Genomic DNA, 286,594 nt, shown 5'->3' with positions numbered 1-286,594 from the left:
ACTGAATGAACAAAGAACACTTATTTTTACTTAATATAATACATAAATAAAATCTGTTTAGTCTCAAATAAATAATGAAATATGCTCAATTTGATTTAAATAATGCAAACACAGTGTTGGAGAAGTAAATAAAAGTGCATTATGTGACTATCATAGACTATATTATATTATAATAAACACAGAAATACGAGCCTTTGGTCATTAATATGGATAAATCAGGAAACTATCATTTTGAAAACAAAACATTTATTCTTTCAGTGAAATACGGAACCGTTCCGTATTTTATTGAATGGGTGGCAACCCTAAGTCTAAATATTGCTGTTATATTGCACAACCTTCAATGTAATGTCATAATTATGTAAAATTCTGGCAAATTAGTTCGCAATGAGCCAGGCGGCCAAAACTGTTGCATATACCCTGACTCTGCATGCAATGAACGCAAGAGAAGTGACACAATTTCCCTAGTTAATATTGCCCATTAACATTAATTTATTTGAACTAAATACGCAGGTTAAAAAAATATATACTTCTGTGTATTGATGGTTATGGTTAGATTCATTCGTGCAACGATTGTATTTGTTTCCCGAATGCGCTTTTGTTAGAAGTAGGCTGTGATTCGATGAAAAATTAACAGGCACCGCATTGATTATATGCAACGCAGGACAAGCTAGTTAACCTAGCAATATCATCAACCATGTGTAGTTAACTAGTGATTATTTGAAGATTGATTGATTGTTTTTTATAAGATAAGTTTAATGCGAGCTAGCAACTTACCTTGGCTCCTTGCTGCACTCGTGTAACAGGTGGTCATCCTGCCACACAGTTTCCTTGTGGAATGCAATGTAATTGGTCATAATCGGCGTCCAAAAATGCAGATTACCGATTGTTATGAAAACTTGAAATCGTCCCTAATTAATCTGCCATGCCGATTAATCGGTCGACCTCGAATGAATTCATCTCCCAGTGTTTAGGATTTAGCCTGTGCTTAGCTCCATTCCTTTCATTTTTTTATCCTGAAAACTCCCCAGGCCTCAACGATAACATGATGCGACCACCACTATGCTTGAAAATATGGAGCATGGTATTCAGTAATGTGTTGTATTGGATTTGCCCCAAACATAATGCTTTGTATTCAGGAAAAAAATGTAATTGCTTTGCCACCTTTTTTGCAGTATTACTTTAGTGCCTTGTTGCAAACAGGATGTATGTTTTGGAATATTTTTATTCTGTACAGTCTTACTTTTTTTCACTCTGTCAATAAGGTTACTACCGTGGAGTAACTACAATGTTGTTGATCCATCCTCAATTTTCTCCTATCACAGTCATTAAACTTTGTAACTGTTTTAAAGGCACCATTGACCTCATGGTGAAATCCCTGAGCAGTTTCTTTCCTCTCCGGCAACTGACTTAGGAAGGACATCTGTATCTCTGTAGTGACTGGGTGTATTGATACACCATCCAAATTGTAATTAATAACTTCACCATGCTCAAAGGGATATTCAGCATCAGGATATTTATTCATTTTTTACCCATGCCCTTCTTTGCGAGGCATTGGAAAACATCCCTGGTCTTTGTGGTTGAATCTGTGTTTGAAATTCACTGCTCGACTGTGGGACCTTACAGATCACAATTATTGCACATAGAGTGAGTCCATTCAACTTATTATGTTACTTGTTAAGCACATTTTTACTCCTGATCTTATTTAGACTTACCATAACAAAAGAGTTGAATACTTATTGACTCAAGACGTTTCAGATTTTAATTTCTAAAAACATAATTCCGCTTTGACATTATGGGGCCAGTGCCAAACAATCTCAATTGAATCCATTTTAATTTGAGGCTGTAACACAACAAAATGTGGGGAAAAGTCGAGGGGTATGACTACTTTCTGAAGGCACTGTATATGTGTGTAACGGTTTTCTTGAGTCGAAGAAGAGGCGGACCAAAACGCAGCGTGGTTATTATTCATGGTTCTTTAATAAAGAAACTATACATGAATAGACTAACAAAACAAGAAATGTGAAAAACCGAAACAGCCCTATCTGGTACAAACACAGAGACAGGAACAATCACCCACAAAACCCACCACCAAACAGGCTACCTAAATACGGTTCCCAATCAGAGACAATGACTAACACCTGCCTCTGATTGAGAACCATATCAGGCCAAACATAGAAATAGACAAACTAGACATGTAACATAGAATGCCCACTCAGATCACACCCTGACCAAACAAAACATAGAAACATACAAAGCAAACTTTGGTCAGGGTGTGACAATGTGTTTATTTCTATTTAAGCAAAATACAAGATGAATCAAATCACCTTATCACCAATGAGTCAACTCATTGCCGTCATTGTAAATAAGAATTTGTTCTTAACTGATTTGCATAGTTAAATAAAGGTTACACATAGCCAGTGACTGATATCAGAGATCTGTATATAATGACGAGATGCTCATGTCGCCGCCCAAAGTAGTTTCCGAAGGCTGGAGGGTAGGAGACATGCTTAAGCCCATAGAAACGCATTGGGCTTATTTTGGTGAGAGTGAACGCTCTCGCTTTGCCTCTTCCTCTCTGCTGATATACACTGAGTATACCAAACATTAGGAACACCTTCCTTATATTGAATTGCACCCCCCTTTTGTCCTCAGAACAGCCTCAATTCGTCTGGGCACGGACTCTACAAGGAGTTGAAAGCATTCCACAAGGATGTTGGCCCATGTTGATTCCAATGCTTCCCACTGTTGTGTCAAGTTAGTTGTATGTCCTTTGGGTGGTGGACCATTCTTGATACATACAGTAAACTGTTGAGCGGGAAAATCCCAGCAGCGTTGCAGTTGTTGACACAAACCGGTGCGCCTGGCACCTACTACCATACCCCGTTCAAAGGCACTAAGTTATTTGCTGCTGTGCATTCTTAGAATCACTTGTATCGTTTAAACTTGTGTTAAATCCACTCCTCGGGTCATTGAGGACCACAAACACTTTTATCCCTAATAGTATCCTATAGTAAGCCATTCATCAGCTGTGAACCTTACTCACACATTCATTTAGCCTGAATATGCATCACTTGGACTAGGGTCCCAAACAAGCTTGTCTGGGCCATTTCAAAGGGAATTGCTCTATTATTTTTACGTCTGTGATTACGAGGACGTAGCTGTAACTACCACTCGGGCACAGATAACAAAGATGTATTTAGAGCTAAATAATATTGAGTGTACCTTTGTTTAAAGCTGGAATCAATATGTTTTAAACCGTGTCCATTTTTCATTTAGCCGCGTCATGTCTGTGCAGAGGAGGAGCCGGGAGATAAATGGGCTGGATCTTCTAATTCCCCTGTTGCAGTTATCATAATTGTTGAACAACCACGGTTTTTAAAGATCGGGCGTTAGGGGAGGCAGGCCACACAAAGAAAGTTAATAGATTTAGAAAATTGAGATGGATTGTGCAGCAGACATATTTAGAATGTTCCATTGGTTTGGCAGGAAGATGGACAAATATGATCAGGGGTTGGGGTGGGGGAATAAAACAGAGTACACACACAGGGCAGCAGTAGAGAATGCATCCTGCCTCACAGATAAAGGTGTTAGTGTGAAGATATGTTGAGTGAGTGTGTGTCTCTGTTATGGTTAGTACTGTAATGGCCGGATGTGTCATAGTTTGAAGTCCAGAACTGCCTTAATGCAGATGAGTTCACCCCTAAATTGTCACTGAAGGGTCCTAATTGACAAGCAGTTCCTTTCTCGGGGCAGCAGGGGGAAACCGCTAGCTGTCGTTGGATGCTTCAGCCAGGGAATACAGGAGGAAATCTCTCCTCCTCTGATTTAGGGGCAGGCAGGAGGAAGAGCTTGAGTGCTGTTAAATGGCACAAACTAGAGACGGCAGTAAACAGACTTAGCACATTGTTTCAGATAAGCACAGAATGTTCTGAATCAGAAGGTCTCTATTCCATTTGATAATCTATTCTTGTATCTATAGTGTTGATCAGTGTTACATGTATTCTTGTATCTATAGTGTTGAGCAGTGTTACATGTATTCTTGTATCTATAATGTTGATCAGTGTTACATGTATTCTTGTATCTATAATGTTGATCAGTGTTACATGTATTCTTGTATCTATAATGTTGATCAGTGTTACATGTATTCTTGAATCTATAATGTTGATCAGTGTTACATGTATTCTTGTATCTATAATGTTGATCAGTGTTACATGTATTCTTGTATCTATAATGTTGATCAGTGTTACATTTATTCTTGTATCTATAATGTTGATCAGTGTTACATTTATTCTTGTATCTATAATGTTGATCAGTGTTACATGTATTCTTGTATCTATAATGTTGATCAGTGTTACATGTATTCTTGTATCTATAAGCCACAAGTGGAATACACCCCTTTTATTTAGCACTGTGTTTTTTTCCGTCTAAAACTACTTTTAGAACCTGTAGAGAGAGACAACACAGCCAATGCTTTTTTATTTCCTATTTTGGAACCAGTCATTGTGTCCAATGACAAACCTCTCTCTCCTACATTCTGTCCTATTTTCTATAATATTCACATAATTATGGCATGATGCATCTCTTCCCTCCCTTCAATAATGTATTTTTTTCTCTATGGCTCTTATTTTCCATCCATTATCTTTCCCCAGCCTCAGATACATTGTATTTATGGTGCTCCAGTATACTCTATGAATGTCTGACTCTGCAATGACATTATATTTCATCAGTACAATATAGATGGTACTATTGCGGATACTACTGCAAATCATCAACAAATCGAAACATGAAACCAAACATTTATTTAGCCTTCGACATCCCAAAGACAAACGGCAAAAGCGTTTTCAATCTGTCCCCTGACAGACAGTTGGTAGTCTTTTAGGTTGCAGTCTGAAAATTGAATTACCTCATATTGGATCCTATAAAAGTCCAGTTGGGGGGATTTTCTTTCTGTGATGTAATTTGAGGTATCCAATTTTCCTCGTATTTACTGTCTATATTTTTGTCAATTTGGCAGAGGAACACATTGTACGCGTTGGTGCTTCGGTGTCACCGGTGTCGTCACGGTACGGTGGTTTTGGCTCTCATTGGCCCTGGAGGTCAGTGTGTGGGAAGAGAGGGTGGCTCTATGGGGGCTTTGGAGCCGCTCTCGGCCCGTCCCTTTGGGCACCACCAGGCCCGCATCCACTCCTCTCATTCATGAAGGGGTCAAAATACGGGTCAAAACATCCCGTTAGACTCTGGAGAGACGCGCTGGTGTGTAGGCGTAGATGAAACTGGGTATTTTGGGGGGGCTTTGGTATAGGCTGCAGCTGGTAACAGTTCTTTCGCTTCACTCTCTCACAAGTCCAAAGATGCCTAAAACTATTGGTTTACACAAAAGAGGAAGGAAAAAAACAACTCAATTGTTTGGTAAAGAGTGCTATGAGGAGGCTGGTGAACAACGTGGGTATGTAAGTGGGGTCGCGACCCAAAGTGGGCCACGGATACGTTAATGGTGGATCGCGACATGTCTGAGTAAAATATAAATATATATATATATCAGTGTTTTATTTATATATATGTGTATATTCTACATATTTTTACATTTTTACATTTATTAGGAACTCTCTCTGGGTTCTCAACTTACGGTTGAAAGTTAGAATAGTAGAATACACCAGGCGCAATTTCAAAATGTGGTTGTGCCTCAGCAGTTTTCGTCTTATGTCAGTCATTGACAGTCACTCAAATAGTCATGTCAGCAAACCATTTTTAGTTTGGTAAATTAATCTAGCCAGTTTATCTAAACTTGAAGTAATCAAGGCTGAATATCAACCAGGCATGCAGGGCTCACTGACCCACTATGCTGATCCACAATGATGTTTACTTTCTGCATCTACGTCATATCTACCTTTAAAACGTCTACCTTTAAAACTGCAAAGATTTCACTCCATCCCATAGCAAAATGAGTACAATTGGCTTTTTTTTTAAATAAAATTGCACAAAAAAAAGGCCCTCAAAGGATTTCTCATTTCGATCCCACTCAACAAACTGGGAAAATTCCCAAAACATTAACTAAGATTCCCATGAAGTTCTAGTTACAGTTTTATCTAATGTTAGAATGATAACAAAATGTTTGTTTTTTTACCCAAATTATAATTCTGGGAAGTTTTAAAGAACAGATTAAATGTGTTCTGGGATGTTACAGGAATTATATTCCTCTGTTTTAATACCCAATTAGAATTAAATACTGTCAATTCCTAAGAATTTGTAAGACTCTTATTTGCATAAAATGGACAGAGACCAGTCTCAAAAATCAACCAGCTGCGTTTATTCTCGAGAGTACTGAACATGATACAGTTTACCACAGATTATAAACTGAAAATGACGTCATTAGTTTTCGTACTACTATGTCTCATCAACCAGCAGTACAATGGCTGTATAGTTCTCAAGCCTTCCCACATCGTCTCTCCCTAGTAAGATAATTTACGACCCAAGACAAGGTCTGCCTGTGTAGATAAGCATTCTAGCCAGTCTGGCTATAAGTTCATTCATTTCTACCAAGGAACAGACAGTCATTGTTCTAATTCTTGATTATATTTACACACATTATATTCAGTACTAAGGTTAAAAAGAAAATTCATACATCTATACAGTAACATTATAGTTTTCTGATTAGTCAGTCCTGATTGAAATGTATACATAATTAGTCATTATTGATCAAAAATCCCTTAACATGGGAACATTCTGGTAATATCAGGTGAATGTTTTTTGCACCCTAAAAGAATCAACCCCACAACTGGTAGAATCAACCCCACAACTGGTAGAATCAACCCCACAAATGGTAGAATCAACCCCACAACTGGTAGAATCAACCCCATAACTGGTAGAATCAACCCACAACTGGTAGAATCAACCCCACAACTGGTAGAATCAACCCCACAACTGGTAGAATCAACCCCAAAACTTGTAGAATCAACCCCACAACTGGTAGAATCAACCACACAACTGGTAGAATCAACCCCACAACTGGTAGAATCAACCCCACAACTGGTAGAATCAACCCCACAACTGGTAGAATCAACCCCACAACTGGTAGAATCAACCCCACAACTGGTAGAATCAACCCCACAACTGGTAGAATCAACCCCACAACTGGTAGAATCAACCACAAAACTTGTAGAATCAACCCCACAACTGGTAGAATCAACCACACAACTGGTAGAATCAACCCCACAAATGGTAGAATCAACCCCACAACTGGTAGAATCAACCCCATAACTGGTAGAATCAACCCCACAACTGGTAGAATCAACCCCACAACTGGTAGAATCAACCCCACAACTGGTAGAATCAACCCCACAACTGGTAGAATCAACCCCAAAACTTGTAGAATCAACCCCACAACTGGTAGAATCAACCCCACAACTGGTAGAATCAACCCCACAACTGGTAGAATCAACCCCACAACTGGTAGAATCAACCCCACAACTGGTAGAATCAACCCCACAACTGGTAGAATCAACCCCACAACTGGTAGAATCAACCCCACAACTGGTAGAATCAACCCCACAAAACTGGTAGAATCAACCCCACAACTGGTAGAATCAACCACACAACTGGTAGAATCAACCCCACAACTGGTAGAATCAACCCACAACTGGTAACTGGTAGAATCAACCCCACAACTGGTAGAATCAACCACACAACTGGTAGAATCAACCACACAACTGGTAGAATCAACCACACAACTGGTAGAATCAACCCCACAACTGGTAGAATCAACCCCACAACTGGTAGAATCAACCCCACAACTGGTAGAATCAACCCCACAACTGGTAGAATCAACCCCACAACTGGTAGAATCAACCACACAACTGGTAGAATCAACCACACAACTGGACAGTTTTTGTATTTTGAGAACATATATTTTGTGATATCCCCATACTGTTTGCACCAGACTGTTTCTATAGACCTAATGTAACATTATGGGAACCTTTTAAAGAACAGATTAAATGTGTTCTAAGAATATTCTTGCAACATCAGGCGAATGCTTTATACATTCTATAATCATCAGCACGACTGGACAGTTTTTGTGTTATGAGAACATTTGCCACGACCTAACAAATGTTCTGGGAACTTTCACAGAAACATTTTTGGTTTGCTGGGCAGGCTGAAAAAGTTTAACAACCTCTGTCCTAGACAGTTGCTGCCAACTATTTGTTTCACACCCTCTGGCATGAAGGCCTATAAATAGGGTCTGTGTTTTGAAGATCTGACCTAGAAAAACTCAGGGCCTTAGTTATATAGCCTATATGGTTCCAGAGGTTTTCCTAGTCAGGACATGTAGTGTTTGTAGTGAGGACTTCCAGCGCTAACAGGAACTGCTAACCACTTTCTCTTTGCTTGATTATGGGCTTGTCCAGCTGTACCATCCAGCTAGCATCTGTCGCAGCGGCTGCTGTCGTGGCTCTCTGACCATGGCCTCCCTCCTACTCCATCCCAATGTAACCTTTTGCTCCCTCTGTCTGTTTAGGGAGGGATAGAGATGTGGAGGGCGAGAGAGACTGACAGTGTGCGCTCCTCTGCTCAGTAAATATGAACTGTACCCAGCAGACAGACTCATTCATCACAGGGAAAAGAGAGAGGAAAATGAGGGAGGGAGAGGGAGGGAAAGGGAGAGAGGGGCAGAATGGAGGGTAGAGGAAAGGAGCGAGGAGGAGAGGAAAGGAGCGAGCGAAGAAGCGGCAACAGAGAAGTGACCACAGTACAGCCAAAGAGAAGGGGAGAAAGAGGGAAAGGGGCAATTGAAGGAGGCAGATGGGGAGAGGATGAGAGAAAAGAAAGGAATATGGCATGAGTGGGAGAGGAGGATAGCAGAATGGAGAGGCTGAGATGATTGAGGGATAAATAGAAGATAGTGGATGTATTTGGGGAAGCATGGCAAACAGGAAGACTGATGAAATGTAGAGGCAGAGAGAATAGACTGGTGTATATTGTTTGAGCTCTTACAAGTGTGATACCTGACAATGTGTAGATCCTGGTGTTATTCTAACCCTCAAGACAGACAGGCTTCGGATCTCAATTTTAGAGACTTGTTGAACCTCAGACCTTGACCTTCAATCACTTCATTTCTTAAAGGGAAGTATCTTGTAGAGAGATTTCCACGTCAACCAATAAATACATTTATTTACTGCGTTGTGGTCATTTTCCCTCCATGCTTTTTACACTATTAACCATAGTTTGGATGCCATTAGCATTATGTTGAGGCCTTTCCTACTGAATTAACTCAAACTAGCACACTGAACATTACTAAGGCAACTAGACCATTTATACATCATTAGGCCTATATACCTATATACCTTCACTTTCAAATTCCCCTCTTCTCCCCTGACCCTCCAACTCGTCCATTTAAAGCACCTTCCCGTTCCTCTCTCACCCCAAACCTCCCCCTCTCTGTCTTTCCCTCCATTTCTCCTTCCTCCACAAAGAAAGACAGGAGAGAGGGAAGATGAGGTTTGGCAGATGCCATATTTCGACTTTCTGTCAGTGTGAGTAATATTGACACGGTGTGTTTCTTACCAGAGGGTTGTTGACTGTGTGTGTTGTGTTTTGATTTCATTATTCTGTGCTCAGGCAGTTTTTCTTAAAGATCATACAATAACAGATGTGGGGTCTGAAATAGAGACACAGATATCAGGATGGGTTGAGTGCACTGGCCGTATCACTAGTAGAGACATCGGTCATCAGTCCTCCTATCTGAGACATGTCTTACCCCCTCAGGGTGGGCTAAGCAGAGGCCTTATCAACTGTGACACCCATGTATGTCTATGCCTGTGTTCATATTTCTAAAGAACTTCCCCTCTGGACTCGAGAGGGATTTAGGCTAATCATTAATTTCAGTGTGAACAGTTGAGAAGGAGGAAGAATCAAATCAATATCTAAATGTTGACTGCTGAGGAGAATAAATGAAGCAATGTGACGGAAAGGTTGAGAGATAGGAGAGAGAAAGAGGACGGGAAGGAAGAGAAACTTTTACGAATAAACAAATAAAATACGACGCTGGGAAGAGATAGTGCTGGAGACGCAAGAGGCGGACGGAGGGGAAACAGTTGTCGCTGGAGACTTGCATTGACTTTTTCCCTACTCAATCGCACGTGACTGGAGCCTGCGTGGGGGCTAACAGATAAATTCACAGAGAGAGAGCAAGAGCGAGGGAGAGAGCGAGAGAGAGGGACTGAGGGAGAGAGAGAAATGAGAAAATAAATTACTCTGGAAAGATATGACGATAGGCTACACTCGGCTTTAAATCTAAAAGGGAATTCGCGACACACTCGACCAATTTGTCACTGCGCTCTTTACCTTTTTTCATTTATTTTTTGTACTTTTTCACCTATTATTTTCGCCTCTTCAATACACCGATGCCCCTAATTTACCCCACTTTCCCTGTCTATCCAATTCTTCTTCACCCCATCCTGTTCCATCCATTCTCTTTACAAATTTCCCACAATGTTTTTGTCTTGGTTAGGCTACTATTCGCCTATCATTTGCCTAAAATTGTATCTGTTTGGCTTTTTATTTTTTGCATTAGGCTATTATGTATTATTAATAATAAACTACCTGCCTACATTTAACCGAAGATCAACCCATTTCATGATGCTACTCTCCGTTGTTGGATCATGCTACTTAACCCAAAGGCTACCCAAAACGAGTGTCTTTATTTGTGTCCGCTTATAATTTATGACAAATCCATAAATCTATCAACCTACACTACTTGTCTTTCAATAGGTCTGCCTTCATCTGTAACTACACCCAAGGATCTGTGCCCACTCTCCCTCCTTCTCCTTCTCCTTCTCCTTCTCCTCCTCCTCCCCAAACATATCAAAATCTAAGAGAGAGAGGGAAATGAGAAGCATCGAAAAAAAGACTGAGGGGAACCAACAGTAAAGGATGGTTGGAAAAAGGGTGGAAGAATGGAATGGAAAAGAGAAAATAAAGAAAACGCAGACTTAAAGTATACCCCCTCTTTTATTTAATTTAGACGCCAGGCGAAAATCGATCCTGCCATTCGATACGCAATCCGAATCAAGGCGAATTAAGCGGGCGGAAATTAACTCTGAAAATATTTTTGATGGAGTGGCTTGTAGTCTCTCGGCCAAATGGACTGCAAAGTGGAACAAATGACAGGGGCCTAGTGGTGGAGACAGCGCCGCTCCATCTTCCATTAGGCCGTAATGGGATAGGTCCAGCCCCCTAGCTCGACTCGGCTGCATTAATCAAAACAGCCGCTATATGAAGATTTATGGTTCTCCCCTCGTCTCCGCTCCACTCCAGCGCCGCCGAAGCCAGAGCCAGTTCTCGGTGTGTGTGTTTGAAGAAAGGAGGGGGTGATCTCTCTCCCCCTGTCTTTCTCTCTCTCTCTCTCTCTCTCTCTCTCTCTCTCTCTCTCTCTCTCTCTCTCTCTCTCTCTCTCTCTCTCTCTCTCTCTCTCTCTCTCTCTCTCTCTCTCACTCTCTCTCTCTCTTCCCCCCTCCTCACATACCTTGCATATACACAAACAGAGTCGTGTGTCTCGCTATGTGCACATGCTCCTTTATTCCGGGACTGTGTAATCGTATCTTGTCATTTTTGTCTACATGCATGTCATAGGACCTGTTTCTTCGATTGGTGCCTCTTATGGAGCTAGGTGATAGTCTATACTTCATGTAATACAGGGTAACAGGATGCTTTAGTTCTGGGTTTCTACAGACTACATTAATAGTTTTAATATGTACTGTATGTCTGTGACGCTGAAAGGCATTTGCCTTCTTTCCATCTATTTTTCTTTTATTACTGTTTATGACTGAACAGACTGAACCAATTGAACCGACTCTACAGACTGAACAGACGAACCGATTGAACCGACTGTACAGACTGAACAGACTGTATTTTCAGAACCACAAACTTTTCATGAACAAATAAATCTTAGGATATCTCTGGCTAACAATCCTTACTCTCAGGCATTCAAATGTGAGACTTTAATGATAGCTCAGCCTAGTGGCTGTACTGAACCATCCCTCCAGGTGGTTGATCTGTGGCCCAGTGAGAGAGAGAGAGGGAGGGCCACTGCTGTACTGAACCATCCCTCCACGTGGTTGATCTGTGGCCCAGTGAGAGAGAGAGAGGGAGGGCCACTGCTGTACTGAACCATCCCTCCACGTGGTTGATCTGTGGCCCAGTGAGAGAGAGAGAGAGGAGGGCCACTGCTGTACTGAACCATCCCTCCAGGTGGTTGATCTGTGGCCCAGTGAGAGAGAGAGTGGGAGGGCCACTGCTGTACTGAACCATCCCTCCAGGTGGTTGATCTGTGGCCCAGTGAGAGAGAGAGAGGGAGGCCACTGCTGTACTGAACCATCCCTCCAGGTGGTTGATCTGTGGCCCAGTGAGAGAGAGAGAGGAGGGCCACTGCTGTACTGAACCATCCCTCCAGGTGGTTGATCTGTGGCCCAGTGAGAGAGAGAGAGGGAGGGCCACTGCTGTGCTGAACCATCCCTCCAGGTGGTTGATCTGTGGCCCAGTGAGAGAGAGGGAGGGCCACTGCTGTGCTGAACCATCTCTCCAGGTGGTTGATCTGTGGCCCAGTGAGAGAGAGAGAGGGAGGGCCACTGCTGTGCTGAAGCAGCACAGCAGGGGGAGACAATCTGACTGACTAGTACAATATCCTAGGAACAAACCAAAAAACTTCAGCCCACTTTTGATGAAATGAGACTGATCGGCCCACCGCTGAGAGACCCTATTTGAATGTGTGAGTGTGTGTGTGTGATTGTAACAGGGAGCAGGACAGGGCGCAGGACTGGAGGTCTCCCAATGGTCATCCTCATGCCGTTGTACCTTATTTCCCAATATCTCTCTCTCTCTCACACGCACGCACACACACACACACACACACAGTGACTTCTCTCCTTAACGCCTAACTTTTCCCAGCTCTCTCCTATTCTCTTTCCCCTACCTCTTTACTTCCTGTATCTCCTCTGTATTCCTTTCTCTTTGGTACCCATTATTTCTACCTGTCCCGTCTCTTTCCCCTCTATATACCTCCCTATCTTTTTCCACTTTAGCCTATTCCCTTCGACCCCCGTACCCCGCCCCTAGCTCTCCCATGCGGATAACCAAACCAACATGGAGACATCTCTATATCCATCTATCTATATCTCCTTTCCTTTTGCCCTCCCTCTTTTCCCTTTCCCTTCTTCTCTTTCTTTCACTGGCGCGTGGAGGGGAAGCTTGCTGCCAGTTTCAGTCTGCCGAAGGGTTTATTTAAATTAGAATCTCTCTCTCTCTCTCTCTCTCTCTCTCTCTCTCTCTCTCTCTCTCTCTCTCTCTCTCTACCTTCCTGTTGAAGCCTCCAGAGTCCAGTCAACACCGGGCAACTTTGTTTGTAGAGTGAAGGGAGATAGTGCAGGATGGACGGGGAGGAATGAAGTGAGGATATGAAGGGGGGGAAAGTAGAGGTGGGAGAGAGGGAGTTAGAGAGAGGTCAGGGGAGACCTGCTAGTCAGTGTTCGTTAGTTCCTCCCTCCTAACATGGCTCATTCAGCTCTGATTAGGCCCCTTAAATGTCCCCTCCGCTTGACTCTGTCTGTAGGCAACCGCTCTGCCTCCTAGACATTCTATCATAGCACCCCTACCTTCTAGGCTACTGCTCTGCCCACTAGACATCCTGTCAGAGCACCATACCTTGTTCTCTTTTACTCTCACTAATTTTGTTTCTGTTTCCTCTGCTCATATTTTCTTCTGTTCTCTTTTTGCCTCCCTATCTGTCTGCAGTCTCCCTATTTCACAAGCTTGTTCTCTTTCTAAGTCTCCAATTCCTCCCACTCTCTCTCTATCTCTTTATCTCTGGTCTGTCCATCATTTGTCTCTGGTGAGTGAGATGCAGGGCATGGGTCAGTCAAGGCACCTAATCATCCATGTAAATGATGACCCTGCCTTTTAAACACTTCTCCCCCCCCCCCTCCTCACCTCCCTATCCCCCACCACTCTTTGCCTATTAACGCACAGTTATGTGAACAGGCCTCTGCTCCGCTGCCGACACCGGCGTCAAGGAAACCAAGTGTGGAGAACTTAGAGGCAAGTCTCTAATGGCTGACTGACATCAGACAAGCTCATAGGATTATTAATAACACTGTTAACCGGCCCAGTCAGGACCACCATCATCAACACAGACAAGAGACTTAATGGACACTCTGATCATCTCTCATTCCCAGCACATAGCTCTATGCCTGTCATATAGGCTCTAGGGAGGTGGCACCCATTTCATTTGACTCATTTTAATTATGCCCCTATAGATGTGGGATCTTAATTTGATCATCCTGTTGCAGGACATTTAAAACTTGTAATGTATTTGAGGTTCAACAAGGCTTTTGATGTTTGTAATTTTCACTTAGAAATTTCAGACTTGATTTTCCCATATGAAAAATATGTCAAATGTCCATTCATTCTAATCCACATAATAATTCACATTTCCTATTGGTGCAGGATTATTTTCCTGCAGTAGCAAACTGGCTCAAATTAAGATCCTACATCTGTAGATCACTGGTGTTGGTGTAGAGATTAGAATCAAATCAAAATGTATTTCTCACAGGCTTCGTAAACAACAGGTGTAGACTATCAGTGAAATGCTGACTTACCAGCCCTTCCAACATTATAGAAAAATTATAGAAACATAATAACATGAGGAATAAATACACAATGAGTAGCGATAACTATCTATATACACAGGCTACCAATACCGAGTTGATGTGCAGGTGTACAAGGTAATTGAGGTAGATACTGTATGTACATATGGGTATGGGTAAAGGGACTAGTCAACAAGATAGATAATAAGCAGTAGCAATCACATGTACAAGTTAAGCAGTTATTAGCACCATAAGTGGCCACATCTTTTTTTCACCTTAATTTTCCTTTCTACAATGTCGTGGCATATTCCTTGTTACTTACAGTTACTTACTTCCTTATGAATGAGTTACTTACAGTTACAGTTACAGTTGTTACTTACAGGTAACGGAAAACGTTCTCATTGAACATGTTCTCTGCTTACAATTTGTAAAACTCTTATCAGCCTCATCGTATTTCTATCTTTCTGTTATTCCTTACTTCCTTATGAGTGAGTTGTCCCCATTTACTGGTGAAGATTACAACGGTGTTGATTGGGTTATGATGATTACGATGGTGTTGATTGGGTTATCATTCTGCAGTGCGATGAGATATTCCCTGTGACTTGTAGATAATGGGCAGGGAAATGTGGCCTTTAAGGCAGTGAGGGCCCATCTAGGGAGGGGAGATTGAAAGGCAGCAGGGAATGAATGACCTGTCCATTTAACCAGCCGGGCTCAGAGAGATGGCAGGGGAGCGGGGCGTCCCTGGAGAGCAGGGTCTGGGGAAATCACACTCACACTTCCACCAAACAACTGGATCCTATAGGACTGAGCTGAGGGAGCTATATACAGGCCAAGTTGAACCATTCTCCATCCACTATCACGGTTTGTTTGTATACTGTAAAAGAGAGTCACATTTGTGTTGTATGATTGAATGTGTGTGAATAATTTGAAATCACAGTCTAAAGCCAATGACTCACAATTAATAGTTCCTAGGCTTCTAATAAGGGACCTACAACAACTAACATAAATGAGTATATTTATTCACCTCATGTTTGATCATAGTGTGTTATTTCTCCAATGGTCTGTCCAGAAGTCTCAGAGAGCCCTTAGGTGGTGTAGATTATTTACAATTCTAAAGGGAAAAATAAAAACTATGGCTGACAGTCCCAGTCCTTTGCCCTGTAGTGCTGAAGGTTGGAAACTCTGAACACAGCTATCATCGCTGTCCATGGTTCTGAAATGTTAACATTAGATATTCTGCAGGTGACAAAGTCACCACAGATCTCTTAGGAGATCGTTGGCCAATAGTAGTGTTGCTAATGCCAGCTCATTGATCCTTCAACTGATTACACTAATGAAATGCCTTCTATGAACTAGCATTGCATTAGAACATGCATTCATTTATTCACCATTAGGTCTTAGGTCTGATGCCAAACTAATACACAGCTAGAGCTTTCCTCTTTGTCTGGAATATATGTTACCTTCAGCACATCACCCAGACCTTGACCACTGTGACCTTTGACTCATTCCACTGACCCCTAAAACAATAGAAGTGGCAATTGTATCTAAAATTGTCGATGCATCATGTTTGATTATCTTTACAGATCCAATGAGAGGGAGGAATGGGACTCTACTGCACCACAGACAAAGTGAGTACTTTCATATCAAAGATGCTTTACACTCGCCCAATGACAGACCTACTGAAATTATTTGTTTGTGGGAGATAAATAGTGGTCTATTGGCCTATCGTTGTTTATTAAGCCCTTTTGATACAATATTTAGCAATAGGCAATTTAATTGGCCTTTGTGAAGAGGCAGTACTAAAGTACATTATGACTGTATTCTCATTATTCTAGTCTAAAACATTTAAACAGTTGTAAAGACATCAAATAATTCAATAATATTGCTAAAGAATCATATTTTATCTCTAGCTGCCTTATTTTGATGGATGTCTGTTTATGATTCGTTCCGCCAAGAAATTCCTACAACATTTCTTTCCTGATAATATATCAATTTATCAGCCGAGATTTCTATGTTAATTTCCACCCCTCCCCCTAAAATAAAGCGTCTTACTCCTAAACGATCTCGAACTAATTAAGCAAGCGTTAATTAAAAATTCGAGAGACTATAAACGTGGAGAATTGTTGTGGAAACGCTGAAGTTAATCAAGCTTTCAAATTATTGATAACATCCTTAGAACAGTGATCGATCGGTAAGACATTAAGTGATAAAATAAAGCAGGGATTGTGATGTGTGTGTGTTCTTCGGAAAGTCTCTAGATGTAACTATCTAACAGTAAAAGGCTTGTTTTCAACCCACATGTTTATTTATTTTATTACATTTATTTACCTAGGCAAGTCAGTTAAAGAACAAATTCTTATTTACAATGAAGGCCTAGGAACAGTGGGTTAACTGCCTTGTTCAGGGGCAGAACGACAGATTTTTACCTTGTCAGCTCGGGGATTCGATCGAGCAAACTTTCGGTTACTGGCCCAACGCTCTAACCACTAGGCTACCTGCCGCACCTATGCTATAGTATGTTATAATGTACAATAATGTACAATGGCCAAATGTCATCACTGATGTTGTACAAGCTAAATCCCCTTTACATAAAAAAATACAAGCTGTGAGCTCCTATGTAGTTAGTTATACGTGTGTCGATACTCAATTGATGTGTGCTGATGCCAATGCTTCCTCTCTTTGCACGCGTTATACAAAACATCAGGTTTTCACATGTTTACATGTTTTGTCCCCTGTGTGTCTGTTTACGCCTGTGTCAATGCCTGTGTGGCATGTACTTACAAGGCGCTTCATCATTCCGCCAGCTATAGGAGCAATTCACCCATAAAGTGAGCCTTTCGCCCATAAATAATATTCAAGTCGCTCTATTGTTAAGTGAAAAGTTGACTGGTGTTTGATTTTTTCTTCTTATTTTTTTTCCTTCTTCTTTTCCGCGGCGACCTCGGGTTAGGACTCATACATCACGGGATGACAGGTATAGAAAGGCCCTAAATTAGCAACTAAATCGAATATTGATCAGCTATGTGCGGCCCTGCTAGTCTCGGCTGCTTGCCGTTTTTTTCCAGTGAAGGAGAGAGAGGAGAGAGAGAGCGAGAGATAGAGAAGGAAGGAGGGAGGGGTGGGGGTGAGAGATGCGGCTGTGTGGGTCCCTCACTCTCTCTCCCCCCTTCTCTCTCCCTATCCTTCTCTCTGTTTGAGTTTGAGTGCTTGTAAGTGTCTTGTGTTGTATATTGCTTTGCAATAAGAGCCAGTGAAACCGTTTTTTATCTTCATCCGATTGAGCTTTTTCGTCTGTGCCTATCATTTTATGTACCCGTTTGACTAAATATATGCAAAACGATTGATGTATACGCCTCCGTATTAACTCTCCCCATTATCTTTGGTTGAAGTGTTGTTAAATTGGCGTTCCGTTATTAATGATACAATGATGACAAACGTAGACTCCCATTAAGATCATTGTTAGCTGCTGCGACATTATAGACTACCCCCTTCCCTTATCACGTCTGTCTTCAGAGGGAGAGAAAAAAACTTTCCATACATCCCATCCATCAATCAACAATAGCCATATGCAAAATCCTCTCCACCACTTATTTTGTTTATTTTAGTTTTCAGCCCATGCTTCTTGAAGTTTCAATAAAGTATCTCCTTACCCATTTGACTATTGGCCTACGCTGTTTATAGATAATTTGCTCGATGGCGGTGCCCCCTCCCTCCATGTTAGGATGAGAGGGAAGTCGACGGCGCGCACCGTTTGATGAAACGATCAAGGTCTTTCTCCCGGGAAACGTTGTGTGTCCGGGGCGGTGATGAACCAAACCCAAGGCCGGGGAGTGGGTGGTCAAGGTTACGCCGGGTCACTGAGATTAGTCCCGGCGAAGTCTTTAACAAAGGGCCGGAGCGTCAGGCCCGCTGAGTCCAGATCAAAGTATCGGGTGTAGGACAAGCGGGGCGTAAAACAGGGATGAGCTGCGGATTACAACGGGCTAATTGGAAATTAGTCTGTAAGTCCATTAAAAGAGGTGGTTGAAACATTCTGCTTCTCGTTAAGGCCTCTGTCGTCCCACGACTCCCTCATAGGCCAAAGTGAAACTGTTGGATACGGTTTTCATATAGTCATAGCCTAGGCCTATGGGGTTCAAAATGTGCAGCCTACAATATCCTATTCATATTAGGCCTATAGCCAATGTTGCTATATATGAGTTTCATTGAACGCATAATGACCGTGCGCTTTGCTATGGTCAGGCGTTCGCTATTTCAGCACCATGGACAGCATCAGGTCAGCACCTCGCTTTTGGTCAGCGCCAGATCGAGTTTACGTTGCAGATTCCTTAAATATTCCAGACTGCATCACTTTTTGAACTTTGTAGGCAGTTCTTGTCATTCTAACATTTTCGTATGACATATGTGGGCCACATATATTCCAATATATTCCATCGTAGAGATAAATAGCCTATTGCACCGAATAGGCCTACTTTTCTTCCATCTCATTTGTCTATTTTTGGTGTTACACTTCAAGATATATTTTAACGACTGTTTGCATGTTTTTTCATGCAAAGAGGACGACGATAGAAAATAGCAGAAGTTGTCAGAGATGCGCACACCCCTCGTCACGCGCCTCTTGGCTAGCAAGTTGTGTAGAACTTTGCTCGAGGACATTCCGGCAACCATCTGTTTCCGGAAGAACTCTGAGCGCAAGGCAGGAAGCAGAGTTCGCAAATTTGCGGGGAAAGGTGGTTGTCTGCCAATACGCCTGTTACTGTGAAAATGCTCCGTTTGATTTATTTTCCACTCAACTTTTCTAAAGACCTAACAGGAGGTAAGAAAATACATGCTATCTTCCTTTTCCTTTTTTTCCTTGGCAGAACCAGAAATAAACAAACCTCCTTCCTACCGCCACACACTAGCCCAGGCTGTAAACACCCACATCTTCCCATCAGATTAACGGTCTTCTTGAATTAGGCTGAACATCATAATTCAAAGGATATCCTCATCATACTGAGTTCATATAGGGTTCATATGAAAGTGACCAAACACTTGTGTCATAGGCTCATTCATATATCACTAACCTCTTACATTACTTCATTTTAGCGAGTTACATTGCATTAAATGTATATACTGTAAGTGTACTTCTCAAAAACAGAATCTGAGCTATGTGTATACTTTCATTTCAGAAGAGATCAAAAACTTGCACATTTGAGAGAGACAGAGAGACAGAGACAGACAGAGAGAGCGAGAGAAACAGAGAGAGATGCGACAGAGAGTGAGAGAGACAGAGAGAGCGAGAGAAACAGAGAGAGAGAGAGATGGATAGAGGAAGATTGAGCAAGATGGAAGGAGGAGAGACCGGGGAAAGTACGGGTGGGTTGAAGGTTGTCAACAAATTAACACTGTTCGCATTCTGTTCATTAAGAGAACGTCTGGCGCAGAACAAGGCGGTGTGTGTGTGTGTGCATGCGTGTGCTTGTATGTGTGTGTGTGTTATCAAGGTGAACTGGCAGAGAGACAAAGCACCTCTTCGAGGGGAAGTGCCCAAGGCAGTCAATGGCTTATACAGTACATGTGATTATATACAGTGCATAGATTAGAGGAGTGGAGTGCTTCCCAACTGTGGGCACTGGAGGGACACACACAGCTGATTCCTTCTGAAGTGTATCTTAAGACTGTACTAGCCTGTGGTGTTGGTTTTGTTTCCAGTATAGGTCCCAAAATCTGTAGGCTATGTTTTAGCCCACAGGTTGAGGGCCACATATTAGAGGGTTGTCTGTTTCTGGCTGGTGGTTGTTATTGTATGTCTAACTACATCTTATGGTCAGCTAAATAGCTGGTCCCAGGCATGCCATCTTGTTCTGCTCATAAAGGATAAGATTGAAGCTAAGGGAGGGAGAGCTGATCTTAGATCGGTTGTTGTTGTTGACTCCAACAGCATCTAATGATTTGGGCCAGTTCCAGAGAGGTTATAGAGCAGGTGGGTGCTCCACTGTTCACCATCAGGTGTTGTATTTTCTATTCTACTGCAGAGATGAGACCACCTGGCCTCACTGAGTCCCACAGGACACCATGGCAATCAGGAAATGGAGTAATGACATCACAGTGTTTCATTAAAACATGATAATGTATATCGATACATTACATTGTTTCATTGTTACTGTCTGTGTATTTGCTTGATAATAATAATAATTGAATTCTGTTCATAAAGGTTAGACGTAATAGACATTTATATTTACCATAGCAAAGTTCCTTTAGGATTTGGAGAGTGACATACATGGATGAGTGATATTTTGTTTCTCTCTTTGAGGGTGTAAATTGATCAGAACAAAAGAGCAGAAGGTGAGAACCAACAAAAGAAGAAACAACAAGAGAAGCTTTAGATAAAGGAAGAAGAGGAGTCAGTTATTTGAGACGGAAACTAAAGATGCAGCAAAAGGCCATTGCCATCCAAGCAAAGAGTACAAATGTAATGTAACCAGAAAAAATAGATACAGAGAAGGAGAGAGAGATGAATGATGGATAATTGCATTAGAAAGAGGAGAGGGCCAGAAGGAAGGAAATGATTAGAGGAGAAGGGACTGATATCCGAGAGAGGGCGGGAGGGGAGGGCTCGCTTACCACCGCCGTTCAATACACACTGACACTCTCCCTCTGTGTCAATACATACCGTGTGTGAGTGTGTGTGTTCATCCTAATCCTAGTCCAGTGGCATACCCACTCTTGTCAACTCCTCGCTAACATTTCATTCATTCTCTTTGTCTCATCTCTCTCAATACTTTCTCTCATTTTGAGATCAATCCAACTAATTGTGGGATTATTTGATAGTGTGAAAGTTCTATATATAATGAGGACCTCTAATCCACTGATTTGTGTAGGTGTCAGAAACGGATTGTCTTATTCCTCTGAGATGGGCTCATATTTACACGTCAGTACTTGTTCTGTGTATTTTGTTGTCCATTGCCTCTCTCTCTCTCTCTCTCTCTCTCTCCATTTATTCTCTCTCTTCATTTATTCTCTCTCTCTCTCTCTCTCTCTCTCTCTCTCTCTCTCTCTCTCTCTCTCTCTCTCTCTCTCTCTCTCTCTCTTATTCTCTCTCTCTCTCTCTCTCTCTCTCTCTCTCTCTCTCTCTCTCTCTCTCTCTCTCTCTCTCTCTCTTTATTTATTCTCTCTCTCTCTTTATTTATTCTCTCTCTCTCTCTCTCTCTCTCTCTCTCTCTCTCTCTCTCTCTTTATTTATTCTCTCTCTCTCTCTCTCTCTCTCTCTCTTTATTCTCTCTCTTTATTTATTCTCTCTCTCTCTCTCTCATTTATTTATTCTCTCTCTCTCTCTTTATTTATTCTCTCTCTCTCTCTCTCTCTCTCTCTTTCTCTCTCCATTTATTTATTCTCTCTCTCTCTCTCCATTTATTTATTCTCTCTCTCTCTCTCTCTCTCTCTCTCTCTCTCTCTCCTCTCTCTCTCTCTCTTTATTTTTTATTTATTCTCTTCTCTCTCTCTCTCTCTCTCTCTCATTTATTTATTCTCTCTCTCTCTCTCTTTATCTCTCTCTCTCATTTATTTATTCTCTCTCTCTCTCTCTCTCTCTCCATTTATTTATTCTCTCTCTCTCTCTCTCATTTATTTATTCTCTCTCTCTCTCTCTCATTTATGTATTCTCTCTCTCTCTCTCTCTCTCTCTTCTCTCATTTATATTCTCTCTCTCTCTCTCTCTCTCTCTCCCTCCCTCCCTCCCTCCCTCCTCTCTCCCCTCTCCATTTATTCTCCCTCCTTTCTCCATCCCACCCCCTCTCTATCCAGGCAAGGACACCTACCTTTTGTCATTGACCCCTGACCTGTGTGTCTGGGCATTGACTGTCTCTTCTCTCCTCATGTCACTGGAGCTCCCTGTCAATACTTACCTGGTTTAGACACCATCCCTCAGCGCTGTGGTCAGAGAGTGGGGGGGGCATGCACTGGGGCACCAGGAGAGGAAGAGGAGGAAGGAGGAGGGATAGAGGGGGAGGGAGAAACAGAGAGATGGGGAGCAGTGAAAGTGATCAAGATCGAGCATGTTTTTTAAAAAAAGGGGTGAAAATGAGAGCGAGAGAAGTTTTAATGGAAATTATATAGCTGTTGCAATGATATCTGTAAGCAGATGTACATTGACACTGACATTCATACTCATTCATCAAAAACATTTAACAGAAATTAACAGTTGAAAATATCTTGATTACAATACACTTCATAACTCAGGCTGCATCTAGAGTGTATTTCATTTCATTCCTAAAGTGCACGTCTCTATTGGCCCTATTTTCCAGTCTACTCCACCTCCACCACGCTCTGCAACCCTTTCCTTCTCTCCCTCTTTCCTCTTTACTATTTTCATTTCCTCTAATCTTTCACTCCCTTGCTCTACATCCGTGTCACTTTGATTTCCCTGTCCACTGGCCTGCGGGATGTGTATGTGTGTGTGACTGTCGTCTGTTAAGAGAGTGTGACTTAATTGTGTAAAGCAGTTTTACCATCCTAAGTGAATCACCACGTGTCCTTTAGCACATCAAGATATGTGGCATCGGAATCCCACTGAATGTTTGAATGTACTGCTGAAACACACACACACACACGCGCGCAAATACGTCTCTATTCTGTCTGTGTACTGGTGTGTCTGAGCACATTTGACGCTTTGCCTAAGCTATATATTTATATGTATATCAGTGTGAACCATGTGAACCGTGTGTGTGTGTGTGTGTGTGTGTGTGTGTGTGTGTGTGTGTGTGTACACTGCTGTGTCTGTGCTTGGTGCTGGATGGGCCAGCCTGAATGAGAGTAGACAGTGGGCGCGTGGAGAGCAGGGGAGTGAGAAGGACGTAGCGCGGGTGGAGGGGGGAGAGAGGAGAAAGCGCTAGGCCGAGGGGGCCCCCTCTCCTAGACAGTTTGACTGATGACATGCATTAAACAGTTAATCTGTCTGATTGAATGTTTGCTTCCTCCAAATTGAAACATTAAACAACAAGGCGAGAGAGAGAGGGAGGGGAGAGACGGAGGAGGAGAGAGGGATATGGCTTCATCTATTGCCCAAATCATGCAAAGCATGGGACTGGAATATATAATACTGCCCTGTGAGCCAGAGAAGAGGGAGAGAGAGGAAGAGGGAGATTGGAAGGGACAGAAAGGGGGTGTGAATGAGAGGAAAGAGAGAAGGGGCGTGAGAGAGAGGGATGAGAATGGAAAGGCCGTGGGTGGAAGAGAGAGAGAGAGAGAGGGAGAGAGAGAGAGTGTGTGTTGTAGAATGGAACTAACGAGAGGTATTGAGGTGAAACTTCTGTACGGTTATCTATGTAAGTGTAAATAAGAACAAACTAACCATCACAGTGATGAGAAAAAGGAAAAAGGAGGGTAATCGATGACATTAATCAATCAATGAACTACCAGGGAGTAAAGAAAACCAGCAGCACTCTGGACCGCAGGGCCTGGATTTGAAATCCCCTCTCATCATGTCTTTAAAAATACCTTCCTTTCCATAATGATGTCTTTTAACACATAGAATTAAGAATTAGAACATTTAATATGATCTCTATGTCCTAACATTTGTTCAGATTACCCCTTCCCCTCCATCCTCCAGTAGGCTTTTCCTACCATGCTTCTCAACGTGTTATTATGTTCACTTAGTTTTTACTATGGCCGAACCAGGTTATACTTTCTAGGTTGTGACCTCTCTCAGAAAGAAGTCAAACCCCTGTCAGCAATCTCCCTGTGGGACCAACATGGAGATGACTGAGTCTGTCTGCCTACCACTGTAAGTACATCTATTTGTACAGTTGTTTACACTTGATCATGTCTGACCATATGACAAGTCTATATAGGTGATTCTAGGTATGAAAGCAAAACCAGAAAGGCAAGATCTTCATACTTGTTATTAATATTATTTTGTAGAGATTAAATATAAATACTGAGAGCAACAATTGTAATATGCCTGCCAATAAATGGTCCTCTCATACAAGAAAACAGACATTTTACTAATGAGTGGTTGCTGTCCAGTGCTGAAATGTGACTATAGTCTGACGGTGCCTGCTGGGGTTGCTGTCCAAGGTCTTGAAACTGTTGCTGCTGATAGAGTCCTGGACATTAGCTTTAATGTTTACAATACTGTTAACAGACAGGTGCATAGACGGACAAACAGAAAGAGCTGTTACTGTGGTGAGGATGGTGAAAGATTGGGAGGAATTGGGTGACCCTCACTAGGTAATGTGATATGTAATTTACTCTCAACCTGACCCTGCTCTTCCCTGTATCCCACCATCACAACCCACACAATGTGTTTCCCTCTGTCTCAAGTGCATATTCTCAACAATGACCCGTCATTTTCTTCCCCGGCTGATTTTGGCCCCGCTTTAGGACCAGGGCATATAATTGCACAAACAGACAGAGATAATGGCTTGATGAACACGAGTCTTTATCGTCAACAGGCGCCAGAAACCCAGAAGCAATATGAAAACATTAATAGGTAGGTAGCAGGATGGACAGATAAATGGATAGATCTCTTAGAGAAGGTCAAACTCCTGTGGCCAAGCGCTAAGACCATCATGAAGAGAAGAGAGAATTGATCGCCGCATGCTCCCAAAGGGGCTAAAATGACCAATAAATTATTTTGAGGGTGAGGAACATTCTATAGGGAGGGAAGGAGCAAGGAAGGGGAGAAAAAAACAACCTGTTCTTTGACTGTATATAATGACCCAGGTAAACTGCTGTCAAGAATAGCTCATGGATCTTCAACCGGATTGTTTGGGTTTAGAACCCAGAGTTGTAGAAGGTCCATGCACCTCTCTCTCACCACCCTGAAATAATGTATTGGTGGATAGTTGTGTCTCTTGTTCTTCTTAATGTCAGCACTACCAGAGCCCTTTGGCATAGGCCTTTGATTATTGACATAATCACCAACAAACCCCTCTATACAGCCCCCCCAACTCTTAAAAGACGCTCTCCGGCTATTTTCTTCCTTTTCGGTTGAAAAACAATAGCCCAAGTACAGATACAGTAATGTACACACACTTATGCCATGTCATGTCATTCATTCCTGGACCACCTATTGAGATGTGCCTTTTGTTAAGTAAATTAAGGGATCACCCCCCACTCCCACAGACACACACACACACACACCCTTAAACACCCCTTACCCCTTCAAAAGTGAGTGATCCCTCAGTGTGATGACAGCTCTGGTTCCTCACTAAGCCTGCATCAGTCTCTGCTTGACTAATGACGCTCAGATGGATTGAGCGAGACACAGCCAATGGCCCTCCGTCACCAACAGAGGGATGGAGGGGCACGAAGAACAGTGGGGAGGAGATGAGCATGTGTGAAGACAGAGACAGATAGAGAGATCCACGAATGGGTAAACAGGGTGAGGTTGATTGCTACCACAGAGAGAGGCCATTACAGCGAATCCGCAAACTAATCATAATGAATCACTTACTTATTAAGTGTTAATTACAGTGCGCAAATACATCCCAGGCAGAGAGGCATGGACGTAGCTAGGCCTGGGTGGGTGCTACTGTCTGGAGGGTGCAGGCCATATTCATTTATTTGTATGTATTAATTTCCCCAATTAAAACAACAAGGCTGAGATAATGAGTGTTTTCTTTGTGAGAAACAAATGAAGGCTGAGAAAAGCAATATGAAGCGGAACGTGGCTCAGTGTAAACACTAAATCATATAAAGTGATGGTTCTTGTTCAGCTGTTCATTATTAAAATAGCTTTATATCCATTGGGTCGGGTTTGGTTCCCCCTCCCCATTTAGTTATTGTTATTACCTCAAACCACCCCCACCCACACTAAAGTAAAGAAAACATACTCATCCCCCTCTCTCTTTCTCTCTTGTGTTACACACACACACGCGCACACACACACACACACACACACACACACACACACACACACACACACACACACACACACACACACACACACACACACACACACACACACACATGCACATGCACACACACACACACACACACACACACTTAATGAGAGCATCTTTTCAACCCTTTCCATTGAGAATATGGATATTTTTGATGGCATCCAGGTTTAGGTGGCAAGTTAATCTGCTCATTAAATGGCCTACAGTCCAGGACCCTTCAAACAGTAGCCCCTCTGAAAACTATCAAATCAACCAAAAAGACTCAATCTTTCCCAGTTAATTGTCAAATGTTTACATTCTCTTCCAGAATCACCAAAATACTATTCCAATAGAGAACTAAACTGATTTGACCATTTCTGTTTTCCTATGCACACATCTCTCCTTGTTTTCATCCTCCCTCTTTCCTCCAATGGATTTTCTCAATTTCCTCATCTTTCTCTCTCTCAGCCCCAGAATGGCCCACCTGAACGTCTCTGGCGAGGGCGGGGCGCGGTAATGGCGTTAATGCTCAGTAATACGGGCCAGATATTATAATCTAAACACTGTCACAATGCGTTAGCCGTGGGAGACTGACGTGTCAATGCCGCGTTGCGCAGGTGACGCATAGGGCTCAGGAAGCGTGGCCCGGTAATCGTCGAAAACAGACACGTTTATTTTATGGTGAGTTTTTGTTTGTAGAATTTATTTCAGCCTATGGTTTGTGCCAGGGACAGTGAGTGGAATGCGCCTGTCTGTGATCCCACGTGCATGCGCCTGCCTGTGTGTGTTCACGCTGAGTGCGCGCTTGGTTGGTGATTTATGCGCGTGTGTAATTGAGTGTTCATAAAAGTTTGTCCGGAGCGCGTGTAATTGTGTGTTCAGGACCCACCATGTGCGAGCGTGTGTGTAATTGGGTGTTATCGATGCTGTGAGTGTTTGTGTGAGTCTCAAAGTGTGTTTGGACAGATCACGGGTTGAGTGGAGGCCTCGTTGTGAGGTAATGCTCTGGAAAGTTCTCATTGTTTGTTATCAGGACTCAGACATTCCCCCTAAAAGATGGTCCGTTTTGTTTGTGTATCGCTGTCTGTAAATTGCCTGGATTTACTGAAATCCTTATAGTGCTTGTAGTGTTTTTTATTTCTTGTCGTCAATCATACAAGGATAAAGAATACTTTAAAAAACATGTACAGATGATTGTGGGTTTTAAAACCTTAAAGCCACAGTCTGTAAGATGTTCAGTGATTTAAATTGCCATTCTCATAACATTTTATATTAATGCAGCTGATCTATATCCTATGTGTGTGGTGTCCTATATTAATGTTCTGTATTGCTCTGGATGTATGGTGTATTATAGTGGTGTATGTCTTCAGATGTTCTATAGTGTCTAGTGTTGAATATTAGTGTATAGTGTAGGTGCTTGTGGTCTGTGAGCATACATTAGGCATATGCTTAGTATAGTGTGTATATTGTTTTGTAGTGTAGATGTGTCTATACTATTGTGTAGAATTGTGTAGTGAAGGTGTGTGTGTGTGTGTGTGTGTATAGCCTGAAGGTGTGTGTAGTGTTGCGTAGCGTAGTTGTGTATAGCATTGTGTAGGGAAGGTGTGTGTCTCGAGTTGTGTAGTGGTGGGTGTGTTAAGCGTTGTGTAACCTAGGTGTGTGTGGTGTGGGTCCTGTTTAATTGATGCAGGCTGCCCATCGATCCCTCCCGCCTGGCCTAATGAAGGCCTGATTGGTTTGTGAGGGCTGGCTGGTTCTGCTCAGCTGCCTGCTGCCGGCCCCGGCCCCGCCGCACACACTAATCCACACACACACCCTCAATTCACCATCACTCTTTTCTCTTGGTCTCACACTTTGTCTCTGTCTCTCTCCTCTGTATCTCACTCTCCCTGCTCTCTCTCGTTCTACCACTGTCTCCCTTTATGTCTCTCTACTATTTCTCTGTTCTACCTCACTTTCCCCTTTCTTTTTATTGGACCCGTCTATCATAGACATTGGACCCCAACAACACTGTGTAACAAGTCTGACACCTAGATTTAGTCACACCCTTCTCTAAATGTGGACACATCAGCGGCTGTCCTCTGGTATTTGCTGTATATTTCCATATCTGTGTCTCCCCTTCAGCGCCGACCTGTCATTCAGGGCAGGTGGGGCAGAGCCAAAAAAAAGGCTTGCCAGTTTTGCATGTTATTTTGGCATTAACACTTGTCACATATCAGTGTGCAAAGAATGTAAAAAAAAATTATATATATTCTTTATATATATCTCATTGAGCTAATAAAGCCGCATACACTCAGTGTTCTGTCACTCATGGGGACACTACGTCACAGCCAAGTCTAAGGGTAGAGCTAGAAAATTCGAAACCCTTGAGTGCTGCCAGAGTTACATTAGAAGTGCCCATCCAAGAAGGCTCAAGGTCATTGGCCACAGATAAAATCACATATCTACAGTAGCTTTGATTGGACTACTTTCAAATCTTAGCTAGCAGTTATCATCATGAATCAATCAATCTACTGGAAAATCCTTTTTAATCTTTGTCATATGAAGAGAAATAATGAAGAGAAATTATAGATAAAATGTATTGGTGCGTCTCCCGGATGGTGCAGTGGTCTAAGGCACTGCATTGCAGTGCTTGGTGTGCCACTAGAGGTCCAGGCTCTGTCGCAGCTGGCCATGACCGGGAGACCCATGGGGCGGTGCGCAATTGGTTCAGCGTCGTCCGGGTTAGGGGAGGGTTTGGCCGATAGGGATGTTCTTGTCCCATCGCGCTCTAGCGATTCCTGTGGCGAGCCGGGCGCAATGCCCGCTGACACGGTCGCCAGGTGTACGGTGTTTCCTCTGACACAATGGTGCAACTGACTTCCGAGTTAAGCGGGTATTGTGTCAAGAAGCAGTGCAGCTTGGCTGGGTTGTGTTTTGGGGACGCACGGCTCTCGACCCTCGCCTCTCCCGAGTCCTTACGGGTGTTGCAGCGATGAGATAAGACTGTAACTACCAATTGGATACCACGAAAAATGGGCAAAAGTAAACGTGTGTGTGTGTGTATATATATATATATACAGTAGGGAGAACAAGTATTTGATACACTGCCGATTTTGCAGGTTTTCCTACTTACAAAGCATGTTGAGGTCTGTCATTTTTATCATAGGTACACTTCAACTGTGAGAGACGGAATCTAAAACAAAAATCCAGAAAATCACATTGTATGATTTTTAAGTAATTAATCTGCATTTTATTGCATGACATAAGTATTTGATCACCTACCAACCAGTAAGAAAATGGAAGAAGTTCAAGATGACGGTCAATCACCCTCAGTCTGAGGCTCTATGCAAGATCTCACCTCGTGGGGCATCAATGATCATGAGGAAGGTGAAGGATCAGCCCAGAACTACACCGCAGGACCTGGTCAATGACCTGAAGAGAGCTGGGACCACAGTCTTAAAGAAAACCATTAGTAACACACTAAGCCGTCATGGATTAAAATCCTGCAGCGCACGCAAGGTCCCCCCTGCTCAAGCCAGCGCATGTCCAGGCCCGTCTGAAGTTTGCCAATGACCATCTGGATGATCCAGAGGAGGAATGGGAGAAGGTCATGTGGTCTGATGAGACAAAACTAGAGCTTTTTGGTCTAAACTCCACTCGCCGTGTTTGGAGGAAGAAGAAGGATGAGTACAACCCCAAGAACACCATCCCAACCGTGAAGCATGGAGGTGGAAACATCATTCTTAGGGGATGCTTTTCTGCAAAGGGGACAGGACGACTGCACCTTATTGAGGGGAGAATGGATGGGGCCATGTATCGCGAGATCTTGGCCAACAACCTCCCTTCCCTCAGTAGGAGCATTGAAGATGAGTCGTGGCTGGGTCTTCCAGCATGACAATGACCCGAAACACACAGCCAGGGCAACTAAGGCGTGGCTCCGTGAGAAGCATCTCAAGGTCCTGGAGTGGCCTAGCCAGTCTCCAGACCTGAACCCAATAGAAAATCTTTGGAGGGAGCTGAAAGTCCATATTGCCCAGCGACAGCCCCGAAACCTGAAGGATCTGGAGAAGGTCTGTATGGAGGAGTGGGCCAAAATCCCTGCTGCAGTGTGTGCAAACCTGGTCAAGAACTACAGGAAACATATGATCTCTGTAATTGCAAACAAAGGTTTCTGTACCAAATAATAAGTTCTGCTTTTCTGATGTATCAAATACTTATGTCATGCAATAAAATGCAAATTAATTACTTAATCATACAATGTGATTTTCTGGATTTTGTTTTAGATTCCGTCTCTCACAGTTGAAGTGTACCTATGATAAAAATGACAGACCTCTACATGCTTTGTAAGTAGGAAAACCTGCAAAATCGTCAGTGTATCAAATACTTGTTCTCCCCACTGTGTGTGTGTGTATATGTATATATATATGTATGTATATATATATATATCAGTGCTCATCGGCCATTGGACAGAAACATTACACAAGTTGGAAATCAGAATTTCAACAATGAGTGGTTTGGAAGGAATCAGTGGCTAACTGCAAGCATTGCAAAGAAATCATTAGCATGCTATTCAGTGGAGTGGCTGTGGCTGTGTGGTTCCAAGTCTGAGTTTAAGGGTTTCTTTTCCTAGTTTAAAATTATAAACATTCAACATTGGCCATGCTGTCAATGAAGCATGATTTGTGCTACGCTCAAAATAACTTAACTCTGACTTTAGTGAGTTCAAGACAACTGGGAACTCGGGAGAAATGAGCTATGACTGGGAAAATATGATTTGAACTTTCATCCAACTCGGAATTGTAAATTGGGAACTCGGGCCTCTTTCTAGAGCTACGATCTGAAGATCACTGACGTCACCGCAATTCATACTTTTTTTCTGAGTTCCCAGTTGTCTTGAAAGCACCATAAATCCACAAAGGACCACTGTGCCACCTTCCTGTTCAAGTGAGCACAGCACAACAAGGTGAGTCCAAAAATGTATTTTATGCTGCTGCATAAATGATGCAATATGCCAGGGAGATATGTATACTGTAGCTAAGAAAGTAATACTAAGTGTATGTTGTGTCGTAAGCTGTTAGTAGCCCATGGACCTCACCCTAATAATTGTCTATTTTTGCCTACTGTTCTGACTTGGTGGTGCACATGTAATCTATAACCTGTTTTTGAGAAATGTAATTGTTGAATATTGTAAGTGCTTTCATTGTCTGCTTATATTCCCCCTTTATTTATCCTACGGTTCTGACTTGGTGTACAGCGAGAGCACTGTAGAATGGTCCATGTTCTGAATTGTCACTGTACATTTCAAAAGTGCTGAACAAATAATTATATTGACTACGTCCATTCTAGCTCGTTCATTTTTCTAGCTCGTTCGGATTGCCTCTTATCCACTTGTTCCTTTATGCCATAGTTTGTACATCTCAATTGTCCGTAGAAATCACATTTGTTTAAGCAAGTCAGCCATATCAGCTATGTTTTTTTAAAGGCAGTAAATGAGGCTGAATGAACTGTTTTGCTGCCAGACAAGGCTCCGCTGATAGCCAGGTGTAGCAGTGGTATAGTGCAATTAATGTATTGTTTAGTGTTGTGCAGTGGCTTTGCTGGCATGCATCCCACTTTTTTTTTGCTCCACCAAGATGTGCATGCTAAAATGGCCACTGCTCCCCTTACTGTCCTCATATCTCTGTCTTGTATCAGGAACCATCCCAGACACACATGGTGTGTATTTTTGTCTCTGTATCTCTATGAGTCTGAGGGCTTCTCTCTTGGTGTCAGTGTCTCAGTGTCTCTTTTCAGCACAGACAGTCTCAGTAACATGTCAGTCAGACATGGTGCGTCAGTCATCTCAACGACTATAAGTCTTCCTGTGCCAGTCACTACAGACACACATACCAAGGTATTACACTGCCGTCTCCCTAATGGGTTTGTCAAACACTCCTTCACAGAGCCAGTCACTACGACAGGCAGGGGACTGCTATCAGTCTCTCTCGCTCTCTCTCGTGTGTGTGTGTGTGTGTCATTCACCAGTGTCAATCTCAGAAGGGGAAATAAAAGGCCATCCATGTATCAGCCAAAACTCTCCCACTTTTCAGTCTGGCATTGCAGAGGGTGGCCCCATCTCTCACTGTCTGTCAGTCAGTCAGAGAGGCTGGAGCTGGCATCAAGAGGCATCAAGCTGTCATAGAAGTCTCTAGCTAGCAGGGTTCAAATTGTAGGGTTGCACCCTCACATCCATGTTGGAAATATGACTGTCTAGCCAGACCTTTTTTTAGGTTCTCTCTGTGGGTTCACGTGAATAATAATGTAAACAAACAAGCAAATAGCGCTGATAGCAGAGATGCATACTCAACACCATGGACAGCGTGATCAGAATCCCTGTAATCTGCCGTTCAGAACCAAATAACAGTGGAGAGAAGCTGTGTCTGGTGAAGCTGCAGCAATGTCAATGGCCACTAGGGGAATCCTGAACATCAAATCAAATGTTATTTGTCACATGCGCCGAATACAACAGGAGTAGACCTTAACGTGAAATGCTTACTTACAAGCCCTTAACCAACAATGCAGTTCAAGATAGAGTTTTTAGAAAATATTTACAAAATAAATGAAAAAGCAACACAATAAAATAACAATAACGAGGTTATATACAGGGGTTACCGGTACCGAGTCAATGTGCGGGGTACAGGTTATTGGAGGTAATTTGTACATGTAGGTAGGGGTAAAGTGACTATGCATAGATAATAAACAGCAAGTAGCAGCAGTGTAAAAACAAAGGTGTGGGTGGGGTCAATGTAAATAGCCCGGGTGGCCATTTGATTAATTGTTCAGCAGTCTTATGGCTTGGGGATAGAAGCTGTTAAGGAGCCTTTTGGACCTAGACGTGGCACTCTGGTACCGATTGCCGTGCGGTAACAGAGAGAACAGTCTATGACTTTGACCATTTTTGGGGCTTTCATCTGACAGGTCCTATTATATAGGTCCTGGATGGCACGAAGCTTGGCCCCAGTGATGTACTGGGCCGTACGCACTACCCTCTATAGCGCCTTACGGTCGGATGCCGAGAAGTTGCCATACCAGGCGGTGATGCAACCGGTCAGGATGCTCTCGATGGTGCAGCTTTAGAACCTTTTGAGGATCTGGGGACCCATGCTAAATCTTTTCAGTCTTCTGAGGGGGAAAAGGTGTTGTTGTGCCCTCATCACGACTGTCTTGGTGTGTTTGGACCATGATAGTTTGTTGTTGATGTGGACACCAAGGAACTTGAAACTCTCGACCCGCTCCACTACAGTCCTATCCATGTGAATAGGGGAGTGTTCGGCCATCCTTCTCCTGTAGTCCACGATCATCTCCTTTGTCTTGCTCACGTTGAGGGACAGGTTGTTGTCCTGACACCACACTGTCAGGTCTCTGACCTCCTCCCTATACACTGTCTCATCGTTGTTGTTGATCAGCCCTACCACTGTTGTATCGTCAGCAAACTTAATGATGGTGTTGGAGTCGTGCTTGGCCACGCAGTCATGGGTGAACGGGGAGTACAGGAGGGGACTACGCACACACTTCTGAAGGGCCCCCATGTTGAGGATCAGCATGGCAGATGTGTTGTTGCCTACCCTTACCACCTGGGGGTGACCCGTTGGGAAGTCCAGGATCCAGCTGCAGAGGGAGATGTTTAGTCCCAGGGTCCTTAGCTTAGTCATTAGCTTCGTAGGCACTATGGTGTTGAACGCTGAGCTGTAGTCAATGAACAGCATTCTCACATAGGTGTTCCTTTTGTCCAGGTGGGAAAGGGCAGTGTGAAGTGTGATTGAGATTGCATCATCTGTGGATCTGTTGGGGCAGTGTGCAAATTGGAATGGGTCTAGGGTTTCCGGGATAATGGTGTTGATGTGAGCCATGATCAGCCTTTCAAAGCACTTCATGGCTACCGACGTGAATATAATTCAGCCTCACTGCTGTCCAAGGTGCTGAATCTGAATATGCAATCCTGCTACAGGAAGGCCCACACAGGAAGAACCTATTAAGGAGCCTGCTAGACTGCTTCCGCCTTACTTTATTTCAAACTATTAGATTTAGTTTAGTATATAAGTCAAAAATCTGCAAAAAACTAAAAGAAACTTCTTCAGTGATTCCTTGAAACGACAATCCCAAGGGGTCGATGTATCAGGGTGGGGGTCAATTCAGTTTTCAAATCAGAAAGTGAATTTTTAAAATAATTTTTTAATGAATACATGGAATTTTTATTTAATTACAAATTGACTGCATTCTATGATCTGAATCCTGGTAAGCTACAGAGTAGACTGGGTCCTGGTCAAGATGTTAACGTACAGAGTAGACTGGGTCCTGGTCAAGATGTTAACCTACGGAGTAGACTGGGTCCTGGTCAAGATGTTAACCTACAGAGTAGACTAGGTTCTGGTCAAGATGTTAACCTACAGTAGACTGGGTCCTGGTCAATTTTACTTTATTTTACCTTTATTTAACTAGGCAAGTCAGTTAAGAACAAATTCTTATTTTCAATGACGGCCTAGGAACAGTGGGTTAACTGCCTGTTCAGGGGCAGAACGACAGATTTGTACCTTGTCAGCTCGGGGATTTGAGCTTGCTACCTTCCGGTTACTAGTCCAACACTCTAACCACTAGGCTACCCTGCCGCCCCACTAGGCTACCCTGCTGCCTGGTCAAGATGTTAACCTACGGAGTAGACTGTGTCCTGGTCAAGATGTTAACCTACAGAGTAGACTGGGTCCTGGTCAAGATGTTAACCTACAGAGTAGACTTTGTCCTGGTCAAGATGTTAACCTACAGAGTAGACTGGGTCCTGGTCAAGATGTTAACCTACAGAGTAGACTGTGTCCTGGTCAAGATGTTAACCTACAGAGTAGACTGGGTCCTGGTCAAGATGTTAACCTACAGAGTAGACTGGGTCCTGGTCAAGGTGTTAACCTACGGAGTAGACTGGGTCCTGGTCAAGATGTTAACCTACGGAGTAGACTGGGTCCTGGTCAAGATGTTAACGTACAGAGTAGACTGGGTCCTGGTCAAGATGTTAACCTACGGAGTAGACTGTGTCCTGATCAAGATGTTAACCTACAGAGTAGACTGGGTCCTGGTCAAGGTGTTAACCTACGGAGTAGACTGGGTCCTGGTCAAGATGTTAACCTACGGAGTAGACTGGGTCCTGGTCAAGATGTTAACGTACAGAGTAGACTGGGTCCTGGTCAAGATGTTAACCTACGGAGTAGACTGTGTCCTGATCAAGATGTTAACCTACGGAGTAGACTGGGTCCTGGTCAAGATGTTAACCTACAGAGTAGACTGGGTCCTCATCAAGATGTTGGTTTCCCTATAGAAGGCCAAGCTCTGCACAACTGTCAATCATATTAAAGTCAGTCTGTGTACCTGTGGTCGGTCTGTCTGTGTGTGTGTGTGTGTGTGTGTGTGTATGGCTCCCTTTACCTTAACCCTCCACCTATTCCTATAGCCAACGCTACCCCCACAAACACACAATAGCACACACTCTGATAAGTGGTGTGTGTTTACAGCTTGTTCATTTCCACTCTGCAACTCTCAGCTGAGAAAAGAGTGCGGGAGAGAGAGCAGGAAAGAGAGAGGGATAGAGAAAAGGAGAGCAGGAGAGAGAAAGGGATAGAGAAAAGGAGAGCAGGAGAGAGAGAGGGAGGGTTTATGGCAATGTTTTTGTCCTGGAGAGAAATAGCCCTCTAGATTGTAATTGGAGGCAGAGAAAGAGAGAAAGAGGAGGGAGGGAGAGACAGCAGAAATTGCTTGGCTGGGGCTGTGTGGGATGATAGTGTTTTTGACAGGTAAATAAGGCTGTGATTGTGGACAGTTACACTGCACCTCGCTGACCCTCACACACGCTGGCCTCCTCCATCTATATTTCACTCTGACACGCATGCTGACTCCCTCTCTCTACTACACACACCCTCACACACAACCTCACATACTGTACACACTGATACATATGCACTCACACACAACCTCGCATACTGTACACACTGATACATATACACTCTCACACAACCTCACATACACACTGACACATATACACACTCGGATCCGCAGCCTCACATACACACAGACACACACTCGGACACATGACCTCACATACACACAGACACAGATACACACTCAGAAACACAACCTCACACACACACACACAAACGTACACATGTGTACACAGACAAAAACATGCATGCCCACACACACTGTGTACACTATGGCACTCTCATTGATTCTACCAATAGCCACAGCACAGCATGCTCAGGAAAACACAACAATACCCTGTTGTATGTATGTATGTATGTATGTATGTATGTATGTATGTATGTATGTATGTATGTATGTATGTATGTATGTATGTATGTATGTATGTATGTATGTATGTATACATACATACATACATACATACATACATACATACATACATACATACATACATACATACATACATACATACATACATACATACATACATACATACATACATGTACCTTATAGGACAATCTGCCTTGGATATCAGGGTAACTTTCTAATTAAACTAGTCTGCGACTCCCACATGTACCAACCCCACTGCCTGACACAATCACATACTGTATAACATATACTAACATGACAGTGGGCTAAATACGTCATCCCTATAGACCTATACTGCCCTACCAAGCAAAAAGGCAGTAACTGCTCATAGTGTGGAACTGAGAAGAATTGCTTTTAAGAATTGCTTTTATGTATAATTTATATATACATACATACATACATACATACATACATACATACATACATACATACATACATACATACATACATACATACATACATACATACATACATACATACATACATACATACATACATACATACATACACCTTATAGGACAATCTGCCTTGGATATCAGGGTAACTTTCTAATTAAACTAGTCTGCGACTCCCACATGTACCAACCCCACTGCCTGACACAATCACATACTGTATAACATATACTAACATGACAGTGGGCTAAATACGTCATCCCTATAGACCTATACTGCCCTACCAAGCAAAAAGGCAGTAACTGCTCATAGTGTGGAACTGAGAAGAATTGCTTTTATTTACCTTGGTTTCACAGTAACTTTATACAGCTACTGCTAATATGACCCCCATTTTCTTCCAAGCACAATACAATAGAGGCAGGATACTTGTCCACATGATTAAACATGTACTTAATGTAGCAAAAAATGTCATTAACTCATTTTTTGACCAAATGTGCAGTATACTGCCTTTTTGCTTGATAGGGCAGTATACTGCCCAAACATTCACTGACCACCATTACTTTACTAACCCTATTTATTTATTACTGTCCCTCTCAAACGATGTATTTTATTTTTTATTTTTTATTTTTGAAGATAGATATTCTCTATAGGACTATAGTGGTATCTCTTCTTCCTACACGTTTTTCCCTTCCTTCCATCTTCCCATCCTCTTTTATCAAGTCAACAACCATCTCCCCCCTCCCCTCCTGCCTGCCCTTGCCTCCCTCGCTCCCTCCCTCTCTCACTTCAATCTCAAGTGTTTTCAATTTTATTCTAGAGTGGAATTAACTACCCCCGATGTCAAATTGCCGACGAAATCGATAATAATATCTTTACAAAAGAGGATATTCCAGTCTCTCGCGTCGGCTTTTGAAAAATGGAAAATTTAGCCGAGATTGATTCATTAGTTGACACGTTATAGGACGGTATAAGTATTGATCGCGGCCTGTCATGTCCCATCTCGGCTAATCGAAGCTGAGGCGCTCTGTCGATGGGCGCATTTTTCATAATTCCAACGCCGGGGAGAGAGACTAGCCGGCGCAGGCGACTGCTCGGCTCTGAGAGAAAAGGGGAGAATGGAGGGAGGGGGGGGGGGGGGGGGCAGAAAGCAGAAGAACGATAGACGGGAAGAGATGACTGGGGGGAAATAGGTAGGGGGCAAAGAGTGGAAGACCGAGAAATAGAGTGAAAAAGAGGCATGGGGTTAAAGGGAAAAATAAAGGGAAAAGAACGGGGATTTTTTTTGTGTGCACGGACACAGCTACACAGCTAGCCTGGAGGCCTGAGGGGTGAGGGCTAGGGGGAAGGTATTGGGACGTAGATAATTAATGCATTAACAAATTAAATCCTAACGGTGAGATAACGAGGTGGAGGGAAGAACGGAGGGGAAGCCAGTGGGATGGCAAAAGAGAGAAATAGGGCGACAATGGGGAGGGATGGATTTTAATTGGGGACGAAGATGCGGAGAGGTGTGAAAACGGCTAGATCGTATGAGGAGAGAGCGAAGGTGGAGTGATGAGAGGGGAGGTTGGGGTGGTGGGGTGGGTGAAATAAATAGAAATCGAATGACTTGGGTGCGAAGAGAAAGAAGTTCTGAGGCGGAAAAAAATATAAAGAGCAGCGAAAAGACACAACGACAATGATGGAGAAACTTTTGATAGCTGTGCAATTCGTTTGGAAAGTTGGTATTGCTCGCGCTCAAGAATTCAGTCCAACATAATGCCACCGCTCTCACATTCTAGTCACGAGTTCCATGAATCTAGGGGACACGTCAATCAACTAAAGAACGCTGTTGGAAGGGAATGGAGTCTACCTGTTTTTTGCCGCTCTTTTACTGGCCCCTGCATTGGCCCTCTGGCCCATGTCCTAGATATACCTGTTTTCCTTCCTGTATAAATTACATAATTAGCATACTGTAGTAGCTACAGTGTGAAACCATAAATGTTGTCCAAATGAAGACAATGTTTAAGTTGGATGAAATGGGCCAATAGACCCACAGATCCCTTTCTAAAAGGGGACTATATTGTAAATATGGTGCAGTGTGGCTAAATTGATTAAGCTTGGCACTTGCAATGACAAGGTTTTGGGTTCGATTCCCACGGGGATCAGTAAAAACACATTTGAAAATGTATACATGCAAGCAAGTCGCTCTGGATAAGAGCACCTGCTAAATGACTCAGATCAAAATGTAGACCTACTACAAGCGGTTTAGGCCTACTTAGAGAGGGAGATGCTGAGCTGAAGATGGTCCCCTATGTTCTAATATTCACATGCCTAAATATAACCACTATTCTGGTGGCAACCTTTATGAATCTCAGTTCATTATATATGATTTGAATAAAGTCACAGAGATATTTTGTTGTGTTGAGTGTTGAGAGAAAAGCGGAGGTTGGGCCAAAGGCTACCACAAAAAAACTATGATAAGAGTGCTGCAGCTGATGACAAATGGTGGGAGGAGGGGATGGAAAGCATCAAGACAAATGAGATACACAAAATTAGGAGAGATTGAGTTGACGGAGTTGGATTAGAAGAAGGAGAGAGGGATGACTAGAAAAGGAGGAGAGTGAGTGCATATGAGCAAGATGGAGAAATAGAGGGGAGGGGGTGCGCGCGGGGGTCTCGGTACTTGGCAGTCTCTGGGTATCTCAGGTTCTCTCCGGCCGGGAAAGCGGTCGATATTTAATTGTTATTGCTAGCATGAAACGCACGGAAGCGGGGCCTGTACGAAAAATTCTCATTTATTTGGTATTCTTGTTTTCTCCCCCCCTTTTTGTGGAACGCCGGGGGTGTGCGGGGTTAGAAGCGAGGGGCAGTTACCGCGCTATGGGGGTAGAAATAGAGGAATGAGGATGGGATAAGCTCTAAGGGGAGAAATACACCGTTTTCTTCTCCCAAGTTTAGTTTCTGTCCCTAGACACATCGGATCCCCCCTCTATCACCTGCACGTAGTCTCACTCCCACTGTCACCCGCCCCTGGACCCCCCTCCCCCTGTTCCTCCATCACCCCTCTCTACCCCCACCTGTCCAAAATGAAAGATCTGTCATTTTCATCAAACGTCCAACCAAATATTATCTACACTCCATTCCAAGAGATCGAATCTTATTTAAGGCGACGAGATTCGCCATCTGTTTTCAAATTTCATTCCTCCATGAACTTTATTTTCCCCGATTTTGGGCAAAATTATAACCTGATCGATCCTCTATCTGGCCACCGTCTACATATATTTTCATTTTCATTGGCGGTCTCCCACTTTGCTTTCAGTCGGCTGGTCAATTTTATGTCTTGTGGACACACAGGAACACGCGCAGTTCACATTTTACAGAGTAGATAGAAACTCGAGTGCAGCCAGCTTGGGTGTAGAGGGCTAGACCCATATGAGCTTCTCAATCTCTTTCTCTCCACCCCCTCTCTGCTCTGCTCTTTCCCCGCGTCCTGGACCTCTCTGTCATGCTCGCTTGCTCTCCCCCTAGAAAGCACTGTCAACCTGCCTCGCCCTCTCATATAGCATTGTTTCTCGTGATGTCTCCATCTGGTTTGCAGCTTCTTCTTCCTGTCCCATCTCTTACGCACCGCGGACGCAGTTGGAAGTGACATAGGGAACGTTTAGAGCGGACAACTTTTTGTTGTTGTTGCATTTGTCCTCTTTTCTTTTAGCAAACTAGCCTATTTATTTTTACGCAGGACATTTCAACAGAGTTTTGTTTGTTTTATTTACCAGCCTGGTTGTCTACACTTTAGACTACTCATACTAGGTCCGTTTTACTTTAACCTAATACTCAATATTCAGATTATTTTCTGTTTATCAATAACTTTTCAATAGGCTGTAGCCTACCCTATTTATTATCCTATTTATCTTTCTTTGAGTTGCTTTAGCCTACTATTATGCACACGTGGAGGATGGGCAGTGAAACGTGTTCATGAGTTGATTCCCAGTCGTCAGAAAGCTCTGTCTATGTCAGTTACGTCGACCGGGCCCCGGAAACTCAAGTGGGACCTACTGCCAAGTCAATGAGAGCGCATCGGAGAAGGTAAGCATGCTCTCTTCCCATTGCCTCTGGATAGACACGTTAGACTAAGTGAGAGGAATACTAAAAGAAGACGTCGGAGTGCTCTGGAAACAGAGAGCTCAAGAGATTGAGGGGGAAAACACGTGGCTCCTTCAGAAATTGATTGATCTACAGAATGCGCACGGGAGTATTGTACTGCGGTCTATGCGTCTCCAAATAGATCTACGCGGGTTCCTTTGCTATTAAGCAGTATTGCGATGCTTATCTGACGAGAAATTGAGATGCTTATTTGATGAGAACGTGTTGCGTTGCATTTGTAATGTAGGCCTACACTGAATGTGCACAACATTAAGGACACCTGCTCTTTCAATGACAGACTGACCAGTGGAATCCAGGTGAAAGCTATGATCCCTTATTGATGTCATTTGTTAAATCCACTTCAATCTCTGCAGATGAAGGGGAGGAGACAGGTTAAATGAATTTTAAGCTTTGAGACAATTGAGACATGGATTGTGTATGTGTTGCATTCAGAGGGTGAATGGGCAAGACAAAAGATGTAAGTGCCTTTGAACAGGGTATGGTAGTAGGTGCCAGGCGCACTGGTTTGTGTCAAGAAATGCAATGCTGCTGTTTTTTTCACGCTCAACAGTTTCCCATGTGTATCAAGAATGGTCCATCACCCAAATGACATCCAGCCCACTTTGGGAAGCATTGGAGTCAATATGGGCCAGCATCCCTGTGGAATGCTTTCGACACCTTGTAGAGTCCATGCCCAGACGAATTGAGGCTGTTCTGAGGATAAAAGGGGGGTGCAACTCAATATAAGGAAGGTGTCCTCAATGTTTAGTACACTCAGTGTATATCTTCACTTTAAAGAGCAGAAAGGTGAGATGTTAGCCGTGTATCTAATTGGCAAGAGAGAGTGGAAGGAGAGGAAGTGAGGAGGCAAGGGAGCTTTAGTACATGGGTAAACAAATGGGAGATTTGCTTGAGAAGTTGTAGGTACAGAGTGTGTGTGTGTGTGTGTGTGTGTGTGTGTGTGTGTGTGTGTGTGTGTGCATGAATGTGCAAGGAAAGCCTCAAACTCATACAGTGTGTGGCTGGCCTTTGTTAATGCTTGCAGCACTTATAATGTAAGTAGGTTTAAATGGTGTATATTTGAGGGGGGAAGTTACATGTAGAGTGTCAAGCCCCTGTGAGGTGTATCTCTGTAGCAGTGTCAGTGCTGTATCTAGATGGGCCACAGTGTGATCAGTCAGAGTAAAGCATTAGGCATGAGACACCGGCAGGGCCAGAGGTAAAGGCCAAGCAAGCATAGGATTTTTTTCCAATGATATCAGTGGTATCAATCACAGGTATATTTTTGTTATTCAGTATGTCTGGCTGGAAAAGCAACAAGCTCTGTCTCACTGCAGAATTAAATGTTCATCCATGTTCTCCAAAAGTCACATTTTGATGCTCCTGCTGCTTTGTGTTGTTCCATTTTCCCAAAGGTCAAATGTCGAAGTTAAAGGTCAAGTTTAGTCACTCATTCTGAATGGTTAAGGTTTGGGATAGGGTTAAAACCAAAAATAAAAACAGTGTCCACGACTGGGTTTGAACACACAACCTTCTGATCCAGAGTCATGGGATTACGCACATGCCAGCACCCTGTCAACAATGCCCCATCAAAACACAAGCCTACTTGATGGTAATAGCACTCGCTGTTGCACCTAGTGGTCGGTTTCGAAGGCATTTCCCAATGTTCTCAGGACACGGGAAAGACGTCCAATTTCGATGTCAATCTTGAATAACCTGGCTGGTTGATCAGTGGCTTTGAGCCTCATCCATTGATTAGGTCGGCTACATCAACATCCACACCTCTCAGAAACACAGCGGTTCAGTTATTTGTCTTGTACGTTGGTCGACTGAGGTGATATTTATGATGACTTTAACCGGTTGATTATTGTCAGGTTGAATGGTTCCATGAGAGCTAAAACAGTCATAAAGGCAGGTCCAGAGTCAGTCCTCCAGCACTGAGACGATGACAGTACAGTCAATGGCTCCAATCATTCCTCATCTGCTTTATGGCTCGTCCGACTTTTATAGCCGTTAGGCGGGCTTACATAAATGCATTAACGGATGTGAAGGGCACGGGGGCTTTATTCAGCTGGGTACTACATTTAATCAAGGGTCAATCCCAGTTCGTAAAGTCAGTCATCCACTCCATGTCAGCTAGATCCGCTTCAGAGTTTGGCTGACATGGCAGAGGACTGTTGCATGGATGTTTGTCTATTATTATTATTAGATGACTGCACTCCATAAAGAGATTGATACTAGATGTGTTATCTGTTTATTCATTCAACCAACTGATAGTAAAATAGATAGAAAAACATTGTTCCTGCTTTATACAGTCTTGCTTTATATTCCCTCTTATCAGTGCCTGTGAATTGCCCTCATTCTTTTTCTCTGTCCTTTACTGTTATCCTTCCCTTTTCCTCTGTCCTTACTGTTATCCTTCCCTCTTCCTCTGTCCTTACTGTTATCCTTCCCTTTTCCTCTGTCCTTACTGTTATCCTTCCCTTTTCCTCTGTCCTTACTGTTATCCTTCCCTTTTCCTCTGTCTTTACTGTTATCCTTCCCTTTTCCTCTGTCCTTACTGTTATCCTTCCCTTTTCCTCTGTCCTTACTGTTATCCATCCCTTTTCCTCTGCCCTTACTGTTATCCTTCCCTCTTCCTCTGTCCTTACTGTTATCCTTCCCTTTCCTCTGTCCTTACTGTTATCCTTCCTGTTTCCTTCTGTCCTTACTGTTATCCTTCCCGTTATCCTTCCTCTGTCCTCTGTCCTTACTGTTATCCTTCCCTTTTCCTCTGTCCTTACTGTTATCCTTCCCTCTTCCTCTGCCCTTACTGTTATCCTTCCCTTTTCCTCTGTCCTTACTGTTATCCTTCCCTCTTCCTCTGTCCTTACTGTTATCCTTCCCTCTTCCTCTGTCCTTACTGTTATCCTTCCCCTTTCCTCTGGCCTTACTGTTATCCTTCCCCTTTCCTCTGTCCTTACTGTTATCCTTCCCCTTTCCTCTGTCCTTACTGTTATCCTTCCCTTTTCCTCTGTCCTTACTGTTATCCTTCCCCTTTCCTCTGTCCTTACTGTTATCCTTCCCCCTTCCTCTGTCCTTACTGTTATCCTTCCCCATTCCTCTGTCCTTACTGTTATCCTTCCCTTTTCCTCTGTCCTTACTGTTATCCTTCCCTTGCTCTTCAGTAAATCTTTATATCTTTCTCCTCACTCAATTCTTCCTCAAACTTTTCCATCTCTTCCACATTGTCTCTATGATTCACTCCTCTCTTTCTATCCACCCTCCCGTCTCACCTACCCTACCTACCCCCAAGTTGGCCTGCCCCATGTTTGGGAGTCGCTTACCCCCTCTCCTTCTCTCACTTAACCCCATATTTCACAGCTGAACTGAGGCTAATTTCCCCCTAGTCAGCCGAGCAGCGCTCCCTCCACCACACCACCACACTTAATTACCCACAATTAAAGACCAACGCTAACGAGTAAATTACTCTGTTATGAAATGACTTCAAAAGGTGACTGGAGGAAGTAGAATGGATTCGAGGAAAAGTTGGGCGCTGGCCTTGGGGGAGACTGGGAGGGAAGAGGAGAGTTATCATGAAGTGTTTCCTTTTACCCCCGAGGATGTTTCCTTAGGCTGGATGTGCAAAGACCCATAGGCCACACCCGGGGCTGTAGACACTAAAATGTATGTGTATGTGTATGTGGCCCATATAGTATCAGTCCTGTGTGAAGTATGCAGTATGTGGCTCTAACCAAAATTACTATATTGTGAAAAGCCTGTCATTTGAGGTTTGCTCAACTATTTTATATTGAGTTCAATTTGATATAGGTTCTTCAATTGAACATTGCTAACGCCCTAGCAATTTTTTAAAATTTAACCAGGCAAGTCAGTCAAAAGCAAATTCTTATTTACAATGACGGCCTAGGAACAGTGGGTTAACTGCCTTGTTCAGGGGCCGAACAACAGATTTTTACCTTGTCAGTTCAGGGATTTGATTTAGCAACCTTTCGGTTACTGGCCCAATGCTCTAACCACTAGGTTACCTGCCGCCCCTAATGAAACATGTGGTGTGGCACAGGGATAGTAAAGGCAAGTAGCAGACTGATGTAGGGGGACTTCTTTGATCCTGGACCCCACAGAAAAGCCAGAATGTGGGGTATACTATATAGTATCATTTTAAAAGTTATTCCGTTAATTTTCTGGATTATGTGTGTATAGTTTATTTATTGCTAGGTATCATTGCACTGTTGGATCTAGAAACACGGCATTTTGCTGCACCTACGATACCATATTCAAATCTGTGTATGCGACCAATAAACTTTGATTTGATTTTGCAAAATTATCTTGGATAATAAACATAACACAGCTTAGTATTTTTCAGTCTAAGGAAGAGCAGGCTTTCCAACCCCCCTCCCCATCTAAAACCAGGAAAATGAAACAAATAAACCCTAATTCAGATTATTTTCATCCAGTTTGCACCCTAATACACAGACTAATGGGGAAAAGAAGAGCTATATGCTGGGGATAATTGTAACAGTGGTAGTAATAACGTCAGACCCTACACTGATAACAATTAGATTTGATTTCATTTGAGAATGCCTCCACAGCTGCTCCCTTCTCACCCCCTTAACCCCCTGCCCCACTCCCCCAGACCTGTCTCCCCCTCTAGATTAAAGTGGGTGTGTTAATTCCCTGGTGTAGCGATCGAAGGGCTCTGGCAACAATGGGAAATGGGCTATTGATTAGAACAGCTCAGATTAAGACTAGGCAGTGGAGCTCTTTCTTGCTCTCTTTCCTCCCCTTTTCTCTCCATTTCCCACATTCTTCTTTCTGTCTTCCTGTCTGTCCTGCTTGTGTCACCTCCCTTTATCTATCCCCCTCTTTCTTTCTTTTCCCTACCTGTCTCTTCCCCCTCTCTCTCTCACACACACACACACACACACACACACACACACACACACACACACACACACACACACACAGTAAATGTCTGAGGATTTCCGTGTCTGTCTGCCACCCCCTCCCCTCTTCTCTCCCTCCTTCTCTCCCTACATCCTCTCTCTTTCTCTTTCCCAATCTCTGTCTGTACCTATTAGGCCTATCTATTTGCTCTCTCTCTCTCATGCACTCGTCTCCTTTGGAAACAAGGTAAAAACATTTGCCAATACCACTGTTGATGTAGTAAAGTCTAGAGATGTAGAAATAGAACTGTACAGTAAATGTACAGTAGTATAGACTTAAACAACTAAATATTCTAGATTCTAAACCACTCACTCCATACCAGTCTGACACCCACACTGCTGTGAGGTTATATATCAATCAATCAATCCACGTCTTTGTTGTACCACAATTAAAACCTCCACTATCAAAATCTCTCTTATACCAAATTAGCTGTCATGATCTGACAGGGGACAAAATACATTGGATTTGCATTGAAAAGACATAAAACATACAAAATATAAGGAGACAGCAAATCTATACAGTGAAAAGTGAGCTAAAATTCCCCTGCTCTACTTATATTAATTACCTCAATCAATGGGAATGCTGTAGGTCAGTTATCCATCCTCCCCCTCCACCACTACTCTCTGGCAGAATGCCTACCAGGCGCCAGAACCACATCCAAGCCCAGATCTAGGATCTGTGGCCACACCACTGCTTCAACCTTGTTGGCGTTATAAGGCGCCTGGGATTGGTCTTGGGTCAGTGGTTAGGAGTTACTGTATTGTCCACTGCTTCCACTCTTTCGGCTGTGAGACACACGCACACACACACACACACACACACACACACACACACACACACACGTGTCCACATCAATATTCCTATGATCCTTAGGGACTATGAGAGTATTGGCGGAGCTTTCATCTGCTGAGTATGTGACCGTGTGTCTGATATCCCCTTCTCTCGATACACACACACACACACACACACTTAGCCCCCTCCCAGACACATGTGTAAATACTATGATACACACACACTTAGCCCCCTCCCAGACACATGTGTAAACACTATGATACACACACACTTAGCCCCCCAGACCAGACATATGTACACACACTTAGCCCCCTAAACACATTATGATACACACACTTAGCCCCCTACCAGACACATGTGATAAACATTATGATAAACACATACACACACTTAGCCCCCAGACCAGACACATGTAAACACTATGATACACACACACTTAGCCCCCCAGACCAGACACATGTAAACACTATGATACACACACTTAGCCCCCTACCAGACACATGTAAACACTATGATACACACACACTTAGCCCCCTACCAGACACATGTAAACACTATGATACACACACTTATCCCCCTCCCAGACACATGTAAACACTATGATACACACACTTATCCCCCTCCCAGACACGTGTAAACACTATGATACACACACTTATCCCCCTCCCAGACACGTGTGTAAACACTATGATACACACACACTTAGCCCCCTCCCAGACACGTGTGTAAACACTATGATACACACACACTTAGCCCCCTCCCAGACACGTGTGTAAACACTATGATACAAACACACTTAGCCCCCTCCCAGACACGTGTGTAAACACTATGATACACACACACTTAGCCCCCCTTCCAGACAGGTGTGTAAACACTATGATACACACACACTTAACCCCCTCCCAGACACGTGTGTAAACACTATGATACACACACGTAAACAGACATGGGTTAATGTCAAGGACTTATAATTGCATGCTTCAGCACAGTATCATGATAGGTTTGGTGTTATAGGGGAAACTTGACAGGAAACTCAAGGGAACATGGAGGTGAAAAATTAGAAGGGGTCGTAAGGGAGGAGAAAGGATGGGGACGCCATGCAGAATATGCACAAGTATCTTCAGAGGTTAATTAACAAGCCCAGACAGTCAGATCAGCACAGGACACACTAGAGGGCAGTAAAGAGGTGCGTGTGTGTGTGTGTGTGTGTGTGTGTGTGTGTGTGTGTGTGTGTGTGTGTGTGTGTGTGTGTGTGTGTGTGTGTGTGTGTGTGTTTGTTTGTTTGTTTGTTTGTTTGTTTGTTTGTTTGTTTGTTTGTTTGTTTGTCTTGGTGTCTTGTTCTTGTTTGACCCAAAAGTTATTTATCTGAATATCCACTGTGGACTTACAGGTAACTGCCAAAATAAGGAAACACCAACATAAAGATTCTTAATAGGGTGTTGGGCCACTACATGCCAAAACAGCTTCAATGCACCTTGGCATAGATTCTACAGGTGTCTGGAACTCTATTGGAGGGATGCGACATCTTTGGGGCATAGCCATGGTAGCCAAAATAATGGCCTGGCCAGCATTTTTATACATGACCCCAACCATGATGGGACGTTAATTGCATAATTAACTCAGGAACCACACCTGTGTGGAAGCACCTGCTTTCAATATACTTTGTATCTCTCATTTACTCAAGTGTGTCCTTTATTTTGACAGTTACCTGTATCTCTCTCTATCCTTACTAACTGTATGGTGTTTTCTGTCTCACCTGCCGTACTCCCATCTCTCTACCTCATCCCTGTCTCTACGCCAGTGGAGGATGCTGGGGTTGAGGACGGCTCATAATAATGAATGGCATCAAACACATGGAAACCATGGAAACCATGTGTTTGATGTATTTGATACTTATTCTGCACCAGCCATTACCACGCGCCCGTCCTCCCCAATTAAGGTGTCACCAACCTCCTGTGATACACATACTCTATCTCTTGCTACCCATGCATGCACCCCATCACCACATCCCTCTCTCCATCTTCTCCTCTGTCTCGGTGACTCCCTTGTCAGATACTGCACCTCTCTGCACTCGAGTGAGTTCCATAGGTTTACCTAATTGATTATTAAGTAGCTGATTGGGGATCAATTAAGTAATTAAAGTTGGTTAGGGCAGGGTCGATTGCTGGCATGGGACTGAGGACGTGCATTCAAGTGTGTGTGTGTGTGGTATAGCATAGCTCTACAGCCTTGCTTTTGCAGCCCTACATGTCTTTTTACTCATGTTAGTAATTGTGGTGTATAAAGTGATATTTGGGGAATTATGTCCCATAGAGACATTTAACTACAGCCCTTAATTGAATGTTGGATGTGTGGTAAGAGGAAATAAATGGCCATTGACTGTGAAAGTGAATGATACTGTATCTTAATATCTTCACCTTTTCTTTTACCTATTATATGTTGAATTCCCTCTAGAAATATGGCTGTGGCGGTGGCTTATGCTTTTTTAACCTAGGCATCATCTGGCATTAAATCTGTACAGGAGTAGTGAGGATTCAGTCTGAAAGAATAGTGAGGATTCAGTCTGAAAGAATAGTGAGGGGAGCGAATATGTGAAAGGGATAGAATAACGACCGAGAACGATGATTGGCGGTGTCACTTTGAGTGCACAATAGTACATTTGGGGGGTTTATTCTACTTCTTCCCACTGGGCACACACTGGTTGAATCAACGTTGTTTCCACGTAATTTCAAAGAAATTGCGTTGAACCAACGTGGAGTAGACGTTGAATTGACTACATTGGGTTAAGCCTATCCGGAAATATGTTAGCGGTGCAAAATAGCCCAATACTTTGTTAATTGACGCATAATTGCACGGTTGAGTAGAAAAATGGACAAAGACTTTGGTAAAACAGAGGAAGGGTGAGAAAGTATATGTGGCTAACCAGTGAGGAGGTAAGATAGAGGGGCTCCTCTTGTAGCGGCGCGACTGAAAAGAAGAGCGTGAAAGGAAAACACACACATACACACAGTCAAACTCGTGCACACACACAAAGACACACACACACACACACACAAACCTCATATACGAAACACAGGAGCGGAAACGGGTCGAATCCTACTTCAAATTCTCTTTCCTCTCGGCTTGTCGACCGGGGAAAACAAACCGACCCGAGGCACAGCGAATGGGGATTTACTAATTAACTACTTACACACAGAGAGATGCACACCTCCTCCGCTCCCTCCCTCCCTCTGTCAGTTCCCTCGGTCGAGGTTGTTAGTGTAGTGCTGCTTCCACGGTCCCCGGCTCGGTGCGCTACTGGAACAAACGCCTGGAGAGTGATCTCAGACCTAGGTAGACTGCTCACGCTTTGGCTGTTGAAAGAATACTGAACTACTGGGCAAAGACACTTGAGGTATGTCATCTTCTTTATAACGCCATATCTTTGGCCGTCAAATGCTTTAGTTTTAGAAAAGTGTATGATTGTTTGTTAGATTTTGGATATGTGTTTTCTTTTATGAGTTTACTTTTTGTTGTGTTGTCAAGTGACTGAAACCAATATTCTTGGGATTTTATTAGTAGTATTATTATTGTTATTAGGCTGAGCTTTTAAATGCTACTTTAGATTCGATTCGATTAACTATCCTATATCACTGTTTATTTTAGTTTTGATAATTCCTAGTTGACTTCCAGTCTGCATATAGTAGCCTACCTGAAATAGTGAACAAATCGTAAATAGGCTAGTTTTGGGGGGGATCACATTTGAGTCTCCCGTCTTCACCAGCCCAGCATGCATGTGAGACCACTGCTGCTCTCCCGTCTTGTCTCCCGCGCAGAGCTGTCTGTGCTGGCCCGGATTAGCCGTTAAGTGTCTCTATTTGTTAACGCTTTACGTCTAACCCTCACCTCCACACCACAGTATCAATCAGTCAATTAAACAGGCACTCACACGGCTAGCAAGAGGCGTCTAATGTCGGCTATGCGCCGCCTGGGCTGTGTGTGTGTATCTCTCTATCTGTCTGTATGAGTGACCCAGCCTAATTTACCTTCACAAAGTGTATGTAATGTTTTGCCGCGGATGCATTTGTCTTTGTGTCATCTTTTTCACGCTCTGGTGAGCCAGGATGCAAATACATGTAACATGCAAGGGAAACTGTGATTTTGGCAGACCCATTCATCATTGCGCGAGTAGACGTTTGCGGATGATTGTAACAAAACGGTTGGGTATCCAAAATCAGACCTAAAGTTTGTGTTTCAGGCTTTAGATAATACCCCCACATGTTTACAATGCTGTTATTTGTTGTGATAGGGACACCATAGAGTTGAAAATAAAATAGGCAAATTCGAATGTTCACATGATTTAAACATTTTAATAACATGTATATTATAATATAATCGACTATAATATTATTTTATTTTACGAGTATCACAGGAAGTTCAAAGTCGTCTTGTGCGGAAACATAAACAGTTTCAATAAGTGGTATTGTGACTTTATTTTTTGTGAGTGTGCGCTTTCATGTTAGCCTGGATGGGAGTTGGAGATGCTGATCACGGGTGACCTGGCTGCGATATAGACGCAGAGAAAACCCTCAAATCTTTTGGAATAATCTAGCCTCTGCTTGACTTGACTTGGTCCCCCCCCCACCAAAAAAAAAATATGTTGTTTACCCTGGTGAAACGTTGATGCATATTTATGGGCGCCGTGGGTTACCTTATCAATTATTTGTGCCAGTACATTTCTAGATAAACAGTGTTTATAAATCAATAGATGCATGTAACTATTCCAGATTAAGAGATAGATCAATAGGTCCACCTAACCCGACCGAATGTTTATTTTTTTCTCTGTTCAATTATTCAGTATATCATCTAACTTTGCACAACTTTGCCACTGCTCACAAGCATCTACTGTGAGTTGCTGAGTTCAAGGCTTAAATTAAAGTTGTCTTCATTTTAATAGACTATAGGGCTGCTCTTCTAATCGTCTGCATTGCTATTACTATGATATAGACCTAACAATGGTGACGAGAATGACAATGCGGTGCATATTGAATAATCATAATAATAAAGATAAGAGCTGAATAATAATAATAATACTAATAATCTATTTAATTTAATTCAGCGTCAATTACGAAAAATAGTGTACAGAAAGAGTTATAACAGTGCAGATTTTTATCCATGAAAAAAGGAAGTCAGAAAGCTGTGTTAAGGATATATTTTTGAACGACTAAATGCCCGAAATTGTGAAACCAAAAAATTCCCCTGCACTTTCACTTACTGTATTCCACTTTTTTTTATATTCAATGTATATTGTTCACTTAGAAAGTTACATTATTTCTGTACATTTTTGTTTTGTCTTTTGTAGTTTTGTCTTGGTTTAGTTTTTGCAGTGCTTAGGTGGAAGTCTCAAACCTAATTTTCTCTCATCTCCAAACTGACCATTCATTTAATTATTTCCGCGGTTTGTGCCGCCTCTTCCCGACTGCCTCTATCTTTCACTTATCAGTATTTGGTAGAAATACTTCCGACATTAAATGGCATTTGGGGAAATCTCTACCCACATCACTCACCCTGCCCTCCCTCCCTCCCCCTCGTCTTGAATTTGGGCTAGAAGTTCTTCACCTGTCCAATTAGGCTACATTTGTTTTAAGCTATCGGTGATTTTAGTTTAGGTTGTTTCTAACTTAATTCGAATCGATTAAATAAATTAATAATAAATAACAATTGCTCACATTTTGGTAGGCCTATTTGTGTGCCGTTATGGCAAACACGTAGGCTATTATAATTATTAGTGGTGGTAGTAGTAGTAGGCTAGTATTATTAGTATTATCATTAGTATTAGTATTATTACATTTTAATATATTGCAATAATGACAGATGTAATTGTTACAACGTTAAAACGGTATTTTACAAAATAATACATTCTAATCGCATCATTTTCTGATACAAAACTAAATTGTAAAGGCATACAACAATATAATATGTCGACAATGAACTCCAAAATGAACTATTACATTTTAAATATATTATATTCTTCAATTACCAATTTAAAGTATGTCGCCCACAAAATGCCTGCACATGCAGTTGTCCAAAAAGTCTGTCATATCGAGCTTGCCGTCTCGCCTGGCTTTAACGTGACCTGTTGAGGTCAATATCGTCATGTTAATCAATCCACTGAGGGAAAATGCATAATCTGACATTTCTCCACTTCTAAAGGCTGAATTTTCCTCTGATATTTCTGGATATTCTCTTGATATTTTTTCCATACGCCCCGTAACACCTTACATATAGGAGCCATTTCACATATATGAACCTTTGAATACACAAAGGGGAATGATAATATATTTAAATTCAGGAAATGCATTTGTAGAATTATAGCAAGTTTTGAAGGTCAAACATTTGCCCATGCATGGCACCGCTATTCACCTTCTCATTTAGTTCAGGCTCGATACCAGTGTTTTGAAAGCCTCGTAGTTGAATGTTGCTTCTCAGCTACAATCTACGTTCTAATGCTAATAGCGCCATCAAATATTCGGGGTAAAACGCCTAGGCCTACTTGGAAATGAGCGCCGTGTGGTTTGATTTCTGAAAACGTTATTATCCTTAATGTCTTGCATCTGGAAGCTAATTTGGTATGATCAAAGTGCAGCTAGTTAGTACGGTCAATACAGTGTCGAGGAAGGCAAGCGCCCTGTCGATAGTGTATGAGACGCTAGGAGGCCCACTTCAGTGATGATGCGCGGCATTCAATTCCAGGAATACTCGTTGCCTGAGCCAGTAGGCTACCCCTGTCTCATCTCACCAGTCCACCCGTCTCCTCTCCTCTCGCCATGACAGTCAAGAGTAAATAAGGTGATTGATCGGATGGGTGGAGTGGTTCCACCTGTCATTGTGCTCTTCTGTGATGTAGAGGCTGTAGTGGCCCTCCCGGACACAACTCAAGTCCCAGGGACGGTTCTGTTCAACTGGAAGAAAGCACGAATATCTTCCACTTTGTCGTGTGTTTGATTATTTCTTCCCCAAGAGTGTCTTCTCTTTTGGGGAAGCACTAGGCTATGATGAGGCAAATTCATAGCCAACATGACGTGGGGTTGGTGTTGGACGTGGTAATAGGGCCAACAATTGGCTACATATGGAATTAGCCTTATCTCGTTAATTAACTAAAATACATGTATTATTTAAATGGGTTAAATCACAAATAAGTTGAACGGAACTATTTATTTTTTAGTGTACTTATAGTGCGACGCGGGACTTCCCTCGTCTCTCCGTCCAGAACCAGCGCAGCCCAGAGAGGTCCAGTTCAGTGCGGTGTTTGGAATTCGGGCTTCGGCCTCAGGTGCATCTCTGAGGCGGGGCGACGCGGGAGTCCAGGTTGGTGGCAGCCCGCTCCATTGATGACAATACCCCTTCTAGCTTTTCAGTTAAGACTACTGTCTCTCACTAACTGAATGTATTTACCAATGTTTATCCAAAAGGAATCATGTTTTTGATGTTTCAACTTGTTGCTTTATTATTAAACTATATGACCAAAATAGACCTATTGACAATACTTGTTATCATGTCAATAAAACATTATAGCTAAGCATTGCAAAAAGGGAAAGTACAATTATTTTCTCATTATAATTGAACCAATGTGACTGCACCTCATACTGAATGGGTTTCACAATGCTCTTTGAGCTTTGATCAGCACTGTCTGTCTAAAGTGATAAGCTCAATAATGAATAAAAGCAAGATATCGAAGCCATTTTGTTTTTCGTATGTTATAAGAGAAAAACGTAGTTCTCTTGACCTGATTGTATAATGCAATTAGGGTAGCAAAGCTCAAAATACCTATAACCTCTCTTCAATGCATACAGTTATCCCCATACATACTGCACCTATAGGACAATTGAAGGACTATTCAGTCCCTCTCCCTGTGTCTATCTCTTCCTACCCCCCCTGTCTCCTCTACCCCCTCCCTTTCCCTCATCTCTTTCTCCTCGCCCCCCTACCCCTGTCCTCTCTCCCCGGCACACCTGGTAACTACAAACTTGTACACAATAATAACAGCGAGATGTATCCATCTATCTCTCTATCTGGCCTGTCTGCAGTTAGTGGAGTGGCTGAGAGACTCGCAGGCGTGAAAGGTCAGTTAATCGATGGCACACAATTTGACAAATCCCAGCGACTCTTATCATCCACACAGCGTTTAGGGCCAAAGGAGAGGAGAACCGCAGAGATAAATGTTTAATCCTGACTGGAGAAAGAGAGAAAGAAGAGAGCGAGAAGAGGAGAGAGCGAGTGAGGGAGGCAGAGACAAAGAAAGAGGGGAGGAGAGGGAGAGAGAAAGCGGGAGGCAGAAAGAGAGGGAGAGGTAAAGAGAGAGGGAGAGAGAAAGAGAGAGGGAGAGAGAAAGAGGGAGAGAAAGGGGGAGGGAGAAAGAGAGAGGGGGAGAGAGAGAGAAAGAGAGGGGGAGAGAGAGAAAGAGAGGGGGAGAGAGAGAAAGAGAGGGGGAGAGAGAAAAAAAGAGAGGGGGAGAGAAAAAGAGGGAGAGAGAGAGAAAGAGAGAGGGGGAGAGAGAGGGAGAGAAAATAGGAAAGTAAATGGGTTACAGCCAAATGGGCGTTGAAGTTGTAAGTAGAGGGACATAGCCACATGGACATAGCCACATGGACATAGCCACATGGACATAGCCACATGGACATAGCCACATGGACATAGCCACATGGACATAGCCACATGGACATAGCATCATGGACATAGCCACATGGACATAGCCACATGGACATAGCCACATGGACATAGCATCATGGACATATCTACTTCTACATTATATTCACACAGAGAAAGATAACCGATTCATGCTCTTTCTAAATGTTTCTTGGATTAATTTGGACAGGAAGAGTATACTTAGCAGTTATGGTTTTGACCTTATTTTTGGCAGCTTGTGTAAACTTAGTAGAGTTAATGTGTAAAATTGAGAAAAGCAAACCTTGTATGATTGGCAGATTTCTGAAGCACTCATGGGGCAGTAGGATGTTAGTCCAACAATAAGACCGAGCAACAAAGAGGAAAATGAGCTTTAGAACACAAAGCTAGTCGGAGACTTTCCTTCGTTTTATTTTTTTTAAGTGGCAGTGGTTTAGAAATGGACCCACTTTCTCTGTCCTCACACCCTTGAGAAGAATGTCTAAACTATAGCATGGCCTCAGTTGATAAACCTTCTGCTCTTTGAAAGGACTTAATGAAATTGCTCAACCCAAGTTCATTTTATTTAGGGGGTTTCTTTTGCTGAGTCATAATTATCGCTTTGACAGTGATGTCAAAAAACGTTAATGCTTTAGTGGACTTTTCTAATGGCTAATCCTTATGCGTGAAATGCATACTGCTCTTTCTATCCAGACATCGACACAGGTGGACTGATGGTGGAGAGAATACAGTAAGAGAGACAGAGATGGCATAGAAAGACAGATGGACTGATGGTGGAGAGAGACTGAGAGATGGCATAGAAAGACAGATGGACTGATGGTGGAGAGAGACTGAGAGATGGCATAGAAAGACAGATGGACTGATGGTGGAGAGAGACTGAGAGATGGCATAGAAAGACAGATGGACTGATGGTGGAGAGAGACTGAGAGATGGCATAGAAAGACAGATGGACTGATGGTGGAGAGAGACTGAGAGATGGCATAGAAAGACAGATGGACTGATGGTGGAGAGAGACTGAGAGATGGCATAGAAAGACAGATGGACTGATGGTGGAGAGAGACTGAGAGATGGCATAGAAAGACAGATGGACTGATGGTGGAGAGAGACTGAGAGATGGCATAGAAAGACAGATGGACTGATGGTGGAGAGAGACTGAGAGATGGCATAGAAAGACAGATGGACTGATGGTGGAGAGAGACTGAGAGATGGCATAGAAAGACAGATGGACTGATGGTGGAGAGAGACTGAGAGATGGCATAGAAAGACAGATGGACTGATGGTGGAGAGAGACTGAGAGATGGCATAGAAAGACAGATGGACTGATGGTGGAGAGAGACTGAGAGATGGCATAGAAAGACAGATGGACTGATGGTGGAGAGAGACAGAGATGGCATAGAAAGACAGATGGACTGATGGTGGAGAGAGACAGAGATGGCATAGAAAGACAGATGGACTGATGGTGGAGAGAGACTGAGAGATGGCATAGAAAGACAGATGGACTGATGGTGGAGAGAGACTGAGAGATGGCATAGAAAGACAGATGGACTGATGGTGGAGAGAGACTGAGAGATGGCATAGAAAGACAGATGGACTGATGGTGGAGAGAGACTGAGAGATGGCATAGAAAGACAGATGGACTGATGGTGGAGAGAGACTGAGAGATGGCATAGAAAGACAGATGGACTGATGGTGGAGAGAGACTGAGAGATGGCATAGAAAGACAGATGGACTGATGGTGGAGAGAGACTGAGAGATGGCATAGAAAGACAGATGGACTGATGGTGGAGAGAGACAGAGATGGCATAGAAAGACAGATGGACTGATGGTGGAGAGAGACTGAGAGATGGCATAGAAAGACAGATGGTTGGAGAGGAAAGAACAAGAGACCGCGGATAGAAAGACGACAGACAGACACAGAGACAGACAAAGAGCAGACCATCCACCAGACAGACTGACTTCCAGACTGTGCTACTGTGTGTGACTGAGGGAGCTGCTTGGCCGAGCATCCAGACACACGCTCATGTCCCTTCCCACCGTCTCAATACGAGCTCAATGTAATTCGATTGAGATTAGTCGCACTGGCATGACAGCAGATCCCTAGTATTGCCAAAGCACTTAGGAGGCAATGACAGGCCCACATCGATGGGTGCTAACACACACACACACACACACTCCAACATGCCATGCAGGCAAGACAGAGAGACAGTGAGAGAGAAGGAAAAAGAAGGAGAGAGGGAAAGAGCTCATAACTGGCAAAACATTAACGACTGTCAAGAAGAAGCAGTGGGCAAGAACTGTAAAGAGTGTAAACGAAATGGTAAGGGTGTTGGAGACAAGATGAGGTGGGTGGGGTAAGATGTGTGACTCAGACAGAGAGAGATGAGGTGGGTTGGGTAAGATGGGGGACTCAGACAGAGAGAGATGAGGTGGGTGGGGTAAGATGGGTGACTCAGACAGAGAGAGATGAGGTGGGTGGGGTAAGATGGGGGACTCAGACAGAGAGAGATGAGGTGGGTAAGATGGGGGACTCAGACAGAGAGAGATGAGATGGGTAAGATGGGGGACTCAGACAGAGAGAGAGATGAGGTGGGTGGGGTAAGATGGGTGACTCAGACAGAGAGAGATGAGGTGGGTGGGGTAAGATGGGGGACTCAGACAGAGAGAGATGAGGTGGGTAAGATGGGGGCTCAGACAGAGAGAGATGAGATGGGTAAGATGGGGGACTCAGACAGAGAGAGAGATGAGGTGGGTGGGGTAAGATGGGGGACTCAGACAGAGAGAGATGAGGTGGGTGGGGTAAGATGGGGACTCAGACAGAGAGAGATGAGGTGGGTGGGGTAAGATGGGTGACTCAGACAGAGAGAGATGAGGTGGGTGGGGTAAGATGGGTGACACACATAGAGAATGACTCAGAGAGAGCGAGGATGAAGACGAGTGTATATAAGTGATGTACGGGAAGAGGGGAGATTTACTAGGAGAGATTGTTAAGTCAACATGTCCTGGGTCAGTCATTAATCCGATTTAACAGCAATTAAGGTGAGACTGATTCCTTCCTAGAGAGGAGGGGGAATCAGAGAGAGAGAAAGGGAGGGAGGAAAATGAGAGGTGGTAGGTGGGAACCACCACACTCCACATAATACAGCTCTATTCTCAATAGTCAGCTATAATCAAAACTATGACCTTGTAAACAGGCGGTAGACATAGGCCAGGATTCAACCCGATCACGCTTTGTCCTCAATGCACATTGTAAAGGTAATGTCCCTGCGTAAGCAGAGACCACATTCACGGTAAACTCTGCATACGTTGAATCCCGGTCTTCCATTGTCACGACTTCTGCCGAAGTCCATGCCTCTCCTTGTTCGGGCGGTGCTCGGTGGTCGACGTCGTCGGTCTTCTAGCCATCGCCGATCCATTTTCCATTTGTCTTGTCTTGTTTTCCCACACACCTGGTTCTCATTTCCCTTATTATGTGTTGTGTATTTAACCCTCTGTTTCCCCCATGTCTTTGTGTGGTATTGTTTATTCTGTTTCATGTTATGCGCACGTTAGTCTGTTGCGCTGGGTTATGTTAGCCCGTATTGTTATTTCGTGTCCACTCTGCCGTGTGCTTTTGGTTCGCCTAAATAAAAGGCTCCGTTGGCTACCCAATATTTGCTCTCCTGCACCTGACTCCCTTACAGTCATATACGCATACCTGATATCCATCTAATACAGTGATGTAGACTGTAGGAGGTGGAGGGGAATCTGTTTCTACTGAAGGTGAGAAAGAGGAGAGGAGAGAGGAGGGTAACTCTGGTGCATATAGATGAAAAGTAGGCCCTTTCCCCCCTCTCCTTCCTCCTTCCCCCTCTCCACTCTCAGCCCCCAGCCGTCGTGCTCTGCTCTCTGGGTTGTGTTGTTCCAGATGTGTATCGGGGTCCTGGGGTGGACAGAGGGCCCCGTCGTCCCTGTAGCATTGGTGCGTCTATTGGGAGATTGTGGTCCTGATAGCTCTCCCGCCTGACATATACACAACAGAACATAAATCACACACACACACAGACACATAGATGCACACTCACGCTTTATCTCTCACTCAGCACACCTCAGATAGGAGCCAGCTCTGCAGAGAGAGCGAGGTAGAGAGAGAGAGCAGGGTTGCTAAGTAGGGGAAAGGGTTTGAGATGATCTGTATTGCTTGGTTCCTTGTTCTCGTTGTGTCAATCTACTGTAACTGGTGTTTACTCACAGTCTTAATGAGAAAGTTGTTGGCTTGAATTGGATTTGGTTGCATGATGTTTGAGATTTAAATGAAGTTGTACCATTATTTACCATCCTTAAAACAACCGTAACACACCATTAGGGCTGCACAGAATGGCCAGCGCATTGAGATACACAGGGTTCTCATTCCCATTCTATGGGTTTACATTGTATCCTATGGGCCACACAGTCCATGTATGATACCCCCAGTAGCGGTGTGTGGGTCAAATCACTGGAGAAGCCAATCCAGAAAAAAAAAGTTATATTACAATCTCTGTGTTGTTTGTTCTATAACCGGTGAATTCATGTGCTTTGACACTGTGTATAGGCCCAAGGCCGAGACAATAAGAAGACACAGTGGCAGAATAAATTCAACCACACAATTGTCTCATCACAAAACAAGAGAGCAACATCTGTCTGGTGAGGTCCACGAAACAAATTGCATGTAACAAAGTTACATGACCTACAGCAGGGTCAAGCAAGGTAACGTTTCCCACATTTTTGGACTACTGAACAACTATTGATTTAGAACAGCGGAGTTACTGCAGGTCCCAAAGAAAACAGGAGCCTCCACTATTCCAGCACCATTTCAACTTCAACATCATCAAATCACCTATGCTTAATCTAATATAGTTACAACTAAAAGATACCGAAAACAATTTAGTCCAATCAACATAAGCTAAATATCATGTGGCTGTCCATGGTACTGATTTCTCTCTCTCTCTCTCTCTCTCTCTCTGTGTGTGTGTGCAAGTAGAAAAAATCATGTTGACTGACCCTACTTGTAGAGAAACACCAATGTCATCCTCCTCTTTCATGTTGCCTAAATGGTCTATGACTGTCATACAGTACACGCTTTTAGTTGTTGTTGTTCTAGGCTACCTGGCTAAAATACTTGCTTACTAGCCTAACTTCCTTTCATGGGCTACGATGTGGAAGGCCAGCTAGTTAACATTAGCATAAAACATCTAGTTACATGTTGAATTTCCATCCTCTCAGGCCAGGGGTGCAATGTATGAATTTATGGTTGGATCAGAATCACCGTTATAATCATTAGCCAGTATGGAGAATTTAAGTAAAACCACAAGTCTAAATCCATATCTCCATCCATGGCTAATTTAGGAAAGGGTGAGTTTTAGCGAGCTAGCTAGCCACCAGAGAACAACAACACAATGAGATGCAACAATTCAACTTTTTTTCTGTCAATGTGGTCTAAGGCACTGCATCTCAGTGCAAGAGGCGTCACTACAGACCCTGGCTGTATGACAGTACCGGCTGTATCACATCCGGCCGTGTTTGGGAGTCCCATAGGGCGGCGCGCAATTGACCAAACGCCGTCCAGGTTTGGCCGGGGTAGGCTGTCATTATAAATAAGAATTTGTTCTTAACTGACTTGCCTAGCTAAATAAAGGTTAAATAAAATAATAATAATTCCCTTGCCACTTTTTTTCTGGTGCACCAGGACCATTCACAGTTGAGCTCACCTAGTTTAGCTAAACGCTGGTTGGCTAATATTTTATATATTTTTTTTTTATCAAGGCTTACTGGCTTCCCTTTCTTGTTACAATGTTATACTCTTTATGACCAGACAGCATCAGATAGATTTGCTACACATACTGAGACAGAGGAGCCCTGTTTCCTTCGCTCAGATGCTTTCTCTGGTGAGATACATCCAGCCTCTTGTGAATTGAAGGAAATGTATGCAACACAGCGAGATGAAAGATAAATTATTATTTTGTATGTTTTTTCTTTTTTGGGGAAGCCTGGCTTCCCTTGGCATCCATGAATACACGCCACTGGATACCCCAGATAGAGAGAGCGTTACATTTGGCCTGTGTTGACAGAGGGAGGTTGTATTGACTGGCTCTTGCAGGGGAGGCGTGTCCCCAGCCCTGTCTCCAAACCATTTGTGGCGTTTAATACACTGTAGCAGAGGTCTCCCTAACCTGTACACTGCATGCAGCAGCTGTAGGAATCAATATGCACTAGTCTAGACTGAAACGGAGCATCTGACACAGAGTGAAAGAGGGAGTGAGGATGAGAGAGAACGGGGAAGGAAGAGGGAGAGAGAAATAGGAAAGGATATACAGGGAAACAGAGGAAAGGTCAGAGTGAGGGATCCAGGGAGATACAGAAAGGAGACAAAAGGAGAGGAAATTATCAGAGACATGGTTTGAAAAGCATGGAACCAAAGAGAGGAGAGAGAGGGATGGAGAGGGGGGGGTGGAGTTAGAGAGACGTAGATGGTGAAAGAGAGCAAGCGATAGAGAGATAACAAGAGAGCGCCGTCAGTGGCTGAAAGAGACATTAAGCCAAGAGAAACAGGGATGGAGACACCGAAAAGAGGAAGACAAGGACACAGAAGAGGATACACACAGGAAGAAAAAAAGACAAGAGAAAGAGAAGGGCGGGAGAGAAATAGAGACAGAGGGAGAGGAAGAGAGGGAGAGAGTGGAGGAAGAGAGCAAGAGAGAGGGAAGAAAAACAGAGAGGGGGGTAAAATTTCCATCAGGTTTTCAATTGGGGCGGATCAATAGTGTATTAGAGCTCACCTTGACCCTGTCTCTCCCCCTTCTCCCTGGCCCCCTTCTCCCTGGGCCAGCACACAGGCCAAACTACTCTCCCTCACAGCAGGGGGCGGAGAGGGGGAGAGATTGCATTACGGCCTCCTTTTCTTGGACCAAAGTGGCAGAAAATGGCACAATAAAAAGAGGGATAGAGGACAGAACGAAAGAGAAATAGAAAGAGGAAAAGTGAGAGTGAGGGAGAGAGAGAGTTGTGGGGTGGAGGTGGTCCATACTGGTTGTTGTGTTGTGTGTGTTGGCAGACAGTGACTATACATGAGGAGATCTGACTGAGGGACATATAGGCAACAGAGACCATGCATGGGAAATGAAAGCACTGTGGCCATATAGGCTGCAGCTGGTTCTATTTAGGAAAACAGATACATGTGTACTCTGATACACTCTTCTTGTACAACCTTCACTATATGGCACCATTCTGTTGTATAGGGTTCTGTCTTTACTCTTTTGGACCTCCTGTTGTAGGTTGATTTATTACATATGGTCTCCATGACATGAATATAATGTTGAGCCAAAAAGCAGTTGATTTGTTGTCGATACATTATTTTCTGTCTTTACATGTGAGTTTCTGAATCTTAGTCTTGGCCTGGCAAACGCACATACACGCACGTGCACGCACGCAAGCACACACCCTCAAACACACACACACAGTCGACAGGACACACTACATCACAACACGAGGACACAGTACTTCACACCATTTCAGGGGACAGAAGCAGGGGCAGAGGGAGCGAGGGGATGGGGAGAGGTTGAATGAAAAAAATTGATCCGGGAATTTAGCATTTAGACACAGTTTACAAAGCGATATAGAGGGGAGGCGCGGGAGCAGAGGGGAATATAAGGGGAGGACACTTAACTTTACTATAGGTCAGCTTTGGCCCAATTGACTAACTGTAACCCCGGCGTAGGTTAGGATGTACTGTAAATACCCGCGTGGTGTAAATAAATGTTACAATAGTGTTTTTGTTTAATAGAATTTAACTAAAATGACAGGATTGTTGGAGGAAATTGGCATGGTTTTTTTTGTAGTTTATGTTCCCGTTAACTTGCCCATATGGAAACTAGCGTTTTTCACTCATTCCCGTTCAAACTATTTCATAATATATATTTGTTGTTATTGTAAATAGATGCACAACCACGTCTCAATAAAGGTTTATAAGGAGAAACACTAATTCCGCCACTAACCTCCCCACATTTCCTAATGTTGTTCCCATTGTCACCCATCCACACTTGGGCGCACATGTACATGCAGGGACTCTCAACAACACACTGTCCCTCTTGCCGAGGGGGGGAAATAGAAGAAAAAAGGAGAGAAAAGAAATCGATCGCCGGGGATAGCGGTGCGCGTCGGAGGATCGTATCTTGTCAAAATAATATATTACCCTCATCCCCGGCTGATCGATGCGGTGGATTAGGGACGGAGGGCTCCCTCTCCCCTCTTTCTCCCTCTCTTCCTCCCCGGCGCTCCTTGCAGTTTAATATTTACCTTCGTGAAAGAGCGGCCGTGACGGCGCTCACTCCTAATTGATTCGGACACTTGGGGCTCTCTGTTTGGGCTGCGGATGAGAGAGGGAGGGGTTTGTGGAATGCAAAGAAAGAGAGAGAGAGAGAGGGAGAGGGAGGGAAAGAAGGAAACAGTGTCGAAGAAAAGTGTGTAAACAGTGAATGGACAAAAAAATGAAATGAAAATGCCTATAATGAGACAAAAAACATTCTGAAGATTGTGAGAGCAGTGACCTAATGGAAAATGGGAAATGATGTATTTAGGGAGATGGATGAAGTAAGAGAAGGATAAAGGGCAGAAGTGAAAAGGTTAGGATAAGTCTGTGTTAATGATGTGGAGGTAGATTGATAGAGAGATGGAGTAGCCTAACAGATGGATTGAAAAGAGAGAAGGAAAGTAAAAGGAAATAAGGGTGAGAAGTGTAAGAAGAGAGATGGGGGGGTAGTAGAAAAGGATGGATAGCACGGCATGGATAGAGAGATGAATAATATGACAAGGATGGAGGAAATGAATGTGGAAAAGAAGGGGAAATGGAGAAAAGCAGGGGGAAATGGGAGAGAGTGGAACATTGGAGAGGAAGAGAAATGGAGGCATAGGGAACAAGGAGAGAAGACGAGAGGGATTAAGAGAGCGACACAAAGATACATGACAGGAGTGGTGGACACAGAAAACCTATCAAATGGAGTGTTGGGGGAAAATAGGGGATGAGGGAAGAAAGCGAGAGAGGTGTCAGGATGATATCGAGGGGGATAGACCGAAAACAGGAGTTATAGGGAGGGAGGGGGCAAGAGACAGACATTTTTTTTCAATGGAGGAACTGGCCTGTCATCTTGTTCCGCCAGCACAGAGCGCTCCTTTAAAATACGGGGAGCAGGCAGGCCACACAGGGTGACTTATGTGTATATGTAGGCTTTGTCAATATATCTTTCTGTCTTCCTTCCTCTGTGCTCCCCTTTTGCTCCCTTGCTGTCTCCTTCCAGCTCTCTCACTCTGTTTCTCTTCAGCTCCCTCTCTCTCTCTCTCGCTCTCTCTTTCTCTCTCTCTCTTTCTCTCTCTCGCTCTCTTTCTCTCTCTCTCTTTCTCTCTCTCTCTCTCTCTGTTTCTCTTCAGCTCGCTCTCTCTTTCTCTATCTTCTCTCTCTCTTTCTCTCTCTCTCTCTTTCTCTCTCTCTCTCTGCCTTTCTCTCTCTCTCTCAGTCCCAGTTGAGTAATCTCCCTTTCTCTCAGACCAGCACATCTCTTTATATCTCTCCTTATCTCTCTGTGTAGTTCCCACACAGATGCACAGGCTATGTGAAGGTTTTAATCCCGTGAGGATTTATACATGAAAAATAACCAGAGGGACATTAACTTGAGCACACATTCAGTTGCCTCTGTAAATTCTCCAGGTCTGTGTCCCACAATGATGACACAGTATTATTACGAGAGTCTGCACGGGAGAGGGATAACCGAATGAACAGTGTAGTGTTCCAAGGTATTTCTGTCCCATATATGTAGTATACATTTCCTGTCCCTGAAATACTTCAGCGAGCAGGCCTTTCTAGTCGACCTGGCCCGGGTATCCTGGAAGGATATCGACCTCATCCCGTCAGTAGAGGATGCCTGGTTATTTTAAAAAATGCCTTCCTCACCATCTTAAATAATCATGCCCCATTCAAGACATTTAGAAGCAGGAACAGATATAGCCCTTGGTTCTCTCCAGACCTGACTGCCCTTAACCAACACAAAAACATCCTGTGGCGTTCTGCATTAGCATCAAACAGCCCCTGTGAAATGCAACTTTTTAGGGAAGTTAGAAACCAATATACACAGGCAGTTAGAAAAGCCAAGGCTAGCTTTTTCAAGCAGAAATTTGCTTCCTGCAACACAAAGTCAAAAAAGTTCTGGGACATTGTAAAGTCCATGATGAATAAGAGCACCTTCGCCCAGCTGCCCACTGCACTGAGGATAGGAAACTCTGTCACCACCGATAAATCCACTATAATTGAGAATTTCAATAAGCATTTGTCTACGGCTGGCCATGCTTTCCACCTGGTCATCCCTACCCTGGTCAACAGCACTGCACCCCCCACAGCAACTCGCCCAAGCCTTCCCCATTTCTCCTTCTCCCAAATGCAGTTAGCTGATGTTCTGAAAGAGCTGCAAAATCTGGACCCCCACAAATCAGCCGGTCTAGACAATCTGGACCCTTTCTTCCTAAAATTATCTGCCGAAATTGTTGCAACCCTTATTACTAGCCTGTTCAACCTCTCTTTTGTGTCGTCTGAGATTCACAAAGATTGGAAAGCAGCTGCGATCATCCCCCTCTTCAAAGGGGGGGCCACTCTTGACCCAAACTGCTACAGACCTATATCTATCCTACCCTGCCTTTCTAAGGTCTTTGAAAGCCAAGTTAACAAACAGATCACCGACCATTTCATATCCCACGTACCTTCTCCGCTATGGAATCTGGTTTCAGAGCTGGTCATGGGTGCACCTCAGCCACGCTCAAGGTTCTAAACGATATCTTAACCGCCATCGATAAGAAACAATACTGTGCAGCCATATTCATTGACCTGGCCAAGGCTTTAGACTCTGTCAATCACCATATCCTCATCGGCAGACTCAACAGCCTTGGTTTCTCAAATGATTGCCTCGCCTGGTTCACCAACTACATTTCTGACAGAGTTCAGTGTGTCAAATCTGAGGGCCTGTTGTCCGGGCCTCTGGCAGTCTCTATGGGGGTGCCACAGGGTTCAATTCTTGGGCCGACTCTCTTCTCTGTATATATCAATGATGTCGCTCTTGCTGCTGTTGAGTCTCTGATCCACTTCTACGCAGACGACACCATTCTGTATACTTCTGGCCCTTCTTTGGACACTGTGTTAACAACCCTCCAGACGAGCTTCAATGCCATTCAACTCTCTTTCCATGGCCTCCAACTGCTCTTAAATACAAGTGAAACTAAATGCATGCTCTTCAACCGATCGCTGCCTGCACCCGCCCACCCGTCCAGCATCACTACTCTGGACGGTTCTGACTTAGAATATGTGGACAACTTCAAATACCTAGGTGTCTGGTTAGACTGTAAACTCTACTTCCAGACTCACATAAATCATCTCCAATCCAAAGTTAAATCTAGAATTGGCTTCCTAGTTCGCAAAAAAAGCATCCTTCACTTATGCTACCAAACATACCCTCGTAAAACTGACCATCTTACTGATCCTCGACTTTGGCGATGTCATTTACAAAATAGCCTCCAACACCATACTCAACAAAATGAATGCAGTCTATCACAGTGCCATTCATTTTGTCACCAAAGCCCCATATACTTCCCACCACTGCAACCTGTACGCTCTCGTTGGCTGGCCCTCGCTTCATACTCGTCGCCAAACCAACTGGCTCCAGATCATCTACAAGACCCTGCTAGGCCTTATCTCTGCTCGCTGGTCACCATAGCTGCACCCACCCGTAGCACGCGTTCCAGCAGGTACAGTGAGGGAATAAAGTATTTGATCCCCTGCTGATTTTGTACGTTTGCCCACTGACAAAGAAATTATCAATCTATAATTTTAATGCTAGGTTTATTTGAACAGTGAGAGACAGAGTAAGAACAAAAAAATCCAGAAAAATGCATGTCAAAAATGTTATAAATTGATTTGCATTTTAATGAGGGAAATAAGTATTTGACCCCTCTGCAAAACATGACTTGGTACTTGGTGGCAAAACCCTTGTTGGCAATCACAGAGGTCAGACGTTTCTTGTAGTTGGCCACCAGGTTTGCACACATCTCGAGGGATTTTTTCCCACTCCTCTTTGCAAATCTTCTCCAAGTCATTAAGGTTTCGAGGCTGACGTTTGGCAACTCGAACCTTCAGCTCCCTCCACAGATTTTCTATGGGATTAAGGTCTGGAGACTGGCTAGGCCACTCCAGGACCTTAATGTGCTTCTTCTTGAGCCACTCCTTTGTTGCCTTGGCCGTGTGTTTTGGGTCATTGTCATGCTGGAATACCCATTCATGACCCATTTTCAATGCCCTGGCTGAGGGAAGGAGGTTCTCACCCAAGATTTGACGGTACATGGCCCCATCCATCATCCCTTTGATGCAGTGAAGTTGTCCTGTCCCCTTAGCAGAAAAACACCCCTAAAACATAAAGTTTCCACCTCCATGTTTGACGGTGGGGATGGTGTTCTTGGAGTCATAGGAAGCATTCCTCCTCCTCCAAACACGGCGAGTTGAGTTGATGCCAAAGAGCTCCATTTTGGTGTCATCTGGCCACAACACTTTCACCCAGTTGTCCTCTGAATCATTCAGACGTTCATTTGCAAACTTCAGACGGGCATGTATATGTGCTTTCTTGAGCAGGGGGACCTTGCGGGCGCTGCAGGATTTCAGTCCTTCATGGCGTAGTGTGTTACCAATTGTTTTCTTGGTGACTATGATCACAGCTGCCTTGAGATCATTGACAATATCCTTTTGTGTAGTTCTGGGCTGATTCCTCACCGTTCTCATGATCATTGCAACTCCACGAGGTGAGATCTTGCATGGATCCCCAGGCTGGGGGAGATTGACAGTTCTTTTGCGTTTCTTCCATTTGTGAATAATCTCACCAATTGTTGTCACCTTCTCACCAAGCTGCTTGGCGATGGTCTAGCAGCCCATTCCAGCCTTGTGTAGGTCTATAATCTTGTCCCTGACATCCTTGGAGAGCTCTTTGGTATTGGCCATGGTGGAGAGTTTGGAATCTGATTGATTGATTGCTTCTGTGGACAGGTGTCTTTTTTATACAGGTAACAAGCTGAGATTAGGAGCACTCCCTTTAAGAGTGTGCTCCTAATCTCAGCTCGTTACCTGTATAAAAGACACCTGGGAGCCAGAAATCTTTCTGATTGAAAGGGGGTCAAATACTTATTTCCCTCATTAAAATACAAATCAATTTATAACATTTTTGACATGCGTTTTTCTGTATTTTTTTGTTGTTATTCTGTCTCTCACTGTTCAAATAAACCTACCATTAAAATTATAGACGGATCATTTCTTTGTCAGTGGGAAAACGTACAAAATCAGCAGGGGATCAAATACTTTTTTCCCTCACTGTATATCTCACTTGTCACCCCAAAGCCAATTCCTCCTTTGGCCGCCTTTCCTTCCAGTTCCCTGCTGCCAATGACTGGAAAAAACTACAAAAATCTCTGAAACTGGAAACACTTATCTCCCTCACTAGCTTTAAGCACCAGCTGTCAGAGCAGCTCACAGATCACTGCACCTGTACATAGCCCATCTATAAATAGCCCAAACAACTACCTCTTCCCCTACTGTATTTATTTATTTATTTTGCTCCTTTGCACCCCAGTATTTATACTTTGCACACTCATCTACTGTCAAATCTACCATTCCAGTGTTTTAATTGCTATATTGTATTTACTTCGCCACCATGGCCTATTCATTGCCTTTACCTCCCTTATCTCACCTCATTTGCTCACATTGTTTATAGACTTATTTCTCTACTGTATTATTGACTGTATGTTTGTTGTACTCCATGTGTAACTCTGTGTTGTTATATGTGTCAAACTGCTTTGCTTTATCTTGGCCAGGTCGCAGTTGTAAATGAGAACTTGTTCTCAACTTGCCTACCTGGTTAAATAAAGGTGAATTTTTTTTTTCTCTGCAGGAAGATCTAGATACAGTGCTCATCAGCCGTTCTCTATTACTTTCTCTATTACTTTATATTAGCCATTCTCACACAAGTAGTCACTGAATTTGAAGCGTTGGTGATGTGTGTGTGTGTGTGTGTGTGTGTGTGTGTGTGAGAGAGAGAGCTCATGTATTAATTTAAATTGTAGGAGTTCATCATCTCATCCTCATGGAGCAGCTTTAGCTTGTTCAGCTGAGACCTGGTGTTGGGCGTGGGGCTGAGCATGGGGCCGGGCGTGGGGCTGGGCGTGGGGCTGGGCGTGGGGCTGGGCGTGGGGCTGGGCGTGGGGCTGGGTATGGGGCCGGGTGTGGAGCTGGGCGTGGGGCTGGGTATGGGGGGTTTGGGGCCGGGTGTGGAGCTGGGTATGGGGCTGGGCGTGGGGCTGGGTTTGGGGCTGGGTGTGGGCTGGGGATGGGGTTGGGCGTGGGGCTGGGCGTGGGGCTGGGCATAGGGCTGGGCGTGGGGTTGGGCGTGGGGCTGGGCGTGGGGCTGGGCGTGGGGCTGGGCATAGGGCTGGGCGTGGGGAGCTATGGGGGGTTGGCATCCTGCACTCTATGGGGTTGGAGGGGAAGCCTACTTGGAGCACTCATTAACTATTTCTAAACACATTAGAGCTTTATTGAAGGGGTATTCTGAGTTATGACAGCTCATGCTTTCAGACAGGACAGGCCCCGTTTAGATCCATTTCTTCTGGATTCAGTCAATTCAAAATAAGGGTTGAAATTCATTTAATGGATCATCAATTTTTCATTTTATCTCTCTCTCACTTTTCAATTCATAATTTGGATTTCAATGTATCTCATTTGAACTGACTGAATTCAAATGTAATTGACTCTAGCCCTGCAGTATGGGACAACTCTTGCCTCACTCACCCCCTCCTCTACAAATGGCAGGCAGGTTTGGGGGGAGGACGGGTGAGTGCGAGACAGTGGGAGGAGAGTTCCCCTGGAACGAGCCATAACTTATTTATTTTACTGAACAACACAGAAATAGAATCCCAAATCCATCCGTGACTTCCTCTGTTCCTGTTTCATTCTGTCTTTCATTCCCTTTCCCTGTGTGTATTTATTAATTTATTTCTCTCTCTCTCTGTCCCCCCCTCTCTCTCTCCCTCTCTGTCTGTGTATTTCTCCCTCTCTGCTCTTTATTTACCTCTCTCTCCTGCTCTCTCCGGTGGCTCAGGGAGCGGTAACAGAAGTGTCAGTTGTCATTATTGGTCTAATTCAGTAATCCGTCATCGAGGCTCACTGTATGCAGCGTATTATACGCCGGCACAGCAGGTGTACTACGCACTGAGGTGGAGATTCCATTTGACACGCACAGAGGCGAGGGCCGACGGGGGCCAGGCTGGCATGGCATGCTGTGTGTGTGTGTGTGTGTGTGTGTGTGTGTGTGGTGTGTGTGTGTGTGTGTGTGTGGGAGAGAGAGAGTAGTAAAGGTCTTTTGATTTCACTGGAAACAAAGAGTTCTGAGAGGAATCAGTACAGAGAGGAGCCACAGTCACATAGGAGTTCAGAGGGACAGGGTTAACACACACAGTTACACAAACACACAGTTACACAAACACACTCAGTTACACAAACACACTCAGTTACACAACCACACTCAGTTACACCAATACACACACAATTACACAAACACACTTAGTTACACCAACACACTCACACAGTTACACAAACATACTCTGTTACACAAACACACGTAGTTACACCAACACACACAGTTACACCAATACACACAGTTACACCAACACACTCACACAGTTACACCAATACACACAGTTACACCAATACACACAGTTACACCAATACACACAGTTACACCAACACACTCACACAGTTACACAAACACACTCAGTTACACCACACCCACAGCCAGACACAAAGCCAGTTGGTCAATGAATAGTCAGTAGTGCACTGAGAGAAGGAAAGGCTATCATACCTATAGCTATCAAAATGACTTCTGAGAGAGGTTTCATTTCTTTGCGGATATCGATGAATGAATATGCAATGTAGAAATGAATGATTTGTCTTCCATGATAGGATTATCAATATGATTAATGGTACTAGATTCATTTTGATAGTGATGATCTGGGTATTATACATCGTGATTGTATTAGGAATTTCAGCTCTCCACAACATTGATTGTGTTTCCATGGGTTTTTTTTTACTGTTCACGCTGTTTCATCATTTATTGCCGTTATGAATACACATGTTGTCATTTTTACATTACACGCTTTCCATGTTCATCAACGAGTTTGTCTTATTGCCATATATTGAAGTCCATTTAGAAAGTGTCCAGGTTGAATCAAGATGACCCTAAAACTACAACTCCCATCTCATAGCACTGCAGTCCTAGTTCCCCCGGGGGTCTCAAATGGAATCTTCTTTAGTAAGTGTATTGTGAATTGTGAGGACAGCGTAGCTCTGCTTTCGCTCTCTTACTTTTATCAATTTGTATGGGAGCTCCCACCTCTCTGTTCCCCACGGGTATGGTGGGTTTGATCACGTTCTCAACCCCACAAGGCTGCAAATCCAGTAACCACTGTAAGTGTTTTAAACAGTTTAAACTATCATCGTGCTTCACGCTGTGTCTAGAACCCCTATACTTGTCTCAGACCACACCCCTTCCCTTCCGGTAGGCTACTTTACTTTGAGGTTGTTTTTTGAGGCACACGGTCTCGTTCAATGGCATCACGTACAGTCTTACGTGGATATTCAGCTGGTGAATTTTTCAATTACTTTTAAATTAAGAAAGTTTTATGAAACAATTTCCCAAGATTAATACTTGCGTTTCTTTAGCCTACCAATTATAATGTATCCAATTTGATTTTCCTATGGTCGTTTTTCTAGGCTACTGTTTCGATAGAATTACGAATTGTACTCCAGGCCAATTTAACCAAGAAGCAAACACATTTATGCTTGTAATATTGCCCATAGAATAACTGAAGAGTTTAACCATCACTAGGCAGGAACGAAAATAAATTAGGGGTTGGCCTATAATAATAATAGTAATAAGAATGATTATTATTACTACTACTACTATTAATAACAGTAATAATGATAATAATAACAATAATAATAATAATGTAAAAATGGAGAACATTTATTCATAAATGGTGAAAATGCACATGATTCGTTGACTAAATACTTTTCAGTAGGCTACTTATCAAACATCATGCCTATAAATCAAACACACACAAAAACCTAAATGTTACCACTATTTTTGTATCCGTTAAATAGCTCACTGATGTTATGAGCTTGTTGTTTCAACATTCAGACATGTAGGCTATTCAAATTTGCCTTCGTATTCATCTGTAGAGTGCTACTTTCGGTAAACATGAACGATCGAGTCAGGGCGTAGAGACAGGAGGCGATGGAAGTGAGGGGGGGTAATGAAGAGGAAAAGTACCTGTCTGCACGGTTCTGGGGGGAGTTCAACCCGCCGTTTCGCTTTTGCAAAAGCTGCGGTAATGAGACAAGACTAAGAACTAAGAACAAACGGATAGCCCAAACCGGCTGCGGCCAATCCGGTTGAAGACAGAAAGAAATGAACAATTTAACAACGGTCCATTACTGTCCGACTCTCTTTCTGAAAAAAACAAACACTTTCCCTCTCATACTGTTTTAGATTGAAATCTTTACGAATTTTAAAAGGTCTGTTAGAATCTAGATCTTGTTTGCATTGCAACAAATCTCAACATTCGTCACACAATGTTTTACTATGAAATAATGGACACGAGAGGGATATGGATGGGCTGCGAATTAAATTAAGGAGTAATAGCCTAGGATTTAGAAAAAAACGTAGAAAAGTATACAGGAAACGAAGAGGCAACTTGAAATAAAGGAGGAGAGGAGTGATACAGCAGGTGAAGAAGAGGGGGGGGGGTGTATGGAGACAGACAGAGGGAGAGAAAGAGAGAGGACTTGGGCAGAAGGAGGGAGTGTGTTAGACAGAGTTGGGAGGTAGTGGCAGAGAGATTAATGGTCTGTGTTGATGTTTGGGGCAGGGCACTCACTGCTTTGGCCCTCTTTGTAATTCTGTACTTAATCACCATCATTATGACACAGGGAGCGGACGGAGGAGAGAGGGAAGGAGGGAGAGAGAGAAAGAGGAAAGGGGGGAACCGAGGACAGATAGAGAACAAGGTGATCATGGAGGTTGATGATGGAGAGGGGGCACTCGGAGGAAAAGAGAGCTAAATAGAGGAGAAAGAGAGGAGACAGAGGACAGATGAAGGAAAAGAGTGGGTACTGGATGTGTGCTTGAAATATTACTGTATGCCTGAGTGAGCAGGAGATGGAAGATAAGAAAGAACAGGAGGGAGAGGGGGGAAGAGCTATGACAGAAGATGTCAAATGAGGGAGGGAGGGATAGAAAACAGGATGAGAGAGGGAGCAGCATGAAAGAGTACGTGTTGAAGAGTAGGGAGCTGCTCTGCAGATGATGAAACGCTAATTAAAGTAAACGAGCTACCTGAGCCCTTCGACTAACCCCTTGTCACACTGTCAAGAGCAGGAGAGAGTGAATGAACTAGGGAGGGAGGGAGGGGAAGGTGTAGTGGGAAGATGAGACAGGTTTATGGAAGACAGAAGTTCTTGATGTTCAATAGTTGTGCCTTTAGGTCCAGGTTTAGTTTCCCATGTTGCCTTTTCATATGAACCATTATGAACTAAACAACTAAGTTTACCCAATACCTCTTGTTATGGGTATTTTCTATACTTTACATGGCATCGGCATTGTTTATGTGTAATCTGAATCATTTATGTTCTGTATGACCTTGTACCAGTTATGGACAGTTGTCACTGTTCATTTTGGTATCCAAGGAAGTGTATTGAATGGGTGAAAGTGCCACTGTTGAGAGCCAGTGCTCCAGTGTTGCACCGAGGTTGGGCTGTAGTACACATCCTTTCCTATTCCAACATGTGCACAACACGGGCTTGAAAATGTCCTCCACTATCCAAAGATGAGCTCTTATGTCAAGTAGGGAACAGTAACAGCAGTTGGCATGACTCGTGGACTTATTTGCCAAGTGCCCTTGAATCGATATCAAATATCTTGGGTGATTTGGAAATAAATAGCTGCCATTATCATATAGTGTATGTTTGATGTCATGCTTCTTCCACTGTATTGGTTGGGGTGGTTTAACTACATATCATTGTAACCACGGTGTTCTTTTTACGGACCAGTCATTTTCAGAGTTCACATGTTTTACCATAGCTAGTTTTTTTGTATGTAGAGAGCCATGAAAACATATAAGTGAACCCCGTTATTAAAGATACTTTGTTGTCATCCTGTCACTATTACAATTGGTCCCTTGGTTGTTACCCCTTCATGATATTTCCTTAGTCCATCAAGCATTTTGTTATCTAACTGGCGAGCTATATATAAATCCAACATTCTTTATTTCTTAATGCTCATATTCATTCAATTAATCCCGCGTCTAATTCGTTTATATATTTATTTAGCCCGTCTCGCTATTCCTCTTTCCTTTTTTCATCTCTTTCTCCAACGATTATCCTGGCGTCTAATTAGAAATCGATGCTGTTGGGGCCGGCGGGTATTTGCGATGTGTTTGTGGACATTGAGAACAATTCCCCCGACAGAGACAGAGAGAGAAAGAGCGAGAAGAAAGAAAGTAAATATGAGGAAAAAACACACACACCTCCTCAATTTACCATACTGACAAGCAACTTCACTCCTTCCAGCTATTCTTCTTTTTCAAAAGCAGTAAAAAGCAAGTAACGGAGAAATGAAAATAATATCATTTTAACCACTGGCGCGAGGGATTTGAGCGGGGAGTGCTTTTAGAATAAATAAACGATGAGGGGCATTTCAAAACGCTTGAAATGAATGAGCATAGTTCAACACTAAAATACAAACAAATGTTACCAACAACTGTTTAGAAACAAATGGTATCGGCTCGGTCACCAAGGCAGTATGCAGGATGACCATTGGCCTTCTCAGTTGTAGTCTTTCTGCTTAATGTAGGTAATTATAGCCATAAAAAAAACTATTTTGGGGTTACCGGTATTAGCCTTTTTATTTACTTATAATTTCCTTTATTATTTGTATTATATTAATAGCTTCCTATTATCATAATTGTTATTATTATCATTATCGTTATGATTGGTTATTATGCCTGTATTTAATATTCATATAATTTGCTGAATGTTATTTTTTAAATAGATATGTAATGCATTGCTGAATTTTTGTGTCTGTGCCTCTGCACCTGTCTGCTCTATTCTGATACGGATCCAAAGTCTCTTCCGGTCGGCGCGTCCCGTGGAGAGGAGTCGGTAGAGGCGACGGGTTAGCACGATTACTGCCGGAGCAATCGAACCTAAACGAATTAGGAACCCCAGATGCTGGTCTGGGAGAACATTTTAAAACGAAGTGAAAAAGGAATGAGGGTGCGCCCTTTTATTAGTTCAGCTCACACCGGTGCCGTCTGTGTTCAGCTTTATTTCTCTACCCATAATCCGTTTTAGCTGTTTTTTGTTGTTGTTGACCCGTACAACGAAATCTCTCTCTCCTGCTTTATTCGGACTTTGTTGAATTCAGTGTCGGGAAATGTCAAATTTGGGAATACATTGTCATCTTTTAGCGATAAGGAAAAATAAAATAAGTTTTTTTTCTCGGTGTTGCCTCACATTTCGTCAGCCCCTCTGATGCTTTACTTGGCAAAGGCAATCTGCTGGTGTGTGTGTGCCTCTGTTCGTTAGTTTGGTATTTGAGTCAGTCGGTGCATGCATGTCTGTCAGTCCATCTCTCCATCTCGCGCGCTCATTAAACGTCCCTCTCTCCCCTTCCCGACGTGTTTGTGCTCCCACTCCCGCCCTCCTTCCTCCTCGCCTCGCTCTCCCCTTGCCCATGGCTATATGATCGTGAAAAATGTGTTTACAAAACTCGCTCTCTCACAGATCAAACCACACGCGAATCAAAGACTTGGAGAGAGAAAGAGAGAGGAGGGAAGAGAGGGGTGTGTGTAATTTTAAAATTCGGTGTTTTTTTTCCTTGTGCATGTGGATGTCTGCACATGGCTCCTTTGGCAATACAATATCTTTAAGCCCAAAACAACTGTTTGTGTTTCATAGTTAAACATGAGACATAATATAATATTGATGGCTCCTTGACACACTAACACGGTGAAACACCGCCTGCCTCAGTTCGGTTGATCGTTAGTGTGTATTACACGCCCGTACAATACTGTGCTAACAAGCACCGCACCTGAGATAAATTGTCATCTGTAGTTGAGCTTTCAGAAGTGTGACAGGAATCGGTTTAATTGACAGTTAGAGAAGCGTTTGCTGTTGTGTTTTATTTCTCATGTTGCTTTTTCTCAAAGTCCATTTTAGGCCAGTCATTTTTGTGAGGATGATGATGATGATGATGATGATGGTGGTGGTGGTGGTGGTGTGTGTGTGGTGCTCAGGTATGTATCAGAATATGGTGGGAGATGGAGGGAGGGAGAGTAGGGATCTTTAGATTCATCATAACAAAAGAGGAGACTGAATATAGAAGTGGGTAATACAATACAGTATTGATGGAACAATGGGGAGAGGAAGAGGAAGAAGAGGAAGAAATAAAGAGTGACTTGGCGAGACACAGAAGGGGATGAGAAAGAGAAGAGTGTGAGAGGAGAGAGTGAAGGGGTACAGAGAGGGGGATGAGAGACATGGAGGGAGGGGCAGACAGACAAGTGGGGGAGTGATTATAGCAGGGTTTATGTATGAGCTATTGATTTAGTCGGTGGTGACTTCTTGAGTGGTTAATTCGGGAAGTGAGAGCGATAGAGAGAGTAACTCACTGACCAGGGAGGAGGAGGGATAAATAGAGAGGGGGGTAGAGAGCAGGGAAGGGAAGGATAAGGAGGAGAGAAGGGTCTGTAACAAGTGCATCTCCTCATGGGGTGAAATCATCGACAACGGCAGCTTTTATCACCATGCATCTAAAGACAGGTGTTGAAAGCAGGGCGGTACAGTATTGGTCTCCTCAGGATGGAGTTAAAGGTGTCATTTTTCTGCTAACCTTTGACCTCTGAATCCCATAACCTCTGCGTCCAAAATGCAACCATTTTTCCTTTGAAGTGCACTACCTTCAACCAGGCACTGCTGAAACTAGTGCACACTATAGGATAATAGATAGGATAATAGATAAGATAATAGGATAATAGAATGCCATTTTAATCCCCTGATCTGACAAACCACCATGCAAGATTTAAATAGGCTACATTCTGGTCAACAAAGAAAATATTATGTTCAAATGTCTGATTTTTCCTTGAAACAGTTGTCTTTCATGAACAAGTTTGATAGCTTTTGTTATCTTTCCAATCTCATGCTCTCACTTTCTCTACAACTTTGCAATTCTGAGCCCCCCCCCCTCCCCCGCCCACACACACACCTTCCCTGTTTAGCTTTAAGATAGGGTGAAGTTGAGCCCATAGGTCACTCATTTGCTCTATAGAAACAACAGATGGATCTCCCCTTCTCACTGTCTTACCCTGTCTGAAGGAGTCAACATCAACCCTAACCCTAAATGTAACCCTAACCCTAAATGTAACCCTAACCCTAAATGTAACCCTAACCCTTATTGTAACCCTAACCCTAAATGTAACCCTAACCCTTATTGTAACCCTAACCCTAAATGTAACCCTAACCCTTATTGTAACCCTAACCCTTATTGTAACCCTAACCCTAAATGTAACCCTAACCCTTATTGTAACCCTAACCCTAAATGTAAGCCTAACCCTTATTGTAACCCTAACCCTAAATGTAACCCTAACCCTAAATGTAACCCTAACCCTTATTGTAACCCTAACCCTAAATGTAACCCTAACCCTTATTGTAACCCTAACCCTAAATGTAACCCTAACCCTTATTGTAACCCTAACCCTAAATGTAAGCCTAACCCTTATTGTAACCCTAACCCTAAATGTAAACCTAACCCTTATTGTAACCCTAACCCTAAATGTAAACCTAACCCTTATTGTAACCCTAACCCTAAATGTAAGCCTAACCCTTATTGTAACCCCAACCCTAAATGTAAACCTAAACCCTTATTGTAACCCTAACCCTAAATGTAAACCTAACCCTTATTGTAACCCTAACCCTAAATATAAGCCTAACCCTTATTGTAACCCTAACCCTAAATGTAAACCTAACCCTTATTGTAACCCTAACCCTAAATGTAAACCTAACCCTAAACCTAACCCTTATTGTAACCCTAATTATAATTGTAACCCAGCGAAATGTCTGCTTTTGTCTGGTCCCCACAAGGATAGTAAAACAAAACCACACCCACACACCTTGCATTTGGAAGTAGTCATTTGCAGTTAATCAAACTCTGTGAAATTTCCTGATCATTAAATATATTTCGTATATATGTTAGTAGATGTAATCATGTATGTGCGTGTGTCTTTTTGTGTGTATTAGACGTGAATATGCGTGTCTCCGCTTGTGTGAAGTTTAAGGTCCGCTCGCCAGAGCAGTTTCTTTTCCTCTTTCTCTTTCCCTCTCTCTTCCCTCTCGCGCAGGTTTTGATCTCTCTGCCGCGAGATCAAAGGCGCTCTCTGGCTATTAGTCAGCGCAAGCCATTGATCCCTCATCGATCCACGCGAGACACAGCCGCCCCGTGAACACCGTACTAGGCTCCCCAAAGCTCTCCCGCGCGTCGGGAGAGAGAGAGCAAGCAAGGAGAGAGGGAAAACGCAAAGGGGGGCAATGTGTGTGTGCGTCTGTGTGGATTTTTCACTGGCACCGGTAAAGCCAAGCTCGAGCTTTTTCTTTGCCGCGGGACATGAAACAATGAGGCTCGAGCCGGTTTTAATAAAGCGCGCTTTCCCTCCTTTCAACTCTGGTGCTCGGCGGACGAGCCGGCAGCGGAGAGCGATCGATAATTAATGACGATGAATAATTTAACCCTATCGATTGATACTTTTTCTTCCTCTTTTTTTCTTCGTATTTTTCTCCTTATATCTTAAGGCCGGTATTCTGTAAGGTGGTGATACCATATCACATGCAACACTCTCCCTTCACCATCTCCTTAACTTGAGCAAGTTTTCCAAACATTCGCTTCCTCATCCACATGCCAATCTACTGTATATTTATTAATAATTTAGCTTCATAACTAAACACACTAGTTCGTTTTCTTAATAAAATCGTCATCATTAGGGTTCACATACAAAACTTTACCCCATTTATTTCCCCTGGTTGATTCCACGTAATTTCAGTGAAATTAAATTGAACCAATGTGAAATAGGGCCTAGACTTTGAATTGACGTCTTTTCCCAGTGGGATGGCTGTTTGGTGATGTCGATTCACATACACACATACAGTGGGGCAAAAAAGTATTTAGTCAGCCACCAATTGTGCAAGTTCTCCCACTTAAAAAGATGAGCGAGGCCTGTAATTTTCATCATAGGTACACTTCAACTATGACAGACAAAATGAGAAGGAAAAAAATCCAGAAAATCACATTGTAGGATTTTTAATGAATTGATTTGCAAATTATGGTGGAAAATAAGTATTTGGTCAATAACAAAAGTTTATCTCAATACTTTGTCATTGCCAACAAGGGGTATATAACAGAGGTCAAATGTTTTCTGTAAGTCTTCACAAGGTTTTCACACACTGTTGCTGGTATTTTGGCCCATTCCTCCATGCAGATCTCCTCTAGAGCAGTGATGTTTTGGGGCTGTTGCTGGGCAACACAGACTTTCAACTCCCTCCAAATATTTTCTATGGGGTTGAGATCTGGGGACTGGCTAGGCCACTCCAGGACCTTGAAATGCTTCTTACGAAGTCACTCCTTCGTTGCCCGGGTGGTGTGTTTGGGATCATTGTCATGCTGAAAGACCCAGCCACGTTTCATCTTCAATGCCCTTGCTGATGGAAGGAGGTTTTCGCTCAAAATCTCACGATACATGGCCCCATTCATTCTTTCCTTTACACGGATCAGTCGTCCTGGTCCCTTTGCAGAAAAACAGCCCCAAAGCATGATGTTTCCACCCCTATGCTTCACAGTAGGTATGGTGTTCTTTGGATGCAACTCAGCATTCTTTATCCTCCAAACACGACGAGTTGAGTTTTTACCAAAAAGTTATATTTTGGTTTCATCTGACCATATGACATTCTCCCAATCTTCTTCTGGATCATCCAAATGCTCTCTAGCAAACTTCAGACGGGCCTGGACATGTACTGGCTTAAGCAGGGGGACACGTCTGGCACTGCAGGATTAGAGTCCCTGGCGGCGTAGTGTGTTACTGACGGTAGGCTTTGTTACTTTGGTCCCAGCTCTCTGCAGGTCATTCACTAGGTCCCCCCGTGTGGTTCTGGGATTTTTGCTCACCGTTCTTGTGATCATTTTGACCCCACGGGGTGAGATCTTGCGTGGAGCCCCAGATCGAGGGAGATTATCAGTGGTCTTGTATGTCTTCCATTTCCTAATAATTGCTCCCACAGTTGATTTCTTCAAACCAAGTTGCTTACCTATTGCAGATTCAGTCTTCTCAGCCTGGTGCAGGTCTACAATTTTGTTTCTGGTGTCCTTTGACAGCTCTTTGGTCTTGGCCATAGTGGAGTTTGGAGTGTGACTGTTTGAGGTTGTGGACAGGTGTCTTTTATACGGATAACAAGTTCAAACAGGTGCCATTAATACAGGTAACGAGTGCAGGACAGAGGAGCCTCTTAAAGAAGTTACAGGTCTGTGAGAGCCAGAAATCTTGCTTGTTTGTAGGTGACCAAATACTTATTTTCCACCATATTTTGCAAATAAATTCATAAAAAATCCTACAATGTGATTTTCTGGATTTTTTGTTTCTCATTTTGTCTGTCATAGTTGAAGTGTACCGATGATGAAAATTACAGACCTCTCTCATCTTTTTAAGTGGGAGAACTTGCACAATTGGTGGCTGACTAAATACTTTTTTGCCCCACTTTATCTCCAAAAGGTCCATCGTTTTCAAGCACCCAATGCTTATAGGCCTACATTGTATGGTCTTTTCTGTTGTTGTTGATGAAATGACATGTTGTTTCTGAAGTGGTTTAGCAGTTTTGGGATTATAGTCAATTTTGCAGGTTCATTTGAAGTTCTCCATAATTTTCTCTTCTTGACCTGTTCTTCTTTTGACTTTTGTTTATTTATTTTCCTTCACCATTTCTCCCACCATCAATCCTAGTTGTATTGTTGTCTGTTCCATAGACCTCTCCACCTTCCAGTTTAACATTTGGACAGCCAGCAGGTCCTCCCTCCCTCCCTCCCTCCCTCCCTCCCTCCCTCCCTCCCTCCCTCCCTCCCTCCCTCCCTCCCTCCCTCCCTCCCTCCCTCCCTCCCTCCCTCCCTCCCTCCCCCTCCCTCCCTCCCTCCCTCCCTCCCTCCCTCCCTCCCTCCTCTTACAAACCCATACTACAGTCCCTCTGTTCTTCCACCCCGAGGCTGACCAGAGTGTCAGAGCTAACCAGAGAGAGGAACAGAGAAAGAGGGAGAGGGGGTAGAAGGATAGGGAGAGGGTGTTCAGTTGGGCATTTTCAGGGGCAACCAAAAAAGAAAGATGAGACAGATGTACAGAGTTTGTTTCATCTGTTGGAAACAGAGAGCGAGAGAGGCCAGACTCATATCTCTTCTCTTTTTTTTGAGACCCTACACTTTTTCCATCTTTGGACACCACTGGAGACAAAATGTTGCCAGAATGTCAGTCTGTCCAACTTCCATATCTGGCTGTTACTCTTCGCTCTGCTCCCTCTCTGCCCACAGTCTCTCCATTACTTGTCTTTCTTCTGTTCCAAGTCCCCACTCTACCACAAGTCCCCACTTTACCCCTGTTCCAAGTCCCTATTATACCACAAGTCCCCACGTTACCCCTGTTCCAAGTCCCTATTCTACCCAAGTCCTCACTTTACCCCTGTTCCAAGTCCCTATTCTACCCAAGTCCCCACTTTACCCCTGTTCCAAGTCCCTATTCTACCCAAGTCCTCACTTTACCCCTGTTCAAAGTCCCTATTCTACCCAAGTCCTCACTTTACCCCTGTTCAAAGTCCCTATTCTACCCAAGTCCTCACTTTACCCCTGTCCCAAGTCCCCATTCTACCCCAAGTCCCCACTTTACCTCTGTTCCAAGTCCCCATTCTACCCCAATTCCCCACTTTACCCCTTTCCATGCCCCCATTCTACCCCAAGTCCCCACTTTACCTCTGTTCCAAGTCCCCACTCATCTGTCAGACCTGATTTAGTGAACTGCAGTTCATTACCATATAGAATCTGATTCTACATTTCCATTCACAGAAAAGCTCAATAGTGAACAGGTTCAGGTGTACTATGGGGTTCCAGGACACATGTTATAGGTGAATTAGTGTAACAGTGTAACAATAGTTGCCCGTGTAAAACAGGGGACAATATGTCTCATGCTCTGCCTTTTTTGATATTGGTGATTAGAGTAATCCTTCATCTATACTGTTGTATTGGGTGGCCATCAGTTACTGTGTGAGACTGGTCTTTTCTTTGGTCCATTATAGGCTCGTCCCCAATGCTACATGCAAACCTCTTTGTGAGTATATTTTAGCCTTTGTTTATGCACTGTGTGTGTGTAGTCTGCATCTTTGATAAACAATGAACATTTGATTTTTCAACCCTGCGATAAATGTGTGTGTGTGTGTATTGATTCAGTTAGTATCCATGGTTTCAACAACGCCTCATTGTGTGTGCTATTACTATCACTATCAGTCTCTACCTGTACACTGGTGTTGGTATGTGTGAGTAGAGCATATATATACCTGTGACTCGGTGTGTCTGTGTGGGTATAGACACTCCATTAGTCTATCAGTGTGCCTCTGTATCTGCCAGTGTGTGTGCATGAGGAGCAGTATTCCCTGTGCTGCTAGTTATAATGTTTCTGGGGGTGATAGGGGGAACTTGAAAGCCCTGTGCTGCCCAAATCAAAACTAACAAGGAAATGATGGGGGCTCCTTTATCTCCTCTCTGGCCTGGGGGGCTGAGGGGGGCGAGAGAGGGAGATTGGGAGTCGGGGTGGGGAGGGGGCCTGGCTTCCTCTTTGATTTGTAAAAAATGCATTACCTCCGAAATCAAACAGAAAATTACTGCGCCGAAGCATAACACACAGAGCAGGAGAGGGAGGGAGAGAGAAGACAGTGGACAGGTGGGAAAGGGAAGGGAGGAGTCAACTGTGGAGATAGGCTGGCAGATAGATAGGAGATGGGTGCGTATAGATTTTGAGGAGGTGCATAGGAGGAAAGAGAGGTAGACCTTGTCCGGTACTAAAGCACCCATATTGTGTGTCCTCTGAGAGTACAGACTGGGGTTTAGGAGTCTATGGTAAATGATAGGATGATGTGCTATTGATGGCCCAAAGCTCAAGGGAATAGGTAGAGGCATAGATTGTTGCAAACATAAAATTACATATGGAATCATAGACATATAGGAGCTCTACAAAGTTGAAATTCAGTGCAGGTCTCAAATATGCTTAAATACTGCTTAAATACTGTACATATAGCCTCTAAAAGTGTAGAAATAATTCCACAACAATCTCTGGAAAATTGTTTTGAATGTACAGCTTCCCAGAATGCATAGTTATCTTAGTAAATAATTGAACAGGGAGTATAGGCTTGTTAGTTACAGGTGAAGAGAATGACTTGTGACAGACAGAGTTTGCACTCAAAGAGGGACAGTAAAGGAGGGACAGTAAAGGAGGAGCAGTAAAGGAGGAGCAGTAAAGGAGGGACAATAAAGGAGGAGCAGTAAAGAAGGGACAATAAAGGAGGAGCAGTAAAGGAGGGACAGTAAAGGAGGAGCAGTAAAGGAGGGACAATAAAGGAGGGACAGTAAAGGAGGGACAGTAAAGGAGGGACAGTAAAGGAGGAGCAGGGAGAACAAGAAAATGAGGAAGAGAGGGAAAAGAAGAAGGGATATATTCATTCAGACGATGGATTCTGAGAAAGAAACAGAGGTCTGAAAACACAAAGATGAAGTGAGCGGGAGGAGCCACAGTCCAATGACTAAAAAGAGCGAGAGGGTGAGGGTGAGAGTGCGAGAGGGTGAGTGTGAGTGAGAGAGAAATGCCTGGAGTTAGTAATAATAATTTATACAAACACACCTCAATAATTCACGTACCATTTCAATGCTGGAGGGAAAATCCACATTTCACAGAGCATAATTAAATAGAGACAGAGTGGAAAGAGAGAGAGAAAGAGATGGAGAGATAGATGGAGAGACCAGCATTAAAGATACTTTTGCAGTGGCATGGTTTCTTTTCCATTTGAGGTTTGTAAAGCAACCAAGATGAAATTGTAATATCCAAACTGTATCCAATCTCTTGAACTCGTCTCACTTCACTTCATCCTAACATTGACAGATGTTCATCCTTAGTACTTCACCATTCACCTCCACAGTTGTCTAATGTGCACAGTAGAATTACAACTCTGTCTTTAGTCATATTCACTCATATTACAGGGTCAGCCATAGTAGTATGGCACCCCTGGTGCAAATGAGAGTTAAGTGCCTTGCTCAAGGCACGTCGACAGATTTTCCATCTTGTCAGCTCGGGTAATTAGAGCCCACCGCTCCAACCACCAGGCTACCTGCCGCCCTAATTCACAGTTTAATGTCTATATTCAGAGGTTATTTTCTCAGAAATAAAATAATGTGAATGTTCAGACAGAAAGACTCTGTGCTGATCAACAGTTTGCTGGCCAATAAACATGTCTGGATGTATTTATTCTGTACATTCACCTGTTGTGCTTTTCACTAGCCAACCCAATTCCAATTTTTGGGCATTTATTTGGCATATTCGATACAGATCTAATCTTAGGTATTAGTAATGTGAAAATATGAAAATACTTCAGCTTTATTTGTTTTTACACTCCTGGCCTTGGTTCTCATTTTAGTGTCTATTTTTGTCATTTTCTCCTCATTGTATTACAAAATATGAATTATTTTAAATGATTGTAAATTGAATATATCAGTCTTTCATGTTACGTCTTTGTCAATATAGCCGTTATAACCACTAAACCACTAACCATTTTGGAATGAATCACTACTCCCTACTCCCACTTTTTGATCAAAACAGCTTCTATCTATCACCTCATTATCCTGCGCCTTCAAGTTTAAAGAGATTAATTTCTCATATTCTTTAAAAATACTGTAGGGATGTCCACCACATTGCATCCGTTACTGCTCTCTGACCCTGCTAGATTGCGCCATCAACACATGATCTACAAAAGCTCTTGATATATACTGTATGTAACGTTGATATAAGGGACTCAAAACCACGGTGTAAAAACATCCCCTGCCCTTTGCCCTGCAGGTCATCTCTCACCTCGGACTTGGTTAACTCATCCCTCTCTCCCACCTTTCTTTTCTCACAGGAAATAAAAGTAATTTGAATTCAATTAGAATTTTTCCCTCTCTCCCCTTCTCTTCCTCTGTCTCCCCATCTCTCAGGTGTAGTGGAGGCATGGACTGTAACTGTGTCAGTGATCTGTTGCTCACCCCCCCTGTCCCTGCCCTCTGGACTCCAGGTGAGGCAAGCAGGATGGGGGCACTTTTTTGCGGAAGCCGGGGTACGTGGTTTGGGGAGTTGGGGATTTTATTAGGGTTGTGGAGGAACATTTGATTCACTTTTGGGGGAGGGCAGATACCAGTTATACACTAAGGGGAGATGTACAAAGTGCTTGTACCTGTGCAATGTTTTGTGTTAGATGTTATTATCAGCAGGAATAAAATAGACAACAAAAAACCTTGATGTTAATTTACCAACTGTCTTTATTTATACTTCAACTAAATGCATTATTCCTACCTCTTAACCTTTATGTACCTATTTGTAGTAGGTTTACCTGTATTCACTTGCATTATTTTTCCCTGTGTTACTGCTTAGTACACCAGGCCTTGATAGCTAGTGTTTTCTAATGGCCAATATGTATACCCCAACAAGTCTGCATTATAAAGATAATTTGTTATTTATGAATAACCAAAAACTTACCACACACATCAGTGAACAAATAACGTTTCTAATTTGTTAGGATTCATGTTTCTTTACTTATTCTGCAAGGGCTAATTAGCCAGAATTCTTGTTCAATTGATGAGCTATTTAATTATATTAAAAGTGTACGGCAGCAGGCAGTTAGAATTAAAGTATTATCAAAATGTAAGTAGCATCCATCAACTCCGAAAGAGAGTAGAAAGGGTCCAAGCTAGAGGCCATTAGTAGTACCACAGAGCAACATTGCTGTAAGCATGCTCTATGATATTAACCACATCATCCCTTAACTGTATCACTCCATCAGTCATCCGGACAGCTAGCCCCTTTGGCCAGCACTCACCATTCACAAACCAATGGGCCTCAATCTCATCCTCCCACTCTCCTGCTCCTCCTCCTCAGGCATTGCCTTCCCAGACTGGGCCTACAAGCCTGAGTCGAGCCCCGGCTCGCGACAGATTCAGCTTTGGCACTTCATTCTGGAGCTGCTGCAGAAGGAGGAGTACCAGAGTGTGATTTCCTGGCAGGGGGAATACGGAGAGTTTGTCATCAAGGACCCTGACGAGGTGGCCAAACTGTGGGGCCTCCGGAAATGCAAACCCCACATGAACTACGATAAGCTGAGCAGGGCGCTAAGGTAGGAACTGTGTGTGTGTGTGTGTGTGTGTGTGTGTGTGTGTGTGTGTGTGTGAACTTTTTCTGATATTTTTCAGTAAAAGAAGCCAGAAAAAGTAGATGTATTTTTTGTGGATTTAAGTCCTATGTGTCCCATCCACCTCCCTCCATGTCAGTTAAAAATGGAAAGAAAAATATGATGTTTTTTCCTTATAAAATGTCAATATCCTCGATTGCACTTTATTTTCCATTGTCCAAATGGAAAAGTTCACTCTTAAACCTTCGTATAAAAAATTCAATAAGAATTTTGCAATTAATCCCCCATATAAAATAGCTTGGATTTAGACCTACTGAGAATAAATCCTTCTGCCTTCTCAGAAATACTTGGCTCAAAACTCTACGCATTTCTATGTGATTTAAGCTGTAGCCCTGCTACCTATTCTGCTATACATCATTCTATTGAATTTACCCCGCACCCCACCGCTACTCGTTGTTTGCTTATGCAAATGAAAATACACACACACACACACACACACACACACACACACACACACACACCCTGTTACCGCCCTCCCTGGTTTCCCCTGCCCTCTCGTTAATGGGGGCTGTCGTAGGGGTCTAATTGTTATGAATTGGCTGGGGCCATAATTAGCCTTCTTGATTAGCCTAGCTTAATTGCTCAATTAAAGGCGGTGGCACAATTGCTACGCAAAGCAAAAGTGTACAAATTATTGCGAGGGCCCCAACCGTTTGTGGTGGATACATACTGATATACATTGTATTTGGAAAGTATTCAGACCCCTTCACTTTTTCCACATTATACTAAAATGGATTTTAAAAATGTATCTCATCAATCTACACACAATACCCCATCATAATGACAAACCGTAAACAGTTTTTTTGAAATTGTTGCTAACTTATAAAAAACAGAAATACCTTTTTTTACATAAGTACTCAGACCCTTTGCTATGAGACAGGAAATTGAGCTCAGGTGCATCCTGTTTCCATTGATCATCCTTGAGATGTTTCTACAACATGATTGGAGTTAAATTGATTGGACATGATTTGGAAAGGCACACACCTGTCAGAACAAAAAACAAACCATAAGTCCAAAGGAATTGTTCCTAAAGCTCCAAGACAAGATTGTGTCGTGGCACAGATCCCGGGGAAGGGTACCAAAACATTTTTGCAGCATTGAAGGTCCCCAAGAACAAAGTGGCCTCCATCATTCTTAAATGGAAGAAGTTTGGATCCACCAAGACTCTTCCTAGAATTGTCCGCCTGGCCAAACTGAGCAATAGGGGGAGAAGGGCCTTGGTCAGGGAGGTGACCAAGAACCCAATGGTCATTCTGACAGAGTTCCAGAGTTCCTCTGTGGAGATGGGAGAAGCTTCCAGAAGGACAACCATCTCTGCTGCACTCCAACAATCATGTGCCTTTTACTCCTCATTAAAAGGCACACGACAGCCTGCTTGAAGTTTGTCAAAAGGCTCCTAAGCACTCTCAGTCCATGAGAAATAAGATTCTCTAGTTTGATGAAACCAAGATGGAACTCTTTGGCCTGAATGCCAAGCATCACGTCTGGAGAAAACCTGGCACCATCCCTATGGTGAAGCATGGTGGCAGCAGCATCATGATGTGGGGATGTTTTCAGAGGCAGGAACTAGAGAAATAGTCAAGATCGAGGGAAAGATGAATGGAGCAAAGTACAGAGAGATCCTTGATGAAAACCTGCTCCAGAGTGCTCAGGACCTCAGACTGGGGTGAAGGTTCACCATCCAACAGGACAACGACCCTAAGCACACAGCCAAGACAATGCAGGACTGGCTTCGTGATAAGTCTCTGAATACCCTTGAGTGGCCCAGCCAGAGCCCAGACTTGAACCCGATCGAATATCTCTGGAGAGACCTGAAAATAGCTGTGCAGTGACACTCCCCATCCAACCTAACAGAGTTTGAGAGGATCTGCAGAGAAATAGAGGTGTGCCAAGCTTGTATTGTCATACCTGAGATGACTCAAGGCTGTAATCGCTGCCAAAGGTGCTTCAACCAAGTACTGAGTAAGGGGTCTGAATACTTACGTAAATGTGATATTTCAGTTTGAGAATTTGTATAAATTTGTTGCTTTGTCATTATGGGGTATTGTGTGTAGATTGATGAGGAACAAAACAAATGTTATCAATTTTAGAATAAGGCTGTAACGTAACAAAATATGGAAAAAGTGAAGGGGTCTGAATACTTTCCGAATGCACTGTGTACAGGTCTGTATGCCTGTGAAGTTGTTACCTTACATCTACAGTGTAGCTATATAGGATTTGAACTTTGTCACTGGCCTATTTTAAATGACTTACATGCTTAAAATAGTAAATGAAAGTCTAAGAATGTATCAGGACAGTCACCAGCTTAAATATAATCTGTTTTTTGTTTATTCAGTTTTGAGAACACCCCCCACCCCGCCTCACCTCTGTACCAACCCTCTCATTTGAACCATATGGCAGTATGTAGTATCTGACAGTGTGGGATTCTGACAGGTACTGTAGCCTGTGACACCTCAGTAGGTGGCACAGGAAACAAGCACTGTAGAGTTGGAGTGATTGGCACCTGAGGTTGTTTACAAAGAGGCACCACTCACATTGTAGTCCCGCCCTCAGAGGCACTTCAGTTGTGAATGATGCCAGAAGCACTGACAGCAAGAGTTGATGTATATCTATTATGCATATTTCTGTACATATACTGTACATGTAATGAATAATATTTCTGTACATATACTGTACATGTAATGAATCATATTTCTGTACATATACTGTACATGTAATACATCATATTTCTGTACATATACTGTACATGTAATACATCAAACGTATTCATCACATGCTTCATAAACAACAGGTGTGGATAAACAGTGAAATACTTACTTATGGGCCCTTCCCAAATATATTTGATATTTACATAATAATTGCTGTATGTCAACAGTGCACAGCAGGTCAGATCAGGCTCTGGAGGGATGTTGTTTATGTGCTTGTTTTTGGTTTTACTGAGGGACCTAATTAGTCCTGCCTAACGAGGTGTGTGGAGGCTTTATCAAATCAAAACATGAATTGATCAGTGAGATGCCAGGGAGAAACAAACCCAGCAGGAGTTCAGCCCTGGAGGACCAGTGTTGTTCCCCCTGCTGTTAAGGGAACACATTACTGTTGACCAGGGCTCTCCAACCCTTCCTGGAGAGCTACCCTCCTGTAGGTCTTTGCTCCAACCCCAGGTGTAACTAACCTGATTGATTTTACCAACCAGCTTATTATTAAAATTGGGTGTGCTAGATGCAGGTTGGAGGGAAAACCTACAGGATGGTAGCTCTCCAGGAAGCAGGTTGGAGGGAAAACCTACAGGATGGTAGCTCTACAGGAAGCAGGTTGGAGGGGAAACCTATAGGATGGTAGCTCTCCAGGAAGCAGGTTGGAGGGAAAACCTACAGAATGGTAGCTCTCCAGGAAGCAGGTTGGAGGGAAAACCTACAGGACGGTAGCTCTCCAGGAAGCAGGTTGGAGGGAAAACCTACAGAATGGTAGCTCTCCAGGAAGCAGGTTGGAGGGGAAACCTACAGGATGGTAACTCTCCAGGAAGCAGGTTGGAGAGCCCTGCGGTGAACCATCGATGAAAACATGGATATTTGTTTCTAACTCTTCCTATTTTTTTCTCTCCTTTCTCCATTCCCTCTTTCCTAATCTCTTCCCGTTCACCTTTCTCTCCATCCTCCCCCACCCAGGTACTACTATAATAAGCGTATTTTGCACAAAACCAAAGGGAAGCGTTTCACCTACAAATTTAACTTCAGTAAGGTGGTGCTGGTGAACTATCCTCTGCTGGACATGGCCAGCTCCCCCTTCCTGCTCCAGAACCACTTCAATGGGGCCTCCGCCGCGCCCGACTGCAGCCCTCTCACACCCGAGGTACGGAGTGAGGGTGGGAGGGAGGGAGAGAGGAACGAATGGAGTTTAGGACAGAGGGAGGGACGGAGAGAAAGGGTCATGGATGGAAGAGGGTATGAAGGGAAAAGAGAAAGAGAGGATTACTAGGATTGTAAGGACAGGAATTACAGGTTTTCCAGAATAGACAGCTACTTATTCCCCGCTATTATCACAATCCATCACATTGTCTAAAGGGAGCTGTCATTTGAACAGTACATGTTTGAATTCACCAACATTAAAGGACAAGTTGGATAGAAGACCAGCAGATTCCTGAGAACCATCAAGACAAACATTGGGGAAAAGAAGAGAGAAATAAAGGGAGGAAAATGAGAGGGAGAGATGGAAATATGGTTGCCACAACTCCATACTTGATTGTTTATTAATGTTGATTTGATTCAGCGGGTCTAGCTAAAATCCATTTCATCTCAGGGAACTGCAGATTGTACTGTACAGACTCCTGCTGTGTATTCATTCTTCAGTTACAGGAGGATCAATTGTATTCCGCGTGTCTTATCATACATATTTTATTCACTGTTTCTAATAGCAGCAGTCCTGATCATGATAAAATGTTCTTCACTTATTATTTGCCCAGAGACATCTTGAATTTTTTACAGAGATAAATGTTCTTGGACCACCAGAGGGGTTGTATGAATAAAACTGTCCTGTTACAGTTTGTAATGAAACAATAGATACACTTATTGAAGTAATGGTCTGTGCTCAGGTTGCATATTTCTGATGGATCCATTTAGGTGATGATATATGCAAATGAAACACTAACTGATTCATACTTTCTCATTTGCTTGAATATAGAAATTGCTATGACAATTATTTTTTACAGATTTTTTACAAATACAAAAAACTGACATTGCAGTACTAGTGCAAATAGGGTAGCCTAGTGGTTAGAGTGTTGGACTAGTAACCGGAAGGTTGCAAGTTCAAACTTCTGAGCTGACAAGGTACAAATCTGTCGTTCTGCCCCTGAACAGGCAGTTAACCCACTGTTCCTAGGCCGTCATTGAAAATAAGAATTTGTTCTTAACTGACTTGCCTAGTTAAATAAAGGTAAAATAAAATAAAATAAATACATTCATGAAATGTATTTAAAAGGGAATAGAGTTAACTTTAAATAACTAGAAGAGTCTGATTGTCCTGAAAGATAGAAACAGAAAAGGAGAGTCACAGAGAGAGTGAAGGAGAAACTGGAGAGATGGTTTTAACTTGTCCTTAAAATAAAAGAAGATGTTATCCACCCTTCTCACATTCCCGTCTCGGATGGCCTATCCCTCTGTCATCGATTGAAAATGAAAGAAATAAAAGACAAGTAGATACGTCAGATCAGATCAATGTTCGGTCATTAATGCAGGTTTGGTTAAGCAATCCAGATCATGCAGCTTGGAAGTACAGTCTCGCTTTTCAAACTTGGAGCTGAGGGGTGACAGAAATTATTGATCCCAGCTCTTCTAAAAAAAGAGAAATCCTCCGTCTCCCTCGACTCTGTGTGACTTAACCGTTTTATTTGTTTGGCCTCTTTCCTCTTTCCTGTTTTAAAGCACCTCTACACACACACACACACACACACACACACACACACACACACACACACACAAACACACAAACATTCTCCCCTCTCTCTCTCTCTCTCTCTCTCTCTCTCTCTCTCTCTCTCAATATCTCTCTCTCCCTCTCGTAACCCACAGCTATTATGTTGTTTAGTCTCTCTCTCCCTTCCATCAATCCTTTCCCTCCTTTGTCCCGTCACACTCTTCCCTCCTCGAAGGGCACCCAATCCCTCTGTCTCTCGTCGTTTATCCTTTGTGCCCACTTAATCGTAGGCCTCCATTTGACTCTGTACTTCTCCTGGCTTTGAGTCTTTGAGCCTCTGTGTCCTCCTACCTCCTCTCCTCATCTTCTCCTCTGTTCTCCCTTCTCCTCTCCCTCTCAGTCCCCTGGCACTTCCTTTTATCCTGTCCTTGCTGTGACTGTTGGTGTGATTGCACCACACTACAGGGTGCCATCTCCATCAAATGACTTACCCTAAATACATGCTGATTTAAAGAGGAGGTTGAGGATCCTATAGACAAGTCTAGTTTTTATTTGCTGATGAAATTAATTGCTATTGATTGCTTAACTGACATGAGCAGATTCTAATGTTTTCTTTCTGTCTCTGTCTCTCACACTTTCTCCCAGGCCCTGCAGTCACTGTTCCCTCGTTTGCCAGAGTCAGGGAGAGGAACCTCCCTGTTTGATCGAGTGGCCACAGCCCCGGGACCGGAGGGAGACAAACTGAGACTGGACACATTCCCCTTCCTCAGCTCAGGTTAGAGAGAGAAGAGGAGAGATAAGAGGCGAGAGGGAGAGGGGTGACAGCGGTAAAGATAAGGTAGAAGATGATTGAGAAAAGCGGGAAGGTAAAGAACAGAGGAGAGAAGGAAGGTAAAGAACAGAGGAGAGAGGGAAGGTAAAGAACAGAGGAGAGAGGGAAGGTAAAGAACAGAGGAGAGAGGGAAGGTAAAGAACAGAGGAGAGAGGGAAGGTAAAGAACAGAGGAGAGAGGGAAGGTAGAGAACAGAGGAGAGAGGGAAGGTAAAGAACAGAGGAGAGAGGGAAGGTAAAGAACAGAGGAGAGAGGGAAGGTAGAGAACAGAGGAGAGAGGGAAGGTAAAGAACAGAGGAGAGAGGGAAGGTAAAGAACAGAGGAGAGAGGGAAGGTAAAGAACAGAGGAGAGAGGGAAGGTAAAGAACAGAGGAGAGAGGGAAGGTAAAGAACAGAGGAGAGAGGGAAGGTAAAGAACAGATGAGAGAGGGAAGGTAAAGAACAGAGGAGAGAGGGAAGGTAAAGAACAGAGGAGAGAGGGAAGGTAAAGAACAGAGGAGAGAGGGAAGGTAAAGAACAGAGGAGAGAGGGAAGGTAAAGAACAGAGGAGAGAGGGAAGGTAAAGAACAGAGGAGAGAGGGAAGGTAGAGAACAGAGGAGAGAGGGAAGGTAAAGAACAGAGGAGAGAGGGAAGGTAAAGAACAGAGGAGAGAGGGAAGGTAGAGAACAGAGGAGAGAGGGAAGGTAAAGAACAGAGGAGAGAGGGAAGGTAAAGAACAGAGGAGAGAGGGAAGGTAAAGAACAGAGGAGAGAGGGAAGGTAAAGAACAGAGGAGAGAGGGAAAAAGAGGTGAGGAGAGGGAAGGTAAAGAACAGATGAGAGAGGGAAAAAGAGGTGAGGAGGAGAGATGGAAGGTAAAGAACAGAGGAGAGATGGAAGGTAAAGAACAGAGGAGAGAGGGAAGGTAAAGAACAGATGAGAGAGGGAAGGTAAAGAACAGAGGAGAGAGGGAAAAAGAGGTGAGGAGGAGAGATGGAAGGTAAAGAACAGAGGAGAGAGGGAAGGTAAAGAACAGATGAGAGAGGGAAGGTAAAGAACAGAGGAGAGAGGGGAAAAAGAGGTGAGGAGGAGAGGGAAGGTAAAGAACAGATGAGAGAGGGAAGGTAAAGAACAGATGAGGGAAGGTAAAGAACAGAGGAGAGGGAAAAAGAGGTGAGGAGGAGAGGGAAGGTAAAGGACAGAGGAGAGAGGGAAGGAAGGTGGAAAGTGGAGATTGAGAATGATAGAGGATATGAGGAGAGCATAAGGAGAGAGAGAAAACAAGATCAAATCCATGTTCACTGCAGTAGCAGATCTGTCCCTTTACTGCCTCCAATTCATACTCTCCTCCAGGTGACAGGAAGGGTTAGACTGGAGTGATCTACAGTATATACTATCGTATTATTACAGTGATATGAGGCAGATGCTCAATGAAGGTTTTTGGAATTAATGTCAGTGTAATCATGTTCCCTTTATATAATCCCTCAGTTTGTATGTGTGTGTTTTATTTGTGTGCATTTGTGTGTGGGTGAGCGTGCGGGCGTATGTGTGTGTGTTTGTGCGTGTGTGTGTACAGATGCCTTTGTCTGTCTGGATACTCCATGTGTGCTCTTCAGCCCTGCTGCTGCATCAGAATGTGTTGCCTCACTGTACAGTGAATATGTGTGTGAGTTAGTGTGTGTTCACTGTGAATACACTCCCCTTCACATCACAACCTGGCCCCCCTGTTCCGTTTGTCCTCAGGTCCTACCCCCCCCTCCTTCACTCCTTACCCTCCTCTCCCTCCCATGTGTCCCTCCTGTCCTAATCCCTTCCTAGGCAGGAAGGCCCTAATTGAGGGTGCAGGCTTCAGTTTGTGGCCTGTGGGCGCCCATTACTGTGTTTTCATAAGCAAGTGAGGCCTGCCTGACTGATTCAATATTCATGTGTCTGCCAGCTACTTCTGGCCCAGCACACAGAGACTCAAGCACTGTCAAATTAGCCCTGCATAGCAAATAACAGAGAGCGAGGGGGGGGGGCAAGAGAGAGGGAGAGAGAGAGAGAAGGAGGGGGAGAGAGAGATGGAGAGGGGGAGAGAGAGGGAGAGAGAGGAAGAGAGAGAGATATGGGGTAAATCTTTGAGTTTGCTGTTTGTTGTTGGAAGGAAGAACAGTCAGGGTCATAGAGAGTTATTTTGTTCGCGCTAAAAAACAAATTGAATTCCAGTATCACCTCAGATGTACCTCCTTTGTTTCAGTTGTTATTAAATGATGCATATAGGGAAGCTGATGTAATACACATACACATTTAATCAGCTGTTATGTTAATCAGGTTTCTGCTTTTGTCTAATAGAAGAAGAAAAAAAGTCCCACATTGGTTTTAAGTGATACAATATAAGTCTGAAGTTTACATACACTTAGGTTGGAGTCATTAAAACGTGTTTTTCATCCATTCCACAAATATCTTGTGAACAAACTATAGTTTTGGTAAGTTAAGTTGGTTAGGATATCTACTTTGTGCATGACACAAGTAACTTTTCCAACAATTGTTTACAGTCAGATTATTTCACTTATAATTCACTGTATCACAATTCCTGTGGGTCAGAAGTTTACATACACTAAGTTGACTGTCTCTTTGCTTGACATCATGGGAAAATCAAAATAAATCAGCCAAGACCTCAGAAAAAAAATTGTAGACATCCACAAGTCCGGTTCATCCTTAGGGAGCAATTTCCAAATGCCTGAAGGTACCACGTTCATCTGTACAAACAATAGTACGCAAGTATAAACACCATGGGACCACGCAGCCGTCATACCGTTCAGGAAGGAGACGCGTTCTGTCTCCTAGAGATGAACGTACTTTGGTGCGAAAAGTGGAAATCAATCCCAGAATAACAGCAAAGGAACTTGTGAAGATGCTGGAGGAAAAAGGTACAATAGTATCTATATCCACAGTAAAACGAGTCCTATATCGGCAGCTCAGCAAGGAAGAAGCCACTGCTCCAAAACCGCCATAAAAAAGCCAGACAATGGTTTGCATCTGCACATGGGGACAAAGATGGTACTTTTTGGAGAAATGTCCTCTGGTCTAATGAAACAAAAATTTGGCCATAATGACCATTGTTATGTTTGGAGGAAAAAGGGGGAGGCTTGCAATCCGAAGAACACCATCCCAACCGGGAAACGCGGGGGTGGCAGTATCATGTTGTGGGGGTGTTTTGCTGCAGGAGGGACTGGTGCACTTCACAAAATAGATGACATTATGAGGGAGGAAAATGATGTGGATATATTGAAGCATAATCTCTAGGCATCAGTCAGGAAGATAAGCTTGGTCGCAAATGGGTCTTCCAAATGGACAATGACCCCAAGCATACTTCCAAAGTTGTGGCAAAATGGCTTAAGGACAACAAAGTCAAGGTATTGGAGTGGCCATCACAAAGCCCTGACCTCAATTCTATAGAAAATGTGTGGGCAGAAATGAAAAAACGTGTGCGAGCAAGGAGGCCTAGAAATCTGACTCAGTTACATCAGCTCTGTCAGGAGGAATGGGCCAGAATTCACCCAACTTATTGTGGGAAGCTTGTGGAAGGCTACCTGAAACGATTGACCCAAGTTAAACTATTTTAAAGGCAATGCTACCAAATACTAATTGAGTGTATGTAAACTTCTGACCCACTGGGAATGTGATGAAAGAAATAAAAGCTGAAATATATTATTCTCTCTGCTAATATTCTGACCTTAAATTCACATTCTTAAAATAAAGTGGGGATCCTAACTGACCTAAGACAGAGATTTTTTTTACTAGGATTAAATGTAAGGAATTGTGAAAAACAAAGTTTAAATGTATTTGGCTAAGGTGTATGTAAACTTCCGACTTCAACTGTATATTCAAGTATGATGGAGCCAGGGTGGAGAGTTGCGTTTTTCTATTATTTAGTTGACTTCACGAAGCACCTGGACTTTACACACGGCCAAAACAGACACATTTTCTAAATAACTGGATTTCTCTTACCACAGTACATTTTCCTTTTTTCATGGACAGTATTATTTCATTACACTGGCATAACTATTCTGTTATTAACAGGATATTTGAATTTGCCAGAGAGTATATTTTTATTTAACCTTTATTTTACTAGGCAAGTCAGTTAAGAACAAATTCTTATTTTCAATGATGGCCTAGGAACAGTGGGTTAACTGCCTGTTCAGGGGCAGAACAACAGATTTGTACCTTGTCAGCTCGGGGATTTGAACTTGCAACCTTCCGGTTACTAGTCCAACGCTCTAACCACTAGGCTACCCTGCTGTCTCTCATCATGTTAATATTTGTTGTGAACCAGTTGAATGTGTGAATAGGTCTGGCAGGCATATAGTCTAAGATCAGGGTTCTATTCAAATCAACAGCGCTCTCATTTTGCCCCAGCGCATAGCTGTGGATTTGCATTGCTAATTATTGCAGAGCATAATTAGTGAACATGCTTGGATGTGGTATGTCAGGAGACCTTTACCCCTTCAGAGAGCTAACCTCTGTCTCTGTGTCTCTGTTCTCTTCCAGCCGCTCCCTGTTACTCCAAGCCCCCGTCCCTGTTGGGTCCTTACCCCCGCAACCCTCCCTTCGATTACCCCTGGGGCTTCAATCCCTACCTCTCAGGGGCCTTCTCCCTCAACAACTGCCCCAAACTGCCCCCAGGCTCCCTCTACCCCTCCCACTTCTACCCCAACCCCCTGCAGACCAGCCTGGGCCAGCTGCCTCACCCCTTCTCCTCCCTACTCCCCCCAGGGGAGGTGGCAGGAGGGGGGGAGAGAGGAGCAGCGGGCCAGACCGGGGTTACTAACGGCACGGCAGGTGGGCAGCCCAGACTCTGCCTGCCTCCTTACCCTGGTGCTCTGTCGCTGGGCCGGACGGACATTGGCAACGGGGGCTCTGTGGGTGAGAGGGAGAGAAGGGAGACCAATACCCCAGGCATGGGGCTTGGGTTGGGGCTAGGGTTAGGGTTAGGGCTGGGTCTAGGAGGGATGGGTATTGGTGGTGGTGCTGGGGGGCGACAGAGCCCATCAGAGCGGCGAGGCGGGGTGAAGCAGGACCCAGAGTCAGACTCGGACCTGGAGATCACAGATCTGAGTGACTGCAGCTCAGACAACGAGCCTGACTTCAGCATCACCAAGGAGACCAGGCTGAGCGTTCGATCACAGATCCTGGTGGAGGGGAAGAAAGGGGGAGCACTGCCACCTCTCTCCTCCCTCCCTCCCCCTGTGTCCCCCCATCCCCTCAAGAGCCTGGTGCCCCTCACCCCTCCCCCTCTGTCCCTCCCTCTATCCCTCTCTCCCTCCATGGCTCTGGTTGAACAGCACAGGGAGACAGAGACTCTAAAATTGATCCAGAGCTAATAGATTCTAATAGATAACTCTCTCTCTCGTTCCCTCCTCTCTCTCCTTCTCTCTTTCGCTCCCTTCATCTGTTATGTTGTCCTTTATTTGAGCCATCTTGCCACGTCTCTCTGTTTTTTCTTCCTCTCTCTCTCCACCCTTCTCTCTCTTTACATGTTGACTTGTATAGCTGAGATAGTGAGCTTGCTGATTTCGACATTACTCAGAGTGTTCCATGTTTCAGATATGTGTACTACTTATTCATCATGTGCTCCCATACATTTTATTGTCTCAAGGTTTCAGTGATATTTTGAGCTTTAACAGCATTGCACATTGTTCTGTGCTATTCATATGTTACCGTGTTACTGCAATGGGTCCGTCAAACTTCATAAATATAACTCAATGTATAATGAATAACATTCAAATATAATACTATAATAATAATAAACAACACTACAATACACACACACAAGATTAATTGCAATAATGGCCACATGAAATTATATCTGCCAGAGATATTACTTTTGTTTTTTGGGGATTCCTTTTCTTGGGTACCGGTATGTATTTTTCTGTTCAAAACATAGTCAAACATTGCCAGCTGGTGGTCTTTATAGGAGGCTGCTACAGTTCGTTGTTTGTTGGGAAAAAGGATCATCCCCCAAATCCAAACAATTAGTCATTTTGCTCTGCTAATGTAATGCTCTGGTATTGTAATGCACATTTCTAACTCCATACTTGTTTGTGTGTTATTGTTTAATGCCAATTTCAATTGCTTAACTTTCTTCAGTGAGAGGGAGAGGAAGAGAGAGAGGAAGAGAGAGCTGGCCAAATCTAGAATTTGTATCAGTATTTCATTGTATATATTTTATTATGGTGTACATTACATTTAATTATTATCAACATTATAAAAGTTAGCTGTGTTGGTGTGATTGAATTACGTATTTAAATAATGTTGGGAAATTGACAAGTATAGGTGTATTAAAGTTTTAAATAATTAACAGCAGTCAGAGCATCTGCGCTGGAAAGGTGTTTTTTCTATGAGGAGGACTCATATATGGGGAATTGTCTCATATTTTCTCAACCCCAGCTAATTGTGCCCTTTGGTCATTTTCCAAGAAGCCCTTTGGGTTTAAATATTCTGGTAGTGTTATTTTTATAGTTAGCATTCACCCAGTGTAACTGTTCTGTCATTTCTCAAATGTGAGTAAAATTGGTTTCAGCACATTCTGTCAACTACCAAAAAAAAAAAAAGTAGATTATTTTTGAGACTAAGCTTTTTATCCATGGCAACAGTTAGGCAATGGGTCCCCTTGTAGAAACTAAAACAAGAGGTACAAAGTATCTCAATACCAACTAGGGACATTCCATGTTGCTCACTTTGAAGCACAGAGTGCATCCTAACTACCCCACATTGTACAGATTCATATGGTATGGTTTGTAACAGGTGGCGGTGTAACATTAGGTGTGAAAGCCCTATTGTAAAGGTCATGTAATTGTATATTTGTTAGATTCTACCAGAAATCTCTGTTTCATGATCTCTGTGTGGCATTTACCAACACCACTGTAAATACTCTTTCCTTTGTGAATGTATGTGTAAACACATCCAAAATGATCATGCTGTGAAATAATGTCACATTTCTTTGTTTTATTGTAAAGAGGAAAAATGGAAAGAGCAAAAATAAGAAAAAAATATAAATAACTTCTAAAGCAATAAACATTATTCTGGAGATTGGACTGTTCTTGGCACTGAACTCATTGTGTGAATGTGTGTGCTTTACACAGTAAGAGGCTCCTATAGGCCTGCTTGAGACCCCTTGTGTAGAGCATCCTTTCGCCACAGGGTGGCGAACCTGGACCTATATTACAATGTGTCTAGTCTACAAGAAACGTTTGCATTATATCATGGAAGGGTTTGATTTCATGAGCATGAGTAACAATTGACAATAGTTTCCCATAGTCTTATTTTTGTTGCACGTGTAATTGACTGAGTTCAATGAGTTGTAATAGTCAGGGTAATGGGACAGCATAGGCCATATGGCCTCCTCTCCCAAGGATATGATGTCATGAACATCTGCCGCCTACCTTTATTAAACGTGTTGATTAAAAAGTCTGAAAATGGCATAGTTTTCCCTACATAGTGTGCACTACATTTGACCAGTGCACTATAATGTGAATAGGTTGCAATATCAGATGCAACTGGAAGCAGAGCCACAGTAGTAAAGGCCGGATATGAAGAAGGGAAATGGAGATGAGTGCAAATAAGTGCAGGCCCTAAACTTTCACAAACAGCCAACACTACCTAAATCGGAATTACTTTGTGTGAAAGCCTATTTGTGAATTGCGAAACATATGAGATCATATTTCTAAGTGAAACAGAAGTTTACGAAACAAAAGCATTGCCTCTACTGGATATACCTAAATGTATTTATGGATGCACTCAGTGTTCCATACCAAACTGTTCAGTAATTGACATTGTGTTCAATTCCATAAATAATATTTTAACACAGATTACCTTGTGTGGAAAGATTATCAGTGAACTAAAATGTTGCTACATAAACACATTGAAGATGCATTGAATAACTGTTGATACGGTTGACTCCCATGGGTGAACGAGGGGAACGAATACCGTGTAACACAATATTGTATGGAAGCCCAACAGGAAACAACGGGATAGGGAAAGTTACATGAAAACCAGATTTTGCTTAACTAGATCATATTGAAAACTGTATTATTACATCAAAGTTAAATATTTTGACATCGTCATGCATTACTTTGCCAGTGGTTTATTCAGATAAAAAATTCAGTCAAGGGGAAATTGTGCACTTGAATTTGTACTTCCGCGTACAATGTTTTTTTCCAGCGACATACGACAACTTTCGAACAGCAAACCATATTAGACGTTTGTCAGTCTTTTTTTGTTGTTGCTGTATTTTGAGGTGAGTACCACGTTAAAACATTTTGCAAATCTATTTAACACGTACATACGTTCGATGCTTAGTTACTTATTTAAAAAAAACTTGGGAATTAATTAAGTTATTCCGCGAGTAAAGGCTTGCCTCTCGCTAGCCAGCTCTCCAGACAGCCTTTAGTTAGCGTCTAGCTAAAGGAATGTTGTGTTTGGCTACAGTCTAGCAGAACACCTTGTTCTCTCGAGTACCAAAATCAGGTGTTTTAGAGTTAATTAAAAACTATTTTATTACAAAGCAAGACTTGCTGAAGCATACTGGTATTTCAAGGGTACGTGTCAGGTCGCTAGCTAATTTGTTAAATCAAGTGATATTTTTTTAGCAGGCTACAAAGTATCGCTATCCGTAATGTTATAAAAATGTTGCAAGGAGCGGAATTTGTAAAATGACTCGCGACATTGTAGCCTATTATTTAATGTAACTCTGTAACTATAGCAATTATTGCCAGCAATGCGTCCAGGCCTACGTGCGATCATTTGCTTGCCTATGTATTTTTTTCCTGGTATTCCAATGTGACATTTAAAACCTAAAAAAGTATACTTTATCAAATAACATTAATAGCGCATGTTTGATTTAGTTGTTAAACCAGCCTAACGTCAGATTGTTATTTAGACATCATTATACTGATTAGATTGTTAATCATTATAAAAAGTAGGTGTGAGATTGTACCAGTAGGTTTATCTGTAGCATATTTCTCCTGCACTCCAGTTGATCACACTATTTTATATTTCTATATGAAAAGTACAGCAGCTACACAAACACACATCTGTCACTAGAATCCATCCCACTTTTGGCCCTTTCTGCCTTTCCCCTCCCCTTTGACTAACCCCCCCCATCGTTCTGTTTAATCCTCTACAAATCAAATCAAAATGTATTGATTGCGTACACAGATATGCAGATGTTATCGCAGGTGCAGCGGAATGCTTGTGTTTCTAGCTCCAACAATGTGGTAATAGTACCTAGCAATAATCCACAATATAATCCAATAAGTACAAATAAAAAATATCAGAATGAGCTATGTCGAAGTCCGGAATATATATAAACTGGTATAGACAGTATATGAGTAGAAAAGGCGAGTACAGCAGTAGTTGTATAGGATGAGCCATGACTAGAATACAGAATGTAGGTATGAAGTGGGTAAAACAGTATGTAAACATGATTAAAGTGACCAGTGCTCAATGACTCTGTACAAAGGGCAGCAGCCTCTAAGGTGCAGGGTAAAGTACCAGATGTTAGCCAGCTACTGTAGTAACAGTGCCTTATGTGACTTAGAAATTCTGGGATCAAAGATCAAGAGAGAAATATACATGATCAGACCTAGAGGGTTGGGCCTATATCCATAGTATGAGTTGTTCAACACTTATTTAGCACTCTAGTTTCGCAGCCTCAGTTGAACTCCAAAAATAATTTTGTCTATATGTTAATAAGAGACTGAATTGGGCCTATAACACATCAACATTGTGAATGCTGAATCAGTAAAAATGTTGCTTTAGGTGCTATGTATGACCTTTGCTCAGAATCTGAACAGCACTCTGTCTCAAGTCCAGCCATGGTCTGTTGTTATGGGCCTGTGGGTTGACCCATAGTTGTTTTGGAATAGTTCTGTAGCTGAACTGATCAGATGAGACGTGATGCTGAAACGGCGGTTGGGCTTGGAGCGTTGTGATGTGTCAGCGGTGACACTGAACTACAGAGGCTTCCTGTCTCTTAGAGGAACAACAACATTTTGCTGTCATCCCTTTCTTTCTTTCTCTACCTCTGCAAGTGCAGTCTTGCCTGAAGCTCAAAGGGTACCGTCTCTTATTGTGTCTCTCTCTCTCTCTCACACACACACACACACACCAGGGCTGGGCTATGTATTGAATTTGATTATTTGAATTCATGTTTTGGCGCGATATTCCAAATGCCTGTATCGCAAGAATCAAGGTATTGTTTATTTCTCGTTTATGTACGCTTATTCTCTTGTCTTTTTGGTCTCATCCTTTGCTTCTTCTGCTGAGGCTGTGTATATTTACACACACCAAGCCCCTCCCCCTACAGGCCCAGCTCCTCCCCCTAACACCAAGCCACTCCCCCTACTACTCATAACAACAAAAATGAGAGATCGCTTCCTCTCTGACAAGCGGTTTTAACTCGCTGTTTGCATTTGAGGTTTGGTCCAACAGAATGGGTCATATGGAGACTGAAACACATTTAGATGTTATTTTACTGTAATATAGGAGTTAACCTTTCTATCTATATCATTTTTATGTCTCAACTCTGCAAATTGCATGCAGAGCAGACACTACTGAAACAGGAGTATCAATGAACGTTGGTTCTGGAAAATTAATGCTCAGTTTTTTGCTCGCGGTGGCGTTGCGGTACCACATACTGCTAGCAGCATTTTAACCAAAGACTGTCATAGCATAAAACACCATTATATAAGGAATTTGTTTTCATTCTCATTGGCAACTCGTTCTCATTATGAGATAAGATATCCACTAGATTTTATTAACATCTGAACAAAGTGGACAGGCTAGGATGCCGTTCAAACAGTTGGAGACGGACAGAAGGGTGTGTTAATAACAATTCAACTTTTAGACCTTGTTAGCCAGCAAATAGCTCCAAGTTGGCTAACGTTGAAATATATAGATTAGCTGGCTTCTCGCTAACACGTGGGCTTGTGCTTGAGAGATTGTTCATGAGACCTGTGTTAATTTTCTATGATGCCTGCTACAAGAAGTGGGTACATTCACTAATAATGACATGTTTCTGGTTAAATTTGTAACAAAAAGGGCATTTTCATAGACTTGAAAGCCAGATCAGTTATTATTGCAAAAAAAGCAGGTTAAACTATTTTGATTAAATAATTAAATAATAAGTGGGTCTTATGGTTGTGGAAGGCTTATATTTAACCTAGGTATAATTTCACTAGCCCTGAATTCATTAGATTATTGCTGGCTGTTTGAAATGCAGTGTTTTTGATAGTGATGCACCGATATTACATTTTTGGCCGATACCAATATTTTCCTTGCCAAAAAAACAATACCGATAACTGATATTTAAAATTGTATCTGCCTTTTAAGCATTCTTGTACAGTTAAATAGTTAACACACACACGGACGCAGCGGTCTAAGGCACTGCATCTCAGTGCAAGAGGAGTCACTACAGTCCCTGGTTCGAATCCAGGCTGTATCACATCCGGTCATGATTGGGAGTCCCATAGGGCGGCTCACAATTGTCCCAGCATCGTCCACAGGTTTGGCCAGGGTAGGCCGTCATTGTAAATAAGAATTTGTTCTTAATGTTCTTAACTGACTTGCCTAGTTAAGTAAAGGTTACACACACCACACTGACCAAAAGTTACGTATGTCTCCATTACCAGTAAAACATAATCAAAACCTATTTCTTTCACTTGCTGTGCTGTTTCGTTGTTCAGTTGTTTCTTTCTCAACCAGGATTTCTATGGAATGCCGTTTGGGTCTTTGTCAAAAAAGATACATGGTAAATAACACTATTTGACATGGCAAATAACATTTTTGACGTGACAAATAAGCTTGTTGACCAATCTGGACCTGAATATGACTGCATGTCACGTGGATGTTTTGGAGTCTGATAACTCTGAGGAGGATGTTGGGAAAGAATAGCTTGGGTATTGAGTAGACTGATACCCCATTTCATTGATCCCCAATCCTTAGGTAAAGCTGTACAGTGCAATATGAATGTCAATACACACAAATAGGCTGACTGGGGAGGTGATTTCACACAGTCACAGCCCTGCAATAAGAGCTACAATGCTAACTCTACACAGTTGTGTTCTGTGGGTATCAGAGTAGAAGGGATCCCTCTAACGGGATCGATATGACAACAGCCATTGAAAGTGCAGGGCGCCAAATTCAAAACAAAACAACCGCTGTGTCAGATTTAAAAAAAATCTTCACGGAAAAAGCAAACCATGCAATAATCTGAGAGACCAAACAAGCCAAAAGGATATCCGTCATATTGTGCAGTCAACAGAAGTCAGAAATAACATTATAAATATTCACTTACCTTTGATGATCTTCATCAGAATGCACTCCCAGGAATCCCAGTTCCACAATAAATGTTTGTTTTGTTCGATAATGTCCATCATTTATGTCCAAATAGCTACTTTTGTTAGCGCGTTTTGTAAACAAATCCAACCTCACGAAGCGCGTTCACTAGGAGCAGACAAAATGTCAAAAAGTTCCGTTAGTCTGTAGCAACATGTCAAACGATGTATAGAATCAATCTTTAGAATGTTTTTAACATAATTCTTCAATAATGTTCCAACCGGAGAATTGCTTTGTAGAAAAGCAATGGAACGCGAGCTACCTCTCACGTGAACGAGTGTCACGAGCTTGTGGCACTCTGCCAGACCCCTGACTCAAAGAGCCCTTATGAGTCCCTCCTTTACAGTAGAAGCCTCAAACAAGTTTCTAAAGACTGTTGACATCTAGTGGAAGCCTTAGCAAGTGCAACATGACCAATATCCAACTGTGTTTTCAATAGGGAATGAGTTGAAAAACGACCAACCTCAGATTTCCCACTTCCGGGTGGATTTTTTCTCAGGTTTTTGCCTGCCATATGAGTTCTGTTATACTCACAGACATCATTCAAACAGTTTTAGAAACTTCAGAGTGTTTTCCATCCAAACATACTAATAATATGCATATATTAGCAACTGGGACTGAGTAGCAGGCAGTTTACTTTGGGCACCTTATTCATCCAAGCTACACAATACTGTAGAAGTTAATAGAGGAATCCCAGTGCTTTATTAGGCCTAGTGTAGTTACAGCTGAGGTACACTGAGCTCAGTAACTAGGCCAGAGGGTTTCGACCAGACAACAAGCAGATGGTAGAATATAGCCTACTACCCACAATGCAACAGCCAGGGGTCTGTCCCTCTGGACAAAGGGTAAACTGCTATAAAGGCATGTTGAGATGCAGATTCTTATGTTAATCAAGTGAAGAGTGCCACTCTCGTGTGTGTGTGTGTGTGTGTGTGTGTGTGTGTGTGTGTGTGTGTGTGTGTGTGTGTGTGTGTGTGTGTGTGTGCGCTATGCCGTCCTGCGTCTCCCTGGCATGATGGAAGGATCTGAAAGCAGCAGTGTGTGCGTCTCCCTGGCATGAAGGAAGGATCTGGAAGCAGCAGCATTAATCCTGGCCTTGGCAAGATGAAGCTGAGCACCTTCTAACCAAGAACCATGTGTGTTCATCAGTGTGTGCGTACTGTATGTCCGTTTGCAATTAACCTAATGTGCATTCCAGACGACAGTTAAATGAGACGTGTATTTGTAATAAGTGGAGATTGTAACGGCAGGGTGGGTGATGGTTCTCAGGTAGCCTAGCTCAGGGGTATTCTCAGGTAGCCTAGCTCAGGGGTATTCTCAGGTAGCCTAGCTCAGGGTTATTCTCAGGTAGCCTAGCTCAGGGTTATTCTCAGGTAGCCTAGCTCAGGGTTATTCTCAGGTAGCCTAGCTCAGGGTTATTCTCAGGTAGCCTAGCTCAGGGTTATTCTCAGGTAGCCTAGCTCAGGGTTATTCTCAGGTAGCCTAGCTCAGGGTTATTCTCAGGTAGCCTAGCTCAGGGTTATTCTCAGGTAGCCTAGCTCAGGGTTATTCTCAGGTAGCCTAGCTCAGGGTTATTCTCAGGTAGCCTAGCTCAGGGTTATTCTCAGGTAGCCTAGCTCAGGGTTATTCTCAGGTAGCCTAGCTCAGGGTATTCTCAGGTAGCCTAGCTCAGGGTTATTCTCAGGTAGCCTAGCTCAGGGGTATTCTCAGGTAGCCTAGCTCAGGGTTATTCTCAGGGAGCCTAGCTCAGGGTTATTCTCAGGGAGCCTAGCTCGGGGTTATTCTCAGGGAGCCTAGCTCGGGGTTATTCTCAGGGAGCCTAGCTCGGGGTTATTCTCAGGGAGCCTAGCTCGGGGTTATTCTCAGGGAGCCTAGCTCGGGGTTATTCTCAGGGAGCCTAGCTCGGGGTTATTCTCAGGGAGCCTAGCTCGGGGTTATTCTCAGGTTAACACAGGTAGCTCTGGTTTACTGTTAGCTTGTACAGTAGAAGTGCTTATCTCTCTCTCCTGTCTGTCAGTGTGCTGTGTCAGCCCTGTAGCACAGCCATGTAGTTCAGAACAGTCCAGGACCAACCCACTGTCCTCTGATATACTAGGTAGAGGCAGGGGAATGGAACTGAACATGTGTGCAAGGTGGTGACATCCCCAAGTCTTTGGAGAAGATGTGTGCGCACATACAGTATGTACAATTAGATTGTGTTTGTGGTATACAGTTGTCTGTGTGTATTATGTCTTTGTGTTAGGCCTTGTGTTTTTGTGTGTCTCTTGTGTTGGCTGACAGGCAGGCAGACAGGCAGACCGGTGTGACATGGAAACAGCTCTACCCCCTCAGTCAGAATGTGAGTCAGACTGGTAGAGAACACGAGGGAGAGAAGGAGCTCTTTCATTCCCAGGGTCAGGCTGGAAAAAAATAGACTGAGCTTCATGGACTGTGTTTACTCTTGGGGATGGATGGATGAAGAGAGAGAGATAGGGGTGGGTGGGATAAGTGGAGGTTTAGACACACACACCACCATCACGAGAGCAAGCAGCCTGAATTGACCATCCATGTTGACAGTGCAACAGGGCTGATGAGGTTTCTAATGTAAACAACGAGAGGGGGCCCTAGGACATTACACTATCCTAACATTTACAACTCTGAATGAGTTGTATACACATTATTTTCTAAAAGTCTGGTTAGAAAAGGGGGCGACAGAGCTATATGACTAAATCTGAAGAGATTTAACAGAAATGTCAAATAATGATGCTAGCTGCAGTATGTGGTTCATGGTGCCTCAGTAATAGAGCGATGTTAAGATGGAGGATGTGAATGCAGCAGGACTGCGTTGCATGGTTGGTGAGTTATGTGGGCCGTACCGTCATGGAGGGGCGCAATACCGCCGCCCCTCCATGTTCAGAACCAGCCCAGATTGGGATTCTGGGAAAGCTCTTCCAACACTCTGGCCGGACATAGCTGCTTTATGTGCTGCCGTCCTCAAGTCATCATCAACCACCACTGGACATAGGGGTGGTAAAACGTGGCCTGCCAACACAATCACACACACATACATCCCTTCTGAATGAATGAGAATGTTTCTCCACAACCCAAATGGTAATCAAAGGCCTCTGTGTTTGGCCTGCGCAATTACCCTACTATCCAGACACACACACACCAACACACACACATTTGGAAGCAGTTAAATAGGCAGGAGGCTCACTGCGAACCCATTCCATGACAGTCGATTGGCCCTCGTCTATCCAATGTTTCCATAAAGCATGAAAAAGTGACTTCTTACATGGCGAGAGAAAAAGAGGGGGTATGGAAAGTAATGCCAAGGAGTTGTTGGGTATGGAAGTATATTTAGCCTCTAACTGATAGGCAATCGGGACAGAATGAGATGCAGGGGATTTAACACACCACTGGTGTTCTAAGGGTTAGGACTTTTTTGAGTTGCTAGTCTTACGTTAGCCAGTGCGTAATGGCTGTTAAATTGACATAATTGGCTCTACTGTTCTGGTCATGAGGTAGTGGGGTGGCAGGGTAGCGGTTAGGTAGTGGTTAGAGCATTGGACTAGTAACCAGAAGGTTGCAAGTTCAAACCCCTGAGCTGACAAGGTACAAATCTGTCATTCTGCCCTTGAACAGGCAGTTAACCCACGACCCAGGTCGTCATTGAAAATAAGAATTTGTTCTTAACTGACTTGCCTAGTTAAATAAAGGTAAAAAAAAATGAGTGGCTTGGCTGTATTGGAGTGGCCATACCAACCAAGATTATTGAGTTGAAGGTGGAGAGAGTACGGGGAGGGAAGGAAGAGAGCGAGAGACACGGACAAAGACACGGCATATTCACACCACCTTCAGCGCAGCTGTTTCTATCACACATCCTCCTAACACTTCTCTCTCCCCCCTCTCCTTTTTGCCCATTCATTCTCATCTCCTTTGTCTCTCTCGGTTCTTTCTTCTGTCTTATATCTCTTATATCTCTCTCTTTTTGAACGTCCATCCATTTAGGTCCAGAGTCTGCTATGTTGATTTGTGATTGACAATCTGTTTACTCAATACTATTTTCTGCTATGTAAACAAATGTACTGATTAACCCTACAAATACTTACAAGGCCAGGCAGTAAACTGTTCTAGTAGCTAGTTATCTTAGATGATTTAATCTGTTGACATTGAGTAATATACACTACCGTTCAAAAGTTTGGGGTCACTTAGAAATGACCGTGTTTTTGAAAGAAAATGACTCTTTTTGTCCATTAAAATAACATCAAATTGATCAGAAATACAGTGTAGACATTGTTAATGTTGTAAATGACTATTGTAGCTGGAAACTGCTTTATATTATTTTTTATTATGGGCCTCGTACAGAGGCCTGTGTTCCAATGGCACGTTGTGTTAGGAAATCCAAGTTTATCATATTAAAAGGCTAATTGATCATTAGAAAACCCTTTAGCAATTATGTTAGCACATCTGAAAACTGTTGTATTGCTTTTTTAATCAGAACTGGGTTCGATTACAGGCTCAAAATGGCCAGAAACAAAGAACGTTCTTCTGAAACTCGTCAGTCTATTCTTTCTCTGAGAAATGAAGGCTATTTCATGTGAGAAATTGCCAAGAAACTGAAGATCTCGTACAACGCTGTGTACTACTCCCTTCAAAGAACAGCGCAAACTGGCTCTAACCAGAATAGAAAGAGGAGTGGGAGGCCCTGGTGCACAACTGAGCAAGAGGACAAGTACATTAGTGTCTAGTTTGAGAAACCGACACCTCACAAGTCCTCAACTGGCAGCTTCATTAAATAATACCCACAAAACACCAGTCTCAACGTCAACAGTGAAGAGGCGACTCCAGGATGGTGGCCTTCTAGGCAGCATTGCAAAGAAAAAAACACATCTCAGACTGGCCAATAAAAATGGGAAAAAGAACACAGACACTGGACAGAGGAACTCTTCCTAGAAGACCAGCGTCCCGGAGTCGCCTTTTCACCGTTGACGTTGCATTGTTGGGAAGGGCCCGTAAGTAAGCATTTCACTGTTAGTCTACACCTGTTGTTTGCGAAGCATGTGACAAATAACTTTTGATTTGATACACACCCCCCCCCGCACACATGATGGCAGTGAGCAGTACTAGGGCCTCACTGTGCTTCTCACACCTTCTCTCAGTTTTACCCACGTGACCTCGACTCCTCTCTCTGTTTCTCAATCATCTTTCTTCGGTTAGTTTCGTTCATGTAATATTTGCCAACTTCCTCTTCTGAGTGACAGAGGTGATGAGCACAGGTCAAATAAAGAAAAGGGTGTCACTTCTTAATCGGACCCCTGACCTTGTTCTCCTCTGCCATGATCCATCCTTCTTTCTTTCTCTTTTTTTGTGCCCCATTCCTCCTCTCTCTCTCCCCCCCTTCTTCATCTCTCGTCTTTGATCTCTCAACGTGACTCTTGCAGACAGGTCTAACAGGAAATGGCTATGTTTCCTGAGGAAATTACACCCACTTCCTGTCTGTGTGCCTCCCGCTCCTTTTCTACTCAGGCGCCTCTGGGGACACCCTCTCGGAGCCAGGCCAGGGCCGTAGGACCCCAGAGAAGCTCTGACTCATTCAGTGTAATGAAGCCCAGCCTGATGAGAAGGCCAGATAAAAAGAGCACAAACACAGCTAGCTGCCTTTAGGGCTCTGCTCTATTTCAGGGCCATGCTGCCATAGTGGCACAGGGGACCAGACACAGGCTATTGTGCGGGACCGGGTGTTTGGTGTGAAGAGTGACCTAAGCTGACACAATGAATGAATGTTTGGTACTAGAAATGCACCTACTTTATGTTTTCATATGGGATGAAAGACTGGCTTCTATGATTGATAGATACTGTAGAACCCTCGCTCTCTTTGTTGCTTTTATTTTTACAGTATTATGACTCACCAGTCACACAAGGGCAGTGGTGTCAAGTACTTAAGTAAAAATACTTTGAAGTACTACTTAAGTAGTTTTTGGGGGGTATTTACTTTACTATTTATATTTTTGCAACTTTTACTTTTACTTCACCACATTCCGGAAGAAAATAATGTACTTTTCCCATACATTTTCCCTGACACACAAATGTACTGGCTACGTTTTGACAGGAAAATGGTCCAATCTACACACTTATCAAGAGAACATCCTTGGTCCCTGATGCTGCCTCTGATCTGGCGGACTCACTAAATCAAATCAAATCTTATTTGTCACATACAAATGACTAGCTGATGTTAATGCGAGTATAGCGAAATGCTTGTGCTTCTAGTTCCGACAGTGCAGTAATATCTAACAAGTAATCTAACAATTTCACAACTACCTAATACACACATCTAAAGGGGTGGAATAAAAATATGTACATATAAATATATGGATGAGCGATGGCCGTGCGGCATAGGCAAGATGCAGTAGATGGTATAGAATATTAACATATGAGATGAGTAATGTAGGATATGTAGACATTATTAAAGTGCCGTTATTTAAAGTGACTAGTGATACCTTTTATTAAATCCATGTATTCAATTTATTTAAGTGGCCAGAAATGTGTCTATATGTAGGCAGCATGTAAGCAGCCTCTATGTTAGTGATGGCTGTTTAACAGTCTGATGGCCTTGAGATAGAAGCTGTTTTTCAGTCTCTCGATGCACCTGTACTGACCTCGCCTTCTGGATGATAGCGGGGTGACAGGCAGTGGCTCGGGTGTTGTTGTCCTTGATGATCTTTTTGGCCTTCCTGTAGGTGCTGTAGGTGTCCTGGAGGGCAGGTAGTTTGCCCCCCGGTGATGCGTTGTGCAGACCTCACTACCCTCAGGAGAGCCTTACGGTTGTGGACGGAGCAGTTGCCGTACCAGGCGGTGATGCAGCTTGACAGGATGCTCTTAATTGTGCATCTAAAAGTTTGAGGGTTTTAGGTGACAAGCCACATTTGTTCAGCCTCCTGAGGTTGAAGAGGTGCTGCTTTCTTCACCATGCTGTTTGTGTGGGTGGACCACTTCAGTTTGTCAGTAATGTGTACGCTGAGGAACTTGTAACTTTCTACCTTCTACACTACTTTCCCGTGGATGGGGGGGTGCACAGGGGGACTGGACACAAATGCTTTGTTTGTAAATTATATCGGAGTGTTGGAGCATGCCCCTGGCTATCTGTCAATAAAACATTTCTTTTTTTAATGAATGGAAGGAATTTGAAATGATTTTTTACTTTTGATACTTAAGTATATTTAAAACCAAATACTTTTACACTTTTACTCAAGTAGCATTTTACTGGGTGACTTTGACTTGTCATTTTCTATTTTCTATTATCTTTACTTTTACTCATGTTTGACAATTGAGTACTTTTCCCACCACTGCGCAAGGGTCTGTCTAAGGCTTCATCCCTCTGAAGGGTTGTGCCAGTCGGCTCTGTTGGCATTATCATAACTCCAGCCGTCTGTGATGCTCTACTCTTATTGGCTATTGGCAGGCACCATACAACTAGAATTTCTATGATCCTTCCTATTATGATTGGCTCACACAAACTGATCTGACTGACAGTCCCTGTAATGGGACTGTCATTGAAGAAGCTTGATTGACTGGTATCAGCCCCTCCCACTGTGGTATGGACAGTGAAGAAGCTCACAGTGGGGTGAGGTCATCGTTTGTCCCCTCAGTGTCCTGCGTTCTTATTGGTTGTGTAAATGGTGACACGGTAGGTGTTTGTTTGCTCAAACGGTTACACAATGGGGATTGTGGTCTTGGTGCTAGAGTTGGTGTAACAGTGACTCAGTGGTTATTAATACAACTCTCACAGTGACCTGCCTGGTGGAACTAAGAAATGCTGTAAACCAAAACATGTTGAATAACCATATAATATGAATGAGTTTCAAGTGAAAAATGGAGATATGAGTTGTAACAGGTGCTTTATAATACACACGTACAGAGGCACATGTGCCTGATAGCTATCAATAGACTGATGCCAGCTGACACCTATTGAGTTATAATAACATGCTGAGTTATTGTTGGAATGTGACGAGAGGGAAGAATGGAGGGAGAGGAGGAGGTGGAGGGGAGTGTGGGAGGAGTAGCACAGCTGCCTCCTCAGGAGCTCCAGGGCTCTCCTACTCTTCTGGGCCACATCCCAAAAATGGCCTGAATCAACTTCCTTGTCTCCTTTCCTCACCAAGTCACATCCCAATAGTCTGTAATAGATTCTCACCCTTTCCTCACTGTCAGAACAGCCCCATCCAGCCCTTTTCACGTGTCTCGACGAGAAGGGAAGGGGATGAGATGAGAAAGGGAAGAGACTGGTGTAGTCTGGTGCCATGCTGTGGAATGTTCAGTATGTCAGGAGAGGAGAGTAGAAGGGACCCTCCCACGTAGACCCTCTCAGATTTAAGCTGTCATATCCCAACACTGTCTGTAACAGTAGACTCCCCATGTTTGCACTATAGTGGGGGAAACTACTTCATGTGACAGCATTTCATAGTTCCACCAGGCAGCAGTACATTCAGCCTCTGTGGTAGCCATGGTGATGTAACTGTACGGTTGGGTAAATGATGGGCTACTGCAGCGGTGTTACTTTACATGCCACCTCGTTCCCAGGCTAATTCCACATAGCATTGGGCAGAAGCGTGTGGTGAACAAGATGACTGTAAGTGCAGCCAGGGCATTGGTTGATTCAGGCTACTAACAGTGATGGTTATGTGTGGTGCTGAGGGGAAGGTGTGTGGGATTATTTCACCCTACTCTGCGTGTGTTTGTGCACATTTGTGCATTCCACTCAGTTCCCTGGTTTACTTACTTGACTGGCCACCCTTCATAGCCTGCTTCCTCTCTAGGTTTCTTCCTAGGTTCTGGCCTTTTCTAGGGAGTTTTTCCTAGCCACTGTGCTTCTACACCTGCATTGCATGCTGGTTGGGGTTTTAGGCTGGGTTTCTGTACAGCACTTTGTGACATCAGCTGATGTAAGAAGGGCTTTAAAAATGCATTTGATTGACTTACCTCTACACATGACTGAATGTCCACATGTTCTCTCCTCCTCCAACTCCATTTTTCCATCTCTCTCCTTGACCTCTAAAGCCTCTTTGAACTCATACCAGCAACACCACTTCTCCTTACAAGACAATGTGCTATTTTAGTCTCTGTCACTTACCTAACCTCTCTCTCAAACCCAACACACATTTGCTGCTATCGCGCCTCACGTCATGTAGATACGCTGCACTCTTTCTACGCTGCACTCTTTCTACGCTGCACTCTTTCTACGCTGCACTCTTTCTACGCTGCACTCTTTCTACGCTGCACTCTTTCTACGCTGCACTCTTTCTACGCTGCACTCTTTCTACGCTGCACTCTTTCTACGCTGCACTCTTTCTACGCTGCACTCTTTCTACGCTGCACTCTTTCTACAATTTCTTTTTACACTTTCACAGGCCCACACCCACCCGCTCACATCCTTATTCACACACAGGCCTTTATAAGATCTTCTCAGTAGTGATTTGACTTGGGGCTGGACAATGGTGCTGCTGTGACTGTCAGGGTGTTTCCCGGTGGCTTCTAGGAGCCTGACTTACTATGGCCTGGAGGATGAATGCATGGCGGGGGTCCACTCCTGTGACTTAAGGGCAATTGCACAGTAATGGAATTATGCTGAGACTCATTTTTCACTTAAAAATGTATGCCAAACAAAAACAATTGATTTCAAATTGTAATAAACCATACAGCTTTATGCACAATGACTACTTTGAACAATTGACACAGTAAAGCATGTTTTATGCCTCCTGGTGAAAACTGTGCAGATACAAAGTTTGGTAACAGAATTACAGTAAAATCTCCCTTAGTTGTGTTATTTTACCAGACTTTGTATCTGCACAGTTTTTACTGTAAATGTGTTTTTGCACAATTTTATATGGAAACTGTTAAAAGCAGTCCTTCTGCATTGAGTTGTAGGGTTGGTTAAGCTTTGAAATCAATGTTTTTTGATAGCCCTAGCCCCTACCCCTTCTGTGTTTGGAGATCTGAAGTTGTGCTGGGTATGTGTAAGCAAAATGGTAATCTGGCTCTACTTTCGAAATGGGTTTAGGTTCTGAGCTTCTGCCAGATTGCTTAGACTACATCAATTCAAATCAGATTTTATTGGTCACATACACACATTTATCAGATGTTATTGCGGGTGTAGCGTATTCCATTCCTACAGTCTACAGCTGAAGGTGTAACATAGGGTCTAAGGGTAGAGTTCAAGGGTTGGGGTTGTTCCTGGACAGGCCTAGCTGTCACTGACTGTCATGAGTTCTCCCTCAGGGCATTATTGGCTCAGGCTTAGTTAAACTTTGTTGAATGCTCAGCTGTAAACTGGATTTTGGCAAGGCATGTCCAACTGTTTCCCCTGGGTTAAAATATTTATCCCTCTCTCTAACTCCCTCCAAGCTACGATCCCAAATCTAAATGTTTCAGAGGAGCCTGGAGGAAGAGGAATTTGTGATTTGCAGAAAGCACCTTGATTCTACTTAATTAGTCAAACACTCCAGGATTTTAATGGCACTAGATATTTAGCCATTCTCCAAAAATTGATTGGAGAATTCAAATTGGCCCCTATATTTTCTTGCAGTCAATTGCGTCAGTAATGACCTGTCGTGACAAGCAAGCAAAGGCCCTAACCAGAGTTTACCCCCCCCTCCCTAACCATAGTTTACCCCCTCCCTAACCATAGTTTACCCACCCCTCCCTAACCAGAGTTTACCCCCTCACTAACCAGAGTTTACCCCCTCCCTAACCATAGTTTACCCCCTCCCTAACCATAGTTTACCCCCCTCCCTAACCATAGTTTACCCCCCTCCCTAACCAGAGTTTACCCCCCTCACTAACCAGAGTTTACCCCCTCCCTAACCAGAGTTTACCCCCCCCCCTAACCAGAGTTTACCCCCCTCCCCTAACCAGAGTTTACCCCCCTCCCCTAACCAGAGTTTACCCCCCTCCCCTAACCAGAGTTTACCCCCCTCCCTAACCAGAGTTTACCCCCCTCCCCTAACCAGAGTTTACCCCCCTCCCTAACCAGAGTTTACCCCCCTCCCTAACCAGAGTTTACCCCCCTCCCCTAACCAGAGTTTACCCCCCTCCCTAACCAGTGTAAATAAAATGTAATTGTCACATACACAGGATAGGTGCCCCCCCTAAAGAAGCTCTTACCATATACTCTATCTGAACACTCTAATCGTAGTTTACTCCCCCCTCCCCTAACCAGAGTTTACCCCCCCCCTAACCAGAGTTTACCCCCCTCCCTAACCAGTGTAAATAAAATGTAATTGTCACATACACAGGATAGGTGCCCCCCTAAAGAAGCTCTTACCATATACTCTATCCGAACACTCTAATCGTAGTAGACTCCCCCCCCCCTAACCAGAGTTTACCCCCCCTCCCTAACCAGTGTAAATAAAATGTAATTGTCACATACACAGGATAGGTGCCCCCCCCTAAAGAAGCTCTTACCATATACTCTATCTGAACACTCTAATCGTAGTAGACTCCCCCTCCCTAACCAGAGTTTACCCCCCTCCCCTAACCAGAGTTTACCCCCTCCCTAACCAGTGTAAATAAAATGTAATTGTCACATACACAGGATAGGTGCCCCCCCCCTAAAGAAGCTCTTACCATATACTCTATCTGAACACTCTAATCGTAGTAGACTCCCCCCTCCCCTAACCAGAGTTTACCCCCTCCCTAACCAGAGTTTACCCCCTCCCTAACCAGAGTTTACCCCCCTCCCTAACCAGAGTTTACCCCCCCCCCCTAACCAGTGTAAATAAAATGTAATTGTCACATACACAGGATAGGTGCCCCCCCCCTAAAGAAGCTCTTACCATATACTCTATCTGAACACTCTAATCGTAGTAGACTCCCCCCCCCTCCCTAACCAGAGTTTACCCCCTCCCTAACCAGAGTTTACCCCCTCCCTAACCAGAGTTTACCCCCCTCCCCTAACCAGAGTTTACCCCCCCCTAACCAGAGTTTACCCCCCTCCCCCCTAACCAGAGTTTACCCCCCCCCCTAACCAGAGTTTACCCCCCTCCCTAACCAGAGTTTACCCCCTCCCCTAACCAGAGTTTACCCCCCCCTCCCTAACCAGAGTTTACTCCCCCTCCCCTAACCAGAGTTTACCCCCCTCCCCTAACCAGAGTTTACCCCCCTCCCTAACCAGTGTAAATAAAATGTAATTGTCACATACACAGGATAGGTGCCCCCTAAAGAAGCTCTTACCATATACTCTATCTGAACACTCTAATCGTAGTAGACTCCCCCTCCCCCCCCCCCTAACCAGAGTTTACCCCCCTAACCAGAGTCCCTAACCAGAGTTTACCCCCCTCCCTAACCAGAGTTTACCCCCCTCCCCCCTAACCAGAGTTTACCCCCCTAACCAGAGTTTACCCCCCCCTAACCAGAGTTTCCCTAACCAGAGTTTACCCCCCTCCCTAACCAGAGTTTACCCCCCTCCCCCCCCCCCCTAACCAGAGTTTACCCCCCTCCCTAACCAGAGTTTACCCCCCCCCTAACCAGAGTTTACCCCCCTCCCCTAACCAGAGTTTACCCCCCCCTCCCTAACCAGAGTTTACTCCCCCTCCCCTAACCAGAGTTTACCCCCCCTCCCTCCCTAACCAGAGTTTACCCCCTCCCTAACCAGTGTAAATAAAATGTAATTGTCACATACACAGGATAGGTGCCCCCCCTAAAGAAGCTCTTACCATATACTCTATCTGAACACTCTAATCGTAGTTTCCCTAACCAGAGTTTACCCCCCTCCCTAACCAGAGTTTACCCCCCTCCCTAACCAGAGTTTACCCCCCTCCCTAACCAGAGTTTACCCCCCTCCCTAACCAGAGTTTACCCCTCCCTAACCAGTGTAACCAGAGTTGTCCCCTAAAGAATTGTTTACAACAGGATAGGTGCCCCCTCCCTAAAGAAGCTCTTACCATATACTCTATCCAGAACACCCTCTAATCCAGTAGTAGACTCCCCCCCCCTCCCCCTAACCAGAGTTTACCCCCCTCCCCCCCCTCCCCTAACCAGAGTTTACCTCCCCCTCCCTAACCAGAGTTTACCCCCCTCCCCTAACCAGAGTTTACCCCCTCCCTAACCAGTGTAAATAAAATGTAATTGTCACATACACAGGATAGGTGCCCCCCTAAAGAAGCTCTTACCATATACTCTATCTGAACACTCTAATCGTAGTAGACTCCCTCCCTAACCAGAGTTTACCCCCCCTCCCTAACCAGAGTTTACCCCCTCCCTAACCAGTGTAAATAAAATGTAATTGTCACATACACAGGATAGGTGCCCCCCTAAAGAAGCTCTTACCATATACTCTATCTGAACACTCTAATCGTAGTAGACTCCCCCTCCCTAACCAGAGTTTACCCCCTCCCTAACCAGAGTTTACCCCCCTCCCCTAACCAGAGTTTACCCCCCTAACCAGAGTTTACCCCCCTCCCTAACCAGTGTAAATAAAATGTAATTGTCACATACACAGGATAGGTGCCCCCCTAAAGAAGCTCTTACCATATACTCTATCCGAACACTCTAATCGTAGTAGACTCCCCCTCCCTAACCAGAGTTTACCCCCCTCCCTAACCAGTGTAAATAAAATGTAATTGTCACATACACAGGATAGGTCCCCCCTAAAGAAGCTCTTACCATATACTCTATCTGAACACTCTAATCGTAGTAGACTCCCCCCTCCCTAACCAGAGTTTACCCCCCCCCTAACCAGTGTAAATAAAATGTAATTGTCACATACACAGGATAGGTGCCCCCCCTAAAGAAGCTCTTACCATATACTCTATCTGAACACTCTAATCGTAGTAGACTCCCCCCAACTCCTTGCTTTGGACCTTGGCATATCTGATTCAAATTAGTTCTTTTTCCTGAAATTACAACAGCCAATTTCAAGCCACATTTCAAACCACCTTCATTCTTGTCTGAACAGTCAAGTCTGATTTATTTGCCGTCAAGTGGTTTTTAGATTGTTGTTTGGCATATCTTGACAGTTTGACAAAGAACATGTCAAATAACTAGCTTGTTAATTGTTTACAAATAAATTAAAGAATGTGCTAGAAAGTTAACAGCTAACCAGCAAGTTAGTTGACTGCTGTGGCCAACCAAAAAGGACTTGTTTTGAAAGCTGGACCATCTAATCCTTTGAGGGCTTAAGTGTTCTTACACGATGATTTTGAACTCTCAAAGCAACTGGGAAACATCCATGGCAGGCATTGTTGTCACCTTGACTTGCTACATAACTTCTGAGTGATAGGAACCCCCACCACCAATCAGAGTACACCCACAGATAGAAAAATGAGACAGATATTTCAGCGGATGTATAAATGTGAAGCATCCACTTGGCGTTCCCACTCACTACCAAATATGGCAGTGAGAGGAAGCCCAGTGGCCGGCAGTGGGAGAAGGTGGAACGAGATGGATTTTGGCTGACATTCTGCAAATTCTCTCATTGATTTAAACCTTTGATCTCAAAAGAGTTTTCTGTTCCCGAAACTATAATCACTTGCAAACAGTGGACTAAGTTTTCTAGACTTTACCCTTTGCTAATGTCTCCAAAAAAGTGCATTGTTTAGAACAAGTGAAAAGGTGAATTGAGTTATTGCACATGCACACTTCAGACTAGGCATTCCGTAACGGAAATATGCAAATGTTTGCTAGAACAAGCCAATAGGATCTTGCTAGCTTGTGCTTGGCTCTGCCCACCTCATTGCTTGTTCTGCCCACTATGACTCATTTGTTTCCATTTGAAATGACAGGCTGTGGTCTATCTTGGTTTAGTTATAAATATCTTTGCTACACCACTGCCACACACCAGTGGTTACTATGACAACTAGCTTGGCCATGTCAGCAAATGACTGCTGTCTGAACACACATGATTTGGTCACTTGTAACTTGCTGTTTGGACGGTCAGTATTCTAAAATGGATTTGAGCATTAAGGCCTGCAGTGTGAACAAGGCTTTAGTAGTGTGATTATGGGGTCCTATAGACTAGGCCAGGGGGACGGCAACCCTGTTCCCGGAGGGCCGCAGGTACTACAGGATTTTGTCCCAACTAGGCACCACACCTGACCAACAGACCTAATTGATCTGTTCAGTGATTGTCTAAAATCAACACACCTGGTCTTCCAGGTCAGTTAAACTAAAACAAGACCAGGGTTGTCTAACCCTGGGCTAGCCTATATATATTTCCTCCCTCATCTTCTTGTGTGTGGCCGAGGTCGGTGTGGGTTGACTTTCGTAGTGTCACTCAGCAGGTTGTGGTGGTATCAGATGATGTAATGTCTTCTCTCTCTCTTTTCTGTCTCCTCATGGTGCCAAAAATCCACATTGGAATAAATTGTCTGAATTGATAACAATAAATATAACTATAAGTTTATATTATTAATGTGCACCACAGTTTTAAAAAATCCTTTAAACTAATACTACTAGTTTGATGGTTGTAGCCATCCAATTGTCCCATTAACAATCACCCACATTAGCAAACTTATTTAATTTCAAACTTCACATTTCTCTGGTATAGGCTACTTATTGTGATGAACCGTATCAGAAAAATGTCGGCAATAAGAGATTGGTATGGTCGGCGTCCGTTAATTTTCAGTTTATTTACCCAATCATATTGTCTCTAGTGGGGAGCGTTTGGGGCTCAGTGGTCTAACTGTGTCTCTGTCTGTAGGGGGAGCGTTTGGGGCTCAGTGGTCTAACTGTGTCTCTGTCTGTAGGGGGAGCGTTTTGGGCTCAGTGGTCTAACTGTGTCTCTGTCTGTAGGGGGAGCGTTTGGGGCTCAGTGGTCTAACTGTGTTTCTGTCTGTAGGGGGAGCGTTTGGGGCGCAGTGGTCTAACTGTGTCTCTGTCTGTAGGGGGAGCGTTTGGGGCGCAGTGGTCTAACTGTGTCTCTGTCTGTAGGGGGAGCGTTTGGGGCAGTGGTCTAACTGTGTCTCTGTCTGTAGGGGGAGCGTTTGGGGCTCAGTGGTCTAACTGTGTTTCTGTCTGTAGGGGGAGCGTTTGGGGCAGTGGTCTAACTGTGTTTCTGTCTGTAGGGGGAGCGTTTGGGGCGCAGTGGTCTAACTGTGTTTCTGTCTGTAGGGGGGAGCGTTTGGGGCGCAGTGGTCTAACCCAGCCATGAGCATCATCGGGGCCGAGGATGAGGACTTTGAGAATGATCTGGACCCCGTGAGTAACTTCCTGGTGACAATGAACTGTAGCGAACAATAGGCTGATGAATGATCATATCTGTTCTGACCTTTCTCTCTAACCCTCTCACATACTCCATTCTCTACCCTTCTCCTCCTCATTCCCTGTCTCTCTAATCTGCCCCCCTCACATACTCCATTCTCTACCCTTCTCACCCTCATTCCCTGTCTATCTAATACTCCATACTCCATTCTCTACCCATCATTCTCTGTCCACCAATGTCCTCTATCTAATCTGTCCTTCACTCTGTACCTTCTCCTTCTTCCCTCCTCTATTCCTCACCTCTCCCTTAGTATATCTACTGTTTCTAATCCCCCCCCTCTCTCTGTCCATTCCAGACGGTGGATGACCACAGCAGTCACTTCACCAGTATAGAGCTAGTGAAGAGTCGGCCAACCCACCTGCTGGTCTTCCTTCAGCACGTCATCCTGCAGTTCGACTGCTCCTCCTTGGTGAGAACTACAGTGTGTGTGTGTGTGTATATGTGTGTGTGTGTGTGTGTATGGTGATGTATTGTCTGATGTGTGTGTGTGGGTGTTTATGTCCATGTTAGTGTGTGATGAGTGTCTGTCTGCTCCATGTGTAGCTCTGTTTCTGTGCATCTCCAGTGATATTAAGCATGCCTGTCTCTCCCTTTTATTCTGCATGCAGACACCGTGATCCGCCCAGGTACTGTTACCCCTTCACAGCCCAGACAGGCTCCCTCTCCTCACCCCTCTCCCAAACCCCCTACCTCCCCCTACCTGTCCCTGTAGCTAGTGATGCACCTGTATTTTAATTCACACCAGACTGTCTATCCTCCACATTGTTACAATGTGCTGTATAAAGTCTGCATACGGCCGCGCAAATGACCTAATAGTGTTATAGAAAATGGTTTATGTGTGTGGTACTTACATCTTTTAGCTCACTTCCTCATTTTTATCTTTCTTGTTCTCTCTCCCTCCCAGTTGTGTTACCTCCATGCTGACCTCTTCAAGAACCTCAGTACCAAAGAGACCAAGAAGCAGTTTGTGGAGTTCTACAACAGCTTCCTGGACAAGAGCGCTGTAAGTGCAAGAAACACAGGGAACTAGGAAGCGAGTGTAGAGCCCAGAGCCAGAATGGCACGTCACTGTTCTGTACCGTACTTCCTCTGCTTTCTTGGTACTGGCCGTTTGTCCAGCTGTACCCTCTGTACCCCTCTTCCTCTCGCCCTGTGTGTGTGTGTCTCTCCCTCTACTCAGTGTGTCACACTTTCTCACGCTGACAAACGACTTCCTGTTCAGGTCGTGGGAATGAACTTTGTTTTACACTCCCTCTCTATTCTAAAAGGATACGTTTAGTGAAAGTTCATTGGAACATTCAGAGGTAGAGAGAGACTCATGGAGTAGACATTGTACTTTTGTTTTCAAATTTTCCTCTTGCCTGCATTTTGTTTTATTGGTATTCAAGTGACATCTGGTGGTGACTGTGGTGTACTGCATTATTTGAGAATTCTATACTTTATTTATTTTATTTATTTCACCTTTATTTAACCAGGTAGGCTAGTTGAGAACAAGTTCTCATTTGCAGTTCGACACATACAACAACAGAGTTACACATGGAGTAAACAAACATACAATCAATAATACAATAGAAAAATCTATATACAGCATGTGCAAATGAGATAGGATAAGAGAGGTAAGGCAATAAATAGGCCATGGTGGCAAAGTAATTACAATATAGCAGTTAAACACTGGAATGGTAGGATGTGCAGGAGATGAATGGGCAAGTTTAGATACTGGGGTGTAAAGGAGCAAGATAAATAAATTCAGTATGGGGATGGGGAAGATTGGATGGGCTATGTACAGGTGCAGTGATCTGTGAGCTGCTCTGACAGCTGGTGCTTAAAGCTAGTGTGGGAGGTAAGAGTCTCCAGCTTCAGAGATTTTTGCAGTTTGTTCCAGTCATTGGCAGCAGAGAACTGGAAGGCGAGGCGGCCAAAGGAAGAATTGGCTTTGGGGGTGACTGTTGAGATATACCTGCAGGAGCACGTGCTACGGGTGGGTGCTGCTATGGTGACCAGTGAGCTTAGTTGGGGCTTTACCTAGCAGAGACTTGTAGATGACCTGGAGCCAGTGGGTTTGGCGACGAGTATGGAGCGAGGGCCAGCCAATGAAATCATACATGTCGCAGTGGTGGGTAGTATATGGGGCTTTCGTGACAAAACGGATGGCACTGTGATAGACTGCATCCAATTTGTTGAATAGAGTTGGAGGCTATTTTGTAAATGACATAGCCGAAGTCGAGGATCGGTAGGATGGTCAGTTTTACAAGGGTATGTTTGGCAGCATGAGTGAAGGATGCTTTGCTGCGAAATAGGAAGCCAATTCTAGATTTAATTTTGGATTGGAGATGTTTAATGTGAGTCTGGAAGGAGAGTTTACAGTCTAACCAGGCACCTAGGTATTTGTAGTTGTCCACATATTCTAGGTCAGAACCGTCCAGAGTAGTGATGCTGGACGGGCGGGCAGGTACGGGCAGCGATCGGTTGAAGAGCATGCAATTAGTTTTACTTGTATTTAAGAGCAGTTGGAGGCCACGGAATGAGAGTTGTATGGCATTGAAGCTCATTTGGAGGTTAGTTAACACAGTGTCCAACGAAGGGCCAGAGGTATACAGAATGGTGTCTCCGCTTTCGCTGCTGGTGATTCTTTGATCCACCTCTACGCAGACATCATTGATGTATACAGAGAAGAGAGTCGGCCCAAGAATTGAACCTTGTGGCACCCCCATAGAGACTGCCAGAGGTCCGGACAACAGGCCCTCCGATTTGACATACTGAACTCTATTGGAGAAGTAGTTGGTGAACCTACCGAGGCAATCATTGAGAAACCAAGGCTGTTGAGTCTGCCAATAAGAATGTTGGTATTGACAGAGTCAAAAGCCTTAGCCAGGTCGATGAATACGGCTGCACAGTAATGTCTCTTATCGATGGTGGTTATGATATCGTTTAGGACCTTGAGCGTGGCTGAGGTGCACCCATGACCAGCTCTGAAACCAGATTGCATAGTGGAGAAGGTACGGTGAGATTCGAAATGGTCGGTAATCTGTTTGTTAACTTGGCTTTCAAAGACGGATGGCTTGGGTGTTAAGCATGTCCCAGTTTAGATCACCTAGCAGCATGAGCTCAGAAGATAGATGGGGGGCAATCAATTCACATATGGTGTCCAGGGCACAGCTGGGGGCAGAGGGTGGTCTATAGCAAGCGGCAACGGTGAGAGACTTGTTTCTGGAAAGGTGAATGTTTAGAAGTAGAAACTCGAGTTGTTTTGGTACAGACCTGGATAGTGTGACAGAACTCTGCAGGCTATATCTGCAGTAGATTGCAACACTGCCCCCTTTAGCAGTTCGATCTTGGCGGAAAATGTTATAGTTAGGGATGGAAATTTCAGGGGTTTTGGTGGTTTTCCTAAGCCAGGATTCAGACACGGCCAAGACATCAGGGTTTGCAGAGTGTGCTAAAGCAGTGAATAAAGCAAATTTAGGGAGGAGGCTTCTAATGTTAATATGCATGAAACCAAGGCTTTTACAGTTACAGAAGTCAACAAATGAGAGCACCTGGGGAGTAGGAGTGGAGCTAGGCACTGCAGGTCCTGGATTAACCTCTACATCACCAGAGGAACAGAGGAGAACATACAAATGTTGTTGTAGAAGTCAGTGTGATGCATATTATTATTATGTCAAATTAACATGTTCTCTCCCTCCTCTTCAACCCACACAGATTCTCAGAGTGCAAATCCCTCACAATGTATCATTTGAGTTGGGTAAGCCCTCCTACGATCGTTCTCTTATGATTTTAGATAATGCAGCCACCACTGGTCTACTCAGCATTATCTGAATAAAGCATGGTGTGTATGTAATCTCTCTGTCTCAGACCGTACCAGACCAGACCTGCTCAGTGAGGAGCAGCAGAGGAAGTTTGTCCAGGATGTCCAGTTGGCTCAGGCCCCAGAGGTGCTGCGACAGCTGGAAGACTTTAGGTGACACACCCACATCCATTGAACCAGCAGTGACCTGTTCAAAACCTATTGACCTATTGACTCATCAGTGATAACGTTGGGTTAAAATAGTCTCTGCCCTAAACACAAACTCTCTTGTTGCTCCCCATACACACGTGTGTACCAACTAGCCCTCAGCGATAATGTCAGACTGATGACAGTTATACAGTGTGTGATGTAAATACTTAGAGATACTTCCTGCTGTGCCTCCCTCCCAGGCAGAAGAGGATGATGGGTATGACCCCTAACGCGGCAGAGCTGCTGGAGGTGGAGTCTCACTACCCCACCGATCGTATCCCCATGGAGATGAAGGAGAAGGCCGTGGCAGAGACCCTGCTGGACAAAATGTCTGAGATCCAGTGAGTAGACGGCTGGGGTGGATTATTGACTGTCATAATGCAGTACTACATAATGTATAGCTTTTATGTAACTTCATAGATAAAGGTACAGTCTAATTAGCTAAGTTAAACCTCCCATGGCTTCGTTTGGGGGCTAGTTTAATTTGAATTCAATTAAATGCTGTGTAGTATCATCATGACATCACAGGCCTCTAGACATCACAGTTCCAGTCCCTCAGCGGACATTTCTAGAATATGGTGCAGAAATACACACATTGACACAACCAGTTCAACACACAGGGACCACTAGGGGGGTAGATGGAGGATTAAAGACATGGAGGAGAGAGAGGGATTTGGGGAGAAAATGAAGAGGGACAACAGTGATTGGAACAGAGGGGGTGAAAGGGAGGTGGAGGAGAGGAAGCAGAGGGAGAAGGAGAGAGTCAGCAGTGCCACGTTGGCAGGAAGGCTCTCCCCTGGCATGCTGCCAACCGGAGGGATGGAGAGGGGGAGGGAGGGAGAGTAGGGGCAGTGTAGTCCGTTCATCTACCTCTGATCCAGTAGCCAGATACAATGAATTAACACTGGAACAAGTGAGGAGGAGAGCAGGAGACAAGCTCTTTAACCTGCAGTGTGAAGAGAGAGGATGAAAGTGACTATAAGAGAGAGACCAACAAAGGGGATATGCCCAATGCATAAGTCCCTTTTTCTGGTTACTACTGTATTGTCAGTGGAGGAAGTATGAAAAGCTTGTCAGCAGGCAGTGTAAAACACATCATAAACTTACTGACTCACAATCAACTCTCTCTGTCTCCTAACTACAAAAGAGTTATTCATTTATTCTGCCCATTTAGATTCACTTACACAATCCTCATCTCTCCTCCACAATCCCACACCCGCCCTCGTTCAGTCGCTCCCCCGTCTCTCCCCCTCTTGCCGCCAGAACATGGTGACCTCACCACCTCTGACTCCTATTGGTCAGTCAGTGGAATGGAGGGATGGGGCATCCTGATTGGCTTGAGGAATCCTGGGGAAACCCCTCCCCTCCCTTTATGTTGATAGAAAAGAGAAACCGTAGGATCTCATTTCCATATTCTTGCCTGCTTGTTGCATCAGACTAAAACACAGTTAAATAGCCATTTCCGGTGTCCTGGAGCATTGTTAGATTTTCCATCCCACCCTGCAGACAACTCCCAGAGAGCAGCTGTGCCTTGACTTCACACTTATCTTTTGCAGATAGTTAGACAGCTGATACCTTGCCTTGTGCAGAAAATCAGATTGGATAGATTTGTACAGATTAGATTTTTGCAGTGTTTTACTTTAAAAACAATTGTCAATAGTTTCTTGTGCATTGTTTTGGGTGCAGCTTTTAATGCATCTCTCATTGTTTTAGACTTTGTTTTATTTTTTCCCTTTTTTTGTTGGAAAGATCAGGATATGTTCAGTAGCTTCTGCTCTGAACACAATATCACTGCAGTCAGATTTGAGTTGGTTCAGGAGAAGCTTAGTCGCTTCAGATTCCACCGTCCCAAAACAGAGTTAAGAATCGGTTGAGAAAGAGCGAGGGAAAATGCTACTTAATCGACTGCGGCAGTAAGTCTACAGACTTGGCAATGTCTGCACTTATCTCTCTCTCTCTCTCTCTTTAATATCTATTCATCTCCTCTCTTTCAGCCCCTCCATCGTCGCAGACGAGGAGAAATGGTGAGTTCTGTGTTTCACGGTGCTGTGTGTCTGAACCACTTCCGTCAATGTGTGAATGCATGCTAGACATGCTTTGTCCAGCTCCCTGCTTAGATTCATTCATCTTTTAAAGTCCATACATGCCTTATATTTATTTGACCTTCCTCCTCAATTAGTTTGTTTTGCTCTATAGTTGTACGTTGTGCAGACTTCAGTACTGTAGTTGTACGTTGTGCAGACTTCAGGACTGTTGTTGTACGTTGTCCAGACTTCAGGACTGTAGTTGTACGTTGTGCAGACTTCAGTACTGTAGTTGTACGTTGTGCAGACTTCAGTACTGTAGTTGTACGTTGTGCAGACTTCAGTACTGTAGTTGTGCAGACTTCAGGACTGTAGTTGTGCAGACTTCAGACTGTACTGTAGTTGTGCAGACTTCAGACTGTAGGTTGTGCAGACTTCAGGACTGTAGTTGTATGTTGTGCAGACTTCAGGACTGTATGTTGTGCAGACTTCAGGACTGTATGTTGTGCAGACTTCAGGACTGTAGTTGTATGTTGTGCAGACTTCAGTCCTGTACGTTGTGCAGACTTCAGGACTGTAGTTGTATGTTGTGCAGACTTCAGTACTGTAGTTGTATGTTGTGCAGACTTCAGGACTGTAGTTGTATGTTGTGCAGACTTCAGTCCTGTAGTTGTTGTGCAGACTTCAGGACTGTAGTTGTATGTTGTGCAGACTTCAGTACTGTAGTTGTATGTTGTGCAGACTTCAGTCCTGTAGTTGTCCAGACTTCTTCAGTACTGTAGTTGTACGTTGTCCAGACTTCAGTACTGTAGTTGTACGTTGTCCAGACTTCAGTACTGTAGTTGTACGTTTTCCAGACTTCAGTACTGTAGTTGTACGTTGTCAGACTTCAGTACTGTAGTTGTACGACTTGTCCAGACTTCAGTACTGTAGTTGTGCAGACTTGTCCAGACTTCAGTACTGTAGTTGTAGTTGTATGTTGTGCAGACTTCAGGACTGTAGTTGTACAGACAGACTTCAGTACTGTAGTTGTACGTTGTCCAGACTTCAGTACTGTAATTGTGTAGTTGTACGTTGTCCAGACTTCAGTACTGTAGTTGTACGTTGTCCAGACTTCAGTACTGTAGTTGTACGTTGTCCAGACTTCAGTACTGTAGTTGTGCAGACTTCAGTCTGTAGAGACTTCAGTACTGTAGTTGTACGTTGTCCAGACTTCAGTACTGTAGTTGTACGTTGTCCAGACTTCAGTACTGTAGTTGTACGTTGTCCAGACTTCAGTACTGTAGACTGTAGTTGTCCAGACTTCAGTACTGTAGTTGTACGTTGTCCAGACTTCAGTACTGTAGTTGTACGTTGTCCAGACTTCAGTACTGTAGTTGTTGTCCAGACTTCAGTACGTTGTGCAGACTTCAGTACTGTAGTTGTACAGACTTCAGTACTGTAGTTGTACAGACTTCAGTACTGTAGTTGTACGTTGTGCAGACTTCAGTACTGTAGTTGTATGTCGACTTGTGCAGACTTCAGTACTGTAGTTGTACGTTGTCAGACTTCAGTACTGTAGTTGTACGTTGTCCAGACTTCAGGACTGTAGTTGACTGTCAGACTTCAGTACTGTAGTTGTAGACTTCAGGACTGTGTTGTACGTTGTCAGACTTCAGGACGTTGTACGTTGTCCAGACTTCAGGACTGACTTCAGTACTGTAGTTGTACGTTGTCCAGACTTCAGTACTGTAGTTGTACGTTGTGCAGACTTCAGGACTGTAGTTGTACGTTGTGCAGACTTCAGGACTGTAGTTGTACGTTGTGCAGACTTCAGGACTGTAGTTGTACGTTGTCCAGACTTCAGGACTGTAGTTGTACGTTGTCCAGACTTCAGGACTGTAGTTGTACGTTGTCCAGACTTCAGACTGTCAGTTGACTGTAGTTGTACGTTGTGCAGACTTCAGGACTGTAGTTGTACGTTGTGCAGACTTCAGGACTGTAGTTGTACGTTGTGCAGACTTCAGGACTGTAGTTGTACGTTGTGCAGACTTCAGGACTGTAGTTGTACGTTGTGCAGACTTCAGGACTGTAGTTGTACGTTGTGCAGACTTCAGGACTGTAGTTGTACGCTGTGCAGACTTCAGGACTGTAGTTGTACGCTGTGCAGACTTCAGGACTGTAGTTGTACGCTGTGCAGACTTCAGGACTGTAGTTGTACGCTGTGCAGACTTCAGGACTGTAGTTGTACGTTGTGCAGACTTCAGGACTGTAGTTGTACGTTGTGCAGACTTCAGGACTGTAGTTGTGCAGACTTCAGGACTGTAGTTGTGCAGACTTCAGGACTGTAGTTGTGCAGACTTCAGGACTGTACGTTGTGCAGACTTCAGGACTGTAGGTTGTGCAGACTTCAGGACTGTAGTTGTATGTTGTGCAGACTTCAGGACTGTATGTTGTGCAGACTTCAGGACTGTATGTTGTGCAGACTTCAGGACTGTAGTTGTATGTTGTGCAGACTTCAGTCCTGTACGTTGTGCAGACTTCAGGACTGTAATTGTATGTTGTGCAGACTTCAGTACTGTAGTTGTATGTTGTGCAGACTTCAGGACTGTAGTTGTATGTTGTGCAGACTTCAGTCCTGTACGTTGTGCAGACTTCAGGACTGTAGTTGTACGTTGTGCAGACTTCAGTACTGTAGTTGTACGTTGTCCAGACTTCAGGACTGTAGTTGTACGTTGTCCAGACTTCAGGACTGTAGTTGTACGTTGTCCAGACTTCAGGACTGTAGTTGTACGTTGTCCAGACTTCAGTACTGTAGTTGTACGTTTTTCAGTACTGTAGACTTCAGTACTGTAGTTGTACGTTGTCCAGACTTCAGTACTGTCAGACTTCAGTACTGTAGTTGTACGTTGTCCAGACTTCAGTACTGTAGTTGTACGTTGTCCAGACTTCAGTACTGTAGTTGTACGTTGTCCAGACTTCAGTACTGTAGTTGTACGTTGTCCAGACTTCAGTACTGTAGTTGTACGTTGTCCAGACTTCAGGACTGTAGTTGTACGTTGTCCAGACTTCAGGACTGTAGTTGTACGTTGTCCAGACTTCAGGACTGTAGTTGTACGTTGTGCAGACTTCAGGACTGTAGTTGTATGTTCTGCAGACTTCAGGACTGTAGTTGTACGTTGTCCAGACTTCAGGACTGTACTGTGTACGTTGTCCAGACTTCAGGACTGTAGTTGTACGTTGTCCAGACTTCAGGACTGTAGTTGTACGTTGTCCAGACTTCAGGACTGTAGTTGTACGTTGTCCAGACTTCAGGACTGTAGTTGTACGTTGTCCAGACTTCAGGACTGTAGTTGTACGTTGTCCAGACTTCAGACTGTTCAGACTTCAGACTGTAGTTGTACGTTGTCCAGACTTCAGGACTGTAGTTGTACGTTGTCCAGACTTCAGGACTGTAGTTGTACGTTGTCAGACTTCAGGACTGTAGACTTCAGGACTGTAGTTGTACGTTGTCCAGACTTCAGGACTGTAGTAGTTGTCCAGACTTCAGTTGTAGTTGTACAGACTTCAGGACTGTAGTTGTACGTTGTGCAGACTTCAGGACTGTAGTTGTGTTGTGTAGACTTCAGTTGTGCACTTCAGGACTGTAGTTGTATGTTGTGCAGACTTCAGGACTGTAGGTTGTGCAGACTTCAGGACTGTAGTTGTATGTTGTGCAGACTTCAGGACTGTATGTTGTGCAGACTTCAGGACTGTAGTTGTATGTTGTGCAGACTTCAGTCCTGTACGTTGTCCAGACTTCAGTATTGTAGTTGTACTGTACGTTGTCCAGACTTCAGTACTGTAGTTGTACGTTGTCCAGACTTCAGTACTGTAGTTGTACGTTGTCCAGACTTCAGTACTGTAGTTGTCCAGACTTCAGTTGTCCAGACTTCAGACTTCAGCACTGTAGTTGTACGTTGTCCAGACTTCAGGACTGTAGTTGTACGTTGTCCAGACTTCAGGACTGTAGTTGCACTGTAGTTGTACGTTGTCCAGACTTCAGGACTGTAGTTGTACGTTGTCCAGACTTCAGGACTGTAGTTGTACGTTGTCCAGACTTCAGGACTGTAGTTGTACGTTGTCCAGACTTCAGGACTGTAGTTGTACGTTGTCCAGACTTCAGGACTGTAGTTGTACGTTGTCCAGACTTCAGGACTGTAGTTGTACGTTGTCCAGACTTCAGGACTGTAGTTGTACGTTGTCCAGACTTCAGGACTGTTCAGTTGTACGTTGTCCAGACTTCAGGACTGTAGTTTCAGTACTGTTGTCCAGACTTCAGTACTGTAGTTGTACGTTGTCCAGACTTCAGGACTGTAGTTGTACGTTGTCCAGACTTCAGGACTGTAGTTGTACGTTGTCCAGACTTCAGGACTGTAGTTGTACGTTGTGCAGACTTCAGGACTGTAGTTGTATGTTGTGCAGACTTCAGTCCTGTATGTTGTGCAGACTTCAGGACTGTAGTTGTATGTTGTGCAGACTTCAGTCCTGTATGTTGTGCAGACTTCAGTCCTGTAGTTGTATGTTGTGCAGACTTCAGTCCTGTACGTTGTGCAGACTTCAGGACTGTAGTTGTATGTTGTGCAGACTTCAGTCCTGTATGTTGTGCAGACTTCTGTCCTGTAGTTGTACGTTGTCCAGACTTCAGTACTGTAGTTGTACGTTGTCCAGACTTCAGTACTGTAGTTGTACGTTGTCCAGACTTCAGTACTGTAGTTGTACGTTGTCCAGACTTCAGTACTGTAGTTGTACGTTGTCCAGACTTCAGCACTGTAGTTGTACGTTGTCCAGACTTCAGCACTGTAGTTGTACGTTGTCCAGACTTCAGTACTGTAGTTGTACGTTGTCCAGACTTCAGTACTGTAGTTGTACGTTGTCTTCAGACTGTCAGCACTGTAGTTGTACGTTGTCCAGACTTCAGCACTGTAGTTGTACGTTGTCCAGACTTCAGCACTGTAGTTGTACGTTGTCCAGACTTCAGCACTGTAGTTGTACGTTGTCCAGACTTCAGCACTGTAGTTGTACGTTGACTTCAGACTGTCAGACTTCACTGTAGTTGTACGTTGTCCAGACTTCAGTACTGTAGTTGTACGTTGTCCAGACTTCAGTACTGTAGTTGTACGTTGTCCAGACTTCAGGACTGTAGTTGTACGTTGTCCAGACTTCAGGACTGTAGTTGTACGTTGTGCAGACTTCAGTACTGTAGTTGTCCAGACTTCAGTGTAGACTTCAGACTCCTGTAGTGTTGTGCAGACTTCAGTCCTGTATGTTGACTTCAGGACAGACTTCAGTCCTGTATGTTGTGCAGACTCCAGGCCTGTATTGTTTGTCCAGACTTCAGACTTCAGTTGTGCCAGACTTCAGGACTCCTGTAGTGTTGTCCAGACTTGTGCAGACTTCAGTCCTGTACGTTGTGCAGACTTCAGTTCTGTAGTTGTCCAGACTTCAGTACTGTAGTTGTATGTTGTGCAGACTTCAGTCCTGTATGTTGTGCAGACTTCAGTACTGTAGTTGTATGTTGTGCAGACTTCAGTCCTGTATGTTGTGCAGACTTCTGTCCTGTACGTTGTCCAGACTTCAGGACTGTAGTTGTATGTTGTGCAGACTTCAGTCCTGTACGTTGTGCAGACTTCAGTACTGTAGTTGTATGTTGTGCAGACTTCAGTCCTGTATGTTGTGCAGACTTCAGTCCTGTATGTTGTGCAGACTTCAGTCCTGTATGTTGTGCAGACTTCAGTCCTGTATGTTGTGCAGACTTCAGTCCTGTATGTTGTGCAGACTTCTGTCCTGTACGTTGTCCAGACTTCAGGACTGTAGTTGTATGTTGTGCAGACTTCAGTCCTGTACGTTGTGCAGACTTCAGTCCTGTAGTTGTATGTTGTGCAGACTTCAGACTTCAGTCCTGTATGTTGTGCAGACTTCAGTGTAGTTGTGTATGTTGTGCAGACTTCAGTCCTGTATGTTGTGCAGACTTCAGTCCTGACTTCAGTCACTGTTGTGCAGACTTCAGTACTGTAGTTGTCCAGACTTCAGTACTGTAGTTGTACGTTGTGCAGACTTCAGTCCTGTACGTTGTCCAGACTTCAGTACTGTAGTTGTACGTTGTGCAGACTTCAGTACTGTAGTTGTACGTTGTGCAGACTTCAGTCCTGTACGTTGTCCAGACTTCAGTACTGTAGTTGTACGTTGTCCAGACTTCAGTACTGTAGTTGTACGTTGTGCAGACTTCAGTACTGTAGTTGTACGTTGTGCAGACTTCAGTTCTGTAGTTGTACGTTGTGCAGACTTCAGTACTGTAGTTGTACGTTGTGCAGACTTCAGTACTGTAGTTGTACGTTGTGCAGACTTCAGTACTGTAGTTGTACGACTTCAGTACTGTAGTTGTACGTTGTGCAGACTTCAGTACTGTAGTTGTACGTTGTGCAGACTTCAGTACTGTAGTTGTACGTTGTGCAGACTTCAGTACTGTAGTTGTACGTTGTGCAGACTTCAGTACTGTAGTTGTACGTTGTGCAGACTTCAGTACTGTAGTTGTACGTTGTGCAGACTTCAGTACTGTAGTTGTACGTTGTGCAGACTTCAGTACTGTAGTTGTACGTTGTGCAGACTGCAGTACCGTACGTTGTGCAGACTGCAGTACCGTACGTTGTGCAGACTGCAGTACCGTACGTTGTGCAGACTGCAGTCCCGTACGTTGTGCAGACTGCAGTCCCGTACGTTGTGCGGTCCTGTACGTTGTGCAGACTGCAGTCCTGTACGTTGTGCAGACTGCAGTCCTGTACGTTGTGCGGTCCCGTACGTTGTGCAGACTGCAGTCCTGTATGTTGTGCGGTCCTGTACGTTGTGCAGACTGCAGTCCTGTACGTTGTGCGGTCCTGTACCTGGTGCAGACTGCAGTCCTGTACGTTGTGCAGACTGCGGTCCTGTACGTTGTGCAGACTGCGGTCCTGTACGTTGTGCAGACTGCGGTCCTGTACGTTGTGCAGACTGCGGTCCTGTACGTTGTGCAGACTGCAGTCCTGTACGTTGTGCAGACTGCAGTCCTGTACGTTGTGCAGACTGCAGTCCTGTACGTTGTGCAGACTGCAGTCCTGTACGTTGTGCAGACTGCCCTGTACGTTGTGCAGACCTCCTGTACGTTGTGCAGACTGCAGTCCTGTGCAGACTGCAGTCCTGTGCAGACTGCAGTCCTGTACTGCAGTCCTGTACGTTGTGCAGACTGCAGTCCTGTATGTTGCAGTCCTGTACGTTGTGCAGACTGCAGTCCTGTATGTTGCAGTCCTGTACGTTGTGCAGACTGCAGTCCTGTACGTTGTGCAGACTGCAGTCCTGTACGTTGTGCAGACTGCAGTCCTGTACGTTGTGCAGACTGCAGTCCTGTACGTTGTGCAGACTGCAGTCCTGTACGTTGTGCAGACTGCAGTCCTGTACGTTGTGCAGACTGCAGTCCTGTACGTTGTGCAGACTGCAGTCCTGTACGTTGTGCAGACTGCAGTCCTGTACGTTGTGCAGACTGCAGTCCTGTACGTTGTGCAGACTGCAGTCCTGTACGTTGTGCAGACTGCAGTCCTGTACGTTGTGCAGACTGCAGTACTATAGTTGCATTACTTTTCCATAAATGGCAGCCTTTCTCATATTCCAACCCCAGCCTTTCTCATATTCCAACCCCAGCTTTTCTCATATTCCAACCCCAGCCTTTCTCATATTCCAACCCCAGCCTTTCTCATATTCCAACCCCAGCCTTTCTCATATTCCAACCCCAGCCTTTCTCATATTCCAACCCCAGCCCTTTTCATATTCCAACCCCAGCCTTTTTCATATTCCAACCCCAGCCTTTTTCATATTCCAACCCCAGCCTTTTTCATATTCCAACCCCAGCCTTTTTATTCAACCCCATTCCAACCCCAGCCTTTTTCATATTCCAACCCCAGCCTTTTTCATATTCCAACCCCAGCCTTTTCATATTCCAACCCCAGCCTTTTCATATTCCAACCCCAGCCTTTCTCATATTCCAACCCCAGCCTTTCTCATATTCCAACCTCAGCCTTTCTCATATTCCAACCTCAGCCTTTTTCATATTCCAACCTCAGCCTTTTTCATATTCCAACCCCAGCCTTTTTCATATTCTAACCCCAGCCCTTTTCTCATCTCAACCCCAGCCCTTTTCTCATCTCAACCCCAGCCCTTTTCTCATCTCAACCCCAGCCCTACTCTATCTTTCACGCCCATTCTTTTTATTTACAGCTCATGCTTTAGCATCCTCTGTAATAGTGTATCATTACTGTTTCTATTGCAATGCCAATATATATGCATTTATACAGTATGTACTTTCATACTTTCATCACCACTAACTTTACAGAGATCTCGCTCTCCCTCCGTCTCTCTCGTCCTCCAGTTCGTCAATCTTTGCAGCAGTGGCCTTCTACATGAAGCACCTAGGAGTGAAGTCCAGGGTAGCTGACAGTAAGAAGTCCAGAGGGTTCTTCAGGAGACCCCTTGGGAAGGTGAGTCTGTCTGTCTGGTTGGCAGCTAGCTGGACTCCACGGTCCCCAGTCCATACCACACACCAACCTATCCAGTATTATTAGACTGTTCTTGTCATAATGCGCTCTCTCTTTGTTTCTCTTCCTCCCTCTCAGAATAAGAAGAGTGAGGAGTCCACTAAATCTAAACCGAAGGGGGGTTTTCCCAACATCCTCAGCGCCGCCGGTGGCTGGATTGCTGGCAGCAGTACGTACCAGTAGTGTCATAATATGAGATGAGATTGTACTTTATCAATACCCAAGGGGAAATGAGTTTGTCTTCCTTACATCGTTAAAAAATAATACATACTGTATACACTACTAAATACATACTGCATACTGAAGGTACAGAGAAACAGAGTGGATGACATATCGTATAAGCTATGTCAGGTGTTTGATTATCGATCGCCATCTAAAAGTGGGTCTACCAGAATGACCGTAGTGCCTGTATAAGACAAAGTCTTTGTAGAATTAAAAAGAACCCGTTGTCTTGCCCTGTGTTCTTCTTTCAGCTGAGGTCAAACTTCCTAAAGTGGAGGCTGAAGGTACCACCGTCTGGCTCTCATCCCCTCTTCCCCACCCCTTTATCTCTAGAATGGTTTAGTCCTTACTAATCAACCCCAATGCATGTTTGCATGTACCAAATCAAACCTGGAAGGGGATCTGAGGGGAATGCCGAGTTTTTGATTTGTTGACTTACTGTTTTGCTTCTGTTTTGCGTCTAGGTGTAGATTATATGGCATGATCTGTAATCACTGGTGTTTTGATAGTTGGACTCACCACACACGCTACAGCTGGGACGAAGAAACAAACATCTGTGATTTTGCTATACAATGTTCCTGTAGATTGTTCTCTAAACCGTTGTTTGGTCAACGGTAATAGCCTATGTGTTAAGTTGATTCCTGCAGAAATGTGACGTTTGGTGCAAATTTGATGTTTGGAGAAACGCGGATAACCATCAGAGCTAAGTGTTTTGAGTTCCAACTGCCATCTCAGTTGTCTTACTTGGCACTGGAAATCAATAGTCAAAAGCCCTCCCGCTAATGTAAAGTAGCCTAACTGTCCCTTTAAAACATTTAGTTTTATTGTTGTAGGCTATTTATTGTTATCGAGCAAAATAGTTACATTCATCACATTATCACTTTTTGTCCATCTCGCCCAGCTCTAGCACCTCCCCCAAACATGATTTATTGCTGATTTATCATTATTCAAACAATTGGTCAATGTATCACAACATGGATTTTTGTCCATCTCGCCCAGCTCTCTCTCTCTCTCTCTCTCACTCACTCACTCACTCACTCACTCACTCACTCACTCACACACACACACATACACATACACCTGAGAATGATTAACCCTCCTCTCTCACCACAGATCCACTGATTACCCTATACTCATCCTGTCTGTCTCCTCAATGTCATCCCTTTTACCATCTATTTCTCTTGCTCTCGCTCTCTCTCGCTCTCTCTCTCTCTCTCTCTCTCTCTCTCCCTCAGTGGATAAAGAGAAGGTGAATCAGGAGCGTAAGGTTTCCAGCAGCCTCGCCCTCTCTCGAGGCTCCTCCGCCTCTGATGCTGCTCCTCCAGCATTAAACAGGAAGTCTGTTTCCACAGGATCCTCCCCCCATCAGGGTTTGGAGGTCAGCGAGGGCTCAGGAGTTCACATCAGTGTGACCTCCAGCCCAGACTTCTCCCACAGCGAGATAGGTAAGGCTGATTGGATGGATACATGGTAGCATAGCACCACCCAACCTAACTTAGGGTGTAGTCAGTGAGGTGAATCTGAAATGTGTGTTTCCTTTGCTCCTCTCCCAGGTCTGTTCAGCAGCCGTTCGGACCCCCATTTGGTGGCGGAGGGGGGTGAGCTGTCCCCCGGGGGGATGGCAGGGGGGCTGGCTGTATGGGAGCCCCCCTCTCCCAATGAACCCCCCCTGGAGGAAAACCTGGACAAAGACAGGTGAGGAAGAAATAGAGGAAGAGGGAGGTAAAAAAAAGAAAGAAAATGGAGTAGATGAGATGTATAAAACCAAAGACCAACATAGACCCAACACCTTTCGGGAAGATGTTGAACATAGTCAAACAGTTTAAAAAGGTTAGGGGTCAGTGGCTATGCTAAGGCTGAGGAAGTGTGGTAAAACTCCCTCAGTGTCTCCGTCTGTCCCTGCTGTGTACTGTGCTGCCTAGCCTACCTACCACACCTTAGCCCTGTCCTGCCAGAGCAGCTCCATGTAGCGAACATCACTAAGACCCACCCAGCATTTGGAGATGGACCCTTACTGGGGCTACAGGGACCTGGTCTTCCCCTCCAGCCCCCAACCCCTCCTCCTCCCTTCTCCTCTACCACAAATCTCTTGTTTTGTTTACCTGTTCTCCACTTTCTCTCTGTGTGTCCATTTTTCATGTTTGTGTTTGCTCCTCTTCCAAAGCACCACTGCTGTCTCCTTGTTTGTGTGATGCTGACTCTGCTCAGTTATTCAGAGCAAGTTAAGTGTATAATAGTTAACATTGTACTGTAGTGTGTCATCTTGTCTGTGTGTCTGCAGGCTAGACTCAAGTACCAGAGCTGGGGAAAGCTGGTATAACGTTGTTGTTATGTTGTCTGGGGTTGTACGTCTGTCTGATTTGGGCATTCATTGTGCTATATTTGATTTGTACAGCATTGTATCTCTACAGGCTTAAGTTCATTAAGTTGACTTTTACTGTGCTTCAGTCGTGCGGTCCAGCTTTAGATTTGTCTGTTGTCGGCTTTATCCCAGTCCTACTGTAGGTCAAGCAGTGAGGTCTGGTTCGCTTTCATGTCTGTTGCTTGCAGAAGGCATCAGTGTGTGTGGTTCTATAGGGTTCCACTATGTTCTGTTGTCCAGTCTTTACAGGGCTTCATGTAGTACCATGTTCAGGACAGCAGACGTCTTGTGTTTGTGGGCGTGCTTTGCTTTCTGTGGTTTTACAGTGCGTTCAGTGCTGCTAGGCTCTGTCCATGTGCTGCAGCGGTTGATGGGGAGAGTTGGAGGTTTGTAGAAAGGAGGTGTGTTACTGTTGAATGGTTGTGGTGGTTATGTAACTGTCCTGTCCTGTGTTTTTACAGACGCAAGACAAGGTGGGTTTCTACTTCTCTGCGACAGGGATACGGACACGCACTGGGCCTCATATTGATAACACACAGTCCATCCTGCATTACTGCGCGCACACACACACACACACACACACACACACACACACTGCATGGCTAAGTATTGTTTATCCTGTACCTTGGACTGACGTGAGTGGGCTGTGATGTTAGAGAATAATAGTCTTCTTGTCAGTGTGTGTGTGAGATTGGAGGGTTGATAAGCCCAATTGATTGCCATTTAACACTGCGTAATTGAAAGGCCTTGGTACACAGACACACTGAGATGTTACTAAGGACCGCTTTCTTAACTTATAGTGTTGAGGTAGATGGGCTTCCAATGTGTTTCTAATAGGGCTAGTCATTAAGCAGTAACCCAGGACTGTGTGGAGTGTCTCTGCTTCCAATGTGTTTCTAATAGGGCTAGTCATTAAGCAGTAACCCAGGACTGTGTGGAGTGTCTCTGCTTCCAATGTGTTTCTAATAGGGCTAGTCATTAAGCAGTAACCCAGGACTGTGTGGAGTGTCTCTGCTTCCAATGTGTTTCTAATAGGGCTAGTCATTAAGCAGTAACCCAGGACTGTGTGGAGTGTCTCTATACTCCTGAGTCTAACCATCCATTCTCTGTCACATCTCTTGTGTGCTTTTCTTTTGATCCTCTACATTCCTTTGACATCACATTGACTTCCTCTGAAATGGTTCTCCTGCTTGGATCCACTTTATCCTAATATCTCCCCTGTCTTTGTTGTTCCACTCCGTACTCTTTGGTTTGGTCTTTTGGACCATTTCCCTGTGGTTCCTGTACTCCTCACTCTGTCTGTCTCTCTACTTCCTCCCCTGCCTTCCTCCTTATACTACCATCCTCCTTGTATTTTTCCCACCCACTGGCCCTCCTCTCGCTCTCCTCTCCCTTCGATGTGCTCTCCCCCTCCCTCCCTCCCCAGGCGTGTGGGACGCAGTGAGAGTGCTCGTGTGGACAGACATTCCTCCCGTCGCCGTGGCTCCTCCCGGGCCAAACAGTCGCGTTCCCGTAGCGACGTGGACCTGCAAGCCGCCGCCACGGCAGCACACTCCTCCCCGACCTCTCCCCATCCCTCGTAAGGCGGACCCCCTATCCCCCCTTCTCTCATGGGTCGAGAGAGGAGCACAGCCACAGACTGACATAGTCACAGGCAAACTGATGGACAGACTGATGGACACTGGCAAACTGACTATACTAAATGATAGACAGACTGACTGACTGACTATAGTAACTGATGGACAGGCAGACTGACTGACTATAGTAACTGATGGACAGGCAGACTGACTGATTATAGTAACTGATGGACAGGCTGACTGACTGATTATAGTAACTGATGGACAGGCTGACTGACTGACTATAGTAACTGATGGACAGGCAGACTGACTGATTATAGTAACTGATGGACAGGCTGACTGACTGATTATAGTAACTGATGGACAGGCTGACTGACTGACTGACTATAGTAACTGATGGACAGGCTGACTGACAGACTGATTATAGTAACTGATGGATGGGCTGACTGACTATAGTAACTGATGGACAGGCTGGCTGACTGACTATAGTAACTGATGGACAGGCTGACTGACTGACTATAGTAACTGATGGACAGGCTGACTGACTGACTATAGTAACTGATGGACAGGCTGACTGACTGACTGACTGACTATAGTAACTGATGGACAGGCAGACTGACTGATTATAGTAACTGATGGACAGGCTGACTGACTGACTGATTATAGAAACTGATGGACAGGCTGACTGACTGACTGATTATAGTAACTGATGGACAGACTGACTGACTGACTGATTATAGTAACTGATGGACTGACTGACTGACTGATTATAGTAACTGATGGACAGGCTGACTGACTGACTGATTATAGTAACTGATGGACAGACTGACTGATTATAGTAACTGACTGACTGACTGACTGACTATAGTAACTGATGGACAGACTGCCTGACTGACTATAGTAACTGATGGACAGGCTGACTGACTGACTATAGTAACTGATGGACAGGCTGGCTGACTGACTGACTATAGTAACTGATGGACAGGTTGGCTGACTGACCTGACTATAGTAACTGATGGACAGGCTGACTGACTGACTATAGTAACTGATGGACAGGCTGACTGACTGACTATAGTAACTGATGGACAGGCTGACTGACTGACTATAGTAACTGATGGACGGGCTGACTGACTGACTGACTGACTATAGTAACTGATGGACGGGCTGACTGACTGACTGACTGACTGACTGACTATAGTAACTGATGGACGGACTGACTGACTATAGTAACTGACTGACTGACTGACTATGAGTAACTGATGGACAGGTTGGCTGACTGACCGACTATAGTAACTGATGGACAGGCTGACTGACTGACTATAGTAACTGATGGACGGGCTGACTGACTGACTGACTGACTGACTATAGTAACTGATGGACGGGCTGACTGACTATAGTAACTGATGGACAGGCTGACTGACTGACTATAGTAACTGATGGACAGGCTGACTGACTGACTATAGTAACTGATGGACAGGCTGATAGACTGACTATAGTAACTGATGGACAGGCTGATAGACTGACTGACTATAGTAACTGATGGACAGACTGACTGACTATAGTAACTGACTGACTGACTATAGTAACTGATGGACAGGCTGACTGACTATAGTAGCTGATGGACAGGCTGACTGACTGACTGACTGACTATAGTAACTGATGGACAGGCAGACTGACTGACTATAGTAACTGATGGACAGACTGACTGACTATAGTAACTGACTGACTGACTATAGTAACTGATGGACAGGCTGACTGACTATAGTAACTGATGGACAGGCTGACTGACTGACTGATTATAGAAACTGATGGACAGGCTGACTGACTGACTGATTATAGTAACTGATGGACAGACTGACTGACTGACTGATTATAGTAACTGATGGACTGACTGACTGACTAATTATAGTAACTGATGGACAGGCTGACTGACTGACTGATTATAGTAACTGATGGACAGGCTGACTGACTGACTGATTATAGTAACTGACTGACTGACTATAGTAACTGATGGACAGACTGCCTGACTGACTATAGTAACTGATGGACAGGCTGACTGACTGACTATAGTAACTGATGGACAGGCTGGCTGACTGACTGACTATAGTAACTGATGGACAGGTTGGCTGACTGACCGACTATAGTAACTGATGGACAGGCTGACTGACTGACTATAGTAACTGATGGACAGGCTGACTGACTGACTATAGTAACTGATGGACAGGCTGACTGACTGACTATAGTAACTGATGGACGGGCTGACTGACTGACTGACTGACTATAGTAACTGATGGACAGGTTGGCTGACTGACCGACTATAGTAACTGATGGACAGGCTGACTGACTGACTATAGTAACTGATGGACGGGCTGACTGACTATAGTAACTGATGGACGGACAGGCTGACTGACTGACTATAGTAACTGATGGACAGGCTGACTGACTATAGTAACTGATGGACGGGCTGACTGACTATAGTAACTGATGGACAGGCTGGCTGACTGACTGACTATAGTAACTGATGGACAGGTTGGCTGACTGACCGACTATAGTAACTGATGGACAGGCTGACTGACTGACTATAGTAACTGATGGACAGGCTGACTGACTGACTATAGTAACTGATGGACAGGCTGACTGACTGACTATAGTAACTGATGGACGGGCTGACTGACTGACTGACTATAGTAACTGATGGACGGGCTGACTGACTGACTGACTGACTGACTATAGTAACTGATGGACAGGTTGGCTGACTGACCGACTATAGTAACTGATGGACAGGCTGACTGACTGACTATAGTAACTGATGGACAGGCTGACTGACTATAGTAACTGATGGACGGGCTGACTGACTGACTGACTGACTATAGTAACTGATGGACGGGCTGACTGACTATAGTAACTGATGGACAGGCTGACTGACTGACTATAGTAACTGATGGACAGGCTGACTGACTGACTATAGTAACTGATGGACAGGCTGATAGACTGACTATAGTAACTGATGGACAGGCTGATAGACTGACTGACTATAGTAACTGATGGACAGACTGACTGACTATAGTAACTGACTGACTGACTATAGTAACTGATGGACAGGCTGACTGACTATAGTAGCTGATGGACAGGCTGACTGACTGACTATAGTAACTGATGGACAGGCTGACTGACTGACTATAGTAACTGATGGACAGGCTGACTGACTGACTATAGTAACTGATGGACAGGCTGATAGACTGACTGGATGGACTGATAGACTGACTGAGTAACTGATGGATGGGCTGACTGACCGACTATAGTAACTGATGGACAGGCTGACTGACTGACTATAGTAACTGATGGACGGGCTGACTGGCTTACTAGTAACTGATGGATGGGCTGACTGACTGACTATAGTAACTGATGGACAGGCAGACTGACTGACTGTAGTAACTGATGGACAGGCTGATAGATTCACTGACATTACTGATCAACTAACTTTGCTTTTTCTGACTGTCTGATATCTGACTGTAAGACAGAAAGGCTGAGTGAGAGTGAATGGAAGCTTCTTCCACTGTGTCCCCAGCAGCTTCATTAAGACAGGAAGAGATCCATGCTGAGTGACACAGCTTGACTGGAGGAGGAGGGTCAGAGCTGGACTTATTTTCTTAGTCAGGGCTACAGTACTAACTGTAACTATGTGTAATGTTAGTGCTATATGTGGATTATGTAGACTTTGAACCAGCCAATAGTGTAATGCCCCAATCCAAATGCTTCTCAACCCAAGCAGGTTTTTCTAGCTTCGCGTTAGATTATTTTTATATTATCGCCCATACCCTTTATCCCCATACCCTTATACCTGCCCCACTCCTCCTCCCCTGTCCTCCTCTCTTCTATCAGTGTTGATGAAGGGGTGTTACTGCCCGAGGGTGTGCTCCCAGGCCTTTCCCTCTCTGGCCCCACCCCCCAGCAGGAGGAACAGGACCCTCGCCTCCTGGAGCTGGAGCAGGACCCGCCCAACTGGAGAGAACACACCCCCCCAGACACGCTCAAAGACCTCAGCAAGAAGGAGACCAAGCGGCAGGAGGTCATCAACGGTGAGGAGGGACTGGGGGAGGGGTGGGGGATGGAGGGATCCAGCCAACGGAGGAGGAAGTAAACTACTTGCGGTGTAAGAATGAGCTGCTGCTCATCTGACGCAAAATATTGTGAATTAATTGTCACTAGAGTAATCTCTCTCTCTCAGAGTTGTTTGCGACGGAGCACGCCCACGTGCGCATGCTGAGTGTTCTGCAGACAGTGTTCTGGAAGCCTCTGGAGAGAGAGGAACTCATGACCGCCACAGAGCTGGCCACCATCTTCCCCAGCCTGGACGAGATCATAGACATGCACTGTGAGTACGGTTCCACCACTGCTTGACCGTAGTATCACCATAACCCCAGCTACAGTACAACCACATGACCAATGTACTGCCACTGGACGACCGTAACCCCAACTACAGTACGACCGTAACCCCCGCTACAGTACAACCACATGACCAATGTACTGCCACTGTAACCCCAACTACAGTACGACCGTAACCCCGCTACAGTACAACCACATGACCAATGTACTGCCACTGTAACCCCAACTACAGTACGACCGTAACCCCCGCTACAGTACAACCACATGACCAATGTACTGCCACTGTAACCCCAACTACAGTACGACCGTAACCCCCGCTACAGTACAACCACACCAATGACCAATGTACTGCCACTGTAACCCCAACTACAGTGACCAATGTACCCACCGTAACCCCGCTACAGTACAACCACATCACCAATGTACTGCCACTGTTGTAACCCCCGCTACAGTACGACCGTAACCCCGCTACAGTACAACCACATGACCAATGTACTGCCACTGTAACCCCAACTACAGTACAACCACATGACCAATGTACTGCCACTGTAACCCCAAATACAGTACAACCACATGACCAATGTACTGCCACTACAACCACATGACCAATGTACTGCCACTGTAACCCCCGCTACAGTACAACCACATGACCAATGTACTGCCACTGTAACCCCAACTACAGTACAACCACATGACCAATGTACTGCCACTGTAACCCCAACTACAGTACGACCGTAACCCCCGCTACAGTACAACCACATGACCAATACTGCCACTGTAACCCCGCTACAGTACAACCACATGACCAATGTACTGCCACTGTAACCCCAACTACAGTACGACCGTAACCCCGCTACAGTACAACCACAAGACCAATGTACTGCCACTGTAACCCCAACTACAGTACGACCGTAACCCCGCTACAGTACAACCACATGACCAATGTACTGCCACTGTAACCCCAACTACAGTACGACCGTAACCACCAACTACAGTACAACCACATGACCAATGTACTGCCACTGTAACCCCAACTACAGTACGACCGTAACCCCGCTACAGTACAACCACATGACCAATGTACTGCCACTGTAACCCAACTACAGTACGACCGTAACCCCCGCTACAGTACAACCATGACCAATGTACTGCCACAGTAACAACAGTACAACCACATGACCAATGTACTGCCACTGTAACCCCAACTACAGTACGCTAACAACTACAGTACAACCACATGACCAATGTACTGCCACTGTAACCCCAACTACAGTACGACCGTAACCCCCGCTACAGTACAACCACATGACCAATGTACTGCCACTGTAACCCCAACTACAGTACAACCACATGACCAATGTACCCACTGTAACCCCAACTACAGTACAACCACATGACCAATGTACTGCCACTGTAACCCCAACTACAGTACGACCGTAACCCCGCTACAGTACAACCACATGACCAATGTACTGCCACTATAACCCCAACTACAGTACAACCACATGACCAATGTACTGCCACTGTAACCCCAACTACAGTACAACCACATGACCAATGTACTGCCACTGTAACCCCAACTACAGTACGACCGTAACCCCCGCTACAGTACAACCACATGACCAATGTACTGCCACTGTAACCCCAACTACAGTACAACCACATGACCAATGTACTGCCAACGTAACCCCAACTACAGTACAACCACACTTACACGACATGACTGCCACTGCATGGCAGTGACCGTTACCCGAAAACAGCACTTCTACAGTTCTGATACTGGCTGAAGTCAGTCTGACCAATGTAAATTGTTGGCAAGACCTCACGATACGATGTTACCATGATACTTAGGTTCTGATATGATCTCTATTCAAAATTCTCACAATTCTTTATGTATTGCGGTTCGATTCTGTAATTGTATTGCAATTCCATGTTCCAAACATACTGTATTGCTCACCATATGTCTCCTGCAGGAGGACAAGAGAGCCATGAGAACAAGTTTTGATCAATCATGGAAATAAATGTGCTGAAAACAAATTGTCTCCTTATTTAAAAAGAAGATGGAGAACAAGCTATGATGGGAAAATACAAGCTATGATGGGAAAATACTGGAACTTTGGTGCAACTACTGCACAAATAATATTGCGATACTGTCAAAATGATACCGGCATATCTTCCAAAATGATATCCTGATATTTAAATGTTTTGATATTTTTCCCTCGTCACTAGTAAATGAACCCTCGTGTAACTTTAACTCAACCATAAATTGACCTCAGTCTGACCATAATAACCCAACCATGGACAGACTGTCTACCCCAGTCCAACCGCTGTGTTCCCTGTGTGTTTCTGTGCAGATGCTTTCTACGAGCACCTGAAGAAGCTGCGTCAGCACAATTTCATCGTCAAGGCCATCGGAACCACGTTACTCAATAGGGTAAGGAACAGGTCACCTTCCACCACTCCCCTGTCTGTGCCCCTCACCCCCTCTCTCTGTGCCCCTCACCCCATCTCAGCCTAACCCCCTCATCCCATATATGAAGTGGATACTTAGGGAAATAGATCCCTAAAGAAAGCTTTTAATCTCTCACTTTCTCTCTCTGTCTAGTTTGGAGGGACGGAGGGTGAGTGGTTTCAGAAGCTGACGTCTAGGTTCTGTAGTCACCAGACGTGGGCCCTGGAACAGCTGAAGATGAGACAGAAGAAAGACCCTCGTTTCAACTCCTTCATACTGGAGGCAGAGAGTAGGCCTCAGTGTCGTAGGCTGCAGCTGAAGGACATCATCCCCACTGAGATGCAGAGGCTCACCAAATACCCCCTACTGCTGGAAAACATTGCCAAGTGCACAGGTCTGTGTGTGTCCTTCCCTGTTCTCATTCAGATAATCAGAGAGTGTGTGTGTTGTGACATGTGTTGTGTGTATTCCTGTAGAGGACACCTTGGAGAAGGAGAGTATTCAGCAGAGTGCAGAGTGCTGTAGGAAGATCCTCAACCACGTCAACGAGGAGGTCAAACAGATGGAGAACCTGCTGGTGAGACACATACACACACACACACACACACTACTATTACAACTGCTACTACAACAACAACAAGTGTCTGAGGTAAAGTATAAATTATTTCTCTCTCTCCCTCCAGACCCTGAAAGACTACCAGCGCAGGCTGGATACCTCAGGACTCAAACCCAGTAATGAGCTGTACCTGGAGTACAAGGTGACTGACAATAGTGAGGGCTTCTTGTAGTGTGGTCCAGTGCTCTTCATGCTATCCTTTCTACAGTTGTCCCGTTCTCTCATTCTTTATCAGTCTCTATTGTTCTCTTCTCTCTCAGTACCTTGACCTGGCCCAGAGAAGGATGATCTATGAGGGGCCTCTGACCTGGAGAGTGACCAAGGAGAAAACATTAGGTGCACTATCAACTCTACAAACATTAGTTTGTTTTAATGTATGAACCAATCGTCTGATTTAATTTTACACAAACCCAAGCTGTTGTTCACCTGCTGTTCACTTCCTGCCCCACTCTCCTCCTCCTCTCCTCCTCCTCTCCACCCTGTTCCTGCCCCACTTTCCTCCTCCTCTCCTCTCCACTCTGTTCCTGCCCCACTCTCCTCCTCCTCCTCTCCTCTCCACCCTGTTCCTGCCCCACTCTCCTCCTCCTCTCCACCCTGTTCCTGTCCCCCTCTCAGAAGTGCAGTGTGTGTTGCTGGGGGATCTGTTGGTGCTGTTACAGAAGCAGGATGATAAGATGGTGTTGAAGTGTCAGAGTAAGAGTAACATCGCTGTTCAGGAGGGAAAGCAGATGCTCAGCCCTATCATCAAACTAGACTCTGCCTTCCTCCGAGAGGTGGCCACAGGTGATACACGCACATCTTTAAATACTTCATTTGAATGCACAAATCACATTACAGTCCAGAAGGATTCAAACATTTCAAAGATTCACAGATACATGGACACACGTAGTGTCAAAGATACCTTCTCCACCTTCTCCACACAGCTAGGCTGTCCATGATTGCCGAGAAAGAGCAGTACCTTGCTAGCTGCTTTGCCTTTTTCCCTATGCAGTCCTGCAATCTGATGGCCATGCACTATTAGCCTATGTACACGGTCAAAAGCTGTTCAGGCATGACTCAAGAGGCTGGTATTTCAGAAACTTGACAGCACAGGGTCTGATCCATGTAAGAGTCAAAAGAGCAACCCAAAAGAGCATCTGTCTCCGGCCTTCCCCCACAACAACAACACCTGCCATATTTGCTATTCAAGAAAACACATCATCAACATGGAGCCACACACACACACACACACATACACACACACACACACACAAACACCTTGCAGGAATATGTCATCTCAATCCCCCTCTCTTCTGTCCCTCTGTCAGACCGTAAGGCCTTCTACGTGATCTTCACCTGGGACAGCGGGGCTCAGATCTACGAACTGGTGGCTCAATCTGTCGGGGAGAGGAAGAAGTGAGTGTGGGAGAGAATGGTTTGGGAAGAGGAGGGGAGGGAAGAGGGAGAAGTGAGTGTGGGAGAGAAGGGGTTGGGAAGAGTTGAGGAGGAGAGAAGGGGAGGGGAGAGGGAGAAGTGAGTGTGGGAGAGAAGGGGTTGGGAAGAGGAGAGAAGGAGGGGAGAGGGAGAAGTGTGTGGGAGAGGAGAGAGGTTTATGGGGAGGAAGGAGGGGAGGAAGGAGGAGAGGTGGAAGATATGAAGATAAAGACGAAACACCAACTGTAGTGGTGATGTGGCTTTGTTGTGTGAAGCTGGACAGATGTGATCAAGATGGCAGTAGATGAGCTGAAGAAGACAGGACCTCCATCTGACCTGAAGAGAGGAAACAGCATCTTAACTGGAGGAAACCCATACAGCCCCACCACGTGAGTCAACACAGCTCTGAGTGTGCACTGTTATAAGCCAGTCCTCTGAGCACTGATCACATTTCACATTTTAGTCATTAAGCAGACGCTCTTATCCAGAGTGACTTAATGGAGCAATTAGGATTAAGCGCCTTGCTCAAGGGTACATCGACATATTTTTCACGTATTCGGTTTCTGGCCCAGCGCTCTTAACCGCTAGCCTACCTGCCACCGATCACATTTCTTTCTCGCTTTCTCTTTCTTTCAGGTTTCCTCAACCCCCTCTCAGCCCCACTGAAAATGGAGGAGTCTTGTTGAAAAATAGCATTGGTGAGAACAGACAGCAAAGCAACTCTTTCAAGCCATTGAGCTTCTAGATGTTGATAATGTCATTGTTAATGGTGTTATTACTGTTTATTTCGTTTTTCCTGTTACTGCATTACTACCAAGACTGCTTCTGTGTTTTTACTGTGGCTGCATTACTACCAAGACTGCTTCTGTGTTATTACTGTTACTGCATTACTACCAAGACTGTTACTACGTTACTACCAAGCCTGGTACTGCGTTACTGCCAAGACTGTTGCTGTGTTTTTACTGTTACTGCATTACTACCAATACTGTTACTGTGTTACTACCAAGACTGTTACTGTGTTTTTACTGTTACTGTGTTACTACCAAGACTGCTACTGTGTTTTTACTGTTACTGCCAAGACTGTTACTGCGTTACTACCAAGACTGCTACTGTGTTACTACCAAGACTGCTACTGTGTTACTACCAAGCCTGGTACTGCGTTACTACCAAGACTGTTGCTGTGTTACTACCAAGCCTGCTACTGTGTTACTACCAAGACTGCTACTGTGTTACTACCAAGACTGTTACTGCGTTACTACCAAGCCTGGTACTGCGTTACTGCCAAGACTGTTGCTGTGTTTTTACTGTTACTGCATTACTACCAATACTGTTACTGTGTTACTACCAAGACTGTTACTGTGTTTTTACTGTTACTGCCAAGACTGCTACTGCGTTACTACCAAGACTGCTACTGTGTTACTACCAAGACTGTTACTGTGTTACTACCAAGCCTGTTACTGTGTTACTACCAAGACTGTTGCTGTGTTTTTACTGTTACTGTGTTACTACCAAGACTGTTACTGTGTTTTTACTGTTACTACCAAGACTGTTACTGCGTTACTACCAAGTCTGTTACTGTGTTACTACCAAGACTTATATTGTATTTTTACTGTTACTGTGTTACTGCCAAGACTGTTACTGTGTTACTACCAAGACTGTTGCTGTGTTTTTACTGTTACTGCCACTACCAAGACTGTTGCTGTGTTTTTACTGTTACTGCGTTACTACCAAGCATGTTACTGTGTTACTACCAAGACTGTTACTGTGTTTTTACTGTTACTACCAAGACTGTTACTGCGTTACTACCAAGTCTGTTACTGTGTTACTACCAAGACTTATATTGTATTTTTACTGTTACTGTGTTACTGCCAAGACTGTTACTGTGTTACTACCAAGACTGTTGCTGTGTTTTTACTGTTACTGCATTACTACCAAGACTGTTACTGTGTTACTACCAAGACTGTTACTGTGTTTTTACTGTTACTGCCAAGACTGTTACTGGTTTTTACTGTTACTGCCAAGACTGTTCCTGTGTTTTTACTGCTACTGCCAAGACTGTTCCTGTGTTACTACCAAGACTGATGATGCGTTACTGCCAAGACTGTTAATGCCAAGCCTGTTACTGTGTTACTATCAAGACTGTTGCTGTGTTTTTACTGTTACTGCATTACTACCAAGACTGTTACTGTGTTACTACCAAGACTGTTACTGTGTTTTTACTGTTACTGCCAAGCCTGTTACTGTGTTACTACCAAGACTGTTTCTGTGTTACTGCCAAGACTGTTAATGCGTTACTACCAAGACTGTTTCTGCATTTTTACTGTTACTGCATTACTACCAAGACTGTTACTGTGTTTTTACTGTTACTGCATTACTGCCAAGACTGTTACTGTGTTTTTACTGTTACTGCCAAGACTGTTACTATGTTTTTACTGTTACTGCCAAGACTGTTCCTGTGTGTTTACTGTTACTGCCAAGACTGTTCCTGTGTGTTTACTGTTACTGCCAAGACTGTTCTTGTGTCTTTACTGTTACTGCCAAGACTGTTCCTGTGTCTTTACTGTTACTGCCAAGACTGTTACTGTGTCTTTACTGTTACTGCCAAGACTGTTACTGTGTCTTTACTGTTACTGCCAAGACTGTTCCTGGTTTTTACTGTTACTGCCAAGACTGTTCCTGTGTTTTTACTGCTACTGCCAAGACTGTTCCTGTGTCTTTACTGTTACTATGTCTTTACTGTTACTGCCAAGACTGTTCCTGTGTCTTTACTGTTACTGCCAAGACTGTTCCTGTGTTTTTACTGTTACTGCCAAGACTGTTCCTGTGTTTTTATTGTTCCTGCATTACTACCAAGACTGTTCCTGTGTTTTTACTGTTACTGCGTTACTGCCAAGACTGTTACTGTGTCTTTACTGTTACTGCCAAGACTGTTACTGTGTCTTTACTGTTACTGCCAAGACTGTTCCTGTGTCTTTACTGTTACTGCCAAGACTGTTCCTGTGTCTTTACTGTTACTGCCAAGACTGTTCCTGTGTCTTTACTGTTACTGCCAAGACTGTTCCTGTGTCTTTACTGTTACTGCCAAGACTGTTCCTGTGTCTTTACTGTTACTGCCAAGACTGTTACTGTGTCTTTACTGTTACTGCCAAGACTGTTCCTGTGTTTTTACTGCTACTGCCAAGACTGTTCCTGTGTCTTTACTGTTACTGTGTTACTGCCAAGACTGTTACTGTGTCTTTACTGTTACTGCCAAGACTGTTACTGTGTCTTTACTGTTACTGCCAAGACTGTTCCTGTGTCTTTACTGTTACTGCCAAGACTGTTCCTGTGTCTTTACTGTTACTGCCAAGACTGTTCCTGTGTCTTTACTGTTACTGCCAAGACTGTTCCTGTGTCTTTACTGTTACTGCCAAGACTGTTCCTGTGTCTTTACTGTTACTGCCAAGACTGTTACTGTGTCTTTACTGTTACTGCCAAGACTGTTACTGTGTCTTTACTGTTACTGCCAAGACTGTTACTGTGTCTTTACTGTTACTGCCAAGACTGTTACTGTGTCTTTACTGTTACTGCCAAGACTGTTACTGTGTCTTTACTGTTACTGCCAAGACTGTTCCTGTGTTTTTACTGTTACTGCCAAGACTGTTCCTGTGTCTTTACTGTTACTGCCAAGACTGTTACTGTGTCTTTACTGTTACTGCCAAGACTGTTCCTGTGTCTTTACTGTTACTGCCAAGACTGTTCCTGTGTCTTTACTGTTACTGCCAAGACTGTTCCTGTGTCTTTACTGTTACTGCCAAGACTGTTCCTGTGTCTTTACTGTTACTGCCTTACTACCAAGACTGTTCCTGTGTCTATAGAACGAGATAAGGACAGCCTGATTGATGAGACGAAGTCTGTGGACTCTCGTCATTCTCTGATTGATTACCTCTCGGACAAAGGCTTCGACTTGATTGGCCACAGCAACAGTGATCAGGTGAAAGTGGCCAATAGCGCGTTAAACGAAGGTGAGTGGGTTTATTTGATTGGTCCAAGCGGTTACCATTTTCACTGATGTTCCTCTTACTGTCATGTCATACATCAACTCTTTCTGTCTCCTCCCACAGTCATGTTCCTCAAGAGACTATTGGTTGGCAGCATCAGCCTATCAGACGACTCACAGCCTAATGAGCAGAATGGAAGGGAGGGGCCAGAGAGCCAGGACCAAGGACTGCAAGGGGAGGAGGGGGAGGGAGGAGGAGGAGGGGGTGGAGGGATGAAGATAGATGAGGGAGGGATCAGCGCTCCTCTGGTTCTGTCCCAGGAGAGGATGGAGGAGGTGCGCCGGAAACTGCAGAGTCTGGAGGTACAGCTAAAGAGACTGCAGGTGAGAGAACGAGGGAAGGAAGGAAGGAAGGATGGCAGAAAGAGGATTGAGTAATGGGGTTGCAAAGGATGACTGAAGCATAAAAGGAGGGAGCCAAGTTTGACAGATGGGGACAAACCGCAGCATAGAAGAGAAAGATAGAGAAAATCACTTCACCAGGGCTTGTGCTGCTCTGCTGCTATTGTCACTGAAATGGCTATGTGAAATTGGAGTTCTGGGACAATGGCCTTTGTCTGCAGCTAGCTGTGTGATGTCACAAAAGCACCCACAAAAGGGAAAGAAGATTATGAAAGGAAGGAATGGCGGAAACGGAGGGGTGAAGTGTGTGTGTGATTCAGCATTTAACTGTTGATCTTGCTCCATCAGAGTGTTGAGGAGGAGCACCACCGGCTGCAGCAGGCCCTGTCTAAGTTCTCCCTGGAGGGGGGCAACTTCTAGTGAGACACACAGCGCCACCTTCAGGACACCAGGTAAACCTTCATATTCAACCCTTTATACTGATGTCTTGTGGGAGGAGTTTTCCTTTACCACTGATATAGGGTCAGATCTTTTATTATCCCTCTAGTTAAGATAAGGGTTGGGGTTAGAGTAATCTGATTTTAGCTCTATGGTTACCAGCTTCTACCTCAGGCTCTACAATGCCATGGGTATTAATACTAGAATTGTGTCAAGGATATGTTGTCTTCTCTGATCTCACCAACTCTTTTCTTTTAACCATGTCATCTCTTGGTCTTCCTCAGATCACTGTAAGTGCTGGATTGGAGTGCTCGAGTTGCTTTTGGAGGATTGATGAATGCGTCCTGGAATTTCCTATTTTCTAAACACTCTGTGCTCCACTGCCATGCCTGAGCCCTTGTTAAAGATTTCCAGGGGGTCGCAGCCAACTGTGAGGCCCTTGCAAGGCAGAGGAGCACGGCTTTACGCAAAGTAGTTGAGTAATGCAATGTGGGAGGTGTGTTTGTGCGTGTTTGTGAACATGCTCGTATGTGCAAGTGCGTGAGCGTGTGAGAGATGGGAGTTTTGCAAACAGGTGCCAAAGATTGGAGCAGTAGTTTGCTGTGAGAGAGATGCTGCCTGGGCTTATTGATTGTGAGCTTCTGCAACACACACACACACACACACACACACAACATATACTTCCCCCAGTGCATGTTCAGTAAATATATCTATCATTGCCAACTGTAGGGGTTTGGACTGTATAATAAACCCCCATGTATGCATGTAGAGAGAGATACTAGTGTCATCCCTATAGAGGGCGATGTAGAGCTGTAGAACTAGACAGGAACATGCTCAGGGTTGTGAAATTCTGGTAACCTTTTTTCTGGTAACCAAAATTCACAGGTTTTCCCCAAATTCTGGTTGGAAGATTCCTGGATTCAGGAGGGAATAAGGAGGAATTCTGGGAGTCGTTCAACCGGAGATTTCTGAAAAACCTGGGATTTTTGGGAAATTTTACTGAACATTTAGTAGGCCCCTATATCCAGTACATGCCAAAGTACAGCAGAGATGCACTTTTAAGTTAGTATAATCCAATTCAAGTGACCAACCACACTGAATTCCCAACATTGAATTTGCTAATATGTATTATTATTATTATAATATATGCCATTTAGCAGACGCTTTTATCCAAAGCGACTTAGTCATGCATGCATACATTTTTACATTTTACCCCAATTGTTGAGAAGATCTGCGTGTGTGTGTTTGTGTGTTACAGTGTTGTAGAAGCAAAATGGCCTTCTGGAGTTACTGTAATAGGACTCTATTAGAACTGTAATTATGGCCCAAACATTCATCCAGTAGTATTTGAATTGATCATGTTGTTAGGGATATAGACTGTGTGTGTACTGCTTTTGACTTCAGCCGCCTCTCCTTTGGACCCTGCTACTGTGCTGGGCCGGGCGATAGAGGGATGGACAGATACACAGAGATGGGATGGACATTAGAGATGGAGGGATACAGTAAGAAAGAGAGGAGTAAGGGAGGAGAGGAGGCAGAAGGGTTATTCCTTGGAAGACCAACTTGATTAGCAGCGTATTAGATGGTGATGGAGGTAGATGTAGAGAGAAGACTTGAAGTTCATTGTTCAATGTGCTGTGGAATCGGTTATAGGGGCCTCCCGAGTGTGCTACTGTGCTAGCTGTGCTACTAGATATTCTGGGTTCGAGTCCAGGCTCTGTCACAGCCGGCCGTGACCGGGAGACCCATGGGGTGGCGCACAATTGGCCCGGCGTCGTCCGGGTTATGGGAGGGTTTGGCCGGCAGGGATGCTCTTGTCCCATCGTGCACCAGCGACTCCTGTGGCGGGCCGGGCGCAGTGCACACTGACACGGTCGCCAGGTGTACGGTATTTCCTCCAACACATTGGTGCGGCTGGCTCCTGGGTTAAGTGAAATTGTCAAGAAGCAGTGCGGCTTGGTTGGGTTGTGTTTCGGAGGACGCACGGCTCTCGACCTTCGGCCTCTCCCAAATCCGTATGGGTGTTGCAGCAATGACACAAGACTGTAACTACCAATTGGATACCACGAAATTGGGGAGAAATAGGGAGTAAAAAAAATCTGTAATAAAATGAAGAATCGGTTATAGACAGTCAGTCAGACCCATACACACACTGATACTCACATTGCGTGGGAGCCCAGTGCAGTAACAATGGTCACACAGGAGCACGGTCATCACGCGTGTGATGTGACTGGAGTCGACTTCCTGACTATAGGGCTAGTAGCTTCTCCGTAAAGAAAGGAGGGAGACACAGTATTATATGCTGTATGATACATTTTATGGTAGCAATACCATTTTTTTTTTTTTTTTTTTTTTTTTTTTCAGGAGTTGATTGTAATTATTGTTATTATTTTGATGATTTAGACTAGTGGCATTGAACTGTGGACTGGGAAACGGGACCAAAGAGAGACCCATGTACCTGTAGATCCTCATATGAGCTGTTTATACTGTCCCACTGCTTACTACTATAGGAGAAAGTCACTTCATGCTGATTGGAGAGTGATGCCTACAGTAAGCAGCCGTGGCTCTCTGCTTCTCCTGCATCCAAACTCCAGCGCCACATGTAGAGAAAACAACACAGTGGGTAGAAATGTAGAGGAGAGATAATGATATCTAAGCTTGTATGAAGACTGTATTGTGATACATCCATCCATGCTGCTGCCCCAGACTAATGAACAAGATTTAACTGGACACTTCACAATCACACTGCCGTTCAAATCCTCTCTTCATTACTACCATGTGTGAGCAGGGCTGCACTGTGTTGTTATAGACATGACTCACCTAGCGTCACTTTGATATTGACTGCACCACGTTTAGGGACAGCATGGGGTGGCGGTACAGTACAGTAAGATACAGAAGGATACTGAGATGAGACCCATCATTACTGATTTAAGCTACTGTTTCTATAGACCACTTCTGGAATGAAAAGAAGCGGGTCTGGGGAGTTCGGATGCAGGAATTGCAGGCGCGACTTGTCATCACTCTCACCAGTGTTGGAATGACAGTTATCTTTCACGATCACTTTTGAATTATGCATTCTCGTTGTGGCCATAGCAACCGTTCCCTTACACCCTCCCCCAAATATGTAATTATGCAAATGTTATTGATAGTTCCTCTAAGAAGCAGAGGGCGTAGTTACAAGTTGTGTTGAAACTTCATTGCCTTTTTTTCTTTCACCCCCCCACCCCTTTATTTTCTCGTGTTCCCCTCTTCATCACCAAGTCCACAATAATAGTCTCCATCTCTCCTTCATCCTGTCTTCCTTCTAGAAGTCGTAGAAATGTAGTCCTTACTACTCTCATCACCTTTTCTTATCTCACAATTTCACTGTACGTTGCGGTGTATTATTTTTAATTTGCTTAAACGGGTCGGGAGGTTTTGTTTTTGTTGGTGATGTTTTGTTGAGAGGAACTTTTGTAATTATGTACTATGCAATTGGCAACAATGGGAGAAAGAGGAAGAGACTTGGATAGCTTTTGTTTGCCATATGTGAGACAACTCACTTGTATTATACAATACTAGATGGCAACAAGATGAGGTTAAAGAGATTATCTCTAACTTGGGCTTTTTCACCATTGAAGCACAGTAATGAGCAGGTTAAATCCTGTTATACCAGCTTAGGTTAATACCTCCACCGCCACTGTAGTCTCAAGACTACTTGGCAAACGTGTGCTTACAATCCTCTCTCTCTCTTTCTTCCCTTTGCTTCCCCTCATGTATCCTATTTACAAATGCATAGTGGTCTAGTTTTATATGTATAAAATGTATTTATAGAGAAGGGTGCCATGTTCTGATGATCAAGCTTGTTTTTTCCCCCAAATGGCTCTCTAGTAAACAAACACGTTTGGTTGGGGAGATGTTTGGCTGTTAAGGTAGAACCATGAAATGAACGTAGAAAGAGTTGGGTGACCAACATCAAGTCTCCAGTTTCAAGTTTTAATGTCACAAGTACAGTGAAATGCCTTTCTTGCAATCTCTAAAGCAACATGTATTCTAGGTCTGGCCAGGAGGTTTTCCTAGTCAGGTCACATGGTCCGGAAACCCCCCTGGTCTTACTTCTAGGTAATCCAAGGTTTCAGATAGGTGGTTTGTGGCGGATTGACTGTAGGGTGGCTGTGTAAGTCCTGCAGTGTCCCCTGTAACTATGCTATCTCAGGGGGTATGTATGTTACAAAGTGTATTGTGTGTGTTCACCTCAGCGACCACAAGGTTTGACCAGCGCCATGTTTGCACCAGCTAGCCAGCGCTTTGTATAGAACAGGGTCTGGTCTGTCGCACATGCATCCGCCACATGTATATCTATAAACAAATTAATATGCAAGATCTATACTGTGTATTTTGGCTTTGATTTCATTGTGTAAGAGCTTTTAATTGTAGACTTCAGAAGAAATGAGGTACGTTTTGTTGTTGTAATTTTCTGTTTTTTAATAAATGGGGAAGAAAAACAAACATTTTTGGGGTCTTTTACTGTTTTGAGTTCTAGAACACTGCAATCACTCAAGCATATATCCTGACACAGAGAGACCAACAAAAGAGGAAGGAAGGTTTATTCACAAGACAACTGGGTAGAAGTGTATAGCTGTGTTGAACGGCACAACACTCAAAATAACAAAGGCTTTTTATAATCTGCAACGACTGGCAACCAATATAAAACACAGTGAAGAGGATGGTGGCCGTGACATTCTTGTTCCTCTGCTTCTGGGCTGGTGAGTAAGGGGCTGCTAGGATAGGCTGATAAACAATGCAGGGTAGTTAGTCTTTCAGTGCATATTCACCTTTATTTGAGAAGTTACATTACAGGTGGAGGATGAAGATGAGACCGAAGTGTAAAACTATGGCATTTGAGGGAATTAATATGAATAGGTTCAACATGCTTTGAACAGATTTCAACCCTTTAAACCATGCATTGTAACATTAAAACAATTTTCCCCCATTGTATCCCTTGGAACATTAGATTATTTGGCTGTGAGTAATGTATCTGTTCTGCTCTAATGAACCGTATCTCCTACCAGAGCAGATGGTTGTGCAATCAAATTAAATTGTGTTTGTCACATGCGCCGAATACAACCGTGAAATGCTTGCTTACAAGCCCTTAACCAACAATGCAGTTAAGAAAAATAAGAAATAAAAGTAACAAATAATTAAAGTGCAGCAGTAAAATAATAGTGAGGGTATATACAGGGGGTAATGGTTATTTGAGGTAATATGTACATGTAGGTAGAGTTATTCAAGTCTGGGTAGCCAATAGATTAGATGTTTAGTAGTCTTATGACTTAGGGATAGAAGCTGTTTAGAAGCCTCTTGGACCTAGATTTGGCACTCTGATACCGCTTGCCGTGCGGTAGCAGAGAGAACAGTCTGAGACTAGGGTGGCTAGAGTCTTTTGACAATTTTAGGGCCTTCCTCTGACACTGCTTGGTATAGAGGTCCTGGATGGCAGGAAGCCTGGCCCCGGTGATGTACTGATGTACACTTTGTAGTAGAGGTCGACCGATTATGGTTTTTCAATACCGATTATTGGAGGACCAAAGAGGCCGATACCGATTAATCGGCCGAATTGTTTAATTTTTTTACATTTTAAAATTGCATTTTTATGTATTTGTAATAATGACAATTACAGCAATACTGAATGAACACTTATTTTAACTTAATATAATACATCAAAATCAATTTAGCCTCAAGTAAATAATGTTCAATTTGGTTTAAATAATGCAAAAACAAAAGAAGAAAGTAAAAGTGCAATATGTGCTATGTAAGAAAGCTAATGTTTTAGTTTCTTGCTCAGAACATGAGAACATATGGAAGCTGGTGGTTCCTTTTAACATGAGTCTTCAATATTCCCAGGTAAGAAGTTTTAGGTTGTAGTTATTATAGGAATTATAGGACTATTTCCCTCTATACCATTTGTATTTTATTAACTGTTGACTATTGGATGTTCTTATAGTCACTTTAGTATTGCCAGTGTAACAGTATAGCTTCCGCCCCTCTCCTCGCTCCTCCCTGGGCTCGAACCAGCAACACAAGGACAACAGCCACCACATCGAAGCAGCGTTACCCATGCAGAGCAAGGGAAACAACCACCCCAAGGCTCAGAGCGAGTAGCGCGTGCTAACTAGCCAGCCATTTCACTTTGGTTACACCAGCCTCATCTCTGGAGTTGATAGGCTTGAAGTCATAAACAGCACAATGCTTGACGCACAACGAAGAGCTGCTGGCAAAACGCACGAGAGTGCTGTTTGAATGAATGCCTGCCTCTGCCTACCACCGCTCAGTCAGATACTTAGATACTTGTATGCTCAGTCAGATTATATGCAACGCAGGACACGCTAGATAATATCTAGTAATATCATTAACCATGTGTAGTTAACTAGTGATTATGATTGATTGTTTTTTATAAGATAAATTTAATGTTAGCTAGCAACTTACCTTGACTTACTGCATTTGCGTAACAGGCAGTCTCCTTGTGGAGTGCAACTAGAGAGAAGCAGGTCATTATTGCGTTGGACTAGTTAACTGTAAGGTTGCAAGATTGAATCCCCCGAGCTGATCGAGGTGAAAATCTGTCGTTCTACCCTTGAATGAGGCAGATAACCCACCGTTTCTACGCCGTCATTGAAAATAAGAATGTGCTCTTAACTGACTTGCCAAGTTAAATAAAGATTAAGTAAAGGTGTAAAAAAAAAAATCAGCAAATCGGCGCCCAAAAATACAGATTTCCGATTGTTATGAAAACTTGAAATCGGCCCTAATTAATTAGCCATTCCAATTAAACGGTCGACCTCTACTCTGTAGTGCCTTGCGGTCGGAGGCCGAGCAGTTGCCACACCAGGCAGTGATGCAACCAGTCAAGATGCTCTCGATGGTGCAGCTGTAGAACCTTTTGAGGATCTGAGGACCCATGCCAAATCTTTTCAGTCTCCTGAGGGGGAATAGGGTTTTGTCGTGCCCTCATCACGACTATCTTGGTGTGCTTGGACCATGTTGGTGATGTGGACACCAAGGAACTTGAAGCTCTCAACTTGCTCTACTGCAGCCCCATCGATGAGAATGGAGTCGTGCTCGGTCCTCCTCTTCCTGTAGTCCACAATCATCACACACTAGAAACCATACCCTACACTTATAACTCTAAATAACCATATGTTAAGAGACATAGTATTACAGCACTCTGGATTGTGTGGAGTTCTTCTACTTTGTAGGCTACTGTTTCTTTTTATCATTGTCTTGGGCCAATAGTTGGACAGATATGCTGTCAATAACTAACCTTTGATCAGTGTGTTATGGATCAACCTCATCCTACTCCTGCTGCTCTGCCTTCTAGCAGGTGACCTCAGCCGTATCCAAGTTACTCAGGAGCCAGACAGGCCCTCTCTGAAGGTGCAGCTCTCTCACACCGCCTCCCTGCGCTGCTGCTACTCAGTCACAGGGGGAGCCGTGGACACCACCTGGGTCACCAGCCCCCACATGGTCAACGGCATTCTTCGGGGAGTGGACTGTAGAGACAACCGTGTGACGGTGGATGGGGGGAACCTAACGGCAGCAGGGGTCATGTGTCACACACTCATCCTGAGGGAGGTCCGTCTGAACGACACAGGGTTGTACCAGTGTTTCCTCAACCACAGCGCCCTGCAGCCCTCTGTATATACCCACGGCACCTTCCTGCATGTCTACAGTGAGTGTGGGTGTGTGTGAAGCCCTCACAGTAAGCACCCATGTCACCTTCCTTCAGGTCTTGTGTGTGTGTGTGTAACCCTCAAAAGCTTTAGCCTGGTCTGCACTCACAGTACTTTGTTGTACAGTATTTATATTATGTGTGTGTCTGTACATGTGGGTGTCTGGGGGGTGGGGTCAAACCAGCTAAGCAATGCAGAATGCTTTGTGTTACACAAATCCAGTTAACCACTGCCCAGTCCAGTAGAATGCAATCCACCTAAAGCACCTAGACTTAAGCCACCAGTGAATGGCTACATTGTGTAGTAATCCCTCTGATTTAATTCAAATGACCAATGTTGAAATGTTAAAGAAATGCTATGGTTCTAGTTTTTCCTGGGAAATTGTGTGTCATAAGGAGCATTGTTTAAAAAAAATTATTGCACTGCTAAACATACACTGGCTGTTTGTCTAATTTATCTCAAACTATTTTCCTGTCTTGCTGCAATCTGATGCATGGTACTCTGTCCATCCCCCCACTATCTCTCTTTCATGCACATCTAGCCTGCATATCTTCCATGAAAGAGCAGCAGGTGAGTTCTACTCTGATGACCTTTATACGACCCCTCTCTCCTTGCTCAGGGCCAATGGTGAAGATTCTGGACATCAGTGAAAGCACCAAGAACAGCATCCTGACTGCTGAGGGAATGTTACTGATGGTGGCAGTGCTTCTGCATGGTACCATGATGCTCTGTAAGGTCAGTGAGCCAAGCAGGCCACCTTTTCTACTGCTAATGCTAGGCTACTAGATCTAATATTCCTAATTTGCTCTCATTCCAATATTGAATTTTGTCATTTGAAAACTGCTGTAACCAGAAGGACTAGTATGTATGGTAATCTTACTGTATGACTACAATGGGCTTTTTCACACCATTGGCCAAGAGAATTATGTAATATGTCATCAACTTCCTCTGCTTTTTAAGACGAAAAAACTCAATCAACTGAAGAAGAAAAGGGTCAAAGAGGAAGAGGAGAATATCTATGAGGTGGGACTTGAATGAGATCCTCTGTCTTTCTGTCATAGTCACTGTTTTCACCATTCTTCAGTCAATCAAACAAGTTCTAGAAGAAGGGAAGAGGAAGTCAACCTATCATAACCTCCCTTACCTCAATCCATATCCAGGGTCTAAATCTGGAGGAATGCTGCTCCACATATGATCAGATCCAGCGCTCTCTGGTGCAGGGCCCCTACCAAGACGTGGGAAACATGATTATGGAGGAGGAGGAAATCCAACTGGAGAAGCCTTGAATGAGAGGGGGATGAAGAGAGAGGGTAGGAGAAGCCTTGAATGAGAGGGGGAAGGAAGGAGGGGGATGAAGAGAGAGGGTGGGAGAAGCCTTGAATGAGGGTGGGATGAAGAGAGAGGGTGGGAGAAGCCTTGAATGAGAGGGGGATGAAGAGAGAGGGTGGGAGAAGCCTTGAATGAGAGGGGGAAGGAAGGAGGGGGATGAAGAAAGAGGGTGGGAGAAGCCTTGAATGAGAGGGGGAAAGGAAGGAGGGGGATGAAGAGAGAGGGTGGGAGAAGCCTTGAATGAGAGGGGGAAGGAAGGAGGGGGTGAAGAAGAGAGAGGGTGGGAGAAGCCTTGAATGAGAGGGGGAAGGAAGGAGGGGGATGAAGAGAGAGGGTGGGAGAAGCCTTGAATGAGAGGGGGAAGGGAGGAGGGGGATGAAGAGAGAGGGTGGGAGAAGCCTTGAATGAGAGGGGGAAGGAAGGAGGGGGATGAAGAGAGAGGGTGGGAGAAGCCTTGAATGAGAGGGGGAAGGGAGGAGGGGGATGAAGAGAGAGGGTGGGAGAAGCCTTGAATGAGAGGGGGAAGGAAGGAGGGGGATGAAGAGAGAGGGTGGGAGAAGCCTTGAATGAGAGGGGGAAGGGAGGAGGGGGATGAAGAGAGAGGGTGGGAGAAGCCTTGAATGAGAGGGGGAAGGAAGGAGGGGGATGAAGAGAGAGGGTGGGAGAAGAGAAGAGTCATTTGATAGAACAGAATTGTGATGAGGGTTTTGATAGGAATTTTCTTAACTGCCCCCCCTCCCTATGTTTGAATTTATAGAGTTGACCTGCGTTTTCCTTGCAGCCTTTGCTTATATTTGAATCTAATTTCTTAGTGGACCAAAAAGACAGTAACCTACAATGTCAAAGGGCATTTTGCTTTCAATTTTGCCTTTCATTACCAATGCCGATACCTAACAACTTTATATTCATAAGAGATTTTTTTTCTGCATGTTTGCATTTTCTATGCTTTGTGTCTGCGTTGGCCAAATGTTTTTTTTTCTCTCTCCAATCTCCATAATTCAAGGCCTGGATTGTGCTTTGTAAATAAAATTATAAAACTGATTGCCTTATGTTTTCATGTTTACATATTTAGCATTTTAGCTTCATGAAATGTATGTATTTGTCATATGTCCCTCGCACCCATACCGATGAGACTCGCTTGATGGAGTCTCGTAATCGTTATCCCATTTCTGGCACCACTGTAGCAAAATTGAGGGGTAGCACAACTGTGACTTGATCCAAGTCAGTCAAACACCTTACCATTACACCAAGAGGTTCTTGATAGGTCTCTAGCACAGGAGGTTGGTGGCACCTTATTTGGGGAGGATGAGCTTGTGGGAATGGCTGGAGCGGAATATGTGGAATGGTATCATATACATTAAACACATGGTTTGATGCCATTCCATTTGCTCCATTCCAACCGTTATGAGCCGTCCTCCCCTCAGCAGCCTCCACTGGCGATGTTGTAGCTTGTAGGCAGCTGTTAAGCCGTCACTAGCCTACATACAATACATTAAGGTTTACCTCCCTGTGATGGGAAGCCTACTGACAGACAGTACTGTACTATGTTTACCACAGATGATTATCTGGGAAAGCTTTTGGACATTGCAACGCAGCAAAGAGGGCGGCGTTTGTCGAACTGGAGCACGTTAATAGGCTCTAGGAATGCATTACCAGCGCTGACTGGCTGCAGTTTTGGTTGTGGGTGTGGCTCTTTTTACATGTATGACTAGAATATTTGAGGAGGCGCTGCGGAAATAGTGGGCGAAGATGGCGTCGGGAAAGAAGGGAGGCAACAACAGCAGCCTCGGAAAAGGTTTGAATGGAAGACGTTCGTCAAAACATAAAGAGGGGCCAATAGGTACGTTATTTACAGCAGTTAGACCTTTCGCTTTATTGGTTTTTGATAATGGCGGTTAAATTGTTAACTTAGGTTGCAAACCCCAACTCTTGTCTGTCTTCTAGCTAGCTAACTAGGATGCCGACGTTAACTGGCGATACAGAAATATTTAAGCCGTGGGAAGTGATAACAGTCTAACATGTAACTTTATAATTACGTTTTCTGGCAACTTATATTATGTGATGAGGTTTGCATTAAAATAGTTGTGTTTCGAAGTTAAACTTAGTAGCTAACGTTAGCAAGGGGGAAACTTTCACAACTCGCTTTATTTCATAATGTAGGTACTCTAACGCGCTATCTCGCTACAATGTACCAATGCAATGACTTGGAAATTGTAACAATTTCGCCCGAGTATTTGACGCTAACGTTAGTTAGAATGACCCTTGTATCTAATCGAAACCTCTAGTTACCTGTTATATCGGCATCTTTCTTTAGCCCCTGTTGCTTACGCCCAGCTCATGTAGGCTGACGATGGCAACTGTCCACCTGATCAGGTTGTCAACTCCGATAACACAGCGGGGTATGTGCGGTCAGGGATTAACGTTGGTTGTGTGTGGAGAGATGAGGGACGTTGAGAAACTGCACAATGCAACAGCAGCATCATTCAGTCAGACAGTTCTCCCACTGTAGCAAGCTTCTTTACTAGTATTTATTTAAACTAGCACTCTATTTAAAAACAACTGGATTAAATATGTCCAAGAGCCTTTCACAATAGTCTCTCACAAACAAACCATTTATCTGTAGGTATTTAATAATGAGGTGAACAAACTTGTCATTATCTTCAGCAAACGTGCCTCTTGGATGAAAACTGGCACTAGGCTGTTATTGTGGTGCAAAGAGACCTGTTATTATCTCTATCTGTAAGCCCCTTTTTGAGTGATTCCAGATCATGAGCGAAGAGCCAGATGCATTCTGCAGGGGTAGGATTTCCTGCTTCCCATAGACATTTGAATTGCAAAAATACCTGTGGATTGGATTCCCACAACATTAACCACACGTTTAGCCTATCCATCAAAATATACAGGTAATGGTGAATGTAGCCTAGTTGTCAACATGAGCTGCAGATTAAGTCTGACCTTAGCAATGACCTGTTGTATGAGATGTTGACTCAACTGTCAGTTGACTAGCCACCTGTAGTGCTAGACTTTCTTTTCTGGTCTGTCATCTCAGTCAGACAGTGTAGTAAAGGGCTGAGGGGAAACCGGTGAGGCCACCAGGCATGCTTGGTTGTGAGGGGTGGAGAGGGGCTCATTGTTACTAACGTCCTGTTGTGAAGTTTGGCCACAACTGAAATAGTCTGGAGCAAGGGTCGCACCTTCCGACCCACCATGACAGGAAATACCCCCCCACCCCCTTACACAGCCCGAGGAAGATGTAGCCTAGCCTTCACACTGTTTGAATGCTTCTTCACTTCAATTAGCAATGGAGCCTACTTCCTCCGTCTTAGCCTATTATTGGTACCATGACATTTTGGATGAAAGTGAACTTCTATGCTATCTAAAGTTAAAGAGCAGTGCGGTGTGCACCACCCATCACATCTCTAGGCCTAGATGACATCATGTCATGATCAATTAGGGTAACTTACACATACTATAGGCTTTAGTATTCATATTAGTGGTTGAACTTTGCGCTTTAATGGTCTTCTTAGAATTCTGCACCCACACTCTGTAGACCCTCTGTATTTTGTTCAATTATGTGAGTCCACAGTGTTTAAATTAATACCTGACTATTTGAATATCATTAACATGCAACGTATTCAAAGAGCATAGGAGACACTAAATGGATGTCAAGTAGCCAATTATCTCTGCTATGGATACTGAGGTACCAAGTTTGGAAATACGAGCCGACATGGTTATTACTTTTAATGAGACTTTATTTTCAAGATTAACTTGTAAGCCTCTTCTATCTAGAATGTAGAAAGTAATTTCACTCTCTTTGCCTGCCTGCTTACTTTTCTCATTGTAACTGGGCTGAGAATGTACCTTTTTTCTTTGAAGATAAGCTTATCAGGGGTGGTGGTAAAACATTCAGTTAACCTATCCTTACTCTGTATTCAGACGATTCATCATGTTTGTCCTGCAGTCTATGGGATCATTAGGATGCCACCTCACCTTGCATTTTTCAGTTGAAAAGTGACTTTGTATGTATGTGGTTCCTTAAACATTCTGACAGCCTCTATAACCCCTCAGACTTCCTGGTGGGTAACTAAATTAACCAAAACAATATTAAGGCCTAGCCAGTCAGACTCAAGCTGCAATCCAGGAGAAATGAGCTGAGCTGCCACCCACCAACAAGAATTTGTTCCCAGTGTTTGGAAAGCACTGCTTACAACCAATCCAGCTGCTGCCCTGGCACGTACAGTGCATTCAACAATGAGGTTCAGGCCTGGAGCAGACTTAGACATTTCTCAAGACTTGGTCTGGCCTACACACACACACACACACACACACACACACACACACACACACATCTCAGCATCCCTAAACAGTACATGTTCAAAGGTTCAGTATTACTGTTAAGACTTGAACTCGCATGTTCAGACAGTATGAGGTGTTTGTGGTGTAGTAAGTGTCTGTTTGCATGTGAGTGTGCAGTAGGCTGTAGATGAAGATCCCTTTATTGGTCTACTGTTCACAAGGTCAAACTGAAATTTGACCTCTGCTCCCAACCTCTCCGAAAGACATGCAGGTTGAAGAGGTTGCAGCGGAGTGCTGCCACACTGGACACCCATGGAGCAGTTGTTGTGGGGGTGGGTTAAGTGACTTGCTCAAGGGGCGGCAGGGTAGCCTAGTGGTTAGAGTGTTGGACTGGAAGGTTGCAAGTTCAAACCCCCGAGCTGACAAGGTACAAATCTGTCGTTCTGCCCCTGAACAGGCAGTTAACCCACTGTTCCTAGGCCGTCATTGAAAATAAGAATTTGTTCTTAACTGACTTGCCTAGTTAAATAAAGGTTAAAAAAAAAAAAAAATGGGAATGGCACAACGGCAGGCGGTTTTTATTTTATTTATTTCACCTTTATTTAACCAGGTAGGCCAGTTGAGAACAAGTTCTCATTTACAACTTTGACCTGGCCAAGAAAAAGCATAGCAGTGTGAACAGACAACAACACAGAGGTACACATGGAGTAAACAATAAACAAGTCAATAACACCGTAGAAAAAAAAGAGTATATACATTGTGTGCAAAAGGCATGAGGAGGTAGGCGAATAATTACAATTTAGCAGATTAACACTGGAGTGATAAATGATCAGATGGTCATGTGCAGGTAGCGATACTGGTGTGCAAAAGAGCAGAAAAGTAAATAAATAAAAACAGTATGGGTTGAGGTAGGTAAATTGGGTGGGCTATTTACCGATTGACTGACTATGTACAGCTGCAGTGATCGGTTAGCTGCTCAGATAGCCGATGTTTAAAGTTGGTGAGGGAAATAAAAGTCTCCAAGTTCAGCGATTTAAAAATTTTTATTTTATTTTTTTGCAATTCGTTCCAGTCACAGGCAGCAGAGAACTGGAAGGAAAGGCGGCCAAATGAGGTGTTGGCTTTAGGGATGATCAGTGAGATACACCTGCTGGAGTGCGTGCTACGGGTGGGTGTTACCATTGTGACCAGTGAACTGAGATAAGGCAGAGCTTTACCTAGCATGGACTTGTAGATGACCTGGAGCCAGTGGGTCTGGCGACGAATATGTAGCGAGGACCAGCCGACTAGAGCATACAGGTCGCAGTGGTGGGTGGTATAAGGTGCTTTAACAAAACGGATGGCACTGTGATAAACTGCATCCAGTTTCCTGAGTAGAGTTTTGGAAGCTATTTTGTAGATGACATCTCCGAAGTCGAGGATTGGTAGGATAGTCAGTTTTACTAGGGTAAGTTTGGCGGCGTGAGTGAAGGAGGCTTTGTTGCGGAATAGAAAGCCGACTCTAGATTTGATTTTAGATTGGAGATGTTTGATATGAGTCTGGAAGGAGAGTTTATAGTCTAGCCAGACACCTAGGTACATATAGATGTCCACATATTGTAGGTCGGAACCATCCAGGGTGGTGATGCTAGTCGGGCGTGCGGGTGCAGGCAGCGAACGGTTGAAAAGCATGCATTTGGTTTTACTAGCATTCAAGAGCATCTAGGATTTGAAATATATTGAGACAAGTTAGACAGTAACCTGTAGCAAAATATAACTCAATTGATTGAACATGAAATGTATTTCAATATAATTGAAATATCACTATAGTCTATGGTTTATATTTTAATGCAGTCCTCTAGGTTTTAATTTTATGTCACTTGTTCGTATCAATTGCATAGACATTGGCAACTTTGTATTTGTGGTCATTATAGCCTTTAAATGCTTTTGGGTGTGTCATTTAAATCATGACCAAAAAAATGTAAGATATTTGGCTACAGAAGCTATTTCTTACCGATCTCTACATCTTCGGTCCAAAAAGTAGCCAGAGTTTCTGGCTAGCTACGAACTAGCTATGTCGGCCGTGGCATGCATGACCAGAATGACACATCGCTGAGAAAGAGGAATTGTTGGACCGTTGCCCGAAGTCTACTCTTTTTTTAATTAGTTTATCCTGTAGCCTACTTTACCATACTTTTTAATGTACCTCCTGTAAATTCAGTGAATGAAATGTAGACCTACCCTTTGATCTAGAATAATATTGCTTTAAAATTCCTTTACTACTGTCTTACCTCATCATAACTATAAAACGAAGGATCTAAAACCTAGAGCTTGGATGATAAAACCAAAAATTATCGACAGTGACATTGCCTTCCTTTTACCAATGTGGCCTAGCGCTGCAAAGTTTTTATAGGACATTAGCCTACATTTTACTGGCAGATTAAGCAATTAGCCTACACGACTTTATAGCAACAATATCATATTCAGAGTTAGCAATCTCTTTAGTGTTTTTTTTAGTTTCCCACTTCCTCAGGTGGTGAATATTATAGTTTATACTCCAATATGCACAAAGATGTCGACAAATTCCCTGAAGAGCCAAAAATAAATCTGATCATTCTGTAGCCTATTTTGACAGGTTGAACATCAAAATATCAATCATGCATTTCCTGGATGTTCGATGAAATAGCTTACTTTTTTAATCATAGGCTACCATCTCAGTTGACTGACTAGGCACTGGAAAAAATGTCTAGAGCCCTGCTGCTAATGTAAATTAACTGTCTATGAAAACATTTATCGCGCAAAATAGTTATTTATCTCAATATGACTTTTTGTCTCAGCCAGCTCTAGCACCTCCCCAAGAATGATTTATTGATTTTATTGTTAGTGCTCTACTAGAATCTGACAAAAGGACTTTTCTCTCTCACATGCTCACACGCAGTTGTCTTTGACCATGGTATCTACCAATTTGACTGAAGGTCACTGGGAGTTGCCTGCTGAACAGCCAATAACAGCCAAGGTTACTAACTTCCAGGGGGGAGAGGCGGAGGTTAGGCTACAGTATATCACCACTTGAAAAGGGTATTATTTCAATCTGACATCGGGGAACATACATGCACCCAATCCCCCTGCTCGGTTCTGTGTGTATACTGTGCATGCGAACAATGTCTGTTTTACCCTGACTGGGTAAAGAGTCATGTCCCCAGAGTACAGCTCAGTGGGACTGCTGGCATGTGGCTAAAGAATCCCTGCCCTTTTAAAACAGAGCGGGGGAGAGGAGAACAGAGTGAATAGAAAAACAAGACTGGTTGGAAGTGGATGAAGAATGACATGCTGCCTGACACAAAAACAGACAGGGGAAGAGTTGCCAAGTGAGGGAGAGAAGGTGAAGCGCGGGAGGATAAATCCTAAAACTCTCTCTTTTACTTCACTCTTCTCTTCCCTCCTTCTCTTGTTGCTGTTGTTGAAGAGAGGTGACTGACAAGGACAGAACCATGAACCCGGACACGGGTAAAAAAAGCTATTTATAGTGATGGCTTTAGAGTAGTTGTGACCTACAGCATGCTTAATGCCTATATATGTATCTGCCTGCGCATACACATTATTTACCTTATCTTTTTCTCTCACCCATCCACACCATTCCCCCTGTAGGGCTCATTAGAAGCCCGTTGTGTTGCTGGTGGTAGTTGTTGTACATGATTTATTAATGCCGGTATTCATCCATCTTTAATGTCTTGGGACCAGGTGTCGCTTTTAGTTCAGTGTGGTTGTTTACACTTAACTGCCTGGTGTAAAAGTTGACTGGTCAGAATGGTTATAGTGTGACTGAAACCATGTTAGGTTCTTTCAGAGATTTTAGATGGGTGATATGGACTGAACCGCTGTTGCTTGTGTAGGCTGCCACCATCTCTATAGACTTGAGAGAGAATGTAGTGTGCTGCTGCTTTCACTAATTTGATTAGTTTAATTGATTGATGGTTGAGTGGTCTGAGTTGTCCTCTTGCCCTCTTAATGTCATGTTCGCAGGATAAATAGTGGGCCAGAAACCTCATAAAAGTTGCTTGAGTACAAAATAGACCCTGTACGTATTCTCTAGTGGTTGAAGTATTGTATTGCAAGTAGCCTAAGTATTTTGTGCACATGTGGGATATGAGACACTTATTCATAAAACAAGATCCAGCCATTTGGCCTTAGTGAGAAGAGTGAAAACTAGTATAAAAAAAGTTAAATAGACATCAGAATCTCTTTCATTTTCACCACCATTGCAGAATAAATCCCTTACCTTTTCTAGGCAGCTGGTCTGTAGTCTAGTTGAATTTAAGGTGAACATGCAGACAGTTGATATTTTACTTTGAAGTATTTATGCTGCTACTGTTTGTAGCCAACTGTAAAATAAATAAATAAAATGACTAGCCTCGACAATGTTTAAGAATTCACAGGCATGTTAGGTTGCGGGTTAAGTCAATGCAAAACATTGTTGATTTCAAATGTTATGCTAAGTCCTCAACAGTTTGTGACCGACCACCTGGGTTCAGTCTTATGTTGCAAAATTTGAAAAGTTGAAGGAAGTTATTGCTAGTTTGACAACCAGAGGGCATCTTTAACCTCTCTGGGATATGTGGGACAGTAGCGTCCAACCTCGCCAACAGCCAGTGAAAGTGCAGGGCGCCAAATTCAAAACAACAAAAATCTCATAATTACAATTCCTCAAGCATACAAGTATTTTACACCATTTTTAAAGATAAAAATTATTGTTAATCCTGCCACAGTGTCTGATTTCAAAAAGGCTTTACAGCGAAAGCACCACAAACGATTTTCAGGCCACCACCAACTCACAGAAAAACACAGCCATTTTTCCAGGCAAAGATAGGAGTCACAAAAAGCAGAAATGTAGATAAAATTAATCACTAACCTTTGATCTTCATCAGATGACACTCATAGGACATCATGTTAATAAACAATACATGTATGTTTTGTTCGATAATGTGCATATTTATATCCAAAAATCTCAGTTTACATTGGAGCCTTACGTGCAGTAATGTTTTGATTCCAAAACATCCGGCGATTTTAGCAGAAATACTCAACATTGATAAAAGATACTAGTGTTATTTACAGAATTAAAGAGACTTCTCTTTAATGCAACAAAATTGCAGAAAAAAAGGGAAGAATATCAAGAAGATTAACGAAAGCATAAAGATGTTGGTGGAGAAATGCTGTTTTGAGTTAGAAATGTAACACTTTAGAGTACTTAAGCATCGACTACATTGCAAGTTGAGGGATTTTCACAACAGTAGCTGGGCTATAAGAAATATTGTCCTTCTAATTGGAAACATTTACATTCTGGGCTAAAATCTTTATTGTAACCACAATGTCACATAATTTGTATCTACCTTTCCAATTACTTTTAGCGTTTGGGATTTACAAATGTGCGATTTTAATTATTATTTACTTTGTTTTAGTTTGAACGTGCAGACTTTTTTCTTTAAATTATTGTTTTATGTAGGATGATACATTTGACCAGTTGCAATTGTAAGTAGGCCTAATAAAAAAAAATCCTGCTTCTATTACGCTGTTAAGCCTCATAGCCTACCTCAGCCAGTTAAGTTATTTTATATAGGTCTAGGCTCTGAAGAAATAGACTTCAATTAAGCCCTCTTGTTGTTTGTAAAGTCAAATTAAAATGAAGATTATTGTTGAAATGAATTACTCTACTGGTGTAGGTTTTCTCCATCTGTTGTTGTCCAACACTTGCCTAACGTGTGAATTTCTCATGTCGCACATCAAATTGAAACATATTGTCATTCTCTGCGGTGTAACGTTATTGTATTTGGCGCAGCGAAGGTGTCCACTTTAGGCTGGGCATTGTAGGCCTGTTGAGGGCTGGCTCTAGTGTAAATCCCTGTAATAAGGATATCTTCCATACAGTGTTCTAGCGTGACCTGTCCAGAAGAGTGTAGCCTACCACCTATAGAAATATAATGACTGAGGGCAGTTTCTAATTAGCAAAGCTGGTCTCGTGAATTGCAAAGAGTTATGGGATTTTAGAACCCCATTGTCTTAACCTTGTAATCTTCAACCTACACGTTAACTAGCTGGCTAGATGTTTTTTTCTGGCATTAGCTTAAATTTTTATTTAACTCAACTTATGATCTGCTTCAGACTGCTTGCGTTCTGCCTAAGCAGCATAGCTACAATGCTTGAGCTGGTCCCATGGTTGATTCAGAGCAGTAGACCCTTTGCATTATTGTGACTCCATTTTCTTAACTTCTTGCGGATCAGTGGGACGCTAGCGTCCCATTTCGACAACTTCCGGTGAAATTGCAGAGCGTGAAATTCAACTTACAGAAATAGTCATATTTAACATTCATGAAAATACAAGTGTCATAAATCAGTTTAAAGCTTAACCTTCCCATTTTAAATCTAAGCATGGGTACACAAAATATCTGACAGTGGTGGCTCCTCAGAGGAGAGTGAATTTCATAAATAGTGAAACATTAAAGGTATCCTTTTTAGGACATTAACCATGTGTAGGTAATGTGGAAAGATGGACACAAATGATTTGTTGGGGGGGGGGGGTTCACACCTATCCCGGCTATTAAACAATTCTTTAGTAAAGGTTGAATAGTCTATTGTTCAGCTAATAGCCCATCCTGCTAGCTTGTGAAAAACGAATAATACTTTTTCCCCTTTCCACATGTTGAAGATTCCAATTGGTAGTGTTTTTAGCCACAATTGGCCCCAACCCCAATTAATACATTTGGGCACAGTTGATAGTGTGCTGGACAGGATTTGATTTGGACTACGGGTTACAATGTTTAGGGTTCAAAACCTGCTCCGTGCATGTTTCATTACATTATTATGCCAGTCTTAGAGCAAATAGCTTGGATTGTTACTCCCATCTGGTTCCTCGCGTCATTCAGCACACTTGTGGGCGTGTTGGCAGGATGTACTGTTTTTTATTATGTATATATGAATTACAAAGCAGCCTTTTCTTAAATCATATTTCAAGTCTATTGCATAGTTACAATGTGTAATCATTGATGTCCCAAGTGTATAATTGTAATACATACATGCAGACACAGCATCATTCACAGAATGGAGTTTGATACACCCTGTATTGGATATGACAGAATCATTTTTTTTCTTCGTTAATTAACTTTGACAAAAAAATATGCACAATTATTTGTCTCTACATTAACTAACGTATTCCTCTCAATTGTATATTTTTTGCTTGACTCGTTATGACTTTATAACTACTTACATTTGCTTCCCCTGTAATGTTTTGTCAGCCATCTTTGCTGAAGAAAGTCACCAGGGAGTGGTGGCTGTAGTCAAATTAGTAATTGGAACCACTCGAAATGATTGGTCATATTTGGCTGTAACAAGCAATGCAATTTGCTTGACATAAGAATAATATTACTAGTTACTACACAGATCATACGTAACATTAGTTAGTGATCCAGCAACCTAATGTTCACTAGCTAGCTAACAGTAAGCTTCAAGTTGCAATGAAAATGACTTTCTGACAAATACTAACGTATAATATCTGATTGTAGCTAGGCTCTTACCCATATACACTAAACAAAAATATAAACGCAACATGTAAAGTGTTGATCTCTGAAAGTTCCCAGAAATGTTCCACACTCACAAAAAGCTTATTTCTCAAATGTTGTGCACAAATTTGTTTGCATCCCTTTTTAGTGACATTTCTCCTTTGCCAAGATAGTCCATCCACCTGACAGGTGTAGCATATCAAGAAGCTTATTAAACAACATGATCATTACACAGGCACACCTTGTGCTGGGGACAATAAAATGTCACTATAAAATGTTCAGTTTTGTCACAACACAATTTCAGATATCTGAAGTTTTGAGGGAGCATGCAATTGGCATGCTGACTGCAGGAATGTCCACCAGAGCTGTTGCCAAATAATTGAATGTTCATTTCTCTACCATAAGCCATGTCCAACAATTTTAGAGAATTTGGCAGTATGTCCAACTGGCCTCACAACCGCAGACCACGTGCAAGGTGTTGTGTGGGCGAGCGGTTTGCTGATGTAAATGTTGCGAACGGAGTGCCCCATGTGGTGGTGGGGTTATGGTAGGAGCAGGCATAAGCTACGGCCAATGAACACAATTGCATTTTATTGATGGGAATTTGAAGGCATTGAGATACCGTGGTGAGCTTTTGAGCCCCATTGTCTTGCCATTCATCCGCCACAATCACCTCATGTTTCAGCATTATAATGCACGGCCCCATGTTCCAAGGATCTGTACACAATTCCTAGAAGCTGAAAATGTCCCAGTTCTTCCATTGCCTGCATACTCCCCAGATATGTCACCCGTTGAGCTTGTTTGGGATGCTCTGGATCAACGTGGACGACAGGGTCTTCCAGTTCCCGCCAATATCCAGCAATTTCGAACACAACCATTGAAGAGGAGTGGGATAACTTTCTACGGGTCACAATGAACAGCCTGATCAACTCGATGTGAAGGAGATGTTGCTCTGCATGAGGCAAATTGTGATCACACCAAATACTTTTCTGATCTACGCCCCTACCTTTTTTTTAAGGTATCTGTGACCAACAAATGTTTATCTGTATTCCCAGTCATGTGAAATGTATAGATAAGTACCTAATGAATTTATTTTAGTTGACTGATTTCCTTATGAACTGTAACTCAGTAAAGTCTTTTTTGAAATTGTTGCTTTTATTTTTGTTTAGTATACATGGGTGAACGCTTCACGGCAGACTGGAACTCCAGTTTAACTAAAACGTCCTGTGTCGTTTCCGTTTTGTTTGTAGCTACAACTTGTTGGGCCTGTTGTGTAAAGTCACTCCGGTTCAAATTGACTATACAGAAATTAGTCCAACTTTTTCCCACTGATTTTTGCAGCAATTGTGTTGAGCAGTAGCAACACTTTTGCAGTTCTCCATGGCTAACATGTCTCAAAAAAGGGGGTTAAAAATTTAAATTAAATAAAGTTTTCAAATGTTTTTTGCTTTCAACTTCAGATACCAAGTTTTTCATAGAATTCCATGCTGTTTTTAGGTTCCGTTTAGGTTTCGGATTTACTTGATCACAAAAACTAATGAATTTGTCATGTAATGTGTAAGAATCTAGTTGTACTAAGCTCTTGCTAAGCCAGCGTCTGTTTCAGTATTGCTATACTTGTGTCTCATGTCCAGTCACTGGTACTGGTGGCCCCTGGGCCCAACATTAGACACACTCTTTTGGACACATTGCCACCAACTCTGTCCAGCAATGTGCGCACACACACCCTCCCTCTGTTTCTGGTTAACTATAGATACTTGGTTTGTGACACAGAGGGAGGGAGAGGGGGAGAAAATGAAATGGCATACGAAGAGCTAGTGGAAGAGAAGGAGTTTTGTCCCAAAGGGTGTGCTGCATTCTGGGATGCTTGGTGATAGAGGCTGAGAATTTGGGGAATTGGAGAGAGGGTGGTTGGGTAATGTAGGCCAAAGCATAGGGTGTACTCAATGTAGCAGTCAACTGAAGAATACCAGGTAAATTACACATTATTTGCTTCATGCTTTGGAGGAGAAAAGGTCATTGGCAATGAATAAGCCTGATAATACATTTTTTTTCAATGCTGTGATGTTTTGGACTCTCCCCTCCAGTAAGTGGTAGACGTCACACGCCTAGTGTCATTCCATTGCTTTCTGATGTGAGAAACAAATGGAGACCGATGTAGTGATGGGGAGATTCACTGGTGTGTGTGTGACAAGTTGCTGCCTGGTTGTCAGGAGGTTGAGATTCCTCACAGCAAAGTGATGGCCCCTCTGACTGACTTGTACAGTACCATAAATGTCTGTGGCTGGCCCACCATTTCTCTGAGAGGCATTGTACCTGTAATGCCTTCCTTATTCCATTCCTTGTCGCTTTTCTTCATATACATTCATAATTGAAGCACTGTTGGATCTTAGAATCAGTGGCCTTAACTTGAAATCGGTCGACCTCTAGTATTCATAACAATCGGCAACCGGTATTTTTGGACGCCGATTAAAAAATAATATATTTATTTTTTTACAACTTTATTTAACGAGGCAAGTCAGTTAAGAACACATTCTTATTTTCAATGACGGCCTAGGAATGGTGGGGTAACTGCCTTGTTCAGGGGGAGAACAACTGTTTTTTTTTTTTTACCTTGTCAGCTCAGGGATTCAATCTTGCAACCTTACGGTTAACTAGTCCAACGCTCTAACCACCTGCCTCACGAGGAGCCTACCTGTTACGCGAATGCCGTAAGAAGCCAAGGTAAGTTGTTAGCTAGCATTTGTTTTTTATAAGTTTAATCATTTATCATAATCACTAGTTATAATCACTAGTTATAACTACACATGGTTGATGATATTACTAGTTTATCTAGCGTGTCCTGCATGGCATATAATCGACGCAGTGCGCATTCACGAAAAAGGACTGTCGTTGCTCCAATGTGTACCTAACCATAAACATCAATGCCTTTCTTAAAATCTATACACAGAAGTATATATTTTTAAACCTGCATATTTAGCTAAAAGGTTAGCAGGCAATATTAACCAGGTGAAATTGTCACTTCTCTTGCTCTCGTTCATTGCACGCAGAGTCAGTGTATATGCAACAGTTTTGGCCGCCTGGTAATTATGACATAACATTGAAGGTTGTGCAATGTAACAGCAATATTTAGACTTACGGATGCCACCCGTTAGATAAAATACGGAACGGTTCCGTATTTCACTTAAAGAATAAACGTTTTGTTTTCGGAATGATAGTTTCCGGATTCGACCATATTAATGACCTAAGGCTCGTATTTCTGTGTCATTATGTTACAATTAAGTCTATGATTTGCTAGAGCAGTCTGACTGAGTGATGGTAGGCACCAGCAGACTCGTAAGCATTCATTCAAACAGCACTTTGGTGTGTTGGCCAGCAGCTCTTCGCAATGCTTCAAGCATTGCGCTGTTTATGACTTCAAGCCTATCAACTCCTGAGATTAGGCTGGTGTAAACAATGTGAACTGGCTAGCTAGTTAGCGGGGTGCGTGCTAATAGTGTTTCAAACGTCACTTGCTCTGAGACTTGGAGTAGTTCCCCTTGTTCTGCTCACTCCAGCTTCGTCATTCTATACAGTAAGTACCTGTCACCTGGGCTGCTCTGCCCTGTGCCTCTGCTGTGGAAACTGATCTCCGGTTGCTCACTAGAACTCAATACAGCAGGCAGCCTGGCTACTCCACAAGGAGTCCACCAGGGCGTTAGGTTTTAATTGCTTGGATGGCAGTTCAGTTCACTGTTAATGCATGGTTACTCTGTTTGATGAACTCTTCATAAATTGTTTCAGTCATGTATCTCCCTTGGGGACCATAAGAGTGGAAAGACAGAGCGGGGAAGACAGCAACACGGTGTGTTCCACCACTTGCTCTCTGCTCCTGTTACATGACTGTCTTAGAGGAATGAAGCTTGGATTTAGTTTTCTCAGCTTGCGCAACATTTCACTCAATCAGCTTTTATACTTAATTAAGCAATAATACATGAGGCCATGTGTTAGGACATTTATCATGGTTGTGACATGGTCTCTTTCTGACTGCCATGTAAAGCACAACTACCCAAAAATGGTTGCTATGGAGGCTCTTCCCCCTTGCTAGCTACACACTTAACACAATCACTTCAGACTGAAGTTGAAAGACGGCAAACGAGCTGCACTTTTGTTTCATTTGACCTGTTTTTCTGTTGACATCTTTGTGTATATATCCAGAAAAACTATGCTGATTCATGTTTTCGACCGGCAGAGAAAAGCTTTCTGTCTCGTCCCGACTCTCGACACATTCATTATTACAGTACCCCAGTGGAGATCGAATTTCAATGTTGCAAATGTCGGATCGTCTCAATGCGTTTTACAGTGGCAGATGACTGGATCTGGAACCGCTAGGGTTGCAAAGGGTCAAACATTCTGGGAATTTTCCATGGGAAGTTCGACCTTTGGCTTAAATTCATCAAGAAAGTTAGCTTATAACCATGAACCTTTTTTTGTGGGATACACAAGGCAATTCTAGGTCTTGTGGCATATTTTGGTTGAACTATTCCCAATTGAATTGCAACCCTCTGCATGCACAATTTATTCTTCCATCACATGTGCAGTACACTCTTCCATCACATATACAGCTGATTCACAAGATATTGCACACTAATGAGATGCTATTGAGCCCACACTACTACACTGTCTGAGCCAAGGACTACATGCTTTCTGGTAAGTTTGGACTAAAATACTGATTTGGGTGAATATATTTTATGATATACATGATTTTTTTGATAACTAGTAGCCTACAGCAAAGTGTGTTTAAATCATTTCTAATGTTAATAATTTCTGCTAGTCAGTTTTTGCTACCATGTGGGTTTTAGCTTGCTCGAGCCTGCTAATTGAGTGTTAATTCACCTGTTTTAATATTAAACCATTTATCTTACAAAGGAGGAGTTTAATCTAACGGCTTAACTATTTATCTGTACATGGAATGGTATTTTTTTTTTAACACAAAAAATATATATATTTCTCTAATCTTTACAGTGTCCTTGGCTTTTTCCAATCTGATGTGTGGAGACATTTCACTGCAGCTAATGTAGAAGGAAAAGCTGTGTACACTTGCAAATACTGTGCCAAATTATATGTGAAGAATGCAACAAAGATGCAGAATCATCTGGCCAGGTGCATAAAGTTCCCTCAGCGCTCGCACCAAGCAACCTCTGACAGAAGTCCCTCTACTTCTATTAGAAGTGAAAATTATGAATCGGACAGATTATCGATAGCAACAGCTCATGGTCCTCCTTGAATCAGAAGTTTTTTTTTACTCAATGGAGGAACGTAGTCAGAGATGCTGATGAATGTCTTGCTCGAGCTGTGTATGGAACTGGTTCCCCTCTGATTCTCACAGGCAATGTGTATTGGAAGAGATTTCTGAATGTTCTTCGCCCAGCATACACCCCTCCAGCCAGAGTTCAAGTGAAGGTCAAGCAAATCCGAGCAAGCAGACTGTATTGCAATCATCTCTGATGGGTGGTCGAATGTTCGTGGGCAAGGAATAATTGGCTTTATCTCCCCTCAACCAGTATTCTACAAGGGACAACAGGCACACCGGTCTCTACATTGCAGATGAGCTGAAGGCATTCATCAATGACCTTGGACCACAGAAGGTATTTTCATGGGTGACAGACAATGCATTGAATCTGCTCCTCAAGGGACATCATGGTACTGAAAACAATGGATACACTCTACAGGAGAGCCAAGGAAATGGTTAGGTATGTGAAGGGTCAAATTATAGCAGCAATCTACCTCTCCAAGCAAATTGAGAAGAATAAGAGCACCCGTTGGGGTGGTGTTGTCATGTTTGGCAGTCTTCTGGAGGGGAAGGCGTCTCCAATAAATGTCCATATCAATCTGTTGATATGGACAGCCCCATCAAGAGGATCCTCCCAGATGTATTTTGGGAGAGAGTGGTAAGCAGCCTGAAACTCCTGAAATCTATAGCAGTAGCCATTAAATGGATTGAGGGAGACAATGCCATCAGACTCTGCTTGTAGACATAAGAGAAGAAATCCGTACTGCCCTGCTCACTTCACTGTTGCGCCAAGCAGAGGAAACTGCTGTTCTGAAATGCACCAAAAAGCGTGAAGACTTCTGCCTGAAGCCTATACACGCCGCAGCGTACATGTTGGACCCAAAGTTTGCTGGCAAGCGCATCCTGTCTGGTGCAGAGATCAACCAGGCCCATGGTGTCATCACTACTGTGTTTCGCCACCTTGGCCTGGATGAAGGCATGGTTCTTGGCAGTCTGGCAAAGTACACTTCCAGGCAAAGGCTTTGGGATGGAGATGCAATATGACAGTTGTGCCAACATATCTCATCAGCCACCTGGTGGAAGGGACTTTGGATCTGAGGCTCCTTCACCTGTTGCCTCCATTATCCTCCAAATCCCACCAACATCAGCCGCCTCAGAGCGCAACTGGTCCTTGTTTGGGAACACACACACCATAGCACGCAACAGGCTGACCAATACAAGTGTTGAAAAATTGGTGGCCATCCAGGCAAATTTGAGGCTTTTTGAGCCTGACAACGAGCCATCATCAACAGGGTTGGAAAGTGACTGAAGATGAGGCCTCAGTCTGATATTCAAGAGGTGGACATTGAGGTCCAGGGAGAAGACATGGCAGACAGACAGAGAGGAAGACAACCAAAGCTTTAGTTTCTGGACTATCATTTTACAGATGTATGTTGAAAATGTTTTTGGGAGATGCGATGGATCATTCAATATGCCCTTTTTGTTCAGTGAAATCATTCCATGTGAAGTCAACTCATTCAATTTGTAACTAAGTGTTTCTATTTCTATTGGAAGGATTTAATCATTTGCAATTGCCTACTTATGATAAGGTAAAAGGTTTGTTTCGGGCTCCATATGATATGGTAAATATCTCCAAAGCAAAAAACATCGACATTTAAATGGTATTAATATTAATTCCCATATTCCCACAAATTTTCCACCTCTGAATATTACCTCAAATGTGCCACCCTAGTAACAGCAGTATTGCGTTGCTAGGGTAATGATGCAAACAATGCCTGTTTTTCTGAATGTGGCTATGTGTATGTTGTCTAGTATGTCATGGGATAGACTCTTACTCCAAATCACCTGTTGTATAAGGCTGGCTATAGTGGGTCAGCCATTTGAATGAAGTGAGTATTAAGTATAGCCTATTTTGGGGGGAATAAGACAGGATCAGTCTTTGTATGGTGTTGCATGCTGATTTGTTTCTCTCTTCCCCCCCAGTGATGGACACCAAGGCGGTGTTTACTGCCCTGTACAGTGTGTGTGAGGAGAATGCTACGTTCTTCTCTGAGGGTGCTAAGGGGGCCCAGGGGGGTGCGGCACAGCGACTGGTGGACACCATGACCCTGATCCAGGAGCACGCCAGCAGCCTGGAACCTGTCATCTCCGGCTTTGCTGCTGTCTACCACCACTTTGACTTTGACCCACACATACCAGCCAACGGATACCGCTCTCTAGTCAAGGTAGAATGGCAGGGTTTGTTTGTCTGTATGTGTGACAACTCCCTAGTTAAGAGAGATTGAGGGAGTGTGTGTTGTGTTTTTTTGCTCTGACGTTCTCTTAATGTTATTTCTCTCTCACACAAGCACTTTTCTTCCTCCCCACTATTTCTTTCACTCCCTTCTCTTTTTCCTCCCACCCCTCTCCTAGGTGGTGCGCTGCTGCATTCTCCACATCATTCACAAGGGGCACTACATCTCCACCAACCGACGCAGCATCTTCTTTCGGACGGCCCACAATGCAGGGGAGATGGAGGCCTACTGCTCGGCACTATGTCAGCTGAGAGCCCTGCTCTACCTGGCCCAGCGACTGCTGCACGACAACAGCCACGGGAACCTCTTCTTCCACGAGGAGAGCGGCCTCAGCCAGAGCTTTGTCCGGGAGTACTCCTCCATGCACAAGGGCTGCTTCTACGGACGCTGCCTTGGATTCCAGGTAGGGGGGAGATTTGGAGGGAGGAATACTTTTGGAATGACTGAGGCCCTTTTGGTTAGCCTCAGGGGAAAATATTTTGTAGTGATTTGTGTTCATGTCTCTCCTCTTCCAGTTCACTCCAGCCATCCGTCCCTGTCTGCAGACCATAGCCATTGGCCTGGTGGCCTTTGGAGAGAACTACAGGCGCAACCAGTCAGGCATTGGTCAGTGGCTCCAGCAAACCTCCCTATTGATGGAAACAAAAGCCACTCAATCATTAATAAATTCTCATTTACATCCTAAACCATTCTACTGACATGGCAACTCAGTCGACGTGAAGGGATTGTGACGTGAAGGGATTGTAAAAATTCAGAAAACATACAAGTGTGTTACATCGGTTTAAAGATTAACTTCTTGTTAATTCAGCCTTGTGTCAAATTTCAAAAAGGCTTTACGGCGAAAGCATACCATGCGATTATCTGAGGACAGCGCCCAGCACACAAACGCATACAAGCATTTTCCAGCCAGGTAGAGGAGTCAAAAGTCAGAAATGGCGATAAAATGAATCCCTTAATGTTGTGTATTGATATTCTAGTTTTGTCCCTTTAGGGTGCCTGTAACTCCCCTTTGCTTACCTACATTGAAATGCTTGGAATGGTCTTCCTGTGAAACTCCTGAAACAATGCCCTCGTTAATTTCTACTCCCGTCTCATGTCCTGTCCTTTATTAGTTGTGTAAGTAATACAGTGTGCTATACAACAAAACTGGAGACGAGGAAGAAACGTTCTCACGTTTGTGCTCATCTTCTGCAGAAAGTCTGAGTTAAAAAAAAAAAATCTGCTTTAGAAAGACTCAAACAAAACGTGGAGCTAACCAGTTAAGTGATGCTAGCTAGCCTTTGATGGGGGGATAGAAAGAATTTCGCTGCGGGAGAAAGTGAAGTCAGCATGAGTTAAAAAAAGAAGGGTCTGGGAGTACAGGACCGTCTGAAGTGTGAGAAATAAAAATAAACCGAAAATGTCTTCATTGATTGGAAATGTAGGAACATTTGTTGAATCTGTGGAACAATGGAGTTCTTACACAGAACGTATTGAGTACTTTGTGTTGGCAAATGGAATTAAAGCAGAAGTTGTTGTGCCAACATTTTTGACCTTTGGGAGGAAAAACATTCAATCTACTGCGCAGCCTAGTAATGCCTGAAAAACCTGGTGATAAATCATATGATGAAATTGTCTACCTTTTTTTTAAATGACGTTCTCCCAAAACACTGATAATCGCAGAGATTCCAGTTTCATAAGAGAAATCAAGAGGAGAGGGAATCAATCTGTTTGTGGCTGTTTGAAACAGTAATCTGAAAACTGTGAATTTGGGCGAGCAGTGACCCTATACATGATAGGTTAATGTGTGGGATGCGCAGCGAGGCAATTCAGAAACACCTTTTGACTGAGAGTAACTTCTATTGCTCTCTGTAATGTTGAGTACATCAATGGAAATGGCAAATAAAGACGCACAACAGCTAAGTGCATCGACCAAAGTGCATAAGGTGTCTACGTGGTTAAAAAACAAGGCAGGAGGTGGGAAGCCATGCTATCGCTGTGGGAAACCAGGTCACCAAGCAGAGGAGTGTTGGTGCAAAGACTTAGACTGCAGAAGTTGTGGAAAAAAGGGTCACATCGAATGTGCATGTAAAGACACAATCAAACAAAAGTACTGAACAAAGGAAAAGCCACTTCAGGAAGTACAAAAAGAAAGTGCATAAAATGGAGCACACAGAGGATGAACAAAGTGTCTGAAGGGGAGGAATCTTTGCATGTTATGTTAATTTCAGACAATGGATACGGGTACTGGGTGACACCGCTACTGGATGGAAACGCAGTACGGATGCAAGTGGACATTGGAGCAGCCATATCTTTGCTGTCTGAGGCTGTATAGAAGGAGAAACTACATAACCTTACACTACAGCCCACAAAGATGACTCTGAAAACATACAGTGAGAGGAAGTGTGATTGTTACAGTGGAGCTCAACAAACAGAAGGTAAAGCTACCACTCTACATTGTGAAAGGTAACCATCCAGCATTGCTAGGATGCACATTGCTGGTAAAGATCAAACTAAACTGGCAGGAAATTCACATGGCTGCAAAAGAGGACACCAACCTACAAGGGATATTGAGGAAACACGCAGATGTGTTCAAAGGAGACCTTGGCAGAATAAAGGACATAACAGTTAACCTGACTGAAACCAGACAGCAACCCAAATGCTTCAAAGCTAGACCTGTCCCATACGCCATAAAACCAAAAGTTGAAATTGAGCTAAACAGATGAGTCGAAAGTGGAGTATTGGATCCAGTGAATGTTAGTGAATGGGCTACACCTGTTGTTCCAGTCATAAAAAAAGGTGGATCACTCAAAATATCCACTACCCCTCATTGACGACCACTTTTCTGGTTTAGCTAGAGGACAAAAATTCAGTAAGATAGACCTGACATAAGTCTATCTACAGATGCATGTGGACCAAGAGTCAAGAACTGTTGACCATAGTGACTCACAAAGGACTGTACAGGTACCGGAGGCTTCCATTTGGAATCACCTCAGCTCCGGCCTTGTTTCAGAGAGCTATGGACCAGATACTGAGCGGGCTCACTGGGGTCCAATGATTTACTCATCACCGGCAAAGACGAGCAGGAGCACCTGAGAAGCCTGAACGCTACACTAAAGAGATTGGAGGAGTACGGTCTGAGGTTCTGGAAGGACAAATGCGAGTTTTTCCGGACCTCTGAGTACCTTGGCCACGCCATCGAAGGTGAAGGCCGTTGCGGAAGCTCCATCCCTACAGAACGTGAGTCAGCTGTGATCATTCTTAGGACTACTGACATACTACACAATCTTTGTGCCAAACCTAGCTAACATGTTAAAGCCACTGCATGTACTTTTGAACACAACCCAACAGTGGAAGTGGACAGACCGATGTGAGGAGGCTTTCAAGAAAGTGAAAACGGCCTTAGCTCAGTCAGAGGCCCTAACTCACTTCAACCCCAACCTGCCATTACAGTTGGCATGTGATGCATCGCCTTATGGCGTTGGTGCGGTTGTCTCACACATCATGCCATCAGGTGAAGAAAGGCCAATCGCTTTCGTATCACGGACCTTAAAGTAAAGCCGAGAGCAATTATGCACAGAGAGCGTGAAGCACTCGTCATTTGTGTTTGGAGGTAAGAAATGTCATCAGTTTCTGTTTGGCCGTTGATTCACACTGCTGACGGACCATAGACCTCTCACCTCCATCTTTGGTCCCCACACCGGCATTCCGTCGCTTGCATGCAGCGATGGTTGTTATTGTTATCTGCTCACCAGTACGATATCAAGTACAGAAGGTCTGAGCAGCACTGCAATGCAGACGGCCTCTCAAGGCTTCCCTTACCTGTCGCACACACTGAGCACTCCCAGGCTGAAATCTTCTACATCAAGGAAGTGACGAACGCCCCAGTTACTTCTGTCCAAGTGAAAAAGGTCACCCACACTGATCCAGTGATGTCGGAGGTCGTGGACATTGTCACTCGTGGAAAAGGAGAAATGTTGGACAGCCTACAACCTTACCTAATGAGGAGAAACGAGCTCACAGTTCAGTTTGGATGCTTGCTATGGGGTTTTCGTGTCATCATACCACCGCCACTGAGAAGGCAGGTGCTTGAACTCCATTCAGGGCACTGTGGCATGGTGTGAATGAAGGAGATTGCACGCCACTACTTTTGGTGGCCAGGTCTGGACGGAGCTGAGGTCAAGTCATGTTCTGCATGTCAAAAGATAAGGAAGATACCTCAGCTAGCGCCACTACACCCATGGGACTTCCCAGAGGAGCCTTGGCAGCGAGTCCACATAGACTATGCAGGCCCACTGGAGGATCGTATGTTCTTAGTTGTAGTTGATGCACACAGCAAATGGCCTGAGGTCACAGTGATGAAGAGCACCTCAGCTGAAAGAACCATCGAAGAGCTACGGTCAATCTTCAGTCGCTTCGGCTTGCCAACGCAACTCGTTAGTGATAATGGCCCCCAACTGGTGTCTGAAGAGTTCCGGTCATTCATGGAAGCAAATGGAATTCAGCACATCAAGTTAGCGCTGTATCACCCTGCAACGAACGACCTCGCTGAAAGGTTTGTCCAAGCGATGAAGCAAGCTTTAAATCATCACAAGGGAACAGCTCCCTCAATAGGTGTCTAAACACCTCCTGTTAACTTACAGAAAGACTCCCCATGCTACAACCAAAGTGGCCCCCGCGTCAGCCATGATGAAAAGACTGCTTCACACGCAACTCGACCTCCTGAGACCTCCAAAGACGAGACCGTTTGTACAGACACAACAGCAAGCACAGGTGGAGAGACGGAGCAAAGCAAAACACAGAAGCTTCATAGCTGGAGAGCGAGTTCTTGCTCGGAACTACTGCAAAGGTCCAAAGTGGATACCAGCCACAGTGGTTGCACAAACAGGGCCTGTGTCCTACACAGTTCACACACCGGAGAACATCATATGGAGAAGACAAGCGGATCAACTTTTGCAAGGAACCAACCTCAGATGACTCCTGTCAAATGACAAACCAAGATCAGCTACCACGACACTGAGCTATCTATCACCTGAACATCCTCTGCAGCAACCTACGAATGTGGAAAGTGCTCCAGACTCACCTGAACCAGCCAGAGTGCCTACTCATGGTACTGTTTCACCCCAGTCTGGGCATACACCATCACCACTCAGACTCCGAGATAATGTGACTGTAGACTCACCTGTACGTCATCATTACCCTGCAAGAGAAAGACAACACCCTGACAGGTTGACTATTTAGTTCAGAGAATACACCCCAGGGTTAAGTCTGGGGACTGAGGCAGTCTACCCTCTATCCCTTGTTTAGAAGAGGTTATTCTGAAAAGTTCATTATTTACATAGAGAACTTATATTAAAAAGAAAACAATAGGCAAAACAGTGAATATTTACTTTTTCCTTATGAGTCATCAATGGTAAAAGGGGGAGGAATATGTTGTGTATTCGTATTCTAGTTTTGTCCCTTTAGGGCACCTGTAAACCCCCCCCCCAATGCTTACCTACATTGAAATGCTTGGAATGTTCTTCCTGTGAAACGCATTAAACAATGTCCACGCTAATTTCTACTCCCGTTTCATGTCCTGTCCTTATGTTAGGTATAAGTAAAAGAGTGTGCTATACAACACTTACCTTTTGATCTTCATATGGTTGCACTCACAAGACTCCCAGTTACACAGTAAATATTTGATAAAGTCCCTCTATGTCCCAAAAACTCAGTTTTGTTGGTGCGTTTTGTTTAGTAATCCAATGGCTCCAAGGCGGTCACAGCAGGCAGATGAATACATACTAAAAGTACCGGTAAAGTTTGTCGAAACATGTCAACCGATGATTATAAATCATCCTCAGGTTGTTTGTCTTTATAATCAATAATATTTCAACCGGACAATACCGTTTTCAATAGAAAGGAAAAATAACAAACGGAGCTCGCCGAATCAGGTCTGCAGAGTTCCTCTGACCAAAAGGGCTGTTTACTCGTCGTTTTTCAAAATAAAAGCCTGAAACCATGTCTAAAGACTGCAGTTCCTATGGCTTCCACTAGATGTCAATCTGATTCCTAACCCATTGGATTCTCTATAGGCATTGAGTTGAAAAACAGCTACATGAAAATAATTCCACTTCCTGAATGGATTTTTCTCAGGTTTTCACTTGCCATATCAGTTCTGTTATACTCAAACATTATTTTAACAGTTTTTGAAACTTTAGTGTTTTCTATCCAAATCTACCAAATAATATGCATATCCTAGCTTCTGGGCCTGAGGAACAGGCAGTTTACTTTGGGCACGCTTTTCATCCGGAGGTGAAAATACTGCCCCCTACCCAAGAGGTTAAAGGGAGACTTACTTACATTGCCCATTAACCCCCACACGCACATTTGAAATTCTTTCTTAATCCCCAAATGACATTACAGTCTAGAAGGATTCCAACATTTTCATAGGTCATGGATATATGGACACTTATGAGTACAGAAACACCTTTTCCATACAGCACACACAAGTAAGCATTTCACTGTTTATAAAGAATGTGACTGCACACACAAGCGATTTGATCGAACACTGTCTTGTGCTCTATGCTGCGTCCCAGTGGAGCAAGGAGGTATTGCACCGTATGGTGAGTATCTGTCCCCCTTGACCACTGCTATAGTCTGTCTGGGACATAGATCCAGCCTTTGACATGGTCACTCTATCCCCATGGTCACCTTTTAACCAAGTCTTGGTGATTAATTAGATTAGGGGAATCTGTTTTAGTGCTGTGGCAGAACAAATAGCCATACAGTTCAGCTCTCCTGGACAACAAGTGACCATTGCTCCGTCCCATCCAGACAGTCCTGTAGCTACAGGGATTGAAAGAGTTTGTTTAACAGTAGCATGTACTGCCTCCACTCATGGCCATCACGCTGTCTCTGCCTCCCCCTCCCTGTGTTTCTGTCTCAGTGAGGTGGTGATTTGATGTTAGCTACTCACTCCCTCTCTTCTTCCCTGTTTCTTTTCATTCATCTTTATCCATACCTATACATTTTTCTCTCTCTGCCACTTCCACTACCTTGTCCCCCTCTCTTTTTACCTGCAACTGTCTATCACCCTCTCCTTCTTGCCTGCCTCCTACAACCATCTCTCCACTATCTTCTCTCCCCCTTCCCTCCTTCTCCAGGTGTAGCAGCCAGCTCCTTCTTTACCTCAGGGAAGTACGCCATTGACCCGGAGCTAAGGGGGGTGGCGTTTGAACGCATCACTCAGAACCTGGACGTCCACTTCTGGAAGGCCTTCTGGAACATCACAGAGACTGAGATTCTATCTGTGAGTCACTGACCACTGGATGGACCTTGGAATGGGTCGCTAGTAGAATACTCTTCCCTTGCGCTGGGATGTACAGCTCAGTGGTAGAGTACTCTTCCCTTGCATGTGTTTGTCTCAGCGTTTGTCCTGTTGGCTATCTTGACTCTAGTTATGTAGTTACAGAGCTTGTAATACTGTCACTGTGTTTAGATTTTACTGGATGCTTTCCTGCCATGAGGAGATGCTCTCAGCTTTGTCTTTTTGTCAAGTTTATTGACCTACAAATGACCGGAAGTTCAAAACAAAATAATGAAATAATATGGTGAATTATGAATGTTTATCTGATTTGCCCTCTGCCTTCACTCTTTCTTGTCCCTCCTCCTGAAGGAAAAGACTGAAACATTGCGGTGTATCTGTGACGGATGACAAAGTAATCTTCTTCCTCCTTGCCTTCTACTCGTCCCCTCAGAGTCTAGCCAGTATGACGTCCACCCAGGTGAAGGTGAACCGTGCCCTCTCGGTGCCCCCTGTGCCCTTTGACCTCCCGCTGGTGGCCGATCCGCACCTCACTGTCACCATAGAGCCCCCGTCGGCCCACACCGGCCCTGGCCCCGTGCAGATGAGGCTGATCTCCTACGAGCTGAGGGAGGGGCAGGTAACTAAAGCCTTGTTCATATTGGCATTTTGAAGTGACTCAAATCCTATTTTTTTTATTTGTTATATCTGATTCGAATCGTACTTTTCCTGCCGTCTGAACAGCCAAAAAGTACATGGGATCGGATATTTCAAGCCACATTTCAAACCACCTTTATATGTGATGAAAAAGGAGGACCAAGGCAGTTTTCATATAATACATTTAAATGCCTTTATTTTTATGGCGCGTTCAATGGAAACAAAGATAAAAAAAATAGTAAGCCACACTATACACATAAAAATTTGAAATACTGTAAGTATGTTATCAAAATGCAAATTAAGGCTAGAAGCATAATCGAAAAACGTTTTGCAAAGTAAACAAGTTTGTATTGGACAAATGCAGGTAGGTCCCGCTTGGTTCTTCGGTTCCTAGTGAATACAACCCTGGTCTCATACTAGTTATATTCCAGTCTCAGCTGATTCTATATCAAAGTTCACTGTTGTTAACCTTTCAAATCTGACATGCAGAACCTTTTAACTGGTAGATCAAAATGTGCTGCTGTCGCTGTACTACCTTTAATAGCAGCAGTCTGACAGTGTGTATTTCTCATATTAATTGGCTTCAAGCTGTTGAGAAGCCTCTTCCTGCGTGAAATGCTCGAATATCAAGGGATTCTGTTAGTTTGCGTTTCCTTTGTCTGAGAGCAGCTGTTGTAAACAACAGTGTCTTCTCTGCTCATCCGTGGCTCTTAATCCCTTTAAATCCTCACACACACACTCACATTTATTTATTTGGGGAGGTATTGAACAGCAGAGCTGAGCATCTGTAGTCTGGTATTAAACCAGACATATCAGCCAACACTTTCAACTCACTCATTGATCCTGCTCAGTCAAAGAGCTGTTGTTTTATGTGGAGGACACAAGCGAAAGCCTCTGCTGTTCCCTGCTAATGTTAATGAATGGGAATGAGGATGGTGTGTTTCTGGTGGAGCTGGAAGGACAGTCAGGAGCAGAGAAAAAAACGCACAGCTAATCCTGACTGAAGGGATTGTTCAACAGAGAGCTGTAAAGCAAACGGACAAATCAATATCTGTAGCAATTGAAGTGAAAACATAATTTTTCTACCTTTTGACTATGATAGATTGTCTGTCTGTCTCTGTAGGACAGTGAGGCGTTGCTGTCCCTGTCTCGTTCTGAGGGGGGTCCGATCTCCCTGTCTCTGGGAATGAAGACCAAGCAGAGCCCCCCTTCTCGCTGGCTCCTGGTTCACTACCACGGAGGAGGCTTTGTGGCCCAGACCTCCAAGTCTCACGAGGTAACAACACATTCTGTTCTCTCTTGTTCATTCGTTGGTAAGGAATTGACATCACGTTTCACCTTTAACCTAACTAGTGTCTCTGGTGGGAGCCCATGGTGTGGCCTGGTTCTCTCCACAGCCTATCTGTGTTCAAGACATCGATGTCTTTTTTAATATATTATAGTTAACTGGAATCAAACCATTCTAATGAACAGTTTGGGAGTTGGGTTATTAGAGGTGTACTTGGTGGTCTTGAGGATATGATTGTGTTTTCACTCCATGGCTTCCCTGTAGGGAGCCCTTCCTGCTAAAGACCATTTAATTCATCCTGTAGGGTTGATGGACACACATGGACTTTATTTGTATCACTCTATTATCTAGTAATTGGTGTAGGCCAGCCCCCCTTACCCCCTCTTCCACTCCTGTCTCTTTCCTCCCTCATTCTCTCCTGTCTCTCCTTCTCCCCCTGTCCTCTTGAAGTGATCAGCTCAGAGCTCAGCCTCTGACAGATGAGACAGGGGGCTATATTATATAACCAGCAGGCTACTTTTAACCACTGAGAAGCGTCACCATGAAACCAGAGTGGACTGGCAGTCCTTTGATCTCCAATAGCCTAGCAACCAAAGGCTATAGGAAGTGATCTGAGGAGGAACAAGCCTGTCATGTTGAATTAGCCTGGAATTCTGCATGAAGTTATTATGGCTTTATATTACATAGGCCCTAATGGAAGATGTCTATCTGTGTGTGATCTCTAGACTCTCTCCTCTAGCCCTGTCCTCTACGTGTTCCTCCTTTCTGATCATTATTCCCTTTGTTCTCTACTCTCCTTTGTCCTAATGACCTCTTCTGTCATTTTTGTAATCACTTTGGCTCGTTGCTTTCTTTTCTCTCTCCTCCCTCCTGCACTGTACCCACTCTTGTTCTTCCTCCTTCCCCCTGGCCAGTGGGGGGATGGATAGAGCCTGTGAGGGCAGGAGTCTGTGGTGTCTCCATTTTTTACTTTTCCCCCTCCTGCCACCTTCACTCCTCCTCCTGGAGTGTTCAGGGAGATGGATAGTGTCTGAGGGCTGAAGCTCTCACTCTCTCACAGAGGGAGCTGTGTAGTGTGAGGGCAGAAGTCTGTGGTGTCCCTCTCAGTACACCATTGATCCAGACCCCCAATAATGGATGGGCCACAACTTAATCACTCAAGTGTGTGTCAGAGGTGCTAGCCCAGAAGCAGATTAACCACAGTGCCTGTCTCTGCAGAGGAGTGGAACTACTACACCCTGTAACCCTGGCAGTAGGGGATGATCTGCAAGGTTATGGATAGGTGGGCATACTTTCCATACACACCTCTCATCAGGACAGTTTAGACCCAGCCTGTTGTTCTGTGGGCATTCATCTCTCTATGGGGGCCGCTGGCAAACCTTGTGATTGTCAGATCTAGCCAGCGGTGCTGACGGGTGTCAAAACACATCATGTACTGACAATGGCGATCGTTCAAATTGACACGCAGGCACACACACCACACATGTCAGCGGTGCCAGACTGGGATCCATTATGACAGCGTGGCTTTAAGAGTGCAGGGCAGATTCCCAGGGATGGTGTTGAGGTGGTGTCTGGCAGTGTGATGTGGTCACATCCAGTCATGGGCCACTGAGGTGAGGCTCTCTGTGTATTGTTTAGAGAGGCGGAGCTGTCACTACTGACACTGTCCCTGATGCTTAGAGAGAAGAGGAGAGGTGTTCGAAGGACAGGAGAGAAAGTTCTGTAGAGGGCAGACTAATAATGTCAGATGAGATTTATTGTCAGATGTACGCTCTCTGACTAGGCTAAGTACTTGATGACCGTACAAGGTTATAATAATAAAAGCAAATATTCTAAGGATGTTTGATCTGAGAAGTATGTTTCTAAGAATGCTAATCACTTAGCTACCATGACATCAAATTGCATAGCAACAACAGGTTAACACCACCCCTGTGTAGTGAGAGCAAGGTTGTCATATTGCATTTGTGAGCACAGTGCACATAACTGGTATTTTCATAACAGAATTACCAAGCTGCCACTGGAGTTAGGCAGTGTTTGGTTGGTAGTTCACCATTACAGAACCTGCAAGGTGGGCATCTGATACCAGGACCTCTTCTCCTATCCTTAATACCACCTCCTGTAAAGCTAGCTAGGGGGCATTAAGAAGCATTCAGAACTGCAAATAGCACTCTGCCTGCCCTGGTAGGGGGTTAACTCACTCCTTTCACCTCCATTCACCCCCTTTCTTTCTTCTCCAGCCGTACCTGAAGAGCTGGTCTCAGGACCTGGGTGTGCCCATCCTGTCTGTGGACTACTCTCTGGCCCCTGAAGCCCCCTTCCCCAGGGCCCTGGAGGACTGCTTTTACGCCTACTGCTGGGCCATCAAGAACCACCACCTGCTGGGTAGGACTACACACCACTACCACTTTATCTTAGAATAAAGGATCTTTAATATCCCAGAGTGGAAAATGTCTTTGACAACATTTTGATGCTGTGTATATGTAAATAGACATGCCTGTTTATTGATACTTCCTGGTACTTAATAGATTATTATGACAGAAAGCTAAAGACTGGTTAGCTTGGAACTCACTCAACTGAATGTCATAGTCTCAACTTATGTCTCAAATATAAAACATTGTGGGACAAGATTAAACATTGCCCCATATAAACACGGGCACAGAGAGTGGGACTTGGAAGTGTTATATAGACTCACTTTTAGTCAGCTTTTCTCCTTTCTCTCCCTCTTTCTGTTTCTCTCTCACTCTCTCGCCTCAATCTACTGACTCTGACTCTCCTCTCTCAGGTTGGACGGGGGAGAATGTCTGTCTGGCCGGTGACAGTGCCGGTGGTAACCTGTGTATTACCACATCGATGCGCGCTGCGTCTCATGGTGTGCGAATGCCTGATGGCATCGTAGCTGCCTACCCTGCCATCCTGCTCACCGCCTACGCCTCGCCCTCCCGCCTGCTCACCCTCTTCGACCCCCTACTGCCCCTCAGTGTGCTCTCCAGGTGTCTCAGCGCCTACGCAGGTACGACTGTGTGAGAGGGAGCAGAGATGGTTTACTGCCCCTGAGTGTAGTGCGTGGTGTTTGTGCATGCCAATCAATGCTGGTGAGTGATGGGTACCACATTTCCCCCCTCCCTCTCTCTCCCAGGTGAGGAGCCCCAGGCAGAGAAGCAGGTGGAGAAGGTGAGCACTCTGAGCATGGTGAGAAGAGACACAGCCCTGCTGCTCAGAGACTTCAAACAGGGAGCATCCAACTGGATCCACTCCCTACTGGACCCCAACAGAGCCGCTGCCACGGCATCAACAGGTAGGTACACCAGTGTGTGTGTGTTGGAGGGGGTCTGGGGTGTGTTGTGGTGAGAGGGTATGTGTGTGTCTATGTACTTGTGTTCACTCATCTTTGTGTCTGACTGAGGTGAAATAATATTTTCCTATTACCGGAAGGGCCATGTATGTATGATTTTTATTAAAATTGATATCCATAATTAACATCTTAACCAATCAATCACCCATGGCTACCACCCTGTTACGTCACACCCTCATCCATACATATCAATTCACTGCTTAGTCTCAGGCCACAGAAGGTTCTCCCCACTAATTGTGTTGAAACCCTGCAGTAAGCAGACTATTCCAGGCGTCACCATTTTACCTGACACACAGCAGCTGTGAGCCAGACTAATGACTTTGTCATTGGGGGGTGTACATTTATTACAGGCCATTATTAATAGAAGAGCTCAGTGAGTACATCTTTGAGAACAGACAAGCCATGACACCTCTTACAGCTGTGTTGTGACGGGGAGATCATATCGTAATGACACCATTATTGCTTAAAGCTAGAATCCACAGTTGAAACGATAACAAAGTGGGCACCCAGGCTCTGTTTTGGTCAAAAGCTGAGGGATGGGCCTGGAGCAATGTAACCACTCAAATTCAAACTGTAGACTGCTATGGATGGAAGGAACCCATGTGATAAATGTAGGTTTAAAGCTTTACAGTGTTAGTTTACATTTATATTGTTTACATTTATAACATTGGGATGAAATAAGATTGTGGTGTTCTGATGGGGTGTGACAGTTGAACTAAGCTCACAAGGCATTTTTAAGTGTTATTCTTCAATCAATGGTGTATATCAATAATTTATTAGTCCAAAAATGAATGTAGTATCTAACGATTCTAGCTTTTATTATCCATCTCCCGATAACTGCATGTCCCTCACTCCCCGCCTCTTCTCACCGTCCTCCAATCATGTCTTCATTGATGTTTCCCTGTTCCATAATGGTCTCAGTCTTTATCTCACTCTGCCTCTGTCTTATTTTGGTTTGTCAATGACTTTCTCTTTTCTCTCCAGACACGTCTTCGTCGGTGCAGAAGAGTGTGTCTGAGGCATCCATCAGCTCACCCTACTCGGACCCCCCTGAGCATCCCTCGGACTTCTCCCTTAGGAGAGAGTCTCTGAAGACCCTCGCAGGCCACGCCAACAATGCCATCGCCACCCTCGCTGCTGCCCCCACCACACCTGCCCACAATGCAATGGTGTTCCCCGAAACCACGGTATGATACTCCCTGAGTTTCCCTTTAAAGCAGATGTAGGATCAGATTACCCTCCCCAAATCCTGACCATTTGGGGGGGGGGGTTAAACTGACTTCAGATCAGTGTTGCAGATTCATCCTTACTCCTTTTACAACAACTTCATACACTTGTCACTGAAGTGTTGGTGTTTGTCTTAACTAAGCCTCTCTGAATAATTTATGCAAATAGATGGTGACCAAGCTGCTTGTCTTGTTCCCTCCTCCACAGATTTAACTGGCGCAGGCAGGCAGACAGAACTGTGTGTCTGAGTGTAACCTGTAGTGTGTCAGTATGGGGATCATCTCTGTGCTTCTATAAAGCCAGTCTGAATGAATGCCTCTGTCTACAGGGGGAATATGAAGAACTGTCACATGATGTCACAGTGAAACATGTCAATGTTTGTTCCTGTGATTTGAAATGTGAAAAAATATACTTGAGGCTAGTAGATTCTTAGAACAAGTGTCTGGTCCCAACGGAAAGACGCATCAGTATGATCCAGTATCATCAGGTTTTCACAGTCCTGGTCTTAGACTAGTGTTAACTTATGTATTGCCATGGTAATCTATCTTTCCTGTACCCCTCCAGCCTGACAACGTGAGCTTCTTCCTCTCCAAAGAGGTGGTGTCCATGTCGGATGCTCTGTCTTCTGTTGCCATAGCGCCCCCTGAGGGGGAGGATGGCGTGGTGCTGGAGCACCCTCGGGAGTTCCCCCTGGGCTTCGAACCGCTGCGTTCTGAGCGGCTGGCTGAGATGAAGCTGGCCACCTCGCCTGTCATCAGGAACCCCTACATGTCTCCTCTACTGGCCCCCGACAGCATGCTGAGAGGACTACCCCCCATACACCTAGTGGTGAGAGGGAGGGAAATGGAGTTGAGGACTGGTTTGTCCCAATCCTTTTTGGGTCTTTTCCACCAATTATTATTTTTTATTTGATCCTATAATATCCTCTTTGACACCGTTTATCTCTCCTTCTCCCCCTAGGCCTGTGCATTAGACCCCATGCTAGATGACTCTGTGATGTTTGCCAAGCGCCTGAGGAACGTAGATCAGCCAGTCACCCTGTGTGTGGTGGACGACCTTCCCCATGGCTTTCTCAGCCTATCACAGCTCTCCAGGGAGACTAGGGAAGCGGCTAACGTTTGCGTCAACCGAATCAGGGACGTCTTTGACCAAAAGGACTCGCCCCAGGAGCCGCGCATGCACCGCAAGCTGGAAAGGACCAATCGCCGTGCTTCCTCTGTCACCACGGGTGACCCAGAGAAACTCTTTGCAACACCCATTCAGGAGGAGCTGCTAGTTGCCAGGGGAGGGGCTCTAGTTCCAGATGGGGAGGGGCTAGTTGGCGTGGCAGCACAGAACAACAATAATGTTGTGGGATAAAGACATAATCAGGGGTTTGCTAGATGAAGATTGCTGTTTGTCAAAGGATTTAAAAGAGGGGGGGATTTGGGCCATATGAAGCCTGGGAGAGGAGAAGAGAATAGAGTGAAGGAAAAACAGCAGAGGGAGGATATGCAGAAGGTGTTGGTAGCGTGCCCAGTTTTGGAGAGACAGAATGAAGCACCCATGGATAGAGAGGACAGCAAGTACTAAATGCAACTTCAGCTTTCAAACTCTCACTGTGCATGGTGCTAAACAGCAATTGACATGTTGACCACACACACTAAACCGTTTTGCCTTTTGGGCTGCTGCATTGTGCTCGGTGTAGAACTGTGAGTTTGGAGCCTGGACATTATAAAACGGCACAGAGCGTTGTGGTGAATGGTCGATCCATCTCCCTATAGAAGACTATTCCAGTCCCTAATCAGATAGTGGTAGACGTGCAATGAGCTCCTACATAGTGCCATCACAACTTAATGGCCACTTGTCTTTTAGGGAGCCACTCTAAATCAAGCTTAATAACTGTAGAACTCTGAGGTCTGTTAAACTAGTTGGTTGTGAATACTGCCGCTGTTCGGTCACTTACTCTGCTGATTGGCCCATCAATAGGACGCTGCAGTGCTAAAAACAACAAACTTAGAAACTGGAAGGATTTCGTAGTACCTTGAAATTCCACATTGTTATCCATAATTGATCGTATTATGCCATAGTATTCCTTGTTGTTTTTATTTATTGTGTGTGTACTCGTATTTTTTTTAAATCCTGGATTATAGTTATCCCTGTTTGTTCAAGGCTTTTAAGAGCATATTGTGAGGTGGATGCTAAGTTAATTTCCTAGCTGTGTAGTGCCATACTCTATGGCTGCTCATTCCTAGTTGTTCAAAGTAGCCAAATGTTAACCTCTATCACTGTAGTGACTAGTGGTCAGCTAGTCGTTACCCACCCAACCAGTCACCTCATAGTGAGATGTGGCTGAGGGTTGATATTATGAGGCCAATATAATCTCTATATGCTGGTCTGTCTTTTATACTGATATATTATAACTAGCCAATCATAAATAGCTAATGCAATATTATAGCTGCATTTTCATTGATCAGTGCAATCAACAGGATTCAGTGGAGCCATGATGATATTGTGTTCTATTTAAGTCACTGTTGTGGGAGCAAAGCATCAAGTCAGTCATTTTTGATTTGATAATTTTTATTAACGCCAAGTATTACGTCTTGTGATTTTAAGTCTCTTGTGCTCAGCCTTTGTTTGTTGCCATCTAAAATAAATCACTTAGCTGTCTATAGACTGACTGCCTTTAGAAGCAGATGTTTTTTAAAAGACTGGAAATCCTTTCTCTATTTGCACAGTGAATAACTTCAATAAGAAAGCCTGAAGCAGACAGATGCACGGCCCATCTCTTCATACTATCTGTACATCACTGCACTGACTGCCAAAAATGCAGCCCTCTATCCCAGGATGCAGTGCATTACACTGCCATAGCCCTTGAGCCAGGGGACGTCCTGCTTGCTGAACCATTTCTGCACCTCTGTCCAAATCAGAGGATCCATTCTGCTCCAACAGCCTGTACCGAGTGAGCAGGAGAATCTAGAACAAGCATGATAGTGAGCTCATACTCACTGAACAGGTGACTGCTCTAGTTGGAGAATGTGTCTTTCTATGCACCTTTAGGACCTTCTACAGTGGCGGACTGACAATCTGTGATTCTCTGTCCTATTTGCTGCCAGTGCTTATTGCAGCGTTTTGAGGCAGGCTGATAGAAATTAAAAGAGCTGTTAAGTGATTCCCTTGAATACCTTCACGGTTATCTTGTTTTTAGAAGTATTGTGTTTAATGGTTGCTGGTTATGATTTCACACTTTTTCTTTGTAAGTTAAGTGTAAATGTTTGTTTCGTGTGTCGGTGTTTAGTGCCCATGTGCGTGTCTGGTAAGTGGATTCTGTATGCGTCTATCAATGACTCTTAACATTGCACGTGTTTGTCAGTGCTATTGTGGGTGGAACATCTACCATCTTTGAAACCATGATTGTGTGTTTTTAATTGCGGCAGTAAAGCAGCACTTGGGTGTATGGGGCCATGAGTTGCAACCCAAGCCCCTGAATCTCATGGGTGTTGTACAGTATACTATTGTTTAGCCAAGCAGGACTTCTGAGATCCCATTTAACACTATGCATTGTGTCAGCCATCCATTGCTATGATGCATTACAAGGTCCTTGATTAATAAAGTTCTCATTGTGTTCTAGCAACATAACTGATCATGCATTTTGAGATTTAGTAGCCTGGCGTCTCCATTGCCAGAGTAGATATCATAACCCCACACCCGACCAGCACCACTCCAGGCCCTATGGGATGCCCTGAATGGCTCCTATAGACTACTAGCGCCCCCAATGAGCAAGGCTTGTACAGCCCTCTGATCTATCTATGGAACTGTGTAATGGTGGGTTAGAACCGCTTGGTGGTTTATGACCAAATCCTTTTTGGGTTGTGGCTTTAGTGTTTGTTTCTGGTCCTGGTCAGAAACATTGCTCTTGTTTTCTTGGTGGGTCACAAATTATTTTATATGGGTCACAGTGCAACAACTTTGGGAACCACTGCAATAAGCTGCTCTTTTAATGGCTACCAATCCTTCACCTGATCTGAGAGGAGGTCAACGCACAGGAGAAATCCATGACATGGTGCTAGTCCATCAGTTGGTCTCGTGAGGTTACCGCCATCTTGTTTTCACCTTCCTAGTCCTATTGGTTGTCAGGAAAGGGAAGGAGCCATTTGAGAGCATTGGAACATGGTCTCCCTCCATATGTGGGCCAACCACTGTTTCTATGCCTCTAGAGGATTGATGCATCATGTATTTGTGTGCGTGTTGCTGTGTTCAAAACAACTTGGATCTTGGAAAGTGTCATCATGACGTCAGTGATCTTCACGTCGCAAACTGAGTTCTAGAACGAGGCCCACGATTCCGAGTTGGAGGAAGGTTGTTGGAGATCGTTTTTTTACCCCTCGAGTTCCCAGTTTTGAATGCTCGGAAGTCAGAGGATTTCCGAGTTCCTGGTTGTTTTGGGCAGTATGCACCTTTTTTGGGTCTTGAAATGCAAATTGGCTGATGTAGTGTTGAGAAATTTAATGTGGCTTTGTGTGTTTTGATTGTACATTGTACTTCAACCATTTCCCTCATGTATAGGCTATTTACACTGGATTCAACATCTCTTAGCCCGGGATATCTTTAGCTCTAGGCTAACATAAAACATGCAGTGTGAAAAGCCTACTAGTCAACATATCTAAAAGCTGTTTAGGTCAAGTACCCGGTCAAATGTTACCCTACACACAGCTATGTAGTAACACACCAGCATCCTTTCGTAGATTTTATCTCCTGTCTTTGGTGAGCCATGTCTGTTTTTCGATCTAAAATTCGGTCTTGGTTGAAATGCTTTCGATCAACCCTGAGGCTAGTTATGCAAGGCTATTTTCCATTTACATTTGGTCATTTAGCAGACGGTATTCCACTTAGTTTGCCTAGAGCATTGTGGAATCTACACAATCTGGTCACTTGAGAATCATTTCCTTGAATAGAAATGACCCCGACTGCCTGCTTCGCAGAATGTGTTCTTTATAGGAAATGTTTTTATTTTTTTGTCCCACTTAGACCAGGGGTTCTCAATGGGTTCTGTAGAGGTACTGCCGGGTGTCCTCAGCCAGACACACATTTCACCAATTATACATTTTTCAACTCAGCTATTCCAATGTGCAATATGTCGATTGCAGGATATTACCTTTAAAGCAGCAATTCAGTGGAGCCATGAGAACTGCAACATTTTCACTCCGATGCCAACAGGCGGGCCTTTCTAATGTTCTTTCCCCTGGCCCGAGACTTGGTTCGTTCAGCCATAAACTGCAGAAGTCATAACTCCTTGTAGACTATTTTTATCACACAAGTTATGATTGAGGGGGATACTGATGAATTTGCGCACATAAAAGGGGTCCCCTCCCCAGACCCAAAAGGTTTGCGAACCCCTGACTTGCACTTTATCACACAAGTGGTATTGTCTATGTTAGATTAAGGCAGAACCAAAGATTGCATCTAGTTTTATATGAAACTTGCTGTCACTGTCATTGACATTAGTAACATACATTTTGGCCTGCGTTGATATCCTGGTGGCTGTATCATTGAGATCTACATAGTAGTTCTCTGTTTGCACTTTATGGAACAAGATGCTGTTGTTAATAAGAGCTATTGAAGATAACTATTTTATTCAAACCAACACAAAGCCATAGACTGGAAGAAAATGTTTTGAAGTTTACTTGATTTTTATTTTACAACACCACAAGTGCAACCATGTGAATAAAAAAAGATGAATCTATATTACAAAAATAAAATGCATTTCCTGTATAGATATTTTTTACTTTGATTTGTTATTCCATTTATTTTGTTTTTGACTCCTGTAATGTCTCTTTACAGGATTGGTTGAATGTTTCACATATGGATTGAGTATTTTGTCTCTTGTAACCCTTGTTTTCCCTCACTTTTTTTGGAATAAATATATTCTCCTAAACGTGTTACATATATTTATTTCAAAGCTGAAATACGGAATTGGGGCAACAGACATTTTGTGACCTATGGGTAAATCCATTACCTGTCAATCAAATCTTAAACAGGATTACAAGGCTGTAAGATTTTACTGAGTTACAGTTCATATAAAGAAATCAGTCAATTAAAATGTATTAATTAGGCCCTAATCTATGGATTTTGCATGACTGCATGATTTTGCATGACCCACCCACTGGGTAGCCAGGCCCAGCCAATCCGAATTAGTTTTCCCCCACAAAAGTGCTTTATTACAGACAGAAATACTCCTCAGTTTCATCATCTGTATGGGTGGCTGGTCTCAGACGATCCAGCAGGGTTAGAAGTCGGATGTGGAGGTCCTGGGCTGGTGTGTGTGCTCAAATCAAATGTTATTGGTCACATACAAATGGTTAGCAGATGTTATTGTGAGTGTAGTGAAATGCTTATGCTTCTAGATCGGCCAGTGCAGCAGTATCTAACAGGTAATATCTAACAAATTACACAACAAAACAATTAGTAAAGGAGTGGGATAAGAATATAAGTATTATACATATGAATGAGTGACAGAGCGGCTAAGATGCAATAGATGGTAAAGAATAGATAGTGAAGGATACAGTATATTCATATGAGATGAGTAATGCAAGATATGTAAACATTCTTCGTGGCATTATTAAAGTGACTAGTGTTCCATTTGTTAAAGTGGCCAATGATATTAAGTCTGTAGGTAGGCAGCCGCCTCTCTCTGCTAGTGGTGGCTGTTTAACAATCTGATGGCATTGAGATTAGAAGTGGTTTTTCAATCTCTCTGTCCCTGCTTTGGTGCACCTGTACTGACTTTGCCTTCTGGATGGAAGTGGGGTGAACAGGCGGTGGCTCAGGTGGTTCTTGTAGGTGTCCTGGAGGGCAGGTAGTTTGCCCCCGGTTGTGCAGACCGCACCACCCTCTGGAGAGCCCGGCGGTTGTGAGCGGTGCAGTTGCCGTACCAGGCGGTGATGCAACCAGTCAGGATGCTCTCGATGTTGCAGCTGTAAAAGTTAGTGGGGTTTTTGGTGGCAAGACACTTTTTCTTTTATTTTTCTTTTTGCCCCCTGAGGTTGAAGAGGCCCTGTTGTGACTTCTTCACCACACTGTCTGTGTGTGGACATTTTAAATCAAATCTAAGAGTATTTGTCACATGCGCCGAATACAACAGGTGTGGACTTTACAGTGAAATGCTTACTTACAGGCTCTAACCAACAGCGCAAAAAAACAAAGTTATTCGGTGAACAATAGATTAGTTAAGAAATAAAAACGAGTAAAAAAAAGACTGACAAATAACAGTAGCGAAGCGAAATACAGGCACCGGTTAGTCGGGCTAATTGAGGTAGTATGTACATGAATGTATAGTTAAACTGACTATGCATATATGATAAACAGAGTAGCAGCAGCATAAAAGAGGGATTGGAGGTGTCACACAATGCAAATTGTCCGGGTAGCCATTTGATTACTTGTTCAGGAGTCTTATGGCTTGAGGTTAAAAACTGTTGAGAGCCTTTTGGACCTAGACTTGGCACTCCGGTACTGCTTGCCATGCGATAGAGAGAACAGTCTATGGCTGGGGTCTTTGACAATTTTTAGGGAATTCCTCTGACACGGCCTGGTGTAGAGTTCCTGGATGGCAGGTAGCTTAGCTCCAGTGAAGTACTGGGCTGTACGCACTACCCTCTGTAGTGCATTGCAGTCGGAGGCCGAGCAGTTGCCGTACCAGGCAGTGATGCAACCAGTCAGGATGCTCTCGATGTTGCAGCTGTAGAACCTTTTCAGTATCTGAGGACCCATGCCAAATCTTTTTAGTTTCCTGAGGGGGAATAGGCTTTGTCGTGCCCTCATCATGACTGTCTTGGTGTGTTTGGACCATTCTAGTTTGTTGATGTGGACACCAAGGAACTTAGCTCTCAACCTGCTCCATTACAGCCCTGTCGATGAGAATGGGGGCGTGCTTGGTCCTCCTTTTCATGTAGTCTACAATAATCTCCTTAGTCTTGGTTATGTTGAGGGATAGGTTGTTATTCTGGCACCACCCGGCCAGGTCTCCGATCTCCTCCCTATAGGCTGTCTCGTTGTCAGTGATCAGGCCGACCACTGTTGTGTCATCTGCAAACTTAATGATGAAGTTGGAGTCATGCCTAGCCACACAGTCGTGGGTGAACAGGGAGTACTACGGTGTTGAACGCTGAGCTGTAGTCAATGAATAGCATTCTCACGTAGGTGTTCCTTTTGTAGAGATTGCATGATCTGTTTGGGTGGTATGCAAATTGGAGTGGGTCCAGGATTTCTGGGATAATGGTGTTGATGTGAGCCATTACCAGACTTTCAAAGCACTTCATGGATGTGAGTGCTACGGGTCTGTAGTCACTTAGGCAGGTTGCCTTAGTGTTCGTGGGCACAGGGACTATGGTGGTCTGTTTTAGACATGTTGGTATTAGACTCATTTAGGGACATGTTGAAAATGTCATTGAAGATATGCCCGGAGCACACATTTCAGTTTGTTGGTGATATGTACACCGACAAACTTAAAGCTTTCCACCTTCTCCACTGCTGTCTCGTCGATGTGGATAGGGGGGTGCTCCTTCTGCTGTTTCCTGAAGTCCACAATCATCTTTTTTGTTTTGCTGACATTGAGTGAGAGGTTATTTTCCTGACACCACACTCCGAGGGCCCTCACCTCCTCCCTGTAGGCTGCCTCGACGTTGTTGGTAATCAAGCCTACCACTGTATTGTTGTCTGCAAACTTTGATTGAGTTGGAGGCGTGCATGGCCACGCAGTCGTGGGTGAACAGGGAGTACTGGAGGGGGCTGAGAACACACCCTTGTGGGGCCGCAGTGTTAAGGATCAGCGGAGTGGAGATGTTTCCTACCTTCACCACCTGGGGGCGGCCTGTCGAAGTCCAGGACCCAGTTGCACAGGGTGGGGTCGAGACCCAGGGTCTCACGCTTAATGATGAGTTTGGAGTGTACTATGGTATTGAATGCTGAGATGTAGTCAATGAACAGCATTCTTACATAGGTATTCCTCTTGTCCAGATAGGATAGGGCAGTGTGATTGTGTAATCTGTGGACCTATTGGGGCGGTAAGCAAATTGGAGTGGGTCTAGGGTGACTGGTCGGGTGGAGAGGATATGATCCTAGACTGGTCTCAAAGCACTTCATGATGACAGAAGTGAGTGCTACGGGGTGGGGCGTTAGTCAGTTAGTTCAGTTACCTTAGCTTTCTTGGGAAAAGGAACAATGTTGGTCATCTTGAAGCATGTGAGGACAGCAGACTGGAATAAGGATTGATTGAATATACTCTATACCATCTACTGCATCTTGCCTATGCCATTCTATACCATCACTCATTCATATATATATATTTTTTAGGTACATATTCTTATTCATTCCTTTACACTTGTGTATAAGGTAATTGTTAGGTTAGATTACTTGTTGGATATTACTGCATTGTCAGAAGTAGAAGCACAATCATTTTTGCTACACTCGCATTAACATCTGCTAACCATGTGTATGTGACAAATAAAATTTGATTTTTTTTATGTCCATAAACACACCAGCGAGCTGGTCTGTGCATGCTCTGAGGACGCAGTTAGGGATGCCGTCTGGGCCGGCAGCTTTGAGAGGGTTACCACGTTTTACTCATGTCTGTCACAGTGAAGGAGAGCCCACAGTCTTTGGTAGCGGGCCGCGTCAGAAGGACTGTATTGTCCTCAAAGTGCGCAAAGATGTTTAACTTGTCTGGAAGCAAGACGTCGATGTCCGCTACGGGAATGGTTTCCTTTTTGTAATTCATGATTGTCTGGAGCCTGCCACATCTTGTGTTTGAGCCATTGAATTGCGACTCCACTTTGTCTCTATACTGACACTTTGCTTGTTTGATTGCCTTATGGCGGGAATAACTACACTGTTTGTATTTGGCCATGTTTCCAGTCACCTTGCCATGATTAAATGCGGTGGTACGTGCTTTCAGTTTAACGCAAATGTTACCATCAATCCACAGTTTCTGGTTAGGGAAGGTTTTAATAGCCACAGTGGGTACAACGTCTCCTATACACTTCCTTATAAGCTCGCTCACCAAGTCAGCGTATACGTCAATGTTATTGTCTGAGGCTATCTGGAACATATCCCAGTTCACGTGATCGAAGCATGAAATCCGATTGGTCAGACCAGCATTGGATAGACCTAAGCATGGGCGCTTCCTGTTTTAGTTTCTGCCTGTAGGAGGGGGGCAACAAGATGGAGTCATGGTCGGATTTGCCAAAAGGAGGGCAGGGGAGGGCCTTGTATGCATCGCGGAAGTTAGAGTAGCAATGGTCGAGCGTGTTACTCGCTCGTGTACTTCAATCGATATGCTGATAGAAATTCGGTAGCAGTGTTCTCAAATTAGCTTTGTTAAAATCCCCAGCTACAATAAATGCAGCCTCAGGATATATGGTTTCCAGTTTGCATGAAGTCCAGTGAAGTTCTTTGATGGCCGTCTTGGTATCCACTTGCGGGGGTGATCTACACGGCTGTGACTATAACCGAGGATTGTTCTCTTGGGAGATAATACGGTCGGCATTTGATTGTGAGCAATTCTAGGTCAGGTGAACTAAAGGACTTCATATTCATGTATGTTGTTACAATTATGTTTCGTTAATCATGAAACATACATCCCCACCCTTCTTCCCAGAGAGATGTTTATTTAAGAATCCAGGTGGCTGTACTGACTCCGACAGCATATCCCGAGAGAGACACGTTTAGTTGAAACAGAGTATGTTACAATCCCGGATGTCTCTTTTGAAAAGCAACTCTTGCCCTGATTTCGTCAACTTTGTTAACTCGGAACTGGACATTAGCAAGTAATATACTCAGAAGCGGTGGGTAGTGTGCGCTCATCTGAAGCCTCACTAGAAGACCGCTCCGGCACCCTCTTTTCCGGCGGTGTTGTTTTGAGTCGGCCTCTGGAAACAGTTCAAATGCCCTGGGAAGTGCAGACAAAGGTCTGCTTTGGGAAAATCGGATTCCTGGTCGTTGTGCTGGTAAGTTGACGTCTCACTGATATCCAATAGTTCTTCCCGGCTGTATGTAATAACAACACTTAAGGTTTTCAGGGCTGACAATGTAAGAAATAATATGGTCTGCGATTGTGAGGCCGGTTCTGCAAAAGTCTCTAAAATTACGGAGGTGGCTTGTGGTAGAGAAATTAACATTCAATTCTCTGTCAGCAGCTCTGGTGGACATTCCTGCAGTCAGCATGCCAATTGCACGCCCCCTCAACTTGAGACATCTGTAGCATTGTCTTGTGTGACACAACTGCATATTTTAGTGGATTTTTATTGTCCCCAGCACAAGGTGCACCTGTGTAATGATCATGCGGTTTAATCACCTTCTTGATATGCCACACCTGTCAGGTGGATGGATTATCTTGGCAAAGGAGAAATGTTCAATAATAGGGATGTAAACAAATTTGTGCACAAAATTTGAGAGACACGCTTTTTGTCCGTATGGAACATTTCGGGGATCTTTTATTTCAGCTCATGAAACATCGGACCAACACTTTACAGGTTGCGTTTTATTTTTTTGTTCGGTATAGCTAAAAGCTAGCTAGTTGGAGTCTGTGTACTTCTGTTTGTACCACAGCACAGTAAAGCAACGAGTTGAAAATATTTGAACGGATACAGTACACAGAACGCACCGCAACCTAGTGCAGCACCCCCAACGTACAGTTGTGGACTGCTCCATTGACCATGAATGACTTCTGACGGAACGCAAAGAGTTTGATGCATCTGGTGGGCATGTGGCAATAGACCTATTTGTATGAGGTATGCTAAACGTATGGATAGCACACAAGCTGTTAACCTCAAAGTATAAACAGTTGGGAATAAGGTTGTTTAGTGTCTGTTCTATATCTAGGAGATAAGAAGGCTCAGGAAATAGTTTTTCGAACACACATTTAACCTCTTATTTTTGTTGGCTCATAACTGCCTCCATACTTCTATTGATTCGTATAAGTTACCTTCAGACTAGTCCCATGTGATGATCTGACAAACACCACTGTAGCAGTGTAACATATCTTTAGTTTAATTTGACGGATTTAGATTATTTTATTATGTTACTCAGATTGAAGCATCGGTTTTAACTGCATTACATCAAATTTAGTGTGCCAATTGTTTTTTATTTTGTGATGTAGGGAACATAACCCAGCATGAAGTTTAATTTTAAATAGTTTAAAACTGGACTTGTGTTTTGAAAAATCTTTAGCAATAGGAGAGAGCTGCCTAATATAACTGAATAATGATCTTTGTATAATTAACTCATTAATAAGTAGGCATTCGTTAGCGGGCAGTGTCTGTCTGGACTAAGGCAGACCGTTAATTTGTGGGCTATTATTGAATTGAATGTATTTTGGGTAACAGACATAAACAACAAAATGTACCATATGGACCCAGAGGAATTCACTTGAAAGTATTAATTAAAATGCTTGTTTCCAAAGTGGTCCTTGATGGTAAAAAGAATAACACATACCCTACCAGTCAAAAGTTTTAGAACATCTACTCATTCAAGGGTTTTTCTTTATTTTTACTATTTTCTACATTGAATAATAGTGAAGACATCCGAACTATGAAATAACACACATGGAATCATGTAGTAACCAAAAAAGTGTTTAACAAATGAAAAAATATATTTTATATTTGAGATTCTTCAACTAGCCACCCTTTGCCTTGATGACATCTTTGCACGCTCTTGCCATTCTCTCAACCAGCTTCACCTGGAATGCTTTTCCAATAGTATTGAATGAGTTCCCACATATGCTGAGTAGTTGTTGGCTGATTTTCCTTCACTCTGCGGTCCAAATCATCCCAAACCATTTTAATTTTGTTGAGGTCGGGGGATTGTGGAGGCCAGGTCATCTGATGCAGCACTCCATCACTCTCCTTCTTGGTAAAATAGCCCTTACACAGCCTAAAGGTGTGTTGGGTCATTGTCCTGTTGAAAAACAAATGATAGTCCCACTAAGCGCAAACCAGATGGGATGGCGTATCGCTGCAGAATGCTGTCGTAGCCGTGCTGGTTAAGTGTGCCATGATTTCTAAATAAATCACAGACAGTGTCACCAGCAAAGCAACCCTACACCATAACCCCCCCTCCTCCATGCTTTACGGTGGGAAATACACATATGCAGATCACCCGTTCACCCACACCTTGTCTCACAAAGACATGGCGGTTGGAACCAAAAACTCTCATTTGGAATCCAGACCAAAGGCCTCATTTCCACTGGTCTAATTAATGTCCATTGCTCGTGTTTCTTGGCCAAATCAAGTCTCTTCTTCTTACTGGTGTCCTTTAGTAGTGGTTTCTTTGCCGCAATTTGACCATGAAGGCCTCATTCACACAGTCTGAACAGTTTATGTTGAGATGTGTCTGTTACTTGAACTCTGAAGCATTTATTTGGGCTCCAATTTCTGAGGCTGGTAAATCTAATGAACTTATCCTCTGCAGCAGAGGTAACTCTGGGTCTTCCATTCCTGTGGCGGTTCTCATGAGAGCCAGTTTCATCATAGCGCTTGATGTTTATTGCGACTGCACTTGAAGAAACTTTAACATTCCTTGAAATTTTCCATATTTATTGACCATGTCTTAAAGTAATGATGGACTGTTTCTCTTTGCTTTTTTTTTTAGCTGTTCTTGCCATAATATGAACTTAGCCTTATTTGGTAAAATACCATCTTCTGTATACCACCCCTACCTTGTCACAACACAACTGATTGGCTCAAACCCATTAAGAAGGAAAGAAATTCCACAAATTAACTTTTAACAAGGCACATCTGTTAATTGAAATGCATTCCAGGTGACTACCTCATGAAGCTGGTTGAGAGAATGCAAAGAGCGTGCAAAGCTGTCATCAATGCAAAGGGTGGCTATTTGAAGAATCTCAAATATAAAATATATTGATTTATTTGACTTTTTTTTTTGGTTACTACATGATTCCATATGTGTTATTTCATAGTTTTGATGTCTTCACTATTATTATAGAATGTAGAAAACAGTAAAAAATAAAGAAAAACCCTTGAATGATTAGGTGTTCTGAAACTTTTGACCGGTAGTGTGTAATGATTAAAGACAAGACAAAATGTCAAACAAACATAAATACATTCATTAAACTTTACATGCAACTTTTATCTGAACTTGTGAAAATCATGTAGCCTATCCTTTGTGTGATGATTTACATAGGCTAATTTGTGTAGTGATTTTAGGTGTAGCCTACTACAGTCTTGTTCAATTCTATGGGTCTAGGCTAAAAGTGAAGAATAGGCTTATAATGTGAGTGAAAACCCCACCCATCGAAAATGTTTGATCAAATAGGTAACAAATTAATTTCACTGTGATTGATGTATGTCTCTTGAATGTGTCGCAATCTGAGAGCGAGAACGCGCAATCTGCCTCTGTTACAAGTGAGTGGGAAAGGAGTAGGGGCGCGTATCCAAAGCGCGCTCACACCTGAATTATTGGGGCCACAGGCATCGGCAAAAGACGAGAACGCGCGCCCTGTGTCTTCTCTGCTTCCCTCTCCGATACTGTCGTTTCCTGCATTCTAGTTGATTGGCAAGTGGGGCCGGGACGACCACTGAGTAGCGAAATACTGGTATAAGATGGAGGTTTGCGAGAGACTTTTGTGCCTGGCCGTGGTGTCCAGCGTTCTCTGCGTTGGCTCGGTTCTGGGGAAATACGTGAGAGGTATCGTCAATACCAAGGAGGTAAGGTGTTTGATACCTAATGTATCACTTGTGACAATGACACCATTATAAGTCTCGGCAGCGCCTTCTCATGTAGCCTAAAGCCTTTCCGTGTTTATATTCTATTGCGAGTGTGACGCGCTCCAAAATTGCCTGATCATATTTATTCCAAACCAAGCAATTCCTCCAAGATGTTACAGGCTGTCCATACTGCCTTGTATTTGTGCGCATCTCTATGTGTGTCAGAGAAAGCGTATTTATATTTCTATCTTCATCGTTCTGGCTCTGTGGCTCTCACCGAACGGTAGAAGCAAGCTGTGCATGTTTACGAGAATGTGACTTGCAAATCCATCTAGCATTTATTTTTCTTTGTGATAGCGCCAAGTGTTGGCGATATCCTACACTGTAACCAAAATAACTCGCATCCATCATTCGCATATAATAACGGTAACCCCGCCGTTACAGGTGTACGCCAGTTGTCGCTCACGTCGCATATTGTTTATTATTTGTCCTCCTCATCCCACATCAGCTGTGCTCCAACACTTAAAACTAGCCTATCAATATAAAACACAGTCTTCTGATATCAATCTATTATATCAACGATACTATTATCTGATTTAATCTGTTTCTGCGTTTAGATGCTGTGTTCATATTGTTCCCATGTGCACCAGACAGATGTGCGCCAGCCGCGACTATCCCGTGCACTGAGCTCTCTCATAACTCTTCTCATCTCAGCTCTTTTAGTGTCCCACTTCTGCATAACAGTTTGATGATCAGGTGTGATATTTAACCCATGACATTCATGACTCATAAAGTAGGCTAACACCTGTCCTACACAATATAATGAATTCCCTCTTCCCCATTCCCTCTTCAGAAGGACCACAATGGAAATAAGCTTTGTGTTATCCTTGATGATTTTCTTATTGTATGTGGAGGCATCACAGGCTGGAGTGCCCTTATGTACGTATATATAAAAAATGGTCTAATAAAATCAATCAATATCATATGTAGAAACACTTAGGCTACTTATCAGATCATGTGGCTTCCAATCAAGAGCTATTGAAAATTGACAAACTATAATATAGTTAACTAGCTAAATACACTAGTGTTTGTATGATATCAGAAATGCTTTTATGAATAACATAAACCATATTAGATCCCCAGCTCATGCCAGACGTACTCTATACTCTCTTATCTTACATGGTGTGTGTTAGTCTGAACCAGGGCTGTGTCTTCCCTCAAACACCATGTCACTGCTCTGAATGGACTGAAACAACACTCATCTGGACATGTTGATATAGTGTGTGTGTGTGTGTTGTCGTGGGACTGTTCAACACATCAGTCTTGTCTGCAGACTCCCACCCAAGGTCACACACACACAGCCTCACTCCTCCACCTCAAAGTCACAGTAGAGTACAACATATCAAATCAGCAGGCAAGGTATGTTCAGGTTCAGTGATGGTGGGGAGGATTATGTGTATGATCAGGTTCAGTGATGGTGGGGAGGATTATAGGTATGTTCAGGTTCAGTGATGGTGAGAAGGATTATAGGTGTGATCAGGATCAGTGATGGTGGGGAGGATTATAGGTTAGGTTTTTGTGAGTTTATTTATGTTTGTGTGTGATTTCATGTGGCTGTGAGTATGTTTAGGCAAGTGAGTGTGTTTGAGTTGCACCGTTGTGTAACCTTACCAATGAATCATTGAGAGGTCCAGGGGTGACTGGACTATAGCTGATTGGTAATTAATTGTTAATGAGGCTTAGCAAGCAAACTGGGTTCTGGAGAGAGGGGGAGAGACAGAGAGGGAAAGAGGAAGGGAGGGACAGCGTGAGCGGGTAGAGACGGAGAGGACGGGACAGGGAAAGAGGAAGGGAGAGCGAGAGATTGAGGAAAGAAGGGACAGACAGAGGGCCAAGAGAGGGAGTAGTAGTGACCGCTGTAGTGACTGGATACTGCATCGAGGCCTAGCACTTGATTAATGGGCTGTCTAACCACACACACCCTCTTTCACTCACTCACTCACTCACTCACTCACTCACTCACTCACTCACTCACTCACTCACTCACATACACACACTGGCTCAATGTCTCTGCATCAGAATGCAGTGGCTGTGGGGTAATGAGAGGACTAAGGAAGATTAAGGTTGACACCCCATCCACTGCTCCTGTTTCCCTACTACTCTCCACTGAGACCGACTGGGCCTAGGGCAGGACTACAGGTGCCCTCTGGGCTAGGCTTACACTGAGCTGCATGGACTGGGTCTAGCTTGGACTGGCCTGCTCAGAAACACTGCTGTTAGACTAGGTTCTATTTCCTTACTGTTCCTTAAGTGCATGCCCCGCCCACCTGAGGATCTTTTTTCAGCCATATATTTCCTGTTTGAGGAGTGCAAAATCCACTTGTCACTAAAATCTTGCTGCAGTGATTGCTTTAATTTGGCTCCTGCGACTCGCTCGTTAACTTGACTCATTAACGTTATGACCGAGGAAATGACGCCTCTAGCACTGAGATGCATTGCCTTAGACCACTGCTCCACTCGGGAGCCGAAGTGACAATAGTGGTAGGTGGATCGTTTGTCCAGATCTGTAATAGGCTATAGCAGTGGTCACCAAACTTTTGAGTCGAGATCACTGAGTCAAAATGCAAGCCGAGAACTACAGTTCAATTTGTTTTTTTTACGCTACTTAAAAAATGTAAGCCTATGCAACATTACCCTATTAAAACAATAGTGTAATAATGATATTTGAGCAGTAGCCTTCTCGGGACGTTTTTGAAAATGATATTTTAACATTTGAGGAAGGCTGGCTATATGATTACATCGGTTATACAATCAGTTGTTGTATTACTTGTGAGGCACAGCTGAGTGAGAATATGTAACCGGCTCTGTACCGGTACTTTTCTGCGTTGGGTTCTGGTGAGGTGTAGGTGGAAGACAAGGCTCTGGACACAATTCTGCCAGTTGTCTCTCTTTTAATGACTGCATGGAATGGATACAAATACAAGGCAAAAGTTACTGCTGCCGTCTGGACTCACATACAAGTATATTTGCCTCATCACGCGCTGAGCAAACTCAGGAGTAAAAGCATCAACAAAAAAATACGTTGTACAAAATGTACATGTTCATATTTTCAAAAGACTCATTCGTTTTATAAATGTTGTACACCAATAATCTGCTAATAAGTGCTCAATACTTCTTAGCGTGTACCATTATACCTGAGGCATACTAATGAAGTAACAACGCCATTTTTTAAATGACTGGACAGGTAACAAAAATAAACAACAGCTAACTAGGCACATTAATCATGAAATACAAAATCGACACATTTCTCAACATACCTGCATGGAATGGGTACAATTACAAGCAAAAGTTAATGCTTCGGTCTGGACTCACAAGTATATTTGCCTGATAAAAGACAGACTGTCCGTAAGTAAAATCATCAGAAAACTCATGCTGTCGGTACCTGAAAAAGACCCTCTCCCACAACAGAGCTAGCAGTTGCTGGGCTAGCCTTGTGAAGTTGCACTCAAACATTATTCCCATTCACATTAATATATATATTCCTATAAACAGTAATGCAACACTAAATCAGTGACGATATAACTTTTGCTTGTCTTTTCTTGTGCATTCAAAAGACCGGAGCATACATAACCCTCCTCATCACGCTCTGAGCAAATTGAGGAGTAAAAAACATGGCTCCCGTTGATGACATCACAGGATTAACACAATTTAGAAAATACATACAGGTAAACCTAAAACATTTTTCCTCACCTCAAGTTCTACTGTCAGTGTCGGTGCGCACTCCCTTAATATCATAGGCCTGCAGTATAATATGCTAAGAGCCACATCAAACTTTCCCACAAGTTTCTAAACTTTATGAGGGTAACATCAAAAGTAAGTACATTTTTATAGGGGAAATACGAGAAGGATATTATATTGTGGCAAACAAAAAAAGGGCTCAGAATTTAATAAAACACGTACGAACTGGTTTGAACCTTCATGGATTTTAAAACATTTTATTGGCCAAAAGCCGGCAATTACCAGCTAACCGAAACATATATTCCGGGCAGGCCCAGTGATTCATGAAATCTTAACGCTTTCTCTGCCTCCTCTCCAAACCGAGCGGCTATTCCTCGCTCACCTAGAACCTAACGCTTCAATACAGACGTTGAATTGACGTGGGTACTGTGTGTGTGTATATAATATATATATATATATATGTATATGTGTGTGTGTGTGTTTTACTGCCAAATAAAATCAATCAATCCAATCAAGAGACATCTGTTGCAAAACACAAAAAGTTTGATTGTCAAGCCAAACCTTCGATACTGGGTAAACCTACAAGGTAAGGAGGAATGCATTTTCTGTTTGTCGAGATTGACAATCTACAGTTGAAGTCAGAAGTTTACATACACTTAGGTTGGAGTCGTTAAAACTCATTTTTCAACCACTCCACAAATTCTTGTTAACAAACTATAGTTTTGGCAAGTCGGTTAGGACATCTACTTTGTGCATGACACAAGTCATTTTTCCAACAATTGTTTACAGACAGATTATTTCACTTATAATTCACTGTATCACAATTCCAGTGGGTCAGAAGTTTACATACACTAAGTTGACTGTGCCTTTAAACAGCTTGGAAAATTCCAGAAAATGATGTCATGGCTTTAGAAGCTTCTGTTAGGCTAATTGACATTATTTTAGTTAATTGGAGGCATACCTGTGGATATACTTCAAGGCCTACCTTCAAACTCAGTGCCTCTTTACTTGACATCATGGGAACATCAAAAGAAATCAGCCAAGACCTCCACAAGTCTGGTTCATCTTTGGGAGCAATTTCCAAACGCCTGAAGGTACCATGTTCATCTGTACAAACAATAGTATGCAAGTATAAACACCATGGGACCACGTAGCCGTCATACCGCTCAGGAAGGAGACGCCTTCTGTCTCCTAGATGAACATGCTTTGGTGCGAAAAGTGCAAATCAGTCCCAGAATAACAGCAAAGGACCTTGTGAAGATGCTGGAGGAAACAGGTCCAAAAATATCTATATCCACAGTAAAACAAGTCTTATATTGACATAACCTAAAAGGCCGTGCAGCAAGGAAGAAGCCACTGCTCCAAAACCACCATAATAAGTCAGACTATGGTTTAGAACTGCACATGGGGACAAAGATCTACTTTTTAGAGAAATGTTCTCTGGTCTGATGAAACAAAAATAGAACTGTTTGGCCATAATGACCATCGTTATGTTTGGAGGAAAAAGGGGGAGGCTTGCAAGCCGAAGAACACCATCCCAATCGTGAAGCACGGGGGTGGCAGCATCATGTCGTGGGGGTGCTTTGCTGCAGGAGAGACTGGTGCACTTCAAAAAATAGATGGCATCATGAGGGAGGACAATTATGTGGATATATTGAAGCAACATCTCAAGACATCAGTCAGGAAGTTAAAGCTTGGTTCCAGATGGGTCTTCCAAATGGACAATGACCCCAAGCATACTTCCAAAGTTGTCCTTAAGCTATTTTGCCACAACAAAGTCAAGGTATTGGAGTGGCCATCACAAAGCCCTGACCTCAACCCTAGTGAAAAATTTGTGGGCAGAACTGAAAAATCAGCCAAAATCAGTGTGCTAGCAAGGAGGCCTACAAACCTGACTCAGTTACAATAGCTTTGTCAGGAGGAATGGGCCAAAATTCATCCAACTTGTTGTGAGAAGCTTGTGGAAGGCTACCCAAAACATTTGACCCAAGTTAAACAATTTTAAAGGCAATGCTACCAAATACTAATTAAGTGTATGTACACTTCTGACCCACTGGGCATATGATTAAATAAATAAAAGCTGAAATAAATCATTCTCTCTACTATTATTATGACATTTCACATTCTTAAAATAAAGTGGTGATCATAAGACAGGGAATTTTTACTAGGATTAAATGTCAGGAATTGTGAAAAACAGAGTTTAAATGTATTTGGCTAAGGTGTATGTAAACTTCTGACTTCAACTGTATGTATTGTGGTATTGAAAACGCAAACCATGATATTGAAGTGCCCAACGTCAGTATACTTTATTTATTGGTTGTGTGGTGCATTGGCACAGAAACCTGTTGGTGGAAAATTAATTGCATATATTTTATAGTATTATAAATATGGCATTAAAATGTTGAAAATCTGATTTTCCCCATAGCTGATCATTGTCTGCAGCCAGCTCTGATCGTAGTGTAATGAAACAGCCAGGGAGAGTGAGATCGTCTGTGGTGGTCAGCGAACCCTCAACCTTCTGGCCTGTAGCCCTGCCTGGCTTCGACTGTGCCACAAAGAATGGTGAAGTGGCAAAGTCTTTATCCACGTTTATAAACACAGGGTCGTTACAGTTATTGTTATTTGTGGGCATAAACATTATTTAGAGTAATTTTTTTTTGGGGGGGGGGGTGCAGTTTATTTTACAGTACAAGGAAGGGGCATGAAAATATTTGTAACATTGGGGAGGGGCGTACATTTATTTTTACACCATGTGTTGGACTTTTGAATCTGAGGGTATCCTGTATTAGCATTGTTTTTTAGTTAAGCAATGTGACAACAACAGTAATTAATGAGGCTGTCTAGACAGCACAGGTGACTGCAGGTAGGGTAGACAGCACAGTTGACTGCAGGTAGGGTAGACAGCACAGGTGACTGCAGGTAGGGTAGACAGCACAGGTGACTGCAGGTAGGGTAGACAGCACAGGTGACTGCAGGTATGGTAGACAGCACAGGTGACTGCAGGTAGGGTAGACAGCACAGGTGACTGCAGGTATGGTAGACAGCACAGGTGACTGCAGGTAGGGTAGACAGCACAGGTGACTGCAGGTAGGGTAGACAGAGCAGGTGACTACAGGTAGGGTAGACAGAGCAGGTGACTGCAGGTAGGGTAGACAGAGCAGGTGACTGCAGGTAGGGTAGAAAGCACAGGTGACTGCAGGTAGGGTAGACAGAGCAGGTGACTGCAGGTAGGGTAGACAGCAAGTGACTGCAGGTAGGGTAGACAGAGCAGGTGACTGCAGGTAGGGTAGACAGAGCAGGTGACTGCAGGTAGGGTAGACAGAGCAGGTGACTGCAGGTAGGGTAGACAGTGCAGGTGACTGCAGGTAGGGTAGACAGCACAGGTGACTGCAGGTAGGGTAGACAGCACAGGTGACTGCAGGTAGGGTAGACAGAGCAGGTGACTGCAGGTAGGGTAGACAGAGCAGGTGACTGCAGGTAGGGTAGACAGAGCAGGTGACTGCAGGTAGGGTAGACAGCAAGTGACTGCAGGTAGGGTAGACAGAGCAGGTGACTGCAGGTAGGGTAGACAGAGCAGGTGACTGCAGGTAGGGTAGACAGAGCAGGTGACTGCAGGTAGGGTAGACAGCGCAGGTGACTGCAGGTAGGGTAGACAGCACAGGTGACTGCAGGTAGGGTAGACAGCACAGGTGACTGCAGGTAGGGTAGACAGAGCAAGTTTTTGGTGGTTGCAGCCCTGTTACTCTCCTTATGTTAATTTATTGATAGATGCAAATATACATGGTGTATTTATGCAAATATGTCACATATAATTGTCTTCATTTGAACACAAAATATATATAAAAATATCTGATACAGTAAGAAAATGTCTATATAGCTGAATTCCCACCAAAATGCCAGAACTCCATTCATGATGTGCTAAAATTCAATATCTGATGGATTATAAAGATTTAAAACGTTTGGAGTATCTTCATCCATTGTTCAACTGTTGCATTTAAGGGGAATATAATTTTTTGGGACCTTTTAACAATTTTGATGACCATTTCTACCTTATTGGGTAAGAACAGGGTAAGACAGAACTCAGAAATACTGTTGTTAGACTCTATTTCCTTACTGGGTATGACCAGGGTAAGACAGGACTGCATGGCTGGAAGTGATCAGCAACTGAAAACATCAGGCCCCAAACAGCCCAGCCAGATCGAAGAAGAGGTCATAGATACAGAAAGACGGCTAGAGCGAGAGAGATGGTCAGAAAGACGTTAAGGAATTGGTCTAAAATTATATTAATTTGTCCGTGCAACACAGAAACACAGATTCATTTACGGGATTGTGTGTGTGTGTGTGTGTGTGTGTGTGTGTGTGTGTGTGTGTGTGTGTGTGTGTGTGAAAGAGAGGAGGAAGTAGAAAGGAGTGTGTGTATTTCTGAGTGAGTGCGGTTACTTTCATGGTTTCTATGGCAGCTGCAAACTCAGGCAGCATGTGGCAGTTGCTATGACAATAATGGGGGAATGGAGGTTTGGTGTGTTTGTGTCTGAGCCTAACAAGGGGGTCTTTCACAGTCCTTGGGCAGTCATATGATATACCCCAGGTCTCCAGCCCCACCACCTCTCCTCCTTTGTGACTGCTCTGTAGTCATGGATACACCTTTAGCCTAGGACAATACAATCTAGGACAATAAAATACATTGAAGTGCAGTATGTAGTACTGTATGCTTCAGCAGGTCTGGAAGTTAGACCTCTTCATATACAGTACCAGTCAAAAGTTTGGACACATCTACTCATTCAAGGGGTTTCTTTATTTTTTACGATTTTCTACATTGCAGAATAGTAGTGAAGACATCAAAACTATGAAATAACACAAAATATATTTTATGTTTGAGATTCTTCAAAGTAGCCACTCTTTGCCTTGAGGACAGCTTTTTCACACTCTTGGCATTCTCTCAACCAGTTTCATGAGGTAGTCACATGGAATGCATTTCAATTAACAGGTGTGCCTTGTTAAAAGTTCATTGGTGGAATTTCTTTCATTCTTAATGCTTTTGAGCCAATCAGTTGTGTTGTGACAAGGTAGGGGTGGTATACAGAAGATAGCCAAGTCAATATTATGGCAAGAACAGCTCAAATAAGCAAAGAGGGCTATCAAAACAGTCCATCATTACTTTTAAGACATGGTCAGTCAATTTCAAGAAATTTTAAGGTTTCTTCAAGTGTATTCACAAAAACCATCAAGCGCTATGATGAAACTGTCTCTCATGAGGACCTCCACAGGAAAGGAAGTCCCAGAGTTACCTTTGCTGCGGAGGATAAGTTCATTAGAGTTAACTGCACCTCAGATTGCAACCCAAATAAATGCTTCAGAGTTCAAGTAACAGACACATCTGAACATCGACTGTTCAGAGGAAAGTACGTGAATCAGGCCTTCATGGTCGAATTGCTGCAAAGAAACCACTACTAAAGGACACTAATAATAATAAGAGACTTACTTGGGCTAAGAGAAACACGAGAAATGGACTTTGGACTGGTGGAAATCTGTTCTTTGGTCTGATGAGTCTAAATTTGAGATGTTTGGTTCCAACCACTGTGACTTTGTGAGACGCAAAGTAGGTGAACGGATAATCTCTGCATGTGTGGTTCCCACCGTGAAGCATGGAGGAGGAGGTGTGATGGTGTGGGGGTGCTTTGTTGGTGACACTGTCAGTGATTTATTTATAATTCAAGGCACACTTAACCATCATGACTACCATAGCATTCTGCAGCGATACGCCATCCCATCTGGTTTGCCCTTAGTGGGACTATTATTTGTTTTTCAACAGGACAATGACAAGGGCTAATTGACTAAGAAGGAGAGTGATGGAGTGGCGCATCAGATGACCTGGCCTCCATAATCACCCGACCTCAACCCAATTGAGATGGTTTGGGATGAGTAACAAGTGCTCAGCATACAGTGGGGCAAAAAAGTATTTAGTCAGCCACCAATTGTGCAAGTTCTGCCACTTAAAAAGATGAGAGAGGCCTGTAATTTTCATCATAGGTACACTTCAACTATGACAGACAAAATGAGAAAATACAATCCAGAAAATCACATTGTAGGATTTTTAATTTATTTATTTGCAAATTATGGTGGAATATAAGTATTTGGTCAATAACAAAAGTTTATCTCAATACGTTGTTATATACCCTTTGTTGGCAATGACAGAGTTCAAACTGTAGAACCCAGTTCTTACTGTACATTTGAATATAAAGATGGATTTGATCAAACAAAACTATGCTACATTTTATCTCTGGGACCCTCCGGATGAATAATCAGAGCAAGATTACTGAATGTAAGTACATTATTTACCTTCAGAGGTGAATGTATTAAACCAGTTGTCGTGATACGTTTTTGTTGTTGTTGTGCACTGTCCTCAAACAATAGCATTGTATATTTTCACTGTAATAGCTACTGTAGATTGGACAGTACAGTTAGATTAACACAAATTTAAGCTTTCTGCTCGCTCATATAAGACATGTCTATGTCCTGGAAAGTTTGCTGTTACTTACAACTGTTTTGCTAATAACATTAGCTCACATTAGCTCAACCGTCCCGGTATAGGGACACCGATCCCTTATTAATGATCAATTCTATGCAGCCTGTGTCTGTGTCTGTCAGCCTACATCTGCAGCACAGCCCATTGACTGATACCCTGCTGCAGTGCCTTTATGGAAGGACAGTGAAGAACTGTATGCCATCAGCACAATGTCTTGGTATGATGCTGGTTGAATATTACAGCCAGGTTCTCCTGCTCTCTTCCCCATCTCACCTTCATCTCCCTCTCTTCTCTCCCCATTCTCTACCCTATGCCCCTCTCCCTCATCCTCCTCGCCCGGCTCTGGTTCCCCACTCTAAACAGGACTGGTTGTTCCTTACTCGCTTCTGTTTTCTCACTGATTTTGGACGTCTGGACTTCCGGTTCCGCTACCAAAAGGTCAGGTTATAGTACAACTGACCCCCTATCTATCATTCTCTTTTCTTATTCCGTTCCATCAGTATTGTTGGCTCTCCCCTCTTAGTGAGTTGCTTTCCTGTCTGTCTGTCTGTCCCCCCCCCCCCCCTCTCTCTCTCTCATATTGTCCCACTGTACCCTATTCTTTTCTTATTTTCTGTCTGACAAACTTTGTTTTACAAATCATCCTTCATCATCATTCCTCTATGTCCATCTCTCACTTGTCTTTCTCCTCACTGATTCATTTTCTCTCCCTCTCTCTCCTCTAAATTGATTTCATCACTCTTTCTGTCTTTGGTAATTGTACCTACCTTTGTTCCTGTTATATTATCCATACATTTACCCTCTCCTGTCCTCTACCCTATCTTCTCCTCTTTTTTTGTCCTCCTTTCTGTGTTCCTCTGGTTGCTGTTAGTGGCCTGCAGACTTTGAGGCAGTCTTGTATTAATCTTAGGCCCCCTTTCCCCTTCCTTCCCTCATCCATTCTCTCTCTCCTCTTTAGTCGCGATGCTGTCAGAATATATTGCTCTACTTTGATGACAGCTCTCAGTGGCCAGCTGTGTACAAGAAGCCAGACAAGGTGAGAAACCACTACTCTGTGTCATGCTTGGCGTGTGTGTGTGTCTTTCTGTGTGTATATATATATGTGTGTGTCAGGATGGTGTATTGGAGGTGAAGTCAAGTGCAGGAGAGTAGATTATAATGAAAAGGAGCACTGATATTCTAGTTCCAAAAAAACGAGAGCACTATATGAATAAAACGCACTCAAAAAACGGAACGTAAAAGTAGAGCGCGTAAACTAACACCACCTAACATGAAAACAATTACACACAAAACATGATGGGAAACAGAGGGTTAAATACAAGTAGATTGATTGGGGAAATGAAAACCAGGTGTGTATGGAAACAAGACAAATGGAAATCTGAAAAATGGAGCGGCGATGGCTAGACGGTGACGTCGACCGCCGAACGAACAAGAAGAGGAGCTGACCTCGGTAGAAGACGTGACAGTACCCCCCACCCCCACTTGAGGCGCAGCTCCAGCGGTGCGCCGACACCGCCTCGAGGATTCCTACTGGAATCCCGCAAGACCCACGGGAGTCCTTTTCTTCTTGCGACGTTCTATCTAATACCAACTGGGACTATGGGTGCACTCAAAATGGCTGCCAGTCCACTGATTATGCCATAATTGACTTGAATGGCGATTCCCTTTCTATTCATTATATTTCTATGGTTAGTTTGTCCAGTACATGTGTGTATGACACAGTTTCTTTATTATTCTTGACCGTATTTCTTGACCGCAGGACTGCTACCAGAAGGAGGCGGTGTTGAGACCAGAGAATAACCAGGTTATCAACCTGACCACGCGCTACACCTGGTCTGGCTGTGTGGTAAGAACATGGACAACCTCCACAGCTCTCTGTCTTCAGAAAGTATTCATACCCATTGACTTATTCCACATTTTGTTGTGTTACAGCCTGAATTCAAAATGAAATAGATTAAATATAAAAATACACACATACCACATAATGACAAAGTGAAAACATGTTTTTAGAAATGTTTTGTCAATTTATTGAAAATGAAATATCACACCCCTTTGCTATGACACTCCAAACTGAGTTCAGGCGCATTCCGTTTCCTCTGATCATACTTGAGATGTTGATACAACTTGATTGGAGTCCACCTGTGGCCAATAAAATAGTTTGGACATGATTTAGAAATGCACATTTCTGTATAAGATCCCACAGGTGACAGTGCATGACAGAGCAAAAACTATACCATGAAGTCCAGGGAACTGTCCGTAGAGCTCCAAGAGAGAATAGTGATGAGGCATATATCTGGGCAAGGGTATAAAACCATTTCTAGTGTTGAAAGGTTCCAAGAGCACACTGGTCTCCAATCATTGGGAAATGGGGAAAAATATGGATCTACCCAGACTCTGCCTAGAGCAGGCTGTCCAACCAAACTGAGCAATTGGGCAAGAATGACCTTGGTCAGGGAGGAGACCAAAAACCCATTGACCACTCTGACAGAACTACAGAGTTCCTTGGCTGAGATGGGAGAACCTGCCAGAAGGACAACTCTCTACAGCAGGGGTATTCAACTCTTCCCCTACGAGGTCCTGGGCCTGCTGGTTTTCTGTCCTACCTGATAATTAATTTTACCCGCTTGGTGTCCCAGGTCTAAATCAGTCCCTGATTAAAGGAAAATAAGAAACAAAATGCATTGGAACTGGCTTTGAGGTCCAGAGTTGAGTTTGAAGGTTCTACAGCACTTCACCAATCTGGGTTTATGGGGGGTGGCCAGACGGAAGCCACTCCTGAGAAAAAGGCACATGACAGCACAACTCTAGTTTACAAAAAGGCACATGAAAGACTGAGATCATAAGGCAAAAGATTCTATGAGACAAAAAGTCTGAGATAAAATGTAACTATTTTGCCTGAATGCAAAGTGCTATGTCTGGAGAAAACCAGGCACAACTCATCACCCGTCTAACACCTACTGTGAAGCATGGTGATGTCAGACCCATGCCATGGGGATGCTTTTCAGTGGCAGGGACTGGGAGACTGGTAAGACTGGGAGACTGGTAAGAATGGGAGACTGGTAAGAATGGGAGACGTAACCATTTTAAAATTCAGGCTGTAACACAACAAAATGTGGAATAAGTCAAGTGGTATTAACACTTTCTGAAGGCACTGTATATGTGGGCTTGTCTTGTATGTTTGCCTATGGGACTGTGGTTGTTTTTAGTTATTCAGTTATAACTAAAAGAGCTATTTTGAGGTGTGAGGAGTGTGTTTATGTGAGACAGAGGGGTCTGGGTGTAACTCCCTCTTTGGAAATGTGTTAGGATGTGTTGATTCAATGTGTTTTTGAGTGTGTGAGCGTCTTCTCTATTAATATATCAACTCTCTCTTCTGTCTCTGTTTCTGCTGTCTCTGTCTCTAAGGTGGAAGGAGAGGGAGATGAGGAGGTGCTGAGTTGTGTGGGAGGTCGTAGTTTCCGCTCGGTGAGGGAGAGATGGTGGTACATCGCTCTCAGCAAGTGTGGAGTGAGCACTGACCTTTCACTTCTCACTGATGGCTTGTTACTCTGATGACCCCCCCCACACACACACATGTATACACACAACAAATATACACACATACTGAGTGTACAAACCATTAAGAACCCCTGCTCTTTCCATGACAGACTGAACAGGTGAATCCAGATGAAAGCTATGATCCCTTATTGATGTCACTTGTTAAATCCACTTCAGTCAGTATAGATGAAGCAGATGGGACTGGTTAAGGGATTTTTAATCCTTGAGACAATTGAGACATGGATTGTGTGCCATTCAGAAGGCAAACATGGATTGTGCAGGGGTTTTTCACCCTCAACAGTTTCCCGTGTGTATCAAGAATGGTTCACCACCCTAAAGACATCCAGCCAACGTGACACAACTGTGGGAATCATTGGAATCAACATGGGCCTGCATCCCTGTGGAAAGCTTTCGACACCTTGTAGAGCCCATGCCTCAACGAATTGAGAGGGGGGGGCTGAGGGTGCAACTCAATATTAGGAAGGTGTTCCTAATGTTTGGTATACTCAGTGTAGATCTTGTCTGTATGCGTGCTTGCATGCTTCTGTGTGTGCATATGGATGCACAAGTGTGTGTCGCAAGTGTCTGTATCTGTATGTGTGTGTGTGGTGGCAGGGCCAGTGTATCCACACACTGACTGGCAGTGTTGTGATGTTAGTAGAGAGTGAGTGTTTGTGAAGAGGGACAGACAGGATTGAAGTGGATGTTTCCTGGAGAGTGAGGTGTGTTGTCACGGCAGCAAGTGGAGGGCTGTTGACGGACATGATGCCTAATGGTGTAGGACTGAAGCTAAAGCTCTGTCTCCGGCCCACATGGCCCCAGGGACTCTCCCCGTCTCGCCCAGCCTTACCTCGCCAGCACACTGCCAATATAATACACGCCTTCCACCTTCTCTCATTTCTTACTATCTCTGGAGCGTCTGTCACTCTCTCTGTCTTTCTCTTCACCTCTTTCTCTCATTTTTACTCTTTCTTGTTCACCCACTCTTTGAATCTCTCCTTTACTCTGGCCTTCTTTCTCTGTGTCACTTTCTCCTCTCACTGCTCTCTGTCTCGCTCCTTCTCTCCCAGTCCTGTCTGTCTCCTCTCACTGCTCTCTGTCTCTCTCCTTCTCTCCCAGTCCTGTCTGTCTCCTCTCACTGCTCTGTCTCGCTCCTTCTCTCCCAGTCCTGTCTGTCTCCTCTCACTGTTCTCTGTCTCTTTCCTTCTCTCCCAGGCCTGTCTCTTCTCACTGCTCTGTCTCTCTCCCTCCAACCAAGTCCTGTCTGTCTCTTCTCACTGCTCTGTCTCTCTCCCTCCAACCCAGTCCTGTCTGTCTCTTCTCACTGCTCTGTCTCTCTCCCTCCAACCCAGTCCTGTCTGTCTCTTCTCACTGCTCTGTCTCTCTCCTTCTCTCCCAGGCCTGTCTGTCTCCTCTCACTGCTCTCTGTCTCTCTCCCTCCAACCCAGTCCTGTCTGTCTGTCTCTCACTGCTCTCTGTCTCTTTCCCTCCCTCCAACCCAGTCCTGTCTGTCTCCTCTCACTGTTCTCTGTCTCTTTCCTTCTCTCCCAGGCCTGTCTGTCTCTTCTCACTGCTCTGTCTCTCTCCTTCTCTCCCAGGCCTGTCTGTCTCCTCTCTCTGCTCTCTGTCTCTCTCCCTCCAACCCAGTCCTGTCTGTCTCCTCTCACTGCTCTCTGTCTCTCTCCCTCCAACCCAGTCCTGTCTGTCTCCTCTCACTGTTCTCTGTCTCTCTCCCTCCAACCCAGTCCTGTCTGTCTCCTCTCACTGCTCTCTGTCTCTCTCCCTCCAACCCAGTCCTGCCTGTCTCCTCTCACTGTTCTCTGTCTCTTTCCTTCTCTCCCAGTCCTGTCTGTCTCCTCTCACTGTTCTGTCTCTCAAGTTCTCTTTCCCTCTCTCCCAGTCCTGCCTGGCTAGTATTGATTTTGTGACAGTGCACGGTTCATGCTCCTCACTCTTCTGATGGAGGTACTGAGATCGACTCTTGGCTGGCAGATGAAATCAAAGGTTTTTTTCTCTCACTTACAGCACAACAACACAAACTCCAGAGGCTTTGAACTCCTCTCTGTGAAATGAGCTCTTTGTGCGCTCACTGTCGCTCCATCTAACTCCCCGCTCTCTCCCTCTCCCTCTCTCTCTCTCTCTCTCTGTCTCTGTCTCTCAGGGGGAAGGTTTGCAGCTGGAGTATGAGATGAAGCTGACCAATGGCCAGTCTTTCTGGACACAACATTTCTCTGCAGACGAGTTTGGTGAGAACGACACAGATTACAGAATGAACGTTAATGGCTCGTCCAACACTATTTAACACGGCCAATAAAGCATATTAAAATGAACAAATTATTACAACGAAGGAATGGATGAATGAATTAATGATGATGGATTAACATGAGTGGAATGGGTAAAAAGGAAACGCAGTTTAGAAAATGACAATATTAATATCTCTCTTTCTGTCACCCTCTCTGTTCCTCTCCCTCCCTCCCCCTCTCTCATCACCATCTCACACCCTCTATGTGCCTCTCTCTCTTTCACTTTCACTCCCCATTTCTCTATCTCTCGCTTTCGCACACCATTTCTCTACCTCTCTCTACCTCTCCCTAACTGCATGCCTCTATTCTCAGGGATCCTGGAAACTGACATCACGTTCCTGGTTATCTTCTCCCTGGTCTTCATCCTCTCATGTTATTTTGCCTGTAAGTGCCTGAGGAACAAGATCAGATCACGTCTTCCTCACACCAGAAAAGCTCTTAGCAGCCAATCCTAACCTGAGATCTCTGCTCTTAACTCCCATCTTCACACAAATGTCTCATTGGCATTAATGCATCAATGCACCAAACGTCAGAATTACACTAGCCTTAAGTGCTAGTCCTTTCTGGGAGGAGGGAAGGGGTGTGAAAAGCGCCTGCCTTTCTGGAATGAAGACAAAGAGTAGAGGAATAGAGCTTGTCATTATGGAGTCATGGGGGCATGTCTTTCTGGAATGAGGGAAGAGTGGCCCCTCTCTGGTGGAGGAACTTGTCATTAGGGCTGAACATGTAGCCGGGGAAAGTAAAGTGGGGCAGATGAAGGGAAGGCAGATGTGACAGAGTTAAAATATGGATAGTATCTCCTCAGATAATACAGCCCATGTGTCTACAAACACACAGACTCCTGCTGCACATACTAATGCCTAATACACCACTCCCCTCCCTCTCATTCTCCATCCTTCTCTTTACATTACCATCTCTGTTTTTGTGTCTCTGTCACTGCATCTTTCCCTTCTAACCCACTGCTCTCTTTTCCTTTTCATGTCTCGCTCTTTCCTCTTCATCTCTCTCCTCTTCATCTGTCTCTCTCTTTCCTCTTCATATCTCTCTCCTCTTCATCTGTCTCTCTCTTTCCTCTTCTTCTCTCTCCTCTTCATCTGTCTCTCTCTTTCCTCTTCATCTCTCTCCTCTTCATCTGTCTCTCTCTTTCCTCTTCATCTCTCTCCTCTTCATCTGTCTCTCTCTTTCCTCTTCATCTCTCTCCTCTTCATCTGTCTCTCTCTTTCCTCTTCATCTCTCTCCTCTTCACCTGTCTCTCTCTTTCCTCTTCATCTCTCTCCTCTTCATCTGTCTCTCTCTTTCCTCTTCATCTCTCTCCTCTTCATCTGTCTCTCTCTTTCCTCTTCATCTCTCTCCTCTTCATCTGTCTCTCTCTTTCCTCTTCATCTCTCTCCTCTTCATCTGTCTCTCTCTTTCCTCTTCATCTCTCTCCTCTTCATCTGTCTCTCTCTTTCCTCTTCATCTCTCTCCTCTTCATCTGTCTCTCTCTCTTGCTCCTCTTCATATCTCTCTCCTCTTCATCTGTCTCGATCTTGCTCCTCTTCATATCTCTCTCCTCTTCATCTGTCTCGATCTCTCGCTCCTCTTCATCTCTCTCCTCTTCATCTGTCTCTCCTCTTCATATATCTCTTTATTTGTCTCTCTATCTCTCCTAGATAATCTGAAGGGAAGGCAGCTTCTCCATACGACATATAAGATGTTTATGACTGCAGCTGGTGTAGAGGGTGAGTGTGGACCACATCTCTCACTCTCACTCTCACTCTCTCACTCACACACACAGCCGATTGCAGCAGCATCACAACCTGACTCACACACTGCAGTTGTTGGCATCTCAGACATGGTAATGACTCCTTCTGATTATCATAGATATTAACCACTGCTTCAGCACCATACAGATAGCTCTCTGTCTCTGTGTAGGGTAGGACTGCTGCTGCTGTATGCAGCTCTGCAGTGCAGAACAGTGAAATATCCCTTTCTCTGTCTCTCCCTCTCCTCCCTCCTCCTCCCCTCAGTTGTCAGCCTTCTGTTCCACTGTATCTACTGGGGCCTGTATGCCAGAGATGGAGTGGGCAACGGCAGTCTCAAGATAATGGGTGAGTCTGATCATCACAAACACCCTGATAAAGGATGTAATGCAGAAACACCCTGATAAAGGATGTAATGAAGAAACACCCTGATAAAGGATGTAATGCAGAAACACCCTGATAAAGGATGTAATGCAGAAACACCCTGATAAAGGATGTAATGCAGAAACACCCTGATAAAGGATGTAATGCAGAAACACCCTGATAAAGGATGTAATGCAGAAACACCCTGATAAAGGATGTAATGCAGAAACACCCTGATAAAGGATGTAATGAAGAAACACCCTGATAAAGGATGTAATGCAGAAACACCCTGATAAAGAATGTAATGCAGAAACACCCTGATAAAGGATGTAATCCAGAAACACCCTGATAAAGGATGTAATGCAGAAACACCCTGATAAAGGATGTAATGCAGAATCACCCTGATAAAGGATGTAATGCAGAAACACCCTGATAAAGGATGTAATCCAGAAACACCCTGATAAAGGATGTAATGCAGAAACACCCTGATAAAGGATGTAATGCAGAAACACCCTGATAAAGGATATAATGCAGAATCACCCTGATAAAGGATGTAATGCAGAAACACCCTGATAAAGGATGTAAAGCAGAAACTTTCCCACACAACCCATGCAGTGCAAGAGAGTGCACACGAGAGGATGAGTGTGTCCTTATTTGGGTGTGTGTGAGCTTGTGCTGGAGTGAGTGACCTGATTTCAGGTTCTGGTATGATGTTACATATTCAGATAATATAACCTACTTACAGTAACCTTTCTTTCACTCTCTGTGGGGTTCTCATTTTCTTCCCTCCTTCTCGCCATCTCTCTCTCTCTCTCCAGGGAAATTACTGTTCTCTGTCAGTTTCCTGGTGTTCCTGCTGATGCTGATCCTGCTGGGAAAAGGCTTCACTGTCACCAGGTAGGGAGTGTGTGTGTTTTTGTGTATGTCTCTCACACTGTGTCTGGTCTCAGGCTGTCTCACCTATGCTCTCAGGGTCAGAGCTACAGTAGCTGTCCCAGCCTTAATAACACCCTCTACCCTAGGGGACATGTCAGTCTAACTGCTTGTCTGGATTACAGGTTCAGTGCTTCATTACAGTGTGTCTCAGGATTAAATCCTCCAGCCACTCTCTCTGTCTAACTCGTAACCAGTAGCCCAGTCTCTCTCTGTCTTACTCCTTCTAACTCGTAACCAGTAGCCCAGTCTCTCTCTGTCTTACTCCTTCTAACTAGTAACCAGTAGCCCAGTCTCTCTCTGTCTTACTCCTTCTAACTCGTAACCAGTAGCCCAGTCTCTCTCTGTCTTACTCCTTCTAACTCGTAACCAGTAGCCCAGTCTCTCTCTGTCTTACTCCTTCTAACTAGTAACCAGTAGCCCAGTCTCTCTCTGTCTTACTCCTTCTAACTCGTAACCAGTAGCCCAGTCTCTCTCTGTCTTACTCCTTCTAACTAGTAACCAGTAGCCCAGTCTCTCTCTGTCTTACTCCTTCTAACTCGTACCAGTAGCCCAGTCTCTCTCTCTGTCTTACTCCTTCTAACTCGTACCAGGAGCCCAGTCTCTCTCTCTTACTCCTTCTAACTCATACCAGTAGCCCAGTCTCTCTCTGTCTTTCTCCCTTTCTCTCTCACTATCTCATACAGTATAGTAGCTGTGACTTTATTAGAGCAGACTTTGTCATTATTGCTACATCTCTTAAATGTGGTGATGAATAGCCATTTAGATAAGCTGCCTGACTACACTGCACCATAAAGAGGGAATATGTGGCCAACCGTGTGTCTGAGTGCGTGTGTGTGTGTGTGTGTGTGTGCGCATACATGGGTGAGGAAATCCATCTCTGTTTGCAGGACGAGAGTGTGTGTGTGTGTGTGTGTGTATTCATCTGTCTGTGTGAAAGCTAACCCCCCCTGTGTGTATCCGTCTCTATCAGGGCGAGGATCAGCCACAGTGGATCTGTCAAGCTGTCCATCTACATGACAGTCTACACTGTCACCTATATCATCCTCTTCATATACGAGGCAGAGGTACTGCAGCCTACACTACAGAACTGCTGCTGCTACACTCCTACTGTCCGTGCTATACGTGAAGGGCCAGTGTATGATGGTCTAAGTTTCAACCGGGGATTCCTGTGTCCCACAACACTATGTTAGCCTACTGAGTTGAATTCTAGGTAATTTTTCTAGGAGCTAGTCTTCAGGTCTCGGGCACGGTTACCCTGTTTGACCAATGATATCCAGTCTCTGGCCTGTGAAACTGAATACGTAGCCCGCAAGCAGAGGCACTGTCAATGACCCAGTTGTAGAGAAGTGTAAATGACGCAGACACACACACACACAAACAAACATACACACACATACGCACACATTTGTAGACACACTCACCAACAAAAACGAGTAGATTTCACATCCCAACATGTCAGCAAACCACAGGCTGTTACAACACATGCTGGGGAACGTATTGTGATACACCTCTCTGCTATTTGAGGGTAAAGTTAGTAGGTTGATTAGTAGGGTGCGGTCCATTAGAGTGGTTGTATGACGTTGTAAGTGTGTGTGTGTCTCAGTTCTTTGACCCAGGTGAGGTGCTGTATGCATATGACAGCCCGGCGGGCTACGGTCTGATGGGTCTCCAGCTGCTGGCCTACGTGTGGTTCTGCTATGCCGTCCTGATCTCCCTCAAACACTACCCTGAGAAACAACCCTTCTACATCCCCTTCTTCACGGCATACACACTCTGGTGAGAGGACATAGCTCTGTCAGGTTCATCAACTTCATTCCCTAAAAAGCTTTGCACCCAATAAACTCCCCGTCTCCCTTATCTTTCCACTTCTCGCTTGCTCGTCTTAAATCCGTCCTCCTCCGCCTCTCCCTCCTTTTGTCACTACTTCACCATATTCCTTTTTTCTCCTTCCTTCGTTTACATATCTCAATCTCTCCCTTCCCTATCTCTCTCTCCTCTTTCTCTCTTAATCTCTCTCCCTCATTATCTCTCTCTCCTCTCTCTCCCTCATTAACACTCTCCCCTCTCTCCCTCATTAACACTCTCCCCTCTCTCCCTCATTATGTCTCTCTCCTCTCTCTCCCTCATTAACTCTCTCCCCTCTCTCCCTCATTATCTCTCTCTCCTCTCTCTCCCTCATTATCTCTCTCTCCTCTCTCTCCCTCATTAACTCTCTCCCCTCGCTCCCTCATTATCTCTCTCTCCTCTCTCACCCTCATTATCTCTCTCTCCTCTCTCTCCCTCATTATCTCTCTCTCCTCTCTCTCCCTCTGGCAGGTTTTTCGCGGTGCCCGTCATGGCTCTGATAGCTAACTTTGGCATCCCTCGCTGGGCACGGGAGAAGATCGTCAACGGCATCCAACTGGGAATCCACCTCTATGCTCACATCGTATTCCTCGTTAGTACCCTTCATCTCTCTACACACTCACACACAGGCATGCATGTGCGCCCACATACACACACTGCCTCACTGTTGACGTTAATTATCTCGAAGACCTCATCGCCCGCCTCATTAGTAACCCCCTGCCCTCTACACGCAGGCACGCACACACTCACCTCTCTTTTAATATCTGTGAGTCATATCTCTCTGTCCTCATCGGCCTCTGCGTTAGTATCCTCCCAAACCCAGACTTCTATACCATACTGAGCCTCTCTGTCCCAGACTTCTGTACCAGACTGAGCCTCTCGGTCCCAGACTTCTGTACCAGACTGAGCCTCTCGGTCCCAGACTTCTGTACCAGACTGAGCCTCTCAGTCCCAGACTTCTGTACCAGACTGAGCCTCTCGGTCCCAGACTTCTGTACCAGACTGAGCCTCTCGGTCCCAGACTTCTGTACCAGACTGAGCCTCTCAGTCCCAGACTTCTGTACCAGACTGAGCCTCTTGGTCCCAGACTTCTGTCCCAGACTTCTATACCAGACTGAGCCTCTCAGTCCCAGACTTCTGTACCAGACTGAGCCTCTCGGTCCCAGACTTCTGTACCAGACTGAGCCTCTCGGTCCCAGACTTCTGTACCAGACTGAGCCTCTCGGTCCCACCAGACTTCTGTACCAGACTGAGCCTCTCGGTCCCAGACTTCTGTACCAGACTGAGCCTCTCGGTCCCACCAGACTTCTGTACCAGACTGAGCCTCTCGGTCCCACCAGACTTCTGTACCAGACTGAGCCTCTCGGTCCCAGACTTCTGTACCAGACTGAGCCTCTCGGTCCCAGACTTCTGTACCAGACTGAGCCTCTCGGTCCCAGACTTCTGTACCAGACTGAGCCTCTCGGTCCCAGACTTCTGTACCAGACTGAGCCTCTCGGTCCCAGACTTCTGTACCAGACTGAGCCTCTCGGTCCCAGACTTCTGTACCAGACTGAGCCTCTCGGTCCCACCAGACTTCTGTACCAGACTGAGCCTCTCTGTCCCAGACTTCTATACCAGACTGAGCCTCTCTGTCCTTTGTCAGTGACACATTCACACACATACTGTTCTGTTCATATATGTGAAGAAATGTGTATCAGTGTATGGAGAATACAGGGTAATATTTGTACAGGCAACAGGCAATATTCTGAATATGATACATTCCTCCCATCCATCCCCTCTCCCCCCTCCTTGCCTCGCCACAGGCTATCACTCGGCCCTCTGCGGCCAATAAGAACTTCCCGTACCACGTGCGGACCTCTCAGATCGGGATCCTACTGTCTAGTCCGAAGGCGGGTGTGGCGAGTGAGAGTTTCCCCCACCATGCCTATGGGAACAGCTCCTTCCTGGGCGACTCCCAGCCCAACTTCACAGAACTCTTCTCCATCCAGTCGGTGAGTGGATGTATGGTCTGAGGAGGATCTAGTAACTGATACTAAGGTCCGATATAGTCCCTGTAACACTCCAGAGGTGTTAAGAGCACAGAGGAAGTTGTCAGAGAAGGATGTGGTAACTGACATTGTGACAAATACAACCCAGCTTGACCTTTAACATTTCAACCTTTACCTCCCTCTCTCTTAGGGCCCAGTGAAGACGGTGGAGGAGACGGTGGCCCGGAAGGGACAGGAAGTGCAGAGGAACAGTGAGCATAAGATCATCACCACCACGGCCGACCTGTCGTTACCCACCTTCCCCCCACTCCCTCCCCCCATGCCCACCCGCCTCTCCCCCCCTCCCCCTCCACAACTCCCCTCCCACTTCACCGAGTACTTCAGCATGCAGGGGGGAGGGGGCATGGGCACCAAGGCATGAGACAGACAGAGAGAAAGAAAGAGGGACACAGAGAGAAAGATCGAGAGGGAGGTGAAAATCAGGTAGCATAGAAAACAGGTCAAGCTATGTATAGCCACGAGGGAAGGAGGGAGGGATATGAGGAGGAAGAGAAGGGGAAGTCATTATAAGCAGACATGTGGAATGGAAATCCTAAATGGCCCATTTTCACCTCTGAATGGGAAAAAAGCTGAATAAAGAAGAGGATATGGCTGTGAGTTAAAGTGCTGAGCTTGTAAAAGAAAAAAGAAGCAATAAATATTTGAACATGAGCAGGGAGAGAGGCACCGGGAGGGAGAGATGACAGAGTGGATGTAGCCTGACCAATAGAATGATATAGGAGCGCACAGTGGAGACTGAACAAAACTCCTATGAACACTTTTATTCAAGAATTTATAAGGCATCAATGGAGAAGCTGAGGGAAACATGTAAATAGCGGAAGAGAATGAGTTACCATTACTCTAAAATAGTTAGAGTTTATATTACAAAAGGGATGTTTTTCTCCACATTGTCGAATTCCAAGTGATGCTGTGACCATTGCAATTCTCATGCCATTACATTGTACAAGAGTAAAATATTCACTCACATCCTGAAACATACATTTTTTTTTCATGTTTGACAGATGTTAACACAAAATATAGAATTTCTCCATATAGAATATGTTGGGATGATTTATATTCTTATATATGTTGATTGCTCCAGGCTATAGGATTGATATACTGATGTTTAAGTGTACAATGTTCAGTTTACTGTGGACCACTGAGGTACTGCTAAAACAAGCATGTACTCCCTGTCTCTATACTGATTATACTCCATGTGTTCATACAGTGCGTGTGCCTGTTGTACCAAACTACTATACAATAGCTGTGTATATTTCATACCATATAGGCTACCGAGGTGTTAATGTCACTTCTTCTGGATCTCTATTTGAACCTTCTGGAACCTTATGTCATACTGTCCACAGACAACTGTTTTAACTCAGAATACTACTGTTCAGTTTTCACTGGAGTGCAAGATATTAGCTTGCTCTGAATGTAATTCCTTGATGTATGTAGACCTTGGTGAATGTATTAATGCAACAGAGCACAGGGAAAGGGGGGGTTTTAAAGTTAAATTATTATTTTTTACATAGAAATCATACTTATAGCTTGTTTTACTTTCAATTTCAGCCTCCGTCCTTGACACATGATTTAAGGAGGGAAAGTTGTCCAGCGAGGATGTGAACTAACTTCACAATCACCCCCCGACTAGTATGTAATGATGTCATGTCAAACCTGTACATGTCTGTATGGCCGTTTCCCTCAGTGAAGTTGTACATCTGATCTGATACTGCGTGAGGGGCTCATTGTTGTTTATCCATAAGTAGGAACAGTAGTTCTTCCTGACCATGAAAAGTCCTGGGCCCATAAACAACTAAAGCAAACCTCTTAGGGTAACTGTGAAAGTAGTAGCACCAACGTCCTGTTTGTCCTGCATGAAGCACTTTAATGTTCCCCTTCTCTTAGTTTTCTGTTCCGCCATTTATTTCAAAGTGACTTTGAATAGCGCTTTAATCTGGATCATACGTATCCACACACTACATCCAATGATATTCCGGTATCAAATATACAAATGTTACCTGTAGATATGTTCATATTAATCAATGTCATCAAGTGTCATTATCAGACATATAAAAAATGTACATGATCTGAATAATATTAAGTTGATTAATGAAATAGCCTAATGATATCAATGTAAGGGGGGAGGGTGTAATTCAAGACTGTGTCAAGGCCAATTTACCACCTGTTCTAAGAAATTTAAGTAATCAATTACAATTTATTTTATTTTTTTATTATTTTTACAACTTGTTAATATCTGAGTATGAAACATGCAAGTCTCTTTAATCATTTTTAATCCAATCTGTAAAAAAATGGTGTGGGAGAAAGAATGGTGGTTAATTGACTGTTTCTAATAGTTTAATTAATAGCCCTTTACTACAGAAAGACAATGTCTGGAGTAGGCTTGGTTTGGTCATACTGGTACAGCACATGTTATGTACATGAGAACATACAGTCAAAGGTATAATGTAGTCTGTAAAAAAGAATGACACTTGAATTAGATTGTTCTGGTGTTCTAAAGGTTGTCTCTGTAGGCGTATATATATTTGTCTCTATTGCCATTACAGTCCACTGTTGTCCATGGTTACAGATGCCATTACTTGACTGAATAGATTTTGACAGACAGGTTCCAGTCATCCTGTACAACAAGCTGCATGATCAACTTATCTATGGTATTTGTCTATTATACACAGACACAAGTAGAAGAGCAATGGGAGATGAGTGAGGGTTTTATATGCATGACAGACAACAGCACAGCTTCCTGGGTATTTAGAAGGGTCTGGTTAAGAGCACATTACTGAAGCACTGTTCGAAATGAATGCATTTTAATGGTGTCAAATTAGGATATTCTGAATACGCTGTACATACACTTTTTGCCAAATTAAAATGGTTGGTTTTACTAGAGGCCTGATCTGTTTCTTTCATACCTTGGCCACAGTGTGAATGTGTAATGTGATGTAGAAGGGCAAGGGCATTCGTGCAAAACATCTACTCCATCTTGGTACAGTACAATTACTTTTCTGGAACCTCACAATTGGGGCGCTTACAGGCAAGTGGCAAAGGAGAACAGAGAGCCGGTCCAATTGAATGTAATTGCAATAGGTTTGGGGTAATTTTGGCAAGTAGTTACCAGTATGTAAAACCCAACCTCTACAGCAGCTCTTAATAAAAAGACAGTTTGAATCTAAACAAATAGAATGAATGGGGAAGCTCATGATGAGTGTGTGATTATGTCTGGCTGAAGGTGGTTGCTTTCATAAAACATCCTGCCTCTATTTGCCACTGTCTGATGTTTATTCTGAATCAGTAGAGAGATTAAAAACAGGACATCAACCATGATGGTAATGAAAAGTTTGGGGGACATGTTTCTGAACCGGTAGAGGGAATAATAACAGCATATCAAACCTGTTTGATTTAAGCACATCTTAAATTCACAGTAGTGCCATAAACAGAACTCGTAACATTGTCAAACAATCACATTTATTTTGTGGAGTCCATAGAAAGTCAAATACTGTAGCCAGACATCTAAAAACTGTAATACATGTAATGTCAGTGTGGCTGGTTGCATTATGCCTCAACCTTGGCTGCTGCCTGCTGTGCCCGCTGTTCTCTGTAGCCTTTGAGGAGCTGGTTGATTAGCGTGAGTTCATTGTCTCGTTTGGCAGTCTGGAGAGGTGGGAACGGGTTGCCTTTATACTCCAGCACAGCCATAGCAGCCCTGTCCAGGTTCTCCCTGTTGGGAATGCGGGCCATGCGGGTGTAGGCTTTGGGCTGGGTCTCAAACCTGGGAGCCAGGACCTTGAAGAGCTTTGGGATCAGATCCTTTTCCTTAAACCACAGGTGAGAGAGACGGGATGATGACTGAAAGAACTAGGAACACACTCATACTAATCTGGTAGATAATAGTACAACAATGCTGGGGACGGTCTGACTTGGTCTGAGTACATTAAAATACTAACAAAGATCATAAAGAACATTTACTGTGAGCCAGAAATTTGCCATTTTCATCGCTTTCTCGTCAGTGTCTCCCTTCTTGGCATAGTCAATCAACTGCAAAACATCACATTGGTCAACAACGTCACAAGCTGTCAAAACTACACAGTAGCCTGCTAAACAGGGATGATTGAGAAGTAGCTGACTAAATCAAACAAATACAACCATGGAGTTAAATGAAAAAGTATGGATTTCAGCAAACAAAGGCACACATCTACATAGGACAATCATAGGTACACAGTAAGCGTTTCATAATTTACTATTGATCTTGGGCAAATCAATGTAGTCAGAGCTGAATTTCACAAAGCCAGGACTCTGCTCAACTCCATAGTTCATCAGAAACTTCCTTCACAATGGGAGTTGAGTTTAATCAACTAGTGGAGTAGCCCAAAGGCTGGCAGATGACAATAGTCTCTTCATCTTACTGTCCAAAGGGAATCTATGTAGCCAGCTATACACTCATATCCCCTATGGACCGGGTTGTACATAACATATTCTCCATTCAAGTTGCAAAGGACTCGATTACCTCAACTCGATTTAATGGCGAGAAGGTGGAAAAAACATACTGTAATGAAACAGCTGGGAGCAGGTCTCGAACCCTCGGGCTCGGCGCGCCATCGACTGTGCCGCAAAAGCATGCTCGTGCGGCAGGGTCGATTTCCGCGCTTATAAACCCAGGGTCGTAACAATACTTTCTTTATGAAACACAATTTTCGCCATGTTCCGGGTGTTGCCAATCAGGTTGAAGCAGTCTATTTTTTTCACCCCTGTTCTGATTGGCTGAAGGGGTATACACGTGTATAGCCGGCTGCATACATTCCTTTTGGACGGTAAGATGAAACGACTCAATACCGCCATCAGCCAGCCTTTGAATTACTGAAGAAGCAACTTTGTTGAGCTGCGTAAAAAGGTAACGTTACCATGTAACATGTCCTCACCTTTTCAGCATAGAATCGAACTTCGTCTGCTCTGCCTCGGGTGGTCTCTATCCTCTCGTGTCGAACGAGGCCGGTAAGAATGTTCCGAAGCATGTTTATTCGCGACTCTGGACCGAGACCCATTTTACGGGCCACCCGGCCATGGGATATCAACATCTGAATGTTGACGCGCATCTTGTCGAGTTCCGACGCCTACAAGAGGAAAGAAAAAAGGAATCAAGCCGGCCTTCAAAAATGTAAACCGATGTTTCTAACGAAGGTTATCTTCCGTTATTCTCGTTTAAATTAGGTTTATGTGATCATTAATACATCCCCGAGGTCGCTTAATAACGTGACAACTTTGACATTGCCGGTGCATCAGTTATCTCAGTCTGTGTGGGTGAAAAACAGTTCCACTTTAGGATTAAATCGTTCCGCCTCAAATGTATTATATTTGTCATTAATTCATTCATTGTTGTTTTGTTATTAGATATCAGGTCTTTCTATGTTGCGTAGAGATATTTCAAAATGTTTAAAAAAAGGTTAATTTCGGATTAGGAAATGTAATCGGAAATAAGTGTACATATTTAAATGACCTATTTACGATATATGATGACAAATAGCAAAGATATACAGTACCAGTCAAAATGTTGAACACACCTACTCATTTTATTTACTATTTTCTACATTGTAGATTAATAGTGAAGACATCAACTATGAAAAAACAAAAAAGTGTTAAACAAATCAAGATAGATTTTAGATTCTTCAAAGTAGCCAACCTTTGCCTTGATGGCAGCTTTGCACACTCTTGGAATTCTCTCAACCAGCTTCACGTGGAATGCTTTTCCAAACATCTTGAAGGAGTTCCCACATATGCTGAGCACTTTTTGGCTGCTTTTCTTTCACTCTGCTTTCCAACACATCCCAAACCATCTCAATTGGGTTTAGGTTGGGTGATTGTGGAGGCCAGGTCATCTGATGCAGCACTCCATCACTCTCCTTCTTTGTCAAATAGCCCTTACACAGCCTGGAAGTGTGTTTTGGGTCATTGTCCTGTTGAAAAACAAATGATAGTTCCACTAAGGGCAAACCAGATGGGATGGCGTATCGCTGCAGAATGCTGTAGTAGCCATGCTGGTTAGGTGTGTCTTGAATTATAAATAAATCACAATGTCACCAGCAAAGCACCCCCACATCATCACACCTCCTCCTCCATGCTTCACAGTGGGAACCGTAAATGTGGAGATTATCCGTTCACCTACTCTGCGTCTCACAAAGACATGCGGTTGGAACCAAAAATCTCACATTTTGACTCCTCAGACCAAAATACAGATTTCCACTGATCTAATGTTCATTGCTCGTGTTTCTTGTCCCAACCAAGTCTCTTCTTCTTATTGTTGTCCTTTAGTAACAGACACATCTCAACATCAACTGTTCAGAGGAGACTGTGACTGTGAATCAGGCCTTCATGGTCGAATTGCGGTTTCTTTTCCACAATTCGACCATGAAGGCCTGATTCTCCTCTGAACAGTTGATGTTGAGATGTGTCTGTTACTTGAACTCTGTGAAGCATTTATTTGGGCTGCAATTTCTGAGGCTGGTAACTCTAATGAACTTATCCTCTACAGCAGAGAACTCTGGGTCTTCCTTTCCTGTGGCGATCCTCCAGTTTCATCATAGCGCTTGATGCTTTTTGCGACTGCACTTGAAGAAACGTTCAAAGTTTTTGAAATTGTCCGTATTGACCGACCTTCATGTCTTAAAGTAATGATAGACTTTTGTTTCTTTTTGCTTTTTTGAGCTGCATTTGCCACTATGGACTTGGTCTTTTACCAAATAGGGCTATCTTATGTATACCACCCCTACCTTGTCACAACACAACTGTTTGACTGAAATGCATTAAGAAGGAAAGAAATTCCACAAATTAACATGGCACACATGTTAATTGCAATGCATTCCAGGTGACTACCTCATGAAGCTGGTTGAGATAATGCTAAGAGCATGCAAAGCTGTCATCAAGGCAAAGGGTGGCTACTTTGAATATTTTTATTTATTTAACTAGGCAAGTCAGTTAAGGACAAATTCTTCTTTACAATGACGGCCTAGGAACAGTGGGTTAACTGACTTGTTCAGGGGCAGAACGACAGATTTTTACCTTGTCAGCTCGGGGATTCGATATAGCAACCTTTCGGTTACTGGCCCAACGCTCTAACCACTAGGCTACCTTCCGCCCACAGAATCTCAAATATAAAATATTTTTAATTTGTTTAACACTTTTTTTGTGTTTACTACATGATTCCATATGTGTTATTTCATAGTTTTGATGTTGTCACTATTATTCTACAAAGTAGAAAATAGTAAAAATAAAGAATCTCTGGAATGAGTAGTTGTGTCTAAACTTTTGACTGGTACTGTATATATATTTTTTTTATTGTACTCCGAATGGTCCCAGATGCATAACCAAAATAATTTCTCACAGTAGAGGAGAGTCAGGTAATTTTAGTCATTTTTTAAATTCAGCATCACTCCATCAAGGGAAATATAGTATATCTGCATATATTTCCAGATGTTATAATTATTTTAGAAAAGTGGTTTCTTGGCACAACTTACCCCAGATATGGGGAAAGTTGAGCTGCAGGACAGGGTAAGTCAATCTGGCTACACATTTCTGGACTGAATGAAACCTCACTAGTACCGTTTTTAAAAACACAATTCATCACAATAACTTTTTGTCTTTTAATAATTTTAATCATCTTTCAACAAAGGCTTACCACCTAGCAAACACTGTGTTCTTTAAAAATACTTTGAGCATAGGCCAGGCCCTGTTCATACCTCATATCCCAGCTGTAATGCCTTGAAAGCATCATGAAACCTCTAACACAATATATACATTTGACTTGGTGAAAATCCGTTTTTTGGACCTAACTTGCTTACCACTTTTTCCATGTGCTTTCTTACTTCACAGACTCAATGAAATGAAGGCCCTTTTCTAAATATTTGGTCAAATGATTAACATTGTGTATGGTTTCCTAGAAACAAGGGTGGCTCAATTTACCCCACTCTCCCCTAGTGTATGGCTTTCATATTTCCTGAAGTGAATTACAACCATATAATAGATATTTATCGCCAAGCACTTCTTATTCATTAATATGCAGATATTGTCCTGTGATGGCCCAGGGCTAAGCCCTGAATGTTTGGGAACTCTGATGCCTCTGATTGTCCCTCTAAATAATGGAGGTTATGATATCTCTCACTGTGAATATTGAAGTACAGTATTTAGCATCTGGACTCAGTCTGACTGATGCACATTCAAGGGGTATTGACTCTAAATCATGCAACCCAATATACAAACATTATGTAAGATCCAACCATATTCATGTTGCACCACACAGTATTTCAGTAGCAACACAACTCTCAGAGACAATACTCTAAATGGGTAAGAAGGAGCAATTATGCCACACTTTTAACATCCGTACATCAGCTATTGTGAGCAGCAACGCATCAATACACAACTATAGAAACTAATCAATGTAATCAATAATGTACCTTGTATCTTGCTGTATTGATACAAATCAAATGGTTAAGGTAGGTTACCATGACACAATGAATTTACCCCCTGTATCCTTTAGAAAGAAAAACAGTATATTCTTGATCCATACTTTAACAATTTGCTAGTGGTTACTAGTTTCTCTGGTGTTTACTAGTAAAACTACTTGACATGAGAAGATAGAAAGACCTTTACAAAGATTTCTAAGGACAGTGAGAGTACAAACACAACAGAAAATACTTTTTAGTGTTAAATGCTTTATTTATCATAAACATAAATAATGTCTAATCTCCCGTACTAAAGGTGGATGTTGATCTGGAACGGGATGTTGTAGAGTTGTGCGAACGTACTGGACGACCAAAGCTAGGATCAGACTTAGTAGGTGGCCATGGTGCTGGTCAGCCAGTCATTGAAGATGCACACCTGAAGGAAGAGAAGAAGAAGGGAGACATTAGTGGACACGCTCAATGGGAGGCAACATGAGAACCATCAATCAATGTTTTATAGGCTCAATGTCTTTTTCCTTCAGGAAACCAAGTGATGTCACAGTGATGTATGAATGTTGATGTTTTCCGCAAACACAACAGGAAAAAAAATTTCTGTCTTACCTTGGCGTAGACACCGGGGTTACCGGGCTCGGCACAGCCATAACCCCAGGACACAACACCCTGGAGCTCACCATTGCACACCACAGGGCCACCAGAGTCACCCTGAGAGAGAGAGAGAGAGAGATAAAGATTGAGAGATTGACAATGAAATAACCAATATCACTTTCTCAATATATTTCTAATCAACTGAATAAGTCATTTTAAAGTTATCCTTGTGATACCCCTGAATTGAGGTCAGTGTGGTAAGTACCTGGCAAGAGTCCTTGCCTCCCTCCAGGTATCCAGCACAGAACATGGCGTTGGTGATCATTCCAGGGTAGGAGTTGTTACAGTCGCTGTAGGACAGGATGGGGATGTTCAGGCACTGCAGCTTGTTGCCATCTGCGGCTGTAAGGAGGGGATAGATAGAGAGAGCGAGAGAGAGAAGGATGGAGGGAGGAAGGTAGAAGGAGGAGTGTTATAGTTAGACATAATGACAGTGTTTTTAATAGTAGGTTTACATTTGCTATGCCTGTAAACACACTCAGTCACCATGAAGATGACCAACTGGCACATGTAACCTTTGACCCAGGTTCTGCACTCACTGGAGCTCATGGTGTTGCCCCATCCAGAGACGGTACACATGGTGCCAGCGGGGCACAGCTGCTGGGCAGAGCAACAGGCTGCACGTAAGTGTTGAGGGTGGCGGGCTTGCTCAGCTTGATCAGCATGATGTCATTGTCGATGTTGTAGGAGCTGTAGTTGGGGTGACGGATCACGCGGGATGAAGAGATGAACTGCTCGCTACCCTCAGTCACCTTGATGTTGTGCTCGCCCAGACGCACCTCCACACGGCTGAAAGAGAGAGAGTTCATGTGAATGTGGAGTTCACTTGTTTCCTTTAGTTTCGCAAAAGTTAAGCTTATCAAATTGTTGCTAGTTGTTATTGACTCAATATGTTGCTAGTAGTTCACTTGGGAGTGTACTTACGACTTGTAGCAGTGAGCAGCAGACACAACCCAGTTCTCATTGACCAAGGAGCCACCACAGAAGTGGTACCCAGAGTTCAGAGACACCTGGTGGGGCTGGGAGTGGGCCTTGCACTCATACCCTCCAACGATCTTGTCGTCCTCCGTGGCGACTGTAAACAGAGAGCAGGCACATTCTTAGCGATATTACCTCAGCTTTTGAGATGGAAAAGCATAGCACTATGATAAAACAACAACAACATATTTCTTAATAACGTCAAAAAAACACATTTGTGATGTTAGTGTCATTACAGTCCTGTTCTTTTTTCTATGATCATTATTATACTCACAAGCGGCTCCAATGAGCAGAACTAAGACCAGAGAAATCATGGTTGCTGTATGATCCTGTCGATGAAAGGGGTTAATCTGCACCCCTGGTATATATGCAGAATTTAGTGTGCCGCCTCGTTTAATGGTACTGTTTGATTGGTCAATAGAAATCCAATCAGAGGCAAAAGGTGCACTGCCAAGGTCAGCATTATGACAAAGCATTTTCCATCATGGTGTGGTATGAATTTGACCCTGAAGGCAGCAGAAAGCTAAATATATGTTTTCATTAGTCTCAGTACTTTTAAGTGCAGGTTCTTGCCATCTGGATTTGATTGCATTTCTTACAGGAGACAGTGATACATGTACAGTGCACTACAACTGCCAGTTTGAGATGGCCAGTATTCTCTGCAGTTCAGACTGTATCTTGACCTCAACATAACTGCAACACAGCTGTATAGTTCACACGGTGGTATTCTCTTGGAGAAGTCGATAAACACAACTTTGCTGCTCACAAGGCCAAATTTAGCTTTGTAAACAAGTAAACTGGGTTTAAGGGGTTTTGTTGGAATGTCATGCAAGGCTGTCTTAAAATTTGATTTTGAATCATTACATAAGTTATACTGTATGCAATTAATATACAGTAAAACACACAAAATAAGCAAACACTTGGGTAGTGCAGCTTATTATATTAATTATGAATATACCTTGACAGTAGATTAAAGTCTTCACCCTGTCTCAACTCTAATCTTAACCATAACCATAGATTCAACTCTAAACCTAGCTTCATGTCCAAGTCTCTGCTCAACCCAAACCCTAACCTCAACCCTAAATCTAACCCAAGCTTCTCTTCCACGTCACTGCTCAACCCTCAACCCTAACTAACCCTAGCTTCATGTCAACATCCTGGCTCAACCCAAACCCTAACCCTCAACCCTAACTAACCCTAGCTTCATGTCCACATCCCAACTCAACCCAAACCCTAACCCTCAACCCTAACTTCGTGTCAACATCCTGGGTCAACCCAAACCCTAACCCTCAACCCTAACCCTAACTTCATGTCCACATCCCAGCTCAACCCAAACCCTCAACCTGGTTAAGGATGTGATATTCACTAACAAAAATATGCAAAATTTGAGAAAATTACAAAGGGGGGGGCAAGTACGTTTTCACGGCACTTTATCGATTTATGGAATGATCATAATAGGAAGATTCCAATAGAACAATGTTTAAAGTGAAATTCCTCCTAAGAGTTTAAAAGGTTAAAGGAAATAGTTCACACAAGTTGCAAATTAACTTTAACTTAATGATTGCTATGGAAAGTAGTAAATTGCCTTAAAATCTAAATTATCAACAGAGCAATTCGCTTGTCAACAATCTCGGCCTATCTTTTGGTGATATGCAGTGTGTTACAGTTACATTGAGGCCACTAGAGGGCGCTTTGGTCATTTGACTTCAGGAATCTGAGCTCCAGACGCATTTATAAGTTGTACTCAGGACCGGTTCTAGGCATAAGCAATGTAAGTGGTCCCTTTTCTAGGGAGTTTTTCCTAGCCACCGTGCTTCTACACCTGCATTGCTTGCTGTTTGGGGTTTTAGGCTGAGTTTCTGTACAGCACTTTGAGATATCAGCTGATGTACGAAGGGCTATATAAATACATTTGATTTGATTTGGTCGTTTAAAGCCCCCGACCGCTAGGGGTCCCCCGACCACAAAAACAAACACATTTGATTTATTTGGGATTTTTTTGGGGTGTAACTCAGTCATGGTCTCAAATTACTATTGATTTACTATTACTAAATTACTATTACTACTGTCCCTGACAGTCACTCAATTAGCCATTCCATTTGACTGACCCTGAGTACAGCCATGTCAGTAAAACAGTTTTAGATTGGTATTTGATCTAGCCAGCTATGTAAACTTGTAGTAATCATGGCCGAATACCAACCGGGCACACAGGGCATGTGCCCAGGCGCCCTGACCTCCACGGGGCCCATATTAATATATACTCCATATTTTTTATTATGATTATTACTTAAGAAGATTATAGATTAGCTTTAATGTTGCAGATAAATTGTGGCTTCCATCAATGTAATTGTCTATATCATTTCCAATCCCCCATTATATTTTTTGCGAGGTGGTGGGCCTCCCCAACCACATCTTGCATAGGGCTCCAAAAAGTCTAGAGCCGGCCCTAGTAATACTCTTCAAGACATTAGTGGACACACTCAATGGGAGGCAACATGAGAACCACCAATCTGTTTTATAGACTCAGTCTTTTTCTTTAGAGAAACCAAGTTGATGTCACAGTTTATATATTTGCTCGGTGTAAAGCATTATGTAAGATCTAACCATATTCATGTTGCACTACATAGTATTTCAGTAGCAACACAACTCTCAGAGACAATACTCTAAATGGGTAAGAAGGAGGAGCAATTATGCCACACTTTTAACATCCGTACATCAGCTATTGTGAGCAGCAACGCATCAATACACAACTATAGAAACTAATCAATGTAATCAATAATGTACCTTGTATCTTGCTGTATTGATACAAATCAAATGGTTAAGGTAGGTTACCATGACACAATGAATTTACCCCCTGTATCCTTTAGAAAGAAAAACAGTACATTCTTGATCCATACTTTAACAATTTGCTAGTGGTTACTAGTTTCTCTGGTGTTTACTAGTAAAACTACTTGACATGAGAAGATAGAAAGACCTTTACAAAGATTTCTAAGGACAGTGAGAGTACAAACACAACAGAAAATACTTTTTTAGTGTTAAATGCTTTATTTATCATAAACATAAATAATGTCTAATCTCCCGTACTAAAGGTGGATGTTGATCTGGAACGGGATGTTGTAGAGTTGTGCGAACGTACTGGACGACCAAAGCTAGGATCAGACTTAGTAGGTGGCCATGGTGCTGGTCAGCCAGTCATTGAAGATGCACACCTGAAGGAAGAGAAGAAGAAGGGAGACATTAGTGGACACGCTCAATGGGAGGCAACATGAGAACCATCAATCAATGTTTTATAGGCTCAATGTCTTTTTCCTTCAGGAAACCAAGTGATGTCACAGTGATGTATGAATGTTGATGTTTTCCGCAAACACAACAGGAAAATTTTTTTCTGTCTTACCTTGGCGTAGACACCGGGGTTACCGGGCTCGGCACAGCCATAACCCCAGGACACAACACCCTGGAGCTCACCATTGCACACCACAGGGCCACCAGAGTCACCCTGAGAGAGAGAGAGAGATAAAGATTGAGAGATTGACAATGAAATAACCAATATCACTTTCTCAATATATTTCTAATCAACTGAATAAGTCATTTTAAAGTTATCCTTGTGATACCCCTGAATTGAGGTCAGTGTGGTAAGTACCTGGCAAGAGTCCTTGCCTCCCTCCAGGTATCCAGCACAGAACATGGCGTTGGTGATCATGCCAGGGTAGGAGTTGTTACAGTCGCTGTAGGACAGGATGGGGATGTTCAGGCACTGCAGCTTGTTGCCATCTGCGGCTGTAAGGAGGGGATAGATAGAGAGAGCGAGAGAGAGAAGGATGGAGGGAGGAAGGTAGAAGGAGGAGTGTTATAGTTAGACATAATGACAGTGTTTTTAATAGTAGGTTTACATTTGCTATGCCTGTAAACACACTCAGTCACCATGAAGATGACCAACTGGCACATGTAACCTTTGACCCAGGTTCTGCACTCACTGGAGCTCATGGTGTTGCCCCATCCAGAGACGGTACACATGGTGCCAGCGGGGGCACAGCTGCTGGGCAGAGCAACAGGCTGCACGTAGGTGTTGAGGGTGGCGGGCTTGCTCAGCTTGATCAGCATGATGTCATTGTCGATGTTGTAGGAGTTGTAGTTGGGGTGACGGATCACGCGGGATGAAGAGATGAACTGCTCGCTACCCTCAGTCACCTTGATGTTGTGCTCGCCCAGACGCACCTCCACACGGCTGAAAGAGAGAGAGTTCATGTGAATGTGGAGTTCACTTGTTTCCTTTAGTTTCGCAAAAGTTAAGCTTATCAAATTGTTGCTAGTTGTTATTGACTCAATATGTTGCTAGTAGTTCACTTGGGAGTGTACTTACGACTTGTAGCAGTGAGCAGCAGACACAACCCAGTTCTCATTGACCAAGGAGCCACCACAGAAGTGGTACCCAGAGTTCAGAGACACCTGGTGGGGCTGGGAGTGGGCCTTGCACTCATACCCTCCAACGATCTTGTCGTCCTCCGTGGCGACTGTAAACAGAGAGCAGGCACATTCTTAGCGATATTACCTCAGCTTTTGAGATGGAAAAGCATAGCACTATGATAAAACAACAACAACATATTTCTTAATAACGTCAAAAAAAATCACATTTGTGATGTTAGTGTCATTACAGTCCTGTTCTTTTTTCTATGATCATTATTATACTCACAAGCGGCTCCAATGAGCAGAACAAAGACCAGAGAAATCATGGTTGCTGTATGATCCTGTCGATGAAAGGGGTTAATCTGCACCCCTGGTATATATGCAGAATTGGGTGTGCCGCCCCGTTTAATGGAACTGTTTGATTGGTCAAGAGAAATCCAATCAGAGGCAAAAGGTGTACTGCCAAGGTCAGCATTATGACAAAGAATTTTTCCATCATGGTGTGGTATGAAGTTGACCCTGAAGGCAGCAGAAAGCTAAATATATGTTTTCATTAGTCTCAGTACTTTTAAGTGCAGGTTCTTGCCATCTGGATTTGATTGCATTTCTTACAGGAGACAGTGATACATGTACAGTGCACTACAACTGCCAGTTAGAGATGGCCAGTATTCTCTGCAGTTCAGACTATCTTGACCTCAACATGACTGCAACACAGCTGTGTAGTTCACACGGTGGTATTCTCTTGGAGAAGTCGACAAACACAACTTTGCTGCCCACAAGGCCAAATTTAGCTTTGTAAACAAGTAAACTGGGTTTAAGGGGTTTTGTTGGAAAGTCATTCAAGGCTGTCTTAAAAATAGACTCTGTATACCTTATATGGCCATGAGTTCATTACATAAGTTGTATAACCATAAGTTCCTACAAAAATCATTATACTGTATGCAGTTAACATGCAGTAAAACAATCAAAGTAAGCACACACTTGGGTAGGGTAATGTATTATATTAGGTATTAACACTATTCAAATAAACAGTTGTACTTCGACAGTAAATTAAAGTCTACACCCCGGCTTAATCCTAATCTTACCCATATCTCTCAACCCTAACCCTACCTTCATTTCACGTCCCAGCTCAACCTGAAACCTTGCCACAACCCTACCCCTAGCTTCTGTTCCAAATCCCTAATCAACCCAAACCCTAACCCTCTTTCCTAACCATAACACTAGCTCTTGTCCACATCCCTGTTCAACCCAAACCCTAACCCTAGCTTCATGTCCACATCCCTGCTCAACCCTAACCCTCAACCCTAACCCTAGCTTCATGTCCACATCCCGGCTCAACCCAAACCTTAAATCTCAACCCTAACCCTAGCTTCATGTCCACATCCCAGTTCAAGCCTAACCTCAAACTTAACCCTAGCTTCATGTCCACATCCCAGCTCAACCCTAACCTCAACCCTAACCATAATATGTTTACCAACCTCAATTCGAAATACCAGTATACCTCCATGGACCAGGATATCCTGCGCCGGCTCTGCGTACTGTGAGTCTGCACAGCCCTGTGCGTCCTGTGCCAGCGCCCTGCATTTGCAGGGAAAGCATAACCATCCAGTCAGGACGGGTTGTGTCAGCTCTACACTCCAGACCTCCAGTACGCCTCCCCAGCCCAGTACGCCCTGTTCCTCCTCCCCACACAAGCTTGCCAGTTTGGTGTAGCGCCATTTCCGTCCCTATTTTCTGGAAGCTTGCTTCAGGAGTTGGATATTTCTGTATACCAGGGAGCTAGTTTCTTATGACAAATGTTTTTATTTTTTAGTGGTGCGAGGTTAAATTTAGTTCCTCCGTTAGGTGGTTAAGCCTTTTGGGGTTGGTCTGGACTTTTCCATGTGAATATTAAAATCATTAATATAAGTCATTCCTACAGCATTTGCTTCCAGAAGCCATGCGAAAATTGTCCGGCTGTGGGGACTGTGAGGGGATTAACACAACTATCTGTACTTATTGGTGGCACAGAGGGCGTTTCATCCTTTTCTACACTTAAACTGTCCTTGCCTAACGATTGCGTCTGAAGCTGGGCTTGCAGCACTGCTATCTTCGCCATAAGGCGATTATTCTCCTGTATATTATGAGTACAGCGACTGCAATTTAGAATGTTAATGTTAATGTTACTACTTCACTTTGGCTGGTGGACGTCATGTAGAACCATGTCCAGATAAAGTGTCCGGGGTGAAAAAGCTGATTGAAAAACGTTGAGCGGGGGAAAAATCTAAAACGGTAATTAAAAATGAAATACTGTAAAGTTGTCAGGTAGCGAAGAAGCGTCACAGCAGCATGTAATATTGATGGGTTGTTTGCGAATGAGTCGGCTCTTGTAGGTGAACGTTGGGAGCCGGCTCGCATATTAAAAGAGCCAAATCTATTTATAAAAAAATTACAAATTAAGATATGAATAATCAAAAGATTAAAATGAATAGAATTAACTAATTCAAAGCACAAAAAATACATCAAATAATACAGGCCTTAATGCTCAAGTGCACACACATTCGTTCTGACTGTCTGCTTAGACTAACAGCCTCACCTGTTGTTCCTGTCAATCAGACACGTAGTGTCAACCAATGAATCAAAGATGCTCACACAGTCACACACTTAGCAGCCGAGGAGAGAGAGGAAGGACAGCTGTGAAAACAACAGCTAGAAAATGAGTCGGAACCACAGTAGCATTTGGATGCATTTTAATAATGCAGACGATGTTAGAGCACAGTGTAGATTTTGCCAAATCAAAATCTCATATAAAGCTTGTTCTACGAACAACCTACACCGGCATATGCAAACTGTGCACCCAACTGTGAAGCTAGCTGTAGCGGAGCTTCGAGAAACGGGTGGGCCTGCTAGTGATAGTGATGGAGCCAGCAACTCCACACGTGGAGATGTATCCACTCAGTCAAGTAGGCCTACTCCGCTACCCACAGCAACGCAGTCTTCTATGGACCCATTTATGCCAAAGTCTATGTCTTTAGCAAAACAAGGCCAAATTGATATTGCATTGGCTAAAATGATTTCCAGCCATTTTCGATCGTGGAGGACAGTTTTAGAAATTATAGCAATAGTCTAAATCTAATGTACACAAATCCAATCAGGAAAACCCTTTCAAAATCACTTATTCCACAACTGTATGAGAGCACGCAGGCTTCAGTGCAGGAAAGAGTCCAAAAAGCTACTGCAGTTTGCCTTACCACTGACTGCTGGACATCAGGGGTAACCACTTCTTACAAGTCGGTTACATGTCACTTCATTGAAGATTTTTCAACATCTAGCTGTTGTCATGACGTTGGCCTGGGCGGTAGGTTTATGACAGTCATAAATTCCTCTTCCCCCCTTTTTCCTCTCTCTACCCTACTGAGGTTACATTTGCAAAACCCTTGGTTAACATAGAGATTCTGGGAACATCAGAAGGTGGGGGGAAATGAACTATATTCTGGTAATGTGACCAATTGAACATATGCGGTGGTACTTAATGAATATGATGTCCGTTCGGTTGTCAGCATCAGCGTGAGCTTTGTATGAACTTTGAACTCTTATTCACTACAGAAGTGATACCTCCTAGCCGTTGAGTTAGCAACAGCAGATGCAAACGAGGGTTAGGAAGGAACAGACAGAGTATTCCGTCTATCACCCAACGACGTTACTACAACGTATCCAATTGACAACCAGAGACATTCTTCAAAGGATTCGGTTGGGCAACACGGCCTTCCATCTACCACCAACCTACCGAATCGCAGCCCAGAGTAAATATTTATTGCATTTTCCTTTTCCAAATGGGCGGTAGTTTAGAATGCATAAGATACTGTATTTGTGATAGCACAGCTTCAGCCTTTGTTCCTCAGTCTTCCCGCTCCTTCAATCAAACCCAGCCCCTTTTCTTTTGTGTAACAAGCTGTCATATCTGTTCTGCCCGCCAGGGACGTTTTCCTTTATGACGTAATTTGTAATCAAGTTATGATTTCATTATGTGTATGTGTAATTCTGTGTGATTAGTTAGGTATTTAGTATATAAATGATTAAACCCAATTTTGTAATGCTGATTCAACTTGTTAGCCAGGGTTCGTGCAGATAACCAAGAATTTACAACTTTCCGATGAGAATGAATTAAGATGACAATTAATATTGACTGCTATTGATGTAAAATATTATTAAGAGTTTATTCGGAAGATAACAGCTCTATAAATATTATTTTGTGGTGTCCAACTCTAGTTAATTACATTTACATGATTAGCTCAATCACATAATATTAATTAGGGAGAAATTATTTTATAGAATAGCATGTCATATCACTTAATCCGGCATAGCCAAAGACACGACACTGTCTTCTGGACTGCTTTGAGTTCAGCGAAGGACACACCTCAGAGAACTTGGCAGAGGAACTGTTGAGAGTGGCCAGAGAATGGCAAATAGATGGAAAAGTGGTCTGTTGTATTAGCGACAATGCAGCTAACATATCCAAAGCCATGAACATTTTAGAATGGACCCATCATCCATGTCTTGCCCACACAATCAACCTGATAGTAAGAGATGCTCTGAAGGTGATGAAGCCCACTGTGGACAAAATGAAAGCAGTTTTGGAATACTTCCACAGGAGCACAGGAGGTGCTAAAAAACTAAAGTCTACACAATGACAGATGGGGATGCTTGAGCTGAGGCCTAAACAAGACTGTACTACTAGGTGGAATTCAACATTTTATATGTTGAAGAGGTTTCTTGTGTCAAAGGATGCCATCATCTCTACCCTGGCCAATGTCAATGCACCTGTTGACGCTCTGACCCAAGAGGAATGGGAGGAGGTGTGCAGAGTCCTGGACCCTTTGAGCAGGTCACTGTGGAGCCAGTGGAGAGAGGTACGGTAAGCAGTTACTACTACATCATTATTTAATCCAGTATTATATATGTATATGAGCCGTAGATGAGAATGTAGTATCAGTTGACAAAACATGATCCTGAAGTAATAAGTTACTCTTCTCTCTTTTCAGCTACAGTGGGGAGAACAAGTATTTGATACACTGACGATTTTGCAGGTTTTCGTACTTAGAAAGCATGTAGAGGTCTGTAATTTTTGTCATAGGTACACTTCAACTGTGAGAGACGGAATCTAAAACAAAAATCCAGAAAATCACATTGTATGATTAAGTAATTAATTTGCATTTTATTGCATGACATAAGTATTTGATCACCTACCAACCCGTAAGAATTCCAGCTCTCACAGACATGTTAGTTTTTCTTTAAGAAACCTCTTGATGCTACCCATCCCGGGTCCGGAAGCGTAATCATCAACTGACACGAATTAGCATAACGCAACGGACATTAATATTACTAGAAAATATTCCTATTCATGAAATCACAAGTAAAATATATTGAAACACAGCTTAGCCTTTTGTTAATCACCCTGTCATCTCAGATTTTGAAAATATGCTTTACAGCCAAAACAAGACAAGCATTTGTGTAAGTTTATCGATAGCCTAGCATAGCATTATGACTAGCTAGCAGCAGGCAACCTGGTCACGAATCAGAAAAGCAATCAAATTAAATCGTTTACCTTTGATGAGCTTCGGATATTTTCACTCACGAGACTCCCAGTTAGATAGCAAATGTTCCTTTTTTCCAAAAATATTATTTTTGTAGGCGAAATAGCTCCGTTTGTTCTTCACGTTTGGCTGAGAAATCGACCGGAAATTGTGGTCACTACAACGCTGATAAATATTCCAAATTAGCTCCATAATATCGACAGAAACATTGCAAACGTTGTTTATAATCAATCCTCAAGGTGTTTTTCAAATATCTATTCGATAATATATCAACCGGGACTGGTGGCTTCTTAGTAGGAAAGAGAGAAACAATGGTCGCATTTGTCCTTTACGCACAAAACACTCTAAGAGACTTCAGCTGACCACTGACGCAATGTTGACGTTCAGGCTCATTTTTCAAAATAATAGCCTGAAACTATGTATTGTGACACTAGACACATTAGGAAAGCCATAGAAAAAGGAATCTGGTTGATATCTCATTCGCTGCTCAACAGGGATGCATAGGAATGCAGAGCTTTCTAAATAAGAGTCACTTCCTGATTAGATTTTTCTCCGGCTTTCACCTGCAATATCAGTTCTGTTATGCTCACAGACAATATTTTTACAGTTTTGGAGACTTTAGAGTGTTTTCTATCCCAAGCTGTCAATTATATGTATATTCTAGCATCTTGTCCTGACAAAATATCTGTTTACTTTGGGGACGTTATTTTTCCAAAAATGAAAATAGTGCCCCCTAGATTCAAGAGAGCCCTCCTGTTCACCACTCATTACCTGTATTAACTACACCTGTTTGAACTCGTTACCTGTATAAAAGACACCTGTCTACACACTCAATCAAACAGACTCCAACCTCTCCACAATGGCCAAGACCAGAGAGCTGTGTAAGGACTTCGGGGATAAAATTGGAGACCTGCACAAGGCTGGGATGGGCTACAGGACAATAGGCAAGCAGCTTGGTGAGAAGGCAACAACTGTTGGTGCAATTATTAGAAAATGGAAGAAGTTCAAGATGCCGGTCAATCACCCTCAGCCTGGGGCTGCATGCAAGATCTCACATCGTGGGGCATCAATGATCATGAGGAAGGTGAGGGATCAGCCCAGAACTACACGGCAGGACCTGGTCAATGACCTAAAGAGAGCTGGGACCACAGTCTCAAAGAAAACGATTAGTAACACACTACGCCGTCATGGATTAAAATCCTGCAGGGCACGCAAGGTCCCCCTGCTCAAGCCAGTGCATGTCCAGGCCCGTCTGAAGTTTGCCAATGACCATCTGGGTGATCCAGAGGAGGAATGGGAGAAGGTCATGTGGTCTGATGAGACAGAAATAGAGCTTTTTGGTCTAAACTCCACTCACCCTGTTTGGAGGAAGAAGAAGGATGAGTACAACCCCAAGAACACCATCCCAACCGTGAAGCATGGAGGTGGAAACATTATTCTTTGGGGATGCTTTTCTGCAAAGGGGACGGGAAGACTGCACCGTATTGAGGGGAGGATGGATGGGGCCATGTATCGGGAGATCTTGGCCAACAACCTCCTTCCCTTAGTAAGAGCATTGAAGATGGGCCGTGGCTGGGTCTTCCAGCATAACAACGACCCAAAACACACAGCCAGGGCAACTAAGGAGTGGCTCCATAAGAAGCATCTCAAGGTCCTGGAGTGGACTAGCCAGTCTCCAGACCTGAACCCAATAGAACATCTTTGGGAGGAGCTGAAAGTCCGTATTGCCCAGTGAAAAAAGTTATACTTTCAATGCACATGTGTAATAGCATCCTTCATTTTTAATGTGATTCGGCATTGTGCGTACCCCTGAGAGTGTGCTGACCCTAGTGCTAGAGGGGGTATGCAGCTGGAGGTTGAAGGAGTACGTTATTGGCATTTCCGGTAACAACTTGTAGACTTGTTTACGTGCTTGTGATGGGCATTCCGTCTGTTTTCAGTGAGCCGACTCAGCTCACCAAAAAGAGTCGGCTCTTTTGCCTCCCAAACGGCTCTTTAAAAAATATATGTGATAATATATGTGATAAATATATCACAAATAAAATATATTCTACTTTTTCAAGTCAAACAGTTTGCTATAGTTTGACTGATTGGTGTTAAAACAATTCTAATTACATTTTTAATTGAAATCATACTCTACCTTAACCACAATGTATTTAAAAATGCATTGGTTTGTATTGAAAAATAATGCAATTAAACATTTGCATTTAAAGTATAGCTTTTTAATGTATATAAACAAAGTGCATATACATCTAACCATTCAACATGAGTACAATCTGAACAGCATAATAGAATATTGCACCATATCAAAGAAAAATAAATAACAATATGCAAAACTGCAGCATCCCACAAATGGAAATAAATGTAAAAAAAACATTTTCAAACAGTCCGTTTATATTTTCCAACAGGGCTATACATTTGGGTTAGGTTTTTTTCTCGCCTGAGTAGCCTCGTTTCACTTCCAAAAATACAATTAAACCATCTAGTGTTCAGCGAAATAACAACACAATGTCAAATACAGGTAGCCTAGTCAAATGATTAACATCCAATCACATGAACCGTTACTCTCTCACGGCAATTCCACTAACGGTTCGTAGTTAGCCAAATGTAGCTGTTGTTCATTCCGTTTGCTCAAAAATGGATAAAGGGTTAAAAAAATAAGGCCCTTGTCCATAGAGAACCATTTATTTATTTATTTATTTATTTCACCTTTATTTAACCAGATAGGCAAGTTGAGAACAAGTTCTCATTTACAATTGCGACCTGACCAAGATAAAGCAAAGCAGTTTGACACATACTACAACACAAAGTTACACATGGAGTAAAACAAACATACAGTCAATAATACAATAGAAAAATAAGTCTATATACAATGTGGGCAAATGAGGTGAGATAAGGGAGGTAAAAGGCCATGGTGGCGAAGTAAATAGAATATAGCAAGTAAAACACTGGAATGGTAGATTTGCAGTGGAAGAATGTGCATAGAAATAGAAATAATGGGGTGCAAAGGAACCAAAAAAGCCAAATAAATAAATACATTAGGGGAAGAGGTAGTTGTTTGGGCTAAATTATAGATGGGCTATGTACAGGTGCAGTAATCTGTGAGCTGCTCTGACAGCTGGTGCTTAAAGCTAGTGAGGGAGATAAGTGTTTCCAGTTTCAGAGATTTTTGTAGTTTTTTCCAGTCATTGGCAGCAGAGAACTGGAAGCAGAGGCGGCCAAAGGGGGAATTGGTTTTGGTGGTGAGCAGAAAGACATACCTGCTGGAGCACATGCTACAGGTGGGTGTTGCTATGGTGACCAGCGAGCTGAGATAAGGGGGGACTTTACCTAGCAGGGTCTTGTAGATGACCTGGAGCCAGTGGGTTTGGCGACGAGTATGAAGCGAGGGCCAGCCAACGAGAGTGTACAGGTCGCAGTGATGGGTAGTATATGGGGCTTGGTGACAAAACGGATGGCACTGTGATAGACTGCATCCAATTTATTGAGTAGGGTATTGGAGGCTATTTTGTAGATGACATCGCCAAAGTCGAGGTTCAGTAGGATGGTCAGTTTTACGAGGGTCTGTTTGGCAGCATGAGTGAAGGATGCTTTGTTGTGAAATAGGAAGCCAATTCTAGATTTATCTTTGGATTGAAGATGTTTGATGTGAGTCTGTAAGGAGAGTTTACAGTCTAACCAAACACCTAGGTATTTGTAGTTGTCCACATATTCTAAGTCAGAACTGTCCAGAGTAGTGATGCTGGACGGGCGGGCAGGAGCAGGCAGTGATCGGTTGAAAAGCATGCATTTAGTTTTACTTGTATTTAAGAGCAGTTGGAGGCCACCGAAGGAGAGCTGTATGGCATTGAAGCTCGTCTGGAGGGTTGTTAACACAGTGTCCAAAGAAGGGCCAGAAGTATACAGAATGGTGTTGTCTGCGTAGAGGTGGATCAGAAACTCACCAGCAGCAAGATCAGCTCTACCAGCAGTACTACACCTGCACCTGTCGACGACACAAGTTCTTCTGCTTCCATGAGCACATCCAATGCTAGCATCAGTAATTCTACATTTGTTGTTAGCCCAGCTAGCATGGATACTGACAGTTGTGAATCTGATGTAGCAGAAGAGCTACTGCCCCCTTCCCCGGGAAAACACCGAACAACAGACAGGGACGTTGGACCATCGAAGAAGCGCAAATATGATGAGAACTACATTTATTTGGGGTTCACTTACAGTATATTGGGAGCCTTTCCTCAGCCACAATGTGTTATATGTGCAAAAGTACTATCTCACAACTCAATGGGACAGGCAAGCCCCATACTATTGTGGAGGACTTAATTCTATGATATGGCTGGAACAATGCTGGGGGAAAAGACCCCAAAAATGATACAGACAATGCCTTCATCAAATAACATTGTTTCACGATGCATCAGTGACATGGCAGGAGATGCTTTGAAACAATTACTGCTTCGCATACAAGCCAGTGAATTATATGCGTTACAGCTGGATGAGTCAACAGATGTGGGGGTCTGGCACAGCTCCTGGTATATGTCCGTTATGTTTATGGGGGGTCAATTAAGGAAGACATCTTCTGCAAACAACTGTAAACCAGGACAACAGGAGAGGATATTTTTAAAGTACTGGACATCGTTGTGACATCAAATGAACTTCGGTGGTCAAGATGTGTTGGTATCTGTACTGATGGAGCAAAAGCCATGTCAGGGAGACATAGTGGAGCGGTAACACACATGCAAACAGTTGCTCCCGACGCCACTTGGGTACCCTGCAGCATCCATCGAGATGCTCTTGCTGCCAAGGGAATGCCTAACAGATTGAAAGATGTTTTGGACACTACAGTGAAAATGGTTAACTTTGTTAAAGCAAGGCCCCTGAATTCTCGTGTATTTTCTGCACTATGCAATGATATGGGCAGCGACCATGTAACACTTTTACAACATACAGAATTGCGCTGGTTATCAAGGGGCAAAGTATTGACACATTTTTTTAAATTGAGAGACGAACTTAAAGTTTTCTTTACTGACCATAATTTTCTCTTGTCTGACCGCTTGCATGATGACGAGTTTCTCACACAACTGGCCTATCTGGGTGATGTTTTTTCTCACCTGAATGATCTGAATCTAGGATTACAGGGACTCTCCACAACTATATACAATCTGCGGGACAAAATTGAGGCTATGATTAAGAAGTTGGAGGTCTTCACTGTCTGCATTCACAAGGACAACACACAGGTCTTTCGATCATTCCATCAAGCTTACGGACAATGTCAAATGTGATATAGCGAAGCACCTGAGTGAGTTGAGTGCGCAATTACGCAGGTACTTTCCCGAAATGAATGACACAAACAACTGGATTGGTTATCCCTTTCATGCCCTGCTTCCAGTCCACTTACTGATATCTGAACAGGAGAGCCTCATTGAAATTGCAGCAAGCAGCTCCTCGTTAAGGCGCACACCTGTCACCAATGTTAGGCGCATAATGACACTCACCTGGACATTGTGTCAGTCCTGTTCTTTTTTCTATGATCATTATGATACTCACAAGCGGCTCCAATGAGCAGAACAAAGACCAGAGAAATCTTGGTTGCTTTATAATCCTCTCCAGCCTACAGAGGGTGGGTTGAGTGAAAACAGCTACCCCTCTGACGTCTACATTGAAGTCACCATCTAGTTTCCAGCTGAAGTGGTGGGTGTCCAGAAGCCTTTATACACACATGCCTTAGTAATCCCAGAGCCCCCAACACATGATGACTCTTCCATGCTCTTGAGAACAAACTCCAACATGTTCTCTGTGCTAGGGAAGCTGTGTGAGAAGCTGGACCGTGCGACGCAAGTGGGTGTACCCCATCAGAACTCCAACCGCCTAATGGCCTACCACCAGAGGGAAAGAGAGAACACTCTGAGGGAGGAGGGACCCATAGGGTTCCTTAAACACACCTCTGGGAGGCCCTTGACTTTTCCGCCCTGGCTGAAGCAGAGATTGAAGTCTGTAAGGAGTTCACCAAGGCAACAAGACTCGCACTGTCCTGGTCGAGCGTTTAAGCTCGGAATGTATTGAGTAAATGGAAGGCAATCACGTTTGCAGGCACTGATAAGGGTGGAGAGATGTGGTTTAGTCAGGAATGGGGGGCCGAGGTCACGTCACAATAACGGACAGTTTATGGCCCGCATCATGTAACCTCCTGCCTAGCAATAAAGATGTAATGTTTAGATGGAAGGAGGACACAACACCCACATCGGTGTATATATACTACCACTGGTGGAAACATGTATTTGCCTGTGCAGCTGTATGACCCAAATGGTGAATAAACCTGGATTGAGCTTTACTAATCGTCCTTGAATTTTACATGGTTAATTTAGAACCTAACACTTCCCAGAGAAGCAGGTGCATCACCCAGAAAATAAAAGATGAAGGCATGCAGCCTTGGGGGGAACTGTACTCTGCTCAATCCTGACCTGTTCGACTTCGGTGACTCTGCTGTGCTATCTGACTGTAGAGAGCTCCCGAGAAGACGACTGAGTGAGAGAGCCAAAGCATTTTAACTGAATGAGTGGGATGTAGGGTGTGCTAAAAGAGTGGAGCATCAGATGAGGATGATCGCCCATTCAGAGAGAGGTCTTGCAGAATCGCTCCTGCAGATGTAGAGGATGTCCGAAAGCACCTGGAAGATCTGCTGGAGGCTAGAATCATCTTGATGTAATGTATCACTAGCCACTTTAAACAATGCCACTTTTATATGTTTACATACCCTACATTACTCATCTCATATGTATATACTGTACTCGATACCATCTACGGCATCTTGCCTATGCCGTTCTGTACCATCACTCATTCATATATTTTTTTATGTACATATTCTTATTCATTCCTTTACACTTGTGTGTATAAGGTAGTTGTTGTGAAATTGTTGGATATTACTGCATTGTTGGAACTAGAAGCACAAGCATTTCGCTACACTCGCATTAACATCTGCTAACCATGTGTATGTGACAAATAACATTTGATTTGATTTAATGACACAAAGAACATCAGTAACATCCTCCTAGTGACAGATCACTTCACTCGCTACGCCCAAGCTTACGCCACTTAAGATCAGGAAGCCAGCACTGTGGCCAGGGTGCTTTGGGAGAAGTTCTTTGCCATTATGGCCTGCCTTCCTGCATAAACTCTGACCAGGGCATCAGTGCAGAAACTTTGAAAGTAGACTCATCCGGGAGGTCCTTCAGCTGGCTGGGTGAAGAAGTCCGGTACATCGCCATACCATCACTTCACCTCTTTACAGTGTTTTCTTGCACCACACACATCTCATACTTCCGAGAGTTTTTTTGGTTTGAAGGTGTGTTTTTATATGCCTGCGCTTTACTGTTGCATAGTGTTAAGAGAAGTTACAGCTCAAGGTGTGTCGTAAACTGTGTTATGTGTCAAATTCATTGTGATGCCTAATCTTATGTATAACTTGTCCGGTTTTCCTAGTGAGGGGTGAATGTAACCCCCTGTAAAGACTGGATTTACTTTATTCTAATCTTGAACTTTCCGCGTCCCTGTACAGAACTGTCCGCATCCACGTACGGTGTGGCGTGAAGTAGATTGGGCGGGTACGTGCGTATTGGATGGAGGTGAACTTGGAGAACAGTGACGGAGTTCGCTAGAGTGTTGTGACACCGAAGTTTATTGCTCAATTTGCTTTTGTTTAATAGGCCGGGGCAGTATGAGTATAGCAAACTCCATTTCACTCGCTATACTTGTTTAATGTTGTGGTTCACCGGATTTGTCATCCTCCTCGAGGGACAGACGAACAACATGCTGGCTGGACAAACTAGTCAGTACAGCTAGCTACTCAACCCGCAGCATCCCAGTGACCCTACCGCTACATCATCCCCAGCTGCCTTCAGTTATTGTGCAAGTTACCTCACAGCACCAATGTAACAGTTTTGCTTCGGTCCCTCTCCTCACCCCGCCCTGGACTTGAACCAGGGACCCTCTAAACACATTGACACTTGCCTCCCATGAAGCATAGCTACCTATTGCTCCACAAAAGCCACAGCCCTTGCAGAGCAAGGGAAACAACTACAGTACTTCAAATTCTCAGAGTGAGTGACTTCACAAATTGAAATGTTACTAGCGCGCACCGCTAACTAGCTAGCCATCTCACCAGAGGCGTGCTTGGGGCCTGGGCCTTCAGTGAGGTCCTACAGAGTCCCACCCGAATTAATCCACCTCTTATTACCATCATTATGATGCCATGGCTCTAGAAACTATACATTTAGACAGAAACGCAGTATAACCAGGCGTTGCGTCACCTTGAAATGGACATTTTTATTCAGAGAATTGCAGGGGAAGAGTACAATACAGTACAGTTCAACTAATAAGCAAGAACATAGTCGAGTGCAACAGAGTTATATTCATATTCTTCTTCTATCCATTTCTGGTCCACAAACTTTGAGCTTTAAGTCCCCCCCCCCAAAAATACAGTTCCTGTTTACCCCAAAACATGACCCAATCAATGGGTCTTTTCAATATTTCCCTATTTTTCTTCACCTTTTCATTGTGCAGCTCCATTGCCCTGCACGCTTGTTCGTTGAGCTGTAGATCCACTCGGGTGTCCCCAAAAGTTTTCAAAAGCACCATTGCTTGTAAGTGCCCAGCCGTACTTTGGTGTCTTGTTGCTGCCTTGGTTAGACAACTCAAGTTTGCAAAGCCAGTGTGGCTCCAAACACCAAATCGATCACTTGCAAATAATAGGCATTCCCAGCAGTACAGTTTGCAGTGCTTCTCGGAGCCTGTGAGCCATTGATAGCGCTCGTAGTTGGAACTTTGAAAGTGGTGAACGAACCCCTTTCCCGCCTGTGACAGGCTTTGTAGCGTTGGGCGACCTCTCCTTACAATGTCTAACTTTTCTTGAAAAGTTTGTCTTGAGAATGGTGTTATAATTATATCCTCGACCAAATCGATATCTTCTCCTCCTTCCGCCATTGTGGGTTGAAAAAACAGCTTAGTAGTACGCAAATTAATTTGTTTATCAAATTCAGTTTCCGAGTTCTGCATAGCCCTGCCCATAGGACTTACCTCTCAATATTGGTAATCCAATCAAGACGTGCACGCACTACACCTGCTAGCTGGCTCCTGTGTAACACTGGAAAAACACTGTAAATTGTCTTTCTAAAGCAAAATGATCAACAGAGCAATGCGCTTGTCAACAATGCACATATGATTGAATCATGACCCATGTTTCAAAGTTAGTGTTTGTTTACAAATTACATTGTTTACAAACGATGGCGTAAAATATGTTGCATTCTTTTATGATTTTTAAAATTTAAATTGGATTTAACTAGGCAAGTCAGTTAAGAACAAATTCCTATTTACAATGACGGCCTGGCAAAAGGCCTCCTGAGGGGACGGGGGCTGGGATTAAAAATTAAAAATGCAATAAAAATATGACAAAACACACGACGACAAGAGAGACAACACTACGTAAAGAGAGACCTTAGACAACAGCATAGCATGGCAGCAACACATGACAACACAACATGGTAGCAACATAACATGACACAACATGGTACCAACACAAAACATGGTACAAAGATTATTGGGCACAGACAACAGCACAAAGGGCAAGAAGGTAGAGACTACAACAATACATCACGTGAAGCAGCCGCAACTGTCAGTAAGAGTGTCAATGATTGAGTCTTTGAATGAAGAGATGGAGATAAAACTGTCCAGTATGAGTGTCTGATGGGGTACGACAGATTGCGACTGGAAACCGAGAGCAGGCAGATTCTTAGCTATATTTCCTCACCTTTTGAGTATATTAAAAAAGGCATAATAATATAATAAAAGTGGATATGCATAAAAGTGGATCTTCAGTGCCTGAACATCCCCATCCTGTCCTACAGCGACTGTAACAACTCCTACCCTGGCATGATCACCAACGCCATGTTCTGCGCTGGATACCTGGAGGGAGGCAAGAACTCTTGCCAGGTACTTACCACACTGACCTCAATTCAGGGGTATCACAAGGATGACTTTAAAATGACTTATTCAGTTGATTAGAAATATATTGAGAATGAAATAATCAATTAATATCACTATCTCTCAGGGTGACTCTGGTGGCCCTGTGGTGTGCAATGGTGAGCTCCAGGGTGTCGTGTCCTGGGGTTATGGCTGTGCCGAGCTCGGTAACCCTGGTGTCTACGCCAAGGTAAGACAGAAAATGTGTTTTCCTGTTGTGTTTGCAGAAAACATCAACATTCATACATCACTGTGACATACTTTGGTTTCCTGAAGGAAAAAGACAGTCTATAAAGACATTGAGTCTATAAAACATTGATTGATGGTTCTCATGTTGCCTCCCATTGAGCGTGTCCACTAATGTCTCCCTTCTTCTTCTCTTCCTTCAGGTGTGCATCTTCAATGACTGGCTGACCAGCACCATGGCCACCTACTAAGTCTGATCCTAGCTTTGGTCGTCCAGTACGTTCGCACAACTCTACAACATCCCGTTCCAGATCAACATCCACCATTTAGTACGGGAGATTAGACATTATTTATGTTTATGATAAATAAAGCATTTAACACTAAAAAGTATTTTCTGTTGTGTTTGTACTCTCACTGTCCTTAGAAATCTTTGTAAAGGTCTTTCTATCTTCTCATGTCAAGTAGTTTTACTAGTAAACACCAGAGAAACTAGTAACCACTAGCAAATTGTTAAAGTATGGATCAAGAATGTACTGTTTTTCTTTCTAAAGGATACAGGGGTAAATTCATTGTGTCATGGTAACCTACCTTAACCATTTGATTTGTATCAATACAGCAAGATACAAGGTACATTATTGATTACATTGATTAGTTTCTATAGTTGTGTATTGATGCGTTGCTGCTCACAATAGCTGATGTACGGATGTTAAAAGTGTGGCATAATTGCTCCTCCTTCTTACCCATTTAGAGTATTGTCTCTGAGAGTTGTGTTGCTACTGAAATACTATGTAGTGCAACATGAATATGGTTAGATCTTACATAATGCTTTACACCGAGCAAATATATAAACTGTGACATCAACTTGGTTTCTCTAAAGAAAAAGACATTGAGTCTATAAAACAGATTGGTGGTTCTCATGTTGCCTCCCATTGAGTGTGTCCACTAATGTCTTGAAGAGTATTACTAGGGCCGGCTCTAGACTTTTTGGAGCCCTATGCAAGATGTGGTTGGGGAGGCCCACCACCTCGCAAAAAATATAATGGGGGATTGGAAATGATATAGACAATTACATTGATGGAAGCCACAATTTATCTGCAACATTAAAGCTAATCTATAATCTTCTTAAGTAATAATCATAATAAAAAATATGGAGTATATATTAATATGGGCCCCGTGGAGGTCAGGGCGCCTGGGCACATGCCCTGTGTGCCCGGTTGGTATTCGGCCATGATTACTACAAGTTTACATAGCTGGCTAGATCAAATACCAATCTAAAACTGTTTTACTGACATGGCTGTACTCAGGGTCAGTCAAATGGAATGGCTAATTGAGTGACTGTCAGGGACAGTAGTAATAGTAATTTAGTAATAGTAAATCAATAGTAATTTGAGACCATGACTGAGTTACACCCCAAAAAAATCCCAAATAAATCAAATGTGTTTGTTTTTGTGGTCGGGGGACCCCTAGCGGTCGGGGGCTTTAAACGACCAAATCAAATCAAATGTATTTATATAGCCCTTCGTACATCAGCTGATATCTCAAAGTGCTGTACAGAAACCCAGCCTAAAACCCCAAACAGCAAGCAATGCAGGTGTAGAAGCACGGTGGCTAGGAAAAACTCCCTAGAAAAGGGACCACTTACATTGCTTATGCCTAGAACCGGTCCTGAGTATAACTTATAAATGCATCTGGAGCTCAGATTCCTGAAGTCGAATGACCAAAGCGCCCTCTAGTGGCCTCAATGTAACTGTAACACACTGCATATCACCAAAAGATAGGCCGAGATTGTTAACAAGCGAATTGCTCTGTTGATAATTTAGATTTTAAGGCAATTTACTACTTTCCATAGCAATCATTAAGTTAAAGTTAATTTGCAACTTGTGTGAACTATTTCCTTTAACCTTTTAAACTCTTAGGAGGAATTTCACTTTAAACATTGTTCTATTGGAATCTTCCTATTATGATCATTCCATAAATCGATAAAGTGCCGTGAAAACGTACTTGCCCCCTTTGTAATTTTCTCTAATTTTGCATATTTTTGATAGTGAATATCACATCCTTAACCACAAACCTAATATTAGATAAAGGGAACCTGAGTGAACAAATCACACACTAATTACATACATATTTCATTAACAATGTTATGCAACACCCAATGTCCCTGTGTGAAAAAGTAATTGCCCCCTTACACTCAATAACTGGTTGTGCCACCTTTAGCTGCAATGACTCCAACCAAACACTTCCTGTAGTTGTTGATCAGTCTCTCACATCACTATGGAGGAATTTTGGCCCACTCTTCCTTGCAGAACTGCTTTAACTCAGCGACAAGTCTGGACTTTGACAAGAAGATTCTAAAACTTCAAATCTGTTGATTTTCATGTAGACTTCATTGTGTGTTTCAGATCATTGTCATCCATCTCTCCTAGAACATTCTTCCAAGAGTCTTGATGATCATCCAGGTGCTATTTGGCAAAGTTTTGGGATGAGATGGGTCCCATTATGTCGGGCGAAAACCAAACACTACATTCCACAGTAAGAACGTCAGGCCAATTGAGATGCTGTGACAAGACTTGAAACAAGCAGTTCAAACCCACACAAGTCACTGAATGAAAGCAGTTCTGTATGCAAGAGTAAGCCAAAATTCCTCCACAGTGATATTAGAGACTGATCAACAACTACAGGAAGCATTTGGTTGCAGTCATTGCAGCTAAAAGTGGCACAACCAGTCATTGCAGCTAAAAGTGGCACAACCAGTCATTGCAGCTAAAAGTGGCACAACCAGTCATTGCAGCTAAAAGTGGCACAACCAGTCATTGCAGCTAAAAGTGGCACAACCAGTCATTGCAGCTAAAAGTGGCACAACCAGTCATTGCAGCTAAAAGTGGCACAACCAGTTATTGCAGCTAAAAGTGGCACAACCAGTTATTGCAGCTAAAAGTGGCACAACCAGTTATTGCAGCTAAAAGTGGCACAACCAGTTATTGCAGCTAAAAGTGGCACAACCAGTTATTGCAGCTAAAAGTGGCACAACCAGTTATTGCAGCTAAAAGTGGCACAACCAGTTATTGCAGCTAAAAGTGGCACAACCAGTTATTGCAGCTAAAAGTGGCACAACCAGTTATTGCAGCTAAAAGTGGCACAACCAGTTATTGCAGCTAAAAGTGGCACAACCAGTTATTGCAGCTAAAAGTGGCACAACCAGTCATTGCAGCTAAAAGTGGCACAACCAGTCATTGCAGCTAAGTGGCACAACCAGTCATTGCAGCTAAATGTGGCACAACCAGTCATTGCAGCTAAAAGTGGCACAACCAGTCATTGCAGCTAAAAAAGTGGCACAACCAGTCATTGCAGCTAAAAAAGTGGCACAACCAGTTATTGCAGCTAAGTGGCACAACCAGTCATTGCAGCTAAGTGGCACAACCAGTCATTGCAGCTAAGTGGCACAACCAGTCATTGCAGCTAAAAGTGGCACAACCAGTCATTGCAGCTAAAAGTGGCACAACCAGTCATTGCAACTAAAAGTGGCACAACCAGTCATTGAGTGTAAGGAGCAATTACTTTTTCACACAGGGACATTGGGAGTTGTATTTATTTAATTCACAAATTTACACGTCTATATTTTAGTTATTTGTAACTCAAGTTCCCTTTGTCTAATATTAGGTTTTGGTTGAAGAACTGATTACATTCAGTATAAAAAAAATATGCAAAAACAGAGAAAATTAGAAAGGGGAAAATCCTTTTCCCCAGGCACAGTAAGTACACACATTAGTTGTGTTTTCTATGTTGTTATATGCGTGAGTATGTTTCAGAGAGAACTGATATGTTTGAAGACTTCTATGCTTTCCCCCCCATTGCTCTATTAAATCTAAATTAACTCTTTATTGGGTGAGTCTTCTGTATACAGCAGTTTTACAGTTGAAGTCAGAAGTTTACATACAATTTAGCCAAATACATTTAAACTCAGCGTTTCACAATTCCTGACATTTAACCCCAGTAAAAATTCTCTGTCTTAGGTCAGGATCACCACTTTATTTTAAGAACGTGAAATGTCAGAATAATAGTAGAGACAATTATTTATCTCAGCTCTAATTTATTGTATCACATTCCCAGTGGGTCAGAAGTTTACATACACCCAATTAGTATTTGGTAACATTGCCTTTAAATTGTTTAACTTGGGTCAAACATTTTGGGTAGCCTTCCACAAGCTTCCCACAATAAGTTGGGTAAATTTTGGCCCACTCCTCCTGACAGAGCTGGAATAACTGAGTCAGGTTTGTAGGCCTCCTTGCTCACACATGCTTTTTTAGTTCTGCCCACAAACTTTCTATAGGATTGAGTTCAGGGCTTTGTGATGGCCACTCCAATACCTTGACTTTATTGTCCTTAAGCCATTTTGCCACAACTTTGGAGGTATGCTTGGGGTCATTGTCCATTTGGAAGACCCATTAAAAAATATATATATATAACTTTATTTAAATAGGCAAGTCATTTAAGAACAAATTCGTATTTTTAATGAAGGTCTAGGAACAGTGGGTTAACGGCCTTGTTCAGGGAATGACAGATTTTTTACCTTGTCAGCTCAGGGATTCAATCTTGCAATCTTTTCAGTTACTATTCCAATGCTCTAACCACTAGGCTACTTGCCGTCCAATTTGCAACAGTGCTTTAACTTCCTGTCACGCCCTGGCCATAGAGAGGCTTTTATTTTCTATTTTGATTAGGCCAGGGTGTGACTAGGGTGGGCATTCTAGTTTCTTTATTTCTATGTTTTGACCGCGTATGGTTCTCAATCAGGGACAGCTGTCTATCGTTGTCTCTGATTGAGAATCATACTTAGGCAGCCTTTTTCCCACCTGTGTTTTGTAGCTGTTTTCTGTATAGTTTATGCACCTTATATAACTTTCGGTTTTCCCTCTTGTTTATTTTGTTTGAGTGTTTTGTGATCAAATAAAATCATGAACACTTACCACGCTGCGCTTTGATCTGATCCTCATTACGACGAGAGCCGTGACACTTCCTGACTGATGTCTTGAGATGTAGCTTCAATATATCCACATAATTTGCATTCCTCATGATGCCAACTAATTTGTGAAGTGCACCAGTCCCTCCTGCAGCAAAGCACCCCCACAACATGATGCTGCCACACCCGTTCTTCGGCTTGCAAGCCCCCCCTTTTTCCTCCAAACATAACGATGGTCATTATGGCCAAACAGTTCTATTTTTGTTTCATCAGACCAGAGGACATTTCTCAAAAAAGTACGATCTTTGTCCCCATGTGCAGTTGCAAACCGTAGTCTGGCTTTTTTTATGGTGGTTTTGGAGCAGTGGCTTCTTCCTTGCCGAGTGGCCTTTCAGGTTATGATATAAGACTCGTTTTACTGTGGATATAAATACGTTTGTACCGGTTTCCTCCAGCATCTTCACAAGGTCCTTTGCTGTTGTCCTGGGATTGATTTGCACTTTTCGCACCAAAGTATGTTTGTTTCTAGGAGACAGAAGGCGTCTCTTTCCTGAGCAGTATGATGGCTGTGTGGTCCCATGGTGTTTATACTTGCTTACTATTGTTTGTACAGATGAACGTGGTACCTTCAGGCTTTTTGGAAATTGCTCCCAAGGATGAACCAAAGTTGTGGAGGTCTACAATTTTTTTCTGAGGTCTTGGCTGATTTCTTTTGATTTTCCCATGATGCCAAGCAAAGAGGCACTGAGTTTGAAGGTAGGCCTTGAAATACATCCACAGGTACACCTCCAATTGACTAAAATTATGTCAATTAGCCTATCAGAAGCTTCTAAAACCATGACATCATTTTCTGGAATTTTCCAAGCTGTTTAAAGGCACAGTCAACTTAGTGTATGTAACTTTCTGACCAACTGGAATTGTGGTACAGTGAATTATAAGTGTTATAAATGATAAGTCTCTAAACAATTGTTGGAAAAATCACTTGTGTCATGCACAAAGTAGATGTCCTAACCAACTTGTCAAAACTATAGTTTGTTAGCAGGAAATTTGTGGAGTGTTAATCACTCCAACCTAAGTGTATGTAAACTTCCAACTTCAACTGTATATTGCTGCTAGAGTATGCTATTGAACACATACACATGTTCTAATGAGACAAAATCCTTTTGGCTACTGGTACATGGTAACATGCTAACAAAATGATGACTCTGACCAAATCCTGGGTTTAGAAGTGAGCCAGGTTGAGTTCAGTTCGCTTCAACAGTTGCTACGTTATGTGACTGTTTGTACTGAACCAGATGTTTCCTCAAAACGGTACGCACAGTTTTTCAACAGCTTTTTTTAACTGGTCATTTAGTACAGTACCATTTTTGTCATACTTAACACATGCCTGGGTTGAACATAAAGCTGGGGTTATGGTTCGTTTTAGTGTTAGTGTTGAGACTACGGTTACGGTTGAGCCAAATTGAGTTATTATGAGTACGTTAAATGTTTATTATGAGTTGGATAAACTGATTGATTGGTTTAATTATTTTCAGTTGGGTAAACGTGTTATTTTGAGAGATGGATAAAATGTATTATTCTTGTACTATTCTTACTTAATTGAGGTTGGTAAACGTATTGGGCTAGAGTTGAGCTGGGATGTTGACATGAAGTTAGGGTTGAGGGTTGAGGGTTTGGGTTGAGCAGGATGTGGACATGAAGTTAGGGTTAGTGTTGAAGGTTGAGGGTTTGGGTTGAGCAGGGATGTTGACATGAAGTTAGGGTTGGGGTTGAGGGTTTGGGTTGAGCAGGGATGTGGACATGAAGTTAGGGTTAGTGTTGAAGGTTGAGGGTTTGGGTTGAGCAGGGATGTTGACATGAAGTTAGGGTTGGGGTTGAGGGTTTGGGTTGAGCAGGGATGTGGACATGAAGTTAGGGTTAGGGTTGAGGGTTGAGGGTTTGGGTTGAACAGGGATGTGGACATGAAGTTAGGGTTAGGGTTGAGGGTTTGGGTTGAGCTGGGATGTTGACATGAAGTTAGGGTTGAGGGTTGAGGGTTTGGGTTGAGCAGGGATGTGGACATGAAGTTAGGGTTAGGGTTGAGGGTTTGGGTTGAACAGGGATGTGGACATGAAGTTAGGGTTAGTGTTGAAGGTTGAGGGTTTGGGTTGAGCAGGGATGTTGACATGAAGTTAGGGTTGAGGGTTTGGGTTGAGCAGGGATGTGGACATGAAGTTAGGGTTAGGGTTGAGGGTTTGGGTTGAACAGGGATGTTGACATGAAGTTAGGGTTAGGGTTGAGGGTTTGGGTTGAACAGGGATGTGGACATGAAGTTAGGGTTAGGGTTGAGGGTTTGGGTTGAGCTGGGATGTTGACATGAAGTTAGGGTTAGGGTTGAGGGTTTGGGTTGAACAGGGATGTTGACATGAAGTTAGGGTTAGGGTTGAGGGTTTGGGTTGAACAGGGATGTGGACATGAAGTTAGGGTTGAGGGTTTGGGTTGAGCTGGGATGTTGACATGAAGTTAGGGTTGAGGGTTTGGGTTGAACAGGGATGTGGACATGAAGTTAGGGTTAGGGTTGAGGGTTTGGGTTGAGCTGGGATGTGGACATGAATTTAGGGTTAGGGTTGAAGGTTGAGGGTTTGGGTTGAGCAGGGATGTTGACATGAAGTTAGGGTTGAGGGTTTGGGTTGAGCTGGGATGTGGACATGAAGTTAGGGTTAGGGTTGAGGGTTTGGGTTGAACAGGGATGTGGACATGAAGTTAGGGTTAGGGTTGAGGGTTTGGGTTGAGCAGGGATGTGGACATGAAGTTAGGGTTAGGGTTGAGGGTTTGGGTTGAACAGGGATGTGGACATGAAGTTAGGGTTAGGGTTGAGGGTTTGGGTTGAACAGGGATGTGGACATGAAGTTAGGGTTAGGGTTGAGGGTTTGGGTTGAGCTGGGATGTTGACATGAAGTTAGGGTTAGGGTTGAGGGTTTGGGTTGAGCAGGGATGTGGACATGAAGTTAGGGTTAGGGTTGAGGGTTTGGGTTGAGCAGGGATGTGGACATGAAGTTAGGGTTGAGGGTTGAGGGTTTGGGTTGAACAGGGATGTGGACATGAAGTTAGGGTTAGGGTTGAGGGTTTGGGTTGAACAGGGATGTTGACATGAAGTTAGGGTTGAGGGTTGAGGGTTTGGGTTGAACAGGGATGTGGACATGAAGTTAGGGTTAGGGTTGAGGGTTTGGGTTGAGCAGGGATGTTGACATGAAGTTAGGGTTGAGGGTTGAGGGTTTGGGTTGAGCAGGGATGTGGACATGAAGTTAGGGTTAGGGTTGAGGGTTGAGGGTTTGGGTTGAGCAGGGATGTTGACATGAAGTTAGGGTTGAGGGTTGAGGGTATGGGTTGAGCAGGGATGTTGACATGAAGTTAGGGTTGAGGGTTGAGGGTTTGGGTTGAGCAGGGATGTGGACATGAAGTTAGGGTTAGGGTTGAGGGTTTGGGTTGAGCAGGGATGTTGACATGAAGTTAGGGTTGAGGGTTTGGGTTGAACAGGGATGTGGACATGAAGTTAGGGTTAGGGTTGAGGGTTTGGGTTGAACAGGGATGTTGACATGAAGTTAGGGTTAGGGTTGAGGGTTTGGGTTGAACAGGGATGTGGACATGAAGTTAGGGTTAGGGTTGAGGGTTTGGGTTGAGCTGGGATGTTGACATGAAGTTAGGGTTGAGGGTTTGGGTTGAACAGGGATGTGGACATGAAGTTAGGGTTAGGGTTGAGGGTTGAGGGTTTGGGTTGAGCTGGGATGTGGACATGAATTTAGGGTTAGGGTTGAAGGTTGAGGGTTTGGGTTGAGCAGGGATGTGGACATAAAGTTGGGGTTGAGGGTTAGGGTTTGGGTTGAGCTGGGATGTGGACATGAAGCTAGGGTTAGTTAGGGTTGAGGGTTAGGGTTTGGGTTGAGCCAGGATGTTGACATGAAGCTAGGGTTAGTTAGGATTGAGGGTTGAGCAGTGATGTGGAAGAGAAGCTTGGGTTAGATGTAGGGTTGAGGCTAGGGTTTGGGTTGAGCAGAGACTTGGACGTGAAGCTAGGTTTAGAGTTGAATCTGTGGTTATGGTTAAGATTAGAGTTGAGACAGGGTGAAGACTTTAATCTACTGTCAAGGTATATTCATAATTAATATAATAAGCTGCACTACCCAAGTGTTTGCTTATTTTGAGTGTTTTACTGTATATTAATTGCATACAGTATAACTTATGTAATGATTCGGAATCAATTTTTAAGACAGCCTTGCATGACATTCCAACAAAACCCCTTAAACCCAGTTTACTTGTTTACAAAGCTAAATTTGGCCTTGTGAGCAACAAAGTTGTGTTTGTCGACTTCTCCAAGAGAATACCACCGTGTGAACTACACAGCTGTGTTGCAGTTATGTTGAGGTCAAGATACAGTCTGAACTGCAGAGAATACTGGCCATCTCAAACTGGCAGTTGTAGTGCACTGTACATTTATCACTGTCTCCTGTAAGAAATGCAATCAAATCCAGATGGCAAGAACCTGCACTTAAAAGTACTGAGACTAATGAAAACATATATTTAGCTTTCTGCTGCCTTCAGGGTCAAATTCATACCACACCATGATGGAAAATTCTTTGTCATAATGCTGACCTTGGCAGTACACCTTTTGCCTCTGATTGGATTTCTCTTGACCAATCAAACAGTACCATTAAACGGGGCGGCACACCCAAATCTGCATATATACCAGGGGTGCAGATTAACCCCTTTCATCGACAGGATCATACAGCAACCATGATTTCTCTGGTCTTCGTTCTGCTCATTGGAGCCGCTTGTGAGTATAATAATGATCATAGAAAAAGAACAGGACTGTAATGACACTAACATCACAAATGTGATTTTTTGACGTTATTAAGAAATATGTTGTTGTTGTTTTATCATAGTGCTATGCTTTTCCATCTCAAAAGCTGAGGTAATATCGCTAAGAATGTGCCTGCTCTCTGTTTACAGTCGCCACGGAGGACGACAAGATCGTTGGAGGGTATGAGTGCAAGGCCCACTCCCAGCCCCACCAGGTGTCTCTGAACTCTGGGTACCACTTCTGTGGTGGCTCCTTGGTCAATGAGAACTGGGTTGTGTCTGCTGCTCACTGCTATGAGTCGTAAGTACACTCCCAAGTGAACTACTAGCAACATATTGAGTCAATAACAACTAGCAACAATTTGATAAGCTTAACTCTTGTGAAACTTGAACTCCACATTCACATGAACTCTCTCTCTTTCAGCCGTGTGGAGGTGCGTCTGGGCGAGCACAACATCAAGGTGACTGAGGGTAGCGAGCAGTTCATCTCTTCATCCCGCGTGATCCGTCACCCCAACTACAGCTCCTACAACATCGACAATGACATCATGCTGATCAAGCTGAGCAAGCCCGCCACCCTCAACACCTACGTGCAGCCTGTTGCTCTGCCCAGCAGCTGTGCCCCCGCTGGCACCATGTGTACCGTCTCTGGATGGGGCAACACCATGAGCTCCAGTGAGTGCAGAACCTGGGTCAAAGGTTACATGTGCCAGTTGGTCATCTTCATGGTGACTGAGTGTGTTTACAGGCATAGCAAATGTAAACCTACTATTAAAAACACTCATTATATCTAACTATAACACGTTCTCCACCTCCCTCCCTCCTTCTCTCTCTCTCTCTCCCTCCCGCCCCCCTTACAGCCGCTGACAAGAACAAGCTTCAGTGCCTGAACATCCCCATCCTGTCCTACAGCGACTGTAACAACTCCTACCCTGGCATGATCACAAACGCCATGTTCTGCGCTGGATACCTGGAGGGAGGCAAGGACTCTTGCCAGGTACTTACCACACTAACCTTAATTCAGTGGTTCCACTGATGACTTTAGATGTACTTTTTCAATTGATTAGAAATTGATAATGAAATAACCAATTAAAATCACTTGTCTCCCTTCTTTCTCTCTCTCTCTCTCTCTCTCTCTCTCCCTTCTTCTCTCTCTCGATCTCACAATCTTTCTCCCCTTCTTTATCTATCTCTCTCAGGGTGACTCCGGTGGCCCCGTGGTGTGCAATGGTGAGCTCCAGGGTGTTGTGTCCTGGGGTTATGGCTGTGCCGAGCCCGGTAACCCCGGTGTCTACGCCAAGGTAAGACAGAAAACCGGTTTTCCTGTTGTGTTTGCGGAAAACATCAACATTCATACATCACTGTGACATCACTTGGTTTCCTGAAGGAAAAAGACATTGAGTCTATAAAACATTGATTGATGGTTCTCATGTTGCCTCCCATTGAGCGTGTCCACTAATGTCTCCCTTCTTCTTCTCTTCCTTCAGGTGTGCATCTTCAATGACTGGCTGACCAGCACCATGGCCACCTACTAAGTCTGATCCTAACTTCGGTAATCCAGCATGGTCCCAGAACTCTACAACATCCTGTGCAGTTCAACATCTACCTTTTATACTGGAGATGAAATACTAATGACAAATAAAGCATTTAACATAATTTGAGTTACTGTGTCTATTCCCAAGGTATAAAACTATAAAAAATAAATACTGTAGAAGGTACTTCTTACATGCATGCAGCATAGAACACATGTTCATGAATGTAGTAGTGCAATAGTATGTTCTGTATGTCATCAAAGGAGTGTTATTATAATTATAAATGCTGTAATTATAACAGCTTAAGCACTTCTAATGTACATATACTGTAGGTGTTTTTAAGGCTTCAATAAACTATAAGGGATAAGTCTGAATACACAATGTATGCTGATAATATCAAGAAAGTATTGATCTTCAGTTGACCAATTAGAGTATGTTAAAAGAGGGTCCTACCAGTCCCATTTATTTTTGGCTATCAAGTATTCTAAGTGGGAACATATCAAACCAAACTTGGGTTGCAGATTCTCTGGCTCCACAGACTATTCTCTCTACAAATCATTAGGATTATGTTATTTCTTAATTTGGGTGAACTATCCATTTAACCTTGTAAACTGTTAGGAGGAATCATTTCTCACTATAAACATCTTTCTATTGGAAACGTCATAGACATGTTCATATTTTCCGTAAATCCATGTGGCAACATTAATGATTGTTTTTTTGGAGCTATGCCTGTGTAAATGCCAGAGAGAAGTGATCACTTGATGCATAAACACAGTTACAACTTTGTATTTTCTCCAATGCTCCAATGAATCAAAATGAACTATATTCAGTGAAGAGTGCCTTTTGTCTGCACATTTTAAATTGCTGCTACAGTATGCTATTAACACATACTGTTGTGTATGTGTGTAACGGATTTCCTCCTCTTCGTCTGAGGAGGAGTACGGATCGGACCAAAACGCAGTGTGGTTAGTGTCCATATTGATTTATTCAAAAACACAACTGAACACTGGAACAAAATAATAAACGTGAAATATACAAAACCGAAACAGTACCGTGTGGTCAAAACACTCACACGGAAACAAACACCCACAAACCAAAAGTGAAACCCAGGCTACCTACGTATGATTCTCAATCAGAGACAACTAATGACACCTGCCTCTGATTGAGAACCATACTAGGCCGAACACAAAAACCAACATAGAAAAACAGACTGCCCACCCCAACTTATGCCCTGACCAACTAAAAGAAAGAATAAAATAACAGAACTATGGTCAGAACGTGACAATGTGTTCAATAGTGTAAGGCGCGTTTAAGGGGTTTGAAGGCTGGAACGTCAACTATAATGAAAGTTAAGATCAGACAGAGGCAGCATACAGGAGCGATATAAAAAGTAACTTTAATCTCTATAAGCAACCACCATCTCAATCAGTTCACGTGACAGACAGGAATTTATAGACACAGGTCAGGCATTACCAATCAATGATAATCAATTAGTAATCACACTTACAATAGCTTACTTGTAACCCATTTCACCAACAACTTAAAAACCCACTCATGTAGTAAAAACTCTAAGGGCTCTATTCAATCAGATCCGCTTTAGCAGACATCGGCATAGTGGTTGGTTGTTTTGGCGTTGTTGGAGGTGCAACTGCATTAAAGCTGTCAAATCCACAAGTGGCTCCCAGCCTAGTGGTTAGGATTTGGCTCTCTCACCGCCGCGTCCTGGGTCCGCTTCCTGGTCAGGGAACTGCTTTTTGGGGATCCCGAGTGGTGTAGCAGTCTAAAGCACTGCATCTCAGTGCTTGATGTGTCACAACAGACACTCTGGTTTGAATCCAGGCTGTATCACAACCGGCCGTGATTGGGAATCCCATAGGGCGGCGCACAATTGGCCCAGATTTGGCCAGTGTAGGCTGTCAATGTAAATAAGAATTTGTTCTTATCTGACTTGCCTAGTTAAACCTGCATTTTTTAGACTACAGTAATTCCTTTACTGATTTTTCTTTAATTATGTTACCGATTTGGTTTTAATCACTTAATAATTCTTAAAAATGTACCCGCTCACAACAGTATCGCTAACGTAATGACTTGAAAGAATAAGCAAATTCATAAGAAGTATTATGGTCGAACGTGTTTAGAATTTGTACTCTTTGAGATCAAAAGGTGCCATTGGTAACATGAGTTATCGTTTTGAGTTTTTACACATTAATGATGTCCATGTACCTTGTCCATGTAAAGGAATTTTGAAAAGCCACTTTCAAAAGGCCCCAAACTGCACACTATGACACACTACAAAAGGTAATTCTTTACAATACATTGCCCTTATTACTGTGTAATTACTCATGTAATTACACTGTATTAAGTATGAATAATTACTCATTATAAATTACTAATAATTATTAAGTATTGAAATTGTTACAGTGAGTTACAATGCACTTACAGCAGTGAGCCTAACCCCAACTTTAGCCCTAACCCTAACCCTAAATACAATGCAAAGTATGTACAATGCAACAATGGTTAGTAATTATAATACGTGTTACACTGTAATTACAGGAATAATTTCACAGTAAGAAGGGCACTGTAATGTAAAGTGTAACCATCATGTAAAACATACTTTTGTTTTGCATATGAAACATACTGCATGTGATTTGCATATGAGTTCACATATAAAACATAGTACATTTGATTTGCATATGAGTTCACATATAAAACATAGTACATTTGATTTGCATATGAGTTCACATAAAATATGCTACTTTTGTTTCGCATATGAGTTCACATATAAAACATACTGCATGTGTTTCACATATGTGTTCACATATAAAACATACTGCATGTGTTTCACATATGAGTTCACATATAAAACATACTGCATGTGTTTCACATATGTGTTCACATATAAAACATACTGCATGTGTTTCACATATGTGTTCACATATAAAACATACTGCATGTGTTTCACATATGTGTTCACATATAAAACATACTGCATGTGTTTCACATATGTGTTCACATATAAAACATACTGCATGTGTTTCACATATGTGTTCACATATAAAACATACTGCATGTGTTTCACATATGTGTTCACATATAAAACATACTGCATGTGTTTCACATATGTGTTCACATATAAAACATACTGCATGTGTTTCACATATGTAAAACATACTGCATGTAAACATACTGCATGTTTTAAAACATACTGTGTTCACATATAAAACATACTGCATGTGTTTCACATATGTGTTCACATATAAAACATACTGCATGTGTTTCACATATGTGTTCACATATAAAAAAACATACTGCATGTGTTTCACATATGTGTTCACATATAAAACATACTGCATGTGTTTCACATATGTGTTCACATATAAAACATACTGCATGTGTTTCACATATGTGTTCACATATAAAACATACTGCATGTGTTTCACATATGTGTTCACATATAAAACATACTGCATGTGTTTCACATATGTATTCACATATAAAACATACTGCATGTGTTTCACATATAAAATATACTGCATGTGTTTCACATATGAGTTCACATATAAAACATACTGCATGTGTTTCACATATAAAACATACTGCATGTGTTTCACATATGAGTTCACATATAAAACATACTGCATGTGTTTCACATATGTGTTTTCACATATAAAAAAACATACTGCATGTGTTTCACATATGTGTTCACATATAAAACATACTGCATGTGTTTCACATATGTGTTCACATATAAAACATACTGCATGTGTTTCACATATGTGTTCACATATAAAACATACTGCATGTGTTTCACATATGTGTTCACATATAAAACATACTGCATGTGTTTCACATATGTGTTCACATATAAAACATACTGCATGTGTTTCACATATGTGTTCACATATAAAACATACTGCATGTGTTTCACATATGTGTTCACATATAAAACATACTGCATGTGTTTCACATATGTGTTCACATATAAAACATACTGCATGTGTTTCACATATGTATTCACATATAAAACATACTGCATGTGTTTCACATATAAAATATACTGCATGTGTTTCACATATGAGTTCACATATAAAACATACTGCATGTGTTTCACATATAAAACATACTGCATGTGTTTCACATATGAGTTCACATATAAAACATACTGCATGTGTTTCACATATAAAACATACTGCATGTGTTTCACATATGTGTTCACATATAAAACATACTGCATGTGTTTCACATATGTGTTCACATATAAAACATACTGCATGTGTTTCACATATGTGTTCACATATAAAACATACTGCATGTGTTTCACATATGTGTTCACATATAAAACATACTGCATGTGTTTCACATATGTGTTCACATATAAAACATACTGCATGTGTTTCACATATGTGTTCACATATAAAACATACTGCATGTGTTTCACATATGTGTTCACATATAAAACATACTGCATGTGTTTCACATATGTGTTCACATATAAAACATACTGCATGTGTTTCACATATGTGTTCACATATAAAACATACTGCATGTGTTTCACATATGTGTTCATATAAAACATACTGCATGTGTTTCACATATGTGTTCACATATAAAACATACTGCATGTGTTTCACATATACTGCATGTTCACATATAAAACATACTGCATGTGTTTCACATATGTGTTCACATATACTGCATGTGTTTATGTGTTCACAATAAAACATACTGCATGTGTTTCACATATGAGTTCACATATAAAACATACTGCATGTGTTTCACATATAAAAAAACATACTGCATGTGTTTCACATATGTGTTCACATATAAAACATACTGCATGTGTTTCACATATGTGTTCACATATAAAACATACTGCATGTGTTTCACATATGTGTTCACATATAAAACATACTGCATGTGTTTCACATGTGTTCACATATAAAACATACTGCATGTGTTTCACATATGTGTTCACATATAAAACATACTGCATGTGTTTCACATATAAAACATACTGTTCACATATAAAACATACTGCATGTGTTTCACATATATAAAACATACTGTGTTCACATATAAAAAACATACTGCATGTGTTTCACATATGTGTTCACATATAAAACATACTGCATGTGTTTCACATATGAGTTCACATATAAAACATACTGCATGTGTTTCACATATGTGTTCACATATAAAACATACTGCATGTGTTTCACATATGAGTTCACATATAAAACATACTGCATGTGTTTCACATATGTATTCACATATAAAACATACTGCATGTGTTTCACATATAAAATATACTGCATGTGTTTCACATATGAGTTCACATATAAAACATACTGCATGTGTTTCACATATAAAACATACTGCATGTGTTTCACATATGTGTTCACATATAAAACATACTGCATGTGTTTCACATATGTGTTCACATATAAAACATACTGCATGTGTTTCACATATGTATTCACATATAAAACATACTGCATGTGTTTCACATATAAAACATACTGCATGTGTTTCACATATGTGTTCACATATAAAACATACTGCATGTGTTTCACATATGTGTTCACATATAAAACATACTGCATGTGTTTCACATATGAGTTCACATATAAAACATACTGCATGTGTTTCACATATGAGTTCACATATAAAACATACTGCATGTGTTTCACATATGTGTTCACATATAAAACATACTGCATGTGTTTCACATATGAGTTCACATATAAAACATACTGCATGTGTTTCACATATATGTGTTCACATATAAAACATACTGCATGTGTTTCACATATGTGTTCACATATAAAACATACTGCATGTGTTTCACATATGTGTTCACATATAAAACATACTGCATGTGTTTCACATATGAGTTCACATATAAAACATACTGCATGTGTTTCACATATGTGTTCACATATAAAACATACTGCATGTGTTTCACATATGTATTCACATATAAAACATACTGCATGTGTTTCACATATGAGTTCACATATAAAACATACTGCATGTGTTTCACATATGTGTTCACATATAAAACATACTGCATGTGTTTCACATATGTGTTCACATAAAACATACTGCATGTGTTTCACATATGTGTTCACATATAAAACATACTGCATGTGTTTCACATATGTATTCACATATAAAACATACTGCATGTGTTTCACATATGTGTTCATGTGCCATAACCTTCGGTCAGTTCTAAATATGTTGACTTTCCACTTAAACAGGCTTCTGTCAATTTTAAGACCCGGCCCGAAATCAGAAAAAACGTACCCTTTAGTGAGTCCATTAGCTGCTCCTCCCTGTCACATGCTCTGCATGCGCTCTGCTCATGGTGGCTCTGTGTCTGTGACTATCAAGCAACAGCTCCGCTTGTGCTGCTCTGCACAATGAAGAGACATGAGAGAGCAGTTAGCTGTTAGCTACTTTCTGTCACACTACATTCTTATTTTCTGTGAAATAATATCTCCTGTTTTATATTTGACGAAGTTGTTATGATCTTAGTGATGTGTCACTACAGCTTTGATCTTAGTGATGTGTCACTACAGCTTTGATCTTAGTGATGTGTCACTACAGCTTTGATCTTAGTGATGTGTCACTACAGCTTTGATCTTAGTGAGATATGACAATATTGAGCAGCACAGCACGAGCAAATGACTCAGCTTCGAAATCTTAGTGATCAATTTATTGATAAGCGAGCCATGCCTGTACCCTAGCTTCGATGAAAAAGCAGCCTTATGTATAATGTCATGGCCTGTCCGGGTTGGAGTTGGGTAGCAGAGCTCTAGGAGTCATTCATCTGGCTAGTGTCGGACTTCTCACAGGCCTTATTAGACAGGAAGGGGATGTCTTCACACTTGAGTTTAAACAGGTTGGACACTGACAGAGACAGCCACACTTTCAGGACCCCCATCAGACCCCCAGTCTCATCGCATCCCATTTTACACTCAGTCTGCATTCACACCAGAGTCAGTGTAGATGTTTCCCCATCCAGACACCACACACATGTCCCCGGCCTTGGGGCAGGCCGTGGGAAGGGCGATGGGCTTGACAAACTTGTTGAGAGTGACAGGGTGGGCCAGCTTCAACAGCATAATGTCGTGGTCCAGGGTCTGGTAGTCATAGCTCTGGAGCCAGTAGATGGCGTCCACAGACAGAGATGATTTTTGAGTGAAAACAGGAAAGAATACATGAAACAGAAAGAAAATATAATGCAGTGACGGAGGAAGAGAGGCTTGAGGGAAAAGATAAGTGAATGTGACCTTAGTACATAATCCAGCAGTGGGAGGCAACGATGATCCACTGGTCGTTGATGAGGGAGCCTCACACTCATAACCCCAACGATCCTATTATCCATAGGAGCTGCCACTGAGTGAAAGAAGGATAGGGAGGGAGGGTGAGATGAGAAAGAGAGGAGGATGGAGAGAGGGAGTCGTGTTCAGAAAGCATGACAGGAGGAAGGAGACAGAAGACAGAGAGATGCAGAGGTTAGAGTTAATGCTACAGTATATTATACAAGATGGGCAAATGGGGAGCATTAACCTTTCTTTTTTTTCGCCAATTTACAGTTTTGACTTAAATCTGCTTGAAAATATATGGCAATACTTGAAAATAGCTGTCTAGCCATGATTCCCAACAATCTTGACAGAGCTTGAAGAATGTTGACAATAATAATGGGCTAATATTGCACAGTCCAGGTATGTAAAGCTCTTATAGACTTAGCCAAGAAGATTCACAGCTGCATCTAGATTGTTAACTCAGGGAGCTGAATGCTTATGCAACAACTATATTTTAGTTATACAATTTCTGTGAATCTTTAAAAAAAAAAACATTTTCTTCCACTTTGACATTACAGATTATTTTGGGTAGATTGTTGACAAAAAAAAATTATATCTATTTTAATCCCACTTTGTAACACAATAAAATGTTCCAAAGGGTATGAATACTTTTTCAAGGCACTGTAAATGCACTGTCATTTTATCTTTAAAACTGCTAAGTTCTCTCTGTGTAACGTTCTGAGTGCAGTGGGTGAGAAGTCAGGCGCAGGAAGCAGAGAGTTCAGGGTAGTGCTACTGTAATGGATGTGAAACAGCTCGCTTAGTTAGCGGTGGTGCGCGCTATATAGCGTTTCAATCAGTGACGTCACCTGCTCTGAGTCCTTGAAGTAGTAGTTCCCCATGCTCTGCAAGGGCCGCAGCTTTTGTGGAGCGAAGGGTAACGATTCTTCGAGGGTGACTGTTGTTGATGTGTGCAGAGGGTCCCTGGTTCGCGCCCGGGTATGGGCGGTCTTAAGTTATACTGTTACACTACTTTAATGCACAACACGGCGAACATAAACCAACCCCACGAAAACACAGGGCGTATAACAAAACAAACGCCCCAAACACGGGGACTTAAACTGTCCAGCAAAACCCACGAAATGGGAAAACACGTAACCCACAGACGTGCGCACAAGTTACACAAAACAGAAGGTCACAATAATTAATCCCGCACAAAGAACCAGGTGGGCCGGCTGACTAATAAAGCCTCCCTAATTATACCCAACTCAAAATAGGTGTACTCAATAAACACATAAGGACGGGGAGGAAAGAATAAGTGGCAGCTAGTAGGCCGACGACCGCCGAGCGCCACGCGAACGGGAAGGGGAGCCACCTTCGGTCGGAGTCGTGACACTCTGTCTCATGGCAAAATGTATAGAATTGCAGGAAATGTGCTTTAAAACGGCAACAAAAATCTGCTTTATAGCAAAACATGTAGAATTTGCTTGAAAACTGGAAAACTTTCTCTGCTGATGCCAAGAAGTAGACCTTTAAACTGTTCTTTCCCAGGGCCCAAAACTTTAGCCTGGCCATGTATTGCAGAATTCATAGTAAAAGTCATTGTATGCTATTTTTATTGCATTCTAAAGGAGTGGTGTTCTGATTATGAGGGGGTCCCTGGTGAATTTGCTAACACAAAAGGGGTTCCCGGCCCCAAATAGTTTGAAAACCGTTGTACTTGACTACTGTATTGTGGTCGGCAATGTTGACAACAGAAAAATGAGACGGTAATTTCATTGAATCAAAACTTCTATGAAGATCCTGCCATCATCAATGAAATTAAGAACTATGACAAGTTTACCCAATCAGAGAATGCAGCCAAGGTCAAGGAGGACCTGGATCTCCTAGAGAATGTGACACTTAACATCGCTGTGACAGGGAAAAGTGGGTCAGGAAAGTCCACTTTCGTTAACGCCTTACTTGGACTGGATGGGGACGAGGGAGCAGCAGAAACCAGAGTGATGGAGACCACCATGAAGGCCATTAGATGCTCCCACCCCACCATGACTAACGTGAAAATCTGGGACCTGCCTGGTATCAGCACCCCAAACTTTAAAGCAAAGAATTACCTGAAGGAGGTCAAGTTTGAAACCTACGACTTCTTCGTCATCATCAGCACTGTGAGGTTCAAAGAGAACAACATCATGCTGGCCAAAGAGATCCAGAATATGAAGAATATATTTTACTTTGTCCGGTCGAAGATTGACAACGACAGCCGAGCTGAGGCATGGAAGAAGAACTACAGGGAGGAGGATTTGCTCTCCAAGATCAGACAGAATTGTGAGGAGAACCTGAAGACCGTAGGGAACCCCAAAGTTTTCCTCATCTCCACCTTTGAGCTTGGGAAGTACGATTTCCAGAGGCTAATCTACTCTCTGGAGGAAAACCTCTCAGAGCACACGAGGTCTGCCTAATCCAGTCTCGGTTTGCTCAATAGTCATGATTGAGAAGAAGAGGAAATATCTTTTCAAAACCGCCTTTGCTGCAACTGCTGGTGCCTCCACCACAGCAGCCGTACCCATCCCTGGCTTCTCAGTGGGCTGAGAGATTGGTGTTATGCAGGCCTTCTTCCACAAAGCCTTCATAACCTTTGAACTAGATGAGAAATCCCTCCAGAGACTAAGAACGTGTCAACAAGCCAGTCGGTGAACTGAGCTCAGCAGTGAAGTCTCGCTTCACTGGGGGAGTTGATGAGAAGGTGGTGGCTAGAATGATGCATACAGCAGTCATGGTGGCAGCCAAGGCTATCGAAGCTGTGTTGACCACTGTTGTTTTTAGTTTTGGTGCAATGGGGATTGCTTTTGCCACTACATTACACCTTCTGCACGAGGGAATAAAAGAGTTGGTGGAGGATGCTAAAGCAGTGCTAATGGCGGCAGGCCTGGAATGACAAAAATGGTCAGACTGAAAACACCCTGTTCTTCCAGGTGGATGTGGTTACAATGGCTGTACTTTAGATACAGATTTTCACAAGTCAGATGTC

At 43.4% G+C, this 286,594-nt stretch overlaps 8 protein-coding genes and 1 pseudogene across 19 annotated transcripts; 6 read left to right on the top strand and 3 right to left on the bottom strand.

The window, feature by feature from the left end:
- Positions 1-86,216: 86,216 nt before the first annotated feature.
- On the top strand, positions 86,217-100,760 carry LOC121840609 (ETS domain-containing transcription factor ERF-like). 2 transcript variants are annotated; one of them, XM_042304914.1, is made up of 5 exons: positions 86,217-86,296; positions 87,157-87,391; positions 91,132-91,315; positions 93,521-93,650; positions 98,217-100,760. In XM_042304914.1, exons 1-5 carry the CDS (start codon positions 86,233-86,235, stop codon positions 99,047-99,049), a joined length of 1,446 nt encoding a protein of 481 aa, XP_042160848.1. In that variant the 5' UTR covers positions 86,217-86,232; the 3' UTR covers positions 99,050-100,760. The 2 variants fall into 2 exon arrangements, with proteins under 2 accessions (XP_042160848.1, XP_042160847.1); XM_042304913.1 differs by having other exon boundaries at positions 86,223-86,338.
- Positions 100,761-101,672: 912 nt separating this feature from the next.
- On the top strand, positions 101,673-159,230 carry LOC112235289 (rho guanine nucleotide exchange factor 1-like). Of its 5 annotated transcripts, none has more exons than XM_042304908.1 (30): positions 101,673-101,964; positions 122,148-122,234; positions 122,594-122,707; positions 123,203-123,301; positions 125,998-126,040; positions 126,151-126,256; positions 126,493-126,633; positions 128,287-128,316; positions 136,730-136,838; positions 136,974-137,064; positions 137,369-137,401; positions 138,353-138,562; positions 138,671-138,812; positions 139,941-139,952; positions 140,906-141,058; positions 144,939-145,135; positions 145,285-145,431; positions 147,797-147,876; positions 148,048-148,288; positions 148,371-148,471; positions 148,578-148,652; positions 148,771-148,846; positions 149,126-149,293; positions 149,818-149,905; positions 150,199-150,312; positions 150,560-150,621; positions 153,781-153,927; positions 154,027-154,286; positions 154,653-154,756; positions 155,027-159,230. In XM_042304908.1, the coding sequence occupies exons 2-29, from the start codon at positions 122,184-122,186 to the stop codon at positions 154,722-154,724; spliced, it is 3,162 nt and encodes a 1,053-aa protein (XP_042160842.1). In that variant the 5' UTR covers positions 101,673-101,964; positions 122,148-122,183; the 3' UTR covers positions 154,725-154,756; positions 155,027-159,230. The 5 variants fall into 5 exon arrangements, with proteins under 5 accessions (XP_042160842.1, XP_042160845.1, XP_042160844.1 ...); XM_042304909.1 differs by lacking the exon at positions 101,673-101,964 and adding an exon at positions 110,942-111,058; XM_042304911.1 differs by lacking the exon at positions 137,369-137,401.
- Positions 159,231-159,330: 100 nt separating this feature from the next.
- On the top strand, positions 159,331-163,796 carry LOC112235273 (B-cell antigen receptor complex-associated protein alpha chain). The gene is made up of 5 exons (XM_024403693.2): positions 159,331-159,487; positions 162,100-162,450; positions 163,071-163,186; positions 163,412-163,474; positions 163,612-163,796. The coding sequence occupies exons 1-5, from the start codon at positions 159,448-159,450 to the stop codon at positions 163,735-163,737; spliced, it is 696 nt and encodes a 231-aa protein (XP_024259461.1). The 5' UTR covers positions 159,331-159,447; the 3' UTR covers positions 163,738-163,796.
- A 1,695-nt stretch (positions 163,797-165,491) lies between these two features.
- LOC112235274 (hormone-sensitive lipase) lies at positions 165,492-202,873 on the top strand. Of its 3 annotated transcripts, XM_024403694.2 has the most exons (13): positions 165,492-165,620; positions 182,861-183,102; positions 183,290-183,574; positions 183,687-183,777; positions 190,296-190,441; positions 190,890-191,075; positions 192,216-192,368; positions 194,618-194,762; positions 195,163-195,390; positions 195,517-195,675; positions 196,717-196,919; positions 197,524-197,787; positions 197,920-202,873. In XM_024403694.2, exons 1-13 carry the CDS (start codon positions 165,530-165,532, stop codon positions 198,316-198,318), a joined length of 2,592 nt encoding a protein of 863 aa, XP_024259462.1. In that variant the 5' UTR covers positions 165,492-165,529; the 3' UTR covers positions 198,319-202,873. The 3 variants fall into 3 exon arrangements, with proteins under 3 accessions (XP_024259462.1, XP_024259463.1, XP_024259464.1); XM_024403695.2 differs by lacking the exon at positions 192,216-192,368; XM_024403696.2 differs by lacking the exon at positions 197,920-202,873 and having other exon boundaries at positions 197,555-197,738.
- An 8,499-nt stretch (positions 202,874-211,372) lies between these two features.
- Positions 211,373-236,323, top strand: LOC112235290 (transmembrane protein 145). 4 transcript variants are annotated; one of them, XM_042304906.1, is made up of 16 exons: positions 211,374-211,655; positions 222,283-222,357; positions 222,878-222,955; positions 223,679-223,765; positions 225,325-225,426; positions 227,618-227,702; positions 228,072-228,143; positions 229,412-229,480; positions 229,769-229,849; positions 230,683-230,761; positions 231,771-231,864; positions 232,404-232,576; positions 233,117-233,237; positions 234,451-234,639; positions 234,827-234,887; positions 236,245-236,323. In XM_042304906.1, exons 1-16 carry the CDS (start codon positions 211,551-211,553, stop codon positions 236,262-236,264), a joined length of 1,491 nt encoding a protein of 496 aa, XP_042160840.1. In that variant the 5' UTR covers positions 211,374-211,550; the 3' UTR covers positions 236,265-236,323. The 4 variants fall into 4 exon arrangements, with proteins under 4 accessions (XP_042160837.1, XP_042160840.1, XP_042160838.1 ...); XM_042304903.1 differs by having other exon boundaries at positions 211,373-211,655; positions 234,827-236,314; XM_042304904.1 differs by lacking the exon at positions 211,374-211,655 and adding an exon at positions 215,399-215,528 and having other exon boundaries at positions 234,827-236,314.
- A 1,810-nt stretch (positions 236,324-238,133) lies between these two features.
- Positions 238,134-239,987, bottom strand: LOC112235275 (39S ribosomal protein L17, mitochondrial). Of its 2 annotated transcripts, XM_024403697.1 has the most exons (3): positions 239,604-239,987; positions 238,654-238,722; positions 238,134-238,500 (listed from the first exon to the last, which is right to left on the bottom strand). In XM_024403697.1, the coding sequence occupies exons 1-3, from the start codon at positions 239,775-239,777 to the stop codon at positions 238,240-238,242; spliced, it is 504 nt and encodes a 167-aa protein (XP_024259465.1). In that variant the 5' UTR covers positions 239,778-239,987; the 3' UTR covers positions 238,134-238,239. The 2 variants fall into 2 exon arrangements, with proteins under 2 accessions (XP_024259465.1, XP_024259466.1); XM_024403698.1 differs by lacking the exon at positions 238,654-238,722.
- A 3,382-nt stretch (positions 239,988-243,369) lies between these two features.
- LOC112243019 lies at positions 243,370-245,139 on the bottom strand (annotated as a pseudogene).
- A 2,646-nt stretch (positions 245,140-247,785) lies between these two features.
- On the bottom strand, positions 247,786-249,578 carry LOC112243088 (trypsin-1). The gene is made up of 6 exons (XM_024410924.2): positions 249,451-249,578; positions 249,121-249,271; positions 248,735-248,985; positions 248,401-248,537; positions 248,155-248,256; positions 247,786-247,969 (listed from the first exon to the last, which is right to left on the bottom strand). The coding sequence occupies exons 1-6, from the start codon at positions 249,488-249,490 to the stop codon at positions 247,922-247,924; spliced, it is 729 nt and encodes a 242-aa protein (XP_024266692.2). The 5' UTR covers positions 249,491-249,578; the 3' UTR covers positions 247,786-247,921.
- Positions 249,579-260,518: 10,940 nt separating this feature from the next.
- On the top strand, positions 260,519-265,848 carry LOC121840560 (trypsin-2-like). The gene is made up of 4 exons (XM_042304407.1): positions 260,519-260,725; positions 264,575-264,715; positions 264,834-264,935; positions 265,135-265,848. Exons 1-4 carry the CDS (start codon positions 260,519-260,521, stop codon positions 265,180-265,182), a joined length of 498 nt encoding a protein of 165 aa, XP_042160341.1. The 3' UTR covers positions 265,183-265,848.
- The last annotated feature ends 20,746 nt before the right edge of the window (positions 265,849-286,594 follow it).

This window comes from Oncorhynchus tshawytscha, linkage group LG23 (assembly GCF_018296145.1).
Source record: "Oncorhynchus tshawytscha isolate Ot180627B linkage group LG23, Otsh_v2.0, whole genome shotgun sequence".
Lineage (NCBI taxonomy): Eukaryota > Metazoa > Chordata > Actinopteri > Salmoniformes > Salmonidae > Oncorhynchus > Oncorhynchus tshawytscha.
This window is presented reverse-complemented; position numbering and strand designations above follow the sequence as displayed.

What these genes read in the sequence shown, in the direction of transcription:
- LOC112235275 (XM_024403697.1), bottom strand. Translation starts at nt 239,777, where the DNA reads ATGCGCGTCAACATTCAGATGTTGATATCCCATGGCCGGGTGGCCCGT. An exon ending in TTCGATTCTATGCTGAAAAG is followed by an intron (nt 238,723 to 239,603) that starts GTGAGGACATGT and finishes GATGTTTTGCAG; the next exon opens with TTGATTGACTATGCCAAGAA. An exon ending in TGGCAAATTTCTGGCTCACA is followed by an intron (nt 238,501 to 238,653) that starts GTAAATGTTCTT and finishes CTGTGGTTTAAG; the next exon opens with GAAAAGGATCTGATCCCAAA.
- LOC121840609 (XM_042304913.1), top strand. Translation starts at nt 86,233, where the DNA reads ATGGACTGTAACTGTGTCAGTGATCTGTTGCTCACCCCCCCTGTCCCT. An exon ending in ACTTTTTTGCGGAAGCCGGG is followed by an intron (nt 86,339 to 87,156) that starts GTACGTGGTTTG and finishes CCTCCTCCTCAG; the next exon opens with GCATTGCCTTCCCAGACTGG. An exon ending in AAGCTGAGCAGGGCGCTAAG is followed by an intron (nt 87,392 to 91,131) that starts GTAGGAACTGTG and finishes TCCCCCACCCAG; the next exon opens with GTACTACTATAATAAGCGTA.
- LOC112235289 (XM_042304908.1), top strand. Translation starts at nt 122,184, where the DNA reads ATGAGCATCATCGGGGCCGAGGATGAGGACTTTGAGAATGATCTGGAC. An exon ending in AGTTCGACTGCTCCTCCTTG is followed by an intron (nt 122,708 to 123,202) that starts GTGAGAACTACA and finishes TCTCCCTCCCAG; the next exon opens with TTGTGTTACCTCCATGCTGA. An exon ending in AACAGATGGAGAACCTGCTG is followed by an intron (nt 148,472 to 148,577) that starts GTGAGACACATA and finishes CTCTCCCTCCAG; the next exon opens with ACCCTGAAAGACTACCAGCG.
- LOC112235290 (XM_042304903.1), top strand. Translation starts at nt 211,551, where the DNA reads ATGGAGGTTTGCGAGAGACTTTTGTGCCTGGCCGTGGTGTCCAGCGTT. An exon ending in TCTTCATATACGAGGCAGAG is followed by an intron (nt 231,865 to 232,403) that starts GTACTGCAGCCT and finishes TGTGTGTCTCAG; the next exon opens with TTCTTTGACCCAGGTGAGGT. An exon ending in TTCACGGCATACACACTCTG is followed by an intron (nt 232,577 to 233,116) that starts GTGAGAGGACAT and finishes TCCCTCTGGCAG; the next exon opens with GTTTTTCGCGGTGCCCGTCA.
- LOC112235273 (XM_024403693.2), top strand. Translation starts at nt 159,448, where the DNA reads ATGGTGGCCGTGACATTCTTGTTCCTCTGCTTCTGGGCTG. An exon ending in GTTCCTCTGCTTCTGGGCTG is followed by an intron (nt 159,488 to 162,099) that starts GTGAGTAAGGGG and finishes TCTGCCTTCTAG; the next exon opens with CAGGTGACCTCAGCCGTATC. An exon ending in AAGAGGAGAATATCTATGAG is followed by an intron (nt 163,475 to 163,611) that starts GTGGGACTTGAA and finishes ATCCATATCCAG; the next exon opens with GGTCTAAATCTGGAGGAATG.
- LOC112243088 (XM_024410924.2), bottom strand. Translation starts at nt 249,490, where the DNA reads ATGATTTCTCTGGTCTTTGTTCTGCTCATTGGAGCCGCTT. An exon ending in TCTGCTCATTGGAGCCGCTT is followed by an intron (nt 249,272 to 249,450) that starts GTGAGTATAATA and finishes CTCTGTTTACAG; the next exon opens with TCGCCACGGAGGACGACAAG. An exon ending in GAGGCAAGGACTCTTGCCAG is followed by an intron (nt 248,257 to 248,400) that starts GTACTTACCACA and finishes TCTCTCTCTCAG; the next exon opens with GGTGACTCTGGTGGCCCTGT.
- LOC121840560 (XM_042304407.1), top strand. Translation starts at nt 260,519, where the DNA reads ATGTTCTCTGTGCTAGGGAAGCTGTGTGAGAAGCTGGACCGTGCGACG. An exon ending in TGAAGCAGAGATTGAAGTCT is followed by an intron (nt 260,726 to 264,574) that starts GTAAGGAGTTCA and finishes ATATAATAAAAG; the next exon opens with TGGATATGCATAAAAGTGGA. An exon ending in ACCCTGGTGTCTACGCCAAG is followed by an intron (nt 264,936 to 265,134) that starts GTAAGACAGAAA and finishes CTCTTCCTTCAG; the next exon opens with GTGTGCATCTTCAATGACTG.
- LOC112235274 (XM_024403694.2), top strand. Translation starts at nt 165,530, where the DNA reads ATGGCGTCGGGAAAGAAGGGAGGCAACAACAGCAGCCTCGGAAAAGGT. An exon ending in AGACCTCCAAGTCTCACGAG is followed by an intron (nt 192,369 to 194,617) that starts GTAACAACACAT and finishes TTTCTTCTCCAG; the next exon opens with CCGTACCTGAAGAGCTGGTC. An exon ending in TGGTGTTCCCCGAAACCACG is followed by an intron (nt 196,920 to 197,523) that starts GTATGATACTCC and finishes GTACCCCTCCAG; the next exon opens with CCTGACAACGTGAGCTTCTT.